We start from the raw sequence: 276,565 nt of genomic DNA, 5'->3' as shown, positions 1-276,565 counted from the left end.
TCGTTCAGCAAGTAAGGTAAAAATAAATGCATATTGTAAGACAATGAAAGTGTTTTTTGACCTTGCATGCATGTCAACCTGTTGTTGGGGACTCCCAAAACCAAAATATGAACCTTTTATTACCCAAAGAGACAACCCCACCCCACCCCAAAAAAAGCTTTGTGAATAGTATTATTTAGTATTTTTTCATGTCATTACATTGTTCCTGGAGAGCTACCGTCCTGCAGATTTCAGTTCCAACCCTGCTCCAACACACCTGTCTGAAATTAACAAGAAGCCTTGAAGACCTTGATTAGCTGGTTCAGGTGTGTGTGATTGGGGTTGGAGCTGAAATCTGTAAGACAGTAGCTCTCCAGGAGCAGGGTTGGAGACCCCTGGTTTAGAGCATAAGAAAAAAATGGAAAAATAACATTTTTGAAAAATTATATTTTATTCATATTTTATTCTATGACATAGTACGCAGTTTTTCTAAAAAATAAATGGCATGAATAGACATTAAAAAGGCAAAAAGGATTTTTTTTAATCACCAATACATTTTTAGGTTTCAGGATTTTTTGTTTAAGGATGATTCTCAACTATGTTATAAAATATATAACAAAATGATTTGATATACCATTTTGTTTTATGCAATATGTGTGTAAAAATTTCCATAAACTGGTTTTCCCATTAAACACAGTGTATCTATACACTGTATCTAATTTGCATATTAATGTGTTGCTGTTGGGACAGCATGTTGAAAAAAGAATTGTCATAATGGGAGTAATAATTGACCAGATTTTCATAATAATATCTATTATTCATAAGAAAATTTATATATAATGTATTTTCCTATTCAATTGCTATGTCTCCCAAAATGCATAATAAACATGCTTTTAGTCCCGTGTCCTCTACAGTGGACATGTATGAAATGATGTCCTATTTCATAACAGCAAGTCATATTTGAATTTGAAAACCCATAACATTTTCCTAAGATGTTGCTTTATGACAAACAATTTGAAAATTATTCAGATTTAAATGACAATTACAAAATATAATCATATTTCCATAAGCATGCAAAATATTTCACTAAATTAAATTTAGCCATCTTTAAAGACCTAGTAGAGGGTGTGGTCATGGTGAAACTTCCAAACATTTAGTATCTCTTCAAAGCCCTGAATGTGCTCTCTACAGGACATCCAGGCTTAAACCTGTGACATGTGAGGTCTCAGATTAATTCACAAAAATATAGTGTCCACTACAGAGGCAAAAACTCCACAGCTGGGTCTCAGGAGGATAATAGGGGCACTTTAAGCTTATGATGCTTTTGGGAAATGCAGCCCAGTTCCTTTTCAAAACATTCACACACAACCACGCTATGGGGAAATTCCTGTTTACTCTGAATGCTGAAGCCTGATTTGTTAATATTCATTTAGCTGCACGAACAAATAACATTTCAGTCTGCCATAATTGGTGGAGCCGACTGCCTGTATAAGTTGGCACCGGATGCCATTTCATCAAAATTTCTTCCATCAGCACGAAGATCATCTCCCCACTGGAAAAAGACATTTGTTTAAAAAGGCAAGCCATGAGTGTGGCTCGTGCAGAGCACCCCTGCACACTTTCAGATGGGCACAGTGAGTGCGGCACTTGCCTGCCCAAAACAAAGCTGCGAGACAGACTGAGCCTAAATCTGTTTTGCTTGTGGACCACCACTCCATGTCACTGACTGCTTTAGATGCGGAGGATTGGGCGTGCTCCTGAGAGGATCCTGACACCGTTCCCACAAAAGAGTCAACACAGGCCGGCATGGACAGCAAACTGATTTGCATTCTCACTAAGGCTGTGGAGGAACTCAGCTTAATATGGTCGGCTCTGGAAGAGCCTGCCCATAGCCACCTGGACAAATAGTTCCTTCCAGGATATTGCCAGTGAACCTCCCACCAAGGACTGACACCCTTCTTACCGGAAGTTCACTATGAACTCACCAAGTTGTGGCTCTTCTGCCTCTACTGCCCTCACCTCCATTTATGGCATTGAAGAGAAGGGATACGACAAGATCCCCACACTTGAAAAGGTGGGCGCTGCACATTTCTGCCCTATGTGGTCCTGGGGCTAAAAGCGAAGGCCATGCACCCATCCAAGCCCTGCATGACCACCTCGGCCATAGCGGGCAGAGCTTAATCACAGGCTGGCCAGACTGGCACAGTGACACAGTGGCTGTGCTTCAAGTATTTCAAGCAAAACTCCTCTGCACTATGGGCGGGTCTGGCTCTACACTCTACAAAGGCATGCACGGGCGATCGACAAGGCCATGTCCAACTTGGTGATGCTTGAGCACCACCTTTGGCTGAATCTTAAGGAGATCAAGGATGTGGTCACCTTTCTTGACTCCCCAGTCTACCCCACGGGTCATTCGGCCCTGCCGTAGACGGGTTCGCAGAGCACATCACTGTAGCACAGATGTCACAGTGTTGGTGGGCTATATTGTGCAGCCCTAGACCGAACTGTGTGTGTGTGTGTCATTGAAATGCAAATTCAGCTGCAGCCAAGTGACATTGTGCGACCCACCTTGTCCCACTGTGCAACCCACAGTTTGAAAACCCCTGCTCTACATGATGGCAAGATGCCTCCTTTTATGGGCACAGTGCAACCTGCGCTCACTGAGGGCAGTTCACAGGCTGATCCAAGGAGCGGACATGTTGGGAGAGTACACCCCCAGGTGGATCAGATGATATGGAATGTCTTTGGGAGGGCAGAAGTGGACCTCTTCGCCTCAGAAGACCACTCTCACTGCCCAATATATTTCTGGAGAGGAAGGAGATGCTCAGTCCCACGAGTGGCCCAGCAATTGCCTGTATGCCTACCCTACGATAGCCCTGCTCCCTCAGGTCATCAGATGAGTCAGCGAAGTTGGATGCTTTGTCTTTCTGGTGGCCTCACTCTGGAGGAACCAGACATGGTTCCCAAAGTTAATTCAGCTGCTGTTGGCAGCCCCTTGGCCAATTCCATTGAGGAAGGCCCTCCTCTCCCATGCAAGGGGCATTATTTGGCATCCCCAGCCTGAGCTGTGGAGCCCTTATGTTTGGCCCCTCGACAGGAGTATTTACAGCTCTCTACGAGGGTAACTAGCATCATTTTGGAAGCCAAAGCTCTATGACTCTATGCCCTTAAGCAGACTGTGTTCTCTTGCCGTGTGCAGTGTAGAGCGAGGACCCATCTTCCTGTGATGTGTCATCCATGCTAACATTTCTACAGGAGCTGCTGGAAAAGGGGTGCACCCCATCCACACTCAAAGTATATTTGGCAAGCATTATTGGTGAATCATACTCTCATAGCTGGACAGTCAGTCTGGACAAAAACGACGTAGTCTTTAAGTTAATGGGGGGAGCTCAGAGACTGAATCCACCTCATCCTCATACTTTTCTACAATCCTCAAGCTCTTTCGAGGTCCACTCCATTCAGAGCACAGATTATCATCCTCCTAGCTCTTCCTAACTCCGAGGATGAGCAGGATCCTAATTTACTCTATCTCTCTTAAAGTTTATGTAGAGCGCTCTAGCCACTTTTGCTTTCTGAGCAACTCTTTGTATGCTTGGAGGCTGCTCTAAAGGGGTGCCAGTTATAAAGCAGAGACTATCCTGTTGGATAGATGATGCCATAGCCCTGGCTTACACCCCAGTGGACATGCAGTGTCCTACTGGAGCGAGGGCCCACTCCACCAAAGGAATGACCTCCTCCTGGGCTTGTCCCAGTGGAGTCTTGATCAAAGATATCGGAGCAGCAGCCAGCTAGTCTTTACCATCTATCTTCACTAGGTTTTATAACCTGCATGTCCCTGCCCTTTAGGCACAGACCTTGTCTGAGAGTGGAAAGGGTTTTCTTGATGTAGTCCCTGGCCTTGTGACCTGGGTCTCGTTTTTTGAGGCCTAATCTGCCCTTATGAGCTCATGCTTCTTAGTAGCTCTCACTACAGGTGCACACGGGCTGGGGCCTCATTTATAAAATGTTGCACAGAAACCATCCTAAATTTCATCTTACGATCATCTCTCAAATATGCGTACGTGTGATTCATATAATGAATGTACACGCAGAAAACGCACGTACGCGTCTGTTTCAGATGTGAAATCTATGAATCGCAAATGATCTTGAACTTGCGTGCAACTGAATGGTTTCAGTTCTCTGCCTTGTAAATGACTCTTAAGTAATGTCATTAACATATAAATGATCACAAGTCAAATCCTTTAATTTAGAACAACGAGCTGTAAGAACAGCTTACATTTCCAAAAACATGCAGTACTCTGACAAGAAAACGTGTACATCTGCTCAGACCCTGACGTGACGCTAAACACTTTTCCACATCAAAGACAGTTTTTTTCAAATACGAGCGTGGTGTGGATTTAAGCTTACACACACTCTAAGATCAAATCTGAGCGTACGCACGCTTTATAAATGAGGCCCCTGGTCTCGCAGAGAGGCTTTCGTTTTGCACTTATTTGTAGCATGGCGCTATTGGACTCGTTCCCCATAAAGTGTTTACGCTACACAAATGTGATCAAATCAGGCTTCAGTATTCTGAGTAAACAGAAGTTTCTCCACAAAGCTCGTTCCCATTATCTCAGTGAACTGAGGCTACTTTAGTAACTGTTTAATGTGTTGGGACATCAAATGGACCAACAACTAAACAGTCTTTTATTATGTAGGTTATTTATCAGTTATCTCAGCATTTTTCCTCATAGAGCCTATCAAGACATGATTCTTTCATACTGTATTTTCAGTACTTTCCTATTAAATTATAAATGATAAAATCATTTCACTAATTTTTCAAGTTTCATAAAATTATTTGTCCTGGACACATCAAGGGGTATTGTGCTTCTACAAAGCAAATATGTAGATGCAAAATGCAAATGCAAAAATAAAGCAATGAACTGGTATGATCTGAAAACGGACTCTTACATGTTTCTAATCTCACCTGTATGTTTCAGAGCACGAGACGCAGGAAGAATTATTAGACTGAGAAGACAAGTGCTGTTGTTTCCTTCACCGATGTGAAATTCACTGCTGTACAAAGAAAAGTTTGAAGTACATTTAATCAGTGCATTTTAATTCAATGCATTTTAATGTTAGAAAAGACTTCTAAAAAGCATTTTACATTACAACATTGAAGAAGACTTTAAATAAATTTACACTAAACGTGAGGTAACAAAATACAAAAATGAAGATATCCCAGATAGATCCTGACAGCATATGATCTGAAGTGAAGCCTTTGAAGCCCGGACGTAACCATTTCTACTTTATGCAAAACAATAGCAGAGCAAGACCCACCCAATAAATGCTTTCACTTTCAGTGCTATGAATCACCACAGTAACATAATGAGAGATTTTGTTCATATCTGTGCATTAACACCCAGAGGCATCGCTAGACTCATTTTTACTGCAGTGTATAAGTACTGAGGAGATTCTGGTTCTGTCTGTGCATGCAGAGTTTTGTCACTGCAAATAAAAAACTAGCAACAGAAACTGAAGCCACACAAACACACAGGAAGTCTACTCTTACAATATTTGCTTTAGATTTCTTCCCCACTAATGTCTAGTATGATATTCAGCAAAGCCAGCATACTTTAAATCACTGTCAAATCATGTAATCTCATGAAAAGTGTTGAATGAGTCACATATGTTAGGATGTTAACTTTAGTTCTGCGTTTAATACAATAGTGCCTCATGAACTGGTGAACATGCTCAGCAACCTAGGACTAACCATCACACGTTGTTCATGGATTTTGGACTTTCTGACTAACAGAGATTGTCAGGGTGGGTAATCGTACTTCATCCACTCTCACCCTGAATACAGGAGCACTGCAGGGTTGTGTCCTCAGTCCAGCCCTTTTCACTTTATTTACAAGTGGTCTATGTCTACACTTATGTCTAAGTGGTGCCCGCAAAATAACATAGGCTTTATAGACAATTGGACGAGTTTTTGGGGCAGACCTGACCTGTTGAAAAGAGATGGTGTTCATCCCTCCTGGGGTGGTGCCGCTCTTCTCTCTAGAAATATGGCACATAGTCTTAGAGTTCGTACTTGACTAACTGGAGCCCAGGTCAGGAAGCAGACAGACTGGCTAAACCGATCGTATGCTAGCCGCCTCATATGGAAGCAGAATAATGACAATAGTTTTTGAAATATAAAGCATGCTGAATTCCACAAATCGGAAAAAAGATGCATTGCAATTAACAGTGCTTGCATTTTAATGCCTTGCATTTCCAGGGCTTGCATTTTTAGGTCCTGAAATTTAACATAGTTGGTTATTTAAGCTGTGAATATTTCAATTCAAAATATTTCACACACATTTTCATAATTAAAAATTAAATAATTCATATTCACCTTCCAGAATTCACTTCCAAAATATTCAATCTGTTTAAAAATACGATGCATAATATTCGACAGGCAAATTTCGGTCATTTTATTTCACTTTCCAAATTCGCTGCCACAAATTCAGTGGTTAAAATTCGTCAGAAAATTCAGCGGTGCACATCCGGGAACCGCAGGAATAGCAGTAGAGCACCGATGCATGATCTCCAGCTGATGTCAGCTGCCCACCAGCAGGTGGCGCAAGCGGCTGTTGATGAAGGCCATAATGTGGATCAAGTCATTCATTTACAAAAACTGATTTGCAGAAATGGTGCAAGCGCTGAGTAGAAGTTTTGATTATCGGGGCCTTTATTTTGGTTGCTTAGTTTCTGTAACTTTGTATCATGTGTGATGCTGTGCTGTAATACTGGGGTTCCCCTCATACGTCACACTCCAGGATTCCCCAAGGACGTGTAACGCGCCTCAGTGAACTAAAAATTACAGTAATTCACCAAAATGTGATTTTTCGTGTTCCAAATGTTGTATGTTACTAGAGACCAGACTGACTTACTACAGTTGAAATGTTGCCAACATCTTCCTCACTGTACATACAGTATATAATTATTCTTAAGAAATTACTGTAACTAATACAGTGATATAAGACCTCAGATCTCAGAATACACTTTACTGATGATTATGCGAACTATTTACAGGCAAGAAAAATGAGGTCAGAAGAACACAACGCGCTGCATTTTCGTTGCTTTCCCTTACCACTGATCTATAGAGTCGACAGTCCTACAAAGATATCAATGTACCACGATTAGTTTTAACAGTAAGCAACCACTATATATATATATATGGTTGACAATAAACGTGGAACACACAACACTATAATACATTATTTATTTAACACACATACTTTATTTACATTTCAAATTTGCACATATCATAACTGTACATACATAATTGTCTGTGTTATATATTGTGTTTTTTGCTATTTTGTACATTGTCTATTTTGTATATTTGTATATTATTCTTTTTATTCTTTTTATTATCTGTGTTCTGTTGCTGTCATTTTGTTTTTGTCACTAAAACAAATTCCTCGTATGTGTAAGGTCCGTGTACCTTCGGATAATTCGTTTTTTTATTTAATATTGAAATCTGAAAAATGAAAAAAACGCCACATTTTTCGTTTTTCATTTGTTCAAACAAAACGAAAAATCAAGAATTCGGCTTCAGTTTTCGTTTTTACGTTCAGGGACAGAAAAGGGATAAACTACTTGAATATTCGATCTCTACAAGTGGGCGGAGTGAAACGCCCCTCTCCGCTGATTGGTCAACCAAACATTACAACATAATAATAGTCCTTAAAAATAATAATAATAGTCCTCTGCTTCTACAGATTCTTAACATGTTTATTTCTGCTACATTTGGTCTCTTTCTCTTCATCAAACAGCCAGATTAACCAATGGCTTGACACAAACCGCATCGAGGCAGAACCTTTCAGTCCTCTGGCACACCGCCTGTTTTATTATATAGCCACCTATCAAAATTTGTGTGGCAAAGCCGCCGACGCACTGCAGCGCGGGGAAAATGTATTGTAGTGAAGCGCAGACCAGTATCAATGTATGTGAACGTACACAGAGTCATAACTTTTGTTTTAGACAATACGCTACGTTTTGGACAATGGAGGAACCTAAATAATATGACAGATATGACAAGATATGACTTTGTGTAATTTACCTTCACATCACATCTATTAGCTATTTTTCTATTTTGAGTTTTATTCACAGAGCACTTTATAGCAAATCATATTGTTATCCCACTGGCATGGGACTATTTGTTCCTCCATGGTGCTGTTTTAGTGAAATGTGAATGCAGTTTCTCTCCACCGACTGAGCTGATCAAAATGGGAAACGACTGACTGACGACACAGTTTAATGCTCATTGGTTCAGACAACTGCTGGGTTCTCTGCTAAAATGTTTTATTTTTTTATCTGATTTCATGTGATTGTGTAGGCTACTTAAATTGTGCTTGAATATTCCCAAACACTATGACAGTGCGATCTCTGTGTGAGATATGTGATTGTTGTCATATTTCTATAAAAATCTAAAATACATGTTTGTATTAAAGTAGAAATGGATGATAAATACGCCTTTCTTTTGTGTGGGATTAAATAGCAAGCACTTTGAGTGTCTTGTTCATCATATAATATTCATATAAAAGCAACAGAACTGAAATTGTATCATGTTTATCAGCAGCACAGCACATGAGTGAGAATAAGGCGATATCCGCCTTTGATCTCAAGGTCAGAACTGTCCGTCTTGACTGCACTTATTTCACTCCTCACTGCAGCCGCCTGCTCTCACCTACATTTCAGGCGAGGCGCATCTCAAACAAGCCTAATAGCTGTCATTGTGAGCTGCATAATGCGTTTTTTTTTTTAACCGACTTAATCAACGGCTAGCTGTGCATTAAACGATTTGAATGCAGGACGTGGAGGCAAAGAACGAGGGTGGTTGCCTCTGCTAAGTGCATTCAAATCCTTGAATGCACAGCTAGCAGTTGATTATCCCGTACTTAGTTCACTGAGGCGCGTTACACGTTGTTGAGGAATCCTGGAGTGTGATGTATGAGGGGAACCCCAGTATTACAGCACAGCATCACACATGATACAAAGTTACAGAAACTAAGCAACTGAAATAAAGGCCCCGATAATCAAAACTTCTACTCAGCGCTAGCTCCATTTCTGCAAATCAGTTTTTGTAAATGAATGACTTGATCCACATTATGGCCTTCATCAACAGCCGCTTGCGCCACCTGCTGGTGAGCGGCTGACATCAGCTGGAGATCATGCATCGGTGCTCTACTGCTATTCCTGCGGTTCCCGGATGTGCACCGTTGAATTTTCTGACGAATTTTAACCACTGAATTTGTGGTAGCGAATTTGGAAAGTGAAATAAAATGACCGAAATTTGCCTGTCGAATATTATACATCGTATTTTTAAACAGATTGAATATTTTGGAAGTGAATTCTGGAAGGTGAATATGAATTATTGAATTTTTAATTATGAAAATGTGTGTGAAATATTTTGAATTGAAATATTCACAGCTTAAATAACCAACTATGTTAAATTTCAGGACCTAAAAATGCAAGCCCTGGAAATGCAAGGCATTAAAATGCAAGCACTTTTAATTGCAATGCATCTTTTTTCCGATTTGTGGAATTCAGCATGCTTTATATTTCAAAAACTATTGTCATTATTCTGCTTCCATAGCCTCACGTCACAGAAGTCAGTTAACTCTCAGCACATAGAAACCTTTTCACCTAGATATCACTCTATAGAGACTGTGTCTGTTCCCCGAACTAGAAAATACAGAAAACATCCAAACCAAAGTAATAGTAACAATTTAATTGATGTTCAACAAATAAAAAACCGATATAATACAGATAAACACATGATAAATATTGAAAAAAATTGAATATTAGATCCCTTTCTTCAAAAGCACTTTTTGTAAATGATATGTTCACTGACCATAAACTAGATGTGCTTTGTCTGACAGAAACCTGGCTAAAACAAGATGATTACATTCAAGTATAATTCGTTCGAAGTAATGGTGCTTCATATAACGTTATCCAAAGAAACAAGTGTTAATGATAAATCCCCTGTGATGTTTGTACTGGCTACTGTATACAGGCCACCAGGGCACCATACAGACTTTATTAAAGAATTTTCTGATCTTCTGTCGGAGTTAGTGCTGACTGCAGATAAAGTCCTAATCGTTGGTGATTTTAATATCCATGTTGATAATGAAAGAGATTCGTTGGGATCAGCATTTATAGACATTCTAAACTCAATTGGTGTTAAACAACATGTGTCAGGACCTACTCATTGTCGAAATCATACTCTAGATGTAATATTGTCACATGGAATTGATGTCAGTGGCATTGAAATTTGGCAGCAGAGCGATGATATCTCAGATCATTATCTAGTCTACTGTATATTCCATATAGCTAAAGCTGTAAAGCCAACTCCTTGTTACAAATATGGTAGAACCATTACTTCTACTACAAAAGACTGCTTTATAAATAATCTTCCTGACTTATCTCAGTTCCTCAGCATATCCAATAGCTCAGAACAACTTGATGATGTAACTGAAACTATGGACTCTCTCTTTTCTAGCACTTTAGATGCGGTTGCTCCTTTACGCTTAAGGAAGATTAAGGATAAGAGTCCAACACCGTGGTATAATGAGCACACTCGCTCCCTAAAGAGAGCAGCCCGGAAAATGGAGCGCAGCTGGAGGAAAACTAAATTAGAGGTATTTCGTATAGCTTGGCGGGAAAGTACCCTATCCTACAGAAAAGCATTAAAAACGGCTAGATCTGATTACTTTTCGTCTCTTCTAGAAGAAAACAAACATAACCGTCGGTATTTATTCAATACAGTGACTAAATTAACGAAAAATCAAGCATCAACAGGTGTTGGCATTTCCCAAGAACATAGCAGTAATGACTTTATGAACTACTTCACTTCCAAGATCGATACTATCAGAGATAAAATTGTATCCTTGCAGCCGTCAGCTACAGTATCACATCAGATAGCGCACTATAGACCCCCTGAGGAACAATTCCACTCATTCTCTACTGTGGGAGAGGAAGAATTGTATAAACTTGTTTAGGGCTGCAACTAACGATTATTTTAATAATCGATTAATCTGTCGATTATTTTTTCGATTAATCGATGAATCGGATTTAAAAAAAAAAAAAAAAAGCATTCATTTCCAACCCTTTATTCAAAAACAGAACTAAAATCTTTAGAAAGTGCACAAACATGTTGCTCCTTGAACATCCCTGAGCTGTTATAATAATAATAAAATAAAATAAAAATGGACTAACACAAAAAACATACACATGTATGCTTTACATCTGCCAAATATATAGACTTTTTGGGGAAGTGCAAAAATTAAATAATTTAACAACACTGCGTCGTTAGCGTTGGTATTGTATCAGACACCTGGCACTTAACATTATATGAAAATCAAGCTCAAATGGAGTTAATAATGTTTTTGACCAGAGAATGACGGAGATGGAGTGTTTTGTCTGTCGTTAGAACGGCTGTTATGCAGTGCATAAGTGCATTAAGTGCATTATGCTTTCATCAACTTTTACAGGTTATATAACTTTGATTGTAGCTATATGGGCGCTTAGTTTTTTCTTGTTGTTTAATACACTTGGCCAAAATCTCAAATTAAGCGCTTATGCACATAATGCACAGGATATTTAAAACGTATATAGACAGCAAATAACTAATTCTTCTCCACTCTTCAAACACACAAAAACATTATCCTTTACTGACATAGTAAAGGATAGTAAAGAAAACGCTGTACTATTCAAACACCAATTATTTATTCACCCTTGCATTGCGAAAAAGCAGAGATCTCATCTTCTCCAGGCTGTGCGCGCGTCAATCTGAACGGAGGCGGGGTGAAGTTACGAGGTCTCGCTGAGAGCTCGATGATCCAATGGCGTTACGAAGTTTTACTGACAAGTTATTTTAATGCTTATCATTGGTTTACTATTTTTAAAACTCTCTGATTTAAAATAATAAAAACGAATTATAAGCGACTCAAGTTTGGATAATTTTTCACAGCACCTGACTGGGCTAGGGTATGGCAACTGCATACTCTGCCATACGCAAACGCCGCCCCTGCTCCCACACCTTGGATGACTTGGGTCGCACGGATTTCTCTGCCTCCGCCATGTATCTTTCCTCTACCTCCGCTCGTGTTTTTTTTTTACTTTTTTTTTTATTTATGAGGCGCCAAACTCTGCTAGCATCCGTGCGCGAGAGAGACCGAGTGTGTTCACTCCGCTCCGCGCTCAAGTTTTTTTTTTTAATAATCAAACGTCTCGCGTCGCGACACAACGAATCGATTATGAAATTCGTTGCCAACGCTTTTAGTAATCGATTTTTATCGATTTAATCGATTCGTTGTTGCAGCCCTAAACTTGTTAAATCATCTAAACCAACAACATGTATGTTAGACCCAATTCCATCTAAACTACTAAAAGAGCTGCTTCCAGAAGTCATAGATCCTCTTTTGGCTATTATTAATTCATCATTGTCATTAGGATATGTCCCCAAAACCTTCAAATTGGCTGTTATTAAGCCCCTCATTAAAAAAACACAATTTGACCCCAAAGATCTAGTTAATTACAGACCGATCTCAAATCTCCCTTTTCTGTCAAAGATACTAGAAAAGGTAGTATCCTCACAATTATATTCCTTCTTAGAGAAAAATGATATCTGTGAGGAATTCCAGTCAGGATTTAGATCGTATCATAGCACTGAGACTGCTCTCATTAGAGTTACAAATGACCTGCTTCTATCATCTGATCGTGGTTGTATCTCTTTATTAGTTCTACTGGATCTTAGCGCTGTGTTCGACACTATCGACCACAACATTCTTTTGAATAGACTAGAAAACTTTGTTGGCATTAGTGGAAGCGCCTTAGCATGGTTCAAATCGTACTTATCTGACCGCCATCAGTTCGTAGCAGTGAATGAAGAGGTATCATATCGATCACAAGTGCAGTATGGAGTACCTCAAGGCTCAGTACTAGGGCCATTACTTTTCACGCTTTACATGTTACCCTTGGGAGATATTATCAGGAGACATGGTGTTAGCTTTCACTGTTATGCTGATGATACTCAGCTCTATATTTCTTCGCGGCCCGGTGAAACACACCAAATTGAGAAACTAACGGAATGCATAGTCGATATAAAAAACTGGATGACGAGTAATTTTTTACTGCTAAATTCTGAAAAAACAGAGGTGTTAATTATCGGACTTAAAAACCCCACATGTAATAACTTAGAACATTATCTAACACTTGATGGCTGCTCTGTCAATTCCTCTTCATCAGTCAGGAACCTAGGTGTGCTGTTCGATAGCAATCTTTCATTTGAAAGCCATGTTTCTAGCATCTGTAAAACTACGTTTTTTCATTTCAAAAGCATATCTAAATTGCGACCAATGCTCTCAACGTCAAATGCAGAAATGTTAATTCATGCGTTTATGACCTCAAGTTTAGACTATTGTAATGCTTTATTGGGTGGTTGTTCTGCATGCTTGATCAACAAACTACAGTTAGTCCAAAATGCAGCAGCTAGAGTCCTTACTAGAACCAGGAAATATGACCATATTAACCCAGTTCTGTCAACACTGCACTGGCTCCCTATCAAACATCGGATAGATTTTAAAATCTTGTTAATTACTTATAAAACCCTGAATGGTTTAGCTCCTCAGTACTTGAGTGAGCTCTTATCACATTATAGTCCTCCACATCCACTGCGTTCTCAAAACTCTGGCCGTTTGATAATACCTAGAATATCTGCGGGCGGCAGATCCTATTCCTATTTAGCACCCAAACTCTGGAACAATCTACCTAACACTGTTCGGGAGGCAGACACACTCTGTCAGTTTAAAACTAGATTAAAGACCCATCTCTTTAGCCTGGCTTACACATAACACACTAATACGCTTCTATTATTCAAATCCGTTAAAGGATTGTTAGGCTGCATTAATTAGATCAACCAGAACCGCGGGAACAAGCAGACATGTCAACCAGATCTGCTCGAAACTGTACATCTTTCCCGAACACCACGAGCCCATTACGTTTGTATTTGACAGGTGCGGTTCTGTGTGAGGTATATGCGTCCTGAGCTGCTAACCAGTCCGTAACTTCTTTATCCTTCAGAGCTACTCCGTATTCCTGTAACACTGCACATTTTAACCATTTTTACCCCCAAAGACCCAGGGTTTGAAGGATTGTAGTATGTTTTTTTCATTCATTCAGACATTTTACTCCACTGTTTTTTCAGAAAATAATGACAAAACGGTTAGTGTCAAGTGGGTTTTTATTTACAATCATTGTAGAAGTGTCACGGATCAGTCAGGCCCTTCACTCCATGCAACGTGGACTCCGACCTTGCTGTATCCAAGACCAAAGCTGTATCCAAGACCAAAGCTGTATCCTTCCAAGAGCATTAACTTACCTTGTTTGACTTGCCTGCTGTATCTCTTCCTCCTTGTGTCATCCTCTTCTCCTAGAGTGCCCGTCTTCAGAGTGGTTGAGTGTCTCTGTGGATTCCCCGTCTGTCTTCTAGCAACGCTGTGGATAAGAAAGATATATCAGCACCATATCACCCATCCACGAAAAGCTCACCTCAAGATCATCTATTCACCTATTCACAAGATTACCTTTTCACCAGTGTGCTTCACCTGTGTTAATAAATCTAATTTTGTTAATCATTCACCTTCGTGTCCGAGTCCATCCGTAACAAGAAGGTGGGTCAAACATTAAATATGATTGGTTATACATCATCTAGATATGGAAGGAACTTCACACGTTACAATATTTTTCTCCATCATATGTTCAACTAATGTGTCAATTTTACACACATCCGTTAGTTCATTTCTTGACAACAAGATCACACACACATCGGTTACATAAGTACAAAGACATAAAATGTTGCCTATTTTAAGACTTTCTTCAGATTCAGGCATGATTTCGAGAATGTTTTTAACGATCACACAGGGATCATACCCTTTGCGATGCATTGATTTGTCATAACTTTCCACTCATTCGACATACCCCGTATAACAGTCATTTGATTTTTTTATTTTCATTAAACGTTTATTATTCACATAACAATCATTATCATCATCAATAATCTTATACAATAAATGTATTATTTCTCTCTTAATTCGTTGTTTAAATAAGAGTTTTGCCAGACAGGTTGTGTTGCAGAGGTTTCCCATGTTAGTCGGAATCCGCAGGTGCACTTTTCTTCCAGCTGTCAACAGCATCAAAAACAGCCTGTTCACAGGTTTCATCCACAAGTTTCGTCCTGAGTTCTGCCAATCCGCTCACTATGTACATCTCATCTCTGAGTTCACACAGAACAGCATCGACAACCCCCTGAATCCTCTGGAGGTGCGGCGATAAACCAAACAGTTTCAAGGTTCGGGCCAGAATTAACTTTAGATCGGATTTACACACTTTACTCAGTTCTTCAAAACAGCCGAGAAAATAGTACGCAGATTTTTTAACCAAAAATTCTCAGTCATTGACGGAAAAATTCTCAGTCATTGACGGAATTTTTTTTAGCAGTGACGGAAAAATCTGAAGGCCGTCCGTCACTTTGGCAGATTACACACACTGAGGGTGATCTATTGTAATTTATAACTGTAATTCCCAACCCTGTCCAGTTGGTGGCGAGTGCGCTCCAGTGAGGCAGCAGAGCGCGCGATCGTCTCCAGAACAAAAATAAAGGTCTTTTGCTATGTCTTTAATTCCGCACAGGCAAGTATAGAAAAGCGAATCGCTTGATCTGAGGTGTCTACAGCGATCTATCACGCCACATTAAAGCCAAAACGGTATTTATTGCTTGAATTTCCTAATAAAATGGACAGAATTGGAAACCTGAGACTGCATTTCATATAAAAAGTAACAACGCACAAAGCTTAGCCGATTTCCTAACGTTACTGTGCATTCATCAAATGAAAACAGCATCGATTGGGAGTTAAGAAACGATATTGGTTCATAAAAATAAAAATCTATTAAAACAGAGAAATCGGTTTTATTTTATTTTTTATTTTTTTATCCAGCACTAGCATATTTTGTTGTTTTAAGTGTCCTCCGCTGTCACTGACGCAGTCTCTGTTCATCTGTTCTCTTCATAAATAAAAAAAATGCATAAGCCAATATGCTCGTCCTTTAGGTTCATTATTAAAAATGAAAAGTGAACAAAAATAAAAGCAATTAAATTGGTTATTATAATTAAAACATGAAAATTAAAATGACGGGTAATATAGATTATGACGGAATTTTTACGACCCTGTCCGTCAAAATGACGGATAATATTAAAGTCTAACGCAACCTCTGCGCTGGAGCCTCATAGAGACACGAATGTTGTGTTTGCGAAGGATGGTCGACCTCACAACCATAGCAATTTTTTTTAAGCTGCCTGTCAACCAGATGTTCCAGAATGATCCCGACAACGGCTTTAATGATTTAATGACCGGTCACGCCGATGCACCCATTGAAGGAATCGGAGGTTGTGGCGTCAGGTGCTGCAGGTTGAGACGGTGCATGCTTTGCCAGGAAAGCGAGGTTATGGTATCCGAGCTCTGTACAAAATTTGTTCAGCCAGGTAATGTTGTCCGTAGACGACCCCGCTGTGGATGCGACGTCGTCGCATACAAAACTAAGAGGTGTTGAAGTATTTTCTTGGGTCATGTTGCCGGTGTTAGCGTTTGAAAGTCTATTTCCTCTGAGAGCCCTGTGGCTCTGTATTTAATGATAATAGAATGTAGGCGGAGCTACGTGAACGCCTCTCCGGCTGGCCACGCACCATTCGGGGTGAAACAATTTCACTTTTATGTTGTTGTATCTGTCAAATGCCTCGCACCATTTAAACAATTTGTCAATCTTCTCAAATATGTCTTCTAACACAGGGACATCTTTCCATCGAAACAAGAATTTAATTCTACAGTATTTGAGATGATCCTCTTCAGATATCGGCCATGCGCGCTCAGGTAGGCCTTCAGTGTGATCGCTACAAAGTATATAAACGTAATCATCAGCGTGCTTGTTAATATGATCCCCCCGCACTCTGTATCTCATTCCAGCCGTAATACCGTTCCACAGTTCCATTCCACAGTTTTGGAAGGGAGGGAAGGGGGGGTGATTTTATGAGGGGCAATAAATCAAATTTTGGACACATAGCACACAATGGTCTCTCTAGTATTGCTCCATACCGCACTTCCTTAAATGGCATCAAATTGAAATATTATGACTATATTTAGACATAAATATAACACTCATCACAAAGTGATAAATGTTTTAATGTATCATGTATCAAGATTCAGTTAATTCAACAAGAGAAAACCACACTATAAAGTTAAAAAGACATAAAATAGTTGAAATAAGTGCAATGTTTGAGCAAATATACATTTGGAAAAAAAGTAACCAAGTTAATACTACAAACAAAACTATTATCAGTTAATCAAACATTCTGCATTTAATGTAGTAGTGTAAAGCATTTAAAGTTAATTTGTATTTTTCCTCAAATGTAAGTTGCTTTGGATTATTGACTAATTAGCAACTAATTAAATACCTGTGAAAAGTAAAAGTGTTACATCATGTTAAAGTAAATGTGAATATAAATCTATATGTAACCCAGGTCCCATGTAATTAGAAAATAAAGCTGGAGTGGTTAATACAATGAGACTGGGCCTGGGCTCGTTGTAGGGAAATACAACTTGTTTTGAATGCTACTTAATAAACGTATTTGTAATACTCTTTGTTGTTCTTATAATGACCACCACAACTGTATTTTAGATGCAAAAATATTCAAAAGTATTTATTTACAACATGAAAAATAAAATAAATGTATCTTAGAATAAAATAAAACAAATCACAGGGGTATGAAAAAAAAATTGAAAATAAAGCTTACAAGCAAATAAAGCTTCACTTTCCCAAAAGAAAACCTTTCTGTGGTTATATTGCAATTAAATAATTATTTAATCCCTCTGAAAATGTCCACACTCGTTGCAGGCCTGTTCAATGACACTTTGTGTGCGGTGGGGCCTAAAAACTGGAATGGCCGCTTCACTCAGAACTGAGCATAAACAAAAAGCACGTGCATGTGGATGTTAGTACTCACGAATCCAGGTTAAGTCAGTACGGCAAAGACAATGGTAATGGCGATGGTAATGGCAAAGGAAGAAACAGCACCAAAAGTCACAGGACGGCAACAGGGCACGCAGAACAGCAGGGCAGAAACAGCAGGGCACTCAGTTGGAAACCCGTTTCTCTCTCTCTTTTTCTCTCTCACCAACGTCCGTCTCCTTAGAGCATATTATCTGAATTGAGCCACATTATCAAACACTATCTCTTATTGATTTAGCGTTAGCGTTAGCTTTGCTTTAACTTCAGAGATATCACAATGCTAAAACTACAACATATGAGCACATTGGCACAGAATGCTACCGCTAGCTAGCATGTCGCTAACCACGTTATACATCCAGTCTCTTAACTATAACAGTTCGATATAGCACAAAATTACAGGCATACACAATCATATTCACCTCTTGCAGGTCACACCAAAGTTTTGTCAGGACCACAAGTAGTCGACCTTCATAACAAAACATTAATGCTTCCCACACCACGATGCCTCCGTCATTAGCTCTCTATCATTATTAGCGTCTCTTTTCTCTCCTCCTGCGTGCTCACTACCCCTCACACAAACCTGTCCCACTAGTCCCGCCCCTTACACGGTGATGTTACTCTGATTGGCTCCAGTATTAACACAACCAAAAACAAAACAGCAATTAAATGATTGACAGGTAACAGGTTAGGTTACCCAGATAAACACAGCTTCTTCTCTACTTTTCTCGCAGATGAAACTTAAAGACTTTTATATGAATTTATCTTTAACTATAAATAGTCTTATTTATTAAACTCTACATATTATATTTATACTTTTAACCAGCACAGCTTTTAACTTTAACTAGCATGAACTCTATTTAAGAACTTTTCTTTTCTTTTATTTATTTTGTGTTACACTGTTAATGATCTTTTATACTCTGTAACTTATAAGAATTTTGTACAGGGCTACACCCTCCCTCTTCTGAATGTGTAGATGTCCTCATCACACCTTTTTGTCCCTCTTCAACTTGACAGGGTAATTCCTTTTATCCTCCTCCATATACCTTGGGGATGTTTTAGACTTTTTCCTTAGTTTGTTGTCTTGGTCTGGAGGGTTTAACTTGAGTTGGATGACCATACCATGGTGCATGATGGTAACTGGTTCAAAAGATGGATGACCAGGTTTCTCATAAGTAAATCTCATAGGTGGCTTTGGTTTTCTCAGGGATGTCCGGACTGTAGAAGACCTTCCACTTTTTGTACTTTCAGCAGTTATATTACGTCTGTTTCTTTGTAAGGGAGGTGAGCTTGCTCCCTCTTCTGAATCTTGAGAATCTTCTTCCACAGATTCAGTATTTGTCTCTTGGATATCTGAGTGTGACAGAGGAAGTGCAGCGCCTTCAAGCGGTTCCTCATACTCCGTTTCTGTAAGTTGTTGAGTTTCTGTAACTTCACAGTTTTCCTCCTCAGAGCTTTCACTCTCATCATTCTCCACAGAGTGATTTATGTTTATCCGTCTCCGGACCTCATCCATATCAAAATCGGGAGGTTTGTGAACAGTTTCAAACTCTGAACCTGATGACTCTGTGTCACTTTCTTCAGACTTAGTTGGTTGATGTTTCTGAGCACGTTGAGTTCTTGTTACAGGTCTCCGAACAGAGCTTGCCTCATCTGATGGGTTAAACATCCTGACCATGTAACCGATGGGCAACAGTTGATCTCGATGGAGAGTTTTCAGCACACCTGAACCATGCTCCGGTTTGACCTTATAAACAGGCAGGTTAGGCAACTTCTCCACAACAACATAGGGCATTGATTTCCATCGATCTTGGAGTTTATGTTTGCCTTTTAGACCCACATTCTGTATAAGAATTCTGTCTCCTTTCTCCAAAGGTTGGTCTCTCACACGTTGGTCATATCGGGCTTTATTTTTTAGGTGATTCCTTGTAGCAGCGTCAGATGCCAACTGATAAGCTTTTTGCAACTCTTTCCTCATCCTGGCAACGTACTGTTGGTAGGAGGTTTCACTTTCACAATTTGGTGAGATTCCAAAACAGATGTCAATGGGTAACCTTGCTTCCCTTCCGAACATGAGATGATAAGGGGAGTATCCCGTGGAATCATTTTTTGTGCAATTGTATGCATGTACCAGGTAGGTGATATGTTGACTCCAATGTTGTTTCTGTACAGCATCCAGGGTACCAAGCATGGCTAAAAGCGTTCGATTGAATCGTTCTGGTTGGGCATCCCCTTGAGGGTGATAGGGAGATGTTCTTGAACCCCAAGCATGGACAAGAGTTCTTTTATCAGGCGACTTTCAAAATCTCGGCCCTGATCCGAGTGTATCCTTGCAGGTAGGCCATAGTGCACAAAATACTTGTCCCACAATACTCTTGCAACTGTGATAGCCTTTTGATCTTTTGTAGTGAATGCTTGTGCGTAACGTGTATAATGGTCTGTCACTACCAACACATTAGCAACACCTTTAGAGTCAGGCTCTATTTGCAAAAAATCAATACAAACTAAATCCAAGGGGCCATTGCTTGTTATTTGGTTTAAGGGCGAGGCATGCTGAGGGAGCGTCTTTCTGGAGATACATCTACCACAGGTTCGAATGTACTGCTCGACCTCAGCTGTCATTCGCCAATAAAATCTGTCCTTGATCAGTTCGGTGGTGCGTTCAACTCCCAAGTGTCCACACTCATCATGTAGAGACCTTAACACCATTGGGCAGTATCTTGTGGGCAAGACAAGTTGTTTGATCTGTTTTCCGCACATCTTTTCTTTTACTCTGTAGAGTAATCCATCTCTTAACTCCAACTTGCGGCTTTCACGAAGGAGCAGCACAGTTTCAGGTGAGTCGTTCTCTGAGCGTGTCAGGCCTTGTTTCTTCTCCAGTGTTTTCTTTAATGGTCCAATTGTTGGGTCCATATCTTGTGATGCTTGAATGTCTTTTGAGCTCAGTTGGTCAAGTGTATTCATGCTAAGGTTCACTGGAAACGCATAAGCTTCAGGTACTGCGGCAGGAGCTCCCAACTGATCAACTAATCTGTCTGGCACATCAGCCTCTTCACTGACACAGACTCTTTTGCAGAGGGCTTTGATGCCAACAGGTGGGACACTAGTCCACTCTTTTGTCTCCTCTGAAGAGTACTGTCTGGACAACAAGTCAGCATCAATATTGTGTCTCCCGGGTCGATACTGGATGGTGAAATCGTAGGTGGCAAGGGCGGCGAGCCAACGATGTCCGACTGCACTGAGTTTGGCGGAGGTCAATACATATGTTAATGGATTATTGTCCGTTCTTACTATGAACTTTGCTCCATACACGTAATCGTGAAACTTGTCCACTATAGCCCATTTTAATGCCAGAAATTCCAATTGATGGACTGGATAGTTGCGTTCTGAGTCTTTAAGCTTACGACTGGCAAAAGCTACTGGCCTGAGGCCCTCAGAATATTCCTGGTTCAGGACAGCGCCTAAACCATCCATACTGGCGTCCACATGTAAGATGTACTGTTTTGTGGGGTCAGCGAAAGCTAGCACTGGGGCATGGATCAAACAGTCACGAATACGCTCAAAAGCGTCCTGGCAGGTCTTAGTCCACCGTTCTCCGAACGGCTCTGATGGCTTGAAATAGACTTTGCTTGGGTCAACACTTTTTTTAGTCTTGGGGTCTTTCCAAGTGGGGGCGTAACCCTTGGTAAGCTCGGAGAGGGGACGGACAATGGCAGAGTAGTTTGCAATGAACCTCCGATAATAACTGCAAAATCCGAGGAAGGACTTCAGCGGTTTCAGGTGAGTGGGCTCTTTCCAATGCTTTACTACCTCCACTTTGTCTGGATCCGTAGCTATTCCGTTAGCAGAAACAATGTGACCCACATACTTGACCTCGGGCTGACAGAATTGGCATTTGTCAATAGAAACTTTCAATCCGACCTCCTCTAGTCTGTCCAACACTTTGAGAAGACGTTGCTCGTGCTCCTCAAGTGTCTTGCCGAAAATTATGATATCATCCAAGTACACGAGAGCTTCCAGAAGATGCATATCGCCTACAGCCTTTTCCATTAAGCGCTGAAATGTTGCTGGCGCTCCGGTGATTCCTTGTGGCATGCGCTCAAATTGATAGAACCCTAGAGGGCAAATGAACGCTGTCTTCTCTTTGTCCTCCGGAGCCATCTCTATCTGGTAGTAACCACTGCGCAAATCCAGAACTGAGAACCATTGGCTGCCTGATAGAGAATCCATAGGCGTCGTCAATGCGTGGCATTGTGTACTGGTCTGGCGTGGTGCGGTTGTTCAGTGTTCTGTAATCAATACATATTCTTATCTTCCCATTCTTTTTGCGGACTACAACGATTGGTGAGGCGTACGGGCTACGGGACTCAGTGATAATGCCAGTGGCCAGTAGTTGTTGTATGTGTCGCCGCACGTCGTCTATGTCGGCAGGGGCTAGTCTCCTTGACCTCTCCCTGAAGGGTCTGGGGTCATGCAGGCGGATGTGGTGTTCAACACCCTTGGCGCGACCAACATCCCACTCATGCAGTGAGAAAACATTCCGCCTCTCAGCCAACTTCTGCTGAAACCGACTTTTCCAATCTTCGGGAATGGGAGAGTCCCCGAAATTGAAGAGACTTGGGTCTAGGGTTTCAGCTGGGGGGTCAGAAACCCGAACTGGGGTAACTGTATCCACAGCATACATCTCAGCAACGATGGTCCCAACTGGGATAGAAGTTGTCCTTTTAGACTCATTCTGAATGAGGACAGTGAAACTGTTATTGTCTATGTTGGCATCTGAGAGCACACCAGGCTGTACCAGCAGACCGGCGGGGAGCAACTGTTCAGTGGGTGCATCAATCAGTACAAGATCTTTGGACGGGGCACTCTGTCTTTCCACTTTGCACTTTGCATAGTACTTTACACCTGGAGCAATGGAGAGTAAACCGGGTCCTTTCCACTTTATCTGTCCCAAGACTTCATCTTTTGCTAACTGCTCTTGTGCTTTGACAGGGGCGTAAACAGACTGAATCCTCATTGAGTGCAACGTGTTCTCGTCACCTTTTGTCTTCACCAGCTCCCACAAGCGACGAAACAGAGATGTATTGGTGCCAACTAATACAGGGATTTGTTGCTGGTTTCTTGGCTCTGGGCAGATTAAAGCAAGCACTTCTACTCGTCCCGATACACCAGTGATCTCTTCAGTGAACTCCATCTCAACCACAACATATCCTTTGTAAGGAAACTCGGTGTCTGAAAGGCCCCAGAGTCCAAGGCCAGAGAGGGGTTTTATCGGAACATCAGATAAGTGTTTGTTATACCAGCTTTCAAAAATAATAGTCACGTTAGACCCACTGTCGATGAGAGCATCACAGACCACATCATTAACTTGGATGGTGTGAATAAATGATGGACCTACGAGACCTTCAGGTAAGTCAGTGTTAGGTTCTGAGACTTCAACCTTATTGGTTCTAGCTACATGCTGCTCTTCAGCTGCAGGATTTGGGTTCTCTTGGTTTGGTAACGGGGAAACTCGCACCAAGCGTATGAGCTTTCTAATAACTTTCTGGAGATTCTCAGGGGCAGTACATCTGGTGGCTATGTGGCCATTTTCCCCACACCGATAACAGAAAAACTCATCCTTGTCTTGTCGGGGAGGAAAAACTTTGGAATGAGCGGGCTTGTGAACGGGAGCTGCTTTGTATCGGTGAGGCTGGGGTGTGGGTTCTCGTGGGGGGTCTGATGTGTATTTCACTGCCATTACACTCATTTTATTTTCTAGGGCTTTCACTTGTTTCCTAAGCGATTGTAATTCACTCTGTGACTCATTTTTCTGTTTTTGTTTCTCTTTCAGACCTGTAAAGGATTCATCAGAGGTTGGCTGAGGTGGTAGGTTGCTGCTCTGCTCTAGCTGTGCTCTCAATTCTCGAATCTGAGCTTGCAGTTCACTCCTAGAGACTGATTCAGGTTCTTTCTCCTTTTCAGCTTGGACAGTGCGTACACGCTGAGGACGCATGTGTGACACATGGCTTTGTCTGGCTGACTGGCAAACCTCCTCTTCTATCACTTCTCTTAACAGGTTCAAGAATGTAGGGGGATTACTACTCCGCTCCCTAATTGTCAACTGAAGCAACATGAGTTCAGAGGTAGACCCTCTAAGAAGCTGCTCTAAACGAGCGCTATTGGCAGCGCTAACAGGTAAACCACCTCCCTGTACTACTTTGACAAGGGATTTTTCTACTCTTCGTAGGAACTCAGACAGACGCTCACCAGGCTGTTGGTGGAGGGCTCTAAACGACAAGTATAGTTCTTCTGGGGACTCTACTGTACCAAAAATGCTCTCTATAGCCTTTATGTACTCACGTGGGCTAGCATCAGGTTGAGTCAGGCGCACAGCTTGAATGATTTCAAAGGCGGGCCCTTTAATACTTTCCAGTATCCGACGTCGTTTTTCTTTGTCGGAGCACTCACCTTCCTCTACTAAGAGTGTTGCTTGTTCCAGCCAGTTATCTAAGGTCTCTTCTCCGGTTGGGGTGGGACTGACCCCGGAGAATGTCCGCAGACGTCTGTATGGGTGACTGTCATGTTGTTTGTTTGTTCTGCTCATAACATCACCGACCGCACGGATGATGTCTTCAGGGTTGCTGTTACCCTCTTTGGTGGGGGACATAGACCTTGTATGTCCTCTAAGGTCCTCCTTCGCTCTGCAAAAAGGTAAGTAGCTTCTCTTCAAAGTTATCAAACTGAGGCTCTGTGTAATAAACAGTTTTCCAACCACTTCCTTCACTTATAGGCATTATCTCAGGTGGGATTTTAGAGGGGTCAATCTCTTCACGACACTCACATAGCACCATCACTGATTGTTGTTGAGGGTGAAACATTTTGCCTCTCACTTTAACTTTTCCCAATGCTTTGATGGTCCCTGCTGTTTCTTCAATATCTTCTCTTGAAACACCTTCTGGCACTCCTTGTAAAAGGAGGGCATGCTTTAAATCTAATGATTCTCCTTTGCACCAGTTAATTAGCTCACGTTGTGATGAACTACTTGTTTGGCTTTCCATTGCTGTACTTTACTTAAATTGCTTTTAATTACTGTTAGCACGTTACTTTTATACTAATACTTAAAAGTTGTGGGGTCTAGTTGCTTGTACTCTATGTCTATAAATCGTAGTTTATGTTAAATTATCCCAGCGGTGCCTCCATTTATGTAACCCAGGTCCCATGTAATTAGAAAATAAAGCTGGAGTGGTTAATACAATGAGACTGGGCCTGGGCTCGTTGTAGGGAAATACAACTTGTTTTGAATGCTACTTAATAAACGTATTTGTAATACTCTTTGTTGTTCTTATAATGACCACCACAACTGTATTTTAGATGCAAAAATATTCAAAAGTATTTATTTACAACATGAAAAATAAAATAAATGTATCTTAGAATAAAATAAAACAAATCACAGGGGTATGAAAAAAAAATTGAAAATAAAGCTTACAAGCAAATAAAGCTTCACTTTCCCAAAAGAAAACCTTTCTGTGGTTATATTGCAATTAAATAATTATTTAATCCCTCTGAAAATGTCCACACTCGTTGCAGGCCTGTTCAATGACACTTTGTGTGCGGTGGGGCCTAAAAACTGGAATGGCCGCTTCACTCAGAACTGAGCATAAACAAAAAGCACGTGCATGTGGATGTTAGTACTCACGAATCCAGGTTAAGTCAGTACGGCAAAGACAATGGTAATGGCGATGGTAATGGCAAAGGAAGAAACAGCACCAAAAGTCACAGGACGGCAACAGGGCACGCAGAACAGCAGGGCAGAAACAGCAGGGCACTCAGTTGGAAACCCGTCTCTCTCTCTTTCTCTCTCTCACCAACGTCCGTCTCCTTAGAGCATATTATCTGAATTGAGCCACATTATCAAACACTATCTCTTATTGATTTAGCGTTAGCGGTAGCTTTGCTTTAACTTCAGAGATATCACAATGCTAAAACTACAACATATGAGCACATTGGCACAGAATGCTACCGCTAGCTAGCATGTCGCTAACCACGTTATACATCCAGTCTCTTAACTATAACAGTTCGATATAGCACAAAATTACAGGCATACACAATCATATTCACCTCTTGCAGGTCACACCAAAGTTTTGTCAGGACCACGAGTAGTCGACCTTCATAACAAAACATTAATGCTTCCCACACCACGATGCCTCCGTCATTAACTCTCTATCATTATTAGCGTCTCTTTTCTCTCCTCCTGCGTGCTCACTACCCCTCACACAAACCTGTCCCACTAGTCCCGCCCCTTACACGGTGATGTTACTCTGATTGGCTCCAGTATTAACACAACCAAAAACAAAACAGCAATTAAATGATTTGACAGGTAACAGGTTAGGTTACCCAGATGAACACAGCTTCTTCTCTACTTTTCTCGCAGATGAAACTTAAAGACTTTTATATGAATTTATCTTTAACTATAAATAGTCTTATTTATTAAACTCTACATATTATATTTATACTTTTAACCAGCACAGCTTTTAACTTTAACTAGCATGAACTCTATTTAAGAACTTTTCTTTTCTTTTCTTTATTTTGTGTTACACTGTTAATGATCTTTTATACTCTGTAACTTATAAGAATTTTGTACAGGGCTACATATATTCTGAATGATTATGGTTATTTTGTGTTAATTGTGAAGAATGCTTTAGTCTATAAATATCCCAAAAGCAAGTAGTTATAAATGCTGTTGAATATTCTTGTCAATTTTACATTTACACTTCAGTCTCCAGTGACGCCGTCAGCACGTTCCTAGCATCATCAGCTATGTCATTCAGAGCTTTCTTAAGCATTCTTGAGACGGTCAGATAAGACATTCCTCCTGCCACCACAGAGCCAATCATGGGTATGAAGCTCACAAACATCTCAACAACATCTTCTGATATAAGAAGAGCTGTAGCACCCAGCAAGGTTAATATTGAGCTTGTGCTTAACCCTCGATGAAAAGGAGACTTCATCAAACTCTTCAGTTCCTCTATGCTCTTCCCAGATGTTCTACAGAGCTTCTGTAGGGATGGATCATCCAGGCCAAATGCACCGTAGTACTTTCTCAGCTCTTCTGCGATGAGAGCTGCATCTACAGCGATTGAAAGACCAGGAACAGGAACAGCAGCCACCAAAGCAGACAGGAAGGCAACTCTTACAATGTTTTCCTGTAGAACTTTCTTCTTTTTCTCATTAATCTCCAGTGTGATATTCGGCAAAGCCAGCATCAGCACACGTCTCTTATGCTGTGGAAGCTCTTTCTCCATCCTCTCCTGCAGCAGATTTAAATCATGCTTGCCGAGCTCCCAACCAGAGATCGGGAACACAACAGGATCCTCTACACCAATCTTTCTCAGACCTAGACAGAAACAGGGACAGGACATCAAGAAATAAGTCACAATCAAAAGGATTACTATCTATTTACAGTCAGTGCTGGGTAGTAACTGATTACATGTAATCTGGATTATGTAATCAGATTCCAAAAATTGAGTATTTGTAATTGCATTATGTAACATCTTAAAATGCTCATTTAAAATGCCTGGGTCTGCACAGTAGTGATTCATTTGGAGCCCCAGTCTGTGCAGTAGTGATTCATTTGAATCCCAAGTCCACGCGGTAATGCTTAATTTGAAGTCCGAGCCATGCATTAATGAATCATTTGTAGCCAGAGTCTGAGCAGAAGTGAATCAATTGGAGCCCCGATTTGTGCAGTAATGATTCATTTGGAGTCAAGAGTCTGTGCAGTAGTGATTCGTTTGGAGCTTGATTCTGCACAGTAATTATTTGTTTGGAGCCTGAGTCTGCACATTAATGAATCATTTGCAGCCAGAATCTGAGCAAAGTAATTCAATTGGAGCCCCAGTTTGTGCAGTAGTGATTTGGAGACCAAATCTATGCAGTAATGAATCATTTGGAGCCCCAGTCTGCACATTAGTGATTCATTTGGAGCCCCAGTTTGTGCAGTAGTGATTCATTTGGAGTTAAGAGTCTGCACAGTAATGATTCATTTGGAGCCTGAGTCTGCGCATTAATGAATAATTTGCAGCCAGAGTCTGAGCAGAAGTGATCGTGAGGTGGAGCTACAGTATCAAAGCCCTGTCTAAACTCCCGCATCATGACACCACACCCCATATTTATAGCATCAAATAAATAACTTCAACCAAACTTATTAAAAAACAAACAAACAAACACTTGAACATACCTAAAATCATGGAAACCATTTTTTGGGAAACATTTATTTGAAGTTATTTGACTATTTAATGCAGCTCATTTACACTGAGAGTGCGGGGTTTATACCGCAGCCAGCCACCAGATGCCAATCGAAATGTTTTGGCTTCACATTTCAGAATGTGTGAGGCACACTTGACACTACCCAGCACTGTTTATAATAATTAATATCAATAATATGCTAACATATCATTATCATTTTAATTAATATTATAATCATGTTTTTTTATTTTCAAAAATATATTTGTTCAATACAATACTTTTAAAGACATCTAAATCTTTGCTGTCGTGTGAACTGAATAACCAACCATTCTCACAGTCCTCTCGGATGGTATCCAGTGTCCTTTTCTGGTCAAAGCTCTTCTTCCTCTTCTCAGCATCAATGACTGAGTCAATCTTGGAACAAACAAAATAAAACGTTTTCCCCATTCTCGTGATCTCTTTGGCCAGCTGAGTGTGGCATTCTCTGAACCGATCTGAAGCGATGATGATGAAAAAATCATAGCGTTCAAACTCAACCAGTTTAAGATACTCATCGGCTTTGAAGTTTGGTGTTCCAATGCCAGGAAGATCCCACACTTTCACATTATTGTATTTTGGTTCGGACAAACGCTTCCTGTTTACTTTGCAGCTTTCAGTGGTTACAGCTCGTATGTTCACAATGGTGCGGTTCATAGAGTTTTATCTTGAACTTGGACTCAAATAAATTAATAAGTCAGTGCTTAGTTCAAGGCACGGTTTTGGGACATAATAAAACGCTTAATGTTTTAAAACAGTGACTTGGAGGACCAAATTCAATAATAATAAAAGCTGATACAATTATTAGGCTAATATTAATAACCTTATTAATAATATTACTAAGCAGAATAGCCCAGAATATGAACCCAACGCCCTGCACGTAGCCTAAGCTTTTTCTCCCCCATAAAAGCTTAGTAGGCTATAATGAAAACGGTGATTTAAAAATACCAAATCCGTTGCATTCATATTCTGGGCTATTCTCCTTTATTAATAGTAATATTATTAATAAGGTTATTAATGTTAGCCTAATAATTTTTATCAGGATTTATTATTATCGAATTTGGTCCTAATGTCACTGTTTTAATACATTAAGCCACATTAAGCGTTTTAGAATGTCCCAAAACCGTGCTTCGACATAAGCACTGACTGTATTACTTTGAGTGCAAGTTCAAAATAAAACTCTATGAACCGCTCCATTGTGAACATACGAGCTGTAACCACTGCAAGCTGCAAAGTAAACAGGAAGCGTTTGTCCGAACGCAAATATCTTTGCGAGAGAACGCAAAAGTTTTGCGAGAGAACGCAAAAGTTTTGCGAGGGAACGCAAAGTTTCTCGAGGGAACGCAAAAGTTTTGCGAGAGAACGCAAAACATTTGAAAAAAAAATTTTCCTCCCACCCTGAATTTTTTTTCATTCACCCCGAATTTTTCCCACCACAATGTCCTGTAAAGGGCTCCGTAGAAACTGGCTCATTTCAGCTGAAACTTCCATTTTAGCTGTTGGGAGAAATATCACATCTTTTATTTAGCAAATTTTCCCAAAGATTATGAAGATAATCTTTCGGATGTTCAGTAATTTCATATGAACATAAATTAGCTATACATATGTTTTGTAAAATTATATGCCCGGCTGCTTTAAAAAACTATGCCAGCTGTTGATGTGGCAATAGTTCAATAGTTTGCAGTGGTTAGATATTTAATCTAAACAGTCTTTGGTACTCTAGTTTTGTCTGTTCCATTTGACCTAATGTCCCACTGTAGACATGCCGTCTTGTTTCAAAAAGGGGTTTTATTGCGCTCCTGAAATTACTTAAACCAATTAAAAAGTAAAAGATAGAAAGATCTTACTTTTAAGCTTCCAAACACGAGACGCAGGAAGAAGCGCCCATAGTTTCCTTCACAGATGTGAAATTCACTGCTGTACAAAAACAAGTTTAATGTACTTTACATTCAGTAGAAACGAATTACTTATTTTGTCATTTTCATGGTCATATTTATTTTCTTTAAGAAGACAGCAGCTTCTGACAAATGCATTTCACATGTCAGTATTGAAAGTTTCAACATAAGTACATTACACTCTATAATCATTTACATTCGGCAGGCTCACAATACAGGTTTTATTCATAAGCATAATGATATAGTTATAGTTTCAAAGGAGTTAATGACAACCCGAAATTTGAATATTTCATATTTTAACTGGATGTACTCCTATCAAGATTAAACATATTGCAATGGAGACAAGTAGCCTGTTTCTTTCTTACCAAATTCTTCTGAGCAATCCACACAGTAAGAACACACTGACAGCACAGGCACCTGATATTTCTGCCAGTGGGAGCTCACTCTTAGTAACACCCTCCTCCTCTCCCCACCTTAAAACACATGTACACTACATGTTTGCTTTGATTGTTTGTTTCTAATGAAACTTGCAAGTGCAAATACAATTTCAACCATAAAGGGTTGAGAAAATGATAACTGAGCTCTATGCAGAGTACAGAGTCCATTGAAACCAGAGAGCATTCAGCAAGATTCTGTTCTCAGATAAAACCAAATAATCCACACATAAGATGAAATAAACAGATGCACAAGTATATTGAATGAAGCCCTTGTACATAATGTATAGCGCAAAATAGCACTGAAGCATACTGCCATAATTGTATTTATTTATTTATTTTTTGGTAATTTAATTTTGAAAATATCACAGTCACGGAAGTATGAAATGAAAATCAAATGCAAGAAAGTATCGACACTATTTTGATTATTTTTTTAGATTGCTGGCTGATTTGGGGAACTGATAGAATAAAACCTAAAATTTTCCACTTGACAGAAAATGGAAAAAGCTATTCATGCTTTTGTACATCAAAAGACTTTAATAGCTAAAAGTCATAGCTAATAGTGAAACAATGTGTATCATGCTGCTGTGCATCCTTGCCTCCCACAGCACTGGGATGGACCGCTAAGGCTGTTCACCCTTCTAAGCCCTGCAGAATTACATTGTCCAGAGTGGCAAGAGCCTACTCTGCAGCTGGTAAAGCTGGTTCTGCTATCTATACGATGGTGGTCCTCCAGATTTTCCAGGCCAAACTCCTCTGCACAATGCATGAGTCTTCTCAGATCACTCTGCTTTTAAGGAGCTACACAGCACAATCTATCTGCTCTGCACACTGCAACACCCCAAGCAATCAGTTAAGCAGCGGCGAACTAGGAGATTCTTGAGCACCACCACCATAAATTTAACAGAGCTCAAGGACGCTGATAAGACAGGACTCCTCAACTCCTCGGTATTCCCCACAGGCCTATTTGACCCTACAGTGGGCGGCTTCGCCGAGTGCTTTACTGGAAGTTGTCACAAGTCATGCACCGCCTCCTGCGGGAACATTCTAGCTTGGCTGCTGCTTCAAATCGCCAGAGGGCCTTGTTGACTCAGCAGTCTGCCAAGCCAGCATCAATGACAGCTCAGCCTCACCGAAAAGCAGATTCTGAGGTCAGACAGCGCTCTCATAGTGCCAAGCACTACCCCCTTCCTGAGTACCAGGGACCTCGTCCAAAGATAAAACAGGAACCCTATCCAAAGATAACACTGGACCCTGAGTCATAGACCAAGCACTTCTGATGCATCATGACTAAAGAAGGGAAGGTTGAGTCCTGCCGTGATGGGACCTCCTTCCAGGAAAGCTTGTATATGCCTTCCAACCCCAAGTCCAGATCCCGGTCGGGTCAAAGCACATGCTCTGTGCACACAGCCAAGAGCTCCTTGTCTCCTTGCAAATCGCTTTCCTGGGGACAGTTCTCACCTTGGCCCAGAGGTGGGCCTGGCTCGTGCTGGAATGTTCACTGAAAATTCAGCGGCTAGCGGCATCATTCAAAGTGGGGGTTTCTTTTCTCCTCAGAATATTTCAGGGGATGCTGGGCCTAATGGAGGCCACCTCTGTGGTTCCAGTGGGCCTGCTTGACATGCGGCCCCTTCAGTACTGGCTAAAAGCCCACATCCCGTCCTGCATTTGGCGTCTGGAATGCCTCCGCATCAAGGTGTCCCCACCAATGTGTCAGCGCTATGGCCCCTTTCCTTTACCAGACAGGTGTCCAACTGGGACTGACCTTAAAAAGCAACGTGGTCACAACAGATGCTTCCAACTCAGGTTGAGGAGCACTGTACGAGAGCAAACTGGCATCTGACTCCTGGTCCAGCCTTAAGCAGTGCCTTGTATTGTTAAAAGCGCTATATAAATAAAGGTGACTTGACTTCATATTAAGTGCCTGGAAAAGATGGCAGTTTTTCTGGCCCTTAAAACCTTCCATCCAGTCCTACAGGGGCACCATGTCTTTGTCCAATCAGACAACATGACAATGGTGGCGTTCATAATCTGCCAAGGCGGTCTCAGGGAACGAAAAGCACATGAATGGCCCAGTGCACGCCTGTATGCCTTCCCTCCGGTCTTTCTGCTCCATTAGCTCATTAGATGAGTAAACAAGGTCAGATGCTTGGTCTTTCTGGTGGCCCCACTCTGGTTAGTACAGCTGCTGTCGGCAGCCCCATGGCCGATTCCACTGAGAAAAGACCTTCTCTCCCAGGCGAGAGCAATGATTTGATATCCCCAACCCCAGTTGTGGAGCCTTCATTTATGGCCTTTCGACAGGAGCCTTTGCATCTGGGACAAAGACCTGTCATCTTGCAACGTTTCGTCCATCTTATCCTGCTTACAAGAGCTGCGGGATAAGGGGTTTCATGCTCAAAGTATACGTGGGGGCCATCACAGTAAATCGCACTCTCATGGCCGGCCAATCTGTAGAAAAGATTGACTCAGTCGTTAAATTCTTGAGGGGAGCCAGGACACTGAATCCGCCTAGCCCTCATACTGTTCCAACCTAGGACATATTCACGGTCCTCAGGGCCCTTCACCAGCCCCCATTTGAGCCAATTAACTTGGCTGACTTGTGACCTCTGTCACTTAAGACTGTCCTCCTGCTTGTGGTTTCAGTAAGTGCTTCCTGCCTTGGGTTTGGGCCTAACGACTGCAAAGTCATCCTTAAGTCAAGACTATGTGCCTAAAGCAGTGGTTTTCAAATTTGTTCCTGGGGACCCACAGCTCTGCACAATTTGCATGTCTCCCTAATTTACACACCTGATTCAGATCATCAGCTCATTAGGAAAGGGCTCCATGAACTCAAATGAGTGTGTCACATAAGGGAGACATACAAAATGTGCAGAGCAGTGGAGTCCCGAGGAACAGGATTGAAAACCATTGACCTAAAGTGCTCTTCACTCCATTCTGAGCACAGGTTATTACCCTTGTAGCTCTTTCTGCTTTAGAGGAAGAGCAGGGTGCAGATTTACTCTGCCTGGTCCGGGCTCTTAATGTATACATAGAACGCTCTAGCCAGTTTCAGCAATCAGAGCAGCTCTTTGTGTGCTTTGGAGGCCACTCTAAAGGGCTGCTATTTATGAAGCAGAGATTATCCCACTGGATAATACATGCCATAGTACTGGTTTATGCCTCAGTGGGCTTACACTGCCCATCAGAGGGCCCACTCCACTTGTGGAATGACCTCCTCTTGAGCTTTGTTCATTAAAGTCTCCATTGGAGATATCTGTGTGGTAGCCAGCTGGTCTTCGCTGTCTACCTTTGCTAGGTTCTATAGTCTGGATATCCCTGTCCTTCAGGCACAGATTTTGGCTGACTAAACCAACATGTAGCCATCGGTGGTCAGGACTATTTTTGTTTGAGAACTCCGGCCTCATGGCCTGGGCCTCACTGATTCTGGGTTAACTGTGCCATTTATTGGCCCATGCTAATAGGTCCCTCTCCCTTTGGGCGCCCTAGGAATGGAATGCCATTTATTCATGCTGCTACAGAAACGTTAGCAAATCAGGCTTCAGTATTTGGAGAAAACATTTTCCCCTTAGCATGGTAAATGCAATGCTCATTCCTGTTATCTCAGGAAACAAGGTTACATTAGTAACGGGAGAGTTTTACTTAACAGTTTTTTTGACAGTTCTTGGATTCAATGGCAGCTTGTTAAAAAAAAAAAAAACACCTAAACTGAGCTGAATTAATATGTTAATGAAAAGGACATCAAATCATTTATCAGTTTATACAGCAGGAATTATTGCAGTTAATTTTGTGTGAAACAGACTCGTCCCTTTAATATGCTGATCTGCACAGGTTCCTTTTCTCTTTTTCCAAAATTCACTGAATGGTAAATCTTCATCAAGATGAGGCATTCTATTATTCTATAGAATTTATACAATGGACATCAATAAGGAATGAATAAATATTTATTTTGGGTATCAGCTCACAATGGGATGGAAGGAAATGAAGAATGGAAGATTATTTCAAGTCTAAATATTTATTTCTGGGTGTTCTTATGATTATTTATTTTTCTACTTTTGATTATAACTATAGCCTGTGTTATTAGTGTAGTAATTTTGTAAGTAAATTAGTAAATTCACTCAGTGACAGTAACTGAAAAGAAAATTCCAAAAGAAACTTCTGAAGATAATTCCCTTCAAGGCTGCAATTATGTAAAGCCAGTAAACTTCAAATTTGCACGTAAGGATGTGAAGAACGACTCTGTTTCAGTGCTGATGGTGGAATATTTGTTTTAATAAAAGTCCATCTCTAAAAAAAATACATAACAGACACTGGATCTCATTTTGTTCCTTTTCAGCAGCAGCAGTACATTCTAAACAATTACAGTAATGCAATTGTGTAGGAACAATCATACAATAATGAAGATGTGTAACTTTACTACAGATTATTTACATTACGTGAATGACAGCATACTCAGTATTCACATTTCAAATCCCAAATAACAGAGTAAAACAAGGGCAATAATTCAGCACTCATGAACTGTTGAGCTCTTAAGGTCTTGTTTATCCAGTCATATTGACTTTAATTTTGGACAATGCTTCTTTCTGTGCATCATTGCAGTTTTGGAATGGGTGAATCTCCTGCCGCACGGAAGGCACTGGAACGGTTTCTCTCCGGTGTGGATTCTCTCGTGGTCTTTTAGGGCTCCTGACTGTTTGAAACTCTTGTCACAATACGAACACTTGTAAGGTTTTTCTCCAGTATGGATCCTGCGGTGCACTTTCAGCTGAGTGGCTGCAGTAAAGGCTTTACCACAATCTGTGCAGTAATACTCTTTCACACCAGAGTGGATTTTCAGATGGTCTTTAAAGCGGATAAGCCATGAAAAACTCTTTCCACAAACAGAACACAAGTAAGGCTTCTCTTTAGTGTGAGTTTTCATGTGGGCCTTTAGGTCTGATTCCAGAACAAACCTCTTATCACACTGATCACACTTAAATGGCTTTTCTCCGGAGTGAAAGAGTTTATGAATTCGGAGACTATTTGACCATTTGTAACTCTTTCCGCACTGATCACATGTGAACGGCTTCTCTCCAGTGTGAATTCGGATGTGACTCTCAAGGTGGGTTTTAGTTAAAAAATACTTCTCACAATGAGGACATGAGAATGGATTTTCTCCAGCGTGAATTTTCATGTGACGATTGAAGTGGTCTTTACGTCCGAAACTCTTTTCACACTCAGGGCACTTGAATGGTTTCTCAATATTGTGAACCCTCAAGTGAATGTTAAGACTCCACGACTTGTAAAACTCTTTTCACACTGCTGACATGCAAACGGCTTCTCTCCGGTGTGAATCCTTATGTGAATCATAAAGCATTCTTTCTGTCTGAAACTCTTTCCACACTGAGGGCATGTGAACGGTTTCTCTCCGGTGTGAATTCTCATGTGTTCTTTGAGGTTTCTTTTACTTGCGAAGCTCTTTCCACACTGATGGCATGTATCATCATCATTCTCCTCTTCAACAAACTCCTTTACGTCACAGCTCATTCTTATGCGGTATGGATGACCTTATCTGAAAAAAAAAAAAGGAATTACACAACACATTACTCCATAAACTAGGACTGAAACAATTAGTCAACATTATCGACAATAAACAATTCTCAACATATGTGTTTGAAAAGTCTTTTGATTTCATATTACCGAATGCAAGGGCCTGCAATAATGCAAGACTGTACACAAGACTGTAATTCAGCCCTCCCATACTGACATTACCTGAGCGATTGAAGAATACGCTATAGGCAGGGTTTAAATTGGGCCGAGGCCGTCCGGGGCTAAGCCCCGGCACATAGACTCCAGGGCTCGACATTAACGCTTCATTAATGCCAGACAAGGAACATGATTAAAACATCACTAACCAAAAATAACTATGTAAACACCAAAACGCAAGTATTATTCTGATTTTATTACATTTAGAGTGAGTGGCGAATAGTGGATATAGCTACTGTATATAATGCATCTATTGACAGTATAAGGTTGCGCTGCTGAGGTGAGGTTCACGCAGCCTCTCCAGGAGAAATCAAAACGCGCAACACTAAGAAACTCAGCATACTGAGGTAAATATTTTAAATATAAAAACTTTCCATTTTGAATTAAGTTAGTTAGGCAACATCACTCACCATTACGACTGTTTAATAGTTCTATAAACAGTTCAATGAGCAAATACAGTAATATTAGGTCACATTTTTGCCGGAACCACAGCGCATCTCAAAGCAACCATCCGATTCATTGCTGAATGATTCAGTGTTTTGAACGAATCGGTTGAGTCAAAGTTTCATTAGCCCATGCATAAACATCTGATGAATCTGCCTTTTGAAGGAATCGTTTGAATGAACGACTCAATGACTCACTCATTAAACGCTCACTACTGGCACCTACTGGTGTTTTAATTTTGCTGAAAAGCATCATTTCCACCATCATATACATGTTTGTATATTCAAAAACAAATTGAAAAGAATCTCAATTTTAATGTAGTTGTATTTTTCAGTGTAAATGATTTAATTTGATAACGTATAGATAATAAAATGCCCTTGGATAAAATATAAAAACATGCAGATTTATAGCCTATGTCACAGCTGATAGAAAACCGATGAGAATATTGCATTAGAATAAATCATATTTGCAAAAAAACAAAACACCCAAGTAATACATATATATTTCCATTGTTCTCATTTGTAAGTCGCTTTGGATAAAAGTGTCTGCTAAATTACTAACTGTATGTGTATATATATATATATATATATATATTTTTTTTTTTTTTTTTAAGTGCTGTCAGTCGATTAAAAAATTGAATCGCGTTAATCAGTCGTGGACTGTGATTAATCATGATTAATCACAAATCTAAAATACTAGGATTTACCTATAAATGTGTTGAAAAAGAAATGCATGACAAACTAGTTTAAGGAAACAGAACCTTTCACACTTCTGCCAGGTATGAGACATAATCCTTATTATTCTTTTATCATTATTCTTTCGTTTTTATTATCAGCCTTTATACTGGCAATAAAACGTTTACCAAGCCACATCGCTTCAATCCCAGTATACATTTACCCAACTATTATCAAAAGTATTTCTAAATAAATACAACAAAACATTTCTTGTGACCTTACATGAAGTATTATGACAAAATGCATTATGAAGAAGAATTGGACCTGTTCTGCAGCTGCATTAGAGCTAATATTAGCATCATGCTACATAAGACAATTTATGAGATTAATAGTACACTTTTACTCAGAACTCACTTCAAACCACCATCGAGTGTTTGTAATAACTTCCTTTTACGATCACATGTGGAATTTGGTTGTTTACTGTTGTTAAAATATGCTATTTATAGCCTTTTATATCACTGCACAAATTAGCATTTCAGATGTACACATTCTTCTCAAGAAAATCACATACAGACCATATCCTATCGTAATCATGTGTTTATTATCTTATATAATCTATAGTGGCTGTTGTCATGTTTATTTCTGCTGTGTCAAGTCAAGTCAAGTCACCTTTATTTATATAGCGCTTTTAACAATACAGATTGTGTCAAAGCACTTAACAGTATCAAATTGGAAGATAGAGTGTCAGTAATGTATAATGATAAGATTAAACACTCAATTTTCAGTTAAAGGCATTTCATTATTGAATTCAGAGATGTCATTGTCTAGCTCAGTTTAGTTTAAATAGTATCTGTGCAATCAAATCGGCGATAATCGCTAGAAATTAAGTGTCCCTGTGTAAAAGCCTTAACATGTATGCTCTGCTGAAACTCACGTTGTTTGATGTTACGACCTCCTCTCCGTTCTTAAGTTGCCAGTGATACATTCCAAGTATAATACACATTAGTAAAAGGGTCTATTTTAATTTTTATTTGTCTATATACACTTCGGGCGGTCGCGGTACATTATAAAAGTAGCCCAAATAACGGCTCTAATTTTTCCCACGAACTGTATTTTCAAAATAGCCCACTTGTGCCATTACCCTGGCAACACTGGTTCGCTGTACCCTCATCACACAATGATAGATAACATAACAAATCCCAATTTAACCCCCGGCTATAGGGTCATTCCGTGCCAACTCAACCAGAGGTCCCCGACTCAAATTTTTGATTTTGCTAATATTTATTCTGAAGAAAGATAAACCTGTATAGTGATGAAAGCCAAAATATTAAATGTAATGGATGAATATTTACGGAGTAATCCACTATTTTGTAGAGGGGATCAAAATGGCAATTTTCACCTGAGAAATTGACTTAAGAAAGATGGGAGCATCATAATGTTAATTTTACCCAGAGATTGGCAGATCCATTAGTAAAATTTGTTGAATTTAGCAATCTTTGTTGCATTATGTGCCAATGGTGACCAGCCGGGGACCTCTGGTTGAGTTGACACAGAATGACCCTATAGCACTCATTCATGGATGTGCATTTCATTTAGTCGAGTTATAAAGTTTACCCTCTTTAACTTAAAGCTGTTGAACTGAATTTTATGAAGCAAACTACACTGAACAAAATGATAAACGCAACACTTTTGTTTTTGCCCCCATTTTTCATGAGCTGAACTCAAAGATCTAAGACTTTTTCTATGTACACAAAAGGCCTATTTCTCGCAAATATTGTTCACAAATCTGTCTAAATCTGTGTTAGTGAGCACCTCTCCTTTGCCGAGATAAAAGAGTGGCCTTTTATTGTGGCCAGTCTAAGGCACACCTGTGCAATAATCATGCTGTCTAATCAGCATCTTGATATGCCACACCTGTGAGGTGGATGGAGTATCTCGGCAAAGAAGTGCTCACTAACACAGATTCAGACAGATTTGTGAACAATGTTTGAGAGAAATAGGCCTTTTGTGTACATAGAAAAAGTCTTAGATCTTTGAGTTCAGCTCATGAAAAATGGGGGCAAAAACAAAAGTGTTGCGTTTATAATTTTGTTCAGTGTATCGGATAAAATAACCACATTAACAGCAACACTGAAATACGAGCGTGTTTTATCAGTCAGTTAGATGCACGTGAACGTTGCATGTGCTACTATAACGAACAGTGCATGTTTTATTTCAGAATCATCGTCTGAAAGAAAGAAAAATAGGTTGCATGAAAGTTTTTACTTGAAAATGAAGATAAAGTAAATGAGGGGGAAAATATTAACGAATTTAATGCACCCTGTCCCAGACCTATCCGTTTTCATACCTTGATACAGTTCCTTGATGCAGGAACATGATGCAGTTGTGTGTAAAAAAAAAAAAAAAAGATATGAGGGCAAAAAATGCTAATGGATGGGTTTGTTTTATATTTATAAATGATATACTTCAGCAATATCACACGAATCAAGCAAGAGAGCAGATTTTTCCCCCCTGAATATCTGCAAGATTGCAAATGTGATGTTGATTTTATACAACAGTTCAGTAGACAATAAGTTAATATTGTGCTACAATTTAGACACAATATTGTCTGTTTTTGTGCAATTTTGCTGACAAAAATATTACCTATAAAACCCTGATTAACACACTGCAGTGTTTCCTTACTGAATGAATTTTGAATGAATCAATTGAGTCAATAATTCAGTGAACCAACCATAACGACAGTCCCTGCGTCCCAATGTTCATACTATCCATCCTAAATAGCATGTGAGATTAGAACTAGATTAAAAAGTTAAAGAGCATGCAAAAAGTCCCTGGATGGTCTACTATTTCAGGTAGATTTTTGAAGTCTGGATCCGTGCACACTCTAATGGCTTATATTGCCCACAATCCATTGAGCTTTGGCAAAAGCTTGCCTACTCTTCAACCACACACTCAAAAGTGTGTACTTTTTCTTCACCAAAACGGTACATACTTTTAAGGGTGTAGTATAAGTAGGCACATTGGGACGCTGCAAATCATTTGCTTAGTTTCTAAATGAATCACCTGTTTGAACTCACTCATATAGACAACGATTTGCTGCCACCTACTGGCGCTTTTAGTTTTATATTTTGAGTAACATTTCTTTCTTTTTAAAAATAACTTCATATTTCAGTATTTAATTGTTTTTGTATGTTGAATCAACATATTTCTTTCTAAACCTACTTTTTTGCAAGGTCTTATTACATTCCCAATTAACTAATCTAATTAATTTGATAATACATTAATTAGTTTAAATAATTGGCACATTGTGTAATTAGCTTGACAATTTTAATACAGTTAAAAAAAACCCACTACAATCATGTTAATTTACAACAGACAACCCTCCAGAGATGTTTTAATTTGTTCAGACATATTGATGTTCATAAACAACTAACTCACACCAAGGACATGATATTTACATCATTCGTTTACATGCATTTTGTCAGCTAATAACGTCTGTCACACTAAAGCATGGCTCAATAACAATCAGCGCACAAGACGTCTACTGGATGTCCTAAAGGTGCATTGCAGATGAAAATGCAGACGTTTCCTGTCAGACATTAAACAGACATTTAGAAAATGTCTTTAAGATGTTTATGATTTAGAAATGCATGTAAAACTGACTTTTAAAGACTGTGCACAGCAATGCTTTAGATGAAGCGATTTTTAACAGACATTATAGAGACTTCAAGTGTGCTGTCTGTGTTATCGGTGTTCTGCAGTGCAAAGGTGGATTTTGTTGATACTGATTTAATTTGACTGGTAACAGTCCTACGTTGCTTTATTATTTATTGATTAAATGTAAGAATCTGACATAAGATGATGCATACAAGTAACACGATTAGAAAAAGGAAGCAAACATCCCCATTACTGTAAAAGTTCATTTCTGTCAATTTTTTGTTAGTATCACAGTGTCCCACTCTTTGCTTCCGCAGCCTACAATTTATTCACTATTTGAATTAAAGTCTTATTTTTCATTTTGCTAAGAGGAGCAACTGCAAAGTTTCAGGAGTGAAACTGCATTTAAACAGGTTTGCAAACTCTCACGTGACCCATCAAAATTTATATTTCATTTTATATGAATAGTTTATTAAATATGCCAGTAAAAACTGATTTGCTGGTAAATTATTACCTAAATCTTCTAGTTAGTTCTAGGTAGCCATCTAATCAGCATAGTAGGAAGGAAAGTTGAAATAGGGAATGTGGGTAGTTTACAGCATTAAGGTTAAAATTGTCAAAAACTTAAAATTAATTGTTCTATTCAAATAGAGGCGTGTAGTTGATTCAGCTCCAGGAAAATAAAGTTCACAAACCTGATTTAAATTCGGAGTGAATCCGCTAAACTCCGTGAATGAATGAAGACATTTTGAGATGAAAAGAAATCTTTAAATGCCACCAAATGCTCTCGGACACTTTAATTACAGAGAGACAACTGCTAGACATCAGCATTACTCAAAATACCTAAACCACGAGAACAATGATTAAACTGAACTAAAACCAGCACTCACCAAACACAGCAGAACAAGATCAGAGGACTGAAGAGTTCGCGCTGTTATTGCTCTTCTTCTTCTTCTATTGTTGAAGTTTAAGATGAATTACCGCCCCCTGCTGGACTGGAGGTGGAGCTTCGATGCGCAGGGAAAGAGTTTAAAGTGTTGCTACGCAAAACGTATTACAGATTAAACGCGTTCCAGTGGACTCCGTTATTAGTGCGCATGCGCAGATGATGCGTTCGAACCGCCAAAAGCCCAAGGTATACTTTACTTTATCAAAGTCCCTTAGTCTTTGCTATTACTGAAATCAATTAAAAATGTTCTCTTAAATTATGTTAGAAACACCTGTTATTTCCCCAAAACTAGGCTACAAGTTTTTTTGTTTTGTTTTTTTTACAGATATAAAGCACAGTATTTCGACACAATTTCTCAGTTTTACTGTTTTGACTGCTCATTAATCAATGGTGGTCTGTTAAAAAACAGCCTAAACAGCAATGAGCCGAATGAACAAGTCACAGAAAAATACCTCAAATGATTAATCAGCTTCTAGAACAGAAATGATGGCAGTTAACTTTGGGTGAAAGAGACTCGTCCCTTAAATATGGTCATCAGCTCAGATTCTGTTTCTGTTCCTCTAAAGTTTACTGAATGTTAAATCTTCATTATGACAAGAAATGTTATTATTCTACAGACGTATACAGGTTATATTAACAGGAAAGGAATAATAACTTATTATATGGGCATCACGAAGCGGTGGAAGGAAATGAAGAATGGATGATATTTCATGTCTGTGAATAGAGCAAACTACATTAAATCAGTCTAAAGCCTATAAAGTGCTGAATACAATAATCAAAGACATAAGTGGTGTGACGCTGCAGAACTTGCTAAGAAATACTTCAGCGGTTTTATTGTTTTTAATTTTGCCCAAATATTTACTTCTGGGCTTTCTTGTTTATGAATAGTTTCCCCCTTGATTATTACTGTAGGCTGTCCCGTGCTGTTACTCTAGTAATTTTGATAGTAAATTCAGGAGGTAACAAGAAGAAGAAAAAATACACTAAAGGAAAACATTTCTGAATATAGTTCCCTTCAGGGTTGCAATCATATAAAGACAGTGAACTTTAAATTTGCACGTAAGGATGTGAAGCATAACTCGGGTGCAGTGCTCACAGTGGAATATTTGCTTTAATAAATGTCCAATTCAACAGAAACTGGACCTCATTTTGTTCATATTTTTACAGCAGCAGCAGTGAATTCTAATAAACAATTTCAGTAGTACAAGTGTATAAACAATCATATAATAATGAAGATTGGTAACTTTACTACAGATCATGTATGTTACGTGAAAAACAGCATGCTCAGTAATGTGTGTTTGAACATTTTTCACATTTCAAATCCCAAATAACAGTAAAACAAGGGCAATAATTCAGCACTCATGAACTGTTGAGCTCTTAAGGTCTTGTTTATCCAGTCATATTGACTTTAATTTCGGACAATGCTTCTTTCTGTGCATCAGTGCACTTTGAGAATGAGTGAATCTCCTGCCGCACGGATGGCACTGGAACGGTTTCTCTCCCGTGTGGATTCTCTCGTGGTCTTTTAGGGGTCTTGACTCTTTGAAACTCTTGTCACAATGCGAACACTTGTAAGGTTTTTCTCCAGTATGGATCCTGCGGTGCACTATCAGCTGAGTGGCTCCAGTGAAGGCTTTACCACAATCTGTGCAGGAATACTCTTTCACACCAGAGTGGATTTTCTGATGTTCTTTAAAACTGCTCCGCCATAAAAACCTCTTTCCACAAACATAACACAAGTAAGGCTTCTCTTTAGTGTGAGTTTTCACGTGGTCCTTTAGGTCTGATTCCAGAGCAAACCTCTTATCGCACTGATCGCACTTAAATGGCTTTTCTCCGGAGTGAAGGAGTTTATGAATTCGGAGACTATTTGTCCATTTGAATCTCTTTCCACACTGATCACATGTGAACGGCTTCTCTCCGGTGTGAATTCGGATGTGACTCTCAAGGTTGCTTTTACATACAAAATATTTCCCACAATGAGAGCACAAGAATGGATTATCTGCGGCGTGAATTCGTTTGTGAATACCAAGGCTGCGTTTATTTGAAAAACACTTCGCACAATGAGGACACGAGAAAGGCTTTTCTCCGGTGTGAACTCTCGTGTGATCGTTGAGGTGGTCTTTACATACAAAACTCTTTTCACACTGAGGACACTTGAATGGTTTCTCATTACTGTGAACTCTTAAGTGAGTCCTAAGGTTTCCCCGATTTCTGAATGTTTTTCCACACTGCTGACACACATACGGCTTCTCTCCGGTGTGAACCCTTATGTGACGTATTAAGCATTGTTTACGTGTGAAACTCTTTCCACACTGAGGACATGTGAACGGTTTCTCTCCGGTGTGAGTTCTCATGTGGTCTTTGAGACTTGCTTTACACGACAAGCTCTTTCCACACTGATGGCATGTAAAATCCTCATTCTTCTCTTTATTAAATTCTATGTTTACAACGTCAAAGCTCATTGCAATGTGGCATGGAGGACCGGATCTGTAAAAAGACAAAACAAAAAAAGGAATTAAATTTTGTTCCATATGACTTAAAGGACTTAAATGAAAAGGGGATGTTTGGCAGAATGATGCATCACTCGGTTACTTTTTCAAACAGTTAATTAAATGATGAATGAGAGCGTCATCTTGTTTGTGTGCCACATTTACTTGTATTGAGAAAGCATAATTGCAGGGCTGCACAATTATGACAAAAATCATAATTGTTGATTATTTCCTTGAAATTGTAACCACGATTAATTACAATTATCACAATTTACACTGAGTGATGTTTATACTACTGTTTGAAGCAACTTCATGCCATTTTTTAAATGAAAATGAACAAGCTGAAAACACTCTCACTGAAAAACTTATTGCATTTCTATTGCATTAAGCCTCAAATGTCAACTGTAACGTCAATAAAGTTGAGCGCAGGAACACAGGGGCCAATCAGAGATGTTTAATTTGTTCAGGGAGAGCTCACCGACTCAGTGAAGATCATAAACAGATAAAAGACATGATACTATAGTCCCACTCTTTGCTCACTTGCATAGCCTTATATCTATTTACTATCTGAATTAAAGTCTTATTTTTCTTGTTGCTAAGAGGAGCAGCAGCCACATGGACACTGCAGAGTTTCAGGATTGAAAAATGCATTTAAACAGGTTTGCAAACTCTCACACCAACCAAATACATTTATATGTGATTGTATACTTAATATTTTAGCAAAATAAAGTCTGTAAAAATTGACTACCTAGTAAATAACCTTAATAATATTAAGTAATTTTAGGTAGCCATGTAATCAGCATAGATAGTAGGGAAACTTGATATAGGGACTTTGGATAATATACAGTATTAAGATAAAATAAAATAGTACATCCAATAAAATAGTACATAAAGTAAATCGTTAGATCTGAACAGGAGCATGGTTCAGCTCCAGACTGACAAACTAAAATATCCAGATTTAACGTTAAATGCGGAGTGAATCCGCTAAACTTCATAAATGACTTTTGGGATTAAATTGCCACCAAATTCCCTTAACAGAGAGACAACTGCTAGACATTAAAATTACTCACAATATCTAAATCACGAGACTGAAGAGTTCGCGCTGTTATTGTTCTTCTTCTTCTATTGTTGTTATTGGCGGAGAGCAAAGACTCTTCAGATGAATTACCGCCACCTGCTGGACCGGAGGGTGGAGCGTTTAACTGTGAACACCGAGTAACACTGAAGGAAAATATAAAGAATGTACTGAAACATGTATATTAGTTGCTTTTCAGATTAAATGCTTTCTTATGATGCCACGTAGTGGACGCCGTTATTAGCACAGTCATAATAAATAGGCTAAGTATTTATGTCTTATGGTTATTAGTGCGCATGCGCAGATGACGCGTTCGGACCGCCAAAAGCAGCCTATACTTCACTTTGATAAAATAATAAATAAATAAAAATACTTCACTTTGATAAACTCAAACAATTAGCTACAAAAATATGTTATGTTAAAATATGTTAGAAACACCTTATATTGTGCATTTATTGATTGTTACAAGTTGCATTTTAAACAGTTCAGACAAAAGTGAGGCATATAAATTCTCAGTTTTACTGAACAGTTTATTGACAGCTCTCTGAACCAACTGAGGTTTGCTGAAACCAGCCAGCGCGACAATGAGCTGAATGAACATGTTAGATAATGACATGCAATCATATATAGGCTATTAATTTATACAAAAGTAATGAGATAAATGAGTCAAAATAAGCCTAAGGTGGTTTGATGCTGCAGAACTTAAGGAATATCTCAGCAAAAGAGAAGTTAAAACTGAGCAGCTGATGACACCGTATTGTTCTTCAGAGAATAAAAGGCAATTATTCAAAGCTTTGGGTTTAGTTGAACAATTTTCATGTGCCTCTGGTCCTAAACTTAATATATTAATATGTGAAACAATGTCAATTCATGACTGGATGATACATCTTTAAAGAATATACTTGTTAGAAACAGGGTTTACTTCATATCACCAGCTCAAAACCAACTCAGAATTCGCCCAGAAAGAAAGAAAGTAGCCCATTTCCCCTGCTTCCAGTCACAGTCGACAACTGCGGGATTCACAAGCCTTAAAATAAATACTTTGTAATTTTTTACAAACTTGGTAATTTTTGCAATTACTTTGTAATTTACTGAATATATAGCATATGTTGGTCAATTTTATTAGCCTATTTTAGCCAACTCTTTCTTTGATTTTCAATTTTCCATATATTTTTGAAGCACTTTGCATAATAAATTGTTTAAAATGTAATATTTGAATAAATATGTGTCACATATTTAAGTTTATGTTGTATGGCTATATCCGATTAATCTTACAGGCTAGAACGCGTTTAATTGAGTTTAACCTGCCGTCAAAGCGCTTGTTTGTTTTGTTTTTTTAAAGTGCATTAATGACATTATTAATAATAATCCTGGAGTGCCATTTTTCTCATCATATTTTTTCCAAAGCCTAAAATAATTTCTCGTCACCAAAAACACACAGGGATCCCTTAATATAGGCCAAGAAAGCAATTTTGAACGGATGAACGGTGTTCATTCATTCTTCTATATTTTATTGTAATTATGTATTTGTCAACATTAATGTTCTTAACAGTGCTTTAATTATAATACATATACACTACTATGGAGATATGATGGAAATAAAATGCCATCATCGAACCTCTCCTGAAGAGTCAGTTCCGTCCAGTCAGTGCATGACTCTGGTTCAGTGCTCCTCGTGGAATAACTGTTTTAATAAATTAGTCCATATAGCAGCCGATATTTTAATAGTCTTTCACACCAGAGTGGATTTTCAGATGGTCTTTAAAGCGGATAAGCCATGAAAACCTTCTCTTTGGTGTGCGTTTTTTTTTAGTGTGGCCCTTTAGGTCTGATTCCAGAGCAAACCTCTTATCGCACTGATCACACTTTTAAATGGCTTTTCTCCGGAGTGAAGGAGTTTATGAATTATGAAAGTATTTGTCCATTTGAAACTCTTTCCGCACTGATCACATATGTAAGGCTTCTCTCCAGCGTGAATTCGTGAGTGAGTATGAAGGTGGGTTTTAGTTAAAAAACACTTCGCACAATGAGGACACGAGAAAGGCTTTTCTCCAGCGTGAATTCTCATGTGACAAACTCTTTTCACACTCAGGGCACTTGAACGGTTTCTCGTTACTGTGAGATCTTAAGCGAGTGCTAAGAGTTCCTTGACTTACAAAGCTCTTTCCACACTGTTGACACACAAACGGTTTCTCTCCAGTGTGAATTCTCGTGTGTTCTTTGAGGTTTCCTTTACTTGAGAAGCTCTTTCCACACTGATGGCATGTATCATCATCATTCTCCTCTTTAGTAAACTGCATTTTTACAACATCACAGCTCATTGTGGAGGACCAGATCTGAAAAAAATTGATTATGTTCTACAATTAATTCCACTTCAACTGTATTGAACAATGCAATATAAATTAAATGCATTTTAAAACTTAAATGACCACTGTGCCTGAAACTGGGTAAAAAAGCAGAGCTACTGTATAATTAAAGTAACTCCAAACACAGCAGGGTTACTCAGTCACCGGTTTTCTAATCTAATACCCAATGTGTTGTATTGGCCATATTTTATCATTAAAATTAACTGCCTTCACTCTAAAGAAGTGGCTCTTAAAAAACACACTTTGAGAATCGGAGGACACCAGGGTTGCCAGGTCTTCGTCGTAACAGAACCAGCCTAATTGGTTCTCAAAAATTAATCCAATCACGGTCAAAACTAACCTTATTGCGTTCAAGGATAATGGCAAATCATAAAATCTAAATTGCTCCAAATCACGTTCCAGGGGGTTATATTAGGATACCTTGATTTACATCATTAATGTACACATTTTAAATCTCATCAGCCTCTCTTCACTTCAGTCAAGCATTGTTTAAATCAATAGCACTGAATTAATATACACTTAAAATGATGCTGCCTGCAACCATATCTGAAGGAAAATGCATATTTTGCATATTAAACAACTGCTGGTGGTGACATTACTGATCATTCAGCGATTATTTGTAAAATGATGTCCAGAATTAAGAATACGCTAAATTAAAAGTTAGGTCAATGTAACTCTAATTTACCGCATAGTAAAAGATGAAGACCTGCTTGTTTATGAACCTGTTCATTTTATTTTCAACTTAAAATAAATAATAATCAGAAACGAGAAACAGTTTGTGCTTTTCAATTTTGTTTAAAAATAGGAAAAACGTCAATGCCGATGGCCTCGTGGGCTGCGCACCTACACGTCTCGCTTCGGGCGTCCCGAGTTCGATCCCAGCTCACGACCGATCCCACCCCCTCTCACTCACCCACTTAACTTCTTGTCCACCTACTGTCCTATCTACATAAAAGGCATAAAACGGCAAAAAAAAAAAAAAAAAAAGGAAACAGAGAATTAAGCTAAATTATTTTCATGTATTTACTATGGAGCCCTAAACATGACATGCACAGGGAAAAAATGTATGTCAATTACTAATTCCATGACTTACAACTTACTAATTTGCTCCCTCCTTTTAAATAAACCATAGGGGCTTTTGCACTGGAGCTCACCATGTGCTTGCACTGTACATACCCAACGATGACGATAGCCAGATATCTTTAACAGCTATCCGTGATATCAAGAGGATTTGGCAATTCAAACTGACGTATTAAATTATTACTATTAGTATGGTACTTTTATCATCACATTTGTAGGTCTACTACAATTAGCTAATTTGAATTTCAGTGCATTACCGCACAACTGACGTGAAGCAAGGATAATAAAAGATTAAATCAGCTTACTCCTCATTAAAAAGTATTTAAAACATAGGCTAGATCTATTGTACAATGCATAGTCCTATAATTAAAATTCATAACAGTCTAAAATAGCCTATGTCCGAACACTGTAATCAGCCATCAATGAAAATAAGAGCAGCTTTATTTTAGACAAGGAAATTCCAAAAACAACGTTTAACATGAAATACTACTTCAATTTATTTTATTTTTTTCACTACATATATCGGCCACAAGGGATTTTTTTAGAAAATAAATTAAGACTTAATTCAATACCACCATCAGCATATGTTAAAAGAGATCCGTTACTCGTTAATGCAGCATCAGATGCAAAAAGCTCCGTCAGTTTTACTTTTTAGCTGAAATGAGTTTAAAACTTTTTAAATGAGTTTGAGGAACAGCAAGTAATGCCTTCTGCTTGATCTTAAAAACCTAGGTGCTTGGTAAAGAGCAATAAGTTCTGACACAAGCAGGAGTCATCCCATGCACTGCTTGCATATAGCAGAATTTTATATTTTATCCTGAAGTCCACTGGTAGCCACATAAGAGAAGCCAAAATAGGAGAAATACGATGACTTTTCTTAGCTGCACTAATTGCAAAAGTGATATAGATGTCTGACAGGACCCCACACACAAAACATTGCAAGTCAAGGCGAGACAGAACAAAGGCTTTAATAATTCTAAATCTTTTCTCGACGGTATAGACTTTCATCATGCAATAGACCTATTCTGGAAGAAGCAACTCTTAACCACAGCATTAATCTGCTTATCAAGTTTCAGTTTTGGGTCAAACACAACATCTAGATTCTTTACTTGGTCATGGCAGTAGTCTGACCATGTGCCTAAATATGTGGCAATATTTGTGCATGCTCTGGCAGGGCCAAAAAGCATAATGTCAGCTTTGGTTTAGCTGAACCAAATTATCCAGCTCTTAACCTCCTCCAGATAGAGATCTGCGCGGGACTGTTTTTTAAGTCCAGCTCCCGCGAGGTTATATCCCGCACCCACCCGCTCCCGCGATATATTAACTCTTTGTTCACCCGCTGTCCGCTTTGAATAATTTTCTTCCCGACCCGACCGTTCCCGCTAAATTTAGATCTCGTTTCCAGAATCAAACATTTAAATTTCCTCTACTGAAAGAAAGACAGATAGGCTAACAAATAAAAATGTAGTCTGCACAAAATTGTATTTGTTATTTTATTCGTATTGTCAAGTGTCTTTTATTGACAGCAAAATGTTAAACGAATTTTGTGTCTTAAGACACAAAATTCGTTTAACATTTTGCTGCCAACACAGTAGGAAAAAAAAATTGTCACAGAGAAAATAAAAATGTACAAAAATAGTATTCCTTATTTTTATTGGTCTTGTCAGGATACAATTCGTTTAACTTTTACAACACAATAGGAACAAGTGTCGCAGAGGGAAATAAATGTAGGTTGTACAAAAACAGCCTATTTTATTCTCTTGTCAAAATACTAAATTCGTTTAACATCTTGCTGTAAACACAGTAGCCTAGGAAAAGTGTTCGGAAGAAAAATAAATAAATTCGACATCTGTCATTTAAAATTATAGGCTAAGCAAATTATAAACAAAACCGAGTTGAGCGTTCTTCAAGGACAGCGCATCCACACTTTGCTCCATCTTTATTCTGCTCTGTCACTCATCGACAACCCGCCTGTTCTGTCTGCGGGCCGTATATTCACCACCGGTAGCCTGCTCTGAGCATCGTTATGCACATGCTGCACAGACCTCGCAAATAAAATGAAGTGCAGCGTGTGCATAACAGTCGAGTGCAGGCTGTACCAGTGCTTGAATGAAGCAGACATGCTGTTCTGAAAAGATGTCGGGAACGGGATATTGTTAGACCGCCCGCTCCCGTTCAAATTGCACCAGAGTTACCGACCGCAACCGAGTTTTATTCGGGAACTTAATCCGTGTCGCAAGAAATCTGGTCGGGTCCCGCGGTTCAGCCGCGGGAATGCAGACCTCTACCCCCAGACATGCCAAAAGTAAATTAGCACTCCACTGGTTTCAAAGGGAGATACATTTGTGTATTGTCGGCATACGCAGTGAGGGAAAAGCACTGAGTTAAGGGCAATATCGGTTCATAGCTCTGCTTCAGCTGTGCGGTACCCTGGCGAGGAGCGAACAAACACAAATACACGAACACTGCACAACAAACTACGCACAACAAAGCTGAAATTTGCTATTCTAAAAAAAAAAAAAAAGGATCTCATGAGTCAGAATTCGGCTCAAATTCTGACGAAAATCACACAGTGCTTAAAGTATGACAGTCACAGCACTGAAACAGGGATGTAGGCCTTTCACAAAGAGTGCTATTCACAAAACATTCAAGAAACAGAATGGATTAGTAAATCTTGTGCACAATACTTAAAATGAGGCAACGCATTTTGTAAATCACTAAATTGTACTACACTGAATCCAGTTACTTATATATTTACATATATTTTGCTTCAAAATTCATTTAATTTGAAATGTCAAAAAACAGGAGGAAAAAATCTTCGCTTACAGGCAAAACTAAGTTCCATATAGACCTTATGTAGCCACGCCCCTTTTCAGCACTGCGCTCGTTGTCTTATGCATCCGAATAGTTGATGGGCACCATTGACTTTCATAGTAGGAAAAAAAATACTATGGAAGTCAATGGTGCCCAGCAACTGTTTGGATACTACCATTTTTCAAAATGTCTTTTTTTGTTCAACAGAAGAAAGAAATTCATACAGGTTTGAAGTGAACTTATCTTTAAATAACAACCATGTCGTCTGTTTCTCAGTGCAGAGATGGGTTTTGTTGATACTGATTAAATTTGATTGTTAACAGCCGTATATAATTTTATTCTTCTAGCTGAATGTACTGATTAAATCTAAGAAATTAACATTACGGGATTATGCATACATCTAACAAGGGGGCAAAATTCTTCCAGTAAAGTACTTTTCCATAAATGTTCATTTCTGTCACTGCTGTAACCTGACCAACGCACAGAATATGAATATGGGCCTAAAATAGCTCTAAACAATTTATATTTAGTGTAAATTTGAAAACAAAAGAAACAAAAAAACTTGTGAATTACCTTGATGTCAAGTAGTTTTAGGTAGCCATCTAATCAGCATAGACAGTAGGGAAGTTTCTAATACCACATTAAGCATATGGGTAATTTAAAGTTCTAAGATATAATTAAAAGCAAACTGTTAGATCCAAAGTGTTTAGATTTAAAAAATAAATAAAATAAATTGTTAGATCAAAATAGGGGCTGTCAGGCTGATTGTGGTTGATTCAGCTCCAGCCTGGCAAACAAAGCAAACCTGATTTATACAGAGTGAATCCAAATTACAGAAAAAATAAATAAAATATATATATAATGATGAAAATAAATCTTTAAATGCCCTCTAAAACCCGCACTAATGTTCCCTCAATGAACCTCTGCAGTTTCCAGCACTGAGTTTACTTTAGTTACAGAGGCAACTGCTAGACATTCAAATTACTCACAAGATCAGAAAACTGAAGAGTTCGAGATGTTATTGTTGTCTTCTTCTGTTCTTCTATCGATTGTGTTGTTATTGGCGGTGAACAAAGACACTTATGATGAACTACCGCCCCCTGCTGGACTGGAGGGTGGCGCTTCGATGCGCAGAGAAAAGAGCTTAAAGCAGTGGCCTCAAACTCAATTTCTGGAGGGCCACAGCTCTGCAGAGTTTAGCTCCAAATCACACCTGCTTGGAAGTTTCTAGTGATCCTGAAGACCTTGATTAGCTGGATCAGCTGTGTTTGATTAGGGTTAGAGCTAAAGTGTGCAGAGCTGTGGCCCCCCAGGAATTGAGTTTGAGACCAATGGCTTAATGTTGCAACCACTGATCTATAGATGTAATGAAGGAAGCTTGCTTATGTCTAAGTGGTTGTAATAGTGCATATTACATTAAAACAGTCTCAGGTGAATAAATATAATAATTGTTTTACGTTGCAGTTGGGAACTAGTTTGACACTTAGGAACATCTCAGTTGTTAGGTTTTATTAGACTATTTAAAAGTAACTGATTTAATTAAAACATTGTGAAAATGCAACAAAATACATTTGTTTGCCAAAATGCCAACCATTAAATATTTTTTAGTACTAATGACCTTTAATTTGGAGCAAAGAGTGACTTTTTTTGTGTCAGACATGTGTCACTTTGCTCACATCTGATTGGTCCAATTTCAGTTTGAGATCTCTAACTCAGAACATGAGCGGCCCCGGAGCAGGTTAGCCGTGGAGTGTAAGTAACTATGGCAATGAACGCAGCTAAAAGCCAAGCCACTTTCATGGTACCTAAAACCAAGGATTGGTGCAAACTAAACTGAAACTTACCTGGCTAGCCAGCTAATCAGTAAAGCAGTGGAGGAGTTATAATTTTTCATAGCAATGTTTTATTGCCTATCTGTAAGATAGGAAGAGAACCAGGATAACAGGATAGAGTGAAACAATAATCACAAAAAAGGTAACACTTGAGCTCTTAAGGTCTTGTGTCTCCAGTCATATTGCCTTTAATTTTGGGCAGTGCTTCTTTATGTGAGTCTGAGCAGTTCCAGAATGTCCAAATCTCTTGTTGCACCAATGGCACTGGAACGGTTTCTCTCCGGTGTGGATTCTCTCATGGTTTTGCAGGCCTCCTAACTGTCCAAAACTCTTGTCACAATGCGAACACTTGTAAGGTTTTTCTCCAGTATGGATCCTGCGGTGCACTTTCAGCTGAGTGGCTCCAGTGAAGGCTTTACCACAATCTGCGCACAAGTAGTCTTTCACCCCAGCGTGGATTTTTAAATGTTCTTTAAAACGGCCCCGCCATGAAAACCTCTTTCCACAAACAGAACACAAGTAAGGCTTCTCTTTAGTGTGAGTTTTCATGTGGGCCTTTAGTTCTTTTTCCAGAACAAACCTCTTATCGCACTGATCACACTTAACTGGCTTTTCTCCGGAGTGAAGGAGTTTATGAACTCTGAGACTATTTGACCATTTGTAACTCTTTTCACACTGATCACATGTGAATGGCTTCTCTCCGGTGTGAATTCGGATGTGATCCTCAAGGACTCTTTTAATTAAAAAACTCTTTTCACACTGAGGACACTTGAACGGTTTCTCATTACTGTGAAACCTTAAATGAGACTTAAGGGATCCTCGACATGTGAAACTCTTTCCACACTGCTCACACGCAAACGGCCTCACTCCGGTGTGAATCCTTATGTGAAGCACAAAGCATCTTTTACGTGAAAAACTCTTTCCACACTGAGGACATGTGAACGGTTTCTCTCCGGTGTGAATTCTCACATGTTCTTCGAGGCTTCCTTTACTTGAGCAGCTCTTTCCACAATGATGGCATGTATCATCATTCTCCTCTTTAATACACTCCATCTTCACAATGTCACAGCTCATTGCAATGAAGTATGGAGGACCAGATCTGAAAAAAAGGTAATTAAGCTATACATGACTCCATATTAGGGCTGAAATGATTAGTCAATGTTACTTGCAACGAAAAGTTGTCTACAAATATTTTTGTTGTTGAACAGACATTTGATGTCATATGACCAAATGTAAGGGCTTGCAATAACACGGTTCGACCACAGTAGACTGCTGTAGCTAAAGGCTGTAATTCGGCCCTCTCAGATGCACTGCAACAGAAGAAGACACAGCGTTTATGTTTATCCATTTTTTTTGGCTAAAGACCCTTATGTCCATCGATTTTAACTAAACTACCGCTGACAGACGTGCCACATTTTGTTTATGTTTGAGAGCAGGGTTGCCAGGTTTTCACAGCAAAACCTGCCCAACTGCTACTCAAAACTAGTCCAAAACTAGCCCAATGGTGTTTCAGGGGGGATTCCCGGTAAAAATCACGTTCCGGTGGGGTATAATACATGTTTTTTTTGCAGGGTTTCCCTGATAAAAGTCACATTCCAGGGGCTAAATATCACGTTATTGGGGTCGCTTCAACTGCACACATGAAAAACATCCTGCGGAATTGGGCTACTTTAACGCTCTTTCCGCGGGATGTTTTTCATGTCCGTGGGTTGAAGCGACCCCAAAACCGTGGACTTGGCAACACTGCTTTAGAGAGCGCTGTCTTGCAGTGTTGCCATGACCTCATATTTACTAGCGCTTTTAGGCATGTTGTTTGGTCTTAGCTAATAAAGATATGCTTTTTATGGAGTTAATATGAGATGAGATTTTTTTGGTTTTATAAAAAAAAGCATTTGTGTTTTAGTGTTTTTTTGTGCTTGATCTATGAAGATCTGGCAACACCAACACTACAGCAGGGCTCATGAGCGCAAATAGCCCCGTGTTTTATCTGAGAAAAGACTGAGCTCACAAAGACTGCATGTTGTCAGCAGCTAATAACGCTTGTTGGGCTGAAGCCAGGCTCCAATAATAACAATCATGTTTCGCAGTACAGAGATGGATTTTGTTGATACAGATTAAATTTGACTGTTAACAGCCAAAATGTCATTTTCAGGCCTATATTCAAAAAGTGGAACCGACAGTTAACAGGTTAAGAGATCATGCATAAATCTATCACATGGTCCTGCGTTTGTTCGCTTCCGTATATAATCTAGTATTTACTGAATTATTCTTGACTGAATTGTCTTATTTTTCATTTTGCTAAGAGGAGCAACTGCAAAGTTTCAGGAGTGAAAACTGCATTTAAACAGGTTTGCAAACTCTCACGACCCAACTAAATTTATATTTGATTTTTATATATATATATATATATATATATATATATATCAAATAAATAAATACATTTTTTGGGATAATCAACGGCTAGCTGTGCATTAAACGATTTGAATGCACGACGTGGAGGCGAAGAACCGCCCGACGCGCAGCGGAGTGCATTCAGATCGTTTAATGCACAGCTAGCCGTTGATTATCCCGTTTATGCCATGGTCATTTCCCAGCATTCACATATTAAAGATGTTAATAATATTCGACCGGAACGATAAAAATGATGGTTATTTTCGTCTGTATTACTATTCAACTGTAACTGTATGTTACTATGGTTACCAATGTTTATAGGAAGCGCATTAATATAGAACGTGATTAAACTGACCTGGAACTACCTGCAGTTCAACGAATTTAATCAACACCTGCCAGCCAATCAGAATCCAGTATTCAGACAGGCCATGGCATAAATATATATATATATATATATATGACCCTGGACCACAAAACCAATCATAAGTGTCAATTTTTCAAAATTGAGATTTCTACATCATATGAATAAATAATCTTTCCATTGATGTATGGTTTGTTAGGATCTATTGAAAATCTGGAATCTGAGGGTGCAAAAAAAAAAAAATCAAAATATTGAGAAAATCACCTTTAAAGTTGGCTAAATTAAGTTCTTAGCAATGCATATTACTAATCAAAAATTAAGTTTTGATATATTTACGGTAGGAAGTTTACAAAATATCTTCATAGAGCATCATCTTTACTTAATATCCTAATGATTTTTGGCATAAAATAAAAACTGATCATTTTGACCCATGCAATGTATTTTTGGCTATTGCTACAAATATACCCCAGCGACTTAAGACTGGTTTTGTGGTCCAGGGTCACTCACATATAGTAAATTAGCCAGTTAAAGATTACTAGTGAATTACCTTAACGTTAAATAGTTTTAGGCAGCCATCTAATCAGCATAGATAATAGGGAAAGTTTCTAATACCACATTAAGCCTATGGCTAATTTACAGCATTAAGGTCGCCTATAATAAAAATCAAATTGTTGATTCAGCTCCAAAGCAAACCTGATTTAAATTCGGAGTGAATCCGCTAAACTCCGTGAATGAATGAAGACATTTTGCAATGAAAATAAATCTTTAAATGCCACCAAATGCTCTCTGACACTTTAGTTACAGAGAGACAACTGCTAAACAACAATATTACTCACAACATCTAAAACATGAGAACAATGATTAAACTGAACTAAAACCAGCACTCACCAAACACAGCAGAACAAGATCAGACTGAAGAGTTCGCGCTGTTATTGTTCTTCTTCTTCTATGGATTGTGTTGTTATTGGCGGCGAGCAGAGAAACTTAAGATGAACTACCGCCCCCTGCTGGACTGGAGGGCATGTTACATTAAAACAGTCTCAGGTTAATGAATATAATAATTAAAGCGTGTGTGTTTGCTGCTGCAGTTGGGAACTAGTTTGACACTTGCTAGGAACATCTCAGTAGTTAGGTTTTATTAGACTATATTAAACGTAACTGGTTTAATTAAAAGAATGTGAAAATGCAACATTAAAAGTCTGTTTACCAAAATGCCTATTTTGCCTACATTATAAAACCTGAGAGGAAGAATGTGTTGATACATTCACACAGAAAGCGTGTTTTAGCTAGTGTAGGCTATGTATAATTTTTTTAAACACTTTGCATGATAAATTGTTTAAAGTGTGAGCTATAAGTAAGAATAACACACATCACAACATATACACTGACCGTTCTCCACAAAATTCTCTCTGTTTTATTAAACAAGAAAGAAAGAATGAATGCTGGCTTCCTCGTTCACATACACATGTTGTTTGTACTTTTGTCTACATTTTTATTTTCTTAGGTTTTGTTATAAATTTTCACTTGTTGATTATGACTAGCTAGTGTTGTTGCTGTTGTAAATTTGTGTTTGATTTAAATTTTCAACCCATTTGGAGTTAAAAAAACAAAAACAAAGCCCAGGCTGTTAGTAAGAGTTAACCCCAAGCTTGCGGAGTTATGCACTGCATTAAAGCCACTGATCTACGCAGTTCATAGACTCGCAGCATCTGACCCCAAACAATGGCGTGTAAAGCCTCTTACACATTACACATCGACAGCTGCCGCGTTCACATCAGTGGTAGGTCTGTATTTTCTGTGATGAGAGGAGATGGGACGAATGAATTAAAGATGAAGCTAATATTGCATTTATCTGAGTCATCATGCATGGTGTTTACAAGTTGCCCTTGTGGAAAAATGATCTTTAAAAGTGACAAGATAATTCATATATGGTTTGCATGCATGCAAAAACACTGACATTTAATAAAAACAAATTTTATTTTGTGGCAGCATATGGTTTAATGTAGTAACGGGATATCTTTATTAAATATATAATGTGAAGTGTAAGAATACTGAAAGTTCTGTACATTATCTGATTATTATCTGCCAAGCTTGACTGATGTTTGCAAACCAAGTACATAAAAATGACAAAGTAACTTCATCCATGAGAGTTTCTGAAGGTGAACAAGCATTAAACATTTATTAATTCTGAAGACACTTTTGTCCAGAGCAATGTACAGAATGCACTGAAGGCATACGTTCAGTCGACAGCGGTCTTCACTCGGGAATCAAACTCGTGAGTCTGGCACTGATGGTCTCGAGATCTACCAGCTGACTGTTGACTGGTTGAGATTTCACCCATCGCATTGCTCTTCAGTTCTCCACTGTGACTGACAGAAAGGCACAGGTCACTTTAAAATGAACATTTGTCACAATCTAGTGTCCAACGTTACTCCAAACTCCGACTTTTCCTTCTAGCATGGAAAACAAAAGGGGTTTTGGAAAGCAAATCTTCACTTACTGTACTTTCTTGTCCTTTTTAAAGCATCACAGTCAGAATCATCATTCTGTTTGAATAGCTATGTTTCCATCAGCCTGTTTTTAATGCGCATTTTGAGGTATCGCATCAGAAACGAGTGATGCAAATGCCACATTTTTAAGAAAAAAAAAAGAGAAAATCTCTTAATTCACAAAAGTTTTTATGCTCACTTGAACTGGTTTTTGACTTGTGCAAAAAATAATGCGTATAATGGGAGATAGAGACACATTTTGTGAAGAAATCCCTCTATGTGCATCAAAAATGTCATGTGATGTTGCACTATGGGATATCTTGACTAACCAGTGGACCGATCTCGTTGCACAGCATCTGAAATGTAGTTATGGTCATTCATAAAATGACTGAGCAACGTCTGTCAAAGTATTACAGTATAATTGCCTCCCAGAGCTGTTTTACACGGCTGTGTTCACAAACAGCAGGCATCCATCGCATTTATTGTGTTTCGTCTGCTTGCTCTCAGGTGCAAATAATTTATTATATATGAAAATATTATATTTATTTCCCTACTTATCTTAGTGATATTTAGCGCCGGTTTATCAGGAAGTGACTCGTCGGATGGAAACGGTGCATTACTCGCAAATATTTTGTGTGATATTCCAGTTTGTGCATAAGTAAAATTTGCAACTTTAGATGGAAACATAGCTAATGTGTGGAAAAGAGCGGCTTGAATATGAAGCTTAAATATCTCCTTTTGTGTTCGGCAGAAAGAAAGAAAGCATCCAGGTTTGGAGCAACATGTGAGAGATGACAGAAGAAGACCATCCCACATCAACGTGTCTTTTCTGCTACTTCAACATACGAGAAACACCTCTAAAACATGGCACTTCACAACAACCTACTACTCTGATCTATTCATGTTCAGCCCCTCAACATCGTCACTCAAAGCAATGCATTCAAAACATTACGCTCTCAGATGATGCTTGCCATGTCAGCTTCTGTGGATATTTCCATTACAAAATCCAGCTTAGATAAAACATGAAATGTGACCCTGGAGCACAAAACCAGTCATAACGGTCAATTTTTCGAAATTGAGATTTATACATAATCTGAAAGCTGAATAAATAATCTTTCCATTGATGTATGGTTTGTTAGGATCGGACAATATTTGGCTGAGATACAACTATTTGAAAATCTGGAATCTGAAGGTGCCAAAAAAAACAAAATATTGAGAAAATCACCTTTAAAGTTGTCCAAATGAATTCTTAGCAATGCATATTACTAATCAATAATGAAGTTTTGATATATTTACGATAAGAAATTTACAAAATATCTTCACGGAACATGATCTTTACTTAATATCCTAATGATTTTTGGCATAAAAGTAAAATGTATAATTTTGACCCATACAATGTATTGTTGGCTATTGATACAAATATAGCTGTGCTGCTTATGACTGCTTCTGTGCTGCAGGGTCACAATTACAATAACAGATACAGTAATTGACCGTCGTTTATTTTTAATAAAATTCTTCGAGGTGATCCCAGACCGACTTTGTCAGCAGGATACACCTTTCTCAATAAATATCACAGTCCAAACTGCTATTTTGGTAGAAACTCTACCTTTGATTCAATCGCCAGCGTTGCAGCGGAGGACGAGCTTTGCTCATCCGGAGGCCTGAAGATGAACTGCGTCAGCTTCGGACAGCTCTGCTGCTTTAAGTGTCTCAGCAAATGGCTAAACTGGCTGAAACTGCCTCCGCACGAGGGACACTGGTAGGGCTTCTCCCCGGTGTGAACCCGCTCGTGCTTCTTCAGGTTCCCAGACTCGGCGAAGCTCTTGCCGCAGTACGAGCAGCTGTAGGGCTTCTCTCCCGTGTGGGTCCTCTGGTGCATCTTCAGTTCGCTGGCTCTGGTGAAGGCGCTGCCGCACTCGGAGCACACGTGCGCTTTCACACCCGTGTGCTTCTTCTGGTGGTCTTTGAAATAGCAGAGCCACAAGAAGCTCTTCCCGCAGAAGGAGCACACGTAGGGCCTCTCGTTGGTGTGGATCCTCAGGTGTCTCTTCAAGTGCGCCGCTAGAATGAATTTCTGTCCGCACTGATCGCAGTTAAAGGGCCGCTCTCCGGAGTGAGACAGCAGGTGAGTCTTGAGACTGGTGGCGTGTGTGAAGCTCTTCCCGCACTGATCGCAGGCGAAGGGTTTCTCTCCCGTGTGGATCCTGATGTGATCCGTGAGGTTGGCTTTATGCGTGAACCTCTTCCCGCACTGCTGACACGCGAACCGTCTCTCTCCGGAGTGAATCCTCATGTGATCCTTGAGGTTTCCTTTGTGCGTGAAGCTCTTTCCGCACTGGAGGCAGGCGTAAGGCTTCTCTCCGGTGTGAGTCCTTATGTGATCGTCAAGGTGTCCTCTCTGTTTAAAAGTCTTTCCACAGTGAGGGCAGATGAGCGCTGTTTTCTGCGTGCTTTTGTTCTCAGTTTGTGAGCGGCTCGATGATTTCTCACTGGTTATGATTGCGTGAGGTTCCTCAAACGGATGTTTCTCCTCCGCCTCGTTCAGCTCGTGACTTTCCTCCTTCACCTCCACCAGGTCTGAAACGAACACACAAGATCTCAAAGTAGCAAGCAAATTAGTTTTTTTGCTGAAAATCATTAGGATATTAAGTAAAGATCATGTTTCATGAAAACATTTTGTACATTTCCTACCATAAATATATCAAAACTTAATTTTTGATTAGTAATATGCATTGCTAATAACTTCATTTGGACAACTTTAAAGGTGATTTTCTCAATATTTAGATTTTTTTGCACCCTCAGATTCCAGATTTTGTCCTATCCTAACAAACCATACATCAATGGAAAGCTTATTTATTCAGCTATGCATCAGATGATGTATACATCTCAATTTCAAAAACATTGACCCTTACGACTGGTTTTGTGGTCCAGGGTCACATTTGTCATCATATGTATGATTTATATAAATGAGTAGCTTCAGCAATAACCATAAGTTGAGAAAATTGTGGACCGACCTCTGTGCTCCTCAGGGTCATCCTTTAATATCTTGAATGGTTCTGGATCGCTCACGTCTCCAATCACCACTCTGACGAACTCCATATTTAGACCTCGTCGCCTGTGAAATGACCGACTCTCTCCCAGACGCAGTCCAGAGCTGCCAAGGCAAATTAGAATAATGAAAAATTCAGTATGTTTTCTAGTAATACTGCAATGCAGTGAGTTTTATTGGAAATGCATTGTAATTAAAATAATAAACGCTGGGTTGGACAGATATTTAACCGTTTTGAAAATAATGTGACAATGCAAAAACTCTTAATGGTTCTAAAAATATATATATATATATATATATATATTTTTTTTTAAACAAAACAGAATTGAATATGTCTTTCTTTCATTATGGGGTACAGTGTGACCTGATGACTGAAAACAAATGCAATTCAATCACTCACTTGCACAGTTTAACCCACTTTAAAACAAGAACGGCTACAAAACACACTAAATAGTGAAGACTTTGAGATGCAGTGATGTACAGGGACAGAAAGCGATCATCTCATGAACAATAACACACAAACCTCTTATTTACATTTCCTTGCATTTGAACAACATAGCTGTACACACAAATACCATCTATCGTCTATTTTGCATATTGTGCTTACATTTATTTTATTTTTTTTTTGCATATCGTTACTTCGTTTTATAATTTGTATTATCTGTGTCTTATTATCGTTCTGTTTGTAACTTACTGTAGAGCTTCTGTCATCAAAACAGACTCCTCGTGTAATGTGTAAACACACCTGGCTATAAGCTCTGGTCCTGAAGGACTGTAAAGGGTGCTGGCCACAAAAACAACACGCAGCTTCAGTAATCAACGGAGCAATGCAGATTAAGAATAAATATATTTAAGATTCTTCATTTGTACGTTTTTGCTTCACTCTTGATGTGAACAGGCCTCGAAACATTACAGCTCTGCATTCTGTAATAATCTGCATTCACTTCACATTACTGAGGCACAATGGTTTCGTTAATATTTCCGTGCTGTTAACAGCCTTCTGAGCAGCTTTAACGTTTCACGTCGCTTTAAACAAACCAAACACTGAAGCGCTGCAAACCACAAACCTTTCCTCAGAAGACGCACGGCCGCCTGCGTCACTCTCCGTGTGACGTCACGACGCCGAGCGGCGAAGCAGAATAAAAGTCTCTCTCGCATAACTCTTCATTATGTCTTCCATTATTTCCTCTTCAGTTCAAATCTCCGATTTCATCCCTTAGGCTTATGCACAATACAAAAATCATATTTCTGATGCTTAATACGAGTTTATTTAAATGTGTGATTTAATTTTCAATACTGTGTTGTAATTATATTTGTGAATAAAATAAAAGTCTCTTTTTTGACATTTCTGTAATCATATGTATTACATTTAGTTCCAAAATCTTAATACTGAAGATTTGTTATTTTTATTTTTTACGTTTAAGAAATATTTTATTTCTATCATGATTGTAAACGTTTTGTCAACTACATTATACCTAATAATGCCCTGCGGCTAAAAACACAACAACAACAACACACCATGCAACCATCATTTTTCATTGTCTTCTAATTTTTTCATTATTTTATCTACAATAAGCTATTGTCAAGGACTATATTAACTGACTTTGTTCTCAGGACAAATAAGCAACTATTAAGTCTGGTGTTTTTTTGTTTTTGTCAGGGTCACGTGTTGTAAATGACATACATTGATATATTTTATTAACTCCTATATCTGCCAAAACAATGGTCTTGCATTCCTGTGCATTACCTTTTAGAACTGAAGTTTATCAGCTCCAACACAACACAGATCCCATCACATTTTACAGAAAATATACTGAAATAACTTCTGATTGCACTGCAAAAAAATCATGTTCTTTCTCTGTATTTTTGACATTTTCCAATTTTTTTAAAAATCATGACACATTTACTCGAGAAGAAAAATGACACAAGTCTTGTTTTATGATAAACTGATCAAAAATGTTTAACTTAATTAGAAGGGAAACATGTTTTCATTCCCCATTGACAGATATCTCTTCTTGTTTTAAGCATAAACTGACTTAATTTTGTTCCATTTTTTCTGAAAACAAGACTTCATATGTTCAGTTTGCATCTCATGAAAATATATCTTGATTTAAGGATGTTTAGATATTTTTATTGCAACGTTTTATTGTATCGTGAAAAGCGCTATACAAATAAACTTGAGTTTAATTGAATTTATTGGAAAACAAAAAAATTGTTAATGCCAAATTTAATGCCACGACTTCATGAATTTAAGATTTTCTGCTCCAATTTAACACCTTTAAAGCCTTAATTTCTGAAAACATGAATTAAGACTTTTTAAGATCTGCACAAAATGCTGTAACTTTGACTTTTTATTTTTTTTTTTTTTTAAAGTTTGACTTCACTTTAAATGCAAGTTAATTGAACAAAAAGTCAGGTTAAAAACATTTTAAGGCAGCAGGGTAACAGATAGACTCAAGTAGTGTATTACAATGCAGGTTCTGCACAATTAATATTATCAATTTAACAGTATTGCTTCTCTGGTACGAAAGAAAAGCATTATTTACAAGAAATCAGATGAATTTAGCTCAATCCGGCAGATTTGGACAATGTTTCTTTATATGAGCCAGCTGATAAGATTGCAGCGCTGAAGTTCATGCCGTTTTAAATGCTCATGCTCTTTCTCATCTGGATCTAAATTGAATGGGAGGAAATATCAAAAAGCAATTTAAGAGGAACAAAGATGAAAGACATTAAAGTGAACTTCAACTGACCCTTCATTGAGCTGTCTTTGCACTGGACTGAGACTGAAACACAATGCGATATGCAATAAAATGTAAAGATGGTGGCCAAAGCCTAATGGATATTATGGTTACGTGGGCTATTTCTTTTAAGAAAAGCTGAAATTACACAGTAGTGTGATAAACATCAGCATTAGTGTATGTGAACAGACCTGTTCTCACTGTGAAAGGTTTCATTATCTGTACTATAACCTGAAACAAAAACACATTCAAATAACACTTATTCTGCCGTTCTCATATTAAAGCCATTAAACCTGGCAGATGCCAAGTGAGGCTCACTGACGCTGTTTATTAGTTAAACTGTAAGTTTTGTGTCCTTTTAAACATAAATATGCCCTCAAATGTTTTTAGTTGTCTGGCACATCAAAAGACATTAATCAGGGTTTATGACTGAATGAAGACGCAAGGCTATGATTGATAGAAGTACAGTGTGTTCAATGGATTGCATTGTCTTTTAACAACACGGCAAATGTTCAGCTAAACAAACTTTTCTTTTCATCAAAAAAAAAAAACTAACAAACAAACAAAAAACACCACCACCAACAACAACAACCTAAAACAGTTCATCTTTATATGATGCATGTCATTGTGGAGACTGTAAGTCTCAGAGCCTTATTTTTATTTGTGTAAAATTCAAAATAGCATCATTTATCAATAGCACTTTGAGCATAAGGTAAGAATTATTTTTGTGGTAATCAACATTATGCCACAAGTGCTGTCAGTTGAGCTTAACTTGCACTGAACCCACAATATTCCTTTAATGAAGAATCATCAGCAACCTCTCTGTTCCTCAGTTTCTTCATGTTTCTGCATCTCTCCTGTCTTCTCTCTCCTCGTTAACAAACTCCATCATTATTCACAACATCTCAAGCAAATCTCAGATGTTTCACTTTGAGTTTTCCCTGCTTGTCTGGAGATTTGTGAAGTAATGACAATAATAAATGTAGATCAGAAGCTAAAATTATGCAGCTGGGTTTAAATTTAAGGGATCTAGCTTAATGAGTTTAATACATCATTAACTCCTTATTGTCAGAAATACCAGAATGCAATAAAACCTGATTGAAATACTACAGAGCTGGTGGAAGACGAGACATAGAGAAGCTGATATCTGAAGCTGGAATCGTTTAGAGTAATAACAGAAATAGAGTAAATGTGAAATAGGTTCTTCTTCCTCATTTCTCTCTCATGCGCATCTGAGGTTAGAAAGGTTCGCCGTCTAGCGGTGCACGAGCACAAGCACGTGTGTGTTCAGCGCGCGCCTCTTAGTAACACTCCCTCGCGTGATCGAGGAGCCACGAGCGCTGCGTTCACACTCAGACCGATTCAGTAGTTTGCATGAGTGTGGAGCAGTGCTTCTGAGCGCGCACCTGACCTCAGTTCAGACCAGATACTGTGTGGAGCACAATGCATCTTAAATCTGCTTTCCTACTCTGTTTACTGGGCGGTAAGTGCTGCTTTTTAAAAAAAAAAAAATGGTATCTGATCTAGTTTTTACATTGTTTAGTTTGGAGCAATATAGATAACTGATTAAAAAAGTTATCTTTCCATATGCATGTGGCCTGTGTTTGTAACTATGAGACACTGTTGTTTTTTTTTAGTTGTTTTTTTAATGACATCAAATATAATTTAATCATGCTGTCCATCAAATGATTTAAAGCCAGTGATAGGCTGTATGAATGGAACCTTATTAGAAAATTTGAGCAATATCTAGTTTAAAGTCTTTATTTATCAAGATGTCAACTATAGGCTAGTACCTCATCACTTGTCACTTTCTGCTTAATTGCACATAATGTCTGCATTTATGCACATACACAGTTTTCATAGCTTAAGGCTTGCATGTTTGAGCTGTCTCAACTAAAAATATCTTGCTCTGACATATCTTAAAATATTTTTGTCTGGAGATGCACATCTGTAACGTTTTCTTCTGAGGCATTTTTAAATGTCTTAATTTAACTAAGGCCTAGTCCTGGCTTAAGCTAACCCTCGTCTGTGAAACCGGGCCATTGTTTACATTTATGCACATTTGTTGTCTTGTGTTATGTGTCCTCTGTGTACTGTGCAGAATTATATATTGTATAGTCTTTAGTGAATAATATGTACGTGGTTCATCACTTATTTGTATGAAGAAGGCACCTGGAGGTTGCGGTTTCATTGCACATGTTCAGTGACAATAAAGTTCTTACTCAAAAGCACATATCCTCAGCTAGGACTGAGTTAAGAGTCAGTGCATGCAGTGATTTCAGAAGAGTCTGGTGTGTTGTGGTGTTTGTGCTTCTCCAGGTGTGTTTGGCGCAGACACCGGTAACACTGAAAGCGTGTGGGTGATGCTGGGAGATTCGGTCACCCTGCACACCGGCATCGGCTCGGTTCGGAGAGACCATCACGTCGTCTGGAGGTTTGGGCCTGACAGTCCAGGCAGCCGGGTAGCCGAGCTCATGAAATGGTCCTACATGCTCTCTGTATTTGTGAGTGGAAAGATGCCCTTCAGAGACACACTGCAGCTGGACCATAAGACCGGATCGCTGACCATTAATAACACCACACCTGAACACTCTGGACTTTATAAACTAACTATCATCCACAACAGAAAGACTTCCCGCAAGAAGTTTGATGTTAAAGTCTATGGTAAGAAAGTGTTTTCAATATATTTTATTGATGTTTGTTCATGTAATGCAGAGATTCACATGTTTTTCTCAGCCAAACCTGTTGAAATATTTACTTGAAATATCTCTGAGGAAGTTCATATTTCGATAATTTAACACACACTCGCATGTTTTCAGTTCTCTGATGTTGCTTAATAGTCACATTAACAGGGTAAACAGGCAAACCAATTATTTCTATTTTTAGTGTTCAAGTGTTTGCGTAATTTATTTTTACATATTTTATTATTTAATTAATTATTAGCTTTTTTTCTACTCACACACTCACTGCAGTTCTTACATTAAGCCCAGTTTGGGAAACCCTCATGTAATGTAATAAAATACATTAAAACAAACAAACAAAAAGGCACTTTTTTAACACTTGCACTCTTTACAATACTTGCTTTCTTTTTATTTAAAAAATAGAGCCTCTAACACTAGCATTCTCTATTCTATCTACTTGTTTTCTTTTTATTTATTATAAAAAAATAAAACCTCATGGATACAAAGTCTGCTAAATGACTAAATGTGACCCAGGACCACAAAACCAGTCATAAAGGTCAATTTTTCAAAACTGAGATTTATACATCACCTGAAAGCTGGATAAATAATCTTTCCATTGATGTATGGTTTGTTGGACAATATTTGGCTGAGATACAACTATTTGAAAATCTGGAATCTGAGGGTGCAAAAAAATCAAAATATTGAGAAAATCGCCTTTAAAGTTGTCCAAATTAGGTTCTTAGCAATGCATATTACTAATCAAAAATTAAGTTTTGATATATTTATGGTAGGAAATTTACAAAACTTCTTCATGGAACATGATCTTAATATACTAATGATTTTTGGCATAAAAAGAAAAATTTATAATTTTGACCCATACAATGTATTGTTGGCTATTGCTACAAATATACATGTGCTGCTTATGACTGCTTTTGTAATGTTTAATGCACTTCATAATGTTGGTAACAAAGAATGAAATATATTTTCTTTCTCTGTGCATTTTTATATTAATATGGTACGTTTAATGGTAAGTTTAAAATGTGTTAGAGAAAAAGTAGTCACAATACATTACCGACATTACATTCCCAACTACAGTTTTCATCATGTAATCTGTAATCAGTGACAGACTACAGCTTGTAAGTAATCTACCCAGCTCTGCATGCATTTAGTCTTGTTGTAGCTCGTTGGATGTGTGAGCCTCTTATGTAATTGTTTTCTGAGATTATATTTGTTCTCCAGCTCCTCTCCCGGTTCCCGTCATCAGCACAGACTCCTCACAGGACTCGCACAGATCTGCAGGTGCAGCGTGTGTCCTGATGTGTTCAGTGACAAATGCGTCCCGGGTCACTCTGTCCTTCTTTAAGGGCAGTGATTTAGTGTCCAGCGTCAGCGGCTCTGACTTCAACGGCTCTCTGTCTCTGCCTCTGGATGTGGAGCCTCACGATGAAAACACCTACAGCTGTGTGGTCAATAACTCCATCAGCAACCACACCACGCTCTTCAACACCACCGATCTCTGCCCGCCGCCTCCAGCTGCCTCAGGTTTATTCTGCTCCTTTCCTTTTTACACCACGGACTCTTCCAGACTAGACTGGACTGTGTCGTAATTGAAGGTTTGGGCATTTGTGCTGTTGTGCCTGACATTCAAAGGCATAATTCACCCAACAACACTCTTAAAAATAAAGGTGCTTAAAAGGTTCTTCACAGCGATGCCATAGAAGAACCATTCAGTCAAAGGTTCTTTAAAGAACCATCTCTTTCTTACCCTTTTTATAATCTGAATAACAAAGTGCAGTTAATGGTAAAATTATTTGTGCTACAAACGAGTGTGTTTATGATTATGATAATGAATTAAATCATATAATCATATAAATTCATATAATGCAAAAAATACTCTAAAAAATACAGAATTTTTCCGTATTTTTTTTACATGTGTTTTACCAGTAGGGCTGCTCGATTATGACAAAAATCACTATCACGATTATTTTGGGCAATATTGTAATCACAATTATTTAAAACAGTTATTAGTGGGCCATATGACAAACTTTATATGAAAGATTTATTTAAAGATAGTGATGTATATCAAATATATATTTTCTGTAAATAAGGTTGCTATGACATCTACATTTTAGAGACCAGCGAAATGTCACAATTCTCAATACCACAGTATAATACCAGAGTAACTAATATTAGTAAAAAATAAAACAAAAAAAGGTCCTCAAAATTATTGAAAATAATTAAACTGCCAGTAATAAAAAAGCAAAGGAATAAAGTAAAAAACATACAAATGAAACAAACTGTGCTTTTAAGGTTTTTTGTTTTTTTTAATCCAAGTCTAAAGTATTCAGTTAACAGCCTACTAGAGAAATTGAATAACCTATTGTAAAATAAAACGGCATAGTCTTCACTGTAAGAATTAAACTTCCTTTGTTTCTTATTAAAGCTACAAAAGTCCTTCAGTCAAGAGCAGTGAGTGATTTTGAATTTGTCTTTTGTTGTTTGATTAATATAAAGCACACAGTCGCAGCAGGAATATTAGCCCGCTGTCACTTTAAGAGCCGCACGGATCCAATTTACTGTTACACACGTATTTTCATTCTCAACTCTTTACGTTCATTTATTACATATCCAATGAGGGTTTACGTGAATAATCAATAAGTGCCGCATTTTTACACGTTTTTGCGTGTATTTGACTGTTTAGGCGCTAAAAGATGACTTTACATGTCCGTGTTCTGTTCCGTCTCTGAGCTCATACGCAGAAATCCTTTTTTTATTTTACTGATTTGCACGTGAAATTGGGCTTTTATGGAGGAGTGAAAGTGCACTGCTGGAAAGGGAGTGGAATGGGGCGCAGACGTTGCTTGAAGATTGACAGGGATCCAGCACTCCGGATAGGGGTGGGAAGATCATTCCACCAGCCAGGAATGGTGAACGAGAATGTTCTGGAGAGTGATTTTGAGCCTCTCTGTGATGGTACCACGAGGCGTCGCTCACTAGCAGATCTCAGACTTCTGGAGGGGATGTAGATTCGTAATAGTGAGTGCATGTAGGCAGGTGCTGAGCCTGTGGTTGTTTTCTATGCAAGCATCAATGACTTGAACTTGATGCGAGCTGCAACCGGTAGCCATTTGTAGAGGTTTGATTGTGTTTGATGGAAGTCCAGCCAGAAGAGCATTGCAGTACTCCAGCCTAGAAATGACAAGGGTCTGGACAAGAAGTTGTGCAGCATGCTCCGTCAGAAAGGGCCTGATCTTTCTGATGTTGTGTAGTGCAAACCTGCAAGAACGAGCAGTCTTTGCAATGTGCTCTTTGAAGGTCAGCTGGTCATCAAAGATTACACCAAGATTTCTGACCGAAGTTGATGGGGTAATTGTAGAAGTACCTAGCTGGTTGGTGATGTCATGCTGTAGAGTTGGAGTGGCAGGAAAGACAAGAAGCTCAGTCTTTGCCAGGTTGAGCTGCAGGTGATGTTCTTTCATCCATGCTGAGATGTCCGCCAGGCAACCTGAGATCCTGTGCAGCTAACGTTGGATCATCTGGTTGAAAAGAGAGATAGAGCTGTGTGTCATCAGCGTAGCAGTGGTAGGAGAATCCATGTGCCTATATGATGGGACCCAGTGATGTAGTGTATGTGGAGAAGAGGAGGGGTCCAATAACCGATCCCTGAGGAACTCCAGTGAACAGTCGATGTGCTTTGGATACCTCCCCTCCCCAGGCCACCCTGAAAGACCTACCAGTGAGATAGGATTCAAACCAGCGAAGTGTAATCCCAGCGATGCCCAGTGATGAGAGAGTGGAGAGGAGGATCTGATGATTGACAGTGTCAAAAGAGGCAGATAGATCCAGCAGAACGAGGACTGATGATTTGCAATTCGCAGGGCTTCAGTGACCGAGAGAAGCGCAGTCTCAGTTGAATGGCCACTCCTGAATCCTGACTGTTTAGCGTCCAGTTTGTTGTTCTGTGAAAGAAACAATGACATCTGGTTGAAGACAACTCGTTCAAGTGTTTTCGCTATGAATGGAAGGAGAGAGACAGGTCTATAGTTTTCTATAAGAGAAGTGTTTAATGTAGGTTTTTTGAGCAGTGGGGTTACCCGAGCCTGCTTGAATGCAGTGGGGAAGATGCCTGTGAGGAGGGATGTGTTGATGATGTGTGTGAGTGCCGGTAAGAGCGTGGGAGAGATTGCTTGCAGAAGGTGTGAGGGGATTGGGTCAAGAGGACATGTTGTAGGATGGTTGGAGAGGAGAAGTTTGGATACTTCAGACTCAGTGAGGGGACAGAAGGAGAAGATGGGAGTATTAGCAGTGGATGTGGTTGGTTGGGGGTCCTGTGTGCGTGGAGGTGAGAACTGACTACTGATTGATCTAGTTTTGTCTGTGAAAAAAGTGGCAAAGTCATCAGCTGTAATAGAAGTGGTGGGAGGTGGTGGAGGGGGACAGAGGAGAGAATTAAATGTTCTGAAGAGATTACGCATGTCTGGAGCGCTGTTGATCTTGTTCTGGAAATATGAGGATTTGGCAGTGTGGACTTCAGCAGAGAAAGATGAGAGCAGAGACTGATACTTACTGAGGTCTGACGGATCTTTTGATTTGTGCCATTTTCTCTCTGCCGCTCTGAGTTTAGTCCGATGCTCACGAAGAACATCGGATAACCAGGGGCTAGAAGGGGCGGCCCGTGCTGGCCTAGAGGAGAGAGGGCAATGTCGTCTAGACAAGAGGTTAAGGTAGAGCATAAAGTGTCAGTAGCTGCATTCACATCCAGAGATGAGAAATGGGTGGGTGAGGGAAGAGAGGAGGATACTACAGAGGAGAGATGGGAAGGAGAAAGGGAGCGTAGGTTTCGACTAAAAGTAACCGGTAGGGGGGTTGGTGGCACACGGGTAGCAAAGTGTAATGTAAATGTAATGAAGAAATAGTCAGAGAAATGTAGTGGTTGTTATCTGCAGTACAATTGCGTGTGTAAATTTAATTAAATTTAAACATGTTTGTTTTTCTGCACAATTTTTTTTTAAATGTTTCAAATATCTTCTTTTGTGTTTCACTGAAGAAGGAAAATTATACAAGTTTGGACTGAAATGAGGATTAGAAAAAGAAAACAGAATTTTAATTTGAGGGACTAATTGCATGGAGCAATGCTTTAAAGGTGTCATCGGATGCCCATTTTCCAGAAGTTGATATGATTGTTTAGGGTCTTAATGAAAAGTCTATAACATGCTTTGGTTAAAATTTCTCAACGGTTTGTTACCCTGTCAAAATCAGCTCTGTTTTCAGCAAGCCGTTTTTTTAGTCCATGTTGCTTTAAATGCTAATGAGCTCTGCTGACCCCGCCCCTCTCTTCCATGGAGTGACGAGCATACTCTAAACTTCAGCCGTGAAACTATCTAACTAGCACATTATTAGGAAAGGCGATTTGCAAAGATTCATAAAAACCCTTATACTCACTTCTGTAGTTGAAACTGGATCACGAATGATTTGCGCAAACATAGACGCATTTAGGCAGATCGGGGATCGGCGCATTCACTTCAAGTGAAAGTAATGTTAATCCTCTGCGTCTTCAGCGGCTCAGATGTCGGGAGTAAATGATGACTGCTGTATTCATTATTACATCCAACAACAAAACACCTCAATCACTTAAAGTGCCCCTATTATGGGTTATGAAAGGTTCATATTGACTGCTTTTGGCTCCAGGCTCACACATGTAATGTTTAATGCACTTCATGATGTTGGTAACAAAGAATGAAATATATTTTATTTCTCTTTGCATTTTATAAAATATGTTAGTCAGAATACATTACCAAGATTACATTACAGTTTTCATCATGTAATCTGTAATCAGTGACAGACTACAGCTTGTAAGTAATCTACCCAGCTCTGCATGCATTTAGTCTTGTTGTAGCTCGTTGGATGTGTGAGCCTCTTATGTAATTGTTTTCTGAGATTATATTTGTTCTCCAGCTCCTCTCCCGGTTCCCGTCATCAGCACAGACTCCTCACAGGACTCGCACAGATCTGCAGGTGCAGCGTGTGTCCTGATGTGTTTAGTGACAAATGCGTCCCGGGTCACTCTGTCCTTCTTTAAGGGCAGTGATTTAGTGTCCAGCGTCAGCGGCTCTGACTTCAACGGCTCTCTGTCTCTGCCTCTGGATGTGGAGCCTCACGATGAAAACACCTACAGCTGTGTGGTCAATAACTCCATCAGCAACCACACCACGCTCTTCAACACCACCGATCTCTGCCCGCCGCCTCCAGCTGCCTCAGGTTTATTCTGCTCCTTTCCTTTTTACACCACGGACTCTTCCAGACTAGACTGGACTGTGTCGTAATTGAACGTTTGGGCATTTATGCTGTTGTGCCTGACATTAATAGGCATAATTCACCCAAATATGAAAATTGTCAGCTTTTCCTCACCCTTATGTTCTTCGAAACGCATAAGAAGATATCTGAAGAATATTTCAGCTGCTGTCTGTACAATCCAGCTGTTTTTCTTTGAATACGCGAGACCAAAGAATAACAAAGTGCAGTTAACGATAAAATTATTTGTGCTACAAACGAGTGTGTTTATGATTATGATAATGAATTAAATTAGTATGATATTAGTACAAATACCAGTTTGCAATATCGAGCAGCATAATTGACTATTTTTGTACAGGTGAAATAACTGGAAGCTGTTTTTGACCACTGAAAATGTGTACAATTTATCAATTTACTCACACTGAAATACATATACCTTTGGAAACGGAAAAAACTAAGATACCAAAAGAAAAGTTTAAAAACCAAAATCTAAAAGGAAATGCAATTATCTTGAATACTTTTCGAGTTCCAGGCATGCAAACATCAGAAAAAATGTTTTTTGGTTTCTATTTCTGAAATGTCACCATTATCATATAATGCAAAAAACGCTCTAAAAAAAATCTGTAGAAATAGGGCACAATATAGTGTATAATTTGAAGGAATTTTTCCGTATTTATTGTTTCACAGGTGTTTTACCAGTATTTTGAATTTTACACTTCATTGCGTTAGAGTTAACAGAAATGTCCGTAAAATTAATGGATAATGTTGTGTGTAATGAGCTGCCAGTACATCTTCTGTTATTTTACAGATTTATTTTGTACAGTGAAAACTGCTAAACTCATCAGATTTTACTAATAGAGCTACAAATCTGTGTAAAAACAACACGATGCTGCTGCCATCGTTCTATAGTAATTTTTACCCTCCTGCAACTCGTCTCTGAATCTCAGGTGAATATTGTCATTTTTGTCCCTCCTTTACAAAACAGAGCACTGCTCAGTAAATATACATCCATGACATATAATATTTTGGCTTTCATAACTATACATGTTTGTTTTTCTTCAGAATTTTTTTTTTGAAATATGTTTCAAATATCATCTTTTGTGTTTCACTGAAGAAGGAAAATTATACAAGTTTGGACTGACATGAGGGTTAGAAAAGGAAAACCGAATTTTAACTGCATGGAGCAATGCTTTAAGTTAATTTCTGTATTCCCTGGTTGTGTTATTGTGCCTGACACCAAGCGGTCTGCACGTGTTTCTGGTTCCAGACGAGTCTCTGCTCTACTGTCTGCTGCTGCTGCTGATTCCTGTCACCGTGATCGCTGTCTTACTCTGTGTCTGTCGAAAACGCAGAAAAGCGGAACAAGAGAGTGAGTATCACACACCATTACTTTATATAGCGCCTTTTACAACACGGTTAACTCTTCAGCTTACCAAGGCTAAATTAATTTGATCAAAAATACAGTAAAAACAGCAGCATTGTGAAATATTCTTACAATTTCAAACAGCTGTTGAATGTGTTCAACTGTATTTTATTTCTGTGATGCACAGCTGAATTTTCAGCAGTCTTCAGTGTCACATGATCCTTCGGAAATCATACTAATTTGCTGCTCAAGAAACATTTCTGATTATTATCAATGTTGAAAACAGTCGTGCTGCGCGATACATTTTATTTTTCAGGATTCACAGATGAATAGAAAGTTCAAAAGAACAGCATTTATTTAAAATAGAAGTCTTTCGTAGCATTATACATGTCTTTACTGTCACTTTTGATCAATTTACATTTAGTCATTCAGCAGACGCTTTTATCCAAAGCGACTTACAAACGAGGACAACAGAAGCAATCACAATCAACAAAAGAGCAACGATATACAAGTGCTATAGCACGTCTCAGTTAGCTTAACACAGGCTTTTTTAAAAATTATATAAGAAATAAAAAGAAAACGGATAGAAAAAGAATAGAGCACGCTAGTGTTAGAGGCCTTTTATTTTGCTTTTTGTTAATTGTATAATAAATAAAAAGAAAACATAGAATACTTAGTTTGTTTTTGTTTTTTTAAAGAAAACAAGCAGTTAGTAAATGAATACAGTGCAAATCTAAAAGGTTTTTTTATTTTATTAATTTAATGCATATTCAAGTATGCATTTATTTTGGGGGAAAATGTGTGTTTGATTTTGGAAAAAAAAAAAAAAATTTTGAAAAACATTCTTAAAGTGCTTTGCTAAACTTTTTTTCTTTTAACATGTGGTGTTTGTTTTAAGCAGCTGATGAAAATTGCTAACGCTGTAGAGAATGTGACGATGCAATACAGAATGTGTAGAAAACATGCACAAACCTCCAGAAAGCATGAAGAGAAGCACTCAGTTTACCAGAGAAACTCTCATTCAGAACTGTATTTTAATGTAATATGTGATTTATTGTGTGTTTGTCACCATCGCTCAGAATGTCCATCCAGACATGATGAAAATGATGGTTTCATGCAGCATGACTGTTTTTACAAAAGCCTTCGGTTGATCTGAAGTGATGTCTTTCCATGCTGCTGACTGAAGAATTAAAGCAGTGCGGTTTGTTAGATTTCACTTGTATGATGATACTGGAACATTGTCGTGAAGTGAAACTTGACCGAAGATGTTTTAATCCTCACTTACACATACAAACTTTGTATTTTGTGTGTTTTGTATTTTATTAATATTAAGATTGCATCAGCTGCAGTAGCTGCTGCTTTTGTTCTGAAGGAAAACATTTGTCTGTTAATTTTCATTCTCAGTCTATATTTCCTTTGTATGCTTGGATTTATTTTAAATAAATTATTTTTTGAAAAATTGACTTTGTCATTGGATGAAGTGAAATGACAGGTAAATTTGCATTTACAGTTCACTTTGTAACCAGTTTCAATCAATTAAACCCATTCTGTGTTATATTATGATTAATCACTGCACTCTTAAGTTGCAACGTAATCAGATTAATAGTTAAATTATAACAAAATATCAAAGTAGGCCTAATATTCCCTGTCTTTCAACATCAAAAAGTTATTTAACTGTACACTGTAAAAAAAGAAAAAAGAAAGAAAAGTTGAGCCAACTTTAAATTAAGGCAACCAGCTTCAGCAGATTTTTGAGTTTGCTCAACTTATTTTTGTTGGAGATTCTCAAATTTCTCAAACGACAAGTTGAGAAAACTCAAAAATCTGCTGAAGCTGGTTGCCTTAATTTAAAGTTGGCTCAACTATTTTTTATTTTATTTTATTTTTTTACAGTGTAGACTTGGAAAAGAACAGGAAAAGGAGGATCAGGCTATCTGTACTAAGCTGCATAATGTTGATGTGACGTGGCATTTTCACTGTCCCACAAGATAAAAATGAATATACTTAATGTTGTCATTACTTAAAATGCAGTAAATGGTTAAACATTTATTTGTCCTACGTGGACCTGTTGTTATAATAGCTGCAGTGTTACTCGATTTTTATTTTTATTTATTTTTTTGGACCTAAATCTCAAAATTGTCCTGTGGTGCGACTGTCTCAAGCATGGTTCAATAAATTACAACTTTTATCAATTAAAAAGAAAAGCATACAAATGTTAATAAATACCTCCGGCATAATGGTACAAGTGTCTATTTTAATAAATGCCAATTATTTTTTTTCATCCATATTTTTCTGAAAGCGTAGGAATTGATGCATTTAGTCTCTGAAAACCATGTCCTCTGGTGTGACACTATACAGTAATCCTGATTTTAAATCGGCAATTCCTGAGAAAACTGTAATTAGTTGAAGGACTCCATTCATGCTCGTGTTACTGAAGCCCCTGTGAAGCGAGCACATGGTACATTTTGTCTCAAATATTTAACTTTTTTGTTATGTTTTGTTGTCCTTTGGTGTGACACCCCTCAATTATACGTTTTAATTAAAAACTGCATGTTAAACTACATAATCATGGAAAATTATGCAAATGTGTCTTGCTAACCACTAATGACAGGTTAGCTTGGTATAGCAAGGTCATTAATTGACAGAAAAAGTCTGAAACGTCCTCCGGTGTGACGCTTGTACTGTCACTCCACAGGACAAGCTCTCTTTAAAAAGCATTTTATATAATTAAATAAGATTTGTTTAACTCCTTTTATTCTTTTTTTCGATCGTTTTCAGTGTTCTTAAATGCAATAATTACATTAAATTATTTTCTGATGTTTTTACAGAAAACTTCGTTATAAAGTGTCATGAAAATAAGCATAAAATGTGATACATTGTTTTTGACAGAAATAATCAAGGGAGAGGAATTAGTGGAAGAGAGAGGACACGAGAATATAGACAGAACATTAACCGGGATCCACGCAGAAGGGAGGAGATCCTGAGAGAACGATGCAGAAAGAAAATACAACAAAAATGATGCCTTAAAAAGAGAAGCCATATAGTTAAAAAAAAAAAAAAAAAAAAATCATATCTTAATGAATATAGGTTGAATATCAATAATATTTAGCTGTGCCGCACATGCAGCGGGGACTAGAAGAGTTTCAGTGACATACTGATCGAAAGAGACTACATTTTGTTGATAAATTAATTTTTGTTTTATTTTGTTGTATCAAAATTCAACTTTCTTTCTCCTTTGACGTGCTCAGAATTAAATATAAATAATTTAACACCACTTCTGTCCTTTAGTGTGACGTGATGTCCTGTGGTGTGACACACGAAAGAACCACAGATTTGTTTTTATCTCAAAATATCTTAATAAAACAGTTGAGTATTGCAACAGGGGAGATACAAATATCACTCAACTTAACATGCTACCATTTTCAGCAGTTTTGAACAAATGACAGCAAAGTTTGTCTTGAAATTGTCCAATACGTCATGGGGAAAAAAATGTTAATTATAATTTAATATTAAATAAATAATGTTATATGAAAATAAGTGTCTAACAATAAAGATACATCTCTCTTCCTATTTATGTATTATTAAGAGTTTGTTGTTGTTGTTGTTGTTATGTCACACCAGAGGACAAATTCATGGTACAGTTCAGTAAAAATGTTATATTGTTACGTTATATTTTCTCAAAGATCAGACTGCACACTACATACATAATATACATTTCTTAAAAAAAAAAAAAAAAAAGTTATTTTATAAATTAAGAAATTTTACAAAAAAAAAGCATTTTGTCAACTACCGAAATACACTTAAAAATTATTATTTGGTGGTATGCAAATAAAAGCGAACCGGATAACATATGTGACCCTGCAGCACAAAAGCAGTCATAAGCAGCACAGGTATATTTGTGGCAATATCCAACAATACATTGTTTGGGTCAAAATTATACATTTTTCTTTTATGCCAAAAATCATTAAGATATTAAGTAAAGATCATGTTCCATGAAGATATTTTGTACATTTCCTACCGTGTTCCTACCGTAACAAACCATAGCTTTCAGATTATGTATAAATCTCAATTTCAAAAATGTGACCCTTATGACTGGTTTTGTGGTCCAGGGTCACATTGATGTATTTGTAAATATTAAACATGCCGGTAGGCGGCGCCAGCGCGAGCGGGTTTCCCGTCAAAAGCGGCGAAGAAGACATCAGACATGGCGCTGTTCAGTGTGGCGCTCGTGCCGGTTCGCGCACTGGTCACTTTAAGGAGAAAAACTCTTCAAATTAATAAAGACATCTGGTCAAACTGTACGTCTGTATGTCATTATAGGAGTAAAACTGGTGTCACACATAAACTTAGGCATTCTCCGCCGGAAACAGTTGACAAAGGTAAGACATGTGAGTGAATGCGAACACATCATGTAACAGACTCGTGAATGTCAATACAAGCGCGTTATTATCGCACAGGTGGCCCTGACCTCCTCCGAGAGTTTCCTCAGCCGAAGAACCTGCTGTACGTCACGCTGTCCAGATCTCTGGGTCTGTCCGATCTGTCCCAGTATATCCAGTACAGCTGCTCTGATGGAGAGCTCAAGGTTAGACTCTCGTCTGCTTTACTCACTGATTCTGAGGATGGCGGTTTATTTCTCTTGCATTTGACGTTTTATACGTGACGCAGATTAATTTACCATCATCTGTCTGTGTTTCCATTGTGAACTTGGATTTGTTTTAAATAAACGTGACCCTGGACCACAAAACCAGTCATAAGAGTCTTTTTTTAATTTAATTTAATTTTTTTAAATTGAGATTTATGCATCATCTGGAATACGAGATAAAAGTATTTGAGAAAATGAGGGAGCAAAAAAATCAAAATATCGCGAAAATCGCCTTTAAAGTTGTCCAAATGAAGTTCTTAGCAATGCATATTACTAATCAAAAATCAAGTTTTGATGTAGGAAATTTACAACATATTTTAATGGAACATGATCTTTACTTAATATCCTAATGATTTTTGGCATAAAAGGAAAAAATAATAATTTTGACCCATACAATGTATTGTTGGCTATTGCTACACATATACCTGTGCTGCTTATGACTGCTTTTGTGCTGCAGGGTCTCATAATATTATTATTATTATTATTACTATTTTTAAATTGACTTTGTCATTTGATGAAGTGAATTTGCATTTACTGTTTACTTTGTAATCAGTTTCAGTCAATTAAATCCTTGTTCTGTATTATATTATAAATGCTCCGTGTGTGTAGAGAGCGACGGTCACACTTCACTGGCCGGTGAGGATCGAGACCGAGGGCTTCGGGTCACGTAAGGTGGAGGCGGAACGGCAGGCAGCAGCCGCGGCTCTCTGTAAACTCAGAGTGAGTGTGTTGTGTGTAATATGCTTGAAGGAACAGTTCACCCAAAAATCAACATTTGCTTAATATATGCACACTCTGTTTATCCAAGATCAGGATGAGTGTGTTTCTTCATCAGGTTTGTAGAAATGTGTCTCTGCATCAGTGTCTCATCAATGGATGCTCTGCAGTGAATGGGTGCCGTCAGAATGAGAGTCCAAACAGCTGATAAAAACATCACAATAATCCACAAGATAAGACGTTTTTAACTAAAATACATAATGTCCGTAATTCATAACGCTTCCTCCAGTGAAAAAGTGCATCTGCTGTTGTCTCTCACATCAAAATCCAGCCACATATGTGTTTAGAGCTGTTTTGGCTTGTAGACGGTGCTTGATCTGTGCAGATTTCTCTCCTGATTCAGACCAGAACACTTCTTCACTGGAGGAAGCGTTATTATGGACTCGAGTATTTGAGTTAAACACGTCTTAATGCTGGATTAGTTTCAGCTTTTGTCTTCTCCAGATGTTAACTGATGGACTGGAGTGGTGTGGATTATTGTGATGTTTTTGTCAGACTCTCATTCTGACGGCACCCATTCACTGCAGAGCATCCATTGCTGAGACACTGATGCAGAGACACATTTCTACAAATCGGTTCCCATTGCATTTAATGTGAACTATATGGTGGCTGAACTACAGTTGAGTGTTTTACCTGAAATTGAAAATTATTTACTTACTCCAGTGTTGTTCAGGAATATGGCCCGATATAACCTCCCTTCGCCCTTGGAACACTAAAGAAGAAATTCTCAAGAGCTTGCTTTTCAGCCTTTTCCGTGCAATGATAACCATGAATGGAGGCACAAAAGCACCAGAAAAGTTTCATAAAATTTGTCCATACTACTTGTACACTATATTCCAAGTCTTTTAAAACCATTCACTGATCCACTTAACCATTCAAATGTGAAAGTAATTTCACAAATAAGGTTTGTTTTCTGTGTTTACCATATATGATTAGAAGACTATTTGAAGGTTTAGTAGTCCTGAAAATTGTGCATTGTGTTTTTAGGAGCTAGGGGTCCTCAGTCAAGGAAAGCAATCATCCGTAACAGGAATGATGAGACAGAAAGGGAGCCAGACGTCTGTCTGGGAAGATGAAGAGGATGTGCCTGTCTGTGATCGTCTTGAATCTAAGCTTTTTCAGAAGAAAACACGGAAGGAAAGAGCCCAAGGGTAGTATAATACTCAGCCATAATAAATACACAGAGGAGCCATGCATATTTATTTATTTGTTTCCAGCTTTCCATGTGCTCTTTCTTTGCTTTCAACTTGATGCTTCCTGGTGGTAAAGGAAAAGAGCTTATTGGCTACTACACAGTTGGCATTACTACATGCATCATCTAGTGTAGAGATATTTTGGAAATTGATGTCCTGCCTAGACAAAGTGGTAAACGAGATGCCTGCGTGGCAGGAGTCACGAGTGGGCAGGAATACTATAGTATGATTCAGTATCATACTTTTGTGTAAATATGACATGCTATTTGAGATCTAGTTGTACATGTTTGTGCATTTGGCATGATCTGCATCTGTATCTGATATTTGATATGTTACAGGCCAATAGAACAGGATCCAGCAGTGACTGAGGCGCTCTCCATATTTCCAAAGCCAAAGGCGCTTCTTGCCAGCGTCATTCAGGTGGCCACGTCATCCAACAGAGTCAGAGTAAGTTATAAACCATTACTGATCAGCACACACATCTGACAGATAGACACTGATTTTCCTTTTTCCTATAAACACATAGTGGAGGCATATGTTTTTTAAAAGTTTCCAGCATGTCAGTAATAAGTGTCAATATTTAAAATGCATGCACATTATAATGAAGCACAACATTTACCATTTACTGGTCAAAAAGGATTTACAATACTTTTGGATTGCTCCCTTCTTGTAAATTGGAAGTGGATTCAGACGGCAATTAAATTACCACAAGACCTTAGTGTGACAAACAAACAGTAGGTAAATCAGCCAGGAATTTTTACGCGGTTGGTGGGATGAAAAACACAGCCATTTTTGATTCAGATGGCAATAAAATCACTGACTATTCCCTGTAAATGCTAAAAGCACCTTATATTCCCATGAGTAACAATTACTGTCCAAATATGGCTTAAGTCACATCAGTTAACAAATGGGGTACCTCAGGGCTCGCTGCTTGGCCCCCTTTACTTTTTAAAATGCACAAAAATCAATAGGACCTATTAATCACGTACATTTTGCTTACAACATCACTAACAACAAGCTAACAGATAATATAATAATAATGTTTTCACCATTTTCAACTTCTGTGCACTGTTTGTTTCTTCATTCTCCCGTGTGTAGGAGCTGCTTCAGTACAGAACTACCGGTGGGAAGGTGAAGACGTGCGTGTTGACCGTACGCTGGCCGGAGAAGATGACCTTTACCGCTGATGGCCGGCGCAGACTGGAAGCGGAGTCAAACGCAGCAGCACTGGCTTGTCTCAGGTTTAAGGTTGGGCAAAAAACATACACGTACATGAGAGTCATTTGTTCATGATTCAGACAACACAAGTCGTGCTATGTTTATTTTTGCATGTCGTCACTGTATGAAACACAACTGTAATCTGGCCACACTTGATGTGCATCTTGTCAGAAATAAATTAATACAAGTTATTTGCACCAACAAACTTATTTATTGAATTTGAGAACTTATTCATTTCTGAGATGTAAATTAATGCACCATCGTCGCACTTTTTGAAAACCTATTATTTTCACTCTGCAAACCATAATTTGGAAAGCACTGCTCTAGAGTGTCCCTGTGGTTTAAAACAACCTATTTCTGATGAGCAATATTCTCCTGTTGTGTTAAAAATCTCAGTGTGTTGGGGTCAAATTGGTTTCAATGCAGTTTGACAAAAATCGTCATTATGAAAAACACCTAAAGAATCATGTAAAAACAGAAAACCGTTATTGTAAAGACTACAACAGACTTGTAACGTAAAACATCCGTTGTGAAACTCTGATAGATGAAGAAACGGCAAATTCTCCTTGAATGATTCAAAAGACAAGTCTCAATTTCATAAGTTCTTGTGCAAATCAAATTCAAAATTTTTGAGTTTGACAATCTACATTAAAGGTTTTCATGTTTTGCTAACTGACTCTTTTTGTTATTTTTATTTTTTTATAGTGTTGACTTTTGGCAAATCATGTGGAAACCAATGGGGTTCAATTTGATCCCAACGCAAATGATGTAACCAACATTTTGGCCATGTGTCGAAATGCATGCACATTCATGACACTAAATGAGAACAATTGATGCAATTTCATAAAGAAAGAAATAGTTCTTTATGAAATTGATAAAATAAATAATAAATAAAATGTCAAATAAATAATAAATAAAAAAAAATAAAAAAAAAAAAATGTTTAGTGTGTCAAGCAGTTTAAAAATCTAATTCCATAGTTGTGAAGGAACTGACTCTATTAACAACCCTTTTCAGTAGGAACCCTTTTTCATTTAAAGTCATCTATCACCAGTTCTGATGTTCACTACTTGACTGCTTTGATTCTGTCCACAGGAGCTGAAGCTTCTGGACGAGCAGAACAATCCTCTGACTCACGCCAGGTACCATCAGCAGAAGGTGCGTGAATCTGGAGAGAGACACAGACGACCCTGCCGTATCGAAATACCCACAGATCTAGAGCAGAGGGTTCAGGAGTACCTCGCACAGGTGAAGCGCATACAATCTCTCTCTGGACCCATGCTTTGGCCAGTCAGGATTTCACTATGTAAAGAATGGATATTTCATAAATAATTATGTGTGTTAGAATATAGATGCACTCACATGATTTTTATTTGGCTAGTGTATGAACTCTGTTACAACTTAAATACAAGCATCATACTAAATTACAACCAGTCTTGCACTGAACTGAAAAATCAGTATTGACAAATAATATTTTGGGGGGATTTTTTCGATAACGATAATTAAATAATGTTCTGCTGAGTGTGTTTTGTGCTGTTTCCTTGGCCGATTTAGGCCTGTTATGGATAAATAAATTAAACATTAAAACCGCCAGTAGGTGGCAGCAAGTGCCTGCTTTAGTGAGTGATTCATTGAATCATTCTTTCAGACAATTTGTTCAAAATGACTGATTCATTTAGAAACAATGCAAGCGAATGGATATTTGAATCATTGACTCAAATGATTTGTTCAAAAACAGATTCATTCGGCAATAAGACACTGCGTTATTGATCTGAGATGCACAAATGTTCTGATCCGGCTTTATTTATTTTGTTGGTGAAACAGAAAAAAAATGATAATATTGTGTCTAAAATGAATGTCATTCAAAATTAACTAATTGTTGAACTGTATTATAAAATCAATATCAATGTCACATTTTCAATCAAGCTCAAGCACTAATATTCAGGAAAACAGCACTCTTGCTTGTGTGATATTGCTTAAATATCTTATAAAAAAACCGTATTTTTTGCTTTCATAACTTGAGTTGCATGGGCATTTGAACTGCAATCAAATAGTCTTTATCATACAGTCAGTTTTTTTTTTTTTTTGTGCATAAAAATGTCAGCACACACATTGTTAAAACAACAATTACGATATCATCATAGACAGTAAATATTGCAGCCCTGACGGAAATGTTTAGAATGAAACGGACACCTAGCTAATAAACAAGCGAAAAAATCCAGCAGTGCTAAAGAACAAAATATGCAATAAAGTAGTTTTGTCATGTGATGACTGTTTGATATGTTTGTTTAGTATCCAGTGGAGGCTGAGGTTCAGAAACTGTGGGATGAAGAGGAGCAGCGGTCAGTTCAGAAGGAGTCATCCGCCAGCACAGATGATGATGATGATGATGATGATGATGATGACGATGATGATGACGACTTCATCACAGATGCTATCACCGGTAAGCCGTACCGCGCTTTACGCCCCGAGGAGGCGGAGAGTCTCAGCGATCACCTGCTCAACCTGTGGATGAAGGCGGGGCCTGGCCGAGGGGCGGAGCTTCCCGTGGACTCCTATAAAGAGAGCGTGCTGGACACGGTGAGGTCCTCACAGGTGGTTGTGATCGCCGGAGAGACAGGCTGCGGGAAAACCACACGGATCCCGCGCTTCTTGTTGGAGGGGCAGGTCAGGAGAGGAGAGGGGGCCGAGTGCAACATCCTGGTCACGCAGCCTCGCCGGATCAGCGCCGTGTCTGTGGCGAACCGAGTAGCGCAGGAGATGGGACCCGCTCTCCGCCACTGCGTGGGATACCAGGCAAGAACATACAAGACATTTCAGTCTGTTCAGATATGCAGGGCTTGAAGTTCTCCGGCACCGTGCCGGATCTCCGGCGTTTGGCAGCGTAAAAAAAGATAGTTATACATAAAAAAAAAAAAAAACTTGTTGATATTACGTTCGAGTTCATGAGTTTGCCTACCAATAGTGTGAGAGGAACACAGCTTTCACTCTCAACCAAACTAACATTACTAGCCATCAGAAGTTTTTGCTCTTATAAACACGAGACGCACGTAATAGCAGAAGAATGGAAAAGAAGCGGCTGCGTCTCGAGCGCGCGGCACATTGAAAAGAGGTGCACAGGTGTCTGTCTAGAGCCATATTTACATAGAAAAGCTATTAAAAAAGCAACAGAGCTCAAAATAATTACGTCATCTCCATAAGAACTATATGATTGCCAGAACAAATTTACCGGTAGTTTTGAAAAGGATTTTAATTTATCAGTAAAGACTGTATGTGTGAAAGGGGCTAAACTCTTCCTCTGCATATGCGGTGAGTTTACGTTCATCTGGGAAAACTGTTATCTCACTAGATTTGTAACGTAAATCATTTATAAACCTGTGCCTTAAATAATTTTATAAACCTTATAAATATTTCTAATTATGCAATTGATTGTACATCGCGATTTCAAAATAAAAGTTTCTGACTTTGCATGTGGCCAAACATTACGATTAAATGGATTGAAACGTCGTTGAATCACATGAAACATCACCAGGCCGTTGGCGCCCTCTGCAGGTATTTATTTTATAATATAGGCATATTATGTGTATTTTAACAGTGAAACCATGTAATTAACAATAATACCATGTAATTACTTGATTTTGATACTTTATTTGAGCCAATTATTATTGCCTCACATTAGTTTATATATAAATATAATCATATTAAAGCCTGTTTTTCAGCTCATAACTTTGCCATAGTATCCTTTCAAATGTTAAAGTTGCCACAGTCATTGTGTTCTTTGTGTGTGCAGCACTTTATTTCTACCATTTTGTTTTATTAGTTTATTTATCAGGTAGTTTCAAGGAAAATCATTTTCAATTTTTTTATTTTTCTTTGTTTGTTTGCCAAATAACCCTGTGTATGTGTTGTTGTTTTTTGACCTTGAATTTTCATTTAAACTGCCATAGCTGGATTTTTCCAGTGAAATGACAGACTTCTCTCTGGTGATTGTATGCATGATTTTTTGAAAGATTTAGTGCGCTTAAATCCTGGCTTCATTCAGATCCGCCTCCATTTTAATTTACATTTCAACATCCAATCTACCATTGATGGATAGAACCCTGATGGAGAAGTCCCTGCCCATTTTTTCTTTTTCAATAATATGCGTCATGCATACAACATAATAGGCTTTTTCACACCAGGGTTATATTATAATTAACTAAAACTAAAACTATAAAAAACATTTTTGTTACTTGAAATAAATTTAAATGAAATTAAAATAAACAAGTAGACGTATTTTAATTCAGCTAGTTCCCAAGGAGACATTTATCATTTTTATTTAGTTGAACTTTGATGTGATAAAATAACAAAAAAAACCTATAATAAATAACAAAAACAAACAAAAAAAGACTAAAATTAAAAAAAGTAAATAAAAACAATCTAAAAGCAAGAAAAACAATAATGTTTTATTTTAAAGGGGTCATTGGATGCAAAATTCACTTTTACAAGTTGTTTGAACTGAAATGTGTGTTGGCAGTGTGTGTACACAACCACCCTATAATGATAAAAATCCACCCATGTTTTTTTTTAAAATCCCAATAAATGATAACCCAACAACAACTGTTGATTGACACGGCCGTCTCCTAAAAGATTCAGATGTTCTGTTGTTGGATGTAATAATGAACATAGCAGTCGTCATTTACTCTCGACATCTGAGCCGCTGAAGGTGCAGTAGATTAGTTTTGTTTTTGAAGGGAATGCGCCCCCGATCTGCCTAAATGTTTGTTCGCGCAAATCATTCGTGATTCAACTTCACCTAAAGAAGAAGTGAATATCAGGGGTTTTATGAATATTTGCAAATCGCCTTTCCTAATAACGTGCTAGTTAGCAAGTTCCGTGGCTAAAGTAAACGGTCTCATGAGAACGGCTCGTCATCCCACGGAAGAGAGGGGCGGGGTCAGCAGAGCTCATTAGTATTTAAAGGGACATGCATCGACACGGGTCGCTGTGAACAGAGCTGTTTTTGACAGGGTAAAAAAGGTGTATTTTTACACTACCATTTAGAAATTTTAACCAAAATATGTTACAGACTTTTCATTAAGACCCTAAATAATCATATCAACTTGTGGAAAATGGGCATCCGATGACCCCTTTAAGAGTGCATTGCGGTTATGTTCTGTATGTACTTCAATACCATTTTTTTTTTCTTTACTTGAAACTCCAAAAACATTTGAAAACGTCATAACCTGAGTTGCAGTGTTATTTTAGTATCATTGAGATACTATTATAATATTTTAAAAATAGTTTTGTTATTTTAGTTTATTTTACTGTAATTTTGTTACATTTGTAAAAAATTTTTAAATATAGTCTATATAGTTTCTATTCATTTTAATTTCATTTAAATTTTTTTTGTACATATTCTAGTATTTTTTTTTAAAACTAAATTAAAATAAGAAATGCTGGCAACTAGCTAAAATAAAATGTTTTTATTTATTTCAGTTCAAGTTTATTTAATTTCAAGTAACAAAATGCTTTTTTTAATGGTTTTAGTTAACTGTAATAACCCAGCCTCAGAGCATATAATTTTATTAGTATTAATTTTTGTGATTAGAATAGAAAATAGTCGCCTGTTTCTGAACTACAGAGTTTTCTGGAGCCAGTTTTTTTTTTTTTTTTTTTTTGGTTTTGGTCACACTTTATATTAAGGTCCAATTCTCGCTATTAACGCACCATTAACTATGATTTTGTCTCAAACTCCTAATTTGCTGCTTATTAATAGTTAGTAAGGTAGTTGTTAAGTTTAGATATTGGGTAGAGATGTTGAATATGGTCATGCAGAATATGTGCTTTATAAGTACTAATAAACAGCTAATATGTTAATAATAGGCAGGCTAATAAGCAACTAGTCAATAGTGAGAATTGGTCCCAATACTAAAGTGTCACTTTTTATAAAAAAAAAAGGCTTTAGTTATACTTATGGTAACACTTTATTTTTGATAGTCCACTTTAGACATTCTACTAACAGTAAGTAACTTTGTAACTACATGTCAACTAGCAGTCATTAGAGTATTAGTAGACCGTCTGATTAATATCTTCTAACACTTTATTTTGATGGGTCCACAACATACAACATACTGACTATCAGAAACTTTGCAAGTATATGTCAACTTATTCTACTAACCCTAAACCTACCCTACTGAGAGTTAGTAGACATGTAGTTGCAAAGTTACTTCTAGTTAGTAGAATGTCTAAAGTGGACTATCGAAATAGTGTAACCATACTTATAACCGTAGTATAACTTAATCTTTCTTCAGAGCATATAATTTTATTAGCCTCTAATAAATCAAATCAACTTAATTTTTGTGTTTAGGATAGAAAGAATCAGCTGTCTCTGATCTCGAGAGTTTTCTGGAGTCTAACAGCTGTCTCTCTCAGGTGCGTCTGGAGTCGCGTCCCCCGGAGCGCAGCGGCGGCGCTCTGCTCTTCCTGACGGTCGGCGTTCTCCTGCGCAAACTGCAGTCCAACCCGGGTCTGCAGGGCATCAGCCACGTGATCGTAGATGAAGTGCACGAGAGAGACGTCAACACGGACCTGCTGCTGGCGCTGCTGCTCTCCTCGCTGAAGGAGAATCCGGACCTGCGCGTGGTGCTCATGAGCGCCACCGGCGACACGCAGCGGCTTGCGCAGTATTTCGGCGGATGCCCGGTGGTGCGTGTGCCGGGATTCATGCATCCGGTGCAGGCACGGTTCCTGGAGGAGGTGCTGACGGAGATGGGTCGAGCTGTACCGCCGGCGAGCCGGGGGAAGAGAGACGGAGAGGTGCGTTCAGATTATGGGTGTCACGGTTCTCAATATTATATCAAACCGTTCGGTACGACATCCACGGTTCGATACGTGCTTGTGAATTGCGGTTTTTCAGTTTTGCGTTTAAATAATAGACATGTGTTATATTTCTCTCAGAATTGGCTCGGTGTGTGTATGACCGTTAGTTCACGTGCTGAGATGAGGAAACACCTCCCCGCTTATATTTGAAAAAGCAACACACGCCAAGCATCCAACAAAAGAGAACATTATAACTTTTTACTTCACAACATCAGTCGAGTGTTTGAAATAATTTTCTTTTGTGATCTGATGTGGCTTCGTATCCCAGAATGAGGCAGAAAATGATTCTATACTGTAATAAAGGCTATGTGATTAGAAATGGCTTACAAATATACTTAATCATTGTGAAAATACCTGAGAACACAGATAAGCCATATATTGTCGCAGGCGAGTGTTTATTGACCTTACATTTCATCATTCAAAACGTTTAATGTTATCTTCCTTTTATTCATTTACAGCAATAGCCATGCCTTATCCATATTAGGGATTTCCTGGAGCTTCATCAGTTCTATTACCTCTGTGATGCATATGTGGATTTTCTGCACGAGGGCGCCCTCTGGTGTCCAGTATGAACGAAACACACAGTAAATGTGTTTATAGCGCTCAATAATGGCCAATCCATCCTATTTTGGGCAAAAATTGGAAAAATAACACCTCTCTCAAAAGAAATGTTAAGCAGACATATAATAATCCACACTTTTTTTTCAGCGTACAGAGGTTTACAGGAGTTTTTTGTTGTTAATTTGTTGCAAAAAAACACTCTGATGTGCCAAGCTATCAGAACCGAAAACCGTGGTTAAAAACTGAGGTACGAATTGAACCGTGGACTAACTGTATTGTTGCCTCTCTAGTTCAGATGAAGCCTCGCATGGTTCATGTTTTTGATTGTGTGCAGAATCGCTAATATACAGACAGCTGAAAGATTTCCTTCTGTTCTTTGTCTCAAGGAGGACAATGTCACTCCTGATCTTAATCTAGTGGCTGATGTGATCGACCACATTCACAGCAACAGAGAGCCAGGTAAAGATGAAAAAAATCACACAATTTTAGGCTGATGTGATTTAATCTGTGTAAATGCACTGTTATATATTAGAGCTGCATGATTAATTGTTAAAAGATCGCGATCTCGATTCAAACATGCATTCGATCCCATTTCTAAATGACAACGATTCTCCCGTGTCTATTAAACCTTCGGAAAACATCATGATACAGGAACATTACATGACACCGAGAGCAGTCAGTTAGCATGTTTAGGTAAGAAACAGCTTCACAAACCATCTTTTCAACTACATTATTTCTGTCATTATCACAGAAATACTGGGATTACAGTTTATAGTTCAGATATAAACATTGATGTCTATGGTAGCGATCAAAATAGAGCAAGTCATCTTTTGAAAGTAACTGCTTCAAATAACATTTGTGTCGATGTTAGGTGGCAACAAGTGACTGTTAAAAAATGCATTTGTCATTGAATCATTCGTTCAAAAACACTGATTCATCCAGTAATAAAACAAGTGAAGTATTTGAGTGAGTCATTGAATCTTTCATTCAAACCACTTTTTCATAAGTTTAATATTAAAAATTGTTGTATTAAATATTATATTTTAAATGCATATATTAAAATGTTTAACTCAAATTAATTAAACGCTTTTAAGTAGACTGCAGCAATGATGTTTTGTTTAGTTCAGAATCGTGGGAGAATTGTGATCTCTATTTGAGACAAAAAAATTGTGATTCTAAATTTATCCAGAATTATGCAGCTCTATTATATATATATATATATATACAGTTACAAGTGTTAATATACAGTAATATCTGCTGAAAGCTAGGGGTGTAACTGTACACAAACATGGCGGTTCAGTAAATGAAATGCCACATTTTGTTTACAAGATGTCTTTCCGCAGTTGAAAAACTTGATTTAGTGATTGCATGATTCATGAGATGTTCATTCATGTTTATTTCACGATAAAACTAGTAGTAAAATGCAAGAGATGATGGCGCTGCTGTTTGAACTGAGGCTTTATACAGCGATCTGTCGCACCAAAACAGCATTTATTGCTTGAATTTTCAGAAATAAAATGGAGATAATTTTAAAGATGAGACTTTGTTTCTTATCAAAAGTAACAATATATAAAACTGGAAGTTTCCAATGAAGTTTCACTTGTACAGTGGTGAAAACAATGCTGTAGTTGTTTGGTACACATGCGTACTGAACCGAAAGACCCGTACTGAAAATTTTAATACATGTATGATTACACCCCTAATGAAAGCAATTATACACACAAACACCGGCAGTTTCTGCATAGGAGCAAATTTAGAGAAATGTTATTGCATCACTTAGATGCTCTGCAGTGAATGGGTGCCGTCAGAATGAGAGTCCAAACAGCTGATTAAAAACATCACAATAATCCACAGCACTCCAGTCCATCAGTTAACATCTGGAGAAGACAAAAGCTGAAACAAATCCAGCATTAAGACGTTAACTAAAATCCATAGTTCATAATAACGCTTCCTTCAGTGAAAAAGTGCATCTGCTGTTGTCTCTCACATCAAAATCCAGCCACATATTAGTTTAGAGCTATTTTGGCTTGTAAACGCTGCTTGATCTGTGCAGATTTCTCTCCTGATTCAGATCAGACCACTTCTCCCTCTCGTGTACTGACTGACAGTGTTTGCTCCGCTGCAGGCGCTGTGTTGTGTTTCCTCCCAGGATGGCAAGATATTAAAGCTGTGCAACAGAAACTGGAAGAAAAACCTGCTTTCAGATCCGGCTCACAGTTGATTTTACCGTGTAAGTACAGCAGATTAGTGGTGCACACACTGCCTAATTTCATTAAAGGGATAGTTCAGCCAAAAATGTAAATTCTGTCATTAATTACTCACCCTCATGTCGTTCCAAACCCGTAAGACCTTCGTTCTTCTTCGGTGATGAACTCCGAGAGCTCTCTGACCCTCCATAGACAGCAAGGGTCCTAACACGATCAAGGCTCAGAAACGTAGCAAGGACATCATTAAAATAATCCACATGGCATCAGTGGTTCCACCGTAATTTTATGAAGCTGAGAATACTTTTTGTGTGCAAAGAAAACAAAAATAACGACTTTATTCAACAATTCGTCTCCTCCGCGTCAGCACCATTGTGGAGAGTACCACATACGTATGCAACATATGTACATGGATAAGTTGTTTACGCTTTGATCTGAATGTAAACAATGTATCTGCATGCATACGTTGTTTACATATGTGATACTTTCAGAGAGTTCTCGGATCTCATCAAAAATATCTTAATTTGTGTTCTGAAGATGAACGGAGGTCTTACGTGTTTGGAACAACATCAGGGTGAGTAATTAATGACAGAATTTTCATTTTTGGCTGAACTATCCCTTTAACTCCTTTGTACTGTATCTTAATCTACGTTGACTGTTTATAAATCACATCCGTCATTTTGAGGCTGTTTTCTCCGCAGTGCACTCCAGTATGGCCGTAGCGGACCAGCAGACGGTGTTCCAGCGTCCTCCAGACGGACAGAGGAAGATCGTCCTGACCACAAACATCGCAGAGACCTCCATCACCATAGATGATATAGTGCACGTGGTGGACGCCGGCTGCCAGAAAGAGCAGAACTACGACCCCAGAACCAAGGTCCTTCACCCGCCTTAACCCTCATAACACATTTGCAAATGCATAGTTTTTAGTAGGACTGTCAGTTTATCACGTTAACTTAATTAATTAGTTATGAAAAAATAACGCGACAACTCCATAAATACAGTTATGCCCTAAAATTCAAGATATCGGGGCAAAAAATGCCCCTATCACATGAGCAGCGAGAGCAATATCACACGAGTGCTGTTTTTGTCACGATTATAACGAATGCAAATGTGATCTTAACAGTTTAGTAAATAAGAAGTTAATATTGTGTTATATTTTAAACACAATATTGTGTGTTTTTGTTCAATTTTGCCAATGGAAATATTACCTGTGCGTCTGAGCAACACAGCGGTGTTTAATTTCTGAATGAATCCACGTTTCAAACGAATCGTGTGAACTATTGATTAAAGACCTGTTCATAAAGTCATTTACTGAATTCTTGAATGAATCAGTCATTTGAACGAATCGACTCATAAAGACGTTTACGCCACCTGCTGGTAGTTTTAGTTTCTTTAGAGTATCATTTCATTTATTAAAAAAAAAACATTAAAGGGATAGTTCACCAACAATAAATAAATTCTGTCATTTACTCACCCTCATGTTGTTTCAAACGTGAATGACTGACTTTCTTTTGCACAACATAAAAGAAGGTATTTTGAAGAGTGTCGGTAGGAAAGCTGTTTTGGTTACAAGTGACCTTCATTGCATGAACAATAAATACTGAGATGTTTCTCGAATTACATTCTTTTATGTTCCATACTTTAAGCCGTTTTAGTCTAAATGTTTAACACAATAATAGCTTTACATTATATTTTGGGGGTATTTTCACAGCCAAATTTAGTTTGCGATTTAATTAATCGCAGCACCCTGTAATTAATTAGATTAGAAATTTTAATTGACTGACAGCCCTAGTTTTTAGTAATGGAATGAAACTTTGCAAATGCTTCAAGACCTTCAACATACACATCATGTTGTTTTTTTTTTACAAATATTTTTTTTAAAAGTTAAAACTACTTAAATGAAAATGTTACGCATTTTGCGTTCTGGTCATTTTAGACCCGGGTATGTATGGAGCACCATTAGGTGTCAAAAATATGTTTTGTAAAATTATTTGAAATGTTACTGTCAAAAAAACACTTGTAAAACATTATTTAGCCTTTTCTCCATATCTCACTACTCACTGTTTTCATCTGAAAGTAAACGTTTTTGCAAGTAAAATGAATTATTATTTTTATGAATTAATATTTGTTGTTTTGATAGAAATAAATATGTAGGTTTAAAAAATGTGCACTGTTTTTGAGCATTCATGATGAGTTATAAATTCAAAAGGATTTAGTTAAATTTCATTTATTCCAATCTGGAAATAGATTATTTTTGTATGAAATCAGATTATATGTTCTTATACATTTCATGTAGTGACATTCAACTAAACTTTCTCATAAATATTGAAATAGAAAATCTTTTTTTTTTTTTTTTGGTGGTTCATGTGTAATTTTGAAAAGTTTCTAAAATATTTAATTTATAAAAAGGGAAAAATGCAGTAATAACATGGGGTAACATTCAAACATTTTTTTTTTTTCCACATTCACGCATTAAGTTGAGTAATTGATACACTGACTAATTTATAAAACGATGATGGAGCCTGAATGTGAAAATGGCATTCAGTTTTTGAATGCATTATGAATGTTAAGTTATGAGGATCTCGGTGCAGTAAATGTATGCGTCTGAAGCTGACGGTCGCTGTGCGTTCTCAGGTCTCGGGTCTGAACACGGTCTGGATTTCACAAGCAAACATCACTCAGCGAAGAGGAAGAGCGGGCGCTGTCAGCCCGGCCATTCATACCACCTCTTCCCTCGAAAACAGCTGGAGAGCATGGCCGTGTTCCCCATCCCGGAGATCCTGCGCACCCCTCTGGAGAGCGTCGTCATACAGGCCAAGATTCACTGCCCGACAGCAAAGTGAGCAGCAGACCACGCCAACAAACCTACTGGAAAAGCTTTGATCGGCTTGCTTTAAAATTCAAAAAAGAGGCTCAATTTGAGTCTGTTCTCTGCATTAAAATCAGTTTACTGGATTATTTGAAAACACATTGTTATTCTTCTTCCTCATGCAGGCTTTGGACTTCCTGTCACAAGTGCTTGATTCCCCAGATACTCAAGCAGTCAAAGCTGCTGTGAAGACCCTAATGGATATTGGTAAGCGTTTTTATTTTTGGTAGCACTTTATTTTGATAGTCCACTTTAGACACTCTACTAACAGTAAGTAACTTTGCAACTTCATGTCAGCTAGCAGTCATTAGAGTATTAGTAGACCGTCTGTTTAATAACTTCTAACACTTTATTTTGATGAGTCCACAACATACAACTTACTGACTATGAGAAACGTATACTACTAACCCTAAACCTACCCTACTGAGAGTTAGTAGACATGTAGTTGCAAATGAATGAGAATTAGTAGTTACTTATATTTAGTAGAATGTCTAAAGTGGACTATCAAAATAAAGTGTAACTGTATTTTTTATAGAGTAGGGCTGTCAAAGTGAATCATATAATTTCACCCGTTTTTTTTTTTTTTTTTTGCATATGTTCCATTTGAAATGATTCCTCTTTCATTCAAAACACACTGAACCTTTGAGAGCAGCAGCAGCATCTCTGTTCAGTTCACAAACACACACTTGATTCACACACAACATCTTGTGTGTATCAGTAAATGATGGAGATGATAGTATTGATACTCTTAACATGATAGTATTTAATCTCTCAAAAAATCAGTTGACTGATGTGTTTCTCGATGAATGTGTTTGTTTGTCCGCTGATTGTAAACACTGAATTAAGCGGCTCATAATTTCCAACCAGGCAATGGAAAAAAGGTTTCCCATATACCAAATAAAATTAAGGATCATGTAAAAGTGTTTCCTTAGTAGAATTAATACTTGAATGAAAAAAAAAAATCCCAATTTTTTTGCAGTATTTTTTAAATGTACTAAGAAATTGAATTTGTATATATGTGACCCTGGACCACAAAACCAGTCATAAGTGTCGATTTTTTTGAAATTCGGATTTATGCATCTGAATAAATAAGCTTTCCATTGATGTGATTGAGAAAATCACCTTTAAAGTTGTTCAAATGAAGTTCTTAGCAATGCATATTACTAATCAAACATGAAGTTTAGATATATTTACGTTAGGAAATTTACCAAATATCTTCATGGAACATGATCTTTACTTAATATCCTAATGATTTTTGGCATAAAAGAAAAATGGATAATTTTGACCCATACAATGTATTGTTGGCTATTGCTACAAATATACCCCAGCGACTTAAGACTGCTTTTGTGCTGCAGGGTCACATGTCATATTTCATAAATTACTGTCTCAGACTGTATATTTTATATTAAATGCTACACTGGACAAAACAAGCACCGGTTTCTTTCAGAAACACAGATTGTGTCAGTGATTCCACACTGTTGTGTATTAGTGAATAATACTTTTTTTGTAGAATGAGTCTTGACCGTTTATATGCATTTATGCATGTCTTTATATTTTTATGCCAGTTTGAAGGGTACGTTCTATTTTACGAACCTCTGTTGCGCTTGAATTATGAACGGCTTCATTTAATATGAAGGGCTGATTCACACAAAATGTGTTTCTGCCTTCCACACCACTGCTTCAATTGTTTTTTGACTTATAGACTTATATCTGTGCTGCATGCTGCTGTTTTATCAGCGTCTCATGCAGGAGTTCTGTATATTAAATTTGACACAATAGAAAAAAATCAAGTCAAACTTTTTTTTAACTTGAAAAATGCGTTAAGAATTGGACTCATAGTTTTATAAATACAGTACTATCAACTAACAAACCTCAGTAACCAGAGACACAGTTACATCCAGTGTTATTTTAGTGTCCCTCATATACTACACAGATGATACCAACCCCAAAACAGCATACACAACTACCACGTTTTGCTATAAGTTTAATCACAGCATATAATCATTGCTGTTAATAGTGTTCACCGTCTGTTTGATTACATGTCATTAACTTACTGCATGAATTTTACTAAATAAATATAATGTAGAAACTTTAAAACCGAAACTTTTTGTATCATGAAAAGTGCTATACAAATAAACTTGAACTATTGTAGTTTTTGTTAATATTTTGATTTGGATTTTTTTTTAATGTCTTCGTTTTAATAATTTTGTTGTATTTTTTTTATTTTTTCATTTCTGTATTTATTTATAAATATCTATATAGTTAAGTTTTAGCTTAGTTTATTTTAGTACTTAAAATTTATTTTATTTCCGACAGCTGCCAAGTAAACATTTCTCATTTATGTTAAGTTTTCATTTAAGTTTTTTATTTTAAGTAAAGGATTTTTTAGTTGACTAATAATAATATGTGACCCTGCGGCACAGAAGCAGTCATAAGCAGCTCAGGTATATTTGTATCAATAGCCAACAATACACTGTATGGGTCAAAATTATACATTTTTCTTTTATGCCAAAAATCATTAGGATATTAAGTAAAGATCATGTTCCATGGATATATTTAGTAAATTTCCTACCGTAAATATCTCAACTTCATTTTTTATTAGTAATATGCATTGCTAAGAACTTCATTTGGACGACTTTAAAGGAGATTAAAGTCTTTTGCACCCTCAGATTCCAGATTTTCAAATATTGTCCGATCCTAACAAACCATACATCAATGGAAAGATTATTTATTCAGTATCAATCTCAATTTGAAAAAATGGACCCCTATGACTGGTTTTGTGGTGCAGGGTCACACATGTTGATCTGAGCGGGCTTCATCAGCATCGTGTGTGTGTGTGTGTGTGTGTGTTAAAGCGGATGCTGCTGCTGTTGTGTGGTATATTGCAGCTCTTGCTCTTCTCTCTGTGGTCAGGTGTGCTGGACGCCACTGAGAATCTGACGCCGCTGGGCGAGCGTGTGGCCTGCATGTCGTGTGACCCGCGTCTGGGGAAGGTTTTGGTTCTCTCGGCGCTGTTTTCCTGCGTTCTTCCCGTTTTGTCTGTGGCGGCCTGTTTGACGCGAGACCCCTTCTATAACAGCATGCAGAACCGGGCCCTCGTCTCCAAGGTCAGAGAGCCTCTCGAGGAGCTGATTCTGTTCGTCTGTGCCAGCATCCATCCACACGCTCACTGTTTTGTGCTCTTGTTTGTTCCTGTGGTTTGCTGTGGTCTCTGCAGGCCAAGGCGGCTCTGAGCGGCTCCAGCTGCAGCGATCATCTGGTCTTCAGTCGAGTGGTTCAGAGCTGGAAAGAGCAGCAAGGCAAGGAGAGCAAGCAGGAGTTTCTGGACACATACACTCTGTCTGGAGCCAGTCTGCGCTTCATACACGGTGAGACGCACAGAACTGATGCATGATGATAAAACTAGCCGAGAATCACTGACATAGGAAACTATTCACACTATATGGCCATCTAATAAAACTGAATTAAAATCTCATTTATACAACTGTTGAGGCCATCTCATATTATTATGAGCGTGCGGGTCCATGCTGAGTTTATGTAAATCTTGTGAACATTATCCTTTATAATACCTGTATATTCAGGTCCCAGAAGAAAAACATTTAAACATTTCTTAAAAAAAAAATAAATAAAAAATGCATAGTATTTTAGTAAGGAAATGAAACTTTACAAACACTTCATGACCCTTAAAATACACTTTTTTTTTTTTTTTTTTTCAGATTTTTTACAATTTATTAAGAGATCAAAAATTACATTTTTTTTAATGGTTAACTCTAAGTATATATGGAGCACCATTAGGTGTCAAAAAATACTTTTTGTAAAATGATCTATAAAGTTAAATTTGTGTCCAAAAAAACTATATATATGCGCATACATTGTCATTTTCATATAATATGTTCTTATTGATTTCATGCAGTGATGCATTGAAATAAGATTTCTTATCCATATTGGAAAAAGTCAATCATCATCAAATTTCAAAGAATTTCTTTTTTTTTTTTAATTAATAAAAAGGGGTAAATGCTGGATAAGTATAAACCTTCACTGGCATTCAGACAGACAAAGCATTTGTGTTTGTTTACTGCTTTTGTAAATTGTATATTGGCCATTTCTCTTAATGACATGCTTGAAGATTAATCATAAAATGCCCAGCCGGTTTCATGTTGTGATGTTAATTGAAATAAATAAACTCCTCTTGGCTGTTGTGTGTCTCTCAGGCCTGATGCAGCAGTTCGGGGAGAACCTGTGTGAAGCGGGTCTGGTGGGTGGTTCTGCTGATTGTCTGCGTCTGTGGTCTGGTCTGAATCAGCACAGTCAGGAGGAGCAGCTGGTTAAAGCCGTGCTGATCGCAGGCCTCTTTCCTCACCTCATACAGGTGCAGCACACCTCCCTTTAGTGTGTGTCTACATACATTTAGCAGTTATGAGCACAATGAGTCGGAATGTGCAGGGTCTAATTTTCAGCTACAAGCAAAAGAAGTGAAAAATGTCAGATTTGGTCAAATCAAGCCCTCTTCTAGCGATCCCAATGCTCCATATAGTAATTAAACTTCTAAATTGATATGTATTTGTACATTTTCTGAGAGGAGCACCAAGTAACTTGTATGTTTGTTGTTGCAAAGTGCGCTGACTGACATTTGCAAAGCGCATGCATAAGAGTGCGCAATCTCCCTATAAAGTACATTGCTGTGAAATATGCCTTGGTGAGATTCACACAAACATAAACATAATCTGTTAAGTCTTACATGAGTTTAGTTAATGTTTGGGGAAAAATCTGATGTGTAACATTATATTGGATCCATGCATTACAGCAGGTCTTAATATAGATCCGTCTCAGTGTGAATCACACATTAAAAGAAAAGACTGAATCACTCGCTGCTCTTGATTAAACTACTGTTTATATGCATCTTTATTCTTATTTTTAATAACAAAGATAAAAATTTAAAATAGTAATATAGTAATTATTTTTAAGAAATCTGAGGAAAATATGCAATGTTTCTTGGTGACTTTATTTTCTTTGGAATCTTCAGAAAACTTTAAAATCAACTCTATCGCCTTCAAACGGCTGTAACTCAGTCATTTTAAGTCATATTCTCCGTTAAAATACCTTCAAATTCATATGTGACAATAAAAAGAACTAATTTTTGAGAATTTGCTCATTCCGACTCATTTTGCCAGCACGGGTCACACATTTATTTTGTAATCCGATCATTTCAGACCTTATTGAAAGATTCAAGCAGATTTGAAAAGTATTGCATGAATTAAAATTGCACTACAGTCAATTTTGTTTTGATGCATGATTTCATGTAGACATGCCTGAATTGTTTTACTGTTTTAATTGGGCAAAACCGTATTGATTTATGTCAACACATAAATCAATGACCCACAGCACAAAAATAATAACTGTATCTGCAGCAAACGCAATTTCAGTTTTTCTGTTCACATCTATAATATTTCTGTACTTCATCAGGTGAAAAGAGGCACAGTGACCAAAAGTGGAAGATTTCGGCCGGAAAGTATTTCGTACCGTACAGAAAGCGGCCCTGTGCTTCTGCACCGCTCCTCTATCAACAGGTAAATACATAAAGAGTCACATACAGCTAATAATAAAACAGGACTTCTGCACCAGTTCAGTAGATTGACTTTGCTGTTTTATTGTTTCAAGGCCACAGCATGCATATATATATATATATTAGGTGCTGGTCATATAATTAGAATATCATCAAAAAGTTGATTTATTTCACTAATTCCATTCAAAAAGTGAAACTTGTATATTATATTCATTCATTACACACAGACTGATATATTTCAAATGTTTATTTCTTTTAATTTTGATGATTAGAGCTTACAGCTCATGAAAGTCAAAATCAGTATCTCAAAATATTATAATATTTACATTTGAGTTTGAATAAATGACCATCCCTACAGTATAAATTCTGGGTATCTCTTGTTCTTTGAAACCACAATAATGGGGAAGACTGCTGACTTGGCAATGATCCAGAAGACGAACATTGACACCCTCCACAAAGAGGGTAAGTCACAGAGGGTCATTACTGAAAGGTGTGGCTGTTTACAGAGTGCTGTATCAAAGCATATTAAATGCAAAGTTGACTGGAAGGAAGAATTTGGGTAGGAAAAGGTGCACAAGCAACAGGGATGACCGCAAGCTTGAGAATACAGTCAAGCAAAGCCGATTCAAACACTTGTGAGAGCTTCACAAGGAGAGAACTGCAGCTGGAGTCAGTGCATCAAGAGTCACCACGCTCAGGCGTCTTCAGGAAAAGGGCTACCAAGCCACTTCTGAACCAGAGACAACGTCAGAAGCATCTTAACTGGGCTGTGGAGAAAAAGAACTGGACTGTTGCTCAGTGGTCCAAAGTCCTCTTTTCAGATGAAAGTAAATTTTACATTTCATTTGGAAATCAAGGTCCCAGAGTCTGAAGGAAGAGTGGAGGCACAGAATCCATGTTGCTTGAAGTCCAGTGTGAAGTTTCCACAGTCAGTGATGATTTGGGCTGCCATGTCATCTGCTGGTGTTGGTCCACTGTGTTTTCTGATGTCCACAGTCAACGCAGCCATCTACCAGGAGATTTTACAGCACTTCATGCTTCCTTCTGTTGACAAGCTTTATGGAGATGCTGATTTAATTTTCCAGCAGGACTTGGCACCTGCCCACACTGCCAAAGGTACCAAAAGCTGGTTCAATGACCATAGTGTTACTGTGCTTGATTGGCCAGCAAACTCGCCTGACCTGAACCCCATAGAGAATCTGTGGGGTATTGTCAAGAGGAAGATGAGAGACACCAGACCCAACAATGCAGAAGAGCTGAAGGCCACTATCAGAGCAACCTGGGCTCTCATAACACCTGAGCAGTGCCACAGACTGATCGACTCCATGCCACGCCGCATTGCTGCAGTAATTCAGGCAAAAGGAGCCCCAACTAAGTATTGAGTGCTGTACATGCTCATACTTTTCATTTTCATACTTTTCAGTTGGCCAAGATTTCTAAAAATCCTTTCTTTGTATTGGTCTTAAGTAATATTCTAATATTTTGAGATACTGATTTTTGACTTTCATGAGCTGTAAGCTCTAATCATCAAAATTAAAAGAAATAAACATTTGAAATATATCAGTCTGTGTGTAATGAATGAATATAATATACAAGTTTCACTTTTGAATGGAATTAGTGAAATAAATTTTGTTTAAAAACAACTTTTTAAAAAACAACTTTTGATGATATTCTAATTATATGACCAGCACCTGTATGTATGTGTGTGTATGTGTATGTATATGTGTATATATATAAAACACCATGTAAATACAGCTTTAATTCAAAATCTGAATTTCTGCAGGAAAATTACTTTTGAAGAGATTTAATCAGTATCAAGTTTGTTTTGATATTGTACCTTTATGTTTTCTATTATGATTTTTACCTCTTCACATCAGAAATGAGTACCAATGCTTGCTACCAGCAAAACCATAAAAACATGTTTGTTACTTAATTAACGGTAACTGAAATAAAACGCATTTAAAAAATATAATAAAATCAAAATATATGTTAATATAAATATATAATCTTTTATTTCAGCTCGTTGCCAAGGTAACACTTCTCATTTTCTTTTAATGATATTGAAATATGGATTATTTCAATATCATTTCAAATTCCCCAATTGTAAATCGCTTTGGATAAAAGCGTCTGCAAAATTACTAAATGTGGATTAGACTATAAAATATAAAACTATTTAAAAAAAGAACTATAAAAATAACAAAAACACAACTAAATTAATTCAAAATAATAATAAAAATTAAAGCAGTAGCTGAGTAACACTGCAGACTTTCCACTTTGACTTCACACTACATACAAACAGAAGTAAAGAATCTCCCTTTTCTGTCGTTTAGGAATAAAAGTATGTTTGATGGAAATGTGCATCATTTGAGTATCTGTTCAGCGTTAAAGTGTTTCTTGTGTTGATTTGAAGTCGTGTGTGATTTCAGGGGAAATCCGGATCTGTCGAGTCGCTGGCTCACCTTCTTCTCTGCGGTCAAATCAAACGGTCAAGTCTTCATCCGAGACTCTTCAGTGGTTCATCCGCTGGCGCTGCTGCTGCTCACCGACTGTGACCTCAGCGAGAGAGGTAACGCCATGCCCAGGCACTTCACTTTATACTCGTTTCATTTTATGTATGTGGTTGCCAGATATCAAGTAATCAGAGCTTCTTTCTTTCTTTGAAAATACACATTTTCTGCCATGTTTAATCTATATTCCTAACCTGGCAACCCTTCACACCTGCTCACACTTGCACTGCAGAAAAGTGCTGAAGATCTGAAAACAGTGACAAACATGTCATTTGTAGTTGATCTCGACTATGTGGAAATAATTTGGAATTAATATTAGGAGTGCCACTGTTTTCGTTTTAGGAGAGAACCTTCCGAGTTTCACCAGTTTTTATAATGTAGCAAGTGCGTTAATATTTCTGCTAATATAATAAATCAGGAAACTAGATGAGGTCAAATAAACCATGTGTATTAGTCGATATACACTTGATTTGTGCTTAAACATGAAACTGCAGTTATTTTCATGTAATTGACAACACAATTATAATTTGAGCAAAGTAATTGCAATTATCAGTTTAACCATTACGCAGCATGACTAATAAATGTGACCCTGGAGCTCAAAAGCAGTCATAAGAAGCACAGCTATATTTGTATCAATAGCCAACAATACACTGTATGGGTCAAAATTATACATTTTCCTTTTATGCCAAAAATCATTAGGATATTAAGTAAAGATCATGTTCCATGAAGATATTTTGTAAATTTCCTACCGTAAATGTATAAAAACTTATATATCAAATCGATGCATGTTTGCGCTGAAATGTTTTGTAGCTGCAGCAGCAGTGATGATGTTTTTCTTTATTTCGGTTCAGTTGTTGGAGATGCTGTGGAGGTGGTGTTGTCCGGTCACACACTCATCCGATGGGAGTTTTCTCCTCGCGTCTGGGAGTTACTGTGGGATCTGCGCACTTCCCTGCAGGCCATGATCCACCGCAGTCTGCGCCGCTCACGACGCCAGCCCTCCTCAGACGACAGTCAGGACAGAGAGCTGATCGCTTTATTAGTGGAGCTGCTCAATAACACCGAGTCAGAGTCCATCAGCGATCAGGACGAGATCGGCACAGAAAACATTAAAGCTGACAGTCTGTAAAGTCCACGTATGTGTCTGAGACACTGAGAAATGTTATGACATTCGAAAAGAATGGTGGTATTTCTCATTAATAGACTATGTAAAACCCGGAGCGTGTTTGCACAAAGGTATTTTCATAAAGTTTGGGAGACGGAAATACTATCGAGCTGTAAGGATGTGTACATAAGAATGTATCCAACTTGAAGCCAGCGTTGTGTCAGATGATTATGAAAACTGCTATAATACTAAACTACAGTAGTCAACATTTGAAGTGGATCAAAAAAGTTCTCTTAAGACAAGAACGGGTATTTTTTTGGTCTTAGGACAATTTTGAACTTTTTTTTTTTTGATCCACTTCAAATGTTGACTACTATATGTTGTGTGCTTGTGAGGGTGGGGGATGTACAATAATGTAACATTTTGATTAATTTATTGTCCAATTAAAGATGTCCAGATCACACTTTGTGTAATTTCAGTGCTCATTTTCTGCACATTTAAATTTTATGAGACGACACCGTGCTTTGCGAAAGTATTCACACCCTTCATATTGTTTTTCTTCTACCTTTTCTTTTTCTTTTTTTTTTTTTTTAAACCTTAAAGTTCAAATTACTTTTTTCCCCACAACAGTCTATATTCTACATCCCATAATAACAGCAACCACACATTTATACAAAATTTAGTAAAAATTAATCATCGTGGACCAATGTTAGTTTAATAGTGTTTTCTGGAAAGTTTTCTTTGGTGAGCTTTTTTGAAAACAGGTTTCCACCAAAACAAAGTTTGTCTGAGCCAAATTGAGTTTGAAATGACGTCACACCAAGTATATCGAGGCATTAGGACCTCACCGACATAAAATGCAGCTGGAATAGACATAAGATCTCGCACCCTGTCAAAGATTTTGGTGGTCAAAACTTTTATATGTTGACTTGCTGCATTAAACATTTTCAGTTTACTCAGTTAAATTATGTGAACAATGTCTTTTAACGTTGGCACTTCAGTTGACAATTTTCAATGCAACAATCAACATAAAACACTTTTTGACTTTCCTAATCTTTTACAGTGTACAGGAGCACGTCTCTTTGTCCTAACTGTATGGACTAGTTGTTTCACACCTTTACACACAAACCGTTGACCGCAAAATAAGAGCTGTCAACATGATGTTTAGTAATTTCTCTTTTACATTGTGTGCATACAAGATATCTGATTGAAAATGTCACTGATTTCTTGTTTCCTTGCTGTCATCGCAGGCTCGTTTACCAACATGAGATATTAACATGACAAGCTGCATTAACAGAAACTTTTCTGTCATATAGGCTACTGAATTATAAAATCAGCTATGGATTAAAAATGCTTTGTGACATATATTGCATTTCAGTTCAATTCTTCAGTAAAGGAGGAAGCAATAATAATTACAAGTGAAGGAAATGAGAGAGAACTCATTCCAGGTGTAATCAAGTCCAATATTTTGAACAGTGTCTGCTATCATCCTTACAATGTAAGAGCAAAACAAAAAGAAAATCGCAAAGCTTCAGTCTGTGAAAGTGCCAAAAGTCTAATATGTATATATACTATCACTAAGTTCTGTTGAAAAATGAAAGTAGAAATATATTACTTAAGTTAAACCCTATATCTAGTTGGAAAAAAAAAGTGCAGAAAAATACACTTTATTTCAGTGCACTTCCATAATGTACTTAAAGTGCTCCTTTCACGCACTAATGTTGTACTTAATATACTAAAAATTAAGATAAACTTAAGAACATAAGTGCACTCAACTGTGCTATTTTTTTTTTTGGACAAGATGAATATGAACTAAAATGTGCTTGCTTTTAACACTTTTTTTTATATTCATTATATAGGCTATTATTACTTTTTAAATAAGTAATACATGCATTTTCTATGCATGTTGAGTATATTTAAAAGTGTATGAAAGATGGGTTCAAGTGGTAACTAAATGCTCTTTTAAATTTATTTATTTTTACAGAGAAAGTGTTAAAAGCAAGCACATTTTAGTTCATATATTAATGGTGTCCCAAATTAGCACAGTTGAGCACACTTAGATGATCTTAAGAAGTACTAAAGAATGATTTTTAGTATATTAAGTACAAAATTTATTTACTTTAAGTACATTATGGAAGTGCACTTTTTTCAACTAGGTTTTGATTATCTTCGTGGAACAACACAAACTCGATTGATGCGCGAGTCTTGTCTCGGGGGTTTGGACAGAGTTTGTTTCTGTGAGTCTGCAGGTTTTTGGCCGAGCTGAATCCGGTCTCACATGAAGCGCAGCGGTACGGTTTCTCTCCGGTGTGCAGGCGCTCGTGTTTCTTCAGCGTTCCCGGCTGCGTGAAGCTCCGCTCACAGTGTGAGCACCTGTAGGGTTTCTCTCCAGTGTGGATGCGGTGGTGTCGCTCCAGATCGCCGGCTCGAATAAAAGCCTTGCACTCGGGACACACGTGATCCTTCACCCCCGTGTGTATTTTCTGATGCTCTTTAAAGTAGTCCAGCCATAAAAAACTCTTCCCGCAAAAAGCGCACGAGTAAGGCTTCTCGTCCGCGTGGGTTTTTAAGTGCTTTTTTAGGTGAGACGCCAAAAAGAACTTCCGAGGGCAGTGTGCGCAGCAGAAAGGCCGTTCTCCGGAGTGAGAGCGCAGGTGGTTTTTGAGCTTCGCTGCTTGATTGAAAGTCTTCCCGCACTGAGCACAGCAGTGCAGCTCTTCTTCTGAATGAATACTCTGGTGTCTCCTGAGGTTCCCGGGCTGCGTGAAGCTCATCCCACACTCCTGACACGCATACGGTCGCTCTCCGCTGTGGATCCGCAGGTGAGCTCTGAGGGTTCCTCTCTGTATGAAGCTCTTGTTGCACTGTTGGCAGGTGTAGGGACTCTCTCCGGTGTGGATCCGCAGGTGAGCGTTCAGACTCCTCTTCTGCGTGAAGGTCTTGCCGCAGCGAGGGCAGGGCAGCGGCGGCGATCCCGAGTGGATCCTCATGTGACCCATCAGGTTTCCTTTCTGTCGGAAACACTTCCCACACTGCGAGCAGCAGAACGGCTTCTCTCCGGTGTGAGTCCTTATGTGATCTTCAAGACGCACTTTACGTGCAAAACTCCTTCCGCAGTGAGGACACGAGAACGAATTCTTGCCTCCCATTAGAGAAATACAGTTTCGAGTTCGATCTCCAGCGATTATGAAAACACAATAATCGAGATGAGATGAGTATTGCGCCCCATTTCCAGCAAATCGGTAAAATCCGTGCAACTTGCGCTGTTCCTTGGATTTCTGTGCAAGTTCACTTTTAGCTTAAGGTGCATGCATAAATGGTCAGATTCACGCATAATCGTGTCAAAATGCGTGCTTGGTGATTATTCACGTAAACTCTCCTCGGTCTTAAGTTAACACGAACAATTGAAAATAAAAGCACTGTGTAACAGTATAGGCTATTGGATCCGTGACAACAGGCTAATGCGTCTGTGTGCTTAATATTAATCAAACAACAAAAGACAAAGAGAAAGTCGCTCACTGCAACCTTATTTACAGAATTACAATTAGGCTACATAAAATATAGATTTGATATCTTTAAATTGAATCACTCATATAATGTTTTGGGCTCATAATCGTGTTAAATAATCATTTTTACAATATTGACCAAAATAATCGTGATTATGATTTTTGCTATAATCGAGCAGCCCTACCTCCCAATATTTGCTTTCTTTTGGAAAAAATGTTTTTTTTTTTTTTTTTTAGTCTAAAATATTTTCCTTATGTTTGATTCAGTTCTTGACTTTGCTCTTCTCAAGATCCTCCTCCTCCTCCGTTCTGGATCTTCTCTTTAAAAAGTCCATTCTTGCAGTGTCACACAGAATTAATTGATTACATCTGAATTAATCCTGGTTTACTGTTCATTTGCAGGATGATGGGAATTATTCCAGCATTTATTTGGTAAATGCACTGACACAAGCGGAGGAGCAGATCTGCTAAAATAAAGCATAAAAGCACAATGTAAACAATGTTACATTGATAACTAAAGCATGTGTTGCTCTGTTATCAAAGGACAAGACAGTCCAATCATGCAAACTTCATTAATATAAGGGTTAATCTGGTTTTCATTTTCATCATTTTATGAATTTATCTGAAATTGGCTAAATCTGCTTTCTATAACCTACAGGTAAATCCCTCCTGTAGCTCAAAAAGTGTGTTTTTGATTATGCATGAACTGACACAATGTTAGTCGATTTAAAGTGTCTGCCAAATGCATATATGTTTAAAATAAAAATGCACTGGTTATAACTTTCAGATTAATTTACAGATTTTATAATATCATTATTGTGGAAAAATAAAAATACAAACATCGCTTCAGTTGATCTCATTCTACCACTATACATTATTTTATTTTTTTAAACAAGATAAAGAGACGGTTAGATTTTAGCAGTGCTGCCATATTCATATCAGCTTCTCCCATTTATTGTAAAACCAGTGGTCCATATCATATACTGTCTCTGGAATACTGCAAAGAAACATTAATTAATATTCAAAATTTCGAGAGGAGAACAGTTTGGGTTCAGACTAATCTGATTTTACATAAGGATGTCTTGCCAGAAAGCTCACGTTTGAAGCATTAAAACAGTATTAAAACATCCCAACCATACACACATCAGTCCACAGAAGTGTGCAGCAAATCTACACACATTCACTTCATTAATACAAGTCATGCAGAATGTGCCATTTAATGCACAATAAATGCCGAGCCATCTGTGCTGGTCTTGTGTTGGTTATTTACATAACATACACATCATGTTGTTTTTTTTTTACAAATATTTTTTTTAAAAGTTAAAACTACTTAAATGAAAATGTTACGCATTTTGCATTCTGGTCATTTTAGACCGGGTATGTATGGAGCACCATTAGGTGTCAAAAATATGTTTTGTAAAATTATTTGAAATGTTACTGTCAAAAAAACACTTGTAAAACATTATTTAGCCTTTTCTCCATATCTCACTACTCACTGTTTTCATCTGAAAGTAAACGTTTTTGCAAGTAAAATGAATTATTATTTTTATGAATTAATATTTGTTGTTTTGATAGAAATAAATATGTAGGTTTAAAAAATGTGCACTGTTTTTGAGCATTCATGATGAGTTATAAATTCAAAAGGATTTAGTTAAATTTCATTTATTCCAATCTGGAAATAGATTATTTTGTATGAAATCAGATTATATGTTCTTATACATTTCATGTAGTGACATTCAACTAAACTTTCTCATAAATATTGAAATAGAAAATCTTTTTTTTTTTTTTTTGGTGGTTCATGTGTAATTTTGAAAAGTTTCTAAAATATTTAATTTATAAAAAGGGAAAAATGCAGTAATAACATGGGGTAACATTCAAACATTTTTTTTTTTTCCACATTCACGCATTAAGTTGAGTAATTGATACACTGACTAATTTATAAAACGATGATGGAGCCTGAATGTGAAAATGGCATTCAGTTTTTGAATGCATTATGAATGTTAAGTTATGAGGATCTCGGTGCAGTAAATGTATGCGTCTGAAGCTGACGGTCGCTGTGCGTTCTCAGGTCTCGGGTCTGAACACGGTCTGGATTTCACAAGCAAACATCACTCAGCGAAGAGGAAGAGCGGGCCGCTGTCAGCCCGGCCATTCATACCACCTCTTCCCTCGAAAACAGCTGGAGAGCATGGCCGTGTTCCCCATCCCGGAGATCCTGCGCACCCCTCTGGAGAGCGTCGTCATACAGGCCAAGATTCACTGCCCCGACAGCAAAGTGAGCAGCAGACCACGCCAACAAACCTACTGGAAAAGCTTTGATCGGCTTGCTTTAAAATTCAAAAAAGAGGCTCAATTTGAGTCTGTTCTCTGCATTAAAATCAGTTTACTGGATTATTTGAAAACACATTGTTATTCTTCTTCCTCATGCAGGCTTTGGACTTCCTGTCACAAGTGCTTGATTCCCCAGATACTCAAGCAGTCAAAGCTGCTGTGAAGACCCTAATGGATATTGGTAAGCGTTTTTATTTTTGGTAGCACTTTATTTTGATAGTCCACTTTAGACACTCTACTAACAGTAAGTAACTTTGCAACTTCATGTCAGCTAGCAGTCATTAGAGTATTAGTAGACCGTCTGTTTAATAACTTCTAACACTTTATTTTGATGAGTCCACAACATACAACTTACTGACTATGAGAAACGTATACTACTAACCCTAAACCTACCCTACTGAGAGTTAGTAGACATGTAGTTGCAAATGAATGAGAATTAGTAGTTACTTATATTTAGTAGAATGTCTAAAGTGGACTATCAAAATAAAGTGTAACTGTATTTTTTATAGAGTAGGGCTGTCAAAGTGAATCATATAATTTCACCCGTTTTTTTTTTTTTGCATATGTTCCATTTGAAATGATTCCTCTTTCATTCAAAACACACTGAACCTTTGAGAGCAGCAGCAGCATCTCTGTTCAGTTCACAAACACACTTGATTCACACACAACATCTTGTGTGTATCAGTAAATGATGGAGATGATAGTATTGATACTCTTAACATGATAGTATTTAATCTCTCAAAAAATCAGTTGACTGATGTGTTTCTCGATGAATGTGTTTGTTTGTCCGCTGATTGTAAACACTGAATTAAGCGGCTCATAATTTCCAACCAGGCAATGGAAAAAAGGTTTCCCATATACCAAATAAAATTAAGGATCATGTAAAAGTGTTTCCTTAGTAGAATTAATACTTGAATGAAAAAAAAAAATCCCAATTTTTTTGCAGTATTTTTTAAATGTACTAAGAAATTGAATTTGTATATATGTGACCCTGGACCACAAAACCAGTCATAAGTGTCGATTTTTTTGAAATTCAGATTTATGCATCTGAATAAATAAGCTTTCCATTGATGTATGGTTTGTTAGGATCGGACAATATTTGGCTGAGATGCAACTATTTGAAAATCTGGAATCTGAGGGTGCAAAAAAAATCTAAATATTGAGAAAATCACCTTTAAAGTTGTTCAAATGAAGTTCTTAGCAATGCATATTACTAATCAAACATGAAGTTTAGATATATTTACGTTAGGAAATTTACCAAATATCTTCATGGAACATGATCTTTACTTAATATCCTAATGATTTTTGGCATAAAAGAAAAATGTATAATTTTGACCCATACAATGTATTGTTGGCTATTGATACAAATATACCCCAGCGACTTAAGACTGCTTTTGTGCTGCAGGGTCACATGTCATATTTCATAAATTACTGTCTCAGACTGTATATTTTATATTAAATGCTACACTGGACAAAACAAGCACCGGTTTCTTTCAGAAACACAGATTGTGTCAGTGATTCCACACTGTTGTGTATTAGTGAATAATACTTTTTTGTAGAATGAGTCTTGACCGTTTATATGCATTTATGCATGTCTTTATATTTTTATGCCAGTTTGAAGGGTACGTTCTATTTTACGAACCTCTGTTGCGCTTGAATTATGAACGGCTTCATTTAATATGAAGGGCTGATTCACACAAAATGTGTTTCTGCCTTCCACACCACTGCTTCAATTGTTTTTTGACTTATAGACTTATATCTGTGCTGCATGCTGCTGTTTTATCAGCGTCTCATGCAGGAGTTCTGTATATTAAATTTGACACAATAGAAAAAAATCAAGTCAAACTTTTTAACTTGAAAATGCGTTAAGAATTGGACTCATAGTTTTATAAATACAGTACTATCAACTAACAAACCTCAGTAACCAGAGACACAGTTACATCCAGTGTTATTTTAGTGTCCCTCATATACTACACAGATGATACCAACCCCAAAACAGCATACACAACTACCACGTTTTGCTATAAGTTTAATCACAGCATATAATCATTGCTGTTAATAGTGTTCACCGTCTGTTTGATTACATGTCATTAACTTACTGCATGAATTTTACTAAATAAATATAATGTAGAAACTTTAAAACCGAAACTTTTTGTATCATGAAAAGTGCTATACAAATAAACTTGAACTATTGTAGTTTTTGTTAATATTTTGATTTGGATTTTTTTTAATGTCTTCGTTTTAATAATTTTGTTGTATTTTTTTTATTTTATTTTTTTTTTCATTTCTGTATTTATTTATAAATATCTATATAGTTAAGTTTTAGCTTAGTTTATTTTAGTACTTAAAATTTATTTTATTTCCGACAGCTGCCAAGTAAACATTTCTCATTTATGTTAAGTTTTCATTTAAGTTTTTTATTTTAAGTAAAGGATTTTTTAGTTGACTAATAATAATATGTGACCCTGCGGCACAGAAGCAGTCATAAGCAGCTCAGGTATATTTGTAGCAATAGCCAACAATACACTGTATGGGTCAAAATTATACATTTTTCTTTTATGCCAAAAATCATTAGGATATTAAGTAAAGATCATGTTCCATGGATATATTTAGTAAATTTCCTACCGTAAATATCTCAACTTCATTTTTTATTAGTAATATGCATTGCTAAGAACTTCATTTGGACGACTTTAAAGGAGATTAAAGTCTTTTGCACCCTCAGATTCCAGATTTTCAAATATTGTCCGATCCTAACAAACCATACATCAATGGAAAGATTATTTATTCAGTATCAATCTCAATTTGAAAAAATGGACCCCTATGACTGGTTTTGTGGTGCAGGGTCACACATGTTGATCTGAGCGGGCTTCATCAGCATCGTGTGTGTGTGTGTGTGTGTGTGTGTTAAAGCGGATGCTGCTGCTGTTGTGTGGTATATTGCAGCTCTTGCTCTTCTCTCTGTGGTCAGGTGTGCTGGACGCCACTGAGAATCTGACGCCGCTGGGCGGCGTGTGGCCTGCATGTCGTGTGACCCGCGTCTGGGGAAGGTTTTGGTTCTCTCGGCGCTGTTTTCCTGCGTTCTTCCCGTTTTGTCTGTGGCGGCCTGTTTGACGCGAGACCCCTTCTATAACAGCATGCAGAACCGGGCCCTCGTCTCCAAGGTCAGAGAGCCTCTCGAGGAGCTGATTCTGTTCGTCTGTGCCAGCATCCATCCACACGCTCACTGTTTTGTGCTCTTGTTTGTTCCTGTGGTTTGCTGTGGTCTCTGCAGGCCAAGGCGGCTCTGAGCGGCTCCAGCTGCAGCGATCATCTGGTCTTCAGTCGAGTGGTTCAGAGCTGGAAAGAGCAGCAAGGCAAGGAGAGCAAGCAGGAGTTTCTGGACACATACACTCTGTCTGGAGCCAGTCTGCGCTTCATACACGGTGAGACGCACAGAACTGATGCATGATGATAAAACTAGCCGAGAATCACTGACATAGGAAACTATTCACACTATATGGCCATCTAATAAAACTGAATTAAAATCTCATTTATACAACTGTTGAGGCCATCTCATATTATTATGAGCGCGGGTCCATGCTGAGTTTATGTAAATCTTGTGAACATTATCCTTTATAATACCTGTATATTCAGGTCCCAGAAGAAAAACATTTAAACATTTCTTTAAAAAAAAATAAATAAAAAATGCATAGTATTTTAGTAAGGAAATGAAACTTTACAAACACTTCATGACCCTTAAAATACACTTTTTTTTTTTTTTTTTTTTCAGATTTTTTACAATTTATTAAGAGATCAAAAATTACATTTTTTTTAATGGTTAACTCTAAGTATATATGGAGCACCATTAGGTGTCAAAAAATACTTTTTGTAAAATGATCTATAAAGTTAAATTTGTGTCCAAAAAAACTATATATATGCGCATACATTGTCATTTTCATATAATATGTTCTTATTGATTTCATGCAGTGATGCATTGAAATAAGATTTCTTATCCATATTGGAAAAAATCAATCATCAAATTTCAAAGAATTTCTTTTTTTTTTTTAATTAATAAAAAGGGGTAAATGCTGGATAAGTATAAACCTTCACTGGCATTCAGACAGACAAAGCATTTGTGTTTGTTTACTGCTTTTGTAAATTGTATATTGGCCATTTCTCTTAATGACATGCTTGAAGATTAATCATAAAATGCCCAGCCGGTTTCATGTTGTGATGTTAATTGAAATAAATAAACTCCTCTTGGCTGTTGTGTGTCTCTCAGGCCTGATGCAGCAGTTCGGGGAGAACCTGTGTGAAGCGGGTCTGGTGGGTGGTTCTGCTGATTGTCTGCGTCTGTGGTCTGGTCTGAATCAGCACAGTCAGGAGGAGCAGCTGGTTAAAGCCGTGCTGATCGCAGGCCTCTTTCCTCACCTCATACAGGTGCAGCACACCTCCCTTTAGTGTGTGTCTACATACATTTAGCAGTTATGAGCACAATGAGTCGGAATGTGCAGGGTCTAATTTTCAGCTACAAGCAAAAGAAGTGAAAAATGTCAGATTTGGTCAAATCAAGCCCTCTTCTAGCGATCCCAATGCTCCATATAGTAATTAAACTTCTAAATTGATATGTATTTGTACATTTTCTGAGAGGAGCACCAAGTAACTTGTATGTTTGTTGTTGCAAAGTGCGCTGACTGACATTTGCAAAGCGCATGCATAAGAGTGCGCAATCTCCTATAAAGTACATTGCTGTGAAATATGCCTTGGTGAGATTCACACAAACATAAACATAATCTGTTAAGTCTTACATGAGTTTAGTTAATGTTTGGGGAAAAATCTGATGTGTAACATTATATTGGATCCATGCATTACAGCAGGTCTTAATATAGATCCGTCTCAGTGTGAATCACACATTAAAAGAAAAGACTGAATCACTCGCTGCTCTTGATTAAACTACTGTTTATATGCATCTTTATTCTTATTTTTAATAACAAAGATAAAAATTTAAAATAGTAATATAGTAATTATTTTTAAGAAATCTGAGGAAAATATGCAATGTTTCTTGGTGACTTTATTTTCTTTGGAATCTTCAGAAAACTTTAAAATCAACTCTATCGCCTTCAAACGGCTGTAACTCAGTCATTTTAAGTCATATTCTCCGTTAAAATACCTTCAAATTCATATGTGACAATAAAAAGAACTAATTTTTGAGAATTTGCTCATTCCGACTCATTTTGCCAGCACGGGTCACATTTATTTTGTAATCCAATCATTTCAGACCTTATTGAAAGATTCAAGCAGATTTGAAAAGTATTGCATGAATTAAAATTGCACTACAGTCAATTTTGTTTTGATGCATGATTTCATGTAGACATGCCTGAATTGTTTTACTGTTTTAATTGGGCAAAACCGTATTGATTTATGTCAACACATAAATCAATGACCCACAGCACAAAAATAATAACTGTATCTGCAGCAAACGCAATTTCAGTTTTTCTGTTCACATCTATAATATTTCTGTACTTCATCAGGTGAAAAGAGGCACAGTGACCAAAAGTGGAAGATTTCGGCCGGAAAGTATTTCGTACCGTACAGAAAGCGGCCCTGTGCTTCTGCATCGCTCCTCTATCAACAGGTAAATACATAAAGAGTCACATACAGCTAATAATAAAACAGGACTTCTGCACCAGTTCAGTAGATTGACTTTGCTGTTTTATTGTTTCAAGGCCACAGCATGCATATATATATATATATTAGGTGCTGGTCATATAATTAGAATATCATCAAAAAGTTGATTTATTTCACTAATTCCATTCAAAAAGTGAAACTTGTATATTATATTCATTCATTACACACAGACTGATATATTTCAAATGTTTATTTCTTTTAATTTTGATGATTAGAGCTTACAGCTCATGAAAGTCAAAAATCAGTATCTCAAAATATTATAATATTTACATTTGAGTTTGAATAAATGACCATCCCTACAGTATAAATTCTGGGTATCTCTTGTTCTTTGAAACCACAATAATGGGGAAGACTGCTGACTTGGCAATGATCCAGAAGACGAACATTGACACCCTCCACAAAGAGGGTAAGTCACAGAGGGTCATTACTGAAAGGTGTGGCTGTTTACAGAGTGCTGTATCAAAGCATATTAAATGCAAAGTTGACTGGAAGGAAGAATTTGGGTAGGAAAAGGTGCACAAGCAACAGGGATGACCGCAAGCTTGAGAATACAGTCAAGCAAAGCCGATTCAAACACTTGTGAGAGCTTCACAAGGAGAGAACTGAAGCTGGAGTCAGTGCATCAAGAGTCACCACGCTCAGACGTCTTCAGGAAAAGGGCTACCAAGCCACTTCTGAACCAGAGACAACGTCAGAAGCATCTTAACTGGGCTGTGGAGAAAAAGAACTGGACTGTTGCTCAGTGGTCCAAAGTCCTCTTTTCAGATGAAAGTAAATTTTACATTTCATTTGGAAATCAAGGTCCCAGAGTCTGAAGGAAGAGTGGAGAGGCACAGAATCCATGTTGCTTGAAGTCCAGTGTGAAGTTTCCACAGTCAGTGATGATTTGGGCTGCCATGTCATCTGCTGGTGTTGGTCCACTGTGTTTTCTGATGTCCACAGTCAACGCAGCCATCTACCAGGAGATTTTACAGCACTTCATGCTTCCTTCTGTTGACAAGCTTTATGGAGATGCTGATTTAATTTTCCAGCAGGACTTGGCACCTGCCCACACTGCCAAAGGTACCAAAAGCTGGTTCAATGACCATAGTGTTACTGTGCTTGATTGGCCAGCAAACTCGCCTGACCTGAACCCCACAGAGAATCTGTGGGGTATTGTCAAGAGGAAGATGAGAGACACCAGACCCAACAATGCAGATGAGCTGAAGGCCACTATCAGAGCAACCTGGGCTCTCATAACACCTGAGCAGTGCCACAGACTGATCGACTCCATGCCACGCCGCATTGCTGCAGTAATTCAGGCAAAAGGAGCCCCAACTAAGTATTGAGTGCTGTACATGCTCATACTTTTCATTTTCATACTTTTCAGTTGGCCAAGATTTCTAAAAATCCTTTCTTTGTATTGGTCTTAAGTAATATTCTAATATTTTGAGATACTGATTTTTGACTTTCATGAGCTGTAAGCTCTAATCATCAAAATTAAAAGAAATAAACATTTGAAATATATCAGTCTGTGTGTAATGAATGAATATAATATACAAGTTTCACTTTTTGAATGGAATTAGTGAAATAAATTTTGTTTAAAAAAACAACTTTTTAAAAAAAAAACAACTTTTTGATGATATTCTAATTATATGACCAGCACCTGTATGTATGTGTGTGTATGTGTATGTATATGTGTATATATATAAAACACCATGTAAATACAGCTTTAATTCAAAATCTGAATTTCTGCAGGAAAATTACTTTTTGAAGAGATTTAATCAGTATCAAGTTTGTTTTGATATTGTACCTTTATGTTTTCTATTATGATTTTTACCTCTTCACATCAGAAATGAGTACCAATGCTTGCTACCAGCAAAACCATAAAAACATGTTTGTTACTTAATTAACGGTAACTGAAATAAAACGCATTTAAAAAATATAATAAAATCAAAATATATGTTAATATAAATATATAATCTTTTTATTTCAGCTCGTTGCCAAGGTAACACTTCTCATTTTCTTTTAATGATATTGAAATATGGATTATTTCAATATCATTTCAAATTCCCCAATTGTAAATCGCTTTGGATAAAAGCGTCTGCAAAATTACTAAATGTGGATTAAACTATAAAATATAAAACTATTTAAAAAAAGAACTATAAAAATAACAAAAACACAACTAAATTAATTCAAAATAATAATAAAAATTAAAGCAGTAGCTGAGTAACACTGCAGACTTTCCACTTTGACTTCACACTACATACAAACAGAAGTAAAGAATCTCCCTTTTCTGTCGTTTAGGAATAAAAGTATGTTTGATGGAAATGTGCATCATTTGAGTATCTGTTCAGCGTTAAAGTGTTTCTTGTGTTGATTTGAAGTCGTGTGTGATTTCAGGGGAAATCAGGATCTGTCGAGTCGCTGGCTCACCTTCTTCTCTGCGGTCAAATCAAACGGTCAAGTCTTCATCCGAGACTCTTCAGTGGTTCATCCGCTGGCGCTGCTGCTGCTCACCGACTGTGACCTCAGCGAGAGAGGTAACGCCATGCCCAGGCACTTCACTTTATACTCGTTTCATTTTATGTATGTGGTTGCCAGATATCAAGTAATCAGAGCTTCTTTCTTTCTTTGAAAATACACATTTTCTGCCATGTTTAATATATATTCCTAACCTGGCAACCCTTCACACCTGCTCACACTTGCACTGCAGAAAAGTGCTGAAGATCTGAAAACAGTGACAAACATGTCATTTGTAGTTGATCTCGACTATGTGGAAATAATTTGGAATTAATATTAGAGTGCCACTGTTTTCGTTTTAGGAGAGAACCTTCCGAGTTTCACCAGTTTTTATAATGTAGCAAGTGCGTTAATATTTCTGCTAATATAATAAATCAGGAAACTAGATGAGGTCAAATAAACCATGTGTATTAGTCGATATACACTTGATTTGTGCTTAAACATGAAACTGCAGTTATTTTCATGTAATTGACAACACAATTATAATTTGAGCAAAGTAATTGCAATTATCAGTTTAACCATTACGCAGCATGACTAATAAATGTGACCCTGGAGCTCAAAAGCAGTCATAAGCAGCACAGCTATATTTGTATCAATAGCCAACAATACACTGTATGGGTCAAAATTATACATTTTCCTTTTATGCCAAAAATCATTAGGATATTAAGTAAAGATCATGTTCCATGAAGATATTTTGTAAATTTCCTACCGTAAATATATAAAAACTTATATATCAAATCGATGCATGTTTGCGCTGAAATGTTTTGTAGCTGCAGCAGCAGTGATGATGTTTTTCTTTATTTCGGTTCAGTTGTTGGAGATGCTGTGGAGGTGGTGTTGTCCGGTCACACACTCATCCGATGGGAGTTTTCTCCTCGCGTCTGGGAGTTACTGTGGGATCTGCGCACTTCCTGCAGGCCATGATCCACCGCAGTCTGCGCCGCTCACGACGCCAGCCCTCCTCAGACGACAGTCAGGACAGAGAGCTGATCGCTTTATTAGTGGAGCTGCTCAATAACACCGAGTCAGAGTCCATCAGCGATCAGGACGAGATCGGCACAGAAAACATTAAAGCTGACAGTCTGTAAAGTCCACGTATGTGTCTGAGACACTGAGAAATGTTATGACATTCGAAAAGAATGGTGGTATTTCTCATTAATAGACTATGTAAAACCCCGGAGCGTGTTTGCACAAAGGTATTTTCATAAAGTTTGGGAGACGGAAATACTATCGAGCTGTAAGGATGTGTACATAAGAATGTATCCAACTTGAAGCCAGCGTTGTGTCAGATGATTATGAAAACTGCTATAATACTAAACTACAGTAGTCAACATTTGAAGTGGATCAAAAAAGTTCTCTTAAGACAAGAACGGGTATTTTTTTGGTCTTAGGACAATTTTGAACTTTTTTTTTTTTGATCCACTTCAAATGTTGACTACTATATGTTGTGTGCTTGTGAGGGTGGGGGATGTACAATAATGTAACATTTTGATTAATTTATTGTCCAATTAAAGATGTCCAGATCACACTTTGTGTAATTTCAGTGCTCATTTTCTGCACATTTAAATTTTATGAGACGACACCGTGCTTTGCGAAAGTATTCACACCCTTCATATTGTTTTTCTTCTACCTTTTTCTTTTTCTTTTTTTTTTTTTAAACCTTAAAGTTCAAATGACTTTTTTCCCCACAACAGTCTATATTCTACATCCCATAATAACAGCAACCACACATTTATACAAAATTTAGTAAAAATTAATCATCGTGGACCAATGTTAGTTTAATAGTGTTTTCTGGAAAGTTTTCTTTGGTGAGCTTTTTTGAAAACAGGTTTCCACCAAAACAAAGTTTGTCTGAGCCAAATTGAGTTTGAAATGACGTCACACCAAGTATATCGAGGCATTAGGACCTCACCGACATAAAATGCAGCTGGAATAGACATAAGATCTCGCACCCTGTCAAAGATTTTGGTGGTCAAAACTTTTATATGTTGACTTGCTGCATTAAACATTTTCAGTTTACTCAGTTAAATTATGTGAACAATGTCTTTTAACGTTGGCACTTCAGTTGACAATTTTCAATGCAACAATCAACATAAAACACTTTTTGACTTTCCTAATCTTTTACAGTGTACAGGAGCACGTCTCTTTGTCCTAACTGTATGGACTAGTTGTTTCACACCTTTACACACAAACCGTTGACCGCAAAATAAGAGCTGTCAACATGATGTTTAGTAATTTCTCTTTTACATTGTGTGCATACAAGATATCTGATTGAAAATGTCACTGATTTCTTGTTTCCTTGCTGTCATCGCAGGCTCGTTTACCAACATGAGATATTAACATGACAAGCTGCATTAACAGAAACTTTTCTGTCATATAGGCTACTGAATTATAAAATCAGCTATGGATTAAAAATGCTTTCTGACATATATTGCATTTCAGTTCAATTCTTCAGTAAAGGAGGAAGCAATAATAATTACAAGTGAAGGAAATGAGAGAGAACTCATTCCAGGTGTAATCAAGTCCAATATTTTGAACAGTGTCTGCTATCATCCTTACAATGTAAGAGCAAAACAAAAGAAAATCGCAAAGCTTCAGTCTGTGAAAGTGCCAAAAGTCTAATATGTATATATACTATCACTAAGTTCTGTTGAAAAATGAAAGTAGAAATATATTACTTAAGTTAAACCCTATATCTAGTTGGAAAAAAAAAGTGCAGAAAAATACACTTTATTTCAGTGCACTTCCATAATGTACTTAAAGTGCTCCTTTCACGCACTAATGTTGTACTTAATATACTAAAAATTAAGATAAACTTAAGAACATAAGTGCACTCAACTGTGCTATTTTTTTTTTTGGACAAGATGAATATGAACTAAAATGTGCTTGCTTTTAACACTTTTTTTTATATTCATTATATAGGCTATTATTACTTTTTAAATTAGTAATACATGCATTTTCTATGCATGTTGAGTATATTTAAAAGTGTATGAAAGATGGGTTCAAGTGGTAACTAAATGCTCTTTTTAAATTTATTTATTTTTTACAGAGAAAGTGTTAAAAGCAAGCACATTTTAGTTCATATATTAATGGTGTCCCAAATTAGCACAGTTGAGCACACTTAGATGATCTTAAGAAGTACTAAAGAATGATTTTTAGTATATTAAGTACAAAATGTATTTACTTTAAGTACATTATGGAAGTGCACTTTTTTCAACTAGGTTTTGATTATCTTTGTGGAACAACACAAACTCGATTGATGCGCGAGTCTTGTCTCGGGGGTTTGGACAGAGTTTGTTTCTGTGAGTCTGCAGGTTTTTGGCCGAGCTGAATCCGGTCTCACATGAAGCGCAGCGGTACGGTTTCTCTCCGGTGTGCAGGCGCTCGTGTTTCTTCAGCGTTCCCGGCTGCGTGAAGCTCCGCTCACAGTGTGAGCACCTGTAGGGTTTCTCTCCAGTGTGGATGCGGTGGTGTCGCTCCAGATCGCCGGCTCGAATAAAAGCCTTGCCGCACTCGGGACACACGTGATCCTTCACCCCCGTGTGTATTTTCTGATGCTCTTTAAAGTAGTCCAGCCATAAAAAACTCTTCCCGCAAAAAGCGCACGAGTAAGGCTTCTCGTCCGCGTGGGTTTTTAAGTGCTTTTTTAGGTGAGACGCCAAAAAGAACTTCCGAGGGCAGTGTGCGCAGCAGAAAGGCCGTTCTCCGGAGTGAGAGCGCAGGTGGTTTTTGAGCTTCGCTGCTTGATTGAAAGTCTTCCCGCACTGAGCACAGCAGTGCAGCTCTTCTTCTGAATGAATACTCTGGTGTCTCCTGAGGTTCCCGGGCTGCGTGAAGCTCATCCCACACTCCTGACACGCATACGGTCGCTCTCCGCTGTGGATCCGCAGGTGAGCTCTGAGGGTTCCTCTCTGTATGAAGCTCTTGTTGCACTGTTGGCAGGTGTAGGGACTCTCTCCGGTGTGGATCCGCAGGTGAGCGTTCAGACTCCTCTTCTGCGTGAAGGTCTTGCCGCAGCGAGGGCAGGGCAGCGGCGATCCCGAGTGGATCCTCATGTGACCCATCAGGTTTCCTTTCTGTCGGAACACTTCCCACACTGCGAGCAGCAGAACGGCTTCTCTCCGGTGTGAGTCCTTATGTGATCTTCAAGACGCACTTTACGTGCAAAACTCCTTCCGCAGTGAGGACACGAGCAATTCTTGCCTCCCATTAGAGAAATACAGTTTCGAGTTCGATCTCCAGCGATTATGAAAACACAATAATCGAGATGAGATGAGTATTGCGCCCATTTCCAGCAAATCGGTAAAATCCGTGCAACTTGCGCTGTTCCTTGGATTTCTGTGCAAGTTCACTTTTAGCTTAAGGTGCATGCATAAATGGTCAGATTCACGCATAATCGTGTCAAAATGCGTGCTTGGTGATTATTCACGTAAACTCTCCTCGGTCTTAAGTTAACACGAACAATTGAAAATAAAAGCACTGTGTAACAGTATAGGCTATTGGATCCGTGACAACAGGCTAATGCGTCTGTGTGCTTAATATTAATCAAACAACAAAAGACAAAGAGAAAGTCGCTCACTGCAACCTTATTTACAGAATTACAATTAGGCTACATAAAATATAGATTTGATATCTTTAAATTGAATCACTCATATAATGTTTTGGGCTCATAATCGTGTTAAATAATCATTTTTACAATATTGACCAAAATAATCGTGATTATGATTTTTGCTATAATCGAGCAGCCCTACCTCCCAATATTTGCTTTCTTTTGGAAAAAATGTTTTTTTTTTTTTAGTCTAAAATATTTTCCTTATGTTTGATTCAGTTCTTGACTTTGCTCTTCTCAAGATCCTCCTCCTCCTCCGTTCTGGATCTTCTCTTTAAAAAGTCCATTCTTGCAGTGTCACACAGAATTAATTGATTACATCTGAATTAATCCTGGTTTACTGTTCATTTGCAGGATGATGGGAATTATTCCAGCATTTATTTGGTAAATGCACTGACACAAGCGGAGGAGCAGATCTGCTAAAATAAAGCATAAAAGCACAATGTAAACAATGTTACATTGATAACTAAAGCATGTGTTGCTCTGTTATCAAAGGACAAGACAGTCCAATCATGCAAACTTCATTAATATAAGGGTTAATCTGGTTTTCATTTTCATCATTTTATGAATTTATCTGAAATTGGCTAAATCTGCTTTCTATAACCTACAGGTAAATCCTCCTGTAGCTCAAAAAGTGTGTTTTGATTATGCATGAACTGACACAATGTTAGTCGATTTAAAGTGTCTGCCAAATGCATATATGTTTAAAATAAAAATGCACTGGTTATAACTTTCAGATTAATTTACAGATTTTATAATATCATTATTGTGGAAAAATAAAAATACAAACATCGCTTCAGTTGATCTCATTCTACCACTATACATTATTTTATTTTTTTAAACAAGATAAAGAGACGGTTAGATTTGAGCAGTGCTGCCATATTCATATCAGCTTCTCCCATTTATTGTAAAACCAGTGGTCCATATCATATACTGTCTCTGGAATACTGCAAAGAAACATTAATTAATATTCAAAATTTCGAGAGGAGAACAGTTTGGGTTCAGACTAATCTGATTTTACATAAGGATGTCTTGCCAGAAAGCTCACGTTTGAAGCATTAAAACAGTATTAAAACATCCCAACCATACACACATCAGTCCACAGAAGTGTGCAGCAAATCTACACACATTCACTTCATAAATACAAGTCATGCAGAATGTGTCATTTAATGCACAATAAATGCCGAGCCATCTGTGCTGGTCTTGTGTTGGTTATTTACAGGGGTTTTGAACCTTTATGCCACAGACCCATAAATATGAAGATCCCCCTTGCAAAGACGCTTTGTGTTTTAAAACTCATTTATAGACTGTTATGTGAGAAAATAGTGTGGTATTACTTAAAAAACTTGCTTGGAATTTAAATAACTTGACATTTATGCTATAATTGTATTAAAAATGACTATTATCTGTAGATAACTAACGTTAGGCTCCGCAGTCAATTTGACTAGCTCCAAATGAACGAGTAAACCTGCAGAGATTGCTGTTGTTTTAATTAATACAGAAAAGGGAAGAAGAGCGTGAAACATGAAACAGAAGACAAAACGCTCACCTGTTATTCCTCGAAGTCAAATATCAAACAATATCTCTGGAACACTGAAGCAGGGTTACGGCGCAGCGCTGTGACGTCACGCCGACGCCCGACGGCGCAGGAAAAACAAAACAAAAGTCCTTTAAAATCACACGATGAAAATATGAAGTAAAGATTTTTTACATGATAAAAGATATCCTAAGCGTAATATTTAAATACTCCACGTATGATTGATGTACTATAAACACGATCTTAAGCTTAAGATTTTATTAATAATAAATTAAGTAGGCCTATAATCAAAGTGATTTAGCTTTGTATTAAATTTTGCATTTCAGCTTTGTGTTTGTTAAACTATTATTTGAGAAGCAAAATTAGGTGCTGGAATAGGAATAGATTCAAATGAATTACATTGTGTGTTAAATTGTCAAATTGCGGTCTATAACTTGTCCGTCCATAGACTAAATCTTGCTAATCATAGGCTACATGCTCTGCTTGGAAAACTGAAAATACTTGGATTCACTATAGGACTAAAGAGTGCCAATCTCTTAATAGAACAAAACCAGTCAACAACTTTTATCATTGTTAATATGATCATATCATGCACCCAGCCCTAAAAGTTGATCTGTGGTAAAGTACTAAGACATTACTGACATAACAGCATGACAGAAGTACAATAAATCATAATACAGTTGAGAGTTTAGGGATATTTTGTGTATTGTACAGGCTGTGCCCTTTTCCCAGGGTCTTGCATAAAAATCACCTCCTGTTCTCCAAAAAGTGTGATACTGCAAGGACTAGAAATTATAATCCAAGCACTAGTCCAAGTCTTCATTTGGAAGATGCTTTGTCTTTGACCGAGTACTCAAGGAAACATTACAAAAAAGAGATTCTGTCCTATACACTCAGCGCTGTGTATCTCAGATAGGCCTGTGCATCTTTCACGCATATTCATCTTTGATAATTTAATGTTTTGTTTATGTGACAAATAACAGCTTGCTACATTTGATTTTAATTCTGATTTATTCTGAAAGGATCAGTTCTAGTAGATTACATTAAGTCAATGTTACTGCAAATCTGTGTCAAGAAGCAACAATGTTTTGAGATTAATGTATTGAAAGGTTCAGATCCCCAATAAGAGCCAGATGCTGAATGTACCTAAAGTAACCAGATGATGGGAAACAGTTGCTCAAAACGCCTGACCAAGTTCCAAAAGATAATGAAACATGCTTTATTTTTCCACTTTGTGGTTGTAATTAAAATATCAGGACAGTTTTATAATATCAAGGCAGTTTAGAAATCGAACAGTATTAGCTATTCATTGCAGGTCTGGATTTGTGAGACATTCATGCACTGAAGGGTTAAACAGATCTGATCATCTGAAGATGACACTAAGAAAACTCCTTCATGAATTGCGTGTGGAACGTCTTCAGCCTTTGCAGAGCATCTTCCATTATGTTCTCTTGAGTTGCCACAAAAAGCCTGAGAAACAATAACAATCATATTTCACAGAGAATCTATGGGATGCTCTGAAGATGTAATTAAGACTATCGTTTACAATTTTATGAATGCTTTCTATGGCTGTAATTGAGACATTCACATTTTCCAGCATGATGAAGAGTGTTTTGCATGAGGTAACCATTCTCATCACTCATGCAATAACTATAACAGCGGCAGTGCACAAACCTGATGTGATAGCTGTCCTTTCTCTGTCCGTATTCACAGCCCGGCCTCACATGCAGACCGGATTCCTCCAGCAAATGCAAACAGTACAGCATGTCTGGTTCCATCTGTCTTCTCTACAAAGGGAAAACAACTTTAATAGGAAAACATCAGAAATACAGTCTAATTAATGCATTTGTTCACTGCTGAGACTCTGGTTAATTAGGTATTCAGAATTTATGGCTGGACTGAAGACATTGCAACTGATCATAGATGTGTATCGAGACAGTTATGCCTTCACTGCTCAAGGAAAATTACATTCTGCCTTATGACAAATTACTTGTTTCAGATAAAGGCATTTGTTAAATTAATAAATGTAAATAGATTCCAATGCTGACTGGATGATGGCACACATTTTGTGTAAATGTACTACTTTTTATTGGCCTTCAATGGAGAAGCACAGTTTTATTTCTTTGCATAATAGAGTAATGCCACTATATACCAGTAGAGGCAAACATTTAAAGTCAAACAGCTAAACCAGGGATCCTCAAATCTGGCCCACGAGATCCAATTTCCTGCAGAGTTTAGCTGTAACCCTAATCAAACATGCCTGAGCATGCTAATCAGTGTCTTCAAGATCATTAGAAAATCACAGGTAGGTGAGTTAAACTCTGCAGCAGATCGGCCCTCCAGAGAAAGATTTGAGAAACCCTGAGCTAAACCATTCTTCATTGCCACATCAGCAGGTAAAATGATCCACCTCTGGTTACCCAGTAAAATATCAGTTCCAGACACATAGTCACAGAATGTGTTTTTATGAACTGTATTTTTATGTTTGCTTCTCCTAGTGACATTGAAATTAATGTACAGTTTGGAATTACCTGGATTTCTGCATTGATTATTCCAATAACGTGGAGAGATATTGGTCAATTATAGACAAACACAATCTGACTAAACTAATAACATACAAACAGTTGTACTTCTCAAAATTTTAATCAAAGACATTGAGCAATCATTCACTGGTAAAAGTAATTTAACCCTTTAAATTAGTAGCTTGTGTAGTTCAGCGGTGCTCAGTCCTGTTCCTGAAATTGGCCTTCCTGCAATGTTTAGCTCCAACCCTAATCAAATACACCTGATTTTCATGAACACTTGATATTACAAACAGGTGTGTTGGAGCAGATATTGTTGTAGATCCTCCTTTAGCCGCATCAACCTCCACCAAATGTTTAATGTAGCTTCTTGTAAGCAGTGTTGGGGAAAGTTACTTTTAAAAGTAATGCATTACAATATTGCGTTCTATTTGATTGTTTCAGACCTCCAGAGTCAGTCAATATATGGTGGAAGGAGTTGCGTCTCGTGCATCACATCGAGAATCTCGCATTAATTCAGTCACATGTGACTTTTACTGATGACCTGCTGGAAGCTATATCAACTCCTGATTATGTCACGGTCGGGCTCTTTGTCATTCTCGCGGAGAGATCTCGTTTGAATGTGCACAGCTTTTGGGTTGGCATTTGCTCCCCGCTATAGCTGTGTCTTAAATGTGCAAAGACAGCGTGATTGCATTGAATTATATTGGATGTTTGGATTAGATTATTCTTCTGTCCCCAGCTTGCGTTTCTATGCAGTGCTTCGGCAGCGAGCTAAACAAAGCCCCAGTAAAGGTCATAGGCAGTTTGTGCTTTATACTCTCTTTACTGTAGATTAACTTGTGAAACTGTAACAAAGTAACAAAAATAATGTTAAGATATTTAGTCTAACAGAGGCACTGTTACTTCACGCAGCATTATACTCAAAACACTGCATAAAACACACTCAAGTACTTAAACCATAAATTTAAACAAAATGTAAAACATATACATGTTATTATAATTAAGCAAATACAATCTGGTGTCAAGATTTTATACTTTGAATTGTATTTTTAACATGGCATATGTGAATTGTTCTCAAAATACACAATCATATCAAATGTATAACTATATGAATAATTATTTAAACTTTGATTGTTGCGTTCTCAAGGGCAAAACATGTAGGAAGGATGTGGATGCACATTTATACTCTGCACCATGTGCTCTAAAAATCCCAAAATGGCTGATGTATTGCTAAGAGTGACAGAGTTCTTGGAGTGGCCACTAGGTGTCAGTATTTAACAACATAATAATAATAATATGTTATTAACATAATAACATAATTATATTGGACCCATTGGTTATCCAGGGTCCTTACAAGCGGTGTTCCAGTTGCTGTCTTGAGTACTGTTAGAACTCTGTTAGTACTGTTAGAACTTATTGGTTTACCAAGGTTCTGTGTTCACCACAGGTCCATACCTGTGCATTCAGACTTTTGTTGCACTCACTGGCAAACCAGGGCATCGATTATTGTGTGCGGTTACTGTGGCAACCACATAACGCGTTATTTTTGCTGTACTGTATTATCGTTGTTATTAACCCATTGGTTGACCGGGGTTATTTTTCCTAAGGCATTGGCACTATGGCTGCCTCATGTTCTACATGTTCAGGTCCTATGGATCTTATGGATGCACATATTTACTGCCCTGCCTGTCTGGGCATTGAATTAGCTATTGCTGTGCAGGGCATTCAGGCTTTGTTGGCTAAATCATTTCTGTCTGCTACTCAGAGCGCAAATGAGGATTGTCTTTGATTGAGGCGTTGCTAGGTGTTCAGGGTCTGTGATGGAACAGTTTTCGGCCTCTCAGTTGCATCATTGGAGAGGCATTGCAAACAATTTGGTTCTTGATACACTGGAGAAAGGATATTGTCTTCAGTTCCGTCACAGACCCCCAGGGAGCACCCAGGATCATCTGACAGTTGTCCAGGATCTGCATCAGGCCCTGGCCCTTTCAAAAGAGATCCAAAACTTGTTAGAGAAGGGTTCAATAGAACCAGTAGACCCCCATGTCCCACCAGGGGGATTCCACTCAAAATATTTTCTTGTTCGGAAGAAGGATGGAAGTTTCAGGCCCATCCTGGATCTCAGGTGCTTACCAAGAGCCAGTTTGTAGATGTTCGACACGCAATCGAACCTGGAATTTGGTTCACTTCAGTGGACCTGAAGGATGCATATTTTCACATCCGCATCGCACCACATCACAAAAGGTTCCTATGGTTCACTTTTCAAGGCAGAACTTATCAGTTCAGAGTCCTTCCGTTTGGCCTGTTTCTTTCTCCCAGGGTGTTCACATGCGTCATTCAGGTGGCGCTGGAGCCACTTCAACAAGAAGGCATGCTGATTCTTCCGTTCCTGGGTGATTGGCTGTTGTGCGCCAGATCATACCAACAGGTTGTCGACATCACACAGCATCTGTTGTTTCATTTAGCCACCTTGGGTCTAAGGGTGAACTTTCAGAAGAGCTGCCTAACCCCAAGCCAGTCAGTGTGTTTTCTGGGAATGCAGTTGGATTCCAGGGCAATGAGAGCTACCCTCACTGTGGGCAGAAGGCAGGTATTGCGGGAAACTGTAGCAAAGTTCCAGGTTCATTAGAAACTGCCCTTTATCAGCTTCCTACGAAATGCCAGGCCTTCTCACAGCAGTTATCCAACTGGGCCTTTTACATCTTCGCCCGTTTCAACACTGGTTAATAGCCAGACACTTGTCACTAGTTCGCAATCGACGCACACTGGTTCAGGTCACAATCAGTTGTGCTGCCTCCCTGACACTTTGGAGAAGTGACAGGTTTCTTCAGAGGGGAGTTCCATTTGGGCCACCCCCAGCACGCAGGGAGGTGGTAATCACAGATGCCTCCCTCAGCGGGTGGGGAGGACTGCTGCAACACCGAGGAGTACGGGGCAGTTGGTACTCACAGTTAAGGGCCTTCTGGAACTATGGGCAGTGTTTCTAACTTTGAGACATTTTACAGTGGTATTTTTAATCAACCACCAGGGGACACGAGGTCCCTACCCTGTCTCCAGCTAATGAGAAGGCTCCTGTGTTGGGCGTACAAGCACTTCCCTTCAGTCAGAGCAACTCACATTCCCAGGTGCTGCAACAGTGTGGTGGACTCACTTTCCTTTTCGAGACCGAGACCAGAGGAATGGTGCCTACACAAGAAGGTTATTCAGTCAATTTGGAATAGCATTGTGGCACCCTTTCTCGGACAGGCTGAAATTGTACATCTGGCCCCTGGGGTTGAGAGGATGCTATCCCGGTGTTCAGCGGGAGTGAGGAATAAGGTCACGAGTCATAGGGCTCCTTCAACACACCGCACTTATGTGAGTAAGTGGAAGCAGTTTGTCTCTTGGTGCACAGACCGGGCTCTCAGTCCAATTGATTGCCCGATCTGTGTGGTGTTGGACTTCCTGCAGTATTTGTTGGATGCTGGACACTCTCCAGCCACACATAAGGTGGTGGGGAATCAACTTGATTGGTTGTTGTCAGGAGCATCATGGCGGCAGTCAGCGGGACAGGTGTGTCAGGAGTTCTCCTGGCACTTTTAGTTTTTGGAATTATTTTAAACTTCACAGAATTGGGACAGAGTGTAAACACACAGCAAGTTTCCCATAATATATCAGTGTATCGAGAAACAATGTCAGTAAAGCATTTCGGATATGGAAAGCACATTTTAATGCAGACGTTTGTAAACACTGCGGTCGGCCGGGATCAACACAAGCGAAATAATGCAGTCCGGGGCAAACACCAAAGTGACAGTGGGATTATCATCATACTCTACCTGTTGCTGTCCGGAGATGTGCACCCGTGCCCAGGTCCGATTTTCCGGGACGACAGCTGTAAGGCACCAGCGAGCGCACTAGTCGCCATTGAGGGGCTGGGGCTCATTCGGCATCGACCGGCTGGTGGATCTATCAATGACGGGGAGCGAAGATCTCGGACGAAGCGGGCTGAGACGCCGGGCTTGGTGAGTGCTGAGGGCCTTGATTGGCCATCTTTCAGCGCGTGGACCGATGGCGGCGGGGCTGTCGCCGTTGAGGAGCAAACAACTACAATTTCCTTGCCCTGCGTTTCTGACCCTACTCGATCATATCGTGCGGATGTTAAGGTAACTGGTCATTGCGCTCAAGGTAAGCGTGAAAATCTGCGCGATACAACCCACAGTCGTTTCAAAAACATTATAAACTCTGCTTTGAAAAAACATCGCAAATTGAACTTTTTTAAAACTGTTAATCACTCTCGACTGATCTGGGATCAACAACTCAAACCAAGGGGTCTATTTGGAGGGCATATGAACATCCGTAGCCTCAGTCCAAAGTCTGAAGAAGTACATCATCTTCTTATTAATTCCAACTTAGATTTTTTAGGTCTGACAGAATCTTGGTTACATAAAAACTCTCCATCTGCTGTATTACATGTACCAGGGTATAATATTTTTAGACGGGATAGATGTGAGGGAAGAGGGGGAGGGGTAATGATTTACATAAAAGATCACATTAACTGTCAGCAGATATGTTGGCCTTTTGACCATGATTTGGAGTGTATTGGGGTGAATATACTGCTCTCACCTGAAATGTCTTTTGTGTTAATTGTTGTATATCGTCCACCCTCCTCTAATAATGATTTCTATATCACTTTTAAAAAGCTACTTCAAGCATGTGATTTTAAAATTGAGGTAATACTGCTTGGTGATTTTAACTGTAACTGGCTTAATAAGACTAATAGGAAATCCCTTAAACAGATTACAGATAGTCTGGATTTTACTCAATTGTTGGAAGGTCCTACTAGAATAACCACATCGTCTCAGACACAGATAGATTTAATATTCAGTAACAAGCCTGAAAGAATTGTAAAACATTTAATTTTATTACTGGACTGTCTGATCATAATCTGACTCTACTGTCGAGAAAACTTACAAAAGCGATTTCATCATTCTAATAAACCCGTGGAGCAACTTAGGATTCCTAAGAATGAAATGGATAATTTTCAAAAGGCAGTACAGCAGACTAATTGGATAGATATATTTACTGGGAATAACATAGAAGAAGTTAGCAGAATGTTTTCTACCAAGCTACAAAACCTAGTTAAGGAGTTTACTAGAAAGGTAAAAGGAAAGAAAAAAGTAAATGCACTCCCCTGGCTTAATACTGAAATATTTAATTTGATGAAAGAAAGAGACTCTGTTTTAAAAAGATCATTAAAAACAAAATTAAATAGTGATAGGCATAGGTTCACTTCATTACGTAACCAAGTGATTAAAGAGATAAGAAAGGCCAAAGCCAATTTTTTTATGACAATTATTAATGAGGGAAAAGGTAACACAAAATTGATCTGGGAACAGATTAAGAATGTGATGGGAATCAGCCATAAGATTAGAAACCAGTTAGAATTGAACCTGAATGGTAAACTAATTCAAGACCCAGCTCAAATAGCTGTAGCTTTTAATGAATACTTTATTAATTCTGTGAATGAAATCGCACAGAATTTTTCCCTAATAACTGGAAATGTTGTCACAATAGATGAAAGCATGCCTTCTTTTAGCATTCAACCTATCTGTGAAGTAAAAACTCAGGCAATTATTAATTCTCTTAAAATCTCATCAACAAAAGATATTTATGGAATGGACTCGAAAATGCTTAAATGCCTGAAAGAACATCTATCTTACCCTATCACACAAATTTTTAATCAGTCAGTACTAGAGGGGATATTTCCTACCACCTGGAAGACTGCAATTGTAACTCCCATATTTAAGTCAAAGGACCCACGGAACATATCTAACTATCGCCCAATTAGTATTCTTCCAGTAGTCTCTAAGGTTGCTGAAAAATGTGTGTCAGAGCAGTTTGTCTCTTTTCTTAATAATAGTCCCTTCACACTTCATCCGATGCAGTTTGGCTTCCGGGCCCATCACTCTGCAGAAACGGCTAACTGTTACTTTTTAGAGACTGTTAGAGCAATGGTGGACAAGGGAGGTGTTGTTGGCGCTGTGTTTTTAGACCTCCATAAAGCATTTGACACAGTCAACCATCAGGTCCTTATTGCCAAACTCTCTACTTTTAATCTTTCCCCCTCTGCAATTAAATGGTTTGAGTCATATTTAACTGGTAGAACTCAATTTGTTTCTGTGAACACCCATCGTTCACTAGCTCTTAATTTATGCACAGGGTGCCACAAGGATCAATACTTGGCCCGCTTTTGTTTAGTCTATATATTAATGACTTGCCATCAGTTTGCCCTGATATCAATACAATAATGTATGCGGACGATACTGTAATTTATGTGCATGCCAAGACAAAAAATCTGGCTGCCATAAAATTGACCAAAGCCTTGGACCAGATTACCAATTGGCTAAATCGTTCATGTCTTCAATTAAATGTAGACAAAACTGTGGGAATGTTTTTACAAAAGACAATGTAATAGTGTGTCAAACATATCAATTTCGGGTCAAAACATTACTATTGTGCCACAATTTAAATATCTGGGCGTTATTATTGATTCTAATTTCTTTTTTAAAACACATATTAAGAAAGTCTGCAATAGGGTCAAGTTTAGTTTAGCTAATTTTAGATATATTAGAAGTGCCCTTACATTTCATGCTGCTAAATTATTTATGGATGCAATGATTATGTCACATCTAACATATGGTCTGACAAGCTGGGGACAAACTAACAGCTCATCACTTAAGCCACTAGCAACTATTTATAAAAAAACTCTTAAAATTTTGGACCAGAAGCCTAATAGTTTACATCATTGTATAATCCTTAAAAAATATAAACTGCTGAGCTGGGAAAATGTAATCAAATATAAAAACATTTGTCTGGTTTATAAAATTTTACATAATACCGCTCCGCCTCCTTTCAACTCATTCATAATCCAACGTAATAACAGCAGTCATAATACCAGAAGTACCACACGTGGCGACCTAGTAATCCCACTCAGAAAAAGTACATTTGGTCAATTATCATTTTCATTTACTGCAATACATAACTGGAATTCATTGCCCATTACAATTAAAACATACATATGTATTCGACTTTTATTGCACACCTTAAAAATTGGCTAATCGACAATTACACCTGCACACATTAATATGCTAGATGTGATGTGTGCATTAGATGTGACATGATCATGCTTCTGCTACTTGATCTCTGCTGACTGTTTCAATGCTATGTCCTATATGTGTTTTAATGTGGCCTTTGCATGATTATTTTGTGTGTCAATTTTTTCTAGTTTATTGCTTGACCTGCTTTTATGTCTTTGCAAGTTGTGTTTGCTTGTCTGTTTCAATTTTGTACCACTTTGTTTGTTTGTCTAAGCTTTTGCTTAAGCTTTGTTTTAATTGTAATGTATTTATTGATGTATGCCAATTAACAACTGGCTGGGGACTACAGCTGGAAATTAGCCGTAGAGGCTAAAGCTGCTCTTTTCATTAAAAGAGGTTGTCCACATTACTATAAACCAATAAAGTAAAGTAAAGTAATAAGGTGTTTATGGCTGCCCTGTCAGCCCACCGGGATCCTGTGGATCAGGTTTCAATCGGTGCAAATAGACTAGTGGTGACTTTTCTTAAAGGGGCTGTATGTCTGAAGCCGCCAGTACGGGCAGTATGTACTCAGGGGGATTTACGGGTGGTATTGTACAGGTTGTGTTTAGCACCCTATGAGCCTGTTGAGCAAGCAGACATAATGAGTCTCTCTATGAAGGCAGTGTTTCTGTTGGCCATAACATCAGCCAGAAGAGTCAGCGAGTTGCATGCATTGTCGGTGTGTTCACAGTGTCCCAGGTGGGAACCAGAGGACAGTCAAGTTACACTCTGGCCGAATCCAGCCTTTTAGCCCAAGGTATTGTCGCCTCAGTTCACAAATCAACCTATTCAGCTGGCAGCATTCATGCAGGAGGGAAGGGCCTAGTGCAGCCCTATGCCCAGTCTGAATGTTGAAGCAGTATGTATTGAGGACTGCCTCATGGCGTGTCACGGACCAGCTTTTTGTCTGTTTTGGACCTGGCAAGAAAGTCTGCACCTTTGTCGAAACAAAGGCTCGCTCACTGGGTGGCGGACTCTATTGTTGAAGCATATTGTGTGACAGGCGGTGTATTGCCTGCAACTGTTAAATGTCATTCCCCTCAGGCAGTGGCCACTTCTTATGCAGCATTACGTGGTGTGCCTCTTTCGCAAATATGTGCAGCAGCTACATGGGCATCACATTGCACACCTTGCACAAGGTTTTATCGACTAAACATCGACTGAAGAATTTGTTCTTTTAGCAACTGTTCACAGAATGGTTATTTTATGGAACCCAAAATGGTTGTTATTGAGCCTCTCATAAGCGTGAGGTCATGGATATCTCATCTCTGGCATTATTACTTCTAAATACTTTTAATTCAGTCATTTACAAATTGGTGAAATACACAGATTCTCACCTTGGCCCATTTTATTGCCTTCGGAGGGAAGTGTAGACAAGGGAAGACAAAATACCCGGCCTTCAGTGGCTGGCAGCTGATCCCTGGCAGCTCAGCAAAGACCTCCAGAATCCGAACAGTGTTTTTACCTATCGTATTTTTAATGGACTGGACCTCCTGATAGAAAAGATTAATTTAGTCAAATTCAAAATCAAGAAAATCTGATAGACTGATAATTGGTTTGATTACTATTATTTACTGATATTGGCACTTTTAAAGTTTTATCATTTTTTTTCATATATATATATATATATATTTTTTTATCTTATCAGGTCTACCAATACATGTGACTATTTGGTGAGTCTTTAAAACAGCGAATGCCAGAGCTACTTTCATCATACTTTTGCATCATCATATCTGCTTTTCTAATGAACACTTTGGTGAAGTGTGTTTGATTATACTGTATATTCTAGAACTTTGGGTACATTTCACAGAGGAAGAAAGTGAAAAAACTATCTGCTTTCTCAATAAAACAACTATTGGTTTCAGTTGATATATTTTATCAGTGTAACTTGTCTGCTAGTTGCCAAGCTTAATCATTGAACAATAATTTGATATTACAAAGAAAAAGATATTTCCCCTGGTGAGTTTGTCAACTATGTTACGGACAAACAGTATTGGCTGACAGGTAACATAGTTGACAATTTCACCATTTTGACTCATAATTTCAACCGTTCTAGAGACTGTGAGAAAAAAGAATACTGTAATGTATAAGGAAATTAAAGTTTAGTTTTTATTTTTATTTTTTAACTTTGGATGCATGTGAACATATTGTAGGAGCTTTTTAAATAGCATAATGGGGCACTTTAATTACTAATATAGAGCATACCAACCTCAGAGAAGGTGGGGAATGAAGTATCACCGGGTTTTGGAGGATCTGCCATGAGGTCAAGTGCAATTTGTCCAACAACAGGTGGGCAGGACCTAGTGGATAAAAGTCTACTAGCATATTCCTTCACCGCAGGGTCGAGATTCACCAGCTCCACGTAGCCTCCACGAAGTCCACACCTGGACGCAAAGAACGTTCAAGAAGAGAACTAACACAGATTTGCTATAATTTACTTCATTTGGTGATTTAATAAAAGTGCAACTGTCAAACCCACTGGTCCACTCCCATTATTAGTTTATTAATTAATTTGTTTATTAATTTGAGTCGAGAGTAATATTAATATGGGGAACGATACAGTTTAATAGAAATCAAGTAAGATTTTTTTTACTAACAATTTGGGTTCAAAAGTTATGACCATTTGAAAAGTTAATTTTGAATTGGTGCTGGTGCTATAAAGTTTGTCAAAGAGACCACAAAGTTGGTCAGGTTACTATTCAGGACCACCACTATAAATGTGCCAAATTTCATCATTTTCATATATTCCTTTCACAGGGCTTGCAATAGATTCTCATTGGGGAAGAAGAAGAAAACAAGCAGATACAATAGGGGCCCCTAATAACATTCAAGAGCACAACAGGCTACTCACTCTCCCATGAAGCCCTTAGAGACAGAATTGAAGGAGGCCTGTTCCACAGTGCTTGAAATTGTAGAGCCCATTTCTGATAACACCTTCTTATAGGAATGAAACTCCGTATCATCTCCATACATACAGCTCTGATACACCTGAAGAGAAACAAATGACCGAACATGTCAAAGGAAGATTCTAGACCAGGGGTTTCCAATCCTGCTCCTTCAGGACCACTTCAGGAATTTAGCTTCAACACACCTGACTGGATTTTTTAGTGATCCTGGAGACCTTGATTAGCTGGTTCAGATGTGATTAATTATTCCCCCTTTCGATTATTAATAGTATATTATGCCAGTAAAATTACCAGTATTATTACCAGGATATTATGGAATTTTTTAACTCATGCTGCTCAAAAACACTCAAAATTTATGAACCCTACATTTTTTTAACAAAATATCAAAAGAACATAAATATTCCAATATAAATTATTCAAAGAAAATATGAATAAGATGATCAAGAGCCTGAATCTGCAATGCTTCATCAATAGGTGGCAGCAGGTAGACTTCTCCTCTGAGCACCTCTGAGTTTTATTCCTAATGGCTTCCCACTGCTCCGGGTGTTTGTTCACTACTGTGTGTGTGTGCTACTTGCTTCACGGTCGGGGTGTGTGTGTGTGTGTGCGCGCGCACTTGGATGGGTTAAATGCAAAGCACACATTCCAAGTATGGTTACCATACTCAGCCATAACGTCACTCAATTCAGTTTAACTGGTGGTTCAGTGCCTTGCTCAAGGGCACTTCAGTCATGGGTATTGAAGGTGGAAGAGAGCTCTGATCATTTAGTCCCCCCATTAAATGAGACTCAAACCCACGACCTTTGGCTTACAAGTCCAACTCTCTAACCATTAGGTCACGACTGCCCCATTTTTTTTTCCAATTAAAAAAATAAATAAAATAATAATAATAATAACAATAATAATAATAATAATTAAAAACATAAATAAATGATTAGTATTTTGGTAATCTTAATCAATTTACAAAGTTTTTTTCCCATTCTAAAAACTTTAAAACTTAGAAATATTTATGTACCATTTTTGGGTCAAAACTGACCTGAATGCAACGGGAGGGTTAAGGCTAGAGCTAAACTCTGCTGGAAGGTGACCCTCCAGGATCAGGAGTGGACACGCCTGATCTAGAGATTTAGAAAGATTTGTATTTTTACTGACAGAGAGCTCTTACGTTACCTGAGATAAACTCACCTCATCAGCCAATATGAAGAGCTTTTCTTCTGCAGCAAAGCGGATCACTTCTTCTATGGATTTCCTACTCTGTATGTGACCTAATATTCAAAGTAACATTCATTCATCCATTCATAAATCCAAGGAGCTACTTTCCTTGTTTTCAATATTGGACACGAAATGCATTTTATTTTTATAAGCACATTTCAAAACAGCCAAAGGTGGGCAGTTGAGTTCTGGCCCAACTGAATTGTAAAATAGTTTTAGAAGTACACCAAAGAGGAGAGCATTACAAGTAAGCAATATGTGAAGGCATGTACAAGAATTCCAGTACTAGTAGATGTAAGACATACAGATGACTGATATTCTCTAGATGGAATTATATACGGACCAAGTCATATTATTAACGTGTGCTTCAAAGGATAAGCCACTTTACAGTGGGGCAAAAAAGTATTTAGTCAGCCACCAATTGTGCAAGTTATCCCACTTAAAAAGATGAGAGAGGCCTGTAATTTTCATCATAGGTATACCTCAACTATGAGAGACAAAATGAGAAAAAAAAAATCCAGAAAATCACATTGTAGGATTTTTAAAGAATTTACATTTACATTTATGCATTTAGCAGACGACTTACATTGCATTCAAGTTACAGTTTTTACATTTTATCAGCTCTTGCTTTCCCTGGGAATCGAACCCATGATCTTGGCGTTGCTAGCGCCATGCTCTACTATTTGAGCTACAGGAAAGCTTGTTTATTTGCAAGAATTTATTTGCAATTATTGCAAAATAATTTATTTGCAAATTATGGTGGAAAATAAGTATTTGGTCAATAACAAAATTTCATCTCAATACTTTGTTATATACCCTTTGTTGGCAATGACAGAGGTCAAACGTTTCCTTTAAATCTTCACAAGGTTTTCACACACTGTTGCTGGTATTTTTACACGTTTCATCTTCAATGCCCTTGCTGATGGAAGGAGGTTTTCACTCAAAATCTCACGATACATGGCCCCATTCATTCTTTCGTTTACACGGATCAGTCGTCCTGGTCCCTTTGCAGAAAAACAGCCCCAAAGCATGATGTTTCCACCCCCATGCTTCACAGTAGGTATGGTGTTCTTTGGATGCAACTCAGCATTCTTTCTCCTCCAAACACGACAAGTTGAGTTTTTACCAAAAAGTTCTATTTTGGTTTCATCTGACCATATGATATTCTCCCAATCCTCTTCTGGATCATCCAAATGCTCTCTAGCAAACTTCAGACGGGCCGGACATGTACTGGATTAAGCAGGGGGACACGTCTGGCACTGCAGGATTTGAGGCCTTTGTTACTTTGGTCCCAGCTCTCTGCAGGTCATTCACTAGGTCCCCCCGTGTGGTTCTGGGATTTTTGCTCACAGTTCTTGTGATCATTTTGACCCCACAGGGTGAGGAGCCCCTTAAAGAAGAAGTTATAGGTCTGTGAGCGCCAGAAATCTTGCTTGTTTGTAGGTGACCAAATACTTATTTTACCGAGGAATTTACCAATTAATTCTTTAAAAATCCTACAATGTGATTTTCTGGATTTTTTTTTTTCTCATTTTGTCTCTCATAGTTGAGGTATACCTATGATGAAAATTACAGGCCTCTCTCATCTTTTTACTTGCACAATTGGTGGCTGACTAAATACTTTTTTTGCCCCACTGTATATGACACCCTTACTCTATTCCTGAGAAGATGGAGCATCTATAGAATTATCAGTAGTCAATAAAAAAAAAAGTCAGATTTTGTCAAATTGAATTTAGTACTAACCTCGGTTTTATCACCATTTAATTTAAGAAAATTACAAGAATAGAATGGAATGTAATTAGGCTTAGAGGACAAGCAGAGCTGGGTGTCATCCACATAGTAATGTAAATAATAAATAAAAGAGGGCCCAATACAGAGCCCTGAGGAACACCAGTAGTAACAGATATTGAACATGGCCTAAATTTTTATAATGAAACAAACTGATCTAAACCAGGTAAGAGGAGTACCACAGATTCTAATAAAAGCTAATCTCTCTGTAAGGATTTTGAATGAGTACAGTTAAGAGTCCAAAGTCAGCCGCAATCAATAGATCATTAGTACCTTTAACCATTGCCGTTTTTGTACTATGAAATGCACAAAAACCAGACAGATATTGTTTAAATAGATTATTATTCAAAAGGGGATCATGGACCTGATCAACAGTTTTCTACAATATTTTTGAAAGAAAAGGTAAGTTAGAAATTGGTCGAAAATTAGAAAAGTTAGTAGGGTCAGCAGTAGTTTTCTTTATCCTTGCAATTATTACATCAGTCTTGAGAGATAAAGGAATAATAACAATGACGAGAGAAGAATGTGCAGTATAATGTATGATTTTAGACAGGATAATGAAGGTAAACAGGTTTTAGTCAAGTCGGATTGCACAGGTTTCTTGCAATAATAGGGATAAATTCTTACTGTACCTGTTGGATTCCCTGGGTTGCAGATATAAAGTGCGACAGGATTGCAGGTCTTTCTGCCTGTATTAAGTGCCCTGCGAAGCTCCTCCACCTGCAGCGTCCAGCCCTGCTCCTCACACAAATAGTACGGTATGATGGCAGCTCCCTGTTTTTCCAGAGCAAGAGTAAATGAAGCGTAGGTGGGTACAGGTATGAGCACACCAGTCCGACACGAGTCATCGCTACGAATCAGCAGCTTCAGCATAATCTATAGAGAAAATATTTACTCAGTCTGGAATGAAGACATGTACTATGTGAAGTTATATACTTTTAATGGAAAGTATTCGTATGACAATAAATAAGTTTTGTTGACTGAACCATGAGAGCCATCTGTGACCCAGACTTGATGAAGATGTTGTCGGGTGAGGAAGGAACTCCTCCATCTCTCCTGGTAATGAACTGAGACACGCAGTGTTTGATTTTGGCGATTCCACTTGAATCTGTATATGAGCCTGAAGAGATTGTTACCACATGAGTATCACATACACATGAAAGGATTCAACAATAAACTTATGTGATTCTTACGTTAATGAATATTTGGACAGACCTGTCCACATTATAAAAAAATTTACCCATTGAAACTGAAAGTTTATATTCAGTTGATGCAAAACTTTTACATTTGACAGTAAAATTTGAAGTGGTGCAAATGTTATCTTTCTGATAACTTTATGCTTAACTCTCACAACTTCAAGCTTTCAGATGAAAATGATGATGCTTTTATAACATGAAAACATGTTTTTTTTTTACAGTGTAAGGTGTTTAAATGCCAGTATATTTACTGTGCAGGGACAAAAGCTCACCTATGCTTCCACCATCGCATTCTCTAAGGAGACTTTCAGCCCTTTGTTTAACGTCTAATGGCAGACTGTCCTCCTCCAAAAGGGCTGGATAGAAGCAGGCAGCAAGGACCTGCATAAAAAAAAAAAAAAAAAAAATAGAGATTGACCAATATTGACTTTTTTAAAATGATACCAGTACTGATTATTTGCATGTTTATGTGCCTGATAAACGATATACATAACCAATATTTATTGTTTTACTTCTGTGACACAATGATAACAACAGCACTGAACTGAACACAATGTTTTATTTATAATACTTTTGTCAATACTGCAATTTTTGTAATTTCACTCCCTCCTCATTCAAATGCAAAATATCTCTTATTTCTTCATCAATAAGTAGAGGGGTCTGAAAGAATGCAAGAAAGAGGAGACTTTAGGTGTGTTCGACTTGAATCGGCGCTGCACAAACCGATCGGTGTATGACATCAAAGTGTCGCAAGAGCAATTCGAAAGCATAAGAAGCAGTCTCTTGTGGTACTTTGATGTCATCGGTCTGCACAGAGCTTCATTAAGTTGAACACACCTTTTGACTGCCAAGGAAGTACGACATGGTGCAGACTCATGACACTGCAGCTCCTGCCATCCGACTGAAGATTGAGAATACAGATCCACCAGTGTGATCATGAAATCTAGACACAAATTTCAGTCCTGCAATACAAGTGTAGTAATTAGGATGCAGTCTTACTGCAGTTTTTAAGCCTGTTGTCCTGCTTCTCTGTAACTTGTGTTCTTTGAGTGTTTATCTGAGACTGACATCTAGTACACATTTCATTATAAGAGTATAATGAGGAACCGCAGACAAACCGGTTTTACAAACACCACTCAAACACCGAACAAGGAAACTATTTCAACTCATCAGTCCAGGGAAAGAGAGACTAAAGTGTAGTTGAGCTGTTGTGTGTTTGTGTCTCTGTATTCATGCAGTAAAATGGCAGAAGCCAGAATTTCAGTAGATCAGAAGGAGTTCATGTGTCCGGTGTGTCTGGATCTCCTGAAGGATCCAGTGGCCATTCCCTGTGGACACAGTTACTGTAAGAGCTGTATTACAGACTGCTGGGATCAGGAGGATCAGATGAGAGTCTACAGCTGCCCTCAGTGCAGACAGACCTTCAGTCCAAGACCTGCTTTAGCTAGAAACACCATCTTGGCTGAAATGGTGGAGAAACTGAAGAAGACTAAACTTCAAAGTGCGGTTCCTGCTGGAGCTGGAGATGTTCAGTGTGACGTCTGTACTGGAAGAAAACACAAAGCTGTCAAGTCCTGTCTGGTGTGTCTGAACTCTTACTGTCAGAATCACCTCGAACAACATGAGAGTTTGTTTAAAGGAAAGAGACACAATCTGACTGAAGCCACTGGACGACTGCAGGAGATGATCTGCCAGAAACATGAGAAGCTCCTCGAGGTTTTCTGTCGCACTGATCAGAAATGTATATGTGTGCTGTGTATGGATGAACATAAAAACCACGACACTGTATCAGCTGCAGCACAGAGGACAGAGAAACAGGTATTTAACACTAAACACTGACACTTTGTCGTATTTCATATATGTTTATATTGGCAGTGGCACCTTACATCTTACAGCATTCACACATCACACGGCAGCAGAAATGAGCAGCAGCTGCGAGAAGAGTTTCACTGCTGAGCCTGTTTGCTGAAAATGCACTGTAAACCCTTATCAACACAATATTTCGTAAAATAGGCCTTGATTAAACAACATAAAATAATGGTGTGAAATATGCACCTGTTCTTTGACAAAATACAGTGCCCTCCACTAATATTGGCACCCTTGTTAAATATGAGCAAAGGCAGCTGTGAAAATAAATCTGAATTGTTTATCCTTTTGATATTTCATTCAGAAAATTCAGAAAATTCTAACCTATCATTGAAGTAAAATAATTGAAAGTGGGGAGAAAATCTCATGATGAAATAAATATTTTTCTCTAATGCATGTAGGCCACAATTATTGGCACCCCTAGAAATTATTACGAGTAAAATATCTCTGAAGTATATTCCCATTCATATTTACATTTCTTTTTTAGCATAACAGGGTGACTAGGAGCATGAAATTGTTCAGCTATGACTTCCTTTTTCCACAGGATTATAAATATGAGGAACACAAAGGCCAAAGTCCCTTAAAGGGGTCATCGGATGCCCATTTTCCACAAGTTGATTTGATTCTTTAGGGTCTTAATGAAAAGTCTGTAACATAGTTTGGTTAAAATTTCTCAATGGTTGTGTAAAACGACACCGCTTTTACCCTGTCAAAAACAGCTCTGTCTACAGCAAGCTGTTTTATTGCATGTTGCTTTAAACGCAAATGAGCCCTGCTCACGCTGCCCCTCTCTTCCGAGCCACTCTCTAACGAGACGGTAAACTTTAGTGCATTCCCTTCAGAAACAAATCTAATCCACTGCGTCTTCAGCGGCTCAGATGTCGGGAGTAAATGACGATTGCTATGTTCATTATTACATCCAACAACAGAACACCTTAATCGCTTAGGAGACATTCTTGTCTACTCCTGCTCCGGCATCGAAACAATGGCGGACTGATGACAGATCACTCAGGGCGGGTCTAAGGTAAGACACCAGTCCAGTCTGTGCTGAAACGCTATCGTCAATCAACTATAGTGGGAGGGCCCTGGGTCTGTGTGATGTCACACAGACAGGCATCTGAGATCGGCTCGATTTGAGAAAGTGGAAATGATTTAACGAGATTAAAAAAAAAAAAAAACACTGGGTGGATCTTTATCATTATAGGGTGGTTGTGTACACACACTGCCAACACACATTTCAGTTCAAACAACTTGATGCAGGTGTGTGAGTTGTCAACATTTATTTTGGAGTGACTGCAATGTATTCTAAATATAAACTTGTTCTGTCTATCAGTGTCATTTCTGGACCGTTCATTCACCAATTTATTACGAGTTTAAAAGAGTGCTGATGCGCCCAAACGCGACGCTTTGTATTTGTGCATACAGTAAATAACATTACGTTGGGAGCTGACTAGCAAAATAGCTACAAAAGTAAAAACAAAGAACTTTGTATTCAAATTCAAAACGCAAACACACTAGACCATTTTTTAACGTTTCAAAAAAAGTACCTCAGATGTGTGTAACTTCAAAATTGTGCTGATGTATAGGCTATTTAAGGTAGCAATACAATACATAGGATAAAATCATATTTATTAATATTAATAATATGACAATATCATAGTTAATACTGGTTAAATGGGAGGGAGATACACTGTCCATACCCAGAAAAAAAATATAAAAGCACTGATGTTCATTTACTGAAGTGGTATTCAAGAAATGTGAATAAATTACAGAAATAAATTACTGCAAAATAATCATAATTTTATCATGGCTATAATAACATCCTCAACAAACAAAAATAGATTACCTTAGATAAAGTTTGATTAATATGTACATACAGTACTGGTCAAAAGTTTGGACACATTACAGTTTTTAATGTTTTTGAAATAAGTCTCTTATGCTCATCAAGCTATACATTTATTTGATCAAAAATACAGAAATAAAAAACAATAATATTGTGCAATAGAAAAGTAAAATAAAAAATAAATAAATAACAGCATTTATTTAAAAATAGAAATCTTTTGTAACAATACCGTTCAAAAGTTTGGAATTCAATGGGTCAGTATTTTTTTTTCTTCAAAGAAATTCACAAGGATGTGTTCAAATGATGCTGAAAATTCAGCTACGACTCACAGAAATAGATATTTTAAAGTATGGTAAAAATAGAACACCATTATTTAAAGTTTCACAATATTATAGTTCTTTCTGTATTTCTGATCAAATAAATGCAGACTTGATGATCATAAATGACTTCATTCAAAAACATTAAAAACAGTAGTGTGTCCAAACTTTGTTACTAAGTAAAAATATACAAATTTAAAATGAAATGTAGCATGAATAAAAAGGTTAGGAATCACATTTGTTTCAAGTGCTTTTTATTGGTGGTGGGGGGCCTCCAACATGAATTTTGCCTAGGGCCTCCTAATGTCTAGAACCAGCCCTGGTTAGAGGATAGTTATGTGGACCCTGTTGCCTTTACTAATGCAGAATTTCAGCCTATCCTGGAGGCTTATCATTTGATTTCCTTTGGTTGTGGGCCGTCTGACGATGACGTGCTGTCTAGATTGGCCTCTGATTCTGAAGACCTTGTGGGTGAATCGTGCTATTCTCTCCCTCCAAGCGGACAGGAGAAATCCCCTTCACCATCTTACACTGAGTCATTAGATGTACTTACTCGTGCTGTAGGACACGGTTGGACAACAAGCCAGTTCAAAATCAGGCCCAGTCGAAACTGGATGATCAATTTTTGACAAACTGCACCCTAGCCCAGTCTCATAAACCTCTCCCTTTCTTCCACGGGGTTTTGCAGTCTTGGAAATAACCCTTTTCAGCATGCATTACTAATCCCGCTACTGCTGACTTTGCCACTGTTTCCAAAATGGCGGAGCACGGTTACACAGCGATGCCAGTCGTAGAAGAGACTCTCGTAACCCATCTTGCTCCGACCTTGACTCCATCTTGGAAATCACAGTCTTATTGCTGTCCAAACCATGTAGGATTACTTGGTAAGGTGACCTTTTGCCAATGGAACTCCCTGACTGGTGTGTTCCTGGCAGCATTTCCTGATTCTCTCGCTCGTCTTCGGAGGCCAGGACCTCCAAAAGAGAGTTTGGACAAACTTTGGACAAACTGCGCAAGCATATTTGCCTCTCTCGTTGAGGCCTTCCAGCTCCAGTCTTAATTGTCCTGTCGCAGTTCATGCCTTGGGCAGTTTTAGGCTGAGCTCTCTCGACAAGCAATGCCTCAGACACACCACAGTTCCCAGACTTTGGAGTTTGTGAGTCAGTCCGATCGGGCAATTGACCCTTCGCAAAGACTCACTCCCCCTTTGTTACTGTTGCTACGTACAACAAGACATGCCACTCTCACACTACACATCATGTTCTCACACAGTAAAAAACACATTGTGGAGCAAAGAGGAAACTGACAGACAAGACAATCAGGTTACTTTTGGTATGAAGCAAAATCTCAGCTTTCAAATTTTGTCAAATTTTGAGCAGCATGGGACTTTGAACCTTCAAAAGAGTGTACTATTGCTCCATCAGCAGATGACTTTTCTGGGCATAGACATAGATTCTTGCACAATGCCGGCACGATTGTCTCCCGCGTGTGTTGTCTGAGCCACTTCAGAACAGGCTGTTTAGTAAATAGGCTTATGTCGCAGACTGATGAGTGTTATGGTAGCAGCATCCCCTGTGGTTCAGTCGGGCTTGCTCCACATGTGGCCATTTCAGTGGTAGATCAAGAGCCAAGGAATCTCGCCCTATTGCCATCATCTCTGCATGATCACATGCAGAGGCTTTTGAGCTCTACGCTTGTGGACAAAGCTCCCACTCCTTCACCAGGGAGTCCAAATAGGGGTGTCTTGTCGTCAAAACTATCACGATAGACGAGTTGGGGGGCAGTCTATTAGAGACACCTGACCTTCGGAGTGTGGACAGGGGAGCATTGTGCAAACATTAATTGTTTGGAAATGCAGGCAGTGTTTCTGGCCCTCAAACAATTCTTGCCTGAGCAGAATGACTATCACGTATCTTTCAGGTACATGAAGGCATTATGTTAGTCTAAATGTCATTGAAGAAGCTTGGTCAACCAAAATTTAATTAGATGCTTAGTCACAGAAAAAAATAAATAAATAAAAATCCACATTGGCGAAGTCACGCAGATCGTTAATGACTGGTCTATGTGGTAGTACATCGGGCAGGACATCCAAACACTCGCCTATCATTCATCGACCTCAAATATGGCTTATCATCTGAAATATTTAAGTATCTTTACATGGCCGCTCAATCTAATGTTAACCTAGAAAAATGTGTGACTGTGCGGAGTGTGGATGCTGAACAGTAGCGCTCACAGCTTGACAGATGGAGGCACCGGTGCGCTCACTTGCTCTTAAAATGTCAAATGTAACACATTAAAATTAAAATGTAACAAATCTCTTCCACCTTTAACTCTCTAACTCTAGCACTCTCTATTCTAATTCTATTCTTTACAAATTTTTTAAAAATTACTTTTAGACTTCAATCTATTCATTTACTAACTGCTTGTTTTCTTTTAAAAAAAAAAAACTAACACTAACATTTCTAATCTTTTTGTATTCTATGTATTTGTTTTCTTTTTATTTACTATACAATTAACAAAAGAAAAAAGGCCTCTAACACTAGCTTGCTCTATTCTTTTTCTATTCTATCTGTTTTCTTTTTATTTATTATATAATTTAAAAAAAGAAAAAACCTTGTTACGTGTATTGCATTAGTCTAACTGAGACTTGTCACAGCACTTGCATATTGCTCTTTTGTTGATTTTGATTGCTTTCATTGTCCTCATTTGTAAGTTGCTTTGGATAAAAGCATCTGCTAAATGACTAAATGTAAATGTCAATGTAAAATACTCCATCATTTTTGGTCATACAGATAAGAGTAATGCATCTTTTGAATCAGTAAAGACTCTGCGCTTCTGTAAAATAAGGAAAGCAACAGGATGCACTTTCTGCTCTGTGAACTTGAGTGTGAAACTCTGTGTATGTTTGCCTTACAGACATAAAAAATATCTATAAAGAGTGAAATGTCTACTTTCAAATAAACCAATTCAAATGGAAAACAAATATTCTCAGATGATGTAATCTGTATGAGACATGCATACAGGCGCGTCCACTACTGCGGAGATGACGAGTCAGTGTCGCCGACTTCATCTCTTAAACGGAGAACAAAGAAAGCACTAGACTACTTTATCAATGAATTATTAAAATGTTAATGCAGCCTCCTTACTGGTTTTCCCTGACACATTCATAATCATTATTTTTGCCGGTGTGCTGTGGCAAGCTTTATGCGTGCGCTTGAGTGCTTATTAGGCAATTGAAGGCTCATTATTATGATTTAAATGTTTTTTTTAATAAATGTGCAATTAGTCAACTAATGCTTCAACCAGACAAATCTTTAGTCGAGGGCAGCCTTAGTTATGGTATACCATTCCCATAGTGAAGTCTATGCAGCTTAAGTCAACCTATGAAAGGGAACGTCTCAATTACGTATGTAGCCTTGGTTCCCTGAGTAGGGGAACGAGATGCTGTGCAGCCGACCTTCCCCATTCCTTAGATGGCACTTAATAAGAAAACTGATGAAATAGTGTTTATAGTTAACGCTTATAGTTCTTATAGCATATGTTCGTATCCTTCAGGGTGGTGCTAGTGCTTCTGGCCAAAAGAATGGTGTGATGGTATAAGGGCTTCAGACATTCATCACACCGAAGGTGTTCACATAGCGATGGCTACATAACATCCCATTCCCCTACTCAGGGAACCAAGGTTACATACGTAACCAAGACGTTATCAGTTACACTTTTATTAGATTTATCTGTTCACATGATGATTTAGTGCCAGTAGTTTTCAGAGATTCACTATCATGTGTTTGTCCTGCAGAAGCAGCTGAAGAAGACGCAGAAGACGCTCCAGCAGAGAATCCAGCAGAGAGAGAAAGATCTCCAGCAGCTGAGAGAGGCTGTGGAGTCTCAGAAGGTGAGTCTGGAGAAGAAGAGAAGTTTGTCTCAGTCTCAGTTCAGACTCACTGAAGCCTGAATCACTGTGTGTCCTAACAGCGCTCTGCACAGACAGCAGTGGAGGACAGCGAGAGGATCTTTACTGAGCTCATCCGCTCCATTGAGAGAAGCCGCTCTGAGCTGATACGGCTGATCAGAGATCAGGAAAAGCAAGCAGTGAGTCGAGCTGAAGGACGACTGGAGCGACTGGAGCAGGAGATCAATGATCTGAGGAGGAGACGCTGAGCTGGAGCAGCTTTCACACACAGGATCACATCCAGTTCCTGCAGGTAACACACATCTAGAAGAACAGGGTCATAGTGGACTTGAGCAGATCCTGCTGTGACACCAGACTCACAGAGAAGCATTTCATGAGTGTCTTATTATATAATCATCAGTCAGACTCTCGTCTCATCATCTTCATTTTTTGAAAGATAAAATTTTGGAAATAATTATTGAAAATATTATTTCCAAAATTATAGAAATATTATTATGGAAATAAGACAAAAATGCAAGCTACCACAAATAATCAATGTTTATTTGATTTTGCATTAAATTCTGCAATTGCAGAATCGTAAAATCCTGGAGTAACTGTAATTCAGCGTATTTATACTTGTCTGAAGGGTCCTAGCAAGGTTTCAGTGTCTCTATTTGCTGTAAAGTAATAAATAATGGTCAATCTAGTCATAACCTTACAATGGGACTCCATTGATGTGCCTGAGCTGTTAGACAGACATTTATGTTCTTAACAGATGTTTTATCATCCAAACAATCTCCTAGAACAGTGGTTCTCAAACCTGTCCTGGAGTACCGCCAGCCCTGATTCAACTCATCAGCTCATTAGTGGAGCGTGTAAGACCTGAAGTGGATGCGTCATATATAGGGAAACAAACAAAATGTGCATTGCTGGGGGTACTTCATGGAGTGGTTTGAGAACCTCTGTCCTAGAAAGTTCACATGTAGTGTAATTGGCAAATAATAGAAACTTTAGCTCTAATGTGATATAGACGGTTTCATCGGGCGAACGCATCTGGCCTGATGTTATCTTCCGGTCTGTGTTTGTTTTTTGGTCTGTCTAGTGGCACCGACTACAAAGGCAGTTAAAGTGATTAGTAGACTGAAGTTGGGCTCATGTTGTTGTGCTGTGGGATGTGTTTCCCACACATTTACATTTCGTCATTTAGCAGATGCTTTTTTCCAAAGCGACTTACAAATAAGGACAATGAAAGCAATCAAAATCAACAAAAGACCTAACGCAAGTTGTTTTTATTTTTTATATTAAATAATAAATAAAAAGAAAACATATAGAATATAGAATAGAAAATAGAAATAGAAAGAATAAAATAGAAAAGGAATAGAAAAGGAATAGAGCAAGCTAGTTTTAGAGGCCTTTTTTTGCTTTTTGTTAATTGTATAATAAATAAAAGAAAACAGATAGAATACAAAAAAAAAATAAAGAAGCTAGTTGTGAGATTTTAGCAGAACACTCTGTGCCTTATGAATGAATGCATTGCTGATGGATGCTTATTTTGTGCTTAGTTTGCTGTTTGCATATGATCTAAACTTTGGCCTGTCCCCAAACAAACTTACTTCCATATTCGGATGTCTGTACATAGTGTGATCATGATGAGATCTTGTGCTATCCAATAGTGGAACTTCTGCTTTGATATATATATACTCACTGTTAGCTTAATAAAGCTGAGCTTTAGTTAAACAGGACATTTGTGTCTTGTCCTTAATCACTGACTCCTGGGTACCCGAGGTTTCTCTTCTTTGTACATCCTGACAAGAGCCAGTTTTTTTAAAGAATAGAATTAGAATAGAGAGTGCTAGAGTTATAGGGTCAAGTAAAGATGGAAGAGATGTGTTTTTAGCTGATTCTTGAAGATGGCTAAGGACTCAGCTGCTCGGATTGAGTTGGGCAGCTCATTCCACCAGGAGGGATTTTGTGTCTCTTTGGATTGGCACAATAATTTGCCGTTCAATTGCAGAACGCAAGCTTCTAGAGGGCACATAAGTCTGAAGTAATGAATTTAGGTAAAGGAGTGCAGAGCCAGTGGTGGTTTTGTAGACAAACATTAATGCCTTGCATTTTATGTGAGCAGCAATTGGTAGCCAATGCAAATTGATAAACAGAGGTGTGATGTGCATTTTTTCCCCCCGGCTCATTAAAATGAATCTTGCTAGTATAAGGTTGGTAACACTTTATTTTGATGGTCCCTTTTGAACATTCTGTTGACACTAAGTAATGTTGCAACTATATGTCAACAAACTCTCATAAGAGTATTAGTAAACTGTCTTCTTCATATCTACTAACTCCTTATTGTGTTGGTCTCCCAACAGATATTCTACTGACTATAAGTAACTTTGCAAGAACGTGTCAACTTAATCTAACTCTAACCTTATCAGTCAACTAATACACTACTAACACTCTAATGAGAGTCAGTAGAAATGTAGGTGCAACATTACTTATAGTCAATATAATGTGTTAAAGGGACCATCAAAATAAAGTGAAACCTAAAGGTTTGATAGAACTGGCTGGAAGACCTGCCAAGAGTGAATTGCAATAGTCCAGCCTGGACAGAACAAGAGCTTGAACAAGGAGTTGTGAAGCATGTTCCCGAAAGAAAGTGCCTGATCTTCTTGATGTTGAATAAAGCAAATCTGCAGGACCGGGCAGTTTTAGCAATGTAGTCTGAGAAAGTCAGCTGATCATCAACCATAACTCCAAGGTTTCTGTCTGTTTTTGAAGAAGTTATGGTTGATGTGCCTAACTCAGGGGCGGACTTAGCGATTTGGGGGCCCTAAGCAAATTCCAGGTATGGGGCCCCCATACAATAACTATGTGTCCTTTTATGCTTAACCCCTATTTTGCTCGCTCGCTCTAGTTTTTAGTTTATTTATCCCTCCACAACCAGTAATTAGTCAACTTGCTGCTGTTCTAAAGCCAAATTAGGCTACCTTTTTTTTTTTTCGTATCACAAAAGGAAGACATTATCAAAAAATAAAGAAAGAAAGAAAGAAAAGAAAAATGCGTTCACTTGTCCATTTAATAAATTGTAAAAATGTTCAATCTTTTTACAAACATAAAACTATACAAATTACGGTAACACTTTACAATAACAGTACAGGAATTATCATGTACTAATACCTTAATTAATAATTACTTGACTATGAACTAATGAAGAGTTAAGACATGTATTAATCAAGAACTAATGAAGAACTAACTTAACTACGACATGAGTCATATGAATTACCGCATGAATAACACCACCTTAATTACATGTTAGTTCCTGCATGTTAGTTAATGTATTAATTAACTAACACTTTGGGGTAAACTAAATCAAACATGCTCTAGAAGAAAGATTTATGAAAATGGCACACTGCAAAATTGTTTATAAATTTTCCACCTGCAGCTGTCACAAACATCAGTGAATGACAGTGGATTTCTTGCAATATTTACGTTTAATCTAACTCATCCAACGCACAATGATGCATTCATAATTAAAAACAACTTCATCTCATCCTGTTTTGAGTGATTTCACTGCTGCCCTCCTACAATAATGTATTCATTAAGCAGATGTAATTTTCCAAATTAAAATCAGTGTTAGCAGAGTTGATGGTTTTGTTATGGATTGGTTTACTGTCTTTATATCATAATAATGCACTGAAATCAGACGTTTGTCTTGTGTTCTTGCTCTTCTTTTGGGCCACTATTGCCCCTTCAAAATGTTAATCTTCCTCCTACCGTTCAGTTCCCTTTCGAGGGAACTTCGAACTGCGTCCTCTAGGGGTCACTATGGGGAACGCCGTCAGCGTGACCCGTGTCTAAAGCATATATACAAAAACACCACATGTTGGCTGGCGACAGCCTATGACGTCACTACTGGCACGACCACAGTATAAAGGGGCGCCGGGAAAATACGTCATTCTCTTCTTCGTCTTCAGTGACTGTTTTGTTTGAAGCGTGTATTCTACAGGTAAGAAACGATTTTTCTACTATGGCGAGCACTAGCAAGGCGTTTAAGAGATGTGTGCATCCGTGTCCTCGTTACTTGACACCTGATGACACACACGATCTTTGCGTCTTTTGTTTGGGCGAGGAGCATGCACGCGATGTCATCGAGGGGGCAATCTGCGTGCACTGTGAGCTTTTTTCTATGAGAAAGCTCTGCTCTCGTCTGTCTCTCTTTTTGCGGAAGGAGGGACAGCCGTCTGCTTCCCGCGGCTCGAGACCCACTGCTGCTGAGACACGGGGGAGAATGAGCTCGTGGGGCTCGCAGGCGGAGCTGGCTCATGAGTTAGAGAGGGGGCTTTCCTTCTCGTGCTCATCGGCCGCGAACGAGAGTGAGTCGCGGGATGACGATGATGCGATCTCTCTGACATCATCTGATCCAGCAGCTAGTGCTCTGCTGGGTTATGCCCAGGAAGAGCAGAAGATGTCTGAGGGCGAAGAAGTTGAGACTGAGCCCTCTCAATCCTCCTGCCCTGCGTATGACGAACTGTTGGAGGTTATGGAACTGGCACGCTTCCACGGCTAGTCAAGCCTCGCCGTGGAAGCGTGCCAGGATGGTGGCGCCGCGGGGTCGTCTCGATGAGCGTTATCTTTCTGGCCATAGCCCCCCAGCTCGAGTGAGCCTTCCATTTCTTCCTGATCTCCATGCAGAGGTTGAGAGGGAATGGAAAAAGCCGTTTTCCTCTCGCATTCATAGGTTTCAGCATACCAGTTATGCTGACATTGAGGATGCGTGAAAAGCGGCTATGAGGATGCCCCTGTGGAAGAGACGCTGGCCAGCTATCTCTGTGGGGACATCCTCTCTCAAGGCTCCCTCCTTGCCATCTAAGCCCCTTCAGGAAACATCTCGCTTAAATGGCAGGGCATACACAGCAGCAGGTCAGGCTGTCGCTTCGTTGCACACGATGGCAGTGCTTCAGGCATACCAGGCTGATCTGCTGAAGGACCTGGATAAGGGTCAGGGCTTGTCACCTGATGAAGTAGCTGAGCTGCGCCGCTGCAGTTTGGCTCTCCGTGCCACTAAGCAGGCCGCCACTGCTATGGGCAGGTCTATGGCGGCCATGGTGGTAACGGAGAGACATCTGTGGGTGAATCTGGCAGATGTTGGGAAGAAAGAGAAGGGCTTTCTTCTCGATGCTCCAGTCTCGCCTTCTGAGCTTTTCGGTACCTCCGTCGAGACGGTGGTCGAGAAGTTTAAGGAGGCGAAGGCACGCTCAGCGGCCTTCAAAACCTTCATTCCAAGAAGGTCCAGGTCTGAGCCCGAACAACGCAGGGGTCCTGGCCCATCTCCATCTGCGGGTAGGGCTAGAGGGAGGCGCAGGTCAAACAGAGGTAGGCAAGACCTGAGGGAGGTGATCCAGACGAAGTGTTCTCAACGCTCTCGTCCGGACCAGAGTAAGAATTGAACATCTACTCCCTTTCCTCGGGGGGGCTCGTCATCTGCCCTTATCTTCCCCTCTCTAATTCCCCTGCAACCACCGTTTTATTCCACCTGACTGAGGTTGGGTGGGGACCAAGATAGAAACCTGCGCTTTAAAATCATTACAGTCTCTAAAAAATGCTGGACTTATGATGTTTTGGTTAAGTTCTATGCTTCATAGAAACTACCTTACTGATGGTCCGGACCCGACTCTTCGGATTTCGCCTCCGGGACTGATCTCATGCGCAGGAACCATGGATGGGTGAGTACGATCCAGTTCTACTATTTACTGGTATTTATGTGTTCCACACTGGCAACACTGCAGTTCCAGGACCTGCGGGTCTTTTTACTTCAGTTTCTTTGGTTTGAGAAGGTGCATGGCTATCTGAGGATATCTATGTGCTAGCTTAGGGACTGCTCCCCTTCCGAGGGTTTTTAAGTAGCAATCTCCCTGAGCCCTTGCCTAGAGTGTGCGTCTCCCCTGCTAGGGTTTAAGTAGAGCCCAAAAGTTTTGTGGCAGCTTCTCTGGAGGGCTTACCGGCTTTTTAGTCCAGTGGTCGCTCTCCAGAGTTCTGTCATTCAGCCCTATGCTCTCCTTGTTGGTCGAGCTGGCATTGCTCCCCACACTATGGAGGGTCAACTATGAGCATGCTGCTACCATCTGAACGTCTGAGATTCCTCTCATGCTGAGAGTTGAGTTCTCCGCTCCCCAGAGCTATGTTGTTGGTCGAGCTAGCATCGCTCCCCTCACCATTGAGGGTCACCTATGAGCATGCTGCTCCCATCTGAGCATCTGAGATTCCTCTCATGCTGAGAGTTGAGTTCTCCGCTCTCCAGAGCTATGTTGTTGGTTGAGCTAGCATCGCTCCCCTCACCATTGAGGGTTACCTATGAGCATGCTGCTCCCATCTGAGCGTCTGAGATTCCTCTCATGCTGAGAGTTGAGTTCTTCGCTCTCAAGAGCTATGTTGTTGGTCGAGCTAGCATCGCTCCCCTCACCATTGAGGGTCATCTATGAGCATGCTTCTCCCATCTGAGCGTCTGAGATTCCTCTCATGCTGAGAGTTGAGTTCTCTGCTCTCCAGAGCTATGTTGTTGGTCGAGCTAGCATCGCTCCCCTCACCATTGAGGGTCACCTATGAGCATGCTTCTCCCATCTGAGCGTCTGAGATTCCTCTCATGCTGAGAGTTGAGTTCTCCGCTCTCCAGAGCTCTGTCATCAGCAGCCTCAGGTTGTTAGGTCTCTCTGCCTCCCTGTTGGGTTGCTCTCCTTGTTGGTAGAGTTAGCATTGCTCCCCTCACCTTAGAGGGTCACCTATGAGCATGCCGCTCCCTTCTGAGCATCTGAGTTCCCTCTCATGCTGAGAGTTGGGTTCTCCACTCTCCAGAGCTATGTTGTTGGTCGAGCTAGCATTGCTCCCCTCACCATGAGGGTCACCTATGAGCATGCCACTCCCTTCTGAGCGTCTGAGATCCCTCTCATGCTGAGAGTTGGGTTCTCTGCTCTCCAGAGCTATGCTGTTGGTCGAGCTAGCATTGCTCCCCTCACCTTAGAGGGTCACCTATGAGCATGCCGCTCCCTTCTGAGCGTCTGAGTTCCCTCTCATGCTGAGAGTTGGGTTCTCCGTTCTCCAGAACGGCGTTTCAAATCCATGTTATGGTAAGTGCGCACGCTAGTCTCTGTGCACTTTCTGAAAGCCACATTGTGGTAAGATCGCACACCAAGTGTTTTGCGATCTTTCTAAAATCCTCTATGGCATGGGTTACGCGCTGCGGCTTCGTGCCCTTTCTTTGAGTCGGTCAGGTCCCGGTTTTCACCTTAGGCCCCACTCTACCTATGTATCCCCAGTGATACTGACTTGAACAGGGTGTTGCTACCAAGGATCTGTTGAGGCAATTCCTTCAGCGAACTCATGCAGAGCAAGCAGTAGCCCCTGGGTGACAGGCCAAGACCTAGTTACTATCCTAGGCGCTTGGTCATATCCCCTTAAAGGAATTTCTGCTTCTGATTCCAAGCCTTTGAGCTCTACCCTGGGTCCAGGAGGCCCGGCCCCTAACAGGTAAGTTCTGGCGTATGCACCTCAGGTTTTTGGCCGAAGGGGATAATGTCACTGACAGCCGTCAAACCGTCCCAGGGGCAACTACCTTAGCCGGGTAGAGTTGATACTTAGTGCTCGCCTTTTTGTGCTTGACTTGCACTCCCCTCAGCATGGTGGCGTGGGTATTCCGTTCCCCATAGCGACTCCTAGAGGACGCAGTTTGAAGTTCCCTCGAAAGGGAACGTCTCAGATTACATATGTAACCATGGTTCCCTGAGTAGGGAACGAGACACTGCGTCCTCTAGGCTCGGTGCCATGCTTCGGACGCAAGCTTCAGACGAAGAAGTGAATGACGTATTTTCCCGGCGCCCCTTTATACTGTGGTCGTGCCAGTAGTGACGTCATAGGCTGTCGCCGGCCAACATGTGGTGTTTTTGTATATATGCTTCAGACACGGGTCACGCTGACGACATTCCCCATAGCGACCCCTAGAGGACGCAGTGTCTCGTGCCCCTCCAAGACAAGTCATGACATGATACATTGACAACTCATGAATTCATGTTAAGTTATAAGTAATTAATGATGAGTTAATAATATTGTGCCCCCCAAGTAAAGTCATGGTATTATGATACATTAGCAAGTCATGAATTAATGTTAAGTTAATGATGAGTTAATAATATTGTGCCCCCCCCCCCCCCAAGTAAAGTCATGGCATAATGATACATTAACAAGGCATGAGTTTATGTTAGTTAGTCTATCAGTTGTTAATGATTTATTAATAATGTGTACAGTCAAGTAAAGTCCAACGTGATCTCATGATAATTCATATGTATTTTACATAAAATGTGGTTCTATAAAACATACATTTACTTACGTTTTTACAGGCACTAAAACGTACAATACTAACGTATTTTCAGTATCTAAATGTACAAATACTTACATATTGACAAAAATGAATCCTAATGAATATTTAAATCGCGGAATTAATTTTATTTTATTAGTTGTCATATCAATTACCTTGTTTTCAATTGCATCATTAAATTGTTTACTCGTTTACTTAATATGAAATGATAACATTTTGTTTTATTGTGTGATTTCTGCTGCCAGCTCGTTTCCAATAATAGGCCTACAAGTTAAACAAGACTTAACTTTAAACCTTAAAATAAATAACATTTGAAATCGTTTAACCTTTACTTGTCATGAAATGTTTACTTTGTTTGCCATGGGCCACAAAAGGCGTATTCTCCGACATGCTGTGACTGACAACAGAACTATTAAAAAAAACCACCAAAACCGCAACATAATTACGAAATAAAACTATTTTATTTATGCGCTGTAATCCAGATCTTCAGAATCCATACCACTGCGAGGAACAGACCCAAATCCAAGCCTTTATTCGACGATCTTCATCTCCATCTCGAGCAGCGAGTTCAGCGACCGTAAACAGCAAAGCCCGCGCTGACTGAAGCGTTCGTTACAAATTCAAATGTTGCCGCTTCAAACGACAGGTTTTACGGCAGGATAATCGAACGCTCATTGGCTTTCGCATAGACATAATATACGTAGACACCTCATAGGCTGCATTTACACTGCAGGTCTTGATGGCCAATTCCGATTTTGTGACTATATCCGATTTTTTGGACGACGTGCTTACATTTCTTTTAAAAGTGGCCCCTATCCGATGTGTGCATTTTACACTGCACTTGGTGAAACAAGCCAAAAAGCATATGACATCACAAATCAATTTGAATAGTACATTGAGTTTAATTTACTGACATGGAATTCATATAGAAACGTTTTTATTGCAATAGTCACATCTATAGGCTACATCAAAATAATTATATATCTGTACAAATTCTTCAGGACAGCGATGATCTTCAGCTCCGCTGAAAGCTTGCGAGTGGAATACTCGATAATGTTAAGCATGTCACATCGTCTGTGTTTTTTTAGTAATTACCAAATGCGTTCATCAGTGATTGTATATCAAGACAAACGTCTGATTTCAGTGCATTATTATGATATAAAGACAGTAAACCAATCCATAACATAACCATCAACTCTGCTTAACACTGATTTTAATTTGGAAAATTGCATCTGCTTAATGAATACATTATTGTAGGAGGGCAGCAGTGAAATCACTCAAAACAGGATGAGATGAAGTTGTTTTTAATTATGAATGCATCATTGTGCGTTGGATGAGTTAGGTTAAATGTAAATATTGCAAGAAATCCACTGTCATTCACTGATGTTTGTGACAGCTGCAGGTGGAAAATTTATAAACAATTTTGCAGTGTGCCATTTTCATGAATCTTTCTTCTGAATCTAGAGCATGTTTGATTTAGTTTACCCCAAAGTGTTAATTAATACATTAACTAACATGCAGGAACTAACATGTAATTAAGGTGGTGTTATTCATGCGGTAATTCATATGACTCATGTCGTAGTTAAGTTAGTTCTTCATTAGTTCTTGATTAATACATGTCTTAACTCTTCATTAGTTCATAGTCAAGTAATTATTAATTAAGGTATTAGTACATGATAATTCCTGTACTGTTATTGTAAAGTGTTACCCAAATTACAAATGAAGACATTATCCAAAAAAAAAAAAAACTTGCACTTGTCCATTTAATAAACTGTAAACCTTACCAATCTTTTTACAAACATAAAATTATCCCAGGCAACTCATTATATATTCCAAGTGTTCTGAAGGCATACTGTAGGCTTTGCCGAGAAACAAATCGAAAATGAAACCTATTATTAAGGGAAAATCTCCAGTCATTGCATTCGTGCATTTATACGAGTACGCGGAAGTTCTAGGAGAAGCACACAAGAGAGTCATTTTGAAACATCAAGATAAATAAAATTGTGACTTGAAACACAATACTTTCTTTACTGAGGTGAATATCTCTGTTCTGAGACAGCCTAGCATGCGCACAAAGAGCGCTTCCTCATAATCACTGTAGCTGTCTCTCACTTCAGTTCATTGCGATCTCACGACGTTCCGTTAATAAGCTCTACACTGCACATTGAATCTCTTATTTACATCGTATCTACACTTTGTTATAATGAGATGATCCCCGAACTTGCAGAACTCAGCACTTGACAAAAACTCGGCATTTTGATCGGTAAGTGGATTCTAACTTAAACACTTCTGGCCACTGCGTTCAAGAAATCAGCGCACATGTCTGTGAACGGCTACACTGCTCAACGCTGCAGATATGTTTCACCAATATCAGATGGGGCCCCCTGATTCCCCGGGGCCCTAAGCGGCCGCTTACCTCGCTTATTGGTTAAGTCCGCCCCTGTGCACAGATATCTGTTCATCTGTACTGAGACACTGATGATACACTGAACATGAAGAGTTCAGATACATGAAAAGATCAAACAGATTCATAATTCCTGATTCTGATGTGTTTTATCTCCATCAGATTCCCATCAGTTCACTCTGGATCCAAACACAGCATATAAACTCCTCTATCTGACTGAGAGCAACAGAGTGATTACTAACACTGACACAGATCAGCCGTATCCTCATCATCCAGACAGATTTGATGTGTATCCTCAGGTGTTGTGTAGAGAGAGTGTGTGTGGACGCTGTTACTGGGAGCTGCAGTGGAGTGGATGTGTACGAATATCCAGTGTTGGGCAGTAACTAGTCACTAGTAATTTAGTTACTGTAATAATATTACTTTTTGCAGTAACTAGTAGTGTAACTAATTACTAATAAGATTTCAGTAATAATATTACAGTTACTTTCCATAAAATAGCTTAGTTACTTGTTTACTTTTGATTTAACTATCAGATAATTCCTAGATTTATTTTCATAATTTTCATGACTCGCACATGCATGTGATGTCCCCAGTGCAGCAGGCAAGCTTGGAATATGGAAAAGCTTACATTCAGCGGATAGAAATATTGCATTTTGTCAGGAAAAAAGATCTGTTGTGTAAGTTGTGGCTTTACTTTACTCTGGCATTACATCCCTCTGATCAGCATGCGGTACATTATATTAATATAATTAAAAATATTTTTGGAAAATGTAACAGTTTCTTACAAACTCATGTGATTTGATAAAATACATAACGAAATTTAATCGCATATGGGTAACGGAAAAATTACTTCAAGCTACACATGACAATTAATGAGATGAATACAACACTTCTACTTGAATGTCACTATCAATCACTATCGAGTGTTTGTAATAACTTCTGACTGTGATCCAATGTGGATTTTGGTCAAATGATGAGGCAGAAATATGTTGTTAGTAACATTCTAGAAGAATTTTATCTGGAAGATACACAGTTACAACTTCTGTGGGGCGTGAAGAAAAAGTAACTAGTAGTGTAACTAATTACTGTTGCCAGAAAGTAATAAGTAAAGTAACAATATTACTTTTGAAAGGAGTAACTAGTAATGAGTATTATATTACATTCTTTGAGTAACTAGCCCAACACTGCGTATATCAGATAAGAGCATCAGCAGGAAGGAACGGGGTGATGAGTGTGTGTTTGGACGTAATGATCAGTCCTGGAGTTTGATCTGCTCTTCCTCCAGTTACTCATTCAGACACAATAAGAGAGTGACTGATCTCCCTGTAGAGTCTATCATCAGTAGAATAGGAGTGTTTGTGGATCACGGAGCAGGAACTCTGTCCTTCTACAGCGTCTCTGACACAATGAGCCTCATCCACACAGTCCAGACCACATTCACTCAGCCGCTCTATCCTGGGTTTAGTGTTTTTTATGGATCATCAGTGAAACTGTGTTGATGAATCAGAATAGACTGATTAGAGATTCTACCCATAATGCTTTGAGCTGCATGATAAATCAGTAACAGTGAGATGTTAAAGAGTCTCTTCTTTTCTCTTCATGACATTAATACTGCAGCTTTAATTCTGCCAGCGAAATAACATGAATCAGAACAAACGTGTTAATAAATCCTCAAATAGACAGTAAGATCAGTGTGTATGTGAGTCCTGCTGAGTGACTGTGTATTTCTGTACTTTTCTCCACCTCTATTTGTGTTGATGGAAATCACTAATTTAGTTATTATTATTATTAATAAAATATTTTATTTTTAATTATATATTTTTTTTCAGTGTGTTATTTCTGTTCTCTGACTGATATAAATAAATCTTCTACCCACTTGACGAACAAAGGTGATGGGTTTTATTCCTCCTCTGTGCAGATCTCCAGAAGACAAATCAAGCACCTCATTATAGCTTCTTCTCTCACCCTAAAATCAGTTGACATAAAAATTAGATGAGTCACAAAAGGAATTAATGTTTCCCTGCCCTGTTGAAAAATCCAGCATATGCTGGTTAGGTATGTTTTGAAGCATGGCTGCTGGTTTGATCTGGTTTAAGTCATGTGCTGGTCCTAATCTGGTCCTGAGTAGGAGCTAGTTGCTTAGGACCAGCTTAGAACCAGCACATGACCATCTTAAACCAGCTCAAGCCAGCAGCCATGCTTCGAAACATACCTAACCAGAATATTCTGGTTGTTTCAACAGGGTGGGTAACCATAAAATCAGACTACTGCTTAAAAAATAAGATTCAGAATAAGAAGTTCAGTTCATCGATGATTCAGTGATTCTCAGCTGGTTTTACTTCAGGACCCAGATTTTGAATTGGTTATCTAATTCCAATATGATACAAGCAAAAAAATCAACATAAGTTAATATAAAATTAACGTAAATTTAAAAAGGCAACAGCTTTTCCACAAATAAGGGCATGCCACCAATCTATCCATATTGCCTAAAGTAAGATGAATTTATACCAAAATGCCATATTAAAGCTATAAAAGAAGAAAAGATGAAAGACTATTATCAAAGTAATACCACACCTGTTGTATTTCAGCTGTGATCTGTGCCGCACGTCTCGATAAAACATCAGTCCCGGAGAGAAAATAGTTATTCACCAGCGGGCTGATCTCTTTCAGGAAGGACATCGTTGTTAATCAGCGTTATGATCTTGAATTGTGAGTATATTCTTTGTTGTCTAATTCATTTGGTTAGTTGACTTTCCTGGTCTGATGGATCAATTGAATTCCAGCTCTGTACAGTTAGCTGAATGTTCAAAACCAGTCCTTATTCACATGTTTATTTATTAAACCTGAATCTTTGGTCCTTACAGGAGCAAAGTCCCAAGAGTGGGTCGGGCTCCTTGAGACATTAACAAAGACATTTTTGAAAAAAAAAAAAATAATAGATGACTATTCCCTGCTCAACTTCTCACCACAGGAGAGGAATGAAAATCATCTACAGTATTAACATCACATATGGAATCATGACCCAAACAAGCATTTTTGCTTATTTATCCAGTAGAGCATTTGTGAGGTCAAGAATTGATGTTTGATGAGAAGGTCTGGTTTATTCCAGTTCATCCCGCAGCTGTTGGACGGGGTTACAGTCAGGGCTCTGTGTTCATCCACACCAGACTCATCCAGACATGTCTTTATGGACCTTGCTTTGTGCACTGAGGCACAGTCATGCTGGACTAGAAGAGAGCCTTCCTCAAACTGATCCCAAAAAGCTGGAAGCAAGCATTGTCCAAACTTTCTTGGTATGCTGAATGTCACTGGTTAGATCTTCTTGCTTTTTCCTAAAACAGAAACAGAATAAACATCAGCACATAGTGTTCCAGCACAGTGAACAGGTGTAGGTGTAGTTGTGAGTGAAATCACCTGTTGAACGCTGCTGTGATTCGGAGGATTGGGTCGATCTGTGCTGCAGATTTCACAGCCGGGTCTCGTAGACTTATTTATGAATGTACAGGAAGGACAGGACCAGCCTGACTAAAGAGAAAAGAGATGAAAATACAACTATTCGTTATACAATCCAACAATCTGTTTTTGTTACGTACATTAAACTGGAAGACATATCTATATTAGGGGATAAACATTTTACTTTACTTTAATTAATCATTAGCTAATGATTTGCATGGGTATCATTATGTTATGACTTTACTTGTTGAGGGACATGACTATTAACTAATTGTTAAGTAATATGTCATTGTGGTTATAGATTTTGAATTAGTTAGTTAGTCGAGTGCCTCAACAAGTAAAGTCACAACATAATGATACTCATGCAAATCATTAGCTAATGATTAATTAAAGCAGACAACTGGACGTTTAAAGGCATGGCTTCGACCCAATGTGGTAATTAACATATGAATTTAGTTAGGTAGTTATTATAAGTTATTAGGTAGTTAATATATTATGACGCATTTAACTGATAACAATTTATTGATTGCTTACTCTATGAATCATATCGAATGTTCATTAGTTGCTGATGCAGTAATTGTTAATAAATGGTTTAGTTATTCATGAGTTACACATTAACTCATGATTATCTGTGCATTTGTTAAGCATGAATTAATGCATATTAGTGTCACCGTATTGTAAAGTGTTACCCTCTTTCAAAGGTTTCATAATATTTTAAGCTGTCTGTGGGAGTGTGTGGTTCATGATTATGTGGAAGCAGGCCAATTATTTTCAATTTACTAGTTTCCGGAAGTGGAAAATGTGAATGTATGTAATTATTACCTGTGTGTTGCTTGATTTCAGTTTGGATCCGCCAAGTTGCTACATCTCAAGGTTAATGATGTCACTGACACACTATTGAAAGATTTCTATTTTGAATAAATGCTGTTCTTTTGAACTTTACATTCATCAAAGAATCCTGAAAAATACAATGTATCATGGTTTCCACAAAAATATTGGTCAGCACAACTGTTTTCAACATTGATAATTGTCACAAAGCGCTGTGTATAACAAAAACAGGAGGACTCAAGTGTTGTGCCAAACAGAGGAATGATGTTTATTTAAAACTTTGGATTATAAACATCAAAAAAACTGAAAACACAAAGTTCTGGGTAAAAAGGAGAATAGAGTGAAATCGGGGCTCCTAGTGCCCACACCAACTTGACAGTAGATTGGGAGGATGACTGAAAGGAGTTCAGTCTTGCGCTCCTAATCCGGACACACTATCCAGTGGATTAGTTAATCCTGGCCTGATCCTGGACACAGTGCAAAAGTATTAGAAGAGAGGACATCTCCACACGCAAGGTAAGAGCAAATGGAACACAAATGACATAACGACACAGAGAGATGACAAAGACAGGAATAAATAAGGAAGGGGAAATGAGTAACAGGTGCGGGGCTAATGGAGAGCACAGCACCGCGAGTTAGCGCTGATTGCTCCCACACGTGCATCAGATGACGACAGGACCAAAACAAACCACCCACGTGTAGCTGACAGAGACAGAACATTGGTGAACAGCAGGAATAACTCAGTGAGAGGTGCCAACCATGACAGATAATAATCAGAAATGTTTCTTGAGGAGCAAATCAGCATATTAGAATGATTTCTAAAAAAACACACAAAAAAACCCCACCCTTACTACGTGTACTGCATTAGGCTAACCGAGACTTGTCATAGCACTTGCATATCATCGCTCTTTTGTTGGTTTTGATTGCTTCTATTTTCACCATTTGTAAGTCGCTTTGGATAAAAGCATCTGCTAAATGACTAAATGTAAATGTAGATTTCTGAAGGATAATGTGACTGAAGACTGGAGTAATGATGCTGAAAATTCAGCTTTGATCACGGCAATAAATTACAGTTTTACAGATATTCACATAGCAATAATATTTCACTGTACTAATACACCAGAAGAGACACTTAAATAATTCCATAAAGAGGCAACTAAACAAATCGGATGTGCTTTTAATACAAAGTTTCAGACATGGTTCCGATTTAGTGTTTTTTTTTGGTACTATTACTACTACTTGTAGTAGTAGGATGCAGTAAAATGTTGATGCAAGAGATAGGTTTTCAGCTGTCACTTAAATATAGTCAAGGATTCTGTCACAAACTCGACCTCTGTGGCCCTCCCTGAACACCACCGGAGGGCACCATCACCAGAGTATTAGTTCTGAACTGCATTTCCCACAATGCCCTGTACCTGAGACTGATTGCTGCACAGGTGTTTCCATCTCTGTGCCCTTTATAAGCTGCAATCCAACGCTCACTCATTGCGAAGTCTTGTCTGGCCCCGGCTAACACTTCTGAGCGAATCTCTTGTTATTAGTGATCTCCTGTTTTTGACCTTGGACTGTTTACCTGACTCTGTGATTCTCTGCCACCTGCCCTTGTGATCTGATCTCTGGACTGTTTGTTACTTCTCCTGTTTGCCGCCTGCCTCGACTCAAGCCTGGTAATCGTTTACGAGTTTGGATCTGTCTCTGTCACCCCTGTCGTTGTTGTCTGATCTTCACCTGTTTGAATTTGCCTTTTAATAAAAGCTGCAAATGGATCCCCATGCTTCAGACCCGTCATTACAGATTCGACATTCTGGATTGTGCTGGGAGGATCATTCCACCAGTATTCTATTTTACTTAAGTATTCTGTTACAAAAACTTAAAAAGTTTAAAATGATTTCAGTCATTACTAAAGAGTTATAATGATCTTCACTTTAGAATACTGTTCCAAATAATTAGGAATCCCTTCTGAAAGATTTGATAATACACTTGAGTCATTACTGGTGGGCTACCATGACCTTCACTTTAGAATTAATAATAAATACTCTACACATACTTATTAATTTAGAATTAATGATACATACCGATACACAGATAGGTTCATATTGATTATGAACCTTTATACAGTAGTTCTGTCGAGGTATGAAAAAATAGTAGTGATTAGCTAATGGTGAACTACCATATTAGACTAAGCACTATTAATTACTAATTCATTAATCAGAGATTCTTGTTACTTAATATTAGTTACTAAAATCTTAATATTGTGTTTCTCATTTGTTCCAGTGTGATTATTCATTAATGATGGAACAATTTTCTAAAGTGTTACCGGTTTATGATTTTGAAGAAAGAGTGTTAAAGTAATTACATAGTTACATCTTTTTTGTAACAACTTAATAAAGATGTATACAGAAATCAAGCATATAGCGTTAGTTCTGGCAGGTCACGTGAGTCAAGCTTGCATCAGCTGACTCTCAGCTGATCCACATCTACTGTAGCTATAGAAATACGACACCTATCATGGCATTCCTATATAAGCTCTATTCAGTATAATTCAGCAGCTTTATCGCTTGCTCAGGAGCAAATTACCCTCCTCCATCCCCAACTCCTCCTTTCGCCACAGTCAGGACTTGGCTTTCTTGTTGAATCAGACGCCTTTCATCTTGAATAATGTTGTTACACTAAAATATCATAAAGAACATTGATGATATCTCAATTTTGTTGTGTTCCGTTTACCCTAAGGAAGTTATTGCTGCTCTCCGTGCTCATTCATGACAGGGAGTTTTTGCCCAGAACAGAACCATACCGCCAATCTAAACTGCATGCTAAGTGTCAGTCATTTTGATGATAGTGGTCCTGACAGAACTTCATATAATTCTTTTTTTTGTTTGTTTACATTACAGTGCAAATTTATGACAGCCTAATAAAAACTAAAACAAAACATTGTAGTGTTTTTTTTTTTCTTTCTTAATTGTAAGAATACTATGAAGCCTGGGAAGTCACCTGTGGGAGAAAAAAAAACAATCCATGCCGACGGTTTTGCAATCCGTTCCCTCAGTTTATAAACCGTACTCACAAATTCTTAAACTGTTCCCTCGGTTTAACAAATCGTGCCCACGGATTAATAAACCGTACCCACGAATTTCCAATCCGTGCGCTCAGATTTTGAATCCGTACCCACAGATTCATAATCCGTGCGCACGCTTTCGCAATCCGTTCCCACGGGTTTGTAAACTGTACTCACGGATTCATGCAGCAAGCTCCTAGGTAGCCTATGTGTTAACGAATCATTGTATATTGTTTTATTGCATATTATTATGTGGAATAGGCCTACAGCAAATTGGACACAAGTTGGAATACAACGATTTAATAAGAAAGATGTGCATCAAAATCTTGTTTAATTTGTGATCATTTTAGCACTTATTGTATAATAAACCTGGCATTGTGACTGACTTTGGAGTCATTTGTTACTCTTTTGTCAGTCGTTTTGAATAAAAGCTTCTTCTAAATGCATGTAACCTAAATATATTGTAACAACAACAACAATAATACAATTATAGTTATTATTATAATTTTAATTTATAGGCTAAATAAATGAGTGCACTTAAGACAGTAAAATGTTTGTCATACAATAATTCATGAATGCTTTATTTTTAATAACATTTTACAGTTTTGGAAATGTGTTTGTGTACTATTCATTCTTAACATGATTATTTTGGTGGTTTTATTATACTAAGCTTTTCCCCCCAGAGTTAGATACTGTTAATGTGGATGTGCCAGAACTTTCTTCAGTTAAACAAGGAGAAAACTGAAGTCATCGCATTTGGAAACAAAGATGAAGTTCTCAAGGTGAATGCATACCTTGACTCTAGGGGTCAATCAACTAAAAACCAAGTCAAAAATCTTGGGGTGTTTCTGGAGACAGACCTTAGTTTTAGTAGTCATGTCAAAGCAGTAACTAAATCAGCATACTATCATCTCAAAAACATTGCAAGAATTAGATGTTTTGTTTCCAGTCAAGACTTGGAGAAACTGGTTCATGCCTTTATCACCAGCAGGGTGGATTATTGTAATGGTCTCCTTCCAAAGAAGACCATTAGACAGCTGCAGCTCATCCAGAACACTGCTGCCAGGATTCTGATTAGAACCAGAAAATTTGAGCATATTACACCAGTCCTCAGGTCCTTACACTGGCTTCCGGTTACATTTAGGATTGCTTTTAAAGTACTTTTACTCGTTTATAAAGCACTCAATGGCATAGGACCTAAATACATTGGAGATATGCTCACTGAATATAAACCTAACAGACCACTCAGATCATTAGGATGGAGTTAGAAACACCAAGGGTTGGACTTTGGACTTTGCACTGGGCTGGTTCCACGCTGCACGTCACGCTTTTTCAATGCATCATACACTCAATAACACATATACATATGTAGGGTAAGCGTGGCATGTGAGTGGCGGCCGGGGGTGGGACTTTGGGCCTTGTGCCCCGCAGCACCTCTCCTTGATGGCTCGTTTTGGGCCTAATTTATGCCTTACGCATGGAGGGCCCAGAGGCAGCCTTACAATATCTTACTATTTATAGCTTTATTATTATTATTACTATTATTATTTCGCCATTACTATTACTACCATTATTATTATTATTATTATTATTATTATTACTATTTGTCCTCTTCCTGATTCCCCAACCACCCCCTGTCTCGGATGAATAAATGTATTATCGTTATTGTTGCTACTATTACTAATGATTATTTAATACAATTATTATTGATATTTGTCATCCTCCTCACCCTCCAACTTTCCCCTCATTTCTGATTAATTGAGTTTATTACTATTATTATTATTACTGTTATTATTTATTTGATATTGTTGCTGCTACTATTACTATTATTACATATCACCTTCCTCATCCTCCATCCTCTAATTTTTGTTATTAATTCTATTATTACTGTTATCATTACTATGTTTTTTTTTTTTTTTTTTTACTATTGTCATGTCTGTTGTACTTTCCTTTATTTATATACTTCCACCCCCAACACTTACACAAACACACACACACACACACACACACACACACACACACACACACACATGTTGGTTTATGTGGTTTACGGGGACTCTCCACAGGTGTAATGGTTTTTATACTGTACAAACTGTATGTGCTATTGTCCTACACCAACCCTACACCTAAACCTACCCCTTACAGGAGACTTTCTGCATTTTTAGATTAAAAACAAAACACCATTTAGTATGTTTTTTAAGCCTTTTGAATTATGGGGACATAGACAGTGTCCTCATAAACCACCTTCAAATTGTAATACCTCTGTCATACCCATGTCATTATACAAATTTTGTCCCCATAAACCACAAAAACCAGTAAACACACACACACACTCACTCACTCACACAAATCATGTTGGCTGTCATGTATGTTTTGTTGATCTTGGTTATTTTGTATTTGATTTGTTACCTGTAAGTATCTGAATGTTTGTTTGCATAATAAAAAAAAAAGAAAAAAGAAAAAAAAGAAATACCAAGGGTTCACACAAAACAAGGGGAGTCTGCTTTTAGCTATTATGCCGCCCGCAGTTGGAACCAGCTTCCAGAAGAGATCAGATGTGCTAAACATTAGCCACTTTTAAATCCAGACTCAAAACTCATCTGTTTAGCTGTGCATTTGTTGAATGAGCACTGTGCTACGTCCCAACTGATTATATAAAATGTATAATAAAATCACCAAAATAATCTTCATGTTAAGAATGAATAGTACACAAACACATTTCCAAAACTGTAAAATGTTATTAAAAATAAAGCATTCATGAATTATTTTATGACAAACATTTTACTGTCTTAAGTGCACTCATTTATTTAGCCTATAAATTAAAATAATAATAATAACTATTATTTGATTATTATTATTATTATTGTTGTTGTTGTTGTTGCTATATATTTAACAAATGACTCCAAAGTCAGTCACAATGCCAGGTTTATTATACAATAATAATCAAGTCTAAGATGATCACAAATTAAACAAGATTTTGACGCACATCTTTCTTATTAAATCGTTGTATTCCAACTCGTGTCCGTTACAATTTGCTGTAGGCCTATTCCACATAATAATATGCAATAAAACAATATACAATATGATTCGTTAACACGTAGGCTACCTAGGAGCTTGCTGCATGAATCCGTGAGTACAGTTTACAAACCCGTGGGAACGGATTGCGGATTATGAATCTGTGGGTACGGATTCAAAAACCGAGGGTACGGTTTACACAATCTGAGCGCACCGTTTATTAATCCGTGGGCACGATTTGTTAAACTGAGGGAACAGTTTAAGAATTCGTGAGTACGGTTTATAAACTGAGGGGACGGATTGCAAAACCGTCAGCACGGATTGTTTTTTTTTCTCCTACAGATGACAAATGAAAGTAAACAGCATGGGCGTCGCTAGGCCATTTAGGGGGGCTTTAGCACCCTTAAATTTCTGCTCAGCCCCCCTAAAAATCTTGCGATTCTTTCCCTTTAAATTTCAAATGAAAGCGGCAGCAGACTTCGGCTCCTCCGCATCTTTCTGCGCGTTCTTCAATCCACAGACTGCGGTGGCGCAGAGGAGAGGACAAGGTGTGTGTTTATCGATAGGTTGTTATAATATCTACATCTATGCAGTTCTTTGTCATAAATACAGTTCACAACAAGTCATGGGAGAGCAATCGGTTTCCAATCTACTGTAAAGTTTTCGCTGCATTCACCACTCATCACACCACAGCTGTTTCCTTCAGCGAAAGCCCTTAACACATATGAACGCATACTTTATAAAACGATCACGTTATTGCTATTTTCATTTGAAAATTTAGCTTTCAATATAGAACATAATATTACAGTGCATGTGGCATATACAGTTATGCATAGAAATGATTAAAGACAGTGACAGACAGCACTCAGTCAATGCACTCATTGTAATTGCATATCAGAGTGATTGACAGAGATTAAAACATTGTGTGTGTGTGTGTGTTTTGTATTAATTTAAAAATAATAATTGTTATTGTTTGAATTGAATTTATGTAGAACGGTTCTACAATTTTTTTGTACAAATTTTCAATCAATATTTTTGTAAATATTTTTTATTATTATACCCTCATTGGGCGATGAGCCCCCCTAAAATGAAAATCCTAGAATCGTCCCTGGTAAACAGCACTGAAAGGGACAGTTCATCCAAAAATGAAAAATTCAAAATTCACTGTTAATTTACTCACCCTCAAGCCATCAAAGATGTAGGCGACTTTTCAGTTGAACAGTAAAGAAGGTTTTTTAACTGAAACCGTTTTTTTTTATTTTTTTTTTTTACCGTTTTTAATCACCAGCTCTTTGGTGATTCATAAAATGCAAGTACATGGCTAAAGGCACTTTGAGAGTCAAAAAAGCAAATCAGGCAACACAAAACCAATACCTGTGACCTCTGACGATATATTGAGGTCTTATGAAGCGAAACGATCGGCCTGTGCAAGAAACTGAACATTCTGGAGATGTTGCCACAGTTCTCCTGGATTTAGTCTGTCTCAGTTTGTTCGGTTTCTTCATGTCATTCCAGACAGACTGGATGATGATCAGATCAGATCAAATCTGGAGCACTGGCTGTTGTCAGACAAAAATCTCACTGGATTATTACAATTAATGGCAAAATGAATGTTTGGAAATGTAAACTGATATTTCCACCTGACACACTACAATAAAATATAGTAGAACTGGCTTAAAACCACTTTTTGGTGAAAACACTAATGTGATTTTTGCACAGTACTGTATTCATTCACAATGTAAGGTTCCTACTGTATACTAGGACTATACATGTGCTATTTATGTTCTATAAGGGACAAGCAATGCCATTTTTGTCATATGACAAAGGCCGCTAATGTGTGGTATATACAGTGTGCTGATGGTATTTTTTAATGTGCAACAAATACAAGCTGAAAAGTATTATTGAGCAACCAATTCAATGAACACAGTAAGAAACCATCCTGAACTGTTTTCTAATGAAACAAAGACCTTTAAATCTTCTTTAAATTAAATAACAATAAATACAAATTAAGACTAAAAAACTAATTAAAATTACAAAAAAAAGTATGTTTTCTAATTCATATTTTGTAAAATGTTTGCTAGTGACCGGAGGTGTGTGATAGTATATATTGTGTTGTTGTTGTTAAATGAATACCTATGAATATTGTTGAAAATTTGACATCTCAGTAAGTGTAAATCACATTTATTTCTTAAGGTGTCAACGTCTGTTAAAAAAAATTACGACATGATGCACAGACTACAACCACAGACATAAAACGAAAGAATACTCAAGTATCATCAGCAAATCCTGACACGGCTTAGTGATTTATTGCAGAACAAGTTCATATTGCATATTAGCATAATTTAATGGTGGATATGATGAAAAAGCTGTCAGCAAACAACAACAACATAAAATGATTTTTTAAGATGATGAAAATGAAAATGTTTTGAGATTAACATATTGAAAGGTTCAGATCCCCAATACGAGCCAAGGGCTGAATGTAAGTGATAGTGGCAGTGAAGCAGTTGTTTAAAACCCCAATCAAAGTTCCAACAGACAATAACACATGCTTCATTTTATTACTTTATAATTGTTATTAAAATATCAGAACAGTTGTATACTATTGGGGCAGTTTAGATATATATTTTGAGTTGCTGATTGGTGAAACATTCAAGGGTTAAACGGATCTGATAATCTGAAGATAACACTAAGAAAACTCCTTCATGAATCGCATGTGGAACATCTTCAGCCTTTGCAGAGCATCTTCCATTATGTTCTCCTGAGTTGCCACAAAAAGCCTGAGAAACAATAAGAACTGGTTTTCACAGAGAATCAATGAGATGCTCTGGAGATGCAGTTAAGATGGGTTAATGTTTAGTTTATTTGAATGGCTGTTGTAAGACTAACTGGCTGTAATTGACAAATTCACATTTTCCAGCATGATTTAGAGTGTTTTGTATGAGGTTACCATTCACATACATGCAGTAACTGACAACAGTAGCAGTGCACAAACCTGATGTGATAGCTGTCCTTTCGCTGTCCGTATTCACAGCCCGGCCTCACATGCAGACCGGTTTCCTCCAGCAAATGCAAACAGTACAGCATGTCTGGTTCCATCTGTCTTTTCTATGAGAAAACAACTTTTTAACTGTAGTAAAACATGAAGAGAAAACATCAGAACTACAGTCTGATTACTGCATTATAGTACTGCCAGCTAATGAGATTCTTTCACTGCTGAGATTCTGGTTAATTAGGTATTAATTAGGCAGAGTTTATGGCCCTGACTGAAGACACTGTAATTGATCATAGATCTTGTGAATCGAGCTTTCTGTTCCGCTAGTAGTCTTACTCAATCACATTCAGCCGTATTGACAGACAGAAAGACCTGATCATATGCAAGACAAAGTATGTGAACATTATGGGAGTACCTGCATTTCTGCAGTTATAATTCCTATAATGTGGTCTGATATTGATCACAACTATAGACAATCACTATCTGACTGAACATATACCACAAACTGTTGTACATTCAAACGGTTATTGAAGACATTGAGTAATCATTCACTGTAGAGACTGGAGAAAGTAACTGAACCCTTAAATTATTATCCTGTAGAGCAGAGGTGCTCAATCCAGTTTCCTCAATGCCTTCCAAAGTTTAGCTCCAACCCTAATCAAAATCATGATTTTCATGAACACTCGATAATTATAAACAGGAATGAGCAGATCCTGTAGTAGATCCCCCCTTTAGCAGCAACATCCTCCACCACACGTTTTTTGTAGCTTCTTATGACTTGCACAACATATTTCGGACCTTTCTTCACTATAGATCTGTTTCAGTTCAGGACATCGGTCATGCCACAACATCCCGATTGGGGCAAGATAAGGTTTCTGACGTCACCATTACATAACACATCATTTCAAGCCATCCTTTGCTTGAGTGACTTTATTGGCGTTGATGTTTCCATAAAGAAACTTTAACATCCATGGAATCTTTAGATTCCGCAAAAGGTTATTTTTAGTTTTAAAGAGTTCAGATTATTCAAATATTCTTCGCACCAAGACAAAACAGTCCTTTAAGAACCATTCACAGAAAGGTTATTTGGGGAACCCAAAATGTTTTTTATTTAGCCTCTCATAAGCTTGAAGTCATGGATATCTGCTCTGGTGCTAAATATCAACAGCACTTTTAATTCAGTCATTTACAGGTTGGTGTAATACACCGAATACACACCTTGGCCCATTGTATTGCCTTCGGAGGGAAGTGTAGACAGGGGAAGACAAAAAACCCAGCCTTCAGCGGCTGGCAGCTGATCCCTGGCAGCTCAGCAAAGACCTCCTGAATCCGACCAGTGTTTTTAACTATCATATTTTTAATGGACTGGACCTCCTGATAGAAAAGATTAATTTAGTCAAATTCAAAATCAAGAAGCTATGATAGACCCATAATTGGATTCGACTAATATTTTTTACTGATACTTTTATCAGTTCTTTTACAGTATATCAGGTCTACCGATACATGTGATCAATTGGTAAGTCTCTAAAAGATGTCATTCAGTTGCAACCATTACATCTGTCTGTCATTTCCTAGTAATCTTGAACCACTTGGTGGGGTGATTAAAATGTGTTTTATTATATATTCTATAAGTCAGGCTACATTTATTAGGGTAAAAACAATCTGCTTTCTCAATAAAGCTATTACTATTGGTTTCAGTTGCTATATTTTATCAGTGTGACTTAGCAGTGTGCCAAGCTTAATCATTGAACAATAATTTGATATAACAAAGAAAAAATGTTTGCCCTGATCTGTTTGTCAACTATGTTATGGACAAACTGTATGGGCTGGCATGTAACAATTCACTGTTTTGATTTATAATTTCAACTATTCTAGATGCTGTAAGAAAAAAGGTGATTCTGTAAGTATATTATAAGAAAATTAAAGTGTTTTTGACCTAAGATGCACGTAAACCTATTGTAAGAGTCTTTAAAATACCATAATGGGGCACTTTAATTACTAATATAGAGCATACCAACCTCAGAGAAGGTGGGGAACGAAGGATCACCGGATTTTGGAGGATCTGCCATGAGGTCAAGTGCAATTTGTCCAACAACAGGTGGGCAGGACCTAGTGGATAAAAGTCTACGACCGTATTCCTTCACCGCAGGGTCGAGATTCACCAGCTCCACGTAGCCTCCACGAAGTCCACACCTGGTTGCAAAGAACGGTCAAGAAGAGGACTAACACAGATTTGCTGTAATTTACTTCATTTGATGATTTAATAAAAGTGCAAGGTCAAACCCACTGGTCCACTCCCATTATTAATTTAATTTGAATTCAGAGTAATTTTAATATGGGGAATGATATGGTTTAATTACATTTATAGAGAAATCAAGTAAGAATTTCATTTATTCAATTTATTTATTTAAAGGGTTCAAAAGTTATGACCATTTGAAAAGAGAATTTTTGAACTGGTGGTGGCGCTATAAAGTTTGTCCAAGAGACCCTTAAAGTTGGTGAGATTACTATTCAGGACCACCATTATAAGTCTGCCAAATTTCTTCATTTTCCTGTGTATGGTTCATATAACTGCAACTGACTCCCATTGTGGAAGAAAACCAACAGATGCAACAGGGGCCCCTTATAACATTCAGAAACACAAGTACTCACTCTCCCATGAAGCTCTTAGAGAGAGAATTGAAGGAGGCCAGTTCCACAGTGCTGGAAATAGTAGAGCCCATTTCTGATAACACCTTCTTATAGGAATAAAACTCAGTATCATCTCCATAAACCAAGCTCTGACACACCTGAAGAAAAACAAATGACCGAACATGTTAAGGGAAAGTTCTAGAGCAGGAGTTTCCAATCCTGCTCCTTCAGGACCACTTCAGGAGATTAGCTTCAACATACCTGTCTGGAATTTCCTAATGATCATGAAGACCTTGATTAGCTGGTTTAGATGCGATTAATTAATCCTCCTATCACATCAAAACCCTTCACATTCCTGGGTCAGTCTTAACCCAGGGAAACGTGAGCTCATGAGGCCTAGTCCACACGTACATGTGTATTTTTTAAACAGTTTTTCCTCTTTTGTTAAAAAAAAAAAAAAAAAAAAGTCTCATCCACATGAAAATGCAAAACACGTTATGAGGCACTGTCAAGAGCATGCCAAACCAACAGGGGGTAATATAATTCTAACCGTAAAGCCATGTTGGCCAATCAGAAGCCTGCAAAGAGCGCACACTCCGACGTCATAAGCCAAAATCTCCGGTTTCACTGACTACATGACAACACTGTAACCAGAGTTTCTGAACATCTTCACCCTTTCAGGAGTTTTCAAAAAAAGTTCAGTTTCAGTGACCTGAGACGGCGTTTGCGAGTGGACGAACGGCCAAACAGCATAAAAAAAGCTGCGGATTTGAAAATACCTGTGTTTGTGTGGACAGGACTTTAAACAGTCAAATTTTTTCTCAAATAAATCTAAATGCATTTCATCAGTAATATGTTTCCGTGTTTCCGATGTTGTAATTCTGCTCCGCTGGGGTCAGTTTATTCGAATAATAAGCGCAAGGCTGGAGGCGTGGAGGCTCACCATACTGCTGAGACAGCACGGCCCCAACCCCTGTGGTGGAGGCGTCCACTTCCACCACGAATGGTACATGGGGGTCAGGATGGCGAAGGATGGGGGCTGTGCTGAACACGGTTTTGAGGCTCTTGAAGGCTTCATGGGCGCTGGGATCAAAGGACAGGGACTTGGGCTTTCCTCTGAGCAGGGTGGTGAGCGGGGCTGTGAGCAGACTGAAGTTCTTGATGAACCGGCAATAGAAATTGGCAAATCCAAGGAATCTTTGGAGTTCCTTAACTGATTGGGGGGTTGGCCATTCGGAGAATGCAGTTACCTTCCCCTGGTCCATCTGGATTCCCTCCTCTCCAATGATGTAACCGAGGAACTGTACCGTGGGGCGATGGAACTCGCATTTCTCTAGCTTGAGGTACAGATGATGTTGCCCGAGTTTCTGGAGGACCTGCGCAACTTGAAGGCGATGGTCGGCCAGGTTCTGGGAGTATATCAGAATGTTATCGATGTAGACTATAACACAGTGATTGAGGAACTCCCGGAACACCTCGTTCATAAATTTTTGGAATACTGAAGAAGCGATAGCAAGGCCATACAGCATCACAAGTTATTCGTAGTGACCGGAGGGAGTAATGAAGGCTGTCTTCCACTCGTCGCCCTCCCGGATACGAACGAGGTTGTAGGCGCTGCGCAGGTCCAGCTTAGAGAAGATGCGGGCCCCACGGAGTTCCTCGAGAGCGGCCGGGACCAGGGGAAGTGGATAGGGGAGCTTGACAGTCTGAGAATTCAGAGCTCGATAATCAATACATGGCCTCAAGCCCCCATCCTTCTTACCCACGAAGAAGCTTGATGCCACTGGAGAACTGGATGGCCGGATGTATCCCTGTTTAAGAGTCTCCTTGATGTACTCCTCCATAGCCTTGCGCTCCGGGATGGACAGTGGATATACTCTACCCTTAGGGAGTTTAAATCCAGGCAGCAGATCTATGGCACAGTCCCATGGTCGATGTGGTGGTAACTGCGTGGCTGCCTGTTTGCTGAAGACATCCTTGAACGCCCTATAATCAGATGGGATCGTGGGAATTTTGTCTAACTCGGGACTCTCAATCAGCGTGGAGGTGACCTGAGCATTGGGTGACTTGAGGGGAGGTCGTGGAACTCCCTTGAGACAGTGTTGCTGACACCATTCGCTCCAGCGAATTACCTCACTTGAATCCCATCTGATTTCTGGAGAGTGGAGTATAAGCCAGGGGCGTCCCAGGATGATATCCACTGTTGAACCCTCCAGTACCAGAAATTTGATCTCCTCCTCGTGTAGATTTCCGATCTTGAGCTTCATCGGGGGAGCTTCGAACCTTACATACCCACGTCCTAGCGGTTTTCCATTGATGGTTTTGACTCGGAGCTCCCGGGCACGCCGTTGGAGGGACAGGCATAGGCGACTTGCAAGGGCTTGGGAGAGGAAGTTGCCCGAGGAGCCTGAGTCGACCAGGGCAGAGGCTGAAACGGATTGGGCTGGAGTGAATAGTTGTACCGTGATCACAGAAAGCTTGGAGATTAGAGGGTCTATTTGAAGTGTACTCACCACTGGGGGTCTGATGGGACAGGATTGGATGAGGTGATCGGCGGAAGCACAGTAGAGACACAGGCCTGATGTTAATCGGCGTACACGTTCTCGGCTGGTGAGACGGGCTGTGTCTACTTGCATGGGTTCTGGTACTGGAGGACTGGTGGTGGGTGAGACCGGCTGGTGAGCGGTTTCGGGAGTGTCGCAGGCTGACAGGCGTTAGGAGATTCGGTTGGCTCTTTGCATAAAACCTTCTAGTCCCAGAGAATCATCGTATATCGCCATCTGCTTACGAATAGTGGATTCTAACCCTTGACGATAAGCGCTGATGAGCGCAGCCTCATTCCACCCACTAGAAGCCGCCAGAGTGCGGAACTGCAGTGTGTATCCGTGAGTAGAGGAAGTGCCCTGACGCAGGCGCAATAGCTGATCCGACACAGAGAACGCTCCAGTTGAAGATCCAAACACTTCCTTGAAATGATGAGTAAACGCTTCATAGGAGTTAATTATGGCAGTATTGGCATCCCATATGGCTCTAGCCCATATCAATGCTCGACCGGAGAGAAGGGAAATTAAGAAGGCTACCTTGGAGCGCTCGGTGGGAAATTTTTGTGGTTGCATCTCGAGGTATAGCGCCATCTGAAGTAGGAAGCCGCCACACTCAGCCGAATCACCCGCATAGGCAGCCAGCAGTGCCATGGGACTGGCAGAGGCAGATTGGGGAGGTGGTGGTGGCAGACGTGAAGCCCGAAGAGTGTTGACCAGCTCCTCCAGTATCTCCGAGGGTGATGAAGGCCGGGGATCCATGCTGGTGATGGTGTTGGTCCGGTCTTCTGTCACAAACAGAGACGTAAACCAAAGGTGAGTGAAAGACAAGTATGTTTTAATTGACAGAAACGGGATATGGAGCTAGGTGAGAATCTTGGGTGAGTAATTTGGTGAATGAGAGAGTCCAATGGGTCTTTGTGGAGAGTGACTTAATCCTCTGTTTTCAGGGTGATAGCAGATCAGGAACCAGGAAGCTTGGAAATCCATCGCGGGGAATCGTAGGAGAGATTGGCGAGAAAGTTTGCGAGACAACAGGTAAGTAATCACACAGGTTAGTATGTGGCGAGTCAGGTTACTGTTCTGATGGTGAACCGTAGACCAGACGATGAATGTTAGATAGTGTGGGTGCTTTATGGGAGTGCTGATGAGGGTGAGCAGGTGCAGGTGATTAGAACTCAGGTGACTGTGATCTGGTGATTGCTGCTGATGACGGTGACTGTGACTCTCTGACAGTGCTGTAGTTCAGATATAATTTATTTGTTATATCAGTTGCATCTTTTGTCATTTTTATAGTGTATTTGTGTGTGCATATTCAAATTTAGATAAATAAATGAATGAATGAATGAATAAATAAATAAATAAATAAATAAAAATAAATAAAAATATAAAATTTGTCTTAAAAGTGTGCATGAGATACAAGAAAGAGTCTAAATGTATGTTGATGTTGTTTTTTTAAACCACTATAATTTCATATGTAAATCCACAGTTCACTTTCAAAAGGTGTAACAATTTAGTTTTAATGGTTATGTATCTTATTATTATTATTATTATCTTAAATAGATGAATGAATGATGTGTGTGTTCATAGTCTTAATCATTTTGCAAAGTTTTTCCCCCATACTAAACTGAACACCCCTGATCTAGAGCTTTAGAAAGATTTGTGTTTTATTTACAGATAGCAACATTACCTGAGATAAACTCACCTCATCAGCCAGTATGAAGAGCCTTTCTTCTGCAGCGAAGCAGATTACTTCTTCTATGGATTTCCTACTCTGTATGTGACCTAATATTCAAAGCAACATTCATTCATCCATACATAAATCCAAGAAGCTAATTTCCTTGTGTGACGACCCCTGCTGTTGCTTTTGGAGAGTTGCTTTTTGGTACCTGAGCCCACTAATTGCCTCAATTAGCAGTCAACTGGAAACACCTGTGACCATGCCTTAGACGCTGCTTAAGAGAACACCAACTGAGCCAGGAGGGAGAGACTTGGAGAGAGACTTGTTTGGATTTTGTGTTGGACGTTGCTTGCGACGTATTTTGTTACTTTCTGCACTTACATTTTATCTTCAACATTGTATTACACTTTCAACCATGCATCTTGCTTTACACACTGACTTAACTGATGACTACAGGGATACTGTTATTCTCTTTAATTACTTTCATTATATTTAATGTTGTTTGATTTTCAGTTAAATAAACATTACTTTTGAGCTTATACTTTGGTTTACGTGTGTCCCTTGTTTTTGTTGCTTCCCTTGAGCCAAGGGTCGTAACAAATTGGGGGCTCGTCCTTGCCTAGGTTATTTGGTTGCGTAAAATTTTTGGATGCTTATAGTTTGATTGGACACACGAAAATTTATCAATCGAAGTCAATTTGTTCACCATGTGAAATCACCAGTTGGTAAGTACACGTGCAATATTGTTTTTTGAACTTGAGTTTTCTCTGATAGGTATAGCGGCATGTTTCTTTTGAGACGTGTCGGATTTGTTATTTTTGTGTAGTGTTGTGGTGAAAGTGGGTAGTAGTAATTATCTCGGGGGCACATCCGTGGTGTTGAAGGCGTCGCTGGTTTGACCAGTTGCGTTTTTCACCCAGCGGGCTGTAGTGCATAAATACCCCCCACCGGTAACCGCATGAAGACTAGGGTTGAATTAGGTAGAGGTATTGGGATGGTAGGTAGAGGGAAAACTCTCGTTATTTTGATTGCACAGTGTTAAATTGTTCTGGTGATTTTTAGCATGGCTGATATTGAGGAGTTTGTTAGTTCACCTTCTCATGAATTTTTGAATGAGTGTACTAAAGAGCAATTAAGTATTGCTGAGCGTTATAAAATTGTGATCAAAGATAAGAAGCTCAAAGAAAATGTTAAAGTGGCTTTGAAAATTCAGTTGATTGAAAAAGGTTTCTTAGACACTGAAATGGAGGAAAATGTACCGGTTGCATCTGATTTTAAAAGTCCTTTGTCTTTTGAACAGCAAAAAGAGCTGCTACTTCTACAAATGGACCATGAGAAGTTAAAACTGCGTTCTGAACAAGGTAAAATGGAATTAGAAAAGGCAAAATTGGATTTGGAGTGTCTCAAGTTTGAGCTGATGAAGGAAGGTAAGCTTTCTAGTTTTGGTCAGGAACCGAATGTGTCTTTTTCGATCACTTCAAATCTAAAACTTGTTCCAAAATTCAATGAGGAAGATCCTGATATTTTTTTTACTCTGTTTGAACGCATGGCAGAATTAAGAAATTGGTCAGATGATAATCGTGTTGCACTGCTACAGTGTGTGTTAACTGGGAAAGCACAAGTAGCGTTTTCTTCATTGTCGGTTGATAGTTGTAAAGATTATGATAGTTAAATCTGTCATTCTAAAAGCATATGAATGCGTACCCGAAGCATACAGACAGCGCTTTCGATTGCAGGAAAAAGACGAGTTGCAAACAAATTTGGAATTTGTGCGTGATCTGAGAAAGCACTTTAATCAATTTGTTACGACCCTTGGCTCAAGGGAAGCAACAAAAACAAGGGACACACGTAAACCAAAGTATAAGCTCAAAAGTAATGTTTATTTAACTGAAAATCAAACAACATTAAATATAATGAAAGTAATTAAAGAGAATAACAGTATCCCTGTAGTCATCAGTTAAGTCAGTGTGTAAAGCAAGATGCATGGTTGAAAGTGTAATACAATGTTGAAGATAAAATGTAAGTGCAGAAAGTAACAAAATACGTCGCAAGCAACGTCCAACACAAAATCCAAACAAGTCTCTCTCCAAGTCTCTCCCTCCTGGCTCAGTTGGTGTTCTCTTAAGCAGCGTCTAAGGCATGGTCACAGGTGTTTCCAGTTGACTGCTAATTGAGGCAATTAGTGGGCTCAGGTACCAAAAAGCAACTCTCCAAAAGCAACAGCAGGGGTCGTCACACCTTGTTTTCAATATTAGACACCGAATGTATTTTATTTTTATAGGTGCACTTCAAAACACTTAAGAGAGGGCAAGGGAGGGGCAGCTGAGTTCTGGACCAACTGAGGTTTGTGAAAAAGTTTAAAATATACACCAAAGAGGAGAGCATTACAATAATCAATATATGAAGTGATCAAGGCATGTGCAAGAACGCCACTACTAGTAGATGTAAGACATAAAGATGACTGCTATTCCCTAGATGGAATTATATACAAACTGAGTGATATTATTAATGTGTGCTTCAAATGATAAGCTACAATAAAGATGACACCCAAAGTCTTGTCCTGAGAAGACGGAGAAACTATGGAGTTGACAAAAGTCAATGAAAAAACTGTCAGATTTTGTCAAATTGCATTTAGTACCAACCTCTGTTTTTATCACCCTTTAATTAAAAAAAAAACAATTACAGGAGAACCATGATTTTACTTCATCTAAACAGTCCAAAAGAGAGGATGTGGGAGAATGTAATTGACCTATCGGTAAGCCCCTCCCCTCGAACGCAGACTATCCAATGGCAGTCGAGTATCAGTTGCACGGGGAGCGGAACTCGGACATCTTTAGGTTTCAGCGCCATAGAGAAACATTGGAAGATCTGAAGCTCGCATAGGTTTTATGGGGTTTATGCTTCAAAAATGGAAAAACGATGTGCCTGGGGTACTTGTAACACTGATTCCAGGTATCCTGAGAGGATGGGCAATATCATTTATTTTATTACATTTCCTGAATCCAAACAAAACAGAGCAAAATGTTTTCATCTGCTCAAGCAGAACGTTAATGTTATCTTGTGCTTTAGCAATGTATCTCTGGCTAAAACTAGCTAACGTTAAAGTTAGTGAGTCCATGCTAACGTACAACCTAAATAGCGGACTGTTCTCGCGTCTTGTACAGTATAGGTCAAAAACACATAAATGAAGGTCTACATTTCAGTGCCTCTCCATATTAAACTGGTTAAATGTACATTAATTTAATTGTACCCAGCGATACATGAACAGCGTTGATCCTGCATGTTGTCATCCTCGATCATGATGACCGACCGTAATATGAGACTTCTCCCACTTGCATTGTGATCTGTAAATCCTCGCTTCGAGTTACCCACCGTATTTATTTTTAAATATTTTATAAATCCCTCCATGGAATATTTTATTCCCATTTGGTGGCCTTCTGTGTCTAAAATTGTTCAAAAACATGGTGGGACAAGGTTTTCACTGCAGCTGTCATTGTAAGACAGTGAGCAACTCCGTTTGTTTGTCCGAGGGAGCAACGGTAACTAAGGGGGGCGGGGCTTACCGATAGGTCAATTAGGTTTAGAGAACAAGTAGATCTGGGTGTCCTCCCTATAGTAAAGAAAATGAATTCTAAATTTCACAAAAATTATCACCACATAGTAGAAGGTAAACAATAAAAAAGAGGGCCCAGGATAGAGCCCTGAGGAATACCACTGGTAATGGCTGAGGAATATGACCTAAAAAATAGCTTCAGTAGAAGCTAATCACTTTATGAGACTTTTATGAGAAATAGAACCAAAGATCACATGCAAATTAAGTAGAATGAGTTTAGTTAAGAGTCCAGAGTCAGCCGCCATCAAAAGATGATTAATAAATTTTACCATTGCACATCAGTGCATTGAAATGGAAGAAAACCAGATTGAAATAATCAAATAATCAAACAGATTATTATTGAAAAGGTCAGTATGGACCTGAGCTTAAGCAGTCTTCTTTAATAGTAAAAAAAAAAAAAAGGTAAGTTAGAAATTGGTTGAAAATTAGCAAAGCTATTAGGGCCAGCACCAGGTGTCTTTAAACTTGGAATTATTACAGCACTCTTAAGAGGTGAAGGGATAATAACAATGGTAAGAGAAGAATGTACAGTATAATGTCTGTTTTTAGACAAGATAAAGAAGGTAAATTGGCTTTAACCAAGTGAAATTGCACAGATTTCTCAGAATAATAGGGATATTATTATCTATTACTGTACCTGTTGGATTCCCTGGGTTGCAGATATAAAGTGCGACTGGATTGCAGGTATTTCTGCCTGTATGAAGTGCCTTGCGAAGCTCCTCCACCTGCAGCGTCCAGCCCTGCTCCTCACACAAATAGTACGGTATGATAGCAGCTCCCTGTTTTTCCAGAGCAAGAGTAAATGAAGCATATGTGGGTACAGGTATGAGCACACCAGTCCGACACGAGTCCTCGCTACGAATCAGCAGCTTCAGCATAATCTACAGAGAAAAAATTTACTCAGACTGGAATGAAGTGCCACATACCGTATCAAATTATACATTTTCAAAGGAAAGTATTAGTCTGTGAAAATTGATGCATTTGCTTTTAAGTTTTAAAAATAAGGAAAAAGCCTGACAATAAATTATATTTGTTGACTGAACCATGAGAGCAGTCTGTGAGCCAGAATTGATGAAGAAGTTGTTGGGTGAAGAAGGAACTCCTCCATCTCTCCTGGTAATGAACTGAGACACGCAGTGTTTAATTTTGGCTAATCCACTTGAATCTGTATATGAGCCTGAAGAGATTTTCACCACATGAGTATCACATACACATGAACGGATTCAACATTAAATTCAATTGATTCATATACGATAATGAATATTTGTATGAGTGTTGGCGGTAACCCATTATTTTTTAATTTACAACAAAATGTCCTCGATGATCCAATTCAACCATACTAATAAGCAAAAAAATAATAAAATAAGCAATAATAATAATAATAATAATAATAATAATTATTATTATTATTACTGAAGTGTATTGAACTTTTTTCTCCTGTGTCTTATTCTTCATGCAATCCAGAATGGCTGAAACATATTCATTTCATTTTTAGTATAAAAGCGCTTTTACATTTGCCAAAAATAAAGCTTCTTTTTTTCATAATAAAAACAAACAAGCCAGGTCAGCCCAGATAAGAAAAAATAACACAAAAACATGAAAACATTTTTTTTTTTTTTACGGTGTAAGGTGCTTAAATTTCTGAAAACAGTAAGCTATGCCAGTATATTTACTGTGCAGGGACAAAAGCTCACCTACGCTTCCACCTTCACATTCTCTAAGGAGACTTTGGGCCCTTTGTTTAACATCTAATGGCAGACTGTCATCCTCCAAAAGGGCTGGATAGACGCAAGCAGCAAGGACCTGCAAATAAAAGTAATTAGAGTTTGACCAATAGCCTATTGACTTTTATAAATGATACCAGTACTGATTATTTGCATGTTTGTGTGCCTGATAACTGATATACAAAACCAATATTTATTGTTTTACTTCTGTTTTTGACACAATGATAACAACAGCACTGAACTGAACACAGTGTTTTATTTATAATACTTTTGTCAATATTGTAATTTCTGTAATTTCACTCCCTCCTCATTCATATACAAAATGTATCTTATTTCTTCATCAATAAGTAGAGGGGTCTGAAAGAATGCTGGAAATAAACTAACAATACACCAAAGCTTTGAGCAAGTAAACAAACAGGTAACAAAACAAATATAAAACAATGCTAACACATTAATATATACATACACACATTCATATATACTTTAAACCACTTGAATATAAAAAGTACTCCCAGTTGTAACTTTTCATTTATAACAGCAACAACATACACACACACATATTGTTACGGAGCCAACGAGACGAGAGACATGCGGATCCATGTGCGAGCTTTTATTTGCAAAGGCATGGTCAGGAAACAAGCAAGGGTCAAACAATGACCAACTACAAGAAACGTCTGACCTCTGTGACTGACAACAAGGGTTTTTCCACCAAGTACTAAGTCATGCTTTGCGAAGGGGACAAAGACTTATTTCACTCATTAAAATGCAAATCAATTTATAACTTTTTTGAAATGCATTTTTCTAGATTTTTTTGTTGTTATTCTGTCTCTCACTGTCCAAATAAACCTACCATTAAAATTATAGACTGATCACTTTGTCAAGTGTATGCACTACTTGCTTTATGCAAGCACCTTTGGATAAATCACTATACAGGATTTACCCTATTATAATTTATCGACATGGATTGAAACAACAAACAGCCACCCACAAATAGTCTATAAACAAAGCATCAGGCTGTCTTTGAGTTCACATGAACAATGGTTACTCGTCAGGCTACAAAAGAATACCATAATTCCTCCGTTCAATCTCCACTGCTGGCTGTTCCAGTTTAATGGGAGAGAGGAGCAAGAGGGTTTAGGATCGTGATCGGCCTCTGACGAGCTGTTACCACCACCATCTTCAGCCAGAGAGGACTTTATTTCTTCAGCTTCTTCTTGCGTTGTCATACTGGCAGGAGCTGTGCTAACAGGGCTTGCAGCAGGTGAATCGGTCGTGCTATTAACGTCATCACTACACAATTTCTTAGTAAAACCAAAATTAATTAAACTGCCTTTTGCTCTTTCATTCTTTCATTCTTTCATTCATCATGCATGAATGAATGATATTTTTGTAATTTTACACATAATAATCCAAGGCCATAACCATGTCTTGAACAATGGGGGGGACCAATTTATATTTATATATATATATATATATATATACAGTGACCTCCAAATGTATTGGAACAGTGAAGACAACATTGCTCTGTTGGCTGTGGAGTCAAGACATTTGCAAATATGACGAAAAGATGAATGTGAGACAAAAATACAGAATGTCACATTTTATTATTAGCCGTTTCAACACATATGTTTTACCAAATAAAAAGAACAACACTTTTAGAGTTCATCCCACTCATTGATGTGAGCATAAGTATTGGGACAGTTGAACATAAGGCAGATATAAAAGATTAAAAGCTATTATTTAGTTGCAGATCCCTTGCGCACAATCACAGCAGTGAGTCTGTGACCCATAGACATCACCAGACTCTTGGTCTCATCCTTTCAAATACTTTCCCCAGCCTTTAATGCAGCCAATTCCAATTGTTGCTTGTTTTGGGGAGTTTCTGCCTTTACTTTACTTGACTTTACTGCTGAAATTCATGTTCAATCGGATTTAAATCTGGAGATTGACTTGGGCAATCTAAGACTTTCCATTTCTTTGCCCTTATAAATTCCTTGAACTGGCAGGGTGTTTTGGTCATTGTCCTATTGCAATATGAAGCACTTCCCAATGAATCTGGTGGCATTTTCTTGAATATTGGTTGGCAAGATGGTTTTGTACCCTTCTAAATTCATTCTGCTACTGCAGTGTTTCTCAACCCTGGTCCTGGGCGCCCCCCAACACTGCACATTTTGTGTGTCTCCCTAATCAAACACACCTGATTTAACTCATGAGCTCATTAGAAGAAACTCCAGGACCTGAAATGGGTGTATCAGATAAGGGAGACATACAAAATGTGCAGTGTTGGGGGGTGCCCAGGACCAGGGTTGAGAAACACTATGCTACTGTCATCATACATTAAGTCATCAGTAAAGTTGAGAGGGTCTGTTCCAGAGACAGCCATGCATGCCCATGCCATGACACCACCTCCACCATGCTTTACAGATGAGGCTGTATGCTTGGGATCATTGCAGTTCCCTTTTTTTCTCCACATTTTTGGTTTCCCATCACTTCGATAAAGCTTCATCTTTGTCTCATCGGTCCATAAACACAGTTCCAAAACTCTTCTGGCTCACCTTTGTGCTTTTTTGCAAACTCTAATCTTGCCTTTCTATTTCTGGAGCTGGTTAGAGGTTTGTATCTTGCTGTGTAGCATCTGTAATTCTATGTCAAAGTCTCCTGAGGACAGTAGATTGTCAGAGCATCACCCCAGCTTTCTGGAAGTTGTTGGTGATTTTACAGACATGTCTTTTAGGATTCATTTTCACAGCTTTTATGATTTGTCTGTCATCAATTACTGTTGTTTTCTCAGGTAGTTGTTGGTTGCTGGTGATTTCCAAACTCTTGATTTCTCCATGCCCTTTGTTTTTGCTAGAGCTATAATTGACTTCCTCTTTTCTTTTAGCATCCAAATTGCTTGCTTTTCTCTCAAAGTCAGCTCCCTTATCTTCATCCTGGTTTGTGTGTGTCATCATTGAATGCAAGATTCAGAATACAGAAGTAATGGATATAACTGATACGACACATTCCCTGCTTTTAATATCTGAAGAATTAATGCAACAGGACACAGCTGATCACTTAGAAAGACCGGTGAGGCAACTGTTCCAACACTTATGCTCACATCAGATAGAGGGATGAACTCTAAAAGTGCTGAACTTCTTAGCTGGTAAAACATCTGTGTGTTGAATCACCCAATAATAAAATGTGACATTCTGTAGTTTTGTCTCATATTCATCTTTTAATCATATTTGTAAACGTCTTGACTCCACAGCCAACAGAGCAATTTTGTCTTTACTGTTCCAATACTTTTGGAGGACAGTGTATATATATATATATATATATATATATATATATATATATACATATATAGGCTATGCTTTAATTGGCGCACGCATACACACGCATTATTACTCGCACACAGAAACTTTTCAACACTACCCCGCGACTTTTATTGTAATAAAATAGTTTCCATACTGAATCGCTACATTATATATTTCTCAGCAACGACGTGTTTTTGAAGTAGGACTAAATTCACAGTTTCATCGTTTGTAGGGACAGACAAACAGATAATTAACACATGCACATTTCCTCTCTCTCTCTCTCTTAAAATGGGCATATTTGAGAAAAAAAGTCGAGCAGTTAGCTTCACTGAATACAACTGTCGGTAATTTAACATTTATATCGTAAAACAGTTGACTAAACATTAAATGATTTGCAGCTTCCATCCTACCTCGCTCAATCTTTCATCGTTTTCAATCTTTGCGGCGCGCTCAGCATCTGTGAACGCTAAACCCCGCCTACTTTGATTGTATTGGCCAGTTCAATTATTTTGACATTGACGAGCACTGTTAGCCCGCTGTGGCAGAGCAGATTGCAAATGTTACTTTTAAAGCTTTTTTCTCATCTTAACAAGATACTGGAGCTGGAGATGTTCAGTGTGACGTCTGTACTGGAAGAAAACACAAAGCTGTCAAGTCCTGTCTGGTGTGTCTGAACTCTTACTGTCAGAATCACCTCGAACAACATGAGAGTTTGTTTAAAGGAAAGAGACACAATCTGACTGAAGCCACTGGACGACTGCAGGAGATGATCTGCCAGAAACATGAGAAGCTTCTAGAGGTTTTCTGTCGGACTGATCAGAAATGTATGTGTGTGCTGTGTATGGATGAACATAAAAACCACGACACTGTATCAGCTGCAGCACAGAGGACAGAGAAACAGGTATTTAACACTAGACACTGATGAAATATTGCTGACACTCGTTTCATATGTGTTTATATCAGCACCATATTAACAGCTTACAGCATTCACACTGCACACGACAGCAGAAATGAACAGCAGCTGCAAGAAGAGATTCACTGTTTATCAACACAATCTTTTATAAAATAGGCCTTAAGAAACACAAAATAATGGAGTGAACTATTCACTTGTTCTTTGACAAAATATATACTTCTATCAGTAAAAATGCAGGTAAAATGTAGTTACAGACACAGAAACAGTGTGAAGCTCTAAGTCGGTGTTAGTTTCACTTTTATGACAGTTTCACTCTGTGAAACAGGCCTTAATCTTCATGTTAATTAATGTACTATCATTTTAAATGATCAATCATCCCTTCTGGAGTTTTAATATACAACTGATAGTTATCAGTTCCACTTTTCCTGGATTCATCTGTTCATGTGATGATTTAGTGGCAGTAGTTTTCTGTGAGATTCACTATCATGTGTTTGTCCTGCAGAAGCAGCTGAAGGAGACACAGAAGACGTTCCAGCAGAGAATCCAGCAGAGAGAGAAAGATCTCCAGCAGCTGAGAGAGGCTGTGGAGTCTCAGAAGGTGAGTCTGGAGAAGAAGAGAAGTTTGTCTCAGTCTCAGTTCAGACTCACTGAAGCCTGAATCACTGTGTGTCCTAACAGCGCTCTGCACAGACAGCAGTGGAGGACAGTGAGAGGACCTTTACTGAGCTCATCCGCTCCATTGAGAGAAGCTGCTCTGAGCTGATACGGCTGATCAGAGATCAGGAAAAGCAAGCAGTGAGTCGAGCTGAAGGACGACTGGAGCGACTGGAGCAGGAGATCAATGATCTGAGGAGGAGAGACGCTGAGCTGGAGCAGCTTTCACACACACAGGATCACATCCAGTTCCTGCAGGTAACACACATCTAGAAGAACAGGGTCATAGTGGACTTGAGCAGATCCTGCTGTGACACCAGACTCACAGAGAAACATTTCATGAGTGTGTTATTATATAATCATCAGTCAGACTCTCATCATCTTCTTTTGAAAGAGATGTCACTTATTAGCTCTAAGCTCTGGAAATCTTGCTCAGATGGGTCTCATATCAAAACTTCTCTTTCCCTTTAAATCAGTTGTATAAGCTGCGTTCTGCTACTCCATACGATCGGTCTATCCTTGCTTTACAGCACAATTCACTGTCATTCAGCAGCACCACTCTTCAACACAGATTCATTCATTTGTTTGACTCTCAATTTTGGGATTTTATTTATTAAAATTGCTTCCCGCTCTTAGGTTTTGTTTTGGAAAATTGCAGAAACAAGACAAAAATCATCCAAACTATTTTCTAGAAAGTTCACATATAGTGTAAGCAGCAAATACTAGAATCTGTCGCTCTAATGTGATATAATGAATATGAGAATAATGAAGCTGATGCTGTGAAAGTGCTGGATTGAGTTAGTAAAGATAAATCAAGTCAAATCTGATGTTGGTGCAGGCTATTGGGTGAAGTGTGGATCTGATGAGTTTTGATTTCTGTTTTCTGTAGAGTTTCCAGTCTCTCTCAGCTCCTCCTGAATCTACAGACGTAAATGATGATCTCTTCAGTTCTCTCGTCTCTTTTGATGATCTGAGAGAATCTGCCCATCAGCTGAGAGACAAACTGGAGGATTTCTGCAAAGAGGAGCTCAAGAAGATCTCAGACAGAGGTAAAGTCCTGGAGATTCATCTGCTCTCAGAAACCAGTCCATCATCATCTCATATTATGGAGAACATCATATTAGAAATGTGTTAGGAATGGATGCAGGATCATGAGAATCACACTGTTCATGTCTGTTGATTTCCACAGTCACATTCACCAACATTGTTCCCAGGACCAGGAACCACTTCCTACAATGTAAGTCAGTAAGAAAACAAGCAGAAAAACTCACTGAGTGTGTTCATGTTCTTCTGTAGAAGCTGAAAGAAGAGTTTATAATTGATGATGTAAATGATGATTTGCACAGATATCTGGTCATCTGTACTGAGACACTGATGATACACTGAATATGAAGAGTTCAGATACATGAAAAGATCAAACAGATTCATAATTCCTGATTCTGATGTGTTTTATCTCCATCAGATTCCCATCAGCTCACTCTGGATCTGAACACAGCATATAAACCCCTCTGTCTGACTGAGAGAAACAGAGCGATTACTTACACTGGCAGAGATCAGCTATATCCTGAGTCTGGACTGTGTTGATGTGTTTGAGCAGGTGTTGTGTAGAGAGAGTGTGTGTGGACGCTGTTACTGGGAGCTGCAGTGGAACAGAGATTATGGTGTGTTTATATCAGTGTCGTATAAGAGCATCAGCAGGAAGGAACGGGGTGATGAGTGTGTGTTTGGACGTAATGATCAGTCCTGGAGTTTGATCTGCTCTCCATCCAGTTACTCATTCAGACACAATAAGAGAGTGACTGATCTCCCTGTAGAGTCTATCATCAGTAGAATAGGAGTGTTTGTGGATCACAGAGCAGGAACTCTGTCCTTCTACAGCGTCTCTGACACAATGAGCCTCATCCACACAGTCCAGACCACATTCACTCAGCCGCTCTATCCTGGGTTTAGAGTTGGTTCTGGATCATCAGTGAAACTGTGTTGATGAATCAGAATAGACTGATGAGAGATTCTACCCATAATGCTTTGAGCTGCATGATAAATCAGTAACAGTGAGATGTTATTGAGTCTCTTCTTTTCTCTTCATTACATTAATACTGCAGCTGAACTTCTGTCAGTGAAATAACATGAGTCAGAATAATGATCACTGTTTAGTTAATCTCATACCGACCTACAGGCAGAAACTGAAATCAGCTAAACCTGTATTAAGCACTGTAAAAAGATGGACTAATGAAGCAGAGTGGGATTTACAAGCCTTTTTCTCTCTCACTGATTGGAGTGTTTTTGAAGCTGCTGCCACCAATCTTGACGAGCTCACAGAGTCTGTAACATCATATATCAGTTTCTGTGAAGATATGTGCATTCCTACCAGGACTCATTTAACTTACAACAACGACAGACCATGGTTCACTGCAAAACTCAGCCAGCTCCGTCAGGCCAAAGAAGATGCTCGCAGGAACGGGGACAGAGTCTTGTATAAACAGGCCAAATACACACTGGAAAAGGAGATCAGAGTGGCAAAGATAAATTATTACGAAAAGCTACGGATTCAGTTCTCTTCTAGTGACACGGCTTCAGTGTGGAAAGGTCTGAAAGACATCATCAATTACAAGACACCATCCTCCAGCACTGTGGAGAATCAACAACTGGCAGACGATCTGAATGAGTTTTATTGCAGGTTTGAAAAAACACCATTCACACCTCCTGCTGCCCCCGTCTCCCCCACACCTGCAATTCAGTTCAGTGAAGATGACGTGCGCCAGTTCTTCAGAAAGAACAAGAGAAGAAAGGCACCAGGCCCAGACGGTGTGACACAAGCCTGTCTGAAAATTTGCGCTGACCAGCTGGACCCCATCTTCACACAGATCTTCAACAGATCACTGGAGCTGTGCGAAGTCCCCTCATGCTTCAAACGCTCCACCATCATCCCCGTCCCAAAAAAAACCAAAATTACTGGACTTAATGACTACAGACCTGTGGCTCTAACATCTGTGGCCATGAAATCATTTGAAAGACTAGTTTTGGCTTATCTGAAGGACATCACTGGACCCTTACTGGACCCCCTGCAGTTTGTCTACAGAGCAAACAGGTCTGTGAATGAAGCAGTCAATATGGGACTGCATTATGTTTTGCAGCATCTGGACAGACCAGTGACTTATGTGAGGATCCTGTTTGTAGACTTCAGCTCTGCTTTTAACACCATCATCCCATCACTTCTCCAGCCCAAATTAACTCAGCTCTCCGTGCCCACCTCCGTCTGTCAGTGGATCACCATCTCCCTGACAGACAGGCACCAGCTAGTGAGGCTGGGAAAATTCTCATCCAGCACTCAACGATCAGCACTGGAGCTCCTCAGGGCTGTGTTCTCTCCTCACTGTTTTCTACCTCTATACCAATGTCTGCATCTCTAAAGACCCCTCTGTCAAGCTCCTAAAGTTTGCAGACGACTGCACACTCATCGGCCTCATTCAGGACGGTGATGTGTCTGCTTACAGACAGAAGGTTAAGGAGCTGGCTGTCTGGTGCAGTCTTAACAACCTGGAGCTTAACAAGCTCAAAACAGTGGAAATGATCGTGGACTTCAGGAGAAACCCCCCTGTTCTCCCCCCACTCACCATCATGAACAGCACCGTGGCTGCAGTGAAGTCATTCAGATTCCTGGGCACCACAATCTCCCAGGACCTGAAGTGGGACAATCACATTGAGTCCATTGTGAAAAAGGCCCAGCAGAGGCTGTACTTCCTTCGCCAGCTGAGGAAGTTCAACCTGCCACAGGAGCTGCTGAAACAGTTCTACTCCGCCATCATTGAATCCATCCTCTGCACTCCTATAACTGTCTGGTTCAGCTCAGCTACCAAATCTGACCTCAGAAGACTACAGAGGGTAGTCTGTACTGCTGAGTGAATCATTGGTACAACCCTCCCTACTCTCCAAGAACTGTACTCATCCAGAGTGAGCAAAAGGGCTAAGAAAATCACTCTGGACTGCTCACATCCAGCACACTCCCTCTTTGAGCTGTTGCCGTCTGGTCGATGCTACAGAGCTCTGAGCACCAGAACGACCAGCACAGGAACAGTTTCTTCCCTCAGACAATCCATCTCATGAACACCTGACAATAAACGCGGAACACACAACACTATAATACATTATTTATTTAACACACATACTTATTTACATTTCAAATTTGCACATATCATAACTGTACATACATAATTGTCTATATTATATATTGTGTTTTTTGCTATTTTGTACATTGTCTATTTTGTATATTTGTATATTATTCATTTTGTTCTTTTTTTTTATCTGTGTCTTGTCGCTGTCATTCTGTCACACTGTGGAGCTTCTGTCACTAAAACAAATTCCTCGTATGTGTAAACATACCTGGCAATAAAGCTCATTCTGATTCTGATAAATGTAATAAATCCTCATATAGACAGTAAGAGCAGTGTGTGTGAGTCCTGCTGAGTGACCATGTGTTCCTGTGCTTTTCTCAACCTACATTTGTGTTAATTAAAATGATTAATTTAGTTAATCGTATTAATAATAATGATTAATAATTTATATTTTCATTTTTAATAAGTTATTTTAATGATTTTTTCCTGTTATACAGGTGCATCTCAATAAATTACAATGTCGTGGAAAAGTTCATTTATTTCAGTAATTCAACTCAAATTGTGAAACTCGTGTATTAAATAAATTCAGTGCACACAGACTGAAGTAGTTTAAGTCTTTGGTTCTTTTAATTGTGATGATTTTGGCTCACATTTAACAAAAACCCACCAATTCACTATCTCAACAAATTAGAATACTTCATAAAAACATTTTTTTGTGAATTGTTGGCCTTCTAGAAAGTATGTTCATTTACTGTATATGTACTCAATACTTGGTAGGGGCTCCTTTTGCTTTAATTACTGCCTCAATTCGGTGTGGCATGGAGGTGATCAGTTTGTGGCACTGCTGAGGTGGTCTGGAAGCCCAGGTTTCTTTGACAGTGGACTTCAGCTCATCTGCATTTTTTGGTCTCTTGTTTCTCATTTTCCTCTTGACAATACCCCATAGATTCTCTATGGGGTTCAGGTCTGGTGCGTTTGCTGGCCAGTCAAGCACACCAACACCATGGTCATTTAACCAACTTTTGGTGCTTTTGGCAGTGTGGGCAGGTGCCAAATCCTGCTGGAAAATGAAATCAGCATCTTCAAAAAGCTGGTCAGCAGAAGGAAGCATGAAGTGCTCCAAAATTTCTTGGTAAACGGATGCAGTGACTTTGGTTTTCAAAAAACACAATGGACGAACACCAGCAGATGACATTGCACCCCAAATCATCACAGACTGTGGAAACTTAACACTGGACTTCAAGCAACTTGGGCTATGAGCTTCTCCACCCTTCCTCCAGACTCTAGGAGCTTGGTTTCCAAATGAAATACAAAACTTGCTCTCATCTGAAAAGAGGACTTTGGATCACCGGGCAACAGTCCAGTTCTTCTTCTCCTTAGCCCAGGTAAGATGCCTCTGACGTTGTCTGTGGTTCAGGAGTGGCTTAACAAGAGGAATACGACAACTGTTGCCAAATTCCTTGACACGTCTGTGTGTGGTGGCTCTTGATGCCTTGACCCCAGCCTCAGTCCATTCCTTGTGAAGTTCACCCAAATTCTTGAATCGATTTTGCTTGACAATCCTCATAAGGCTGTGGTTCTCTCGGTTGGTTGTGCATCTTTTTCTTCTACACTTTTTCCTTCCACTCAACTTTCTGTTAACATGCTTGGATACAGCACTCTGTGAACAGCCAGCTTCTTTGGCAATGAATGTTTGTGGCTTACCCTCCTTGTGAAGGGTGTCAATGATTGTCTTCTGGACAACTGTCAGATCAGCAGTCTTCCCCATGATTGTGTAGCCTAGTGAACCAAACTGAGAGACCATTTTGAAAGCTCAGGAAACCTTTGCTGGTGTTTTGAATTGATTAGCTGATTGGCATGTCACCATATTCTAATTCAAAGACTTAAACTACTTCAGTATGTGTGCATTGCATTTATGTAATACACAAATTTCACAATTTGAGTTGAATTGCTGAAATAAATTAACTTTTCCACGACATTCTAATTTATTGAGATGCACCTGTATCTGTTCTCTGATATAAATAAATCTTCTACCCACTTGACGAACAAAGGTGATGGGTTTTATTCCTCCTCTGTGCAGATCTCCAGAAGACAAATCAAGCACCTCATTATAGTTTCTTCTCTCACCCTAAAATCAGTTGAAATAAAAATCAGACGAGTCATAAAAGAAATTAATGTTTCCCTGTGTAACCATAAAATCAGACTACTGCTTAAAAAATGAGATTCAAGATAGGAGTCAGCTGGTTATCTAATTCCAATATGATACAAAAGTGAACAAAAATGGCAGTAAATTCAAACACAACAAAGTGACAAGTTTTTCAGAAATGAGGGCATAACACAATCTATCCGTGTTGCCATCTGTCTAATTTCAATTTAGTGTTAGACAAGTTTGCACCAAAATACCATATTAATGTCATAAAAGAATAAAAGTTGATAAACTATCATCAAAGTAATACCACACCTGTTGTATTTCAGCTGTGATCTGTGCTGCATATCTTGATAAAACATCAGTCCCAGAGAGAAAATTGTTCATCACCAGCGGGCTGATCTCTTTCAGGAAGGACATGGTTTATCAGCGTTAGGATTTTGAATTGTGTGTATTTTCTATGTTGTCTAATTCACTCTGTTAGATAGTCAACTTTCCTCCTTTGTCTGATGGCTTCTATTCCTGGAACAATGTAATGCAAGATCTTCACAGTTATTCCTTATGCGTTTAATTATTAAACCTGAATCTTTGTCTTATGGGGACTTTGCTTATAAGACCAAAGTCCCAAGAGTGGGTCGGGCTCCTTGACATATTAACAAAGACATTTTGGGATTAATAGATGACTATTCCCTGCGCAACTTCTCACCACAGGAGAAGAAAGAAAATCATCTACAGTATTAACATCACATTTGGAATAGTGTCTGAAATAAACATTTCAGGATTTTTTTTTTAATTCTGGACAAAGAAAAATAAGTCTAATAGTAAGTCAGGTAAGTAAGTAATACACTATATGGACAAAAGTATAGGAACACTTGACTGTAACACCAACAAGGACTTTAATGACATCTAATTCTAAATACATAGACATTAATATGGAGTTGGTCCCTCTTTGCAGCAATAACAGCTTCTACTCTGCTCTACTCTATATTTTCCTCTTAAGATTTTGGAACGTTTCTGTGGGATTCTTTGCTTATTTATCCAGTAGAGCATTTGTGAGATCAGGCACTGATGTTTGATGAGAAGGTCTGATTTATTCCAGTTCATCCCGCAGCTGTTGGATGGGTTTACAGTCAGGACTCTGTGTTCTTCCACACCAGACTCATCCAGATATATATTTATGGACCTTGCTTTGTGCACTGAGGCACAGTCATGCTGGACTAGAAGAGAGCCTTCCTCAAACTGATCCCAAAAAGCTGGACGCAAAGCATTGTCCAAACTTTCTTGGTATGCTAAAGCATTACATTTTCCCTTTATAGCTCAGTCATTGAATAACAACCCCATATCATTATTCCTCCCTCCACCAAACTTTATAGTTGACACAATGTTGGTAATAGGGGTGTCCCCGACTAAGGAATTTCATAGTCGAATCGGAATTTTAGAATCGTGCCGATAGTCGAATCATATATTTGGGGGTGGGGCAAAATACACCAAGAGTCAAGTCAGACATTCGACAGTCATAAATGCACAGGGAAAATGTGGAACGGACGCCTCGCAGATACAAACGGGGTAAATAATGTTTTATGTTTTGTTTTGTTGTGTTTTTATACCGGTATAAAGGTCTAAAACTCGTACTTTACACCTTCATCATCCAGAAGTATCTCACAATCTAGTGTTGCATAATTACCTCTTGTGTGGATAAATGTTGTTAGAAGTTTTAGACGCTCTCTCCCGGTAACCGTCCTGGCTCAGTCGCGTTCGGACCACTTGGAGCTTGATGAGGTTGTATTCAGGTTCAGATAACTAGTTATTATTAATTAATCACTCTGAGACTGGTTTTAAAAAGTTAACAAATCACCAACACACTGGTTTCGTTTTATTAAAAACAATAACTCATAAGCAAATAACAAAAATAACAGCGAGTAGTCTTCACCACGAAATGTCAGCCTGGACAAATAGTTTAACAAGCATTTATACACTGATAAAAATGATTTTGAGGTGAAGTACAGAAAAACAAATGTAATTTCTACATTAAATAATTTAGTTCAGGCAAGAATTTAAATAAAAGAGTAAATTCAATATTAGTACTCAATTTAAGCTTGTAGAATTTAAAGTTTGAACTTATAAGTATATTTTACTTGGAATTGTTTGTTATTTTTACAAATATTGTTTAAGTAAATATCAACGTCATGATCCCGTTGTTCCCATCATGCACTTGGGCATGAATAATTAATAAGGTAATTTTTTTTTTTGCTGTTTTGGAGATGTATTTACACTGTTTTGTGGTTGCTTTTGTTGTTAGATTAAGTAACTTGCTGTTTTGTGACATCTGGAGTTCATTTTTTACTCAAAATGACCCATTCATACTCAAACACTATTCACTGATTGTCACCGTCATTGTGTATCATGTGCCAAGTATTCAGGTCTCTGTGTTCATTCAGTTAATAACTATATTGAGTCAACATATTACCTTAAAATGAATAATGAGCAATCTACTTGCTTACATACATGCTTGTAACTTAACTACATGCACTTTTTCAGTGCTATGTTGTTTGAGTAAAGTTTACAAACCGTGACTGAGTGAAATGTACTCGAGTATTGTAGGTGTAGTGCCTCTCTAGTGTGTTAAACTATAATGAGAGGTGGCTATCCTGAGTTCTTTAAATATCTGTCCAATCAAATAAGTGAGGTTTCACTAATAAACTTATCAGTGTTTAACTGGTGTGTGTGTGCTTACTAAGCTAACTTATTAATAAGCTTACCCCTTTAAATCACTATTTCAGCAGTAATATTTTAACTTTCACAGGAAATTAAATGTCTTGGAATTACTTTTATCCTATACAAACTTTCACATTTAAACCAAACAAAATACTATTTTTCTTAATTAACTTAAAATATCAAAAGAGTCAGTAACCACAACTGTTGTATAAAAAAAATATAACAGATTTAATTGGAAAAATAGGTCAGTAAATAAATGTGTCTTGTCAATATCACTTGTAAAATCACAAATGCATTCAAATTCACATTTAAAACACAAGGGCCCAAGAAAATAAAATAGCCGGCAAAAGCTCAATTTGAAATACCCTTCAAATGTTCAAATGATGCAGGCCTGAATGTAGCTTGGGTACGTTGTAGCCTTAAACCAAATGGCTGCTTCACCACATAGGCCAAACAAAAAAAATGGTACCTTTACTCAATGTGAATATAACCTCACGCGCACAGGATCAAAGGCGTCAGCAGCAGATGACAGGATGAGAGGATTCACGAGGAAGAGAAGAAAGTCGAAGAGAAGAGTCACATGGTTGACGATCAGGGCGAAGTCCACCACTCGGACGGTAACGCTAGCCGGCTCCGTCAGGGTCGATCTCACAGTTCACACAGGCTTACTAATCGAGGTCGCTGGCCGCTAGCTTGTTAGCAAAGTCCATGCAAAAACACTAACCACTAAATCAGCGGCTAAACTAAACTTATCTCAGTCTTCGTGTGCGGAGTTGGCCACTCACACAGACAGAATTATCACTTTTAACGTTTCATATAAGAGTCCTTGTTGAACACTTTCAGAAAAAACTTGTGCACTATTAACATTAACCGTAGCTGTGTCCGAAATCGCTCACTTGTTCACTCATTCACTAATCCCTATATAGTGTAAGGCAGTTGAGTGGACTATATTAGAAAGGAGTGAACGAAATGAAGTGAACGGATTCGGACGGTGACGTACACTGCGCGTGAGACTTGGCTGTTGCAAAAACATCTTAGATGTACTTTTATATTTCATGAACCTCATTTTAGAAAATAATATTAATAGCAATAACACTTAAAATGACTATTGTAATCAGCTTTGTGGTTTCATTGATGGTATATTATTCATTTGTTCTGTAATATGGTCATAATCATTAAATACTATTAAAATATTGTCAACAAAAATGAACTCACATTAGCACACATTAATAATTGTATGTATTTACTGTTTGTAGTATCTTGAAACTCTCCTGAGCAGCGTTTTTGCACTCAAATAAGATGACCGTAGAGCGCCCTCAGGCGACCGTTAATTTGACATCTGAATGAATACACTACCAACGAACATTTTTTTAAAATCCACCAAATTTTTGTAAATTAAACGGCATCTCTCGTTCAAACTAGCTCGCTCCGCTCTCTCTAACAGCTCGTCGGTTCTCCGCATTGGATTGTGGGAAATAGTGCTTCAGCGAGTGTACATCGGTTGTACACTCGAAATCAGAATGCATTGTGGGTAAAAAGTAGTGAACGAATGTAGGGAATGAAGTCGTTCACTCAGAATTCGGACAGCACTACAAAATGGCTGACACCCGATATAGTGCACTATATAGTGGATAGGGAGCGGTTTCAGACACAGCACGTGTTTCTCTATCCGCAACCTTCCCGCGTCTCGAGTCCTTCTCCCTTCCTCAACCCTTGACCTCTACTGTGATTGGCTCATACACAATACTTTCAGAAATAAAATAAATTCACAAACATTTGTGTACATCTTTCTTCATATTCTTAACCGACATCTTTTAAGCATTTTCACATATTATTACTAAACAAATAATTAACATTTTAAATGCTGTATTCAGTAAACCCAATACATTACCCAATATATGCATTTTTCTTTTAGCAAAATTATAACTTCCTTGCTGGTCAACGAATCTTAACTTTTGAACCTTCAATTATATTTATTAAACTATGAAATTATTTATTCAAACTTGTATCTTATACTAATGAATATATTTCAACAGGGTTACACAGGGTAAACTTAAAATAATTAAGTAGAAATTACTCATCAAACTCTACCTGTTCACGTTAAATTGACTTATTTCCTTTACTAATTTTAGATAACTTAAGTAGATTTTACTTAAAAAATATTCGTGCAAAAACTTGCAAAAGAAAAAGTAAATTTAACTTCTTATTTTTTTCAGTGTTGCTTTTTGTTTCCCAAACAGCTCCTACCCTGGTGACTGGAAGGAAATGGAACCCAACTGCAGCTACTCACCAGGCGAAGTCAGACGTCAGGCACAGAGACATCATTGGCATTGTGCAACAGGGAAGAGGAGGCCTCGGCCTTGGAGAGAGCAGACCATCATGGCATAGGGCAGCTCCAGCTCAGCGCCAACGGCTGGTTGTTGAGGAGGTGAGTCGGCAAGAGCAGGAAACGAGGTGTGCAAAGGCTGTCTCACAAGCCAAGCAAGGGCAGTGATGGGAGGGAGTTGAGAGGAGAAAGTTCTCTTGGAGGGAGCAGATGGGTATGGAAGCATTTCACATCAGCTTCATCCTGCGTGCTACGTACGACGTCCTGCCTTCCCCCTCAAACCTCAACCAGTGGTACGGAGAAGACCCGACGTGCCCCCTCTGTCTATCCCCCGCAAACCTCAAACACATTTTGTTTGGCTGCAAGACAAGCTTGTCACAAGGCCGTAATACCTGGCGGCATAACGATGTCCTGAAATGTCTAGCAGCTACCTTGGAGGTTAGACGGATAAATGCCCTGCCTCCTACATCAGTCCATCCTTCATTTGCAAGGGAGTTCATCCGAGAAGGTGTAAAGACAGCTATACCATCAGACATCGGCCAGCCCAGGGAAAGCAAGAGCTGATAAAATGTAAAAACTGTAACTTGAATGCAATGTAAATCGCTTTGGATAAAAGCGTCTGCTAAATGCATAAATGTAAATGTAAATTTGAAAAGTGAATTTCTGTGCTAGTGGTGGTGCTAAGGAGTTTATCCTAGAGACCCTTAAAGTTGGTCAGATTACTGTTCAGGACCACCATTATAAGTCTGCCAAATTTCATCATTTTCCTTTATACTTTTCACAGGTAATTTACAATAGATTCCCACTGGGGAAGAAGAAGAAAACAAGCAGATACAATAGAGGCCCCTCATAACATTCAGGAGCACAACTACTCACTCTCCCATGAAGCTTTTAGAGACATAATTGAAGGAGGCCAGTTCCGCAGTGCTGGAAATAGTAGAGCCCATTTCTGATAACACCTTCTTATAGGAATAAAACTCAGTATTGTCTCCATACATACAGCTCTGATACACCTGAAGAGAAACAAATGACCGAACATGTCAAAGGAAGGTTCAAGAGCAGGAGATTCCAATCCTGCTCCTTTAGGACCACTTCAGGAGTTAATCTTCAACACACCTGTCTGGAATTTCCTAATGATCATGAAGACCTTGATTAGCTGGTTCAGGTATGATTAATTAATCCTCCTATCCCATTAAAACTTGTATACACCTTTCACATTCCTGGGTCAGTCTTAACCCGGGAAACGTCAGCTTATGAGGCCTAGTCCACACGTACACGTGTATTTTTTAAACAGAATTTTTCCTCTTTTGTTTAAAAAAAAAATCTCATCCACATGAAAATGCAAAGACACGCAGTGAAGCGCTGTCAAGAGCATGCCAAACCAACAGGCGGTGATAAAACTCTAACCATAAAGCCATGTTGGCCAATCAGGAGCCTGCAAAAAGCGCACACTCTGACGTCACAAGCCAAAATGTACGGTTTCACTGGCTACACGACAACACTGTAACCAGAGTTTCTGAAAATCTTCACCCTTTCAGGAGTTTTCAAAAAGGTTTGGTTTCAGTGACCTTATACAGCTTTTGCATGTGGATGAACGGCCAAACTGCGTAGAAAAATCTGTGGTTTTGAAAATACCCGTGTTTGTGTGGACAGGGCCTTAAACAGTCAAAAATAATTTTTCAAATAAATCCATATTGAATTTCATCAGTAATCTTCTCAACAAGTGCATGTACAAAACGTTCCAGTGTTACTGTGTTTTACTATGATATCACTAGCCTACATTTACTCTCTTTCTATTAATTAGAAAATTAAAGGTCCCATGACATGCTGATTTTTGGGTGCTTTTATATAGGCCTAAGTGGTCCCTAATACTGTATCTGAAGTCTGTTTCCCGAAATTCAGCCTTGGTGCAGAATTTCAGCCACTATGAGCCAGTCCCACAATGAGCTTTCCTTAGGACGTGCCATTCCTGTGTCTGTAGCTTTAAGGACTAGAGAGGCGGGGCAAGGTGGAGGGTGGGTGTGTGGCCTTAACCAGCTTGCGCTACCATGTGCTGCGCTAATGTTGACAGTGGATGTATCGCAATGGCTCATAGACACGCAGTCATTCAAGCTTTTCAGTTTGACCCAGAATCTGATCCGGATGGAGAAGCACCAGATGAAGAAGTTGCAACTCAGTGGCTACAGCAGGACGTCTCCGAATGGTTAGTTTAAAATATTGTGTCTGGATACGGTACTTTAGTTGGTTTGTTTATGTATGCTGTTACAGTTATCATGTAGCTAATGCTAGCCATAGGCTCGGATGAAGGAACTTAAAAAATACTTCGGTGTTCATTTGTACATCCAAACACTGAGCAACTGTCATGCTTCGCTCGTTTGCAAGCCATGATGTCTCTCGAGGAAAAAAAATAATATTTTGCTCGCCTCGCACGGTAGTAGCTCATTTTCTCATGGGCGGGCAAAGCAGAGAAAGGGGAGGTAACCTTTCCCCGTATGACGACATAAAGGGAAGATTCCAGATTGGGCATCTGAGCGTTCATTTTCTCAAAGGCGAAGCAGGATGCGCAGGGCTCGGTTTACACCTATCACCATTTCTAGCCACTGGGGGACCATAGGCAGGCTAGGGGAACTCATATTAATGGTAAAAAACCTCATAAAGTGAAATTTTCATGCCATGGGACCTTTAAGAAATTCTTTGAAATTTCTCATTTTACAAGAACTACAGCAAAACCACTGAAATGCAAAATATATTTAAATAATAATAATAATAATAATATTTTTATTATAATATTTATAATAATATTTAAAAAACTAAATATTCACTAACATTTTTATTTCAATATATCAAATGATATCAAATAATATGACATTTCTAATAACATATAAACTGATAATTACCAGTATGAAGTAGATTGGAATGAATGCAATTGAATTAAATTCCTTTGAAATTGTAACTTATGCTGCTCAAAAACAGTGAAATGAGACCTACTTTTTGTTTTTAACAAAACATTTAAAAAAATAACAGAAATATTCCTCTGGAATGTTTCCAAATAAAATATATTCATTTTATATTCATTCATTCAATATATTCAGATGAAAAAGATGATCAACAGCCTGAATATGCAATGCTTCATCAATATCTGGCAGCAGAGTGAAATAAGGACTTCTCCTTTTTCAAATATAGACTACTTGGTCTTTGAACTTTTGCTCAACAACCCTTTTGTGCTGTAGTTCAGATAAAATTTATTTGTTATATCAGTTACATCTTTTGTTTTATAGTGTATTTGTGTGTGCATATTCAAATTTACAAAAACTCCAAACACAGGCTTTATTAAGAACTCAGGAACAAAGGAAAGCAGAACACACATACACTAGAATAACAATTAACAACCGACGTGGAGACAGGGAAACACAGGGCTTATAAACACTGGGGAAAACTAGATAATTACTAACACAGGGCTCGGGACTAATAAACTAATGATGACAAACAAGTACAGGAACAGGAAGACCAAATAAGGGCAGGAGAGGAGGGGAAACACAAGACACGGGAAGACAGGACTGACACTAACATTGTGAATGGTTAATACATATTTAGCCACTAGTGCAACTGTGTTATCATCTTCTCCAAGTAAGAAGGGCATTTTCTCAGTATCACTAAGCTCAGTAAATGATGGGATCAGGGCTTCAAATCTGGGGAGAAATGTTTCCCTCACATTGTGATATTTAGAACAAATCAGTAGAAAGCGTTTCTCGTTCTCTATTTGCTGTAGATCACAGTGTCTACAGATCCTCTGCTCTTGCTCTGTCCATGACTTCCTCTCTATTTCTAAATCATGGTTACTTAATCTGTATTTGGAGAGGATTTGTCTTTCTTTAAATGGTTTAATCAATAAATAATTGGCATATTTAGTGGTTCTGTTTAGGGTTGAGTAGCATTGGAGTTTATTTTGAAGGTCAAATTGTATTTTTAGAGATTCATCATGAGTGTCTTTAATTTAATCACTTTAATTTCATATGTAAATCCACAGTTTACTTCCAAAAGGTGTAACAATTTATGAATGAATGAATGAATGAATGATGCATTTATATAACGCTTTATTGTGTATTGCTGTACACCCAAAGTGCTTTACAATCATGTGGGGGGGTCTCTCCTCAACCATCACCAGTGTGCAGCATCCACTTGGATGATGCGACGGCAGCCACAGCACAACGGCGCCAGTGCGCTCACCACACACCAGCTACAGGTGGAGAGGAGAGAGAGATAAAGCCAATTCAGTGGATGGAGATTATTAGGAGGTCATGATGGTCAGAGGTCAGTGGCGGCAATTTGGCCAGGACACTGCGGTTACACCCCTACTCTTTATGAGAAGTGCCATGGGATTTTTAATGACCACAGAATGCCAATTTAGTTTTAATAAATTTTTTTTAAAGAAATCTTAAATAAATGAATGAATGAATGAATGAATGATGTGTGTGTTCATAGTCTTAATCCTTTTGCAAAGTTGTTTCCCCCATTTACAGGAGAACCATGATTTTACTTCATCTAAACAGTCCAAAAGAGAGGACGTGGGAGAATGTAATTAGGCTTAGAGGACAAGTAGATCTGGGTGTCCTCCCCATAGTAAAGAAAATTAATTCTAAATTTCGTCAAAAATATAACCACATAGTAGAAGGTAAACAATAAATTAAAGAGGCCACAGGATAGAGCCTTGAGGAACACCACTGCTAACGGCTGAGGAATATGACCTAAAAAAAAAATGTTTAACTGAACAAACTGAGTGCGATCAGTGAGGATCTAAACCAGGTAAGAGGTGTAACCAGAGATTTCAGTAGAAACTAATCTCTCTATGATGCTTTTATGAGAAATAGTACCAAAGACCACACTTAAATGAAGTAGAATGAGTTTAGTTAAGAGTCCAGAGTCAGCTGCCATCAATAGATCATTAGTAAATTTTACCATTGCACATCAGTGCATTGAAATGGATGAAAACCAGATTGAAATAGTTCAAACAGAGTATTTGTCACGTCCTCTGTCGTGTGTGTCATGTGTTCCCGCCTCTTGTGTCCATATTTGGTCTTGTTCCTGTCCTTGTTAAGTGTGATTATTAGTTAAGTCTTGTCCAGCTGTGTTTCGTCTAATTATCAGTAATTGTCATGTGTATTTAGTTCCTGCCTGTTTAGTTCGTTGTCGTCTGGTCTATTCATTATTCCCCGGTGTTTCTGTCTGTCTCAGCCTTGCCTTGTCTTGCCCTGTCCTGATGTCACCATTAAAGACTATTATTTTGAAGTTACTCCTCGTCTGCGTGTTCCTCGTTCCTCCCTGCTGTGTGCACCGTGACAGAAGACCAGACCACAACAGTAAGCGGCGCCCCTTCACCACGTTTTGTTTTCAGTTTTTAAAGTTTTATTTTGGTTCCTGTTTGTCCTGTCTGTCCCGCGGCATGGAAGTCGCCGCTCGTCCATCCCGCTGTAGCCCACAGCAAGTGGGCGTGGGAGTTCGGCGGAATCGCCGCGAGTGCCGCGAGTCCAGGGCCGCGAGCTCCTCCGGTCTGCCGCCGTCCGCGGCTTTCTTCACCTCGTCGTTCGCGGGGAAATCGTCGCCGCCGTCCGCGGCTGTCCTCAGTCCTGTTCACGGGCTGCCGCTCGTGCACGCCGCCGACTACGGGGAACGCCAACCCGAACATCGGCGGCTCCCTCCCTTCACGCCGCCGTCCGCGGCTCACCCTAGCCCGCCTGGAAGCGCGTATGGCAAGCCCGCCTGGAGCTCCCGACCGCTGGCCGCCGCTGACTCCAGTCCAGTCCCGGGTCCCTGTGGGTCAAGTCCACATGTGACAGCCAGGAGTGCCGTCTTGTCTTGCCCACAGGAACATTTTAACAAACCTTGTCTTGTCCATGGAGACTCGTCTGGGGCAGGCGGCTCCTCTTGTTGTGGCCACGGAGGCCATTCCAGCCTGTCTGTTAAGCCCTGGAGGGCTCCTGATACCCCCTGGATTCCCTAAGGAAATTTGGGAGGGGGGGGTAGAGCTCTGGGTAGGGCTCTGGGTAGGGTGGGCGGGCGAAGAATGTGGCCAGGGCCACGAAGACCATCTGCCATGGCCGCCTGAGCTCCCAGCTCCGCCATGGCCGCCTGAGCTCCCAGCTCCGCCATGGCCGCCTGAGCTCCCAGCTCCGCCATGGCCGCCTGAGCTCCCAGCTCCGCCATGGCCGCCTGAGCTCCCAGCCCTGCCATGGCCTCTGTCTGTTACGCTCTGGAGGTCCCCGTCCTGTGTTCCTGTCCATGTCTGTCCTGAGGGGCCTCCAGAGTGCCCACCCCCCCTCCCTGGTGGAACTGTTACTGCGCGGGTCGTGCCTTTCGGGAGGGGGGAGTACTGTCACTTCCTCTGTCGTGTGTGTCATGTGTTCCCGCCTCTTGTGTCCATATTTGGTCTTGTTCCTGTCCTTGTTAAGTGTGATTATTAGTTAAGTCTTGTCCAGCTGTGTTTCGTCTAATTATCAGTAATTGTCATGTGCATTTAGTTCCTGCCTGTTTAGTTAGTTGTCGTCTGGTCTACTCGTTATTCCCCGGTGTTCCTGTGTGTCTCAGCCTTGCCCTGTCCTGATGTCACCATTAAAGACTATTATTTTGAAGTTACTCCTTGTCTGCGTGTTCCTCGTTCCTCCCTGCTGTGTGCACCGTGACAGTATTATTCAAAAGGTCAGTATGGACCTGAGTTTCAGCAGTCTTCTCTAATAGTTTTTGAAAAAATGGTAAGTTAGAAATTGGTTGAAAATTAGCAAAGGCATTAGGGTTAGCACCAGGTGTCTTTAAACTTGGAGTTATTACAGCACTCTTAAGAGGTGAAGGAATAATAACAATGGTAAGAGAAGAATGTACAGTATAATGTCTGTTTTTAGAAAATATAATGAAGGTAAACTGGCTTTAACCAAGTGAAATTGCACAGATTTCTCAGAATAATAGGGATATTATTATCTATTACTGTACCTGTTGGATTCCCTGGGTTGCATATATAAAGTGTGACTGGATTGCAGGTCTTTCTGCCTGTATGAAGTGCCTTGCGAAGCTCCTTCACCTGCAGCGTCCAGCCCTGCTCCTCACACAAATAGTACGGTATGATGGCAGCTTCCAGCTCCTCCAGAGCCAGAGTAAATGAAGTGTATGTGGGTACAGGTATGAGCACACCAGTCTGACATGAGTCCTTGCTATGAATCAGATTAGCTTCAGCATAATCTACTGAGAAAATATTCTCGAATGAAGTGCCACGAAACATGTCCAGCTATACATTTTCAAAGGAAAGCATTAGCCTGTGAAACTTTATGCATTTCTTTCTAAGTTTGAAAAAGAAAGAAAAAGTCAATACATTGTATTTGTTGACTGAACCATGAGAGCGGCCTGTGAGCCAGACCAGATGTTGTCAGGTGAGGAAGGAACTTCTCCATCTCTCCTGGTAATGAATTGAGACACGCAGTGTTTGATTTTGGCGATTCCACTTGAATCTGTATATGGGCCTGAAGAGATTTTCACCACATGAATATCACATACACATGAAAGGATTCAATCCTCCGTGATTCATATATGTTAATGAATATTTGAACGAATGTTAGGGGGTAAAGCATTACAAGTAGCGTGGGTTATGTAATCACAATCCATTTTCAAGCAACTAGTAAAGTAACACATTACTTTTTAATTTACGAGAAAATGTCTTCGATGATCCAATTTCACCATAGTAATGCAAAAATGACTTTAGATAAACCTTATATTCAGTGGATGCACTAAAGTTTTAACATTTGACAGGAGAACATAGAAGTGGTGCAAATGTTAGTTTTCTGATAACTTCAGTGCTTAACATTCACAACTTTCAGATCGAAATGATGATGATTTTATAACATGAAAACATTTTTTTATTTTTTTTATATTTTTACATTGTAAGGTGCTTTAATGTATGAAAACAGTAAGGTATGCCAGTTTAATTACTGCAGGGACAAAAGCTCACCTACGCTTCCACCATCACATGCTCTAAGGAGACTTTCGGCCATTTGTTTAACATCTAATGGCAGACTGTCATCCTTCAAACGGGCTGGATAGAAGCAGGCAGCAAGGACCTGCACATACAAATAATTAGAGATTGAGCAATATTGATTTTTTTTAAAACTAATATTATGCAAATTATTATTATTTTTTTTGTATGTTTATGTGCCCAATAACCAGTATACAGAACCAATATTCATTGTTTTACTTCTGTTTTTGACACAATGATAACAACAGCACTGAACTGAACACAATGTTTTATTTGAATCACATTTAGGCAAGGCAAGGCAAGTTTATTTATATAGCACATTTCATACACAATGGTAATTCAAAGTGCTTTACATAAAAGGAAGTGAAATAGTCATTATTAAAAATAATAAAAATCACCACAATAAAAACAAAGTGATTTAAAAATTGATTTTAAAAGAATTTAAAACATTTAAGAATAGAAAGTGATTATACATAGTGCAATCAGTTCGGACGTAGCACAGTGCTCATTCAACAAATGCACAGCTAAACAGATGAGTTTTGAGTCTGGATTTAAAAGTGGCTAATGTTTTAGCACATCTGATCTCTTCTGGAAGCTGGTTCCAACTGCGGGCAGCATAATAGCTAAAAGCAGACTCCCCTTGTTTTGTGTGAACCCTTGGTATTTCTAACTGACTCGATCCTAATGATCTGAGTGGTCTGTTAGGTTTATATTCAGTGAGCATATCTCCAATGTATTTAGGTCCTAGGCCATTTAGAGATTTATAAATGAGTAAAAGTACTTTAAAATCAATCCTAAATGTAACTGGAAGCCAGTGTAAGGACCTGAGGACTGGTGTAATATGCTCAAATTTTCTGGTTCTAATCAGAATCCTGGCAGCAGCATTCTGGATGAGCTGCAGCTGTCTAATGGTCTTCTTTGGAAGGCCGGTGAGGAGACCATTACAATAATCCACCCTGCTGGTGATAAAGGCATGAACCAGTTTCTCCAAGTCTTGACTGGAAACAAAACATCTAATTCTTGCAATGTTTTTGAGATGATAGTATGCTGATTTAGTTACTGCTTTGACATGACTACTAAAACTAAGGTCTGTCTCCAGAAACACCCCAAGATTTTTGACTTGGTTTTTAGTTGATTGACCCCTAGAGTCAAGGTATGCATTCACCTTGAGAACTTCATCTTTGTTTCCAAATGCAATGACTTCAGTTTTCTCCTTATTTAACTGAAGAAAGTTCTGGGACATCCAACAGTTTATTTCATCAATGCATTGGCAGAGGGAGTCAATGGGGCTGTAGTCATTTGGAGATAAGGCTAGGTAAATCTGCGTATCATCAGCATAGCTGTGATAGGCAATTTGGTTCTTTCTCATTATTTGACTTAGTGGGAGCATATACAGGCTAAACAAGAGCGGTGCAAGAATTGAGCCTTGTGGGACTCCGCATGTCATGGACGTCCACTTAGACTTATGCTCTCCTATACTCACATAATAACCTCTCCTTCTAAGTATGACCTGAACCATTTGAGTACCATCCCAGAAAGCCCGATCCAGTTTTCCAGTCTCTCTAGAAGTATGTTATGATCAACAGTGTCAAACGCAGCACTAAGATCTAGTAGTACCAGAACTGATATTTTGCCTGAATCAGAATTGAAGTGAATATCATTTATTATCTTAATGAGTGCTGTCTCTGTGCTATGATGTGCTCGGAAACCAGATTGAAAATTGTCCAGGTATCCATTTAAGTTTAAGTGGTTGTTCAGCTGATTAAAACTACCTTTTCAATAATCTTACCTATGAACGGAAGATTTGATATTGGTCTATAGTTGTTCAACATTGTGTTATCAAGATTGCGCTTTTTCAGAAGGGGCTTAACAACTGCAGTTTTCAGGAGTTTGGAAAAGTCCCAGAAAGAAGTGAGGCGTTCACCACTTCTAAGAGATCTGCTTCTAAACAGTTAAGCACACTTTTGAAAAAGATGTGGGAAGTGTGTCAAGATAGCAGGTTGATGATTTAAGGTGCTGTACTATTTCTTTCAAAATTTTGCAATCAATTGCTTCAAAAACAGACATAGTCACTTCTTTTTGAAATTGCGGTCGAATCTGTGTGACCTCTGCAAAAGTAGATATGCCAATCTCCTTTCTGATATTATTGATCTTCTCAGAAAAGAAGGAAGCAAACTCATTGCATTTACTGTCGGAGAGCATTTCACTGGGAATCTGACTTGGGGGGTTTGTCAGTCTCTCAACAGTAGCAAAAGAGTGCGAGAGTTGTTTAAGTTACTGTTTATAAGGTTTGAGAAGAAGGTCTGTCTAGCTGTGGCTAGTTCCACATTGAAAGCATGAAGGCTGTCTTTATAGATGCTATAGTGAATTTCAAGTTTTGTCTTCCGCCACATCCGCTCAGCTTTTCTGCATTGTCTTTTCATACTCTGAACTGCTGTTGATTTTCTCCATGGTGATTTTTGTCTGCCATTCTTCTTGCAGACCCTTGTCGGAGCAATATCATCAATAACATTCTTAACTTTTGAGTTAAAAGAATCCAGGAGAAGATCAACAGAGTCTGCAGAAATGCTTGGTGTTAAAGATATAGCCTTCATAAATAGCGCACTAGTTTTCTCATTAATGCATCTCTTTCTGACAGAGACAGATCTAGATTCAGTGGTAACAGAGATCAATATATCAAAGAAAATACAGAAGTGATCAGATAGTGCTACATCCTTAACAACAATGGATGATATTTTTAGACCTTTACTGATGAGTAAATCTAGAGTGTGTCCACGATTGTGTGTGGGTTCATGCACATGCTGGATCAGATCAAAAGTGTTTAAAACAGTAATAATTTATTTTGCAGTTTTGATTTCTGCATTATCTATGTGAATATTAAAATCCCCTGCAATAGTAAAACAGTCAAACTCTGAGGAAATCATTGATAACAGTTCTGTGAACTCTTCAACAAAGGCTGGAGAGTATTTTGGAGGCCTGTAAATAATGATAAACAGAATGCGTGGAGCACCTTTCAGCACAATACCTAGATATTCAAAGGACAAATACTGACCAAATGACACTTGCTTGCATTGATAAACATCTTTAAATAGAGCAGCTACACCTCCACCTCTCCTAACAGTCCTGCAGACACTTGTAAAGTTAAAGTTAGGAGGGGCTGTTTCATTGAGGACTGTTGCACTGCAGCTGTCTTCAAGCCATGTTTCATTTAGAAACATAAAATCCAGGTTGTTTGTGGTTATAAAATCATTGATCAGAAATGATTTATTTTTTAGTGAGCGAATGTTTAAAAATGCTAACTTGATGGAATTACATTTTGTCTCTACAGCAATCTTAGATTGACGCATTACAGGCCGCAGATTAGATGGGTCAGCCGTGACGGCTTGAGAAGGCCTTAGACTTTCTATCACGTGATAAAACAGAAATATAAAAGCTACAGGCACACTGGGTTCCCGCTTGTTCTGTGAACATTTGTGAGTGTTGCTGCTAATATAGCGGGACCCGACACATATCACTGAGAGCTGTTATCAGTTGTTTTGGTTCACCTACAACCCGATGGTGGAGGGTTTTGGCCCTGGCGTTGTGGCAGCGGACGGAGAGCTCTCACAGGAGGAGGAGGAGAGCTGGGCATGAAGTCTTTGGTGGTTGTGGGGCCCGCCGTTTTTTAGTTGATATCTGGGGGCTTGCAGCGAACGAGTGGGAGAGTTTGGTCCCAGCATACACCAGTTCCTCCATTTTCTGTGAGAAGCTTAGAAGTGGAGATTCTGGAGAGAGGATAGTGTGTCTGGCGAGCGGGCTCTGGCTCTGGTGTTTCCGGTGGCTGTGATATGTTGTCCTGGCTTCCCTGGCTGTTTTCCAGATAGTTGTCCTTGGGTGCTGAGTCTTGGAGCTGATGTAGTACGTCACAGTCTGTTTGTGATGAGCTGTGTGGGCAGGGCTCAGCCGGGATAGTCTCTGTGAGGAAAGTTTGTTTTGGCTGCGTGGTGTTATCAGTGTCCTTGTGGGATGTGTCAACCATAAGATGACTCTGAGGCTGACATGAAGTCCTGTGGTCACTCATATTCTGTCCAGGTGTGTGTGTGCCATTGAGGCCGAGTGGATTGGCACACACCACTGAAGGATGACGGAGGGAGAAATAGATATTGTCCTTTAGCACTCTCGCACCAAGTTTGTTTGGGTGGAAGCCGTCCAGTTTAAACAGTTGTCTATGGCCCCAGAAAATATTGAAGTTGTCGATGAAGTTGACTCCTTTTGTACTGCAGGTTCTTTGTAGCCATGTATTCAGCCCAAGCAGCCGTGAAAACATGTTAGTTCCCTTGCTGGGAGTGGTCCACTGATGAACGACTGAACTTCAAGTCTTTGAATTGTTTCAAAGAGTTCACTGAAATCCTTCTTAAGCAGTTCTGACTGCTCTTTCCGAATATCGTTCTTCCCCACATGGATGATGATTCGATTTGCAGTCTTGTGCTTCATCAGAATGTTCAAGTTCCTTGTTCACATCAGAGACGGTTGCTTGAGGAAAGCAGCATGTAGTTGTAGTCCTGCTACTGATGTTTCTGATAATAGAGTCGCCCACTATCAGAGTCCTGGGCTCGGCTGCGCTCTGAGCTGAGTGCCGCTGTCTGCTCGACCTCGGCGCCTGTTAGTAGCGACGTTAGCTGCTGGCTGATTCGATCCATGTTTTGTCACATTTGGGGATTCCTCACCCACATTCATTAATGCTTCAATCGGTTCTCAAGATGTATAGGGGTTGTAAAATGCCAGTGTTTACAAGTCTTGTCATAGCCGTATCTGGGGTAGAGGATGCTACCGCAGCAATACGAGATACTCGTGACAATCTGATGTCTCGAGTGCCTTTGGGTCTCGCTCCCTGTTTGTGCCATCGATTAGTCTGTCGATCAGCTTGTTCTTCTACACTTTGTATAAACTGTTGAGATTCACTAGATTCATAGGACTCACCGGCTGTATGCGCGGGGTCTGTGATGCCGATCTGCTGTGTGTTCCACCTGTTTTGGAGGTCCAGCAAGTAACTTTGTTTCAAGAACCGCAATCCTTTGTAGAAGTCTGTGGCAGTTCATGCAGCAAGTAGATTCCACAAGGGACATTTTCTTTCCCGTCTGTTTGAATGTAGGCAGCTGTGTTTTCCCGTCTCCGGAATGTAAACTGCTGGCAGTGGGAGGCAAAGAGTCTTCCTTTTCTAAAAACTGTGTTGTTTGAGCACTGTGCTGATATGCTGAAGTTAAAATCTTAGAGAAATCTGAGAAAAGTGCATAAATATGGAGCGAAGCGCAGAGCAATAAGCAGGAGCGTCCGAACAGTAGCGAAGCCGGAAGCAGAAAGCATTTATCAATATTGTAATTTCTGCAATGTCAGTCTCTCCTTATTCAAATACAAAATATCTCTTATTTCTTCATCAATAAGTACATGGGTCTGAAAGAGTGCAAGAAATAAATTACTAATACACTAAAGTGTCTTCTTTAGCCCTGTTCTGTCAGCACCGCACTGGCTCCCTATTAAACAATGTATACATTTTAAAATCTTGCTAATTACTTATAAAGCTCTGAATGGTTTTGCTCCTCAGTACTTGAGTGAACTCTTATCGCATTATAGTCCTTCACATCTGCTGCGATCTCAAAACTCCGGCGATTTGATAATATCTAGAATATCAAAATCAACTGCGGGCGGAAGATCCTTTTCCTATTTAGCACCCAAACTCTGGAACAATCTTCCTAGCATTGTTCGGGAGGAAGACACACTCTGTCAGTTTAAATCTAAAAACCCATCTCTCCTGGCTTACACATTACACGTTAAAGGATTGTTAGGCTGCATTAATTAGGTCAACCGGAACTGGGAACACTTTCAACAACACTTGTTACATCGTAAGAAGAATGGCATCTACGCTAATATTAGTCTGTTTCATTCTTATTCTGAGGTCACCGTAGTCACCAGATCCAGACCAGATGGTGGATCAGCACCTAGAGACGACCACAATGGCCCACAATGTCAGTGGAGACCACGACAACTAGATGAGCCCCAGAGACAGATCCCCTGAGAAGACCTCATCAACTGGACAGCCATCGGCACAAATCCTCAGCAAAGGCTAAGAAAACCAGACAAGACTGCTTTGCACTTGCACAGTCTGACTTGTGTTCCAGACTGGAGTTAAACCACATCATGCTGGTTTCATCTGGCCAGAGGAGAGCCTGGTTTCTCCCAAGGTTTTTTTCTCCATTTCTGTCACTGATGGAGTTTTGGTTCCTTGCCACAGTCTCCTTTGGCTTGTTTAGCTGGTGACACTTAATTTATGGGATCATTGTCAGCTTGATTGCACAGATACTATTTGAAGAGAACTGAACTGAGCTGTACTATGACGTAACTGAATCAACGATGAACTGACTTTAACTGAAAAACTGACTTTTTGCTATTGTCCTCTTGCATTATTGACACAGTTTTCCTGTTTAACTCTGTAAAGCTGTTTTGACACAATCTGTATTGTACAAAGCTCTATATAAATAAAGGTGACTTGACTCTTTTAGAGCAAAGCTTTGCTCAAATAAACAAACAGGTAACAAAAAAAGCACATAAAATAATGCTAACACATTAAAACCACCTAAATATAAAAAAAGAAAATGATATTTTGGTCTAATTTACTATACCCAGTTGTATATTTGTATTTATAACATCAGCAGCAACACTATAGTAACAATAGGCTAAATAAATTTACAAAGTCTAATGTTTTCAAATGGAGAACATAAATAAATGACACGAGGGTCTATCCAGTTTGCATAAATCCATCTTTTTTTTTTTAAACTACCGTTTCAAAAGGTTTATGTTTTGCTGAATAGGCTAAAGTGTGAGGACAGCTCCTTAGGAAGATCTGGAAACTTCCTCAGTGGAGTTGGTGTACGGTCAGAGAGATTTCTTTCCAGAGAGCACAAGGTCATGGGCTCTATCCTCTGACTAACCTGTCCTCTTAGACAGAATAAATGCTTTCAAGCCAGTTCCAACCTCTCAGATGACCTGATGACCGCTTGGATCCACAAGGACTTCTTTACAGCTGAGATTGTGTTCATTCATCATGATGCTCACCAAAATTCATTGTGTCCCCTGTACGATAGACCATTTTGTGTTCTGGACGCTTGAGTCAAAACATTCCTGGTTGATATTGGGGGCCGTCCTGAACGAGTTCTTGTTGATCGACTTAAGGTTTTTAGGTTTTTAAGGCTGTTGTCCTGCTTCTCTGTAACTTGTGTTCTTTGAGTGTTTGTCTGAGACTGACATTTATTAGACATTACATCATTATGAGGGTTCCCCATTCCTAGTCGTCAAAACTCAGCAGGAGCAGAAATGAGCAACCTGCTTTACAGACTCCTGCCGCGGGAGTTCACGGCCATTGTTATTGTCGCGGTATACATCCCCCCGTGCGCAAACGCAAAGGACGCGCTCCGCGAGCTGTACAGCGCCATCAGCGAACAACAAACAAATAACCCCGACGGCTTTTTCATCATAGCTGGTGACTTCAACCACGCAAACTTAAAGACAGTTTTGCCAAAGTTCTACCAACATGTGAACTTTGCAACAAGGGGAAATAACACACTGGACTTTGTTTACACAACAGTTAAGAGCGCATACAAAGCTGAACCCCGCCCCCACCTCGGGTACTCGGACCACATCTCTGTTATGCTAATCCCAGCATACAGACCACTTCTGAAACTGGCCAAACCGGTTCACAAACAGATCAAGGTATGGCCAAACAATGCCACCTCAGCACTGCAGGACTGCTTCCAGGACACAGACTGGAACATGTTCAAAGAGGCGGCCACCTACAACAACCACACAGACCTGCAGGAGTACACTGAAACTGTGACTGCTTACATCAAAAAGTGCATAGATGATGTGACAGTCACCAAGACCATCACCACACGCGCCAACCAGAAGCCATGGATGACAGCAGAGGTTCACGGGCTGCTAAAGACCAGAGATGAAGCTTTCAGATCAGGAGATAAAGCAGCCCTCAAAACAGCAAGAGCCTATCTGTCCCGCAGCATCAAAAATGCAAAACGGTCATATGCTCAAAAAATCAACAATCACTTCACAGACAGCAGTGACACACGGAGCCTGTGGCAAGCTATTCAGACCATCACAGACTACAAGCCCCCGCCACAGGCCTGTGATGACGACACATCCCAGATGCACTCAACCACTTTTACTCACGGTTTGAAATGCAGAATGACACACCTGCACAAAAACTGCCCACACCTCCCAATGACCAGGTGCTCTGTCTGTCTCCAGCCGACGTAAGGAAGTCCCTATCTAGGATCAACCCACGCAAGGCTGCGGGTCCCGACAACATACCTGGCCGTGTACTGAAAGACTGTGCTGCACAGCTGACAGATGTCCTAACAGATATCTTCAACACCTCGCTGAGCCAGGCAGTCGTCCCCACATGTCTCAAATCCACAACAATCATACCGGTACCAAAGAAATCACCTGTGTCCTGTCTAAATGACTACCGTCCCATAGCACTGACTCCAATCATAATGAAGTGCTTTGAGAGGTTAGTCATGCACAACATCAAAACCAGCCTCCCCAACACACTCGATCCGCTCCAGTTTGCATACCGTCCGAACCGCTCTACGGACGATGCAATTTCCTCCACTCTCCACCTGGCTCTTACCCACATAGAAAATAAAGACTCCTACGTTAGAATGCTGTTCATTGACTTCAGCTGAGCATTCAACACAATAATCCCACAACAGCTCATAAATAAACTCAACCTGCTGGGCCTTAACAATTCCCTCTGCAATTGGATCCTGGACTTTCTAACCGGAAGACCTCAGTCAGTCGGCCACAACACCTCGAGCACTACCACACTGAAGACAGGTGCCCCACAAGGCTGTGTGCTCAGCCCGCTGCTCTTCACGCTGCTGACCCACGACTGCACTGCCAAGTCCAGCTCCAACCACATCATCAAGTTCGCTGATGACACAACAGTGGTAGGTCTCATCAGCAACAACGATGAAACGCACTACAGAGAGGAAGTGGCACAGCTGGCTGAATGGTGTGGCACTAACAACCTGTCCCTCAATGTGAGTAAGACAAAGGAGGTTGTGATGGACTTCAGGAGAAACTCCGTTGATCACCCCCCACTGACCATCGACAGCTCGACTGTGGAGAGAGTCAGCAGCACTAAATTCCTGGGGGTGCACATCACAGAGGATCTCACCTGGTCCACCAACACCATGTCACTCTCCAAGAAGGCACAGCAGCGCCTACACTTCCTCCGCCGGCTGAAAAGAGCAAGTCTCCCTCCACCCATCCTCACCACTTTCTACAGGGGCACCATTGAGAGTGTGCTGACTAGCTGCATCACTGTCTGGTACGGGAACTGTACTGCAGCAGACCGCAAGACCCTCCAGCGGACAGTGAACACCGCTGCAAGGATCATCGGTGCCCTCTCCCTCCATCCTGGATATTTTCCTCACACGATGCTCCAGCAAAGCCAATAGTATCGTGAAGGACTCCACACCCCTCCCACAGTCTCTTCCAGCTCCTACCATCAGGAAGACGGTGCGGAGCATCAGAGCCCGCTCTGCCAGACTGCTCAACAGCTTTTTCCCCAGGCTGTGAGAGCCCTGAACTCAAATCACCCGCCCCTCTCTGAACCCCCATACAAACCCCCTACCTCCTGTAACATGTAACGTGCAATTCGAAGTGTGCTACACACAGGTGAGTGGGCCTGTACAAACCACCTGTAGTATCACACTCTCCTCCTCTATCCGCACTAGTCACTTTTCACATACACTGCTGTGTGTACACAAATCCCACAAAAAGAACTCAGTAATATATGTATGTTTACATGCTCATGCACTACAAATCATCCTGCACTGTTCCCCAGCCAGCTGCTTGAACTCAATGTTTCTCCTTGCACATGTACAGTATTTATCTGAAGCATTCGTATAGTTTGTATAGTTTGTATTTTTTAGTTTGTATAGGTACTTTTTACAGATAGTATATTTATAGTCAAAATCTATCAGTAGGATAGTTGTGTATAGGTTTATATTGTCTTACTCCATTGTTGTATGCCTGTATTTATGTAGCACCGTGGTCCTGTGAGGCACGACATTTCGTTCCACTGTATGCCCCCGCATGTAGCAGAATGACAATAAAGCTCAACTTGACTTGACTTGACTTGACACACCTGTTTTGCACACGTCACTCAAACACAGATCCAGGAAACAGGAATCATTTCAGGGAAATAGAAACTGAAGTGTAGCTGAGCTGTTGTGTGTTTGTGTCTCTGTATTAGTGCAGGAAAATGGCAGAAGCCAGATTTTCTCAGGATGAGTTCTTGTGTCCGGTGTGTCTGGATCTCCTGAAGGATCCAGTGACCATCCAGTGTGGACACAGTTACTGTAAGAGCTGTATTACAGACTGCTGGGATCAGGAGGATGAGAAGAGAGTCTACAGCTGCCCTCAGTGCAGACAGACCTTCAGTCCAAGACCTGCTTTATTTAAGAACGTGGTGTTTGCTGAAATGCTGGAGAAACTGAAGAAGACTAAACTTCAAAGTGTGGTTCCTGCTGGAGCTGGAGATGTTCAGTGTGACGTCTGTACTGGAAGAAAACACAAAGCTGTCAAGTCCTGTCTGGTGTGTCTGAACTCTTACTGTCAGAATCATTTTGAGCGTCATGAGGAGTTTCACCCTGGTAAACGACACAAAGTGATTGATGCCACTGGACGACTGCAGGAGATGATCTGCCAGAAACACGACAAGCTTCTTGAGGTTTTCTGTCGCACTGATCAGAAATGTATTTGCTTGCTGTGTTTGGTGGATGAACATAAAAACCACGACACTGTATCAGCTGCAGCACAGAGGACAGAGAAAGAGGTGAGGACTGAAGAGAAACGAAATTATGCTTATTTATTTTTATTTTATAGTTGTATTCCTCAAGAGATAATAAAGAGGTAAAAATATTATTTGTTCTTTTTTTTTTTAACAATATAGTTATTAATTTTTTCAGTTTGCAGATTACACAGTAAGTAACAATCATGTAAACACAGCAAACATTTTACACCCTATTCTCCTTCCCATCACCCCATCCCGACACAAAAGAATACAAAGAAAAATTAAATAAAAAATAAAAAAATTAAAATTAAATTTTAAAGATACCTAAATCAAGTTATTAATCGTGTTTCCCAAGTCTGTAAATAAGATATTGATATTACCCTACTCCCTCAGAGCTTGTTGTAGCAGGCTTTCAACATTAAGATTGTGCTTTAAGAAATTAGTAAAAGGTCTCCAGAAATCTTCAAAAATGTTTTGTTTCGTTCTGACAATATACGTGATCTTTTCCATTGACATGTTTGACACCATTTCTTTGATCCACTTTCCAAATCTTGACTCATTGATATTTTTCCAATTAAGGGCAATTATTCGTTTAGCTTGTTAAATACACATTTCAATTAATCTGACCTCTTTGCTTTGTAAGAGAGGGTTGATAGGATATATACCCAGAATAAAAAGCTTAGGATCCAGTGGTAATTACTTTGACAGAATTTGGTCAATCAAATTAATTATACCTTTTTTTTTATTATTATTATTGAGCAGAATGAAACATATCTTAACAACAACTTGATGTAATGACCTACACAAAAGCTGGTAGCAGTGACAAATATATACACAAATACAGGAAAAGAAAAAGAGAGGGGGAAAAAAAACAAACAAACAAACAAAGGAACAAATAACAAGCACATATGCTATAGATGTATGGATGCGATCATTTAAACAGGTACAGAAGTAAGTGAATAGTTTCATGAATTGTAATAGTAATTAATAATATTATTAATCAAATTCCCTTGTGTTATTTTGGCGAAAGATGAAATTTACAGTATATTATACCTTGCCAAAAAGGCTTCACTTTCTCGCATTCCCATATACAGTGGCACAGTGTACCACTTGCCTCATTGCACTTTATACAGGTATCAGGAATATTATCATTGAACTTGTGCAACATAACAGGAGTTACAGTCATGGTCAGAATGATCGGCACCCTTGGTAAATATGATGAAAGAAGGCTGTGAAAATTAATCTGCATTGTTAATCCTTTTGATCTTTTATTTAAAAAAAATCACAAAAATATAACCTTTCATTGGAGAATAAGAATTTCAAATGGGAGGAAATATCATTATGAAATAAATGTTTTTATCTAAAACACAATGGCCACAATTAACGGCACCCTTTTATTCAATACTTTTTGAAACCTCCATTTGCCAGTTTAACAGCTCTAAATGTTCTCCTATAATGCCTGATGAGGTTAGAGACACCTGACAAGAGATCATAGACCATTCCTTCATCCAGAATCACTCCAGACCCTTTAGATTCACAGCTCCATGTTGCTGCTTCTTCTCTTCAGGTCACTCATGTTCTACAGGGTTCAGGTCAGAGGACTGGAATGGCCAGCAGAAGCTTGGTTTTGTGCTCAGTGACTCATTTTTGTGTTGTTTTTGAGGTTTTTGTTTGGATTATTGTGCGGTTGGAAGATCCAAACATGGCCCATTATAAGATTTCTAACAGAGTCAGTCACTTATTGATTTTTTTATCTGTTGGTATTTGATAGAAAGTATCTAAACAAGATGTCCAGGACCTCCAGCAGAAATATAGGCCCACAACATCTAAAATACAGCAGTAAATTTAATTGTACACATGGGGTACTTTTTTATCCCTGTGTTCACCAAACCTATCTTGAGTGTTTGCTGCTAAAAAGCTCATTTTTTAGTTTCATCTGACCATAGAAGCCAGTCCCATTTGAAGTTCCAGTCGTGTCTGATAACTGAATATGCTGGAGTTTGTTTTTGAATGAGCGAGGAGAATTTTTCTTGAAACCCTCCCAAACAACATGTGCTGATGTAGGTGCTGTTTGACAATTTTTTTAAAGGTTTTCTGACCCCAAAACCCAACCTCCCTGTAGTGCTCAAAATTGTAAATATGAATGGGAATATACTTCAGAGATATTTTACTCATAAGAATTTCTAGGGGTACCAATAATTGTGTCCAACGTGTATTTGAGAAAAACATTTATTTCATAATGAGATTTTCCCCCATTTTCAATTGTTTTAGTTCAATGAAAGGTTAGATTTTTGTGATTTAAAAAAAATACAATACAAGATCAAAAGGATTAATAATGCAGGTTTATTTTCACAGCCTTCTTTGATCATATTTACCAAGGGTGACAATCTTTTTGGCTATGACTGTACATACCTCTAATGACTGAAAACAGTGCAGTCTTTTCAAATGCCTCCTTCTGCAGCGAACAAATTCATGTTGAATTTGGACATGAGGGAATTTTTTTAAACCCTAAAATATAATACAGATTGAGGTGGTTAACAATTGTGGACAAAGGTTGACATTTAAAAATGACCAGTAAAGGAATTCGTTTTTAAATTTCTGATTTGCATTGTAACTTGTCAATTGAGTATTGACACCACAATGTTTGATTGATGTGACATGTTTCGAAGGCTTACCTGTTCAGCATCCTTCTGGCACTGTCTTTGAGGTTCCTTCCTTCAGTTCTGCACAACTTTGACACCTGCTGTTTATTATTCACGCAACAATACATATTACTGTTACAGATTTTATTCATTGCTATGTAGATGATAAGTTTAACATCTAATTTAAATTAACTAATTTAACTACTGAATGACATTGCAAAGACTTATACATGGCTAGTGTTTGTGTTTTTCATTTAATTCTGGAACCTACTTGTTCTACAGGTCTGTGTAGGCTACAAGTGTCAAATGCTATTGTTTTGACAGTGTTTCTGACCGAATGTGCTATCCTGTCAGCAGTAACCTGTCCATAGGCTTTTTTGATTACTGTCAGTTTAAGTGAGTGTTGCCAGATATTGCTATTGAAACAAACAAACAAACAAACAAACAAACAAAACGAAAAATAAACAAAAATTATTTCAAATATTTAGCAAATAAGATAATATAAAGATATCGCTGACCCTAAACTACAACCTACTTTATCAACTTTCTAAAATGTCAAATTAAGTGGAAAAGACAAGTCCAGAAACGCTTAAAATAACTGGATCTGGATGTGCCCGCGCCCTCACTCGCAACTCTCTCAAGAAGACTCGTTCACGGCACATAGACTGTATGGTAGCGTCTCGCAGTGATTATTTTCATACCACAGACGCTAAACATTCTTGCAAACTGTCTAAACTGAATTATACATGTCATGCAGACATTCATATGAAGAGTTTAACAGCAAATTAGTCATTCGGAGAATACATTTTATTTTTGAACATGAGAAATTTACCGAGGTCCGGACCTCGGTGACCTCATAGCTGGCTACGGGCCTGCAAGTGTTCACCAACCTTAAACACTGATGCCAGTTGACCTGCAAGTTTTCCATCACTAACCCTTTAAAACTCTTTATTCCAGCAGTTTAAGTTTTTCCCTATTAGTGCCCCCCCACAATCTGTCTCTGCCTCCAAAATTGTGTGGCACAACTGATTTCATAACACCACAGTGACAGCTGCTGTAACTAAAAAGTAGCCCAGTACACACATTAACGTCAAATGTACATGGAATAATAAATTCACCCCTACCGTTTTTATTACAATATGTTTTCTGTTTGTACTGTTTAGGTTTTAATGCTGAATTGCACTATTTTAATACTGCTGCAAACTTCTTATAATTGATAATTTTATATTGCCATTTTAAATCATTTGTATTTTTGAGCTTTACTATCAATTTGGAAGTTTCAAAATAAATCGTATTGTACTTGAACAATGACAAAGATATTCTATTCAATTAGCTTATGCTCTCTCTGTATGTAACAAGCCATTACTCAGTCATAAATTCAATATAATAATTAAAATAAATTAACTTTGTCAAAAATGAGAGCTTTAGTGAGGAAATGTTGTTTTGTCATAATACATATGACTTTCATTTATTAGATGAACACCCAAACTAAGATCTAAATAATCTAAACTAAATCATCTTTTTTCGTATAACAAGTATGGGATGTCCAACAATGACACTTCAAAAACTACACAAAGTGAATATGACAGTAACTCATACAACCCCTGTTAATGAATCAGTGTCATCTTAAGTGAAACAATGAAAATTACAAATACTAATATTTTAAACTTGACCGTTGTGTTCACTTTGTGTGTTAATCTTTTAATTGTTTATTTAGGGCATTTTTTGTGGGGGCTTTTTCTCAGGGAATATTGCTACATAATTATTTGCGACTAATTATATGAATTAATGAGCAAATCGTGTAATTATTAAGATTAAAAAAATATTCATTGAGAGTCCAAATTCCTACTCAATGCATCATATATATTATATTATTAATACAACTTATCCACTACCTGGTGTCAGGGAATAGGCTGGATTCAGATGCGGGTGACACAGAGGATTTAATAATCAGAACAGGCGATGAGCGCTTCTGCGGATGGCGCTTCTCGCTAATCTGAGCGAGAGGCTGAGCAATCCACTAATGAGTCTGCAGAGACCCAGGGACAGTGGAAGCTGAAGAGAAGCCACGGATATCTGAACGCACAGAGAGGTGCAGGAAAATATACTTGCAGCTACGAGCACGGGAGCCTGAACGGGACAAGACAGGACAGGTAAGCGATACAAACTATGACAGTCAGAGCATTGAGAATAACCACAACAGTCTGACAAAAGACAGACGCATGATCCCATTGAAGGACTTCAGGGCGCAGCGCAGCCGGCCCCGGCAACTTGCCTGCCGGGCACCTCCCTGGCACTTGCGCCCCTCGACCAGCCTCCTCTACTCACCGCTCGATACCCCAAGAAAGGGCCCCGGCCACCTCCCCTTCAGGAAGGATGGCTTCAGCCGTAAGCTCCCCCTCTGGGGCCCCGAACAGGCACGAGAGAGCGTCGGGCTTGACATTCTTGGACCCCGGCCGGTACGGGAGGGTGAAGTTGAATTGGCCAAAGAAGAGCACACAGTGGGCCTGGTGCGAGCTCAGCCTCTTGGCCGAACTGATATATTCGAGATTCTTGTGATCCGTCCAGACCAAGAAGGGCTGCGCTGACCCCTCCAACCAGTGATGCCACTCACCCAAGGCCAATCTCACCACCTACAGTTCTCTATTGCCAATGTCGTAGTTACGTTCTGAAGGGCTGAGACGGCGAGAGAAGAATGCACACGGGTGCACCTTCCCGTCACGGAGGGACCACTGAGATAGAACTGCGCCAACCCCGACGTCCGATGCGTCAACCTCGACAATGAACTGGGACTCAGGATCTGGAACCAACAGAACAGGTGCAGAGACAAAACGGGACTTTAATGTTTCAAAGGTTACCTGAGCATTCTGGTTCCACCTGAAGGACACCTTGATGGAGGTTAAGGCAGTGAGCGGTGCAGCAATCTGACCAAAATTCCTGATGTATCGCCGATAGAAGTTGGCAAAACCCAGGAAACACTGTAGAGCCTTACAGGAGTCGGGGACTGGCCACTTGGTGACAGCCTCTATCTTAGCAGGGTCTGGTTTAATCCCCCTGGTAGAGATGATATGGCCGAGGAACGTAACAGACTCGGTGTGGAATTCGCACTTCTCCGCCTTGACGAACAACTGATTCTCCAACAGACGCTGGAGGATACGTCTAACGTGCTGGGTGTGTAATTGGAGAGAAGGGGAGAAAATCAGAATATCATCCAAATACACAAAGACGAACTGATTAATCATGTCACCCAGAACGCTATTGACGAGACCCTGGAAAACGGCCGGAGCATTGGTAAGACCAAACAGAAGAACCAGATACTCATAGTGTCCCGAGGGGGTGTTGAATGCCGTCTTCCACTCATCCCCCTCCCAAATGCGTGCCAGATGGTAGGCGTTGCCGAGCTCCCTGCAACAATTGACCTATCGGTAAGCCCCTCCCCTCGAACGCAGACTAGCCAATGGCAGTCGAGTATCAGCTGCACGGGGAGTGGAACTCGGACATCTTTAGGTTTCAGCACCATAGAGAAACATTGGAAGATCCGAAGCTTGCATCGGTTTTATGGGGTTTATGCTTCAAAAATGGAAAAATGATGTGCCTGTGGTACTTATAACACTGATTCCAGGTATCCTGAGAGGATGGGCGATATAATTTATTTTATTACATTTCCTGAATCCAAACAAAACAGAGCAAAATGTCCCTAAGTATTCACCCCAATACAAATGAAGACAAAAACGTTCATTTTCTTGTTGTCATACACTCATTAAGTTTTCAGCTGCTCAAGCAGAACGTTCATGTTACCTTGTGCTTCAGCAAGGTATCTCTGGCTAAAACTAGCTAACATTAAAGTCAGTGAGTCCATGCTAACGTACAAACCTAAATAGCGGACTGTTCTCATGTCTTGTACAGTGTAGGTCAAAAACACATAAACGAAGGTCTACATTTCAGTGCCTCTCCATATTAAGCTGATTAAATGTGTATTAATTTAATCGTTCCCTGCGATACATGAACAATGTTGATCGTGCATGTTGTCATCCGCGATCTTGATGACCGACTGTAATATGAGACTTCTCCCGCATATACCTGACTCACGTATATACCTGTCCATGGCCTCTCTTTCAGGACTGGAAAGGGAATATAAACGACCCTTAGGCGGAGAAGTGCCCGGAAGAAAGTCTATGGCACAGTCGTAGGGACGATGTGCAGGTAGCGAGGTGTCCCGGGACTTACTGAAAACTGTACGAAGATCGTAGTACTCCACCGGGACTCCGGTCAAGTCATAGGGATCCACCTGTGAAACAACAAGACACAGCGACAGCAGGAAAAGCAGCACCCAAACATGACACATGACAAGACTGACTCCAGGCTAAAATAGAACTATTGACCCAATCAATATGTGGGTTGTGTTTCAGCAACCAAGGATGTCCTAAAATTAACGGGAGTCAATGATTAACAGTTCGATCTGCTCACAATGGTTACCAGAGAGGGAAAGGCTTACACAAGGTGTGATGTGAGTGATGGTGGTGAGGGGATTGCCCGCTAATGACCACGCCGTAATGGGCTTGGCCAGGGGAATGGTCGGGAGTTAAGTTAAACAGTCCTTGAGTTAAACGCTCCTGCCTCTGCTGCGGCGTAAGTCGGAGACGACCCAGTTGCATGGGCTCAACATCAGCTGACTGAGGACTCGCCGCATCGGACGAAGAGGACTCCAGGTGGCGCCACGGAGTAGTGGACTGACGGCGTTGGCTGCTAGTTCGATGGCATAATCCAGGCTTCTAGAAAACACACACATGGCGCACCCTCATTCCAGCCACGAGCCGCTACTGTCTGAAACTGTATGGCATAGTCGGTGACTGAGCACTTGTTCTGAGTCAAACGAGACAGCTGAGCCACCGCCTCAGCTCCCTGGGCTGATCGGCTGAACAGCTGAGCCATCTCCTTACGAAAATCCGCAAAATTAGCACAGCATGGAGCCCGTGATCTCCAGACGGCGATTCCCCATTCGCAGGCGCGACCCGAGAGAAGAGTGAGGACGTATGCAACCTTAGCCTCTTCTGTGGTCTAACGTTGAGGCTGCAGTGAAAACACCAGTGAGCACTAGGAGAGAAAGGCTTGGCAGGCATTAGAATCGCCATCATAAACTGGTGGATTGTTGGCATGAGGTTCGAGCTCCAGGGGAATACCAGCACGGAGGACGGGACCTCGGTTAGCTGCCTCCCGCTGAAGATCATGCGACTCTGGCATAGAACGTCCACTTCTTGCGCTGTGGTGTTGAGCTGGGTGGCATGCTGGCCCAGAAAAACTCCCTGTTGCACGAGAGCTGAACGAAGCGGATCCGATCCCGCTCAGTCCATTGCTGGTCAGCCTGTTCTGACAGGGAATAGGCTGGATTCAGATGCGGGTAACACAGAGGCTTTATTGAACAGAAAAATAATCAGAACAGGCGATGAGCGCCTCCGTGGACAGCTCGTGTGGACGTGGAATCTCCTTCCACACAGATGGGTGGATAGCAGTGGCTGGAACAAGCCGCAACAGCGGCAGTGGAGATGAAGCCGGCAGGGCAGCTTGCTAATCCGAGATAGAGGCTGAGCAATCCACTAACGAGTCCGCAAAGACCCAGGGACGGCGGAAGCAGAAGGGAAGCCACGGATATCTGAACGCACAGAGAGGTGCAGGAAAATATACTTGCAGCTACAAGCACGGGAGCCTGAATGGGACAAGACAGGACAGGTAAGCAATACAAACTATGACAGTCAGAGCATTGAGAATAACCAAAACAGAAACACGGGGAGCTATAAAGGGGAAGCTAATGAGATGACAAGAACCTGGTGTGAACCAAGATTAGCTAACGAGCAGAGAAACAAGGAGGGCGGGGAAACAATCACGTTGCCAATGCACACGTGGTGAGCTGTCAAAACAAGCCACGTACACAACAACACAACACCCGAACACAGAGACAGCAAAGAACAGGTGATCAGACCCGAGACCCGACACCTGGAAAGAACAACATGAATTACAATTAAGTAAACATATAATGTTCATTTAAACACTTTTTTGGAGATTTGTAACATTTAATAAAGAAAAAAAAGAATTCCCACAAAAATATTAATTATATTTAAATTTTTATCACTGATTTTATTTGCACTCAATCTTGTGCATTCAGCCATGTATTACACAGCTAATGGCTCTATCAAAACAAAGAATGATGAATAACATTTTTGGGGGAAAACGCAACTTTGCTGCCTCAACATGCTTCCTCAGATTTGATGGTGAACTTTTGAACACATACGTTTTCTATTTTATTTATTTATTTCATTTAAAAGTAGACATTTCACTCTCCATAGATATATTTTTCATACACAGAGTTTCGAAGATTCTCACTCAAGTTCACAGAGACCTAGACGGCAGAAAGCGCATCCTGTTTGCTTTAATTACTTTACAGAAGTACAACATTTCGTTGTTATTCTGAGTGCACACAAATAAACGTAGAGTATTTACAGATTCGAAAGATGTATTACTTTTATCTGTATGACCAAAAATTACAGAGTATTTTAAGAGCAAGTGAGTGCTACTGTTCAGCTCCACACTCCACACAGACACTTCAATAGCGCACATTTCTCTAGGTTAACATTAGATTGAGCAGCCATGTAAAGTTGCTACAACATACATCTTTCAGATGTCAAGCCATATTTGAGATCGGTGAATGATAGGTGGGCGTTTGGATGTCCTGCCCGATGTACTATATTACCACATAGACCAGCCGTGATCTGTCCGTACGTCATTCACTTAACCAGCCACACCAAAGCAAACAGGAGGAGAGCATAAAGAGACAGGGCAACTCGAATTGAGTTCAAAATTAAAATATACAGTTTATAGTTTATTTATATAAAAGGTATATTTGTGGATAAAGTTGGGTATCATAGTGTTATTACTATTCCCGGTCCCGCCCACTCCCACTCACGCTGACATTTTTTCCTGTCCCATCCCAATCACGTGATTAATAATGATTGTTTTGTTTCCCATCCCGCGGGATTCCCGAAAAAATGTCAGCCTCTAGCGCACGGATAGCAAAAGCACAGTCACCTTTGGTAACAAGTCAAGATTTTGGAACCATTAATAGGGCCCTACCGGAGGATCTCAAGCAACGATCAGGCTCATAAGGAGTTAATAAATCACAAATATAGGCAGGAGCCTGACCCTTCAAGGCTTTAAAAACAAGCAATAAAATCTTAAAATCAATTCTAAAACTCACAGGCAACCAGTGAAGAGCAGCAAGAATCGGTGTAATATGGTCAATTTTCTTAGTACATGTTAAAAGTCTAGCAGCAGCATTTTGCAATCTTTGGAGATTTCTCTTACTAATACCAGAATAAAGTGCATTACAATAATCAAGTCTGGAAGAGATAAAAGCATGAATGACCTTTTCCAAATCTGCAAAAGAGAGGAATGACTTTATCTCCGTTAGTTGCCTCAGTTGTACAAAACAAGACTGCACCCCTTTAGTCACCTGAACATCAAAGGACAGTTCTGAGTCAAAAATTACACCTAAGTTGCGCGCTTCTTTTTCGAACATTATTAGATAAGGCATTCAGACTCAGAGATGGTCCTCACTGCAGAACACAAGATCCAGGGGGTGTGGTTGGATCTAGATCCAACTCCTCCCACCTTACATTTACCTAAACCTACCCGTCTCCACCCCCTGATCCCTAAACCCACCCATCTCCACCCCTAAACTTACCAATCTCCACCCCCTGGATGTGGATCCAACCCTGCCCCCTGGATCTTTGTTCTGCAGTGAGGGGCTACTGCAGACTCAAGGAGAGATTATTAATACTAGCACTACTGGGGCCACACGGGGTAATTATAAGCACTTCTGACTTGGAGACATTCAACTGCAGAAACTTTTTCGACATCCAATTTTTGATCTCAATGAAGCAGGACATAATATGAGATGTATCAATAGTACCAGACTTAACCGGGACATACAATTGCGTGTCATCTGCATAGCAGTGGAACTCAATGTCATAACTACGCATAATTTTACCCGGGGGTAACATGTAGATAGTAAACAGAAGGGGACCCAAAATAGAACCCTGAGGGACCCCACAAAATAAAGGAGCACGAGAAGAGGAGGCATCTCCAAGCACTTATTTGTCTATTCGACAAACAAGAAATAAACTAATCCAGAGCTACATCTCTGACACCGACATAAGTTTTAAAACCACAAAAAACAAACAACAACAAAATAATAACAGTGTGAACACTTACATAATATGTTTTTATATTATAGTACATTATCTATATATGTGTAACGGGGCTGACGAGACATGAGACGTGCGGATCCAAGTGCAAGCTTTTATTTACAGGCATGGTCATAAATACAGGCAGGGTCGAGCAATGGCAAACAGGTATGGCAGGGACAAGACAAAGAGCAATCCTAGGGCAAGCAAAGGTCGGTCGACAGCGAACAGTATCCGAAGAGGCTTGACGAGAGAGGTATCTGAAAACAAAGCAATAGTCCAGGCAGGGGAAAACACAATCCAAAACAGGCAGGGGAAAACACAGTCCAAAACAGGCAGGGGAAAACTATCAGGGGCTCTGTAGAGTTGCTACGGCTAGGGGAGCGGTAAACACATACAATACTCGGCAGTGAGGGAAACAAAGTCCAGGGTTTATATAGAGTGTGTGATTAGTGAGAGCTGTGTGATCAGTGCCTTCAGCTGTGTGTGCAATCAGTGCAATGGATGATGGGAAATTGAGTCCAGTGTGATGTGTGCTGTGAGAGTCAATATGGTGAGCGAGTGACCTCTGGTGGTGAATGAACGGAAGTGTTCTCACATCATGTACATTAAACTGGTTAAATGTAAATTCATTTAATCGTACTCTGCGATACATGAACAGTGTTGATCAGGGATGTTGTCATCCACGATCGTGACGACCGTAACATGAGGCTTCTCCTGCTTGCATTGTGATCTGTAAACCCTCGCTTCCAAATGAATCAAGTTACCCACCATATTTATTTTTAAATCTTTTATATATCCCTCCATGGCATATTTAATTCCCACTTGAATGGTGGTCCTTCTGTGTCCAAAATAGCTCAAAAACATCTTGGGACAAGGTTTTCACACTGACAGCTGTCATTGTAACTCAGTGAGCAACTCCGTTTGTTTATCCGAGGGAACTAAGGGAGGTGTGTCGATTGCACACCTTAGAACGTTCGCCAGCCAATCAGATTCAAGCATTCAATGACCCCGTAGAATAAATATCAAGAACATTTTGATTTTGCATTTCATAACCACTTTTAAGCTAACATTCCAAAATAAAGCAATAAGTCCCAAGAAGCCGTTGTTTACAGTGAATTTGTAACAGGGGCGTTGTTAAGCATGACGCAAAGCGGAAACTATCCATTAAAAGATTTTTAGCCACTGATCCACCCCACCAATATTAGATTCACAAAACCTTTATATAATGATTTAGTGGTACATTGTATGTAATGTAACATTTTTAAGCATTATTTCCTCAACAGAGAGACTTGAAGGAGACACAGAAGACGTTCCAGCAGAGAATCCAGCAGAGAGAGAAAGATCTCCAGCAGCTGAGAGAGGCTGTGGAGTCTCAGAAGGTGAGTCTGGAGAAGAAGAGAAGTTTGTCTCAGTCTCAGTTCAGACTCACTGAAGCCTGAATCACTGTGTGTCCTAACAGCGCTCTGCACAGACAGCAGTGGAGGACAGTGAGAGGATCTTTACTGAGCTCATCCGCTCCATTGAGAGAAGCCGCTCTGAGCTGATACGGCTGATCAGAGATCAGGAAAAGCAAGCAGTGAGTCGAGCTGAAGGACGACTGGAGCGACTGGAGCAGGAGATCAATGATCTGAGGAGGAGAGACGCTGAGCTGGAGCAGCTTTCACACACACAGGATCACATCCAGTTCCTGCAGGTAACACACATCTAGAAGAACAGGGTCATAGTGGACTTGAGCAGATCCTGCTGTGACAAGACTCACGGAGAAACATTTCATGAGTGTCTTATTACATAATCATCAGTCAGACTCTCATCTGATCATCTTCTTTTGAAAGGGATGCAGCTAACAAATGGATTTCAAAATCTTGTTCAAATGGGTCTCATGTCAGAACTTTTCTTTCACTTGTATAAGCAGTGTCCCTGTGTGGAGCTGATGAGTTTTGATTTCTGTTTTCTGTAGAGTTTCCAGTCTCTCTCAGCTCCTCCTGAATCTACAGACGTAAATGATGATCTCTTCAGTTCTCTCGTCTCTTCTGATGATCTGAGAGCATCTGTTCATCAGCTGAGAGACAAATTGGAGGATTTCTGCAACGAGGAGCTCAAGAAGATCTCAGACAGAGGTAAAGTCCTGGAGATTCATCTGCTCTAAGAAACCAGTCCATCATCATCTCATATCATGGAGAACATCATATTAGAAATGTCTTAGGAATGGATGCAGGATCATGAGAATCACACTGTTCATGTCTGTTGATTTCCACAGTCACATTCACCAACATTGTTCCCAGGACCAGGAACCACTTCCTACAATGTAAGTCAATAAGAAAACCAGCAGAAAAACTCACTGAGTGTGTTCATGTTCTTCTGTAGAAGGATAAAGAAGAGTTGGTAACACTTTATTTTGATGGTCCCTTTTGAACACTCTGTTGACACTAAGTAATGTTGCAACTACATGTCAACAAATTCTCATAAGAGTATTAGTAGACTGTCTGCTTGATATCTACTAACTCCTTATTGTGTTGGTCTCCCAACAGATATTCTACTGACTATAAGTAACTTTGCAAGAACGTGTCAACTTAATCTAACCCTAACCCTACCAGTCAACTAATACACTACTAACACTCTAATGAGAGTAAGTAGAAATGTAGGTGCAACATTACTTATAGTCAATAGAATGTGTTAAAGGGACCATCAGAATAAAGTGAAACCGAAGAGTTTTATAATTGATGATGTAAATGATGATTTGCTCAGGATATCTGGTGATCTGTACTGAGACACTGATGATCAGTGATGGGAATAACGGCGTTATAAATAAACGGCGTTACTAACGGCGTTATTTTTTTCAGTAACGAGTAATCAAACGAATTACTGTTTCCCCTGTTACAACGCCGTTACTGACAATAAAATGTGGCGTTACTATATTATATTATTAGAATTAAATTTTTCAGTTCATCTGAATGGATGCGCAGTATTTGATGTACCATAAACTCTAGTGTGAAGCGCACTACTCGCTGTCACTTTCTCTCACATACACGCACGCAAAGAAAGAAAGATACAGAGCAAGAGAGTCTTTCATAACATGCAGAATTGACGCGCTACATGTAAACAATATTCTTTCTTGTATTTTCCTGTCAAAATAACGGAGTTCCTTTGGAATTCTTCAGCTTTTAAGAACTGCCGGGTTCTCTGTTAGTGGGCGGAACTAATGCGCAAACGACAATCTCATTGGCTGGTGCTCACCTATTATCGTCCCTGTTTTGATTTCAGCAAATCAATTCGAGCGAACGCAGACAACGTGATTAATATTCATGAACCCAGCAGCTCATTAATCCTTAGTGCGTTTTATATTGATGACAAATATGCATTCATACTTGGTTATTCTAATTACTAAAGTTCTATCATCATATAATATTCAATTATTATAATATTATATTATAATGCTTGACTGACTGATACTAAGTGTCAGTAGATAAATAGTGTAGATTAATGTACAATGTTTTATAATAATAATTTATTATTTTTAGTGTCCATTTCATTAATTTAACATATTTAATATTGGGGGCATCCAAAGTTATTTTACATTTGAAAAAAAAAAAATAATTAAAAGTAACGCAATAGTTACTTTCCCTGGTAATTAGTTACTTTTATAATGATGTAACTCGGTTACTAACTCAGTTACTATTTGTGAGAAGTAACTAGTAACTATAACTAATTACTTTTTTAAAGTAACGTGCCCAACACTGCTGATGATACAATGAACATGAAGAGTTCAGCTACATGAAAAGATCAAACAGATTCATAATAATTCCTGATTCTGATGTGTTTTATCTCCATCAGATTCCCATCAGTTCACTCTGGATCCAAACACAGTGAATAAACGCCTCCGTCTGTCTGAGAGAAACAGAGTGACATACACTGGCACAGATCAGTCGTATCCTGATCATCCAGACAGATTTGATGTATATGAGCAGGTGTTGTGTAGAGAGAGTGTGTGTGGACGCTGTTACTGGGAGCTGGAGTGGAGTGGAGATGAATATGGTTTTGTGTTTATATCAGTGTCATATAAGAGCATCAGCAGGAAGAGATCGGGTAAAGAGTGTGTGTTTGGAGCTAATGATCAGTCCTGGAGTTTGATCTGCTCTTCCTCCAGTTACTCATTCAGACACAATAACATAGAGACTGTTCTCTCTGTGAAGTCCATCATCAGGAGAATAGGAGTGTTTGTGGATCACGGAGCAGGAACTCTGTCCTTCTACAGCGTCTCTGACACAATGAGCCTCATCCACACAGTCCAGACCACATTCACTCAGCCGCTCTATCCTGGGTTTAGAGTTGATTTTGGATCATCAGTGAAACTGTGTTGATGAATCAGAATAGACTGATGAGAGATTATATACCCATAATGCTTTGAGCTGCATGATAAATCAGTAACAGTGTTATTATTGATTCTCTTCTTTTCTCTTTATGACATTAATACTGCAGCTTTACTGCTGTCAGTGAAATAACATGTCCGAATAAATGTAATAAATCCTCACATAGACAGTAAGATCAGTGTGTGTTCGTGTGTGTGTGTGTGTGTGTGCGAGAGTCTTGCTGAGTGACCATGTGTTTCTGTGCTTTTCGCAACCTACATTTGTGTTAATTAGTTAAACAGTCATTTATTTAATCATATTAATAATAATAATGATTAATAATTGATATTTTTATACTTTTTTTCCAATGTTATTTCTGTTCTGATATAAATAAACCTTTTACCCACTTGACGAACAAAGGTGATGGGTTTTATTCCTCCTCTGTGCAGATCTCCAGAAGACAAATCAAGCACCTCATTATAGTTTCTTCTCTCACACTAAAATCAGTTGACATACAAATCAGACGAGTCATAAAATAAATTAATGTTTCCCTGTGTAACCATAACATCAGACTACTGCTTAAAAAATGAGATTCAAGACAGGAGTCAGCTGGTTATCTAATTCCAATATGATACAAAAGTGAACAAAAATGTCAGTAAAGTCAAACACTGAGCATGTCAGACAATCTATCCATGTTGCCATCTGCCTAATTTCTACTTAGTGTCAGACAAGTTTGGACCAAAATACCATATTAATGTCAAAGAATAAAAGTTGAGAAACTATTATCTAAGTAATACCCCACCTGTTGTATTTCAGCTGTGATCTGTGACGTCAGCTGACATCTCGATAAAACATCAGTCCCAGAGAGAAAATAGTTCTTAACCAGCGGGCTGATCTCTTTCAGGAAGAACATTGTTGTTTATTTGTGTTTCACATTGTGTTTAGTTATTACACCCGAATATTTTGTCCTGTGGGGATTTTGCTTATAAGACCAAAGTCCCAAGAGTGGGTCAGGCTCCTTGAGACATTAACAAAGTCATTTTGGGATGAATAGATGACTATTCCCTGCTCAACTTCTAACCACAGGAGTGGAAAGAAAATCATCTACAGAATTAACATCACATTTGGAATAGTATCTAAAATAAGCATTTCAGGTTTTTTGAAATTCTGGACATAGAATAAGTCTAATAGTAAGGCAAGTAAGTAATACACTATATAAACAAAAGTAAAGGAACACCTGACTGTAACACCAACAAGGACTTTAATGACATCTAATTCTAAAAACATAGACATTAATATGGAGTCGGTCCCTTTTTGCAGCAATAACAGCTTCTACTCTATTGAGAAGGTTTTCCAACAAGATTTTGGAGCGTTTCTGTGGGATTCATTGCTTATTTATCCAGTAGAGCATTTGTGAGGTCAGGGACTGATGTTTGATGAGAAGGTCTGGTTTATTCCAGTTCATCACGCAGTTGTTGGACGGGGTTACAGTCAGGGCTCTGTGTTCATCCACACCAGACTCATCCAGACATGTCTTTATGGACCTTGCTTTGTGCACTGAGGCACAGTCATGCTGGACTAGAAGAGAGCCTTCCTCAAACTGATCCCACAAAGCTGGAAGCAAGCATTGTCCAAACTTTCTTGGTATGCTAAAGCATTAAGGCTTCCCTTTATAGCTCAGGCTCTGTGATTCATCACTCCACAGAACAGGTTTCCACTGCACCAGAGTCCAGTATGTGTGTGTTCTTTATACACTACATATGATGCTTGGATTATATTTGTTTATGTGAGGCTTCATGCAGCTGCTTGGCCACAGAAACCCATCCCATGAAGCTCCTGCGGCACAGTTTTTGTGCTGATATTAATGCCAGTGTAAGTTTGGAGCTCTTCAGCTCTGGAACCTGCAGAGCGTTGGTGACTTTTATGCACTCGGTGAGCCACTCTGTGACTTTACATCTTCAGCTGAGAATTAAAAAAAAAAAAAAAAAAATTCAAAATGTTTAAACGCATCTCCGTGTCATGATGCTGTTCCTAAACACTTCACTTTCTAATAATACCACTTACCTATTTTGTCCACCAATGTTTGTAAATGCAGACTGCATTTTAATACACCTGTGGCAATGAGTCTAATTGAAACACCTGAATTCAATAATTAAGAGGTGTGTCCCAATACTTTTGTCCATATAGTGTAAGAAATATTATAAGTCTAATAGTAAGTTAATAAATAATTTTATCTAAGATTTATCGGAATTGGTTGGTGGCTGAATACAAACCAAATCATTTTGTTACTTAAATGTCTCTTTACAGCATAACTGAGGTGGAGCTTAATGTTTGTCTATTCTGAAGTCTCACTGTTTCACAAAAGTCACATATTAGACCACTGAACTATTAAAACACACAGTCTTTGATCACTGAAGCTCAACCGAACCCTGACAATAATTTCTCTACTGTAGTTCTATTGTAAGCTATATGCTTCAGGTGTTGTATTTTTGCACCAGTGATATCTGGGAAGTTTTCAATTTGTAATCCACACTGCATATAATACGTATATAATGCTACATAATGCTATTAAAAAAGCTCCAAACCGTGGCATTTTAATTTTGACATATTTACCAAGTTTCAGTTTAAAATAAATTCCCATACTGCATTCTGCACGTTTACTTCACACAAACTTTGAAAAGTTAAGTTCATTTGAAATCTGTGTATAAATTAAAAACTATATACAAATTGAAAATACAAATTATGCAGTGGCCACATTTATCAGTTTTAAATCTAACTTGGATGAAACTAAAACCATGTTTCTGCTTTCATATTCAAACATTTACAGAAAGCTCAAGGACTGTGCAGTAGAGGTCTGCGCGGGACTGTTTTTTAAGTCCCGCTCCCGCGAGGTTATATCCCGCACCCGCCCGCTCCCGCGATATATTAACTCTTAGTTCACCCGCTGTCCGCTTTGAATAATTTTCTTCCCGACCCGACCGTTCCCGCTAAATTTAGATCTCGTTTCCAGAATCACACATTTAAATTTCCTCTACTGAAAGAAAGACAGATGGGCTAACAAATAAAAGTGTAGTCTGCACAAAATTGTATTTGTTATTTTATTCGTCGTCAAGAGTCTTATTGACAGCAAAATGTTAAACGAATTTTGTGTCTTAAGACACGAAATTCGTTTAACATTTTGCTGCCAACACAGTAGGGAAAAAAAGTGTCAGAGAAAATAAAAATGTACAAAAATTGTATTCCTTATTTTTATTCGTTTTGTCAGGATATAATTCGTTTAACCTTTACAACACAATAGGAACAAGTGTCGCAGAGGGAAACAAAATGTAGGTTGTACAAAAACGGCCTATTATAATTTTATTCGTCTTTTCAAAATACTAAATTCGTTTAACATCTTGCTGTAAACACAGTAGCCTAGGAAAAGTGTCGCGGAAGAAAAATAAATAAATAAATAAATTGGACATCTGTCATTTAAAATTATAGGCTAAGCAAAATATAAACAAAACCGAGTTGAGCGTTCTTCAAGGACAGCGCATCCACACTTTTCTCCATCATTATTCTGCTCTGTCACTCATCGACAACCCGCCTGTTCTGTCTGCGGGCCGTATATTCACTGGTAGGCTACAGCCTGCTCTGAGCATCGTTGCACATGCGCACAGACCTCGCAAATAAAACGAAGCACTGGTTCATGTGTGCAGTGCGTGCATAACAGTCCAGTGCAGGCTGTACCGGTGCTTGAATAAAGTGCAGATATGCTGTTCTGAAAAGATGTCGGGAACGGGATATTGTTAGACCGCCCGCTCCCGTTCAAACTGCACCAGAGTTACCGACCGCAACCGCGTTTTATTCGGGAATTTAATCCCGTGTAGCAAGAAATCTGATCGGGTCCCGCGGTTCCCGCGGGACAGCCGCGGGAATGCAGGCCTCTACTGTGCAGTAGCTGAAGAAATTCAGATGCAATAGTTTGAATTCCAACATGATCTCACAGAATTCCGTGTAATGTTCACGGATTTAATTAACCTCCGAATCTGTGGTGGCATCACGGAATCGCCGAAAATTCCGTGATGGGCTCACAGAAGTGATACCAATGTAAGTCAGTGACAGGCATCAGCCGTGCTCCACGCACGGAAACCCTTAGCATAAATATGCCGACGCGATACTGGGAAATTTATCGTCATCATTATTGTTCAGAACTGGGTAGTTTTAGGGTAGGGGTGGGGTCAGGTACTCCAGTGAAAGTATAACTGCATCGGAGTCACTCTTTTTACGTGGTCCAATGCAGTGCTGGTGTTGAACCAGTGAATCCGTGCATGGACCACGGCTGATGCCTTCTGTGAGCCCATCACGGAATTTTCGGTGATTCCGTGATGCCACCACAGATTCGGAGGTTAATTAAATCCGTGAACATTACACGGAATTCTTGAATTCATATCAGTTAATTATCAAGCCATTAACCATTTTGATAAAACAAATTGTGAATATACAACAAAATAGAGGCTGTGTTTTTTTACTAAACAGTAAAATCTCTCACATTTCCAGAGGTTAAAGATTACTCAAACTTCTTATGTCATTATGTTTATTCGCAGCAAAGCCATGGTGAAATGCAGGTAGACTTTTAACACAATCATTTACAACACACGCATATTCAATGCAATTATAATTCCATTCAAAGCAACAGATTGTTCATTAAATAATACGCTATGTAAAAAAATAAAATAAATTCACTTAATAACCCTGTGTCTGAATGTTGTTTGTTTGTTCCAAACATGAACAAAGTCTTCAATGAGAATTCCCAGTCAATTAGCTAAGGAATAATTAGACCATATAATTCACATAACATGCATTTATGCAAGTTTCATTCAGTTGTTCACTATGTACTGGCCTCGTCACATAATGATATACAGTCACATTTACCGTAAAACTTAAGCCCCTAAAATAGAGCTTGATGAACAAATTAAAAAGAAATATTTGTCCAGTTCCAGTGAACGGACATGAACGCTGATTTGCACACTGTGTAGTGAGTGAGGAAGATTCCTAAACACTTGCAGAAACTACAGTACACAGCAAACGAGTTTGTGAATAAGCAGCAAAAGAAGCAGAGTCACGTCTGCAAATGGGGTAAGATGCATTAAAATCTAGAAATTCTAATGTGTGCATTATGTATGTATCTATCTATCTATCTATCTATCTATCACAGCTGTTGTTGCGCACAGTTGTCATTTATTACAGTTGTGGTGTAAAAAGAGCTTGAGATTAGACACGTGATGTGTGAATAATTGATAACTGTATTCACAAATATTTTATAATATCATTTAAGCCATATGTTGCTTGCAAAAACAAGTATTTCATTAGAATACCATGCTAACCAGCCAAACCTGGACTCTTTGGTTGTGCTAGCAGTCCATTAGCACCAGTTCAGTGTCTGTATGAGGCTGACATCTAGTGGACATTTCTATTATCTGGGAATTTACAGACACGCCTGTTTTTCCCGTCTCTCAGACACAGAACCAGGAAGAATCAGAGAAACCGAAACTTAAGTGCTGTTGTCCTGTTGCAACTTTATATCAGCCTCACATGCAGGAAAATGGCAGAAGCCCGTATTTCAGTGGAGCAGTTCTTGTGTCCGGTGTGTCTGGATCTCCTGAAGGATCCAGTGACCATCCAGTGTGGACACAGTTACTGTAAGAGCTGTATTACAGACTGCTGGGATCAGGAGGATGAGAAGAGAGTCTACAGCTGCCCTCAGTGCAGACAGACCTTCAGTCCAAGACCTGCTTTAGCTAGAAACACCATGCTGGCTGAAGTGGTGGAGAAACTGAAGAAGACTAATCTTCAAAGTGTGGTTCCTGCTGGAGCTGGAGATGTTCAGTGTGACGTCTGTACTGGAAGAAAACACAAAGCTGTCAAGTCCTGTCTGGTGTGTCTGAACTCTTACTGTCAGAATCACCTCGAACAACATGAGAGTTTGTTTAAAGGAAAGAGACACAATCTGACTGAAGCCACTGGACGACTGCAGGAGATGATCTGCCAGAAACATGAGAAGCTCCTCGAGGTTTTCTGTCGCACTGATCAGAAATGTATTTGCTTGCTGTGTTTGGTGGATGAACACAGAAACCATGACACTGTATCAGCTGCAGCACAGAGGACAGAGAAAGAGGTGAGGACTGATGAGAAATTAAATTATGCTTAATTTATAGTTGTATTCTTTAAAAGGAAACAATAAAGAGTTCTTTAACAACAATAAATTGTCATAGTAAATAATAAACCTTAAAAAGTTTTAAATGCTAAAAAACTTTAATAAGATAAATGCTTGAAGCCCATTTTTCTGTTACGGAATAAGAAAATAAAAATAAAATGTGTATGTATATATATCTATATATATATATATAGGGGGAGAGTGGGGTGATTTGTGCCAGGGGGGAAGTAGTTCCACCCCTTATTTCTGGAAAACCATAGAAGAAATTAGTCATGGACCACATGATTTTGAAAAGCCATCCATTTTACTCATCCTCCAAAGAAGAGAGACACATGGCATCAGAGGTAAGCACATTTTAGCTCAAAAAACAGTTTTTTTCCTTTCAAAGTAAAATTTCTATGATCAAGGTTTTTTGATTGTAGTGTCTGAACAATTATAGACAAGTTTGAAAACATTTCACACATGTTTTAGTGCTTTAGCAGGCTACACAATGAGTCTATACAGTTAGCATGATGTTAGCTCTTAACTGCTGGATCATGATAGTTTTTCAAACTTGTGGGTCTGGGGTGATTTGTGCCAAAGGGCCTGGGTTAAGTTTTGCCAGTGGCACAACTCACCCCCACTTATGATTATTTTCAACATATTATTAATTTGTAATTGTATATTGTACTCTTACATTTTAGCACTTAAACTATGTGACATTCTTAATTTTAGACCAAAACCCATCATGCCACGCATTTATAAACGGAAGACAGACAGGGCTTCAACTCTTCTTGTAGAGTTGGACAGAGCAGTGAAAGAGGTGCAACAGGGAAAGACCATACGTCAGGTGGCAAGGGAGATGGAGATCTGCAGGATGACCTTGAAAAGATTCATGGAGAAGAAAAAGATAGGAGAAGTGAGGAGATGGGCATGCCTCAGCAGTGTTTTACTTACCTGCCATTTGTTTAATTTAGCTTACACTGATTTCAGTTTTGAGTTTGCACTATGTTATTAAAGAGAAGTTTTATTCAGTTTTTAAGTGGAATAAGTCACGATAGGATGTTTAGAAATTAGCCTAGTCACTTTATTCTTACAGGTCCATCTCAATAAATTAGAATGTCGTGGAAAAGTTCATTTATTTCAGTAATTCAACTCAAATTGTGAAACTCGTGTATTAAATAAATTCAATGCACACAGACTGAAGTAGTTTAAGTCTTTGGTTCTTTTAATTGTGATGATTTTGGCTCACATTTAACAAAAACCCACCAATTCACTATCACATCAAGAGCCACCACACACAGACGTGTCGAGGAATTTGGCTACAGTTGTCGTATTCCTCTTGTTAAGCCACTCCTGAACCACAGACAACGTCAGAGGCGTCTTACCTGGGCTAAGGAGAAGAAGATCTGGACTGTTGCCCGGTGATCCAAAGTCCTCTTTTCAGATGAGAGCAAGTTTTGTATTTCATTTGGAAACCAAGCTCCTAGAGTCTGGAGGAAGGGAGGAGAAGCTCATAGCCCAAGTTGCTTGAAGTCCAGTGTTAAGTTTCCACAGTCTGTGATGATTTGGGGTGCAATGTCATCTGCTGGTGTTGGTCCATTGTGTTTTTTGAAAACCAAAGTCACTGCATCCGTTTACCAAGAAATTTTGGAGCACTTCATGCTTCCTTCTGCTGACCAGCTTTTTGAAGATGCTGATTTCATTTTCCAGCAGGATTTGGCATCTGCCCACACTGCCATAAAGCACCAAAAGTTGGTTAAATGACCATGGTGTTGGTGTGCTTGACTGGCCAGCAAACTCGCCAGACCTGAACCCCAGAGAGAATCTATGGGATATTGTCAAGAGGAAAATGAGAAACAAGAGACCAAAAAATGCAGATGACCTGAAGGCCACTGTCAAAGAAACCTGGGCTTCCAGACCACCTCAGCAGTGCCACAAACTGATCACCTCCATGCCACCGAATTGAGGCAGTAATTAAAGCAAAAGGAGCCCCTACCAAGTATTGAGTACATATACAGTAAATGAGCATACTTTCCAGAAGGACAACAATTCACTAAAATTTTTTTTTTTTTTATTGGTCTTATAAAGTATTCTAATTTGTTGAGAGTGAATTGGTGGGTTTTTGTTAAATGTGAGCCAAAATCATCACAATTAAAAGAACCAAAGACTTAAACTACTTTAGTCTGTGTGCATTGAATTTATTTAATACACGAGTTTCACAATTTGAGTTGAATTACTGAAATAAATTAACTATTCCTGTTTTACTTCAGAAATCACTGGCACAATTTACCCCAATGTATTCTCCCCAAAAGCACAACTTACCCCGCACCAGGTGCAAGTTGTGCCACAAGACCACATTTTCCCCAAAAGCTATATTTCTGAAACAATTTATTTCAGATCCAAAGTTATTGTTCTCAGGGATGCACCACATCCTGAAATATATGTACATTCTTAAGTTGAAGGCATTTCTGTCATGGCCTCACTTTAAAGTCACTTTGAGTAAAAACTGGCACAACTCACCCCACTTTCCCTATATGTGACCCTGGTCCACAAAACCAGTCATAAGTGTCAATTTTTCGAAATTGAGATTTCTACATAGACCGAAAGATGAATAAATATTTCCATTGATGTATGGTTTGTTAGGATAGGACAATATTTGGCTGAGATACAACTATTTGAAAATCTGGAATCTGAGGGTGCAAAAAAATCTAAATATTGAGAAAATCACCTTTAAAGCTGTCTAAACGAAGTTCTATGCATATTACTGATCAAAAATGAAGTTTTGATATATTTATCAAGAGAACTTAAAGTAGCCTATAGGTTGTAACGTGTAAAAGCTAAATAATGTGTAAGTATTATTTTACATGTAAAACATGTTGCATTTCATTCGTTCGCTGCATTCTACAAGCAGTTGCATACTATCTGCCCTAAATAATATTCAGTACTATTTAGGGCAGATATTATGCTGAAGGAGTGGATTGCAGATCTACAATGGCCCTCATAATAATATTAATTATAATATTTCTTGAATAATTATTAATCAAAGGTACATTTATGCATGTTAGAGAATAAGTTGAATATGGCTTTAGTCTGCCTTTTTACTCTCTAAGAAGCTGCTCTCATTGTGTGTGTGTGTGTGTGTGTGTGTGTGACCATGCCCGATAAGGTTTAGGGCTGAGGCAACCTTGAAGTAAGATAAGTGTTTCTCTGTGTATGTGTGTTAGTATCTGTCTGTACAGGGAGAAGCTCAGACAGTCCCAGGACAAACGTTCAACTGCCAATGTCTAGCGTATCAGATATACGTCTTTGGAGAGGCGTCTGACCTCTGATCACTTGTCACCAAAATAGTCATCAGAAGATATGCTTCAAGCTTGCGTCCATATGTGGAAATTGTCTAAGTTTATCTAGGTTTTAGAACCAATCAGAATTTTGCTGACTTTTTCAGCTTTTTTCAGCTGACTTTTTGACTTTTGCTGTTTTTGCTGAATTTTGCTGCAATCTCTGTCGGGGTGTAATTGTTGGTGTTTTTGAATTGTAAAGCAAAGCGGCCTACGAACTCGATTGCGAGTTTTGAAGCTAACTTCTGCTGATGAAACTACAAATTATTTTCTTCAGTAAATCTTTCTTTAATTAATCGCATCTCTGACTCCTGGTCTTTGTTCATCATACCTGGTCCATTGGTTTTAACCATTAATTCCTCAACAAAGCGAATTGGGACGTAGGGCCCATCTGCGTCGTTAAATCAATCAGTGGGACACCTGCACTTGCTTCTTTTTACAAAGAAGAGCAATTCGCAGTTCAATGTTGGACAGCGCAAGCCTCAGGTCATCTTCCACCTGGAGCCGATTTCGGTACTTTGTTTTCAAAGCTATCAATTTTGCAAACCCAGCCTCGCACAGATAAGTTGAGGTGAATGGAATTTTATGGCGGCGTCAGATAACTGAGGATATTCAGGAATCACGCTCAACCAAAATGACGGCAGAAAGGAAGAGCTGTAGATGTGTCGCAGTCTGGTGTCGCTCTTTGATTCGACTAACTGCTCCCCCATGTCAACTGGAAGGTCTTTTCCTGGGCAGCTGAAGGGATCTCTGACCCAAGCAAATGAACTGAAATCCTCAGTGAAATAACGGACGAATTGTTGTTTTAGTCCCTCAACATGTTGAGCGACTGTATTAATCAAAGGAGAGATATTTATCCCTGTCTCTTGCGCACAGTCTGTGAAGTTGGGAAACATGTCAACATTTTTATTAATCAGTCTATCACGCCAAGGATCCAGTTTGCCAACGAATGCACTGACTTTGTCTGAAAGGAGCAAGATGTTGGCATCTCTCCCTTGCATCAATGTGTGCAGTGAATTCAACCTGTCGAAAATATCTACAAGGTATGACAACTGCGCTAACCACAGGGGGTCATCCAGGTACCGCGCAAGGTCGGACTTCACATTAAAGGGGTCATATGATGTTGCTAAAAAGTACATTATTTTGTGTATTTGGTGTAATGCAATGTCTTTACGTGGTTCGTGGTTCAAAAAACACATTATTTTCCACATACTGTACATTATTGTTGCTCCTCTATGCTCCGCCTTTCTGAAACGCATTGATTTTTACAAAGCTCATCGTTCTGAGAAGCGAGGCGTGCTCTGATTAGTCAGCTATCCGGTGCGCTGTGATTGGCCGAATACCTCAAGCGTGTGATGGAAATGTTACGCCCCTTACCGTATTGTGATGTCGTGTCCTGGCCTTTTTACAGTCTATGGTCCCGGCGCGACGAGATTAAAACAATAAAACCCACTATATACGAGGCATTTGTTGCATTCAGTGAGGACATAATGACTGATTATAATGACTCATATGGTCTTTTTACGCGTTGCGCCACGTAAACATAACACCATGTCTGCATTTGTGATCGCAGAAATGCCAAACAAGCGCTACACTGCTCAAAACTTGCGTTTGAATAGTCTGTAACAAATTCTTTAAATATCGAAACGTACTTACAGGCTGTGAAGACAGAAGCACCAGACTGTCCTTGCGACATTGGAATTGCCCCACTTTATAGTGTGCACAGCCATTCAAAGTGTTCAAATTGTAGGCTTCTCTCTCCCAGGTTCAGGAAATAGTCCTCTGTAAAATGCATGGCACACACTCGAATATTTGCGTTGTACTGTTCTGAAACAGTGTTGTAAATATAATTTAACCACTGATTTCTAGTTGTGTCCTCATTTGGAAGCCCAAACAAAGTACTTTTCTCTTTCACAATGAAACACAGCGTCTCCAGGACTACAGCGAGTGTAAAAGTTCCACCTTCTTTCTTTGCGTATATATTTGGGCGGTGTTTTGCAGATCTTCCCACACAGTGGCGTAGACATGTGGGGGCGTGTTTGAATGAGCTGTTTTAGGAGGGCGTGGCAGAGTCTTAACTTTTATAAAGAATATCTCTTTTGGTTTGAGACTTTAGTCTTTGCAACTTCAGGGATTTTATCTATGCACAAACAGCTTGTAACACTCCAAAGAGAAAGGAAAACTTGAAATCGCATCATGTGACCCCTTCAACAAGAAATGAAAGTGTCAGCGTAAGTTCTAACAGGAAGACTTCAATTCCACATCATTCATTTATACTAACAGGTCTGGCCAATCACTTCTTGACAACTGGAGTATTTAAGCACTGAACTCTCGGTTTCATTTTTCGCAGTTGACGACGCTGACGTTCCCTGCTCAGTCAGGCAAGGGGTCGCTGACTTATTGCCCGACTTTTCCTGAGGTTACTTGCATATAGTCTGAAGTTTGTTTTCTGCAAAAGATTGCAAGTTTGACATTCCTTTCAAGTTGCACGCCGTATCGTTGGTATAGTGCAACGAACTGGTGTCACGGTGAATGTTTGTGGTTGCTCGGTCGTATTGCTATATAGATGTGTTGGTGTTTTCACGGTGGCGGATGCGAAACATTCGCAGAGCATTTGAGTCATTCTGAGTGCTTGCTGAACTGTTGCGCCGGTGTTGCTTGTGTCTCAAACATGAAATAATTTTTTTGCCGAACGCTCACGTATACTTTCACTGAAGACTCCAGGGCTGCTATCAAAAACACAGCTGCTAGTCTCCTTCGGTATTCTGTCTTCATCACTACATCAGCCTACACACACCATGATAAGTATTCTTATTGTTTTATGCACTTATGGCAGTTTGGCATAGAATTTATCATTTGCAAGGTTTTTCACACACGTGCTTTAGACAAAGCACTTGGTTTACGAAGTGAGCGCTTGTTGTTTGATTGTTTGAACATGAGGTTAATCTAGCAGACCAGTGCTGCATGATTAACCCAATTTGAACCTATGTTGCGATTTGGCTTGGTGAAGTTTTGAAAAATAAATTATAATTAAGTAATTTTACGGAATAAATATCTTGTAAACGTTTACCTTCTGAGTCTTTTTGATAGAAATGTCTTCACCTCTGAACGCAATTCATAGAGGCGATGTAAAACCCGACCTCTGGAGAGCCAGCAAACCTCAGTGTGAAAAAGGAGCTGCTCATGTTCGGCTCCCAATTCCTGACAAAGCAAGGAAAACAAGCGTGCATTTAATGGCCGTGCTTTAATGAAATTGACAATTTGCACTGCCTGCTTTAAAACTGTCTCAAGAGACTCTGGCATTTTCTCATGTCCTCCTCAATATTACCATTTTTTACATATCTGACATAGGTAAGCAAACTGTGCTAGCCCTGCAACATCAGTTGTCTCATCAAGCTTTAGGGCATAGTACTGGCTTTGCATGATGTTAGCTAGCAATTGCTCTTTAACATCGCTTGCCATGTCAGATATGCAGCGGCGGTGTCGTTAGAAAGGGGGATGTCGCTAATCTGCTGAGCGAAATTATCTCCAAACATGACCTGACAGATATCTTTGGCAGCAGGTAAGATTAGTGCCTCAGCAATTGTGTGAGGTTTTCCTACTTTAGCAACTCATTTGGAGACGTAGTAGGATACTTCTAGACACCTGTCGGTAACTTTAATTTGAAAAAATCTAAGGGTTTGTCTTTGAGTGTCGGGTGTTTCGTTTCTAAATGGCGCTTCAGCTTGCATGGCTTCATGCTATCATTTGCCAGCAGATCTGCACATATGACACACTGGGGCAGCGGTTCAGCATCTGTCCAAGCCACCGTAAAGCCAAACTGAAGATAGCTGATGTCGTACTTTCTTGTTTTACACTTCTTAAGGGTAGGAGCTGACGACGCATCGTCGTCACAACTCCTTTTCATACGTGTGAGGAACTTATCCATAAACTTCCCAAAATCCGTTCCACTGCTAATCACCGACGTTACATATACATCCAGTACCCAAATAATGCCTGGTCTCTGTTTTTTCTTGAAAACAATTTGCACCCCCCTCCCTTCTCTCCCCCTTCACATTTCTCAAAGCGCTCACTGAGTGCTGCATCTAATTAGCATACAACAAACACTTAGATCATTAATTTAATATGGAGGTAAAGAAAACAGTGGCTAACAAACTCACCTACAAATAATAAAAGAACATCATAAGATCAAGCAAGTCATTAACACACATTTACTACTCATTAAAACATCCATACCCGATCTATAGATGAAGCCTGCCAAATGTATCCTTATAAAACGTGATCTCATGCAGCTTTACTATTACGCAAAGAAAAAGTCAGAATACAAGACTCACAATTTAAAATGTATATCACATATCATATAAAATCCCATACCTGAAATGATTCAAATTGACACACTGCAATAGACGGCTACCAGGCTTGCATACTGGTCACATTAAACAGTTTTTCAAGAATGATTAGAGTCTTCTTTAAAAACGGACGACTTCACGCAATGGTGCTTCTGCGAATAATTACATCACATTCATTCACTATCATCCATTTGTTCTGCAGAAGCAGCTGAAGGAGATGCAGAAGACGTTCCAGCAGAGAATCCAGCAGAGAGAGAAAGATCTCCAGCAGCTGAGAGAGGCTGTGGAGTCTCAGAAGGTGAGTCTGGAGAAGAAGAGAAGTTTGTCTCAGTCTCAGTTCAGACTCACTGAAGCCTGAATCACTGTGTGTCCTAACAGCGCTCTGCACAGACAGCAGTGGAGGACAGCGAGAGGATCTTTACTGAGCTCATCCGCTCCATTGAGAGAAGCCGCTCTGAGCTGATACGGCTGATCAGAGATCAGGAAAAGCAAGCAGTGAGTCGAGCTGAAGGACGACTGGAGCGACTGGAGCAGGAGATCAATGATCTGAGGAGGAGAGACGCTGAGCTGGAGCAGCTTTCACACACACAGGATCACATCCAGTTCCTGCAGGTAACACACATCTAGAAGAACAGGGTCATAGTGGACTTGAGCAGATCCTGCTGTGACACCAGACTCACAGAGAAACATTTCATGAGTGTGTTATTATATAATCATCAGTCAGACTCTCATCATCTTCTTTTAAAAGAGATGCTGCTAACAAATGGTTTTCAGCTGTGGAAATCTTGCTCAAATTAGTCTCATTTCAGAACTGTTCTTTCACTTGTATAAGCGGTGTCTCTGTGTGGAGCTGATGAGTTTGATTTGTGTTTTCTGTAGAGTTTCCAGTCTCTCTCAGCTCCTCCTGAATCTACAGACGTAAATGATGATCTCTTCAGTTCTCTTGTCTCTTCTGATGATTTGAGAGCATCTGTTCATCAGCTGACAGACAAACTGGAGGATTTCTGCAAAGAGGAGCTCAGGAAGAGCTCAGACAGAGGTAAAGTCCTGGAGATTCATCTGCTCTCAGAAACCAGTCCATCATCATCTCATATCATGGAGAACATCATATTAGAAATGTGTTAGGAATGGATGCAGGATCATGAGAATCACACTGTTCATGTCTGTTGATTTCCACAGTCACATTCACCAACATTGTTCCCAGGACCAGGAACCACTTCCTACAATGTAAGTCAGTAAGAAAACCAGCAGAAAAACTCTCTGAGTGTGTTCATGTTCTTCTGTAGAAGCTGAAAGAAGAGTTTATAATTGATGATGTAAATGATGATTAGCACAGATATCTGGTCATCTGTACTGAGACACTGATGATACACTGAACATGAAGAGTTCAGATACATGAAAAGATCAAACAGATTCATAATTCCTGATTCTGATGTGTTTTATCTCCATCAGATTCCCATCAGCTCACTCTGGATCTGAACACAGTGAATGAATGCCTCCGTCTGTCTGAGAGAAACAGAGTGATTACTGGCACTTTCACAGATCTGCCGTATCCTCATCATCCAGACAGATTTGATGTGTATCCTCAGGTGTTGTGTAGAGAGAGTGTGTGTGGACGCTGTTACTGGGAGCTGGAGTGGAGGGCTGGTGAAAATGGTTTTGTGTATGTATCAGTGTCATATAAGAGCATCAGCAGGAAGGGACTGGGTGATGAGTGTGTGTTTGGATCTAATGATCAGTCCTGGAGCTTGCGCTGCTCTTCCTCCAGATACTCATTCAGACACAATAACATAGTGACTGATCTCTCTGTGAAGCCCATCATCAGGAGAATAGGAGTGTTTGTGGATCACGGAGCAGGAACTCTGTCCTTCTACAGCGTCTCTGACACAATGAGCCTCATCCACACAGTCCAGACCACATTCACTCAGACGCTCTATCCTGGGTTTTGGGTTTATTGTAAATCATCAGTGAAACTGTGTTGATGAATCAGAATAGACTGATGAGAGATTCTACCCATAATGCTTTGAGCTGCATGATAAATCAGTAACAGTGAGATGTTATAGAGTCTCTTCTTTTCTCTTTATGACATTAATACTGCAGCTGAACTTCTGTCAGTGAAATAACATGAATCAGAATAAATGTGTTAATAAATCCTCAAATAGACAGTAAGATCAGTGTGTGTGTGTGTGTGTGTGTGTGTGTGTGTGAGTCCTGCTGAGTGACCATGTGTTTCTGTGCTTTTCTCAACCTACACTTGTGTTAATTAAAATCAGTCATTTAGTCATTTTAATGATTTTTTTTTAAATGTTATTTCTGTTCTCTAATATAAATAAATCTTCTACCCGCTTGACAAACAAAGGTGATGGGTTTTATTCCTCCTCTGTGCAAATCTCCAGAAGACAAATCAAGCACCTCATTATAGTTTCTTCTCTCACACTAAAATCAGTTGACATAAAAATCAGATGTCACAAAATGAATCATATTATTTACCTTTGTAACTATAAAATCAGACTACTGCTTTAAAAAATGAGATTCAAGACAGGAGTCAGCTGGTTATCTAATTCCAATATGATACAAAGGTGAACAAAAATGGCAGTAAAGTCAAACACTAAAAAGTGACAAGTTCTTCAGAAATGAGGGCATGTCACACAATCTATCCATATTACCATCTGCCTAATTTCTACTTAGTGTCAGACAAGTTTGCACCAAAATACCATATTAATGTCATGAAAGAATAAAAGATGAGAGACTATTATCAATGTAATACCACACCTGTTGTATTTCAGCTGTGATCTGTGCTGCATATCTTGATAAAACCTCAGTCCCGGAGAGAAAATAGTTCTTCACCAGCGGGCTGATCTCTTTCAGGAAGAACATTGTTGTTTATCAGTGTTAGGATTTTGAATTGTGTGTGTTTTCTATGTTGTCTAATCCACTGTTAGATAATCAGCTTTCCTCCATCTGATGGCTATTCCTGGGCCAATTGAATTCAAGATCTTCACAGTTATTCCTTATGTGTTTATTAAACCTGAATCTTTGTCTCATGGGGATTTTGCTTATGAGACCAAAGTCCCAAGAGTGGGTCGGGCGCAGATGGGAGTTTTACTTACTCAAACGTGTTCTGAGGGCAGAAAGGAAAATGATTGGTTCACATATTCAACCAATGAAATTGAAGCAGAGGCGGGGTCAGGAAATTTGGACGTGTGGTGAGAATACTTGCGTGTGGAGGGAATACTTCAGACAGATACGTTACTGGAGCTTCATGGGTATGGAATGGCAATCCTGCCATAATTAGAAATAAAGAAAGAAAGAAATGTACAAAGAAATGTAAAAAAGCAAATATAAATAAAAAAAAATATATAAATAAATGTACAAAGAAAAGTAAAAAAACAAAAATAAATAATTATTGTTGTGAGGACGTCGTGGTAAAGTTCCATTTTTTAGAATCTTGACTAACGTCCCAGAAACGTCGTGGGCACATCCTCAAAAGACGTCGCTTGTTAGTCCCACAAAGGTTGTAGCGACGTGGTCAGCTGGTCTCATGATGTAAAGAGTCCACTGAAGGTGAGCGTAATGAACAACCCAAGTGCAGTTTGTTTACAAATGTGAAATCCAAGATACAAACAAAATCCAAACAAAGACAGACATATTCCCCCCTCAAAAAGTCCAGGAGGGTGATGGAGCGGAGGTGAAACTGGGGGAGGCCCGTGAAGGGGAACAGGACCTGGAGCAGGGAGCCATGGCGGAGCAGGCAGCGCAGGCAATTCATGGACGGCCTCCGTGGCCGTGACAGGACAGACAGTGAATTCATGAGCGGCCTCTGCGGCCATCTTGAAACAGGACGAGAGTTCATAGATGGTCTCCGTGGTCGGTTCAGGACAGGACAATAGCTCATAGGGCGTGACATGAGCAGACGAAAGTTCATTATTGGCCTCCTCGGCCGGAACAGACAGTTCATGGAAATCGTCTCTGGGCGCTACCACCGCACAAGGAACTGAGGCGAGTACTGCCGTCTCGGGAGGTTCTGCAGCCTGCGCTGCCACCTCTGAAGAGACTGCAGCGGACACCATGGCCTCTGGGATCACAGCAGCAGGCACCGCTACCTCGAGAGGTTCCGCAGCATAAGCCGCCACCTCTAGCAAATCGGTGGTGGTGTATGCGACCCAGATACACCATAAAGCAACCCCCCACACGGGAAGTGCTGCAGACAGGGGAATGAGTTCCTGAGCAGGAGGACTAGAGTGATTAGGTTTGGGGATACCAGCTGCTCGTGCAGACACCAGTGGTGTATCCCTCACACTGGATACCAAACTGAGATACCAAGGGACTGACCTTGAATATCTGGGTGCAACAGACAGGGAGTGACAGGATGAATAGATGAGACGTGACGAGACTCTGGACGATCAGCTGTGACATGACGAGACTCTGAACGATCAGCTGTGACGTGACGAGACTCTAGAACGGCGGCCATTTTCTGAAGAGACTCTCGAGTAGTAGCCATCTTGCACTGAAGCTCTTGAATAGAGGCCATGTTGTGAAGGAGCTCTTGAATGGCTGGCATGACGTGAGCAGGCTCAGGCTTGGCAGACATGTCGTGAAGAGTCTTTGGTGCAACAGACCTGAAGTTCACAGGCCCTGGCTTGGTAGATATGAAGCTAGCAGGCTCTGGAGTAGCAGGCGTAACGTTAGCAGACCCTGGCATGGTGTAAGCAGGTTCTGGAGTAGCAGGCATGACGTGAGCAGGCTTTGACTTGGAGGCAGCCATTTTGTGAACAGGCTCAGGTGTGACACAAACAATTCCCGACATGACAGTCCTCATGTGAGAAGACACTGACGTGGGGGTTACTGCAAATTGCGGGGTCCCTCATCCACTACACCCACCGAAAAAGCAGAGCCACTCAAATGCAATGCAAAGTCTATGTATTGTTCTAGTGTCCAATGAGGGGTATTGCGTGGCATTAAACATGATATCTCTTTGCTCAGTCCATAACGGAAAATGTCTTTGAGGAAAGAATCATTAAAGTCAACTTGGTAGCAAAGATCACAAAATCTAGCTACATGCAATTCCAGCATGTCTTCAAATCCAGGACAGCAGAATAGTCAGGATGATCTGAAACATATAAACTGCATTTCTCATGGTTGAAAGATTTGTGCAGTGGTATCCAGACATCTAAGCAGCCTTCCTGGACCCACACGACTAAAGGCTCTGGAGGAGAGACAGGTAATCCACAGGGTTGGATTTAGGGATTCAACAAAACCAATTTTTCAGAACCAATCCGATACCGAAAATTCTGAGTATCTGCCGATACTGATCCGATCCGATACCAGTGCAGTTTTTTTTTTTAAATCAATGTAGAATTTCTATACTTCTGTGTGTTGACCTGATCATCGCTCTTTTGTGTGTTAAACACAATCTGCTAAATAGACAACTTCATTTTAATGAAAAATAACAAATGAAAAAATATATAATCATAATCTGTGACAAAAATACTATTATAAACTAGATTATTGGATAATTCAGCAGCAAAAGATACTCTAGAAAAATCATGGGTGCACAATAATTTAATAAAATCTAAACATTTAGTGAAACATTTTAGTGAAATAAAGGCCGTTCCACACCGAGCACGAAAGGATTGTTAACCTTGTGCTAATTCACGCCTGCACGCTAGGTGGCGCCGACCAACAATGTATTTTTCCTCAGATGTGTATCTCGTATATGGATTTAACATAACCGCTGCTCAATATATACAGCATTAAATTTTGATAAATAAAGGTTGGTTCTACACCAGAAACACAAATACATTTAATACTTACGAGAATATCCTATAATATAATCAGAGGCACAATTACAATCAAGCTACACTTGAAAATTATGTAATTATTAACGTGTTTGTTTATAAGTCACTATAAACCGTCATCGAGTGCTTCTAATAACTTCCGACTGTGATCTATAGTTGATTTTGATTATAATAGGCAGACTCGTTGTATGTCATCAACATTCTTTATTGTTATAAAAATACCATGAGCTGTATACAAAACACATACAGAAAATATATAATCATATGTCTATTTGCTTTCATATGTCATGTGGAGCGGCACAAATGTGCAACCTGTGCGCAGAATGATGCGCTTGAAGCAACATGTGCAGCGCTGCGCATAGAAATGTTCAAAGCACAAAGGAAAGTACGGAGCCCGGGCAGTGTTGCCAACTTAGCAATTTTGTTGCTAAATTGAGCAACTTTTCAGACTACCCTAGCAACTTTTTCTTCCAAAAGCACCTAGCAACAAATATAGCCATTTTTTAAATTTATTTGGCAACTTTTTAGCAACTTTTGATAAGTGACTCAGACACAATAAAAAGGCACACATTTTCCATTCAAACTACACAAAAAGAGGAAACCAAAGATGCATAGCAGTACACACATCACGTGAATTAAGTTAGCTGTAATTTGCAGTTGTTCAATTTAATAATAATAATAATAATTTATGATACACTTTGTTAGTAGCTTCTAGCTTGTACCTGCGATTGTTGATCAGTTAGTACACTGTAAGAAAAATGGAAAAGATACTAATAATTTTATTATCCATTGTAACCCAGTAACCCGAAAACACAATGTGTAATTTAAAATGCAGGTAAAAAACCAATTCTTTCATGCTGCGCCCTATTTTTACAGACTTTTACAGCATACTAACTAACTACTAATACACTGCTTAAAGCATAATTGTTGAGAATGTGTTATATTACTAGTTTAATAGCTATTAAAAAACTTTTTTTTTTTTTTTAAATACAGTTATTTATATTTTAATATTATATTATGCATATTATTTTACAAACTAATCTAAATTAACATATAAAATATATTTTTTTGCAGAGATTTGATGTTGTGACACAATTTTGCCTAGTGATTACGCAATGACGTCATCGCGCTATGACATCATAACCTCATTTAGCAACAAATCGACCTTCCTGTAGCAACTTTCTCTGAAAATTAGTTGGCAACACTGAGCCCGGGAAGTCAACTGTAGGAGAAGAAAAAAAACAATCCGTGCTGACGGTTTTGCAATCCGTTCCCTCAGTTTATAAACCGTGCTCACGAATTCTTAAACTGTTCCCTCGGTTTAACAAATCGTGCCCACGGATTAATAAACCGTACCCACGAATTTCCAATCCGTGCGCTCAGATTTTGTAAACCGTACCCTCGGTTTTTGAATCCGTACCCACAGATTCATAATCCGCGCGCACACTTTCGCAATCCGTTCCCACGGGTTTGTAAACTGTACTCACGGATTCATGCAGCAAGCTCCTAGGTAGCCTATGTGTTAACAAATCATATTGTATATTGTTTTATTGCATATTATTATGTGGAATAGGCCTACAGCAAATTGTAACGGACACGAGTTGGAATACAACGATTTAATAAGAAAGATGTGCGTCAAAATCTTGTTTAATTTGTGATAATCTTAGACTTGATTATTATTGTATAATAAACCTGGCATTGTGACTGACTTTGGAGTCATTTGTTACTCTTTTGTAAGTCGTTTTGAATAAAAGCTTCTTCTAAATGCATGTAACCTAAATATATAACAACAACAATAATAATAATAAAATAATAGTTATTATTATTATTTTAATTTATAGGTTAAATAAATGAGTGCACTTAAGACAGTAAAATGTTTGTTATAAAATAATTCATGAATGCTTTATTTTTAATAACATTTTACAGTTTTGGAAATGTGTTTGTGTACTATTCATTCTTAACATGAAGATTATTTTGGTGGTTTTATTATACTAAGCTTTTCCCCCCAGAGTTAGATACTGTTAATGTGGATGTGCCAGAACTTTCTTCAGTTAAACAAGGAGAAAACTGAAGTCATTGCATTTGGAAACAAAGATGAAGTTATCAAGGTGAATGCATACCTTGACTCTAGGGGTCAATCAACTAAAAACCAAGTCAAAAATCTTGGGGTGTTTCTGGAGACAGACCTTAGTTTTAGTAGTCATGTCAAAGCAGTAACTAAATCAGCATACTATCATCTCAAAAACATTGCAAGAATTAGATGTTTTGTTTCCAGTCAAGACTTGGAGAAACTTGTTTATGCCTTTATCACCAGCAGGGTGGACTATTGTAATGGTCTCCTTCCAAAGAAGACCATTAGACAGCTGCAGCTCATCCAGAACACTGCTGCCAGGATTCTGATTAGAACCAGAAAATCTGAGCATATTACACCAGTCCTCAGGTCCTTACACTGGCTTCCAGTTACATTTAGGATTGCTTTTAAAGTACTTTTACTCGTTTATAAAGCACTCAATGGCATAGGACCTAAATACATTGCAGATATTCTCACTGAATATAAACCTAACAGACCACTCAGATCATTAGGATCGAGTCAGTTAGAAATACCAAGGGTTCATACAAAACAAGGGGAGTCTGCTTTTAGCTATTATGCCGCCCGCAGTTGGAACCAGCTTCCAGAAGAAATCAGATGTGTTAAAACATTAGCCACATTTAAATCCAGACTCAAAACTCATCTGTTTAGCTGTGCATTTGTTGAATGAGCACTGTGCTGCGTCCGAACTGATTGCACTATGTATAATCATTTTCTATTCTTAACTGTTTTAAATTCTTTTTAAATCAATTTTTATATCATTTTGTTTTTAGTGTTGTGATTTTTTTTAATTCCTTGTTTTTATTGTTGTGAATATTATTATTTTTAATAACTATTTCACGTCCTTTTACGTAAAGCACTTTGAATTACCACTGTGTATGAAATGTGCTATATAAATAAACTTGCCTTGCCTTAATTTTATTATTAAATAACTAGGCCTATTATAACATTACATTCAGTTAGAGAGCAAAGGAATGACAACATAACCGGTACATTATTTGTTTTGTATTGCCTTTTACCTTCTTTCTCTCAAAACTCTATTGTTTTTTAGAAAATTCAGGAAATTTTCTATTCTTATTTTTAGCGTTCATTTCAAACTATAAAACACAGGCGGCGGTGTTTTATCCTATTGGTGATTAATGTAAAATAAACGCTAAAAAGAAGATTAGTTTGTGAGTGTGGATCGTGGTCTCATAGGTTACTGAAAATAATATTTAATAAACACAATACAGTGCATCCCGCACCTAAACAGGTGGCGTGGTTGAATCTGCCAGTGGGGGCGGAGCCACAAATCCGTGAGTTTACAAACCCGTGGGAACGGATTGCGAAAGCGTGCGCACGGATTATGAATCTGTGGGTACGGATTCAAAAACCGAGGGTACGGTTTACACAATCTGAGCGCACGGATTGGAAATTTGTGGGTAAGGTTTATTAATCCGTGGGCACGATTTGTTAAACCGAGGGAACAGTTTAAGAATTCGTGAGTACGGTTTATAAACTGAGGGAACGGATTGCAAAACCGTCGGCACGGATTGTTTTTTTTTCTCCTACAGGTGACTTCCCGGGCTCCGCAGTAAATCTGCGTGATAGTTTGAGCCTTTTCTTTTAATAGTTTTAAATCTCTGTTATTGTGCGCTCTTGAAGAAAGTTTAATCGTTTTGTCTGTAGTAAACGAATGCAACACACAGTTTGAATGCTGGATGGAGGATGACAGACAGCCGCAGCGCAGAGAACAGTTTACATGAACTTGAATTTAGTGATTTAAATACTCATCTGTACCTCACACTAAACTATGGAACAGCTTCAGAACACTTGGAATATAGTGCACAAAACTTGATGGTGCTTTATAATGTTTTGTGCCTTTCGTGGGGTTTAAAAATAACACAGAATAGTACGCGCACAATAACGGATTTGGATTGGTCTCCTCTGACCGATAGCCGATTCGGCAGAAAATGCCAGTATCGGAGCCGATACCGATCTTGAGTATTGGATAGATGCATCTCTAGTTGGATTTCACAATTCAGTTACTCATAGCTAGATAGATATCAATTAAAATCGTTGATGTTCATATGGTCTTAGTATGAGAAAAATTACCTTAGTACCTTATGATAGTGGTTTTCAATTCTGGGCCTGGGGACACACATCACTGCACATTTTATACATCTCTCTTTACTGACACAAGCTTAATTTAGTTCATGGAGCTCTTTCCAAAGGAGCTGATTATCTGAATCAAGTCTGTTTAACAAGATAGACATGCAAAGTGTGCAGTGCTATGGGTCCCCAGGACCACAATTGTAAACCACTATCATAAGGTAATGTAAAGGCTCTCCCCTATTCCTAAACCATACACAACCACATCACTTTGCTTGTTCTGTCTGGGGGATCTGGGGGCATGGTCTCGTTTAAGAAATTATGTACATTTTAAAGTTACATTCGTCTATCTGGTGCACTTTGAGAGTTCAATATTAAGAGCTCAATGTGGAAATTTAACAAAGAAAAAAGTCAATGCAATGACTCAACCCTCTTTTTAGTTACTGTAGACCCTTGAGAGTTTTGTTAATAGGTTTTAAGCTAAATCTCCTAGCTAGGACACCTAGTAGTAAGATAAAATTCTCTGTGAAAATGGCCCCAGAATCTGCCTTTCCTTGAGAAGATGGAGAACCACTTAAGATTTCAAAAGGAAGATTCACAGTTTGTGGCCACCATCAAAAAAAAGTCTCGGGTGACTTATCCAAATTGTCTGTAAAATTATTTGTTTAATTATTTTTATTTGTTTATTTTTGTGTAGATTCAAGGGAAAGATGAAAAATAAGGAAGTCTGGGAACGACTGTAGAAGACCGCAGCGAGGGAAGGAAGTAATCATCACAATGTAAGTTCTTTGAGAATGTGTGTATTGTTTATTACAAGTTGTGTTTTCATTTAAATGTAGTAATGCACACTGCTGGTCAAAAGATTTAAATATATTTTAAAATATAATTTATTTCTGTGATCAAAGCTGGATTTTCAGCATCATTACTCCAGTCTTCAGTGTCACCTAATCCTACAGAAATCACTCTAATATGCTGATTTGCTGCCCAAGAAACATTTATGATTATTTTCAATGTTGAAAGCAGTTGTGCTGCCCAATATTTTTGTCTACACCAGTGTTTCCCAACCTTTTTTCTGCCGCTGCACAGTTTTGACCTGTAAAAAATCCCACGGCACACCACTAATGCCGAGTTCACACTGCACGATTTTCAAACTCGTCGGATCGCTGTTGTTTTCACACTGCGTGACTATCTGGGGAAGCATTCAGTCGCTGCTGTGTTCACATTGCACGATGGATCGGCGACAGGGGCTTTCACATTGCACGATTTCACAATAGGAAGAATCGCCGACAACTCTGTCTGATCCGCAAACTACGTTTCACAACAAAACACGCGAGAAGTGATAAGGAAATAACGCGAGAACCTGCGTGCGTCAGCCCATTGTTCTCGAGCGAGACTGGAACTATTAAAAAAAATATAGACCACAAATGGTCTGTGCGCTGATTTTCAGCTACAAAAACAAAAACAGATTATGCAGGAGGGAGATGCAGGGAACAGGGATTGTGTTCTGCAAAGAGTGGTAAATAATAATTTTGCAGTAACTGTTATGCTGATGATGCGGCTGTTCAAGCGTTTGTGCTTGTTTCTGTATGATATAATTGTACATATTAAAATACTGATATGGTCTATAACTCCTCACTGAACTTCCCTCTGCCCTGTATCTTTGTCTCTCATTGGCTGAAGATCATCGTGATGTAGTTTTCAGTCAGAAATCATTGCACACAGCAGGATTGTGAATCGCCGACAGCTCCAGATATTTAGCATGCCAAATATTTAACAGGCGTCGGCGACGTGTCGGCGATTCCCTCAGATCGTGTCTGTGATAATTCACACTGAGCGATTGTCACTCACGTGAACGAGCTCCGATTTGCCTCCGATTTCGTCGGCGAGTGAAAAATCGGGCTAAACTTGTGCAGTGTGAACTCGGCATAAGTATTATAAAAATTTAAAAAACAGAAAAGAGGAAAGTTTTTTTTTCTCAATAATTAAACATTACGTCATCAGAGTTGGTATTTTGGCTTTATATAATCAGACACTTAATTTCTGAAAATCATCCTCAAATGGAGTTTTTGACGAGCGATTGACAGAGATCTGTGTTTTCTCCATCATTAGAATGGCCGCATCTGAGGCGTAAATTAATAGCATTACGATTTCATCAGTTTGCAGGTTATAAAGTTTATTGTAGCTATATGGGCACTCAGTTTCTCTTGTTGTTAATGATAACGATGACCAATTGCACTGATTTAAAATAGTAATAACGAAATATAAGAGAGAAGGAAGTTTTTGATAATCGTCCATGGCACACCTGACCTGTCACGGCACACTGGTTGGGAAACACTGGTCTACACTACGGTTCAAAAGGTTGGAGTGACTAAGATTTTTCTTTTTCTTTGGGAAGACATTAATAGCAAGGATGCATAAAATGTAATTAAAGTGATAGAAAATATTTTTGATATTTTTTTAAACTTTTTTTTTTTTGAATGTTTTGAACTTAATCAATAATCATGAAGAAAAATATCACGATTTACACAGAAATATTAAGTAGCACAACTGTTTCCAACACTTGACTACGTTTACATGTGCACAAATAATGTGATTATTTCCAATAATCAGAGTAAGGACTTAATCACATTATGATGTTTACATGTCAAGAGCAAAGCTCTTCACTCCCGTTTATATGCAATTTCCATTATTTGCGTTATTTGAGTTGTGGTTATTTTTTTACCGCCATTATTCACATAACATAACCCCACTGCTCAGCACAAATAGGTGTGTTACTGAGTAGGTGTGTTACTGGCCGCTGTTTTAATTTGTCTAATGCAAAACACGTTTGTATGGTTGTATTCCATGCTTTTTCGCCACCATAGCAATGTGATAGCAATGCCACTTCAGCTGGGTTTGCCTGCGCTGGATGAGGGTAAGGAGCAGAGACTGGTGGCAGCAAGTTGTGCTAACAGAGTTTAGTGATTCAGCTCTCCAGAAATGCAAAGCTTTTAGGTGCATGTAAATGCACTGATTGATAATAATCAGAAATGTTTCTTAAGTAGCAAATCAGTATATGAGAATGATCATGTGACACTGAAGACTGGAGTAAAGGCTAATGAAAAATTCAGCTTTGCCTCACAGGAATGAAATACATTTTAAAGTGTATTAGAAAAAGGGGATGAAAACTGTTATTTTAAATAAAAATATATATATTTTACAATATTAATGTTTTATACTGTAAATTTGGTCAAATTAATATAGCCTTGGTGAGCAGAAGAGATTTCTTTAAAAAAAAAAAAAAAAAAAACATAAAGATTCCAGATTTTTGAATGGTTGTGTACATACATTAGCAACATTAACACAATGATATCTTCCCTTTCAGCTGCCAGAGAAGGATATTGACAGTAGAGGCTCAGGATGGTGAAGAGGAGGAAGAACACCTTTAACATAATTTTCTCATACCTTTGCCATGTGTTATAATAAAAACAATAAACCTGACTACAATAATATGGTAAATGTTATTAAAAGATTCCAGTTTGCAAGGAATCTCTGACTCTGCACTACAGGAACTCTTTGCTGAGGAAGACCAAGTGCTGAGGAGGAGCCTTGTTCTACAGCAAAACACTGCATCAATCCTCCATGACAAGATGAAGAGTGTAGAGTCACCCTCCTGTCCTTCCCTCAGAAGAGCCTGCCTTCTGCTGCTGGGGTAAGAACGACACTCTTCCTCTTCCTCTTCTCTCACAGCCGTCCAGCACCTAACTCTGCCTCCTCAGCACTGTCTGATAGAGTCTTCTCCACAGTAAGTAATCACAGATCACACATGCTCCAGAGAAAGTCAACACGCTCATTTTCCTAAACAAAAACCATTTATGTTTTTTGGGGTGGGCCAAATTATACAGGAGTGATGCTAGAAATCTTTATATTGTTCATTTTACATATCTTTAGTCTTTATGAATGTTATTTTCTTTATTTCTTTTATCTTCTGAGAAGCTCAAGAATTATGGTTCTTTGGTAATTGTAACATTGTTTAGGTTTATCTTCTGATTGTGAAGCAGTATTAAAGCACACCACGAGATATTTGTAGCAGGTACCTCATACAGGACACTCAGGAAACAATTTAACTTATTTCTGCAAAGAAGTAATAATGAAGTTATCTACTGAATTGTTTAATATCTTTTTATCATGTCTTTATTTTTTTCCACCAAATTATGGGAGTTGTATCAATAAGAGTACTGATCATTATTGATCATTTTCACTGATAACATCATTATTTAACTATGACCATCCTTAATGAGACAAACTTTTTCAGTTGATTATATTGTGCAATCTATGCATTGATGAGGTCAGTTTTCTGTGCTCATGACTTGGTAACACTTTAAAGAATGGGTGTAATGTTCAAAATGTTTTGGTTTAGTATTTGTAGAAAGTAGCACTGAATAAATGTTGATTCATGAATGCATTGTGTTTTTGTCTATTTTCTATTAGAATTTAGTGTTTTTGAATTGGTTTGCGTTGCATGTATGTAATGAATGTATTTACTATAAATCCCTTATAATTAGATTACTATTAGATTTTATAAGGTTTGTTTTTTGCACCAAAGATGAGTTTATTAGTTCTATATGTATTTCAAGGTAATGGTCTGAGCACATCCTCAGGACCCGGACTAACGGTGAGGTGTACTGTAAATATTAAAAATAAGTGAACATGGTATTTTAGTCGCTAGGACATACTTGGTACGTTGCTGCGACCAATATGATCCGGTACTGTCACGTCCTCACAACGTGCCAGTTTGGTCGTCGGGACGTTCTCAGCATGTTCCAGCGACGTACCACTATAATGTCGCCACGACGAATATGGGAATCACAAAGTTACGTCGCTGGAACGTTATGCAGTGGAGGAGATTGCATCGTCTGTAGAGCGGTTCGGACGGTATGCAAACTGGAGCGGGTCGAGTGTGTTGGGGAGGCTGGTTTTGATGTTGTGCATGACTAACCTCTCAAAGCACTTCATTATGATTGGAGTCAGTGCTATGGGACGGTAGTCATTTAGACAGGACACAGGTGATTTCTTTGGTACCGGTATGATTGTTGTGGATTTGAGACATGTGGGGACGACTGCCTGGCTCAGCGAGGTGTTGAAGATATCTGTTAGGACATCTGTCAGCTGTACAGCACAGTCTTTCAGTACACGGCCAGGTATGTTGTCGGGACCCACAGCCCTGCGTGGGTTGATCCTAGATAGGGTCTTCCTTACGTCGGCTGGAGACAGACAGTGCGACTGGTCGTTGGGAGGTGTGGGCAGTTTTTGTGCAGGTGTGTCATTCTGCATTTTAAACCGTGAATAAAAGTGGTTGAGTCAGACCATCACAGACTACAAGCCCCCGCCACAGGCCTGTGATGGTCTGAATGGCTTGCCACACAACTCCGTGTGTCTCTGCTGTCTGTGAAGTGATTGTTGATTTTTTTGAGCATATGACCGTTTTCCATTTTTGATGCTGTGGGACAGATTGGCTCTTGCTGTTTTGAGGGCTGCTTTATCTCCTGATCTGAAAGCTTCATCTCTGGTCTTTAGCAGCCCGCGAACCTCTGCTGTCATCCATGGCTTCTGGTTGGCATGTGTGGTGATGGTCTTGGTGACTGTCACATCATCAGTGCACTTTTTGATGTAAGCAGTCACAGTTTCAGTGTACTCCTGTAGGTCTGTGTGGTTGTTGTAGGTGGCCGCCTCTTTAAACATGTTCTAGTCTGTGTCCTGGAAGCAGTCCTGCAGTGCTGAGGTAGCATTTTCTGGCCATACCGTGATCTGCTTTAGAACCTGTTTGGCAAGTTTGAGAAGTGGTCTGTATGCTGGGATTAGCATAACAGAGATGTGGTCCGAGTACCCGAGGTGGGGGCGGGGTTCAGATTTGTATGCGTTCTTTTCTGTTGTGTAAACAAAGTCCAGTGTGTTATTTCCCCTTGTTGCAAAGTTCACATAAGTTTGCGTGGTTGAAGTCACCGGCTATGATGAAAAAGCCGTCGGGGTTATTTGTTTGTTGTTCGCTGATGGCGCTGTACAATTTACGTAGCGCGTCCTTAGCGTTTGCACACGGGGGAATGTAGACCGCGACAATAACAATGGCCGTGAACTCCCGCGGCAGATAGAACGGTCGACACTTCACAACCATAAACTCCACCAGCGATGAACAGTGTTTTGATACTACCGCAGCATTGTTACACCATTCTTTGTTGATATACACACACGAGCCACCTCATGCTGTGTAGACCGACTGAGTTGAATTAAGTCCAGTTTGTTTTCCAAAGAGCGAACATTTGAGAGCATGAGTGTTGGAAGAGCTGGTCTTGTGGGGTTAGCCCTTAGCCTAGCTCGTATACCTCCGTGCTTACCGCGCTTCCATCCTCTCTCACACCGCTTGCGACGCCGCCTTGTGCGGGTAGCGTCAGTAGGCGAGGCCGCGGTCTCGAGGTCCGGCTCCAGCAGTAAACAAAGGCCTCGTAGCTTCTCTGTAGCCGCCGGCGAGAGTTTGTGTTTGTATGTGTTGTCGATATCCAAAAGGCTTTGGCGATCATAGATGTATGTGATCTCCCGATGAATTAGCGGTAAATTGACATTGTTTGGAGACAAACAGATGACATTAAAAGACATAAAAGCACCGTCTTTGGGACCCGGAGAAACAGCTGCGTCTGACCGCAACGCCATCTTGGATTCAAGCCTCCAACTTGTTTATCACATTGATTTAAATAGCATTATCTTGTACCATAATGATGTAAAAAAATGCAGAGTAAGAAAACTTGTTCCAAACTTGCACACCTGATCACACAGCATCACTAATCACACACACTATTTCAACCCTGGACATTCTCTCCCTCGTTGCCGAGTATTGTACGCATTATTGCTGCCCTACAGAGCCCTATTAGTTTTCCTAGCCTTGCCTTGCCTTTGTCGGATTGTGTTTTCCCCTGCCTGGACTATCGCTTATGTTGTTGGATTACCTCTCCTGTCTCGCCCCTCTGGATACTGTTCGCTGATCGCCGACCCACGCTTGCCCTAAGTTTTACTCTTTGTCTTGTCCCTGCCATACCTGTTTGCCATTGTTTGACCCTGCCTGTTATGACCACGTCTCTGCCTAATAAAAGCCTGCAAATGGATCCGCACGCCTCTCGTCTCGTCAGCCCCGTAACAGAATACTCGGCCGCACAAGGATCCATTAACCAGTGAGTCAAGCCAAGTCACAGCTTCTCTTCATGTATCAAGCCAAGTCACAGCTGATCGTCATGAGTCAAGCCAAGTCACAACTTCTCTTCGTGAGTCAAGCCAAGACACAGCTGGTCTTCACAAGCTAAGTCAAGTCACTGTTGATCATCATGAATCAAGTCAAAGCTGATTTTCATGAGCCAAGGCAAGTCACAGCTGGTCTTCGCAAGCTAAGTCAAGTCACCGTAGATCATCACGAATCAAGTAAAGTCAAAGCTGATCTTCAAGAACCAAGTCAAGTCACGGTTGATGTCAGAGAGTCAAGCCAAGTCACAGTTGGTCATCAACCGAGTCACGTCTCAGCTGATCGTCCAGAGTCACAGCACGTCACAGCTGTTCGTCCAGAGTCACAGCATCTCATCTCAGCTGATCTCCTAAAGTCAAGTCACGTCACAGCTGTTCGTCCAGAGTCACAGCATCTCATCTCAGCTGATCTCCTAAAGTCAAGTCACGTCACGGCTGTTCGTCCAGAGTCACAGCAGCACGTCTCAGCTGATCTCCTAAAGTCAAGTCACGTCACAGCTGTTCGTCCAGAGTCACAGCATCTCATCTCAGCTGATCTCCTAAAGTCAAGTCACGTCACGGCTGTTCGTCCAGAGTCACAGCAGCACGTCTCAGCTGATCTCCTAAAGTCAAGTCACGTCACGGCTGTACGTCCAGAGTCACAGCAACACATCTCAGCTGATCTCCTAAAGTCAAGTCACATCACGGCTGCTCGTCCAGAGTCACAGCGTCACGTCTCCGCTGACCGTCCAGAGTCACAGCGTCACGTCTCCGCTGACCATCCAAAGTCACAGCGTCACGTCTCCGCTGACACACCCAGATCATCAAGGTCAGTCTTTCATTATTCCAGTCTGATATCCAGTCTGAGGGATTCACCGCTGGTGTCTGCACGCACAGTTGGTATCCCCAAACCCACTCACTCTAGCCCTCCTGTTCCTGAACTGATTCCCCTGTCTGAAACACTTCCCCTGATGGGGATCGCATTTTGGTGTGTTTGGGCTGCATACACCACCACAGAACTCCCAGAGGTGGCGGCGTCCACTATGATGTCTCTAGAGGTGGCGGCTGACGCTGCAGAACCTCCTGAGGTAGTGGCGCTCACTGCTGTGTTCCCTGAAGTGATGGTGCCCCCTGCAGTTTCTCCAGAGGTGGCGGTACATGCTGCAGAACCTCCCGAAGCGGCGGTTCTCCCTTCAGCTCCTCGTATGGTGGTGGCGCCCAGCAATGAACTCCCATTCTGTTGTGTTGCGGTCAAAGAGACCATTACTAAACTCTCCCTGTGTCCTCAGGTTACCGCTGTAGAACTTCCAGAGGTGGCAGTAACCGCTGCAGAACCTCCGGAGGTGTCAGTGGTATCCACTCACCAACGCTCGTCTTGTCCTGTCACGGCTATGGAGGCCGTCAATGAACTCTCGTTTCGTCCTGTCACGTCTATGGAGGCCGTTAATGAACTCTCGTTCTGTCCTGTCACGGCTATGGAGGCCGTCAATGAACTCTCGTTCTGTCCTGTCACGGCTATGAAGGCCGTCAATGAACTTTCTGTGTTCCCTGCCTCTCCCCAGGTCCCAGGCTCTGCTGTGTGTTCCTGATCCGTCATGGTGGGCTCCTGTCCCGTCGGCTCCGCCCTGGTGGGCTCAAGTCCCGTCTGCTCCGCCCTGGCGGGCTTGTGTTCCGTCTGCTCCGCCCTGGCGGGCTTGTGTTCCGTCGGCTCCGCCCTGGTGGGCCCCAGTCCCGCCTGCTCCGCCCTGGTGGGCTCCAGTCCCGTCCACTCTGCCCTGGCTTCCTGCTCTGCCGGCTCTACCTCGGTCCCAGATCACTCCGCTGCCACAAGGACCTGGCCCTCCATCCCTCCCCCTGTTCCGCCTCCGCTCCACCTCCCTCCTGATTATAGACTGTGTGGAGCGTCTGGAAGCCGCTCTTTGGGGGGGGGCTTTGTCACGAATCTGGTCTGCACTCCCGTTCATTTACCACTAGAGGTCACCCGCTCACCACATGGACTTTCACACCACACATCACATGGACTCCAATTCCCATCATCCAACACTGATCACAGCTGTCACCAATCACTCATTGCACCAATCACACGCACACCTGATCACACAGCATCACTAATCACACACACTATTTCAAGCCTGGACATTCTCTCCCGAGTATTGTACGCATTATTGCTGCCCTACAGAGCCCTATTAGTTTTCCTAGCCTTGCCTTGCCTTTGTCGGATTGTGTTTTCCCCTGCCTGGACTATCGCTTACGTTGTTGGATTACCTCTCCTGTCTCGCTCCTCTGGATACTGTTCGCTGATCGTCGACCCACGCTTGCCCTAATTTTTACTCTTTGTCTTGTCCCTGCCATACCTGTTTGCCATTGTTTGACCCTGCCTGTTATGACCACGTCTCTGCCTAATAAAAGCCTGCAAATGGATCCGCACGCCTCTCGTCTCGTCAGCCCCGTAACACAGCTAATGTGCATGCGGAGTCATAACATGCTTACTGTGCATGTGCATTGACTCAGGGCTGCGTTCAGCCGCAACAAAACATTGCAAAACATTTTTTAAACGGAAACGGTGGTGCATTGAACATCCTGTTCTGATGACGCAAGTGTTGCAATTATGGCAGCTGAGAAGGCCATTCTTTGTGTTCTTTTTGAAGAATTTTCGGAGCCTGATGAAATCAGTATAAATATGTGTTTAATACTGCAAAATACGCTTGATGTTACAGTCACTGCCCTTGCCGTCCATTCTTATGTAAAGCACTTAATTACCATTTGGTATATAAATAAACTTGCCTTGCAATGAAACTAAAAATATAAACAACTACATCATCATGTTGATATGCTATATTGTTACTATAAAACTCTTACAACAAACATGTCTTCTAATATCTTAAATTGTTGCGTATACCAAGCTGCAGCGGACACATTTGTAAACGACTTTACCTGGAACCATTGTTGCGAGCTGTCTCTTTAATACCGCGTGGTTTATATGCATGTTGCTGCTGATGAGAAAACATCTCGAACCCTGTTGCACACTGTTTCCAGGAAACATGTTGTTCAACCTGGAAACCAGAGCAAAACATTGCGCACCAGTTTGAGCTTGAACGTGCCCCAGGTTTCTATGGGAAATGTGGCTCTTTCATTTAGAAGGTGGAACTATTCCTCCATATTGCGCGTTACAGTTTCTCCCATTCATAAATATAGGAGTGAACTGTCTTTGTATTTCTATAGACTTTGTTTTAAATAAAACAATTACTAAAAAATGATCAATGTTTTATTTACCTGTATGCCATGTGATCATTAATCAACATCAAAGAAACCGTGAACATGCAAATGTGATACTTAATTATTGAAATATTTATAATAAAATCTCAGGGGTACTTAAAGCAAATATATTTGGTGAATAAGGTTTAGGGGGAAAAAAGTTTTGTAAGAAATAATGTGAATATGTGCATTTTAATTAGTTATAATTAATAATACATGGTTAAAAAACCTACAGAGTAATAATTCAAATAAAAATGAATGTGTTCATCAGTAGCTGATGCAATGTTGAAACCCTTCTTACAGTTTTTCTCGATTGTTAGCACACTATAACTGATTCATTTGGCCCAATTTTCCAAACAGTTCTCGAAACAAAGACACGTTTCTCAAAACTTTGAACACATTTCACCTGTTTTCACACACGTTCCAATTTGCTCGGTTTTCTGCAAAAATCTACACAAGAACAGCATCATTTTGCACAGTTTTAACCATGTTCTCATTTAGAAAACTCAAACACACAATATAAGTACCTCAAGAATCACAAAATGAACACAAATAGCACACATTTATCCATGTGTGAACATTCAGTAGCAAAACTAATGACACAGCAGTCAGAATCTCAGGATGATATGAACAAGAGCACAGGTGGTTATGTGTTTTGGAAAATGAATCCTGGTAGTGGGAGACAAAGAGGAATAGGAGGAGAAAAGAAAAATTAAGGGTATGAGGTCAAAGGTCATTTGTTCCTGATGAAATATAAAGCATTATAGTTGAGCATGTTCTTGTGCGTGGAATGAGCATAAGGAATGCTACCTGCAGGCTCATCTACTTACACATTACAATTACAGTACATAGTAGCAGTACTTCAAATGAGATAACTTTCACTATCCTTTGTACTGTAAATACTGTAGCACACACCCTCAAACTCGTAACTGTTGAATTGATTTGTAGCCAAGTACTTTTTACATGTATTTGTGCAGAACTGAGAGTCGACTGTCTAGGGGAGGCAGAGAAAGTCTTTTCTCAGAAGAGTAAGAAACTGCTAACAAATAAAGATATTGCCAATACTGTAATGCAACTTGGCAGAGGATGCAGAATTTATTTATTTATTTATTTCTGTACAGAAACTGACAGGATATTCCAATGTGTGTTTACTGTATTCAGTTGTTTGGTTTTTGTACTTTTCTCTTCTAGTGCTTTTCATCTACTGTAAGATAACTTTACAGTAGTGTAATAAAAGTAAACTTTTCTTACACTACTGTTAAAGTTTATTGGTGAATTTTACTGTATCTGCACCCCTCTATTTATGCTGTGTACTGTAACAGTCATTGACTTGCAAGATGTTACCTGTTTCCCAAAAGCAGGTTTTTGTAACAGTGTTTGGAATTGATCTCACTAGTGTTCTCTAGTCAGGAAAATAGTCTGTGTGTTTGACAGCTTTGTGTGTCATCTGAGGCCAAAGATTAGATTCTGACAAAAGAGAATATGTTTTTGACTAAAATGTTTGACTTTGACCTGGAAGTTTGAAGTTTGCGCAAGTTGGTCTGTAGTTTTGAGATTGTGTTTATAGTTGTGAGAAAATGGTGAATTGTTTCATGAATTGTGTGTTAGCAATCGAGAAAAACTGTAAACCTGAAATGATTTTTGTAAATCCAGTGGTCAAGTTGGGGCAGTCGTGGCCTAATGGATAGAGAGTTGGACTTCTCAGGTTCGAACCTCCAACTGCTCCACGGGTGCCACAGCATTGGCTGCCCACTGCTGTGTGTGTGTGTGCTGTGTGTTGTGTGTGTGTGTGTCTGTGTGTCTGTGTGCAGAGCACAAATTCCAAGTATGGGACACCATACTTGGCCACACGTCATTTCACTCACTCAAATGCAGTCGCCACCTGACTAATGACTGATCTTTGTGTGAATGTCCACAAAATATATATGTATATCAATGAATTATGAATAATTTATTGCTATTGTGTGAATAATCCATAAAAAAAGTAACCATAATACAGAGAAACACATAATAAAGATTGGCTTATTGAATATTAGATCCCTTTCTACAAAAGCAGTTTTTGTAAATGATATGTTCACTGACCATAAACTACATGTGCTTTGTTTGACAGAAACCTGGCTAAAACCAGATGATTACATTACTTTAAACGAGTCTACACCCCAAGATTACTGTTACAAGCATGAACCGCGTCCAAAATGTAAAGGGGGAGGTGTTGCTGCGATTTATAGCAATATTTTCAGTATTTCTCAGAGGTCGGGTTTCAAGTAATTCGTTCGAAGTAATGGTGCTTCATATAACGTTATCCAAAGAAACAAGTGTTAATGATAAATCCCCTGTGATGTTTGTACTGGCTACTGTATACAGGCCACCAGGGCACCATACAGACTTTATTAAAGAATTCCATATAGCTAAAGCTGTAAAGCCAACTCCTTGTTACAAATATGGTAGAACCATTACCTCTACCACAAAAGACTGCTTTATAAATAATCTTCCTGACTTATCTCAGTTCCTCAGCATATCCAATAGCTCAGAACAACTTGATGATGTAACTGAAACTATGGACTCTCTCTTTTCTAGCACTTTAGATGCGGTTGCTCCTTTACGCTTAAGGAAGATTAAGGATAAGAGTCCAACACCGTGGTATAATGAGCACACTCGCGCCCTAAAGAGAGCAGCCCGGAAAATGGAGCGCAGCTGGAGGAAAACTAAACTAGAGGTATTTTGTATAGGAAATGTAGCAAGCTAAGCTACAGCAACTTGGCAAAAGTAGTTTACTACATCTAAGCTATTTTTAAAAATATATATTTTTTCTATTGAACCAACATCATACCAAGTCAATGCTCTCTCAGTGATCAATAAAGAGAGTCAGTCAAGCAGATAGACAGGCATGTTCAGTTTAATTGTTTATTCAACAACTGTTCCAAACCAATTTGGCAACACAATCAGTATCAAATACAGGGCCGGATTTACCTCATATTGTGACATAGGCAAAATAATTTTTTGCTGTCGGCCGGAAACCTCCTATTGGTAGTTGGTATTGTGGCTTTATTGTATACAGATATGTTTATAGCCTAAATGGTAACACTTCACAATAAGGTTCAGTAGTTAACATTAGTTAACTAGTGTAGTTAACATGAACTAAGAATGAACAATACTTCTGCAGCATTTATCTTAATGTTAATTTCAACATTTACTAATGCATTATTAAAATCAAAAGTTGTTTGTTAACATTTGTTAATGCACTGTGAACTAACATGAACTATCAATGAACGACTATTTTCATTAACATTAACAAAGATTAATAAATACTGTAATACATGTATTTTAATGTAATACTATAATAAATGTATTTTATTCATTGTATGCTCATGTTAGATAATACATTAGCTAACATTAATGAAATCTTATTGTACCATATAGATGTATAGGGCTACAGATTGGCTACATTTATTTGCATCGTTGCATGTGTCATATCAATATAAACATTTCACAAAATCAAGTTCAAATACGAAGCTTTTGACCAAGGAAGTGTTTTTTTTTTGTTGGTTTTTTTTGACTCATGTCCCGTTTTCCCGTTTTCTGTGGGCGTTCAGTTTTTTTCAGGTTTTTTTGGCAAAGTATAATATTAAAAAGATTCAGCTCTTCGCACGAGCTATGGCTGTGACTTGACAATAAATGCTAGACTAAAAAACTCTTCTCCACTCCTCAAAAACAAAAACAAAAAACATTAGCCTTTATAAATATAGTGTTTATTGAGTAAAGAAAACGCTGCACTTATTCAATCAACAGCTCTTTATTTACCTTCAGAATCAGACGGTAAACAAGCTGAGATGCTCTAAACTGCGCGCCGCACTTCACTGACGAGAGAGGCGGGAGGAATGATGAGGTTTGACTGACAGTTTGAGGAGCCAATGGCGTTACAAGCTTTAGTGTCTGTGGCATCACTTACTGATCCAGGATCAGTGATCCGTAGCTGTTTTATTTCTGATTTGAGCTTGAGTTTCAGAAATGTTTTGGAAAATGTAACATTAGCTTTTGTTGACGCTACCGCACTACTTGATCAAAAATAGAGCTTCGCTACTGAAAAGCTATTTGATTCAGAAAGCAGCGACGCTACCACCACGCTACTGAGAAATGTTGTTAAACTACTAGCATCACTACTTGTAGCGACGCTACTGCCCAACACTGGATATCTCAACCATCTTGCAGTAGAAAGGTGAGAGGTTCTCTGCTCTAACAGTATCATGGAAACAGCATGAGGGACCAATAGGGTAACATCAGCATACCCCACAATGTCTCGGGATGCTAGCACCGCCTTTTCTGCCGCAGTCACTGCGCGCAGGCATTTTGGCAGGCCTGCTGCAACAGGGTCAAGTTTCCCAGAAAAATAGGCTACTGGCCTGTCTCTGTGATGTTGTAGGAGTACTGAAGTCATGCAACCACTTGCTCATCCACTGTCTGTGTAAACAGGCGTGTTATATCAGGCAATCCCGAGGTCGGAGGGCTCTGTAAGGCTACTTTGAGATTTTCAAAGGCAGTCAACCCCTCAGGTGTCCAATTGACTTTATCATGTGCTTGGAGATGTCGTTGGTGAGCCATATTATGCAACGAACTCTCCATAATAGCATAATTTGGAATGAATGTGCGACAATAAGAGCACATTCCCAAAAATGACAACAATTGCTTTTTATTAATTGGTTTTGGAATATTTTGTATTGCCTGCACTCGTTTATCAGACAGAGATTTCCCTTCCTTTGTTATAACATGCCCTAAGAAAACAACAGATTGTTTCACAAATTGCAATTTGCTCAAACTAGCTTTATGTCCTTCAGCAGCCAGATGACACAATAGTAGGTTGGCCTTTTTCTCAGATTTTCTTTACCGGGAATAGGGGAGTGCACACTGGGGAATTGTCACAAGGAATTATTATGCCAACTTTCAACAATGACTCAAAAACTGGTTTAATGCCATCAATTGCTTCCTGCTTCAGTGGGTATTGTGGTTTTCAGGGCCTGAAATCAGATTTCAGATTTTATAATAGGTTCTGCATTTTTTTATCAAGCCAATGTCATATTTATTTTTTGCCCACAGACATTTTGAAACTTGATCTAAGGGGGATGGCAGTTCTGTCTGCTCTATTGAAGCAAAACAATCCACAGTTTGCTCATTCAATATTGGCTCTATGATTCTTTGTACAGCTACAGTAAAAGGGAAAGTCTGTCTGTAAGCATTTACAGAGCTGCTAAATATTACACATGGATCTACAGTCTGTGTCCAGTCTTCTGCCTCAACACATTGCTTTGTAAACAACCCTAGCTCAGCCCATGTCTCTTCTACACTCTTAGAAAGAGAGATGTGTGGGGCTGCGTCTGCAATAGTGTACTGAGAAAGTTGGGCGTCTGCCAAACTCACACGCAGGGCACATTTCTCCCTTGACCAAAACATCTCAGTGTTTGTCAGCGTCTCTGCTGCTACAGAAGAAAACCAGCTTTGCTCATATTTTTGGATGCACCCCATTAGGGGTGGAGATCACAGAGATTCCCAATTTACACATCAAATCTCACCCCAGAATATTTACAGGGCATGCATCTGATAATAGAAAGGCATATTTTAATTTCGTCCCCTTTCAGTTTCACAGCTAAGAGGGGTGGTTAAAAATTCATCCATACTTTTGTTGTGTTTTATTCAATTCTCTCTCTCCTGTCCCATTTAGTTTCAATCAATTCCTCATGTGTTCCCTTAGTTGTTAATCATCTTTACCCCTCATTAGTCTCATTATTTAAGCTCCCTCTTTAGTTCAATCCCTTGTCGGTTATTGATGATGTTGATGTTTGTTTGTGGATACTGTGTGTTGGAATACCTGTTCTTCTGTGGATTACAATTAAAAGGAATGTTTGAACTGTCTTCGTTGCCGTGCAATTTATATCAGTGTAGAAACTTTTGGGAATGTTTACAATTGTGTGCAAAATAATCCTGCACCCTTTCAGGTCCTGTTATTTGGTTCATAAAACAGTATTACTGTTGTGCTGGTTTGCAGTGACAATGACGATGGGAACATTATGACACTTATTTTAGCTAAACTATTCTTTGGCCATAACTTTTAAAGGCAATTAAATAAAGTAGATTGGTTTAATTTGAATCTGAAAAGACAGACTGATTATCTCTTGACTAACTGGAACATGCTGTAAATCAATTTCTGCAGA

The 276,565-nt window shown here is 39.1% G+C and overlaps 12 protein-coding genes and 1 long non-coding RNA gene across 19 annotated transcripts; 6 read left to right on the top strand and 7 right to left on the bottom strand.

Annotated features, from left to right (window-relative positions):
- Positions 1 to 26,800: 26,800 nt before the first annotated feature.
- LOC131523751 (interferon-inducible GTPase 5-like) lies at positions 26,801 to 28,956 on the bottom strand (the record flags this gene model as incomplete). Its single annotated transcript, XM_058750398.1, has 2 exons — positions 26,801 to 27,442; positions 28,620 to 28,956. Coding segments are annotated over 2 exons (966 nt in total), but the record flags the coding sequence as incomplete, so codon positions are not given.
- A 5,958-nt stretch (positions 28,957 to 34,914) lies between these two features.
- Positions 34,915 to 52,994, bottom strand: LOC131522110 (gastrula zinc finger protein XlCGF58.1-like). The gene is made up of 5 exons (XM_058747364.1): positions 52,944 to 52,994; positions 47,851 to 48,030; positions 43,530 to 44,617; positions 36,106 to 36,204; positions 34,915 to 35,950 (listed from the first exon to the last, which is right to left on the bottom strand). The coding sequence occupies exons 2-5, from the start codon at positions 47,970 to 47,972 to the stop codon at positions 35,208 to 35,210; spliced, it is 2,052 nt and encodes a 683-aa protein (XP_058603347.1). The 5' UTR covers positions 47,973 to 48,030; positions 52,944 to 52,994; the 3' UTR covers positions 34,915 to 35,207.
- An 836-nt stretch (positions 52,995 to 53,830) lies between these two features.
- On the bottom strand, positions 53,831 to 63,137 carry LOC131522101 (zinc finger protein 431-like). The gene is made up of 6 exons (XM_058747352.1): positions 62,947 to 63,137; positions 62,771 to 62,860; positions 62,042 to 62,181; positions 60,614 to 61,604; positions 58,812 to 58,907; positions 53,831 to 54,885 (listed from the first exon to the last, which is right to left on the bottom strand). The coding sequence occupies exons 1-6, from the start codon at positions 62,997 to 62,999 to the stop codon at positions 53,964 to 53,966; spliced, it is 2,292 nt and encodes a 763-aa protein (XP_058603335.1). The 5' UTR covers positions 63,000 to 63,137; the 3' UTR covers positions 53,831 to 53,963.
- Positions 63,138 to 65,948: 2,811 nt separating this feature from the next.
- Positions 65,949 to 76,611, top strand: zgc:113293 (uncharacterized protein LOC550593 homolog). The gene is made up of 6 exons (XM_058762070.1): positions 65,949 to 66,300; positions 67,137 to 67,481; positions 68,738 to 69,040; positions 73,454 to 73,756; positions 75,057 to 75,158; positions 76,054 to 76,611. The coding sequence occupies exons 1-6, from the start codon at positions 66,261 to 66,263 to the stop codon at positions 76,068 to 76,070; spliced, it is 1,110 nt and encodes a 369-aa protein (XP_058618053.1). The 5' UTR covers positions 65,949 to 66,260; the 3' UTR covers positions 76,071 to 76,611.
- Positions 76,612 to 79,323: 2,712 nt separating this feature from the next.
- On the top strand, positions 79,324 to 105,007 carry dhx30 (DEAH (Asp-Glu-Ala-His) box helicase 30). The gene is given in 21 exon segments (XM_058762076.1): positions 79,324 to 79,531; positions 79,610 to 79,737; positions 80,407 to 80,517; positions 81,562 to 81,725; positions 82,106 to 82,214; positions 82,866 to 83,015; positions 84,079 to 84,231; positions 85,276 to 85,779; positions 89,398 to 89,781; positions 90,792 to 90,864; positions 92,531 to 92,635; positions 93,311 to 93,486; positions 95,247 to 95,304; positions 95,307 to 95,455; positions 95,607 to 95,688; positions 98,395 to 98,588; positions 98,699 to 98,849; positions 99,693 to 99,850; positions 100,945 to 101,048; positions 103,471 to 103,610; positions 104,403 to 105,007. Coding segments are annotated over 21 exon segments (3,546 nt in total). The 5' UTR covers positions 79,324 to 79,356; the 3' UTR covers positions 104,681 to 105,007.
- Positions 105,008 to 106,678: 1,671 nt separating this feature from the next.
- On the top strand, positions 106,679 to 120,078 carry LOC131531350 (ATP-dependent RNA helicase DHX30-like). The gene is given in 10 exon segments (XM_058762059.1): positions 106,679 to 107,478; positions 110,231 to 110,437; positions 110,593 to 110,674; positions 113,462 to 113,497; positions 113,500 to 113,654; positions 113,765 to 113,915; positions 114,755 to 114,912; positions 116,004 to 116,107; positions 118,543 to 118,682; positions 119,474 to 120,078. Coding segments are annotated over 10 exon segments (1,242 nt in total). The 5' UTR covers positions 106,679 to 107,382; the 3' UTR covers positions 119,587 to 120,078.
- A 142-nt stretch (positions 120,079 to 120,220) lies between these two features.
- LOC131522093 (zinc finger protein 239-like) lies at positions 120,221 to 122,726 on the bottom strand. Its single transcript, XM_058747341.1, has one exon. It carries the CDS (start codon positions 122,724 to 122,726, stop codon positions 121,857 to 121,859), a length of 870 nt encoding a protein of 289 aa, XP_058603324.1. The 3' UTR covers positions 120,221 to 121,856.
- A 2,974-nt stretch (positions 122,727 to 125,700) lies between these two features.
- On the bottom strand, positions 125,701 to 163,051 carry LOC131522883 (alanine aminotransferase 2). Of its 2 annotated transcripts, XM_058748740.1 has the most exons (11): positions 162,809 to 163,051; positions 162,111 to 162,200; positions 141,826 to 141,934; positions 141,344 to 141,477; positions 140,990 to 141,233; positions 138,543 to 138,622; positions 137,303 to 137,439; positions 136,661 to 136,835; positions 135,789 to 135,944; positions 126,483 to 126,595; positions 125,701 to 126,278 (listed from the first exon to the last, which is right to left on the bottom strand). In XM_058748740.1, exons 1-11 carry the CDS (start codon positions 162,911 to 162,913, stop codon positions 126,188 to 126,190), a joined length of 1,434 nt encoding a protein of 477 aa, XP_058604723.1. In that variant the 5' UTR covers positions 162,914 to 163,051; the 3' UTR covers positions 125,701 to 126,187. The 2 variants fall into 2 exon arrangements, with proteins under 2 accessions (XP_058604723.1, XP_058604726.1); XM_058748743.1 differs by lacking the exons at positions 162,111 to 162,200; positions 162,809 to 163,051 and adding an exon at positions 142,391 to 142,564 and having other exon boundaries at positions 125,750 to 126,278.
- Positions 142,789 to 143,407, top strand: LOC131522893 (E3 ubiquitin/ISG15 ligase TRIM25-like). Its single transcript, XM_058748756.1, has one exon. It carries the CDS (start codon positions 142,796 to 142,798, stop codon positions 143,390 to 143,392), a length of 597 nt encoding a protein of 198 aa, XP_058604739.1. The 5' UTR covers positions 142,789 to 142,795; the 3' UTR covers positions 143,393 to 143,407.
- A 9,805-nt stretch (positions 163,052 to 172,856) lies between the features above and the next one.
- LOC131522871 (alanine aminotransferase 2-like) lies at positions 172,857 to 197,433 on the bottom strand. 4 transcript variants are annotated; one of them, XM_058748713.1, is made up of 11 exons: positions 197,206 to 197,420; positions 196,783 to 196,872; positions 185,737 to 185,845; positions 185,086 to 185,219; positions 184,680 to 184,923; positions 180,454 to 180,533; positions 176,230 to 176,366; positions 175,596 to 175,770; positions 174,796 to 174,951; positions 173,578 to 173,690; positions 172,857 to 173,362 (listed from the first exon to the last, which is right to left on the bottom strand). In XM_058748713.1, the coding sequence occupies exons 1-11, from the start codon at positions 197,308 to 197,310 to the stop codon at positions 173,272 to 173,274; spliced, it is 1,434 nt and encodes a 477-aa protein (XP_058604696.1). In that variant the 5' UTR covers positions 197,311 to 197,420; the 3' UTR covers positions 172,857 to 173,271. The 4 variants fall into 4 exon arrangements, 2 of the variants coding, with proteins under 2 accessions (XP_058604696.1, XP_058604706.1); XR_009266663.1 differs by lacking the exons at positions 172,857 to 173,362; positions 173,578 to 173,690; positions 174,796 to 174,951; ... (1 more) ...; positions 176,230 to 176,366; positions 180,454 to 180,533 and adding exons at positions 176,657 to 178,651; positions 178,722 to 179,536 and having other exon boundaries at positions 197,206 to 197,433; XR_009266664.1 differs by lacking the exons at positions 172,857 to 173,362; positions 173,578 to 173,690; positions 174,796 to 174,951; ... (1 more) ...; positions 176,230 to 176,366; positions 180,454 to 180,533 and adding exons at positions 176,657 to 178,636; positions 178,722 to 179,536 and having other exon boundaries at positions 197,206 to 197,433.
- Positions 197,434 to 198,397: 964 nt separating this feature from the next.
- Positions 198,398 to 236,453, top strand: LOC131521018 (tripartite motif-containing protein 16-like). 3 transcript variants are annotated; one of them, XM_058745649.1, is made up of 9 exons: positions 198,398 to 198,456; positions 201,846 to 202,033; positions 202,716 to 203,096; positions 220,255 to 220,836; positions 232,960 to 233,055; positions 233,136 to 233,369; positions 233,634 to 233,793; positions 233,934 to 233,981; positions 235,508 to 236,453. In XM_058745649.1, exons 4-9 carry the CDS (start codon positions 220,264 to 220,266, stop codon positions 236,032 to 236,034), a joined length of 1,638 nt encoding a protein of 545 aa, XP_058601632.1. In that variant the 5' UTR covers positions 198,398 to 198,456; positions 201,846 to 202,033; positions 202,716 to 203,096; positions 220,255 to 220,263; the 3' UTR covers positions 236,035 to 236,453. The 3 variants fall into 3 exon arrangements, with proteins under 3 accessions (XP_058601632.1, XP_058601625.1, XP_058601633.1); XM_058745642.1 differs by having other exon boundaries at positions 201,846 to 202,501; XM_058745650.1 differs by lacking the exons at positions 198,398 to 198,456; positions 201,846 to 202,033 and having other exon boundaries at positions 202,549 to 203,096.
- LOC131521046 (uncharacterized) lies at positions 235,959 to 236,897 on the bottom strand. Its single transcript, XR_009266197.1, has 3 exons — positions 236,825 to 236,897; positions 236,430 to 236,519; positions 235,959 to 236,025 (listed from the first exon to the last, which is right to left on the bottom strand). It is a non-coding gene; the product is annotated as an uncharacterized LOC131521046 (long non-coding RNA).
- Positions 236,898 to 240,624: 3,727 nt separating this feature from the next.
- On the top strand, positions 240,625 to 252,653 carry LOC131521001 (tripartite motif-containing protein 16-like). Its single transcript, XM_058745617.1, has 7 exons — positions 240,625 to 241,140; positions 241,522 to 242,179; positions 250,090 to 250,185; positions 250,266 to 250,499; positions 250,767 to 250,926; positions 251,067 to 251,114; positions 251,340 to 252,653. Exons 1-7 carry the CDS (start codon positions 241,136 to 241,138, stop codon positions 251,867 to 251,869), a joined length of 1,731 nt encoding a protein of 576 aa, XP_058601600.1. The 5' UTR covers positions 240,625 to 241,135; the 3' UTR covers positions 251,870 to 252,653.
- The last annotated feature ends 23,912 nt before the right edge of the window (positions 252,654 to 276,565 follow it).

Source organism: Onychostoma macrolepis, chromosome 02 (genome assembly GCF_012432095.1).
Source record: "Onychostoma macrolepis isolate SWU-2019 chromosome 02, ASM1243209v1, whole genome shotgun sequence".
In the NCBI taxonomy this organism is placed as follows: Eukaryota; Metazoa; Chordata; class Actinopteri; order Cypriniformes; family Cyprinidae; genus Onychostoma; species Onychostoma macrolepis.
The sequence above is the reverse complement of the archived record's forward strand: the minus strand, read 5'-3'. Positions and strand labels throughout refer to the sequence as shown.

What these genes read in the sequence shown, in the direction of transcription:
- LOC131522893 (XM_058748756.1), top strand. Translation starts at nt 142,796, where the DNA reads ATGGCAGAAGCCAGAATTTCAGTAGATCAGAAGGAGTTCATGTGTCCG.
- LOC131522093 (XM_058747341.1), bottom strand. Translation starts at nt 122,726, where the DNA reads ATGGGTCACATGAGGATCCACTCGGGATCGCCGCTGCCCTGCCCTCGC.
- LOC131521018 (XM_058745649.1), top strand. Translation starts at nt 220,264, where the DNA reads ATGGCAGAAGCCAGATTTTCTCAGGATGAGTTCTTGTGTCCGGTGTGT. An exon ending in CACAGAGGACAGAGAAAGAG is followed by an intron (nt 220,837 to 232,959) that starts GTGAGGACTGAA and finishes TTTCCTCAACAG; the next exon opens with AGAGACTTGAAGGAGACACA. An exon ending in CAAGAAGATCTCAGACAGAG is followed by an intron (nt 233,794 to 233,933) that starts GTAAAGTCCTGG and finishes TGATTTCCACAG; the next exon opens with TCACATTCACCAACATTGTT.
- zgc:113293 (XM_058762070.1), top strand. Translation starts at nt 66,261, where the DNA reads ATGCATCTTAAATCTGCTTTCCTACTCTGTTTACTGGGCG. An exon ending in GTTTGATGTTAAAGTCTATG is followed by an intron (nt 67,482 to 68,737) that starts GTAAGAAAGTGT and finishes TTTGTTCTCCAG; the next exon opens with CTCCTCTCCCGGTTCCCGTC. An exon ending in GCCGCCTCCAGCTGCCTCAG is followed by an intron (nt 69,041 to 73,453) that starts GTTTATTCTGCT and finishes TTTGTTCTCCAG; the next exon opens with CTCCTCTCCCGGTTCCCGTC.
- LOC131522871 (XM_058748713.1), bottom strand. Translation starts at nt 197,310, where the DNA reads ATGTCCTTCCTGAAAGAGATCAGCCCGCTGGTGATGAACAATTTTCTC. An exon ending in CCATCACCTTTGTTCGTCAA is followed by an intron (nt 185,846 to 196,782) that starts GTGGGTAGAAGA and finishes TTTTATTTGCAG; the next exon opens with GTCCTTGCTGCTTGCGTCTA. An exon ending in TCTTCATACTGGCTGATGAG is followed by an intron (nt 176,367 to 180,453) that starts GTGAGTTTATCT and finishes GTTTTTCTTCAG; the next exon opens with GTGTGTCAGAGCTTGGTTTA.
- LOC131521001 (XM_058745617.1), top strand. An exon ending in AGGCTGTGGAGTCTCAGAAG is followed by an intron (nt 250,186 to 250,265) that starts GTGAGTCTGGAG and finishes GTGTCCTAACAG; the next exon opens with CGCTCTGCACAGACAGCAGT. An exon ending in ATCACATCCAGTTCCTGCAG is followed by an intron (nt 250,500 to 250,766) that starts GTAACACACATC and finishes TGTTTTCTGTAG; the next exon opens with AGTTTCCAGTCTCTCTCAGC.
- LOC131522110 (XM_058747364.1), bottom strand. Translation starts at nt 47,972, where the DNA reads ATGATGATGATACATGCCATCAGTGTGGAAAGAGCTTCTCAAGTAAAG. An exon ending in AACAGTGTGGAAAGAGCTTT is followed by an intron (nt 44,618 to 47,850) that starts GTAAGTCAAGGA and finishes GTCTTTTTACAG; the next exon opens with ATCCGGTCCTCCATGCCACA. An exon ending in TTGTCCGAAATTAAAGTCAA is followed by an intron (nt 36,205 to 43,529) that starts TATGACTGGATA and finishes TTTTCAGATAAG; the next exon opens with GTCATCCATACCGCATAAGA.
- LOC131522883 (XM_058748740.1), bottom strand. Translation starts at nt 162,913, where the DNA reads ATGTCCTTCCTGAAAGAGATCAGCCCGCTGGTGAATAACTATTTTCTC. An exon ending in TCTAAGGGCTTCATGGGAGA is followed by an intron (nt 136,836 to 137,302) that starts GTGAGTAGCCTG and finishes CTTTGCGTCCAG; the next exon opens with GTGTGGACTTCGTGGAGGCT. An exon ending in CATTCCCCACCTTCTCTGAG is followed by an intron (nt 135,945 to 136,660) that starts GTTGGTATGCTC and finishes CTTTTCTATCAG; the next exon opens with GAGGTCCAGTCCATTAAAAA.
- LOC131522101 (XM_058747352.1), bottom strand. Translation starts at nt 62,999, where the DNA reads ATGCAGAGCTGTAATGTTTCGAGGCCTGTTCACATCAAGAGTGAAGCA. An exon ending in ATCAAGAGTGAAGCAAAAAC is followed by an intron (nt 62,861 to 62,946) that starts GTACAAATGAAG and finishes TTTTGTGGCCAG; the next exon opens with CACCCTTTACAGTCCTTCAG. An exon ending in CATCAGTGCCAGACTCACGA is followed by an intron (nt 54,886 to 58,811) that starts GTTTGATTCCCG and finishes CCTTTTTTTCAG; the next exon opens with ATCTGGTCCTCCATACTTCA.